The following is a 288,358-nucleotide window of genomic DNA, read 5'->3' as shown; positions in this document are numbered from 1 at the left end:
ACACATAATACTTAGTAGAAGTTTTCTTGGGATAATAAATAATGCGATGGGTGTGGGTTCCCAGATCCTTCCGCTTACAACTCGACTAAGAGAACGAGATTTCGACTCTAATGTTTATAAAGTTATTATACTAGGATGTTAGTGATAGCGGGAAAGTCAAGTTTCTAGACACAGCGTTTTAGTTATAAGTTAGATATATTATGTCAGTCAGTGTCTCCTTCTTATATGTACTATTTGGATTTGCAACAATTCCATCAGAATTTCGCTTTATACATAGTATTCTCAAGCTGTTTTCAGATAGTTTATAAGGTTCGAGATTCCGTAAAACCTCACGCAATTATTTCGTCTTCCAAAGTTTTACAATTTAAACCGTGGGACTTGTTTTTCAGAACCTTTGCCATACAATTGTTCCAGATATATCATCTGCATAGTCGACACAATCTTCGAAGAGTAGAGAAAGATCAATTTTCCCAAGAGCATTAGCTTAAGTAAGCAAAAATAAAAGGGTATCTTGAAAAATAGCGACACAGCGATCTAACGCGAGAAAAATCCTTACATTCAGAATTTGAAATATTTTCTGAGGAAATTCTAATTTGTATACCTAATCGTTTCGGGTGTAATATTATATAGTAAAAAACAATACTAGAACTAGAATAGATAAGTTATCATTGAGATTGAGAATCTTCTTTTTTTAATAAAACACAAAATGTTTCTACAGTTGTTCGTTATAGACTTTGAAACCACCCAAGCGATGTGCCTACCAGTTTAATTAAAAAGGTAATAATGCGAAGATGGTTTTAGATGGTTTTTTTTTGCGTAGTAACACACGCCGGATATCCGTTAGTAAATGATAAATAAATAAATATTGTAATCTACTACACATTCATATTTTGTGTCTAGTATAACCCATGCAAAGTGTCTATAACCCATGCAAAGCTACAGTAAGCTACAAAGTCATAAAACATCATATCTGAACTTAGCAAGTGGAAAAGGCACGAGCGCGGCCGCAGACTTATTACAATCATTTATTTCACCGAAAACGGAGACGCATAAATTTCTCTACTGTCTTCTGTGGCAAAAAGATAATTAATGTTACGTTGTTTGTAATAAGAGCTAAGCGAGAGACAAAACTGCCAGCTGCTCGCTTTCTGTTATAATAGTGTTCTGGTCTGAGTCTGTCAAAGACCTGGATTTCTAGTCGGTGGAGTCTTTCAACCAAAATAAAGGTAATAGGTACCTACTTATTTTCCTAAGCAAGGCTGCAAAGTTGCTATTTGTCTTGAGTACTTGTATTCAATACCGAGAAAATTAAGGATTCTAAGACTGAAAATTCAAAGACGCGAGACGCATATAATTTTGCAGTCATGCGAAATAAACATTTTTCTTAGAATGACTGTACAATAGACGACGCAACAAAAACACCATCAAAATATGTAGCTATGAGTTCAAGAAAAACTGGATAAATTGTGTAGCGCAAAATCTCCAGCGTAAAAGCCTTTAAGAAAAAGGTAGGGCTAAAAGGAGCTAAATTGTAAGGGAAGCAACAAAGGGTTGTAGCGTCAGAGGAAGTAAGTTTTACTGAATTATATGATGTACTATGCAGCCTTAGATGGAAACAAACTGGAAACCGTATGTTGTAGATTCATAACCCAAACCAAACAATGGAAGCTTTTCGTGTAGGTATAGATGGTATTTTTTTAATTTGCTCCCTGGAATAGTTGGCAACTCGCCATCATACTGTCAACGCCATCCTCCATTTGTATGACAGTGTAGTGAAAAATCTAAAAACTATAGCCCGTTCTGCAAAAGATTGAATTTTGAAGAAAAATTAAATTATTTTCGAGAGAGGTAAAAACAGGTGTTTTTTTAAAATATATAATATTATACTACCTAATACCATCTCGACCTTTCGCGGACTGTCGCTACCCATATTATAAATGCAAAAGTGTGTTTGTTTGTTGGTTTGTCCTTTAATCACGTCGCAACGGATCGAGGTGATTTTTTGCATGGTCATAGTTAAAGACCTGGAGAGTGACATAGGCTACTTTTTATCCCGGAAAATCAAAGAATTCTCACGGGAATTTTAAAAACCTAAATTCATGTGAATGAATTCGCGGGCATCAGCTAGTATGTTATAATTACGACTTCTGCGATTTACCTACTCGTAGGTATAACTTGGTACCAACTGCGAAATAACAGCTATTTTCCACGTCACACTAGCAAAAAGTGCGCCCAGGGACCAATAATGTGTAAACATTTATTATACCTCACAGTCACAGTAATTCTCTATATTAACTTGTTCGCACGATCCCGCAATTCCCATAATTGAATGAATTTGTTTACTTTTTCACCCTTGGATAGACTATTAGGTACTTAAATGTAGAGCCAACGAGAGATTGCGTTTTCGTCATTTCGATAGCAGATAGGTATATCAAATGTATATGTGAGAGACGGAACCATTTTGTATGTAACTAATAGACGTCAAAAACGCAATCTCTCGTTGGCTCTATAATAAGGCTCAGGTGACAGGTCTGTTCTATGAGAGAATCTATTTCTATTCGAAACATTATGATATTATTAACACTCCAGTCAACCGAGTTTACTCTAGAATCCAAGCTGGCCTCCGGGTTGACGAGGACTTCAGGGAGTGTTGCTGTGGCGCCAAATATGCTTGTTTCTTATTGGGCAGATATAATGCAGCGAGCATTTAAGCAGTACATGTTCCAGTGTCTCTTCACTCTCCATGCACGCTCTGCATAGAGGGCTGTCGGTGATACCTAGAATGGAGACTACCAACCAACTAATTCTTACAGTACGCGGCCAAAAGTGATGAAAATCGATCTTTAGAAGGAGATAGCAGATTTGTAGAGCACTGTCTCGGTCGTTGTAACCGATAAAACGTCATATGGGTATGAGTGAAAATGAAATGAAATGTCCTTCTAAATACCGATGTTCATCACTTTCGGCTGCGTACTGTACCTACTTACGTAGGAAGTAGTTTTTTATGGCTGGGTATAAATACTGTGTTATAACATGTTTTAGTCAAAATGTGTTAAATTAGTCCACCGCAAGGATATGCCGTACGTGTTGAATACAGATGGGGTCCATTAGCATTGCAGATACGGAACCCCGCTATCTGCGCTTCCACACACGACACAGGATTTAGCTCTAGCAGATTATTGAAGTATATTAGTTTGGAATCCTTAATTTACTTTGCGGAAGATGTGGCTGCGTATAGTTATGAGAAGTATGAGGTCTATTCGAAATCCCATTCACTCATTTACACCGTATCTTAATTTGTACACGCAACATATCAACTTTTGATAATGATTTCAGATACCCCGCTCTGTATTTCGTACCTATTCGTACCAAAACTTCCCTATTCGTACCAATTCGTACATCGAAAGTGACCTATTCGTACAATCACATGAAATACCTACAGATAACTGCATTAACCTATCCATAATAAATTAGGGTAAATATAGTGGCAACTAATAATAATATAGTAGGTAATAGGTATAGTACCTAGAGATAGATCATTGTATTTGATCCCATACATATTATACATATTATAAATAAGAAAATATTTACATAATATTATAAATAAGAAAGTGTGTCTGTCTGTCTTTACCTTTACATCCGACTTTACTTTGACACTAGCTTATTCCCGTGACGTCGTTCGCGTGGACTAAACAAATTTCAAACTCCTATTTTATCCCCTTAGGGTGTTGAATTTTCAAAAATCCTTTCTTAGCGGATGTCTACGTCATAACTCAAACTGCATGCCAAATTTCAGCCCGATCCGTCTAGTTGTTTGAGCTGTGCGTTGATAGATCAGTCAGTCAGTCAGTCAATTACCTTTTCCTTTTATATTTTATAGATATAGATATAGATTACAAAAAATCTCTAAGAAACACTGGACACAAATATAAATCGGGAACCAGTATCTTCATCTATAATTCTTTCAAATTGAACATCTGGTACCTACGTGCGGGGAATGTTACACTCAAGAACCCTGCGTAGCGTGCTCGGAGACAAAGTGGCTGCACTGATACTAATAACAGTAGTTTATAACAAAAAAAACCGCCCAAGTGCGAGACCCTGGGGCCATGGAGTCTAGTGCTAAACATGTTTACGAGACATTTCACCGCGATTAATAGCCTCATCTATAACAGAAGGGCTGACTCATTTTTTGCGCAACGTATCAGCCTGGCTGTCCAGCGTGGCGTATTCTTGGCACCATTCCACGTGGGCTTGATTTATATAGCAATCAGTTAAGTTTAGCTTTTAGTTTTATTGTAATATTTTCAATGAAATAAAACTAACGATCCAATTTTAAAAATTCTTTAACTGAATTAGTGCTCCCCGAGGCTATAAAACATTATAGCATGGATCAAGTCGCGGGGAAAAAGCTAGTTTCTTACTAAAGGATCAAAAATTCTTTACTTTTACGTCCGCTCTAATCAATTTCTTGAAATAATTACCAAAGACTTGTCGACAGTTTTCATACTCAAACTCAAGTGCTTTAGAAAGAGCGGTTTAAAATCTTAAATTCAAATTCGTACTCCGTTCTTCCCGTTTGATTCGTGCGACGGCGGTTTTTAATTAAAACGAAACGTAATAAAAAAAACTCCGGGAGAGTTCTTGCAAAGGCGTCATTAGAACCCCTCGTTCCGATCTGAATCCGATATCAGTTCCAGATACAAGGAACTTTAAACAAGTCCAATTCATTAAGTCGCGACAAAGGTATCGGCAATTCGAGCGTTAAGGAGTGACTTTTGTTAAAACTTTTACGAAACTTGGTCTAAGTATGGGTTGGGGTCACATTTTAAACGGATTTTGTTAACATTGTAATTATGATCCCCGCGACTTTGTCCGTGGTTAATTCGGTTTTTTAAAAATTCCATGGGAACTTTTTGATTTTCCAGGATGCCACTCTATTTTTGTACCTTACATGAAAAACGGTTAAAAGGATAGGTCGTGAAAATGTAATAGACAGACTGTTACATTTTCACGTATAATGTTCGATGGGGTTCATATTCCATACAGCAGCAAAGTAAAAAATCTAGGCATTACTTTTGACCAATCTCTGACTTGGATACCACAAATGAGTGAGCTGAGCAGAAAGATGTTTGGTGCAGTCGGCTCTCTCCGAAGATTGCGTAATGTTCTTCCTATTCCTGCTAAGGTTGCGCTGGCTCAGTCTCTACTTCTACCAATCCTCGATTACGCTGATACTTGCTATCTTAACCTAACTGAGGACCAACTGAACAAACTTGAGCGGCTTCAAAATCTTTGTATAAGGTTCATATTTGGGCTGCGAAAGTATGACCATGTCTCCGAGTACCTCCGTAAGCTCAAGTGGCTCCCGATTTGTCTTCACAGGAATACTCATATTCTTCATCTTCTTTACTGTATACTGTTCAATCCCTCCATTCCTCTTTATCTTAAAGAACGTTTTGAGTACCGATGTGATACACACTCTTTTTCTCTTCGTTCTCAAAATAATCTACGCCTGAAAATTCCTACACACTCCTCTTCTTATTATGCTAAATCATTTACTGTTACCGCTATACTGCTATGGAATTCTCTCCCCTTGGATATCAAACAGTCTCAATCACTATCAATTTTTAAAACAAAATTGAAGCTATTTTATTTATCCTCCATTTGATGTGTTTATTTATTTTTACTTTTTATTCCACTTATCTGTCGTCTATTCCTCTCTTATTTACTGTTGTATTTTCATTTATATATATATATATATATATATATATATATATATATATATATATATATATATATACATATGTATATTATGTGTATTTACTTTATTTAATTAGTACACCCCTTCCGCTTTCTTTAATTTTTATATCCTCTACCCTAAGGTTGCCTGGAAGAGATCGCTATTTTAGCGACAAGGCCGCCTATTGTACATGCTGTATTTGTTATATGTCTATTGTTTTTGTTTTGGTGTAAAGCATATTTTACTTTACTTTACTGTTAGACAAACTTTCTCATTTATTATAATATTAAGTACCTATTAGCCTAGTAGGTATCTATGGGTCGTGTAACTGTACATTATAATACGTTATATTTGCTAAACATTAATATTTGGATTACAGCTTATAGTGTTGTTATTTTTCACCATTATTTTCATCAGCATTTTATTCATTTTGTGAAGGAAAATTATTATTTGAGTCAGTTTATTTTTTTATTTGGCAATTTTTGTTGTCATTTAAATTGCAGCCTATTTATAGTTACATCATTTAACGATTTAATAGGCATTTATACAATATACGACTATTATTGTATTTTATAAATGACGAAAAACGCGCCGTCATCTCAACAACTACGAACGCTCTAAAAAGGTGTCACGACTTTTCGGCCAATTTGAGAAATTTCGTTTTCTTTCACTTAGACCAGAAATAGTATGGAAATCTAAGACAGGTTAAATACGAGTATTTCCGTGACCCGCATAACCTACTTTACTGTGACTACTTCATCAAACGTACTGTTTAACAAGGCTGCGCTTTATACTTAAAATACACTGACCTCTATTAAAACACGCTGGATTTACGATTGCCAACCTGGTTTTGAAGCAACTTGATTTTCGCCGTTTTGGCGCTGATAGCCTGATAGCAGCAGTGATCGTCATGTGAGCATCGAAATTAGTGAGAGACATCTGTCAACACGACGACCATTTAACAAAAAGTGTCAATTTTAATTCCCGGTACGCTCGGTGTGGCGCTTCGAATCGCCACAAAAAATAACTTTCGTTTTGTATGGCACACGTCTTCCAGCGTACTTGTATAATGTTCATTTCAGTGTTAAAATATATTTAAAGTACTGCAATTTGAGTATTTCATTTCTGCTTTTAAATTTTCCATTCAAGCAATAAGCTTTACATTTTTATGAGAATAATCAAGTCGCTTGAACTAGTTTCGAGCATGAGTAGGTATCTACTTAAGCTGATCGCTTTGCTTAATATTTTCACTTATCATTTTTTTAAAGGTTCTGTTAGAAATCACTACCCATATTTTAAAGTGAAAGTGTGTTTAGTTGTTGGTTTGACCTTCAATAACGTCGCAACGAGCAACGACGGATCAACGTGATTTTTTCCATGGCTATAGTTAAAGACCTGGAGAGTTTCATAAGCTATTTTTTATCCCAGAACCGGATGAAGTCGCGGGCATCAATAAAATATATAAAAGGAAAAGGTGACCGACTGACTGACTGATCTATCAATGCACAGTTCAAATTACTGGACGGATCGGGCTGAAATTTAGCGTGCAAATAGCTATTATGACGTAGGCATATGCTAAGAAAGGAGTTTTGAAAATTCAACCCCTAAAGGGGTGAAATAGGGGTTTCAAATTTGTTTCGCCCACGCGGACGAAGTCGCGAGAATAAACTAGTAATTTAAATAAACATGAATTATTACTAGTGAATAGTTGAACATGATATAAAATATCAGATTAAAATAAACTAGAAAAGGATAAGATCAAAACAGATGGTGCCAAAATAGCTTTTGTTTGCTACTTGCTAGTCAAGTCGACTTCATGCGACAAGAAAAGCTCGAGTTTTATTAGACATATCAGATGTTGCCGTGCCTACTTTCAACCATCTTCGAACAAACTTTAGGAAAATTGAAACGTTGTCTGATTTATTTATGTAAGTAAGTACCTACTTGTATTTCTCATGTTTAAAAAGGATTTCTCGGGTTTGGCACGTTTTGTTCTTTGTACTACATCTGATTTCTTTATGCATAATATCTATTTATCTAGCTGATGCCGGGCATGTCTTGCAATGCAACTCGCGCACTACTTGTTTTGCGTTGACGCTACTTTCTCAGAAACCTTCACACTGTAACAATCATGGACTCCCATACTAATGGTCTCCCATACTAATAAAGCAATAGGAAAATTTGTTGAAAAGAGTACAAAAATATCAGGTTAAAGTTTATAAAAATCAGTTTAGTAGATTATAATAATGCTGTACTAACACATAAAAACATAAAATAACTATTTAAGAAGATTAAATTTACAAAACGTTATAAACACTCGTATAACGAGGAAAACTGCAGTTGGGAAGGTAGTACATGGGAACGACCCAGCGGTCGATGCCTAAATGCCAAATGAGTTGTCGCGGGTGTTGACGGACCACCAGCACGGCGGGCGGTGCTTGCATACATTTAGTACTAAGTGCAAGGAAACGTGCACAGAGGGAACACGTTCTTATCTGTAGGGCTACGCATGTGTCTGAAACTAGAATTGAATTGACTAGAGACACAGATAGGTCTGTTGATCTCTATGTAAAACTAATATTGCTTGGAGTTCTGCACTCTTCTGATGGCTTTTATAAATACAAATACATAAACCAACTTTAGCGTTTGAAGACACTCATGCGAGAGAGGGTCGGAGCGCTCTGGTGTTTGTACATCCTGCCTAAAGGAAATCCTAGCGCCTCAGTGCTCTGAGAATCTTTGCTAAAGTGATTTTGAACGTGAAATATTTTATCGCTTACATGTATAATACAAATACATCTACAAACTTAAATTGTGTTGGGATAGTTATATATCCTTCTGAATGGCAATAATATATTAATGCATACACGACAAACTCGAAGGATTGGGGTCTGGCCTGCGAATATAGCTCGTTTCGGCGATACCGTAGTGCTGCCGCTCATCCTTGCGATCTTCTAAAGATCAACTGTGGGAATGCACCACGATAAAAATGCAACTCATGTTCATATTCATGATCATTATCATTATCGTAATCGTCCATTCTCGATCGAACATAAGCGGGACGCACCGCTTTAAATAGTATGCTTGCATACGTTGCGCTATACAAAAAATGATGACGTGTTGTGGGGGGGAACTACTGTTCGTTGGTATTTCATGAGATAAATTGCTCTCTCAATAACTTGAGAAACCAAGAACAAACGATGGGATACTAAGGGAAGGTAGAAGTTCACCGTTGATGGCGTGGCGGAGCGATCAACCATCATTTATCTTTTAATCTTTTCACCCATAAGGTAAATGATGCCAATACACAAAGCTCTTCTCCTGCTTCACCGGAGAACAGCTTGCACACGTCTAATAGATTCGGGTTTTAACTAATGTGTTCATCTCGTTGTTTACGGCATGATTCTATCTTGTTGTCCATACAAACTAAAGGAAGATTTACTTATTTAGATTCATGCTTAATAGGACTTAATACGTGAACCAACGAATTATTGTTTAGACAAATCCAATACACGAACGCACGTTTCAAAATAATGCGCGAACACATACTTTCAAAGCCCGAACGCGGTAGTCAGTTGAATTTCAATACGCGAACAACCGGATGATTGATTAGACAAATCCAATACACGAACGTGTCATATCAGGATAAAAATATATCCAAATTATTATGCTAAAATTGACCCAATCATAAACTTGGAGTCTACAATAAATATTTGTAGTAATAATTTAAACAAAATCGTTATCCCGCGACAGGATATCAACGTCAATGTTACCCAGCCCGAAGGATTATGATTTAATAGTGTTTTATATTCTTTATTGTTGTCAAATTTAATATCTAGGAATGTGACAATACGATAAATAATATTATGTGAATTGTCAATACTGGTAACTAATTATTCATTGTAAATTAAATACTGTCAATGTACTAAGAGTGACATTATACTAAGCTATTGTCAACATACAGTTGGCAATAGCTATTATGTGGAATAATAATGTTGTGTAAACTGACAATTTAAGTCGCTTATTATTATTGTAAATTATTAATACGTAGACCATCAATGTCACTGATTTTATTATTGTAAATTGGGTGTGTCAACATACCTTTTGTCAACAAACCTAAAATAAATAATGATTAATATTAAGATCATTTGATAGTCGATATCCGCCTTGTTTGCGATGGCAGTGTTATAAAAGTACCCTACCTCGACAGAGAGGGGACATTCTTGTATCGACAGTCAATCTGTGAGGTTCCTCAGCCCAGAGCAAACACGGCGGACTTACTAAAGTTAAGTATTCTTATATTTTATTATAATGTACCATCTGGTACACAGTGCCACGTTTATGTACGTTTTAGGTACTGTGTAAGGAATCTGGTAATGGTAATGTTTTTAAAAGATGTGTGTTATGGAGTTTCTTTGCCCTTTCTTCTCCATGACTAAACACCTTAGCGAAATGGGTGGTAGATTCATTTTAATATAAATAGATCAATGCTGAACAATACAATTCAATTATTATTCGACTTGGTTGGTTTTACTTCTGTATTTATCACCTACCCTCTTGTGCTATTTATTTTATACATTGAGATAAAAGTAAACACTAGGTTGTTAGCTTCTAATTATTATAGAAGCCTGTTTAGATGATTAGGATTCTTACTTTGAAATAATACAGCAGATGCTTGGCTTGATTTTTAATTACTTAGTATTTGGCCTTACCTGACAAATAATTGATAAATGATAACTTTCATTAGTAATCATTGGATTTAATTTATCATCACTATTAAAGCCCACTGTCTTAACTTCTCTTCTTTATCTAAATCTCACAAACGCACGTTTCAAAATAATGTGTTAGTTTTCAATATGTGAACACCCACTTCCTTTGCTCAAACCCCGTAAAGTCATTTGTCTGATGAACTCATTACTTCTGATACTCTAAAAGTTCTTGGTTTATTATGGGCACAACACTGCCAAAAGATCCTTCTGCTAGATGATGCACGTGCCACTTTAAAATTAAATTAGGAGTAACATTTATAGGTAGTTCTGTATCTGAGGTAGGGCAGGGCTTTCTTAGGTAGGACCACAGGTTAGTTACAACACTAGTGCCAATAACAATTGTATACACAACGCGGCAGAAAATAATGTACATCGGCCTTTAGAATGACATTGCGCCTTTGTAGAGCGTTGTCTCTGTCACTCATACCTATGTGACGTTTTGTCGGTCTCAACAACAGAGACAATACTCTACAAATCCCCTATCTCCTTCTAGAGCTCGATATACATTATTTTCTGCCGTACATTTTCTACTCAATCGGATGAACGATGCGTATACCTGCGCATAGGTTACGAACGAACAAATATCTATACAAAAAATCTTTGACCTGACTTTCAAAGTTCAGCGCATAAACTGATGCCTGGTATGTACCTAGTCTTATCTTCTGTCTAATTCTTTTATTAGGTACCTACTTTTACTCAGTTGCCAGTTACACCTACTATCCTTTTTTTCTTTAACCTCGACTCGAATCATCGCAGCGATAAATTTATCTCCATAATTTACACTCCTACCCAGTGGCGTGCACAGGGTTTCAAGCCAGGGTAGGCACTAGTTAAGTAGGAACCTGTTCACTGGCAGGTCATAATGAAAAATATGCATTGAGCTATTACAACTGGGGTAAGCAGTGCATTTATGCCTCTATGACTTGCACGCCACTGCTCCTACCTATAGAGTACAGCGGACTTAACAACATAGTAAGCCTGCCAAGAGGTTATGATTTATGAACGCCCATGGGAAAACACCGCGTGATATGCTTGCTATCATAGTGAGGGTTAAATAACTCGTCTAGGGAATTTGTCGGATATTCTTAGCATCTTGTAACTTTTTAAATGAAAAGGTACATTTTGATCGTTTATACAGGGTGTAACCAGAACGCTGGCAAGAACGAAGACAGGTGATAGTAGGTACTATTGATTACTGGTATGATACCACAAAAAATCCCAAATAAAATATAGCCCACGAGAAAGTCACGAGCATAAGCTAGTAGTTAAATATAAGTAATATAAGTTCATATTGTTATTATAAGGAATATTAATATTTTTTTGTAGAAAAATATAAGAAATTCTTTGAAATATTTTCTTTTCACTTTAGTACACAAAGAATACGGTTCTGTGACTTACGGCAGCACTTATCCCTCTAAACTGCTGCAATTTGTAGGACCCAATCTGAGGATTGAATAAGGGATGAGCTTATAAGATAAATGGTTAGAGTTGCTATTTATTTCTTGAAATTGCTACTAAACTCTTTAGATTTTGCTTAAGAATTAATTCTAAACCATTGACATTTTATTTGTAAACAGAGGCACGTCAAAATGATAGACAAAATACTACAGACGTAACAGATAATATATAGCAGCTAATCCAAAGGTCTTACATGGTGAAATTGATTTTATTATATTTTAGAAGTAAAGTAATTGTAGATTTAAATAGAGTATAATGTGGAATTTTGAAGTGTATAAATTTAAAACTAAAGTTTAATCTCTATTGTCGACTCTATTGAATTTGAGTTTTATATGGTATCATTATACTTATGGAAAGGGTAGCCAAAGGGCTATAAATGGCTCTGCTTTGACGGTAGACATCATTAATTTTCCTATTTTTAATAAGAAGCTGTGACATACCTACAGGTACGAATATTGTTGATTTTATATTTCTATTGTTATACTATGTATGTTGTTTAATGTGTAATTTGTTATTCAACTGGTATTCCTTTGTAATAGTTTATGCTTATACCCGATGTGGGTTGGATATGTTATGGTAATACCATAGTTGTATCTATTTTTCAATAATTGTGGATAGACACCGCCGAGTTTTTTCTTGCCAGTTCTTTCTCTCGGTAGATATGCTTTTTCGAACTGGCGGTAGATTTTTCTTAAAGGAAATAATAAATTATTTAATGATAAAGCAATAAGTAATGGTAAAGATAAACTTTGATATGGAGGGATTTTTCCCTGAATAAAACAGTTTATTTCCTTATACAATCTTTTATTTTGTCTCCTACCTACAACCACGCCCTAGCTTATTGATAACGAACTAAGGTTTAGACTCTCAGTAGGTTGATTCCTGACTCTATTGTCTCTATACTTCTGAGGCTAATCTAGCATCAGAAGTGGGATACGATATGGCTGAATTGTGCCTTTTCTAATGCAGTTTGTACAAGTTTCAGAAATACCGGCGAATTCGGATGGCTTTGTGAAAAGCCATCAAAGATGTTCCAACAGGCGTTGTGATGACTGACGTCCACGAGAGGTACCACAATGGACATTGGATACCCTAAATCTGGAAATCTTAATATGAAAATATGGTATGAAAAAAAAAGTGAAAGTGAATTAAAACTTTTTTGCAAGACAATTTTTCAGGCAGGTAGGCCTTAGAAAGTTTTATTGCGTAATCATGGACCTATTAATACTCTGTGTAATGTAGTAACACAGTTTCATAGTACCTGTCGTCATTTTATTTGTTTTAAAACTAATTGTATTATAGAAATAAAGATGTGGGTACTAAATAAATAAAATTTTTGCGGGTAATTTTGTGTTCAGTATAGATGTTCTGTTTCAATGACTCAGATTAATGTTTGAAGGTGTTTAATCGCATGATGTCCCAGCTAGTAACACAAATCGATATTACGTAAATTAATGTTAAAAATTTGCAGGTAGTTAGTTGGTATGAAATTTTTATTAAATGATCATACGATAAAATGTGGTTAAATGTCAGACTGACCGAGCGGTGAAAAACTAAAGCAAGTTTGTCAGTAAATATTTACTGATGATTAATTTGTGTTCTATTTTAATTTACGTCTGACGTCTAGCCGTATATTCGTAATTTATATGATAGTGATGTTGACATTGAATCATTGAATATTGTTTTACGAGTGATGAGTCATCTTACTTTTTTTTTAGTTATGTTCTTGAGGCATTTCCTATGTAAGTACTTCGAGAACGAAGTACTTTTCAGGTTGGCCGAATAGATGTATATAATTTATTTATGTGTTACATAATGACAGAGAGAAAAGAAGGAAAAAAAAGAACCAAAAAAAAAAAAAAGAAAAAAAAAAATTTTTTTTTTGTTGTAATTTTGTTTCAAATTAAGAACAATACAGAAATACATATTGCATCATTCGTTAAATATTGATGATTCATTGATCAGAAACGCGATTAGCGTGGCCATTTTTGTAAATTTGCTATTGACTTTGCATCGGAGTTCTCACTCGCGAAACGTAGAGATGAAAGATTTGTGATACCTACCTACAATAATTAAGAAATTTTGTTGGAGTTTATTTTTGTAGTTTTTATATAAGGATAGGTTAGGCTGCTGATGTCTTATCCTGTTGCTATGCCGCTAAGTCTAGTAGCTACTGATTGTTTGATGTCATTGTTTTTTTTATATATACCCACCGTTATGTAATGTGATGTAATGGAGCTGCCAATCCACACTTGGCCAGCGTGGTGGACTATGGTTAAACCTGAAACTTAAATTTAGAATATTGGAATTTAGAGATTATTGACTACCCACTTGTGTTTAATATTTTTTAATGCCGTATTTTGTTGTTTTGTTTGAATAATACTTTTGATTTTTTTGACGTTTTTGATGTTTGAAGTGTTTAACTATTTTTGATATTGATTACTTCTTTGACGATCTTTTTAATGTAAATTATTTTTGTGGTATTTTTTGACATTTTAGTTTTTGATACCTACCTTTATGTTTTTATTTACGATCTTTTTGGATTTTTATATTTTATTGTGGAAAAATGTTTTGGTATTTATTTAAAAAGGAAGGTTGTTGGCACATCATTGGATGTGGGAAGCAACAAATGTTTTTGTATAGTCCAAGGACTGATTGCAGATAGACAAAAAGAGATTGAATAGAAAATATTTTTAAAAGTAAACGATAATTAGATAAGTTTACTCTTTGATTATTTTTACTTCTTCTAACATAGTAGTTAGTTTTGTTTTGATATATCTTACATATAATTACTTTTTATATACCTACCCTTTGTTTTTGACTTTGGTACTTTAGGAGTAAGAGTCGATGGTATTTTATTATTTTTGCAAAATTATTAACTTGAAATTGAAAAAAAGTTCTTATGATTTAACTTATTTTGAAATATTAATATTTTTGTAACTTTTTCATTTTGATGGTTCTTTTTTATGAAACATATTATTTTAAATTCTGATAATTTACAATTTGTTCAGTTGCAATTTTTCTTTGTTTAATATTCATCTCTATATTTTATTGGAATTTATTTAAAACTTTGATCAAATGTTCGATCAATGGAAAAATTGTATAGTGATATATGGATCAAAACCAATGGTGTTAAGGGACAATTTTATGATGGTTTACGATGTTGCCTTAAAACCAATGGTGTAGAAGGATATTTTGTAGATGATACTTTAAAACGTTGGAACCAACGGTGTTGAAAAGTATTTTTATAATATCGCTTTAATACCAGTGGTGTTAAAAATATTTTTTGATATTGGTTTAAAACCAATGGGGTTAAAGGATATCTTGTTTGGAAACATTTATGTGCTGTGGCGAGAAAAATATTTCTTGTATTTTTGAGAGTAAACTGTGTGGTAATTTTGTATGTCACACACATGTTTAAAATGTTTTTTTAAATTTTGTTGGAAGCCACAGACATGTTGTTTGAAAAAAAAAAAAAAAAAAAAAAATGTTTTGATGTTGTTAAAAATTTACTTTACGAATTGTTTGTTTTTATTTTGTTGCTTCGAGAACGAAGCAATTGTCAGTTTGGCCGTATAAGATAAATGGTTAGAGTTGCTATTTATTTCTTGAAATTGCTACTAAACTCTTTAGATTTTGCTTAAGAATTAATTCTAAACCATTGACATTTTATTTGTAAACAGAGGCACGTCAAAATGATAGACAAAATACTACAGACGTAACAGATAATATATAGCAGCTAATCCAAAGGTCTTACATGGTGAAATTGATTTTATTATATTTTAGAAGTAAAGTAATTGTAGATTTAAATAGAGTATAATGTGGAATTTTGAAGTGTATAAATTTAAAACTAAAGTTTAATCTCTATTGTCGACTCTATTGAATTTGAGTTTTATATGGTATCATTATACTTATGGAAAGGGTAGCCAAAGGGCTATAAATGGCTCTGCTTTGACGGTAGACATCATTAATTTTCCTATTTTTAATAAGAAGCTGTGACATACCTACAGGTACGAATATTGTTGATTTTATATTTCTATTGTTATACTATGTATGTTGTTTAATGTGTAATTTGTTATTCAACTGGTATTCCTTTGTAATAGTTTATGCTTATACCCGATGTGGGTTGGATATGTTATGGTAATACCATAGTTGTATCTATTTTTCAATAATTGTGGATAGACACCGCCGAGTTTTTTCTTGCCAGTTCTTTCTCTCGGTAGATATGCTTTTTCGAACTGGCGGTAGATTTTTCTTAAAGGAAATAATAAATTATTTAATGATAAAGCAATAAGTAATGGTAAAGATAAACTTTGATATGGAGGGATTTTTCCCTGAATAAAACAGTTTATTTCCTTATACAATCTTTTATTTTGTCTCCTACCTACAACCACGCCCTAGCTTATTGATAACGAACTAAGGTTTAGACTCTCAGTAGGTTGATTCCTGACTCTATTGTCTCTATACTTCTGAGGCTAATCTAGCAAGCTCATACCTACTAGTTTGGTCGCCAATTTGAAGTACAGTTCTTTTATTTACTTTCATATAATGGCCATCGTATTTTTCAGTCAAGGAGTCTTTAGGAATGTAATTTATTGAATAGAAAATTGACGTTATGGATGTGGCCTTCTATTAGAAGTTAAAGTACCTGCCTATTTCGTTAGGAGAAGGTCCTATCTAATATATGTCTAATTTTATTGTAATACCCATATTAGGGTTATACTTACCCTAAGGGTGCCAACAGGACAATATTACATCGTAAAACTGTGCTATTACTAGTCCGTCCTTCTGTCTGTCTGTCTATCTGTCAGCGGGCTGTTACTTGTGAACCGCAATAGGTAGAGAGTTGAAATTTTCGGCGATCGGTTGCTCCGTTGCGACGTGATTGAAGGACAGACCAACAAACCAATAAACCATCAAACCAATACACTTAGGTAGGGTAGGCATTAATTAGTAAGGAATAATAAAAAAGTAATAATTATAAAACAGTAATTAGCTCGCACAGAAAATCAAAGTTCATCAAGTTGGACTTATTTACTTTTCGCTCCGCAATATAAATTGCTGAAATCGCAGACTATTTTCTTTCACCATTCCTTTTAATTCTCTCCATTATTTCGTGCAGATAAAAAGCCAGACAGCATTGTGTGGGATAAACGACACGTTCGATCCCGTCCGCAGTTAATTGACGCGACGAGCCGCGATATCTGAAACTTGCGCTAATTGAAATGCCAATCATTGTCTATTTACAAGCCTGGCTTTTATTTAACGAAGGAAATAAAGGTGATCGCATACCACGAGACTCTAGAGTCGTCTCAGATCGATGCAAGAGTCGTCACTCAGAGCCGCAACCGTTGAACGTAATGATAAATTTTAATAGGTAGGCACCTACTAAAAAAATCTGTCAGTGCGTCAGTGGGGACTGCCGACGGTAGTGAAAACTTAATACTATAAAGTAACAGTGGTTTTCTTTGGATTTTTAAATTAATGGTAGTACCTATCAAAAATTAAAATTTTATAATTTGTTAACTAAGTTTTTATGCCTATCGACATTATTATTATTAGCACGTCGGTAACACAATCTTGAATTTTTTACCCATCCTAAAATCACTCAACGTGCCTAAAAAAAATTTCATTTCAAAAATTCGTGTGACATCGACAGAGGTCAACGATGCACGATGACGTGATCTTTGCGCACGTATTTTACGGTACGCCTGATGCTGCTAACGTCACTCATATGCGCAGTCCAAAAATGCTCTTCTCGTGAATAATGCGCCTCTTGTACTTCATTCATCTTGAGCCATTTGCGCCACCTGCTTGTTTAGAAGTCAAACAAATCAGAAATAACCTAGCTAAATAGTAGGAGGTTTAGATTTACTAACAAATAGGTTTAAGTTACATGCACTAACACTAATGTGATCGTTATTTAGTTGATCGGAATAAAAAACATTTATTTATTTATTTAAATTACCCACGCTTCGCATGGATCTAAATTAAATCTGAGTGTATAAAGGTATAATATACTTGTTTACATAGGTAAAACTGAAATCGTAAAATGTTCTAAATGATAATGAAAAAACCGGCCAAGTGTGAGCCTGACTCGCGCAATGAGGGTTCCGTACTACAGTCGTATTTTTTCGACATTTTGCAGGATAATTCAAAAACTATGATACATAAAAATAAATAAAAATCTGTTTTAGAATGCACAAGTGAAGACCTTTCATATGATACCCCACTTGATTAGTTATCTTACTTCGAAAATTGAAAATACTAATTATTAGTTCATGACCACAATTTAATTTTTTTTGTGTGATCTAACCCTAAATTCACGGTTTTCAGATTTTTCCCCAAATTTCAGCTATAAGATCTACCTACCTGCCAAATTTCATGATTCTAGGTTAACGGGAAGTACCCTGTAGGTTTCTTGACAGACAGACAGACAACAAAGTGATCCTATAAGAGTTCTTTTTTTCCCTTTGAGGTACGAAACCCTAAAAATTAACTGATACCCAATTGATTATGGCTTTGTTTTACATCTACTAGTCTCCAGACTCCAGATCTTTAAGGACAATTCAGGACAGCGTATCTAGTCATTTGTGTGTTTGTTAGAAAAGACCGTGAAGTAATTTATGTGGCTCCGGTTTCGCAAAAACAAATGCTTGTAATAACTCCACGGAGGCCTACCTTTTCTGCTTGTTGCGTTCACTTATCTCCAGCTATGATTTATTCCTTGGACGGGAAAAACAAACTTAGTTATGCCATATTTTGCCTTTCCTACACAAAATGAGGTCTAATGGATGATGGCAGATATGTTTTGTCTACTCACAGCATTGAGTAAGAACATGGACTATCTAATAAATGACGGTATCCTAATTATTTTTTTTGAATGAGATTTTGAGTTACTAGAAAAATTGTAGAACATTGAATTATCTACTGGGTACAATTAATCGTTATCGAGATAAAGCACATAGAAACTATAGTAGGAAATAACGTCAGCATTAATAACCCTTCCATTTGGCGTTGCCGTAGTCGTGTAAAAAATCACTAACTGCCAAATTCTTACTCTTGTCTCCTGAAGTTAGGTTATCCACTTTGAAGGATATTGCTGCTCTACTAATATGACAACTCTATGACTCACAGTATAATGTAACTTTGGTAATGAAAATGCAATTTTTCTGCCACTGTTCACTTTTGTATTTCCTACATTTCTATTTTCATTAGCACATTTCAGACGATAAATCTTCATAATGAAATCATTTAGATCCCTCTTAGGTACATACATTAGAAAGAAAATTAACTAAAAATCTAAATCATGAAAACCTGTTTCAGGGAGTCATCCATCTTGATATATCAATTTAATATCTCGATTTATAAATACAGTCATTCTGTTTAAAGAACATCGACGTTTCATCAGGTTTCCATCGCGCATTCTGAGGCTCTAGTGAAACCTTTGTGCTAATCTGTTGTCTGTATGGAGACTAACTTTGACACGGTATTAACCACACGCTTTTTGGAAGATACACCTCCGAATACGTAGTGACGCATACACCGAGTAAACAACCTTTCACACGGTCACAACTGTGTAAGTTTTGTCTAGTACAAATATCGTGTGAATGGTTCTATACCAATGTATGCGCACTATAATACGCAACAGGCCGAAATGGGAATCGGGGAGGGAATGCCCCGCACACCCGCACAGCCCGCGCTAACCCGGTGCGGACGAGCGCGGGTGACGTGAGGGTGTGCGGAGCGTCCCCACCTCATACCACGATTGGCATCTCGACCTGTTGCAGACTATACGTATTCGGTAAGAAATGTGCCTATGCCGTATTACCGAATGCCGTAAGAAACTAGACTTACGGGCAACTTCAAAAAAATTTTGCAAATATACGCAAGGAAAGCATTTGTTTGTTCGTTATGTGTGTTGTACTTTTCAAAGAGTAATAAATTTATTTACAACTTTTATAATCAAACGAATCAAACAGATCATAAAAGTAGCTGAAATTGATTTTTTTTTCATAACTTAAAAATACATTTTTCCTATCTAGTAGTTACATATTTCCGTGTTTTATGCAAATACAATTCGCTGTTCTATTCCATTCAGAACTATCCGTTTATTCTATTTGAATGAAATTCACGAAGCAAATAAATATTTGAAACGGCAGTAATGCGATTAATTTGTGTTTCAATTCAATAGAAGGGAGAGACCCTATTGTTTTTCACCACCGAATTGCATTTACTAATTAGTAAAATTAAACAATGTCTAAAGGATTTGTGCTGGGAGTAGGGACTTTATTTCAATGTTTTAACCATTGATGACGGAGCAATCTACCCTCAAATAGCTTTGTTTTTTACAGTTTTTAAATAAGATGAAAAAAGAAAATGATAAAAGAAAGACTGGCGTGCCTACCACGCCCTGTCTCTCTATTAATGAAATGGGATCGTTCTTTTTTAGATTTCCGTACCTCAAAAGGAAAAACGGAACCCTTATAGGATCACTTTGTTGTCTGTCTGTCTGTCGGTCTGTCAAGAAACCTACAGGGTACTTCCCGTTGAGCTAGAATCATGAAATTTAGCAGGTAGGTAGGTTTTATAGCAGACATTCGGGGGGAAATCTGAAAACCGTGAATTTGTGGTTCCACACAAAAAAATTAAATTGTAGTCATGAGCTAATAATTAGTATTTTCAATTATCAAGGTAAGATAACTATACCAAGTGGGGTATCATATGAAAGGGATTTACTTGTACATTCTAAAACAGATTTTTATTTATTTTTATGCTTAATAGTTTTTGATTTATCGTGCAAAATGTTGAAAAAATACGACTACAGTATGGAACCCTCAGTGCGCGAGTCTGACTCGCACTTGGCCGGTTTTATTTAAGTATCAAACAAAACAAGTAGGTACATGCCTGGCCGGCCTTATCAGTTAAATAATGAACAATGTTATCATTCAAAATGAAACATCCATTTGCACTGAAATCACTAACGGGCATTTAATTGTTTCTCCTAGCATCTGTGTTAAGTCGTAACGGTTCTGCAAACTTTCTTGTTGAGAAACAACGGAGTTTTGAAAGACAGCAGGTATTTCAAACTCGAGAACTTTCTCGAGTAATTTTGTAAATCACTCCAATAATCCCGCACCACTCGAAACTTCGTCCCAGTTAGTACTAATAGCCTCTTAATATCTTGTTGATATTCATACGAAACGTTCAGAAACATAAAGCTATGGTCAGACTTTAGACTTTAGACGACATCTTACCTAAGCAAAGTGGATCTAAACGTCCTTAATTTAAAATCCCGCGATTTTTTATGCATTCGTGATTTTTTTATATTTTGACGTTTCTCAAAAAAAACTATTGAAGAGTAAACAATAAGCCCTCTTCTTACAGCTGTAACTTAAAAATAAAACGGCTCAATGCCTTCTAAGGACTGTCTAAAAGCGTAACAGTGTAGCGAAATCCCGTAAATGTTTATGGACCGAGGCTTCTGATACTGGATAAGTCTCTGAGGATTTTTGCTCAAAGTATCGAATTTGCCTATGCTAATTTAACGTCACCCGAGGGACAGACGGCTTGACTCATCTATTTTGCTAACTAAATTTAACTTTGAAATGGTTAGATTGGTCTACGGTCTAAATACTTTTATATAATTTTATTCTCAATTTTGAAAATATCTTCTGCAAATGTGGTAATAGGTTAAATCATAACTAAGAACAATAAAACCAAGAAAAACAAGCTTATTTTGCCATAATCCGTTCTCTACATTTCTAAATAACAATTCTATAGTTTACATTTCTTGAGAATGCATCATGAAATTACGCAAAATAGCGCCTGCTTCTTTTCAATGAAAACTACCTAAAAGTATCCATAAAATCCCTAAGTAAAAAGAATTTCCAATAACAACAGTTTGTTTTAAAAAGTAAACTATTACTTAACTCATTTTGGTCACAAATAAAAATTGCTTAATTGAAATTCTCGTAACGTACCTACTGTCTTTAATTACCATTTCTTTTATGTAATTCACTATTTTCGATGTTTCATTGATAAATACCCAGAGAGGCGCTGTCTGAAATAAACTTCACGTAAATTCCATCGCACTTAATTGACGCCTCTGCTCGTAGCAACGATACCTACCTGAAATTTATGCAAATTGAAATGCACAAATAACTATTAAAAAATATTTACTGTTATGAGTGCATAATGGAACAATGGATATCTGTTACTTAATAGTAATTTATACTGATTATATTGCAACTAAGTACTTACGTCTAATAATATATCGAACTGCTGAATTCTATCTCAAAGATAGAACTTCTTGACTTCGCCTCTACGAGAACATGTTTTAATAGCTTCGTCGATCCTTGCGATACTCGGGGGTCCAACAGTTCTATCTTCAATTTAGGGGTTAGTAGGTAGGTACTTTTTTAATATTTTTTTAAACAGAATAAAATAAAAGATATTGTACCAAATTAATAAAATGTCATAATCAATGCAACGCTAAAAAGTTGATGTAATATAATATACCTTTTATAATAAAAGCTTGTTAATTTCTGACGCAATTAATTTACCACACCAATTCTCGAAATCGCTGACTAGCGTAACAGTTCTCTTTTTTACGGGCTAGCTCACACTCGTTACAACTCCTTTGAGTATTCCGATAATTGAATAGATGGAAAATTCCGCAAATTCAGAGTTTATATTAAAATAGAAGTGCTATTGTATGGGATGTTTAAATTGAGAACAATGAATTTTAACGCTGTTTGCATTTAAATTTTTTATTAACATACATTATCACGAAATTAAATCATAATTTAATGTTGTCTATTGTTTTTCGACGTACCTATATGCCATTATTAATTTTGTGTAGATTAGGTACACTATGGTTCAATGGGTATTATATTGTTATACTTATCTATAATATGACGATAATACTGAAAATGTTTTATTCCATTGCAACAGGAGCATGCAGGATATATTTGCGTTGCAGATATAGATACGTTCACTGTCGTAAATAATATCTAACTATTTGATTTACTAATCTAACATTGTTATGACATAATATTGAGGTTCATCCATCCATACGTCCACAGCTGGACATGGTTCTTTTGAAGAGCGTATCATCACACACCATCAATTTTTCCTTAGCTAACTTAAAGGTAAGGTAAGGAAAGTCACTTCTTGCAGAAATGCCTAAGGGACGTACTAATTGGTCTAGCTTACCTGGTAATACCGGTCCGTCCCTTCAATGGCTATATCCTATGATAAGATCTTTTATGCAATAGAAGGCGAGGATTTAAATAAGTTTAACTAGAAATCATCTCTGCTATTATCTACCTGCAAAGCAACCTTGAAGCTATAATTACAGTTACCCTAAATCGCTTAATTACTAGGTATATTGCCTGTGTAACGACATACCTAGTATAATATCAATTACAAGAGACTTAGAGAGCTTAGATTCATGAATCTGTAGATAAGACATTAATCCCTAAAACATCTTACGGGAGCTTCACTGGTTATAATTAAAATCTACCCTAACAATAACATTATATGGGTAAGCACCAAGCGAATATACATACATTGGACCGTTTATTAGTGTAATAATATTATCAAGTTAGTTAATATCTATATCAGAACTGTGGTGAAATTAAAATTGCATAAAAGTTCAAAAGGTCTACGAGAATGTAAGTTAAATCGCAGCTGATCGACACGTACTGGGAGTATGTGTCGGTCGATGTAAAATCAAAGAGAAGACTTATAAAATTGAGTTGGCCTTGTAAAAATAAAGAAAATTGGTATATTCAAAAAAACTCTACCAAATATAATGTAACAGAGGTTCATTACCTCTATTACATGAGGAGGAGTTATGGTTCTATAAATAACTTTTTTTTAGTTTCCACTTTCCCACTGGCAAAGATACTTAGTATCTTTCTAGGTATATTAATGTTCTATATAAACACATAGCATTAGCAAAATCATAGAGTAATCGTTTTACCTATTACCCATTGTTAGGATTAGTAAATTACTCAATCTAACAATGGATACAATAATAAAATAGTAGATATTTATATTACCTATTGTTAGGAATGTTCGCAATTTTGCTAATGTTGTTTCGCATCTCGTATTATCGCCCCCGGCTTATTGCTAACGAAGTTGAAGGTATTTAGGATAAATTAAGAAGTATGGCACTGGTGACATTTATTTGCCTACTTATCCTCTTCTGATATTGCAAAAAAGATCAAAGCTTAAAAAATAATATTCTACAAATTTATCAACTATTAACCGACATCCCTCGACGGGTTGCGTAGCTGAAGTGGCAATGGTAGCTGAAGTAGCAGGGCACATAGATAGGAAAACCGATAGACATTGGGGTCCCAGCGGGTCGATTCCGAAAAACTTACATCAATCATTATTACAGTCGCAACTGTTGTGATTGGCTAAAGTTATGCTATTATTGGCACCGATTCTAAGCACAACCTAATTTTAGAGTATTCGCACCCTCTTCTTACTATTGTAATATAAAAAGGACAGAAGCAGTTTGACATTTCTAAATTTAGTTTTTAGATGGTAAAACCCGTGATTTTAGCACGCACTCGCGAACCTACTGTTTAAATTTGTATTGTGCACTAAAATTTAGAGTCTTTAAATGTGAAAGTCATGTTCCGTTCCTTTTTTAGCATTAGTAAAAATTTTTTACAAAAAAAATAAAAACCGACTTCGTTACATAAACACTAAAAATTGAAAAATAATTTAATTTATTACCGAATATATTATGTATACAAGAGTTAATATAGTTCCATAATAATACTTTTTGGTGCCGGTGCCAATTAGCTTTAGCTGCGCGAATCGTCTAGACTTCATATTTTTATGGGACTCCACAATGGCACCTCATTGGCACCGACCCCAAAAAATATTATTATGGAACTATATTAACTCTTGTATACATAATATATTCGGTAATAAATTAAATTATTTTTCAATTTTTAGTGTTTATGTAACGAAGTCGGTTTTTATTTTTTTTGTAAATTTTTTTTATTTCACAATTTTTAGTGGCCCTATGGAATTATGCTATGACTGGTTAAAAATCTACTGTTTACTAAGCTATTACACTGATCGCGAGCAATTTACTCTTATCCGTTGAGGAGTTCCAGTATCTATCTTCGAAGATGTTCATCAGATCTTCACCAAATTGAAATGGGACCAACTTTGAAGTATACCCTTTCAAACAAAAAAAGAATTTTCAAAATCGGTCCAGGCGTTTTTGAGTAATCGGGGAACATACATAAAAAAAAAAAAAAAAAAAAAAAAAAAAAAAAAAAAAAAAAAAAAAAAAAAAAAAAAAAAGATTCCGATGAATTGAGAACCTCCTCCTTTTTTTGAAGTCGGTTAAAAAGAAAAGGATGCAGATAATCTAAATTTAGTTTAGAGAGAGACTAGAGAATCGGGGCCAAGTTTCTGTCAACACGAAGACCTTTTGACACAAAGTGTCAATTTTAATTCTGCAGCTTGATCCAAGTTGACGCTCGCTTACTATTGGCAACAATATACGTATTATTGCAACATGTCTTATCCTTTACATTTAGAACCCTGTACCTCTATACCGCCACTCATTACCCTTGACGCTCATTAGGAAGGTCTTACTGTTATATCAGTAAAATGGCAATAATCAAGTTGCTTCAAAAACACGTCTCAAATCGCATATCAAGCATACTCTGTAAATAGCATTATTATAATATCATATCTATCTATACGCATGACCCTTCCATAGTCGACTAAAAACAGTGCATACAAATGTCGCTCAAACTTTCTTATTGGCAGTGCAGGTCCGTCGCTCTCATTTCTTTTGTTCTGGTGTTGAAACAACTGTGGCTTTTAATTAAACTGGTCGTAATGAAAAACTCTTAGAGACTTCAAAGAAAGGGCATTATTAGAGCCCTTATAATGCCGTAAGCTATACCGTCTACACCACAAAATGTAATAGGATTTCCAGTATTGTGCTTACTAAAATAGCTTTTGACTGCTTTTTCCTCTCCAATGATTTCACTCAAGCAAGCCGTAAAAGAATTTCTCAATTATATTTCGATTAATTTAACCATTTTTTAACTATTTTTTTCATTTCATTTTATTTTGCACAGGGCTAATATTTTGTCTTGTCTTTTCAACTTAACCAGAGAAAGGATTTTTTTTAATTCTTGTCAGAAGCTAAGGCTAACGTGCAATGACTACGATTATAATAATTGAGTTTCAGTTTGTCCTTTCACTTGCGGAATACGTTGCGTTATAAATTGATGTTTAGGAGCTTAGCCCTCACGGTTTATGTGGATAAAGCTAAATAATACAGTTTGAAAATAACAATAACAAACTTAAAATCCTATGAGTTTTTAGTATGTAATTATAATTTAGTTCCAAGTTTCAAATTTTCTTTACGTGCGAACTTAATCGAATCACTCGCTATTTTTCGTGCACTAACGAGGTCAGAAGAGATAATACCTACCGTTCGAAATATCTTACAGCAAATGAAAAATTGCACAATCGGCTCCGATAAAATTCAATTACGAAAAGTTGCGATTTTAGCAATTTTCCGCTATTTATTTGTGTAGTAGGTAGTTGGTTTCTGGTTATTATGTCTGGAACAACTTGCTAAGTCTCATCAATATAGCTTACTCTCATACAACTTTTATATTTTTCATTATTATCGGCTTTTAATCTTGAGCTTGTTACTTCAGTTTGCACTCGTCTTATTGTTCCTTGCACCTATACATTTAAGCCTTAGTATTATTGTTAGTATTCTGTACGTTAAAAGGAAAAAGGAACACTTATAGGATCAATTGTGTCTATCAAGAAACCTATAGGGTATTTCCCGTTGGCCTACAATCACACAACTTTTTTAACCTCACGGAGAATCGCAGTAGGATAAGCTTTGGTTTAATTTACCAACTTGCTAAAATGCTTATAAATAAATAACAATTTGGACATACACTCAGTAGGTACTACCTACTTACCTACTCTTCCCCGACTAGCTCGAATAAATAAAATTTGAGATCAGACATTACATTATTTTTCCTTCTACCTAAATAATTTATGGCACAGCAGATCACTTTACCTTGAAAATGATCCGTCATTTAAAAATTCGGTCAAAAGAGCTTCGCCATAATAAAGATGAAACAACGTTGAAGTGGAAAATCCACTAATTACCAACTCTACGTTTTTGGATGAAAACTGAAAGGCCTCGTAATTGGTTATAATATTTCATAAAATAAACTGAATAGTGACCAAGGAGTGACGCCGCCAATTAATTTGGTTTTATAAAGCTAGAAATCCCTGAAACTGGTACAAGTACCTATTTATAAAAATATTGTTTATAAACGTAGACTTGCATTTTCTTTTATAGGTATGCAAATATAAAAGAAAAAAAACTGATACACTGAGATATCAACCTACAAAACTTACCTAGGACTTAAAACGCGCGAGTCTAGAAACTTGAGATTATTTATTTATTTAATTTTATTAAAACACCAACAGAATCATAAAAAAATACATTATTCAAGTCCTAGATGCCAGGTCATTTTACAATCCAATTGTTGGCGGCTACAGTATGCAAAAGATGTACGAACTATAATATTATAATAATACGAATAATAATAAGTAAATCGTACGAAAGAACCGATGCAAGTAGATTTTCTCTATGACGTAGACTCTCACTAAGAAAGAATTTTAGAATTTTCAACGGGATCTTTAATTAATTTAAAATTACTCGCTGATGCAGTCGTGGTAAAAAATAGATAATATTATATTGTGTACATAAGTCGTAGTAGTAAATTTGGATTTTCGTATTTAGCTTAGAAATTTCAAAGCAAATTTCATTCATATTATTTATAATAATATGTTTGACTAGCTGATGCTCGTGACTTCATTTGGGTGGATTTAGGTTTCCAAAAATGACGCGGGAACTCTTTGATTTATCGGGTTAAGAACTATGTCACTCTCCAAGTCTTTAACTATACCTATGCAAAAAATTAGGTCGATTCATTGCTCCATTACGAAGCAATTGAAGGACAACCTAATAAACCAACAAACAGACAAACTTTTGCATGTTTTATAATATGGGTAGTGATGTACCAGTCCTTGTGTTAATTTACTTGGAATGTTTTAGAAAAACTCAAAGGTTCTAATACAGAAAATATAATTTAATTTTGAGCAAAGAAAATGGGTAGACGAGCAATTCAATAATAAACAGCTGGTGCTCTCTCTAAACCACCCAACATTAATTATCTTTTTGCCGTACAAAATCCTGGAGCAAAAAAAAATCCACCCCTGGTTTCGGAGAAATAAACGCTTATAATAAATGACGATAGGCACTCAAACATTTTTTTTGTTTTAATGACACCTATATTTTTGTTTGAAAATTCTTTTATTTTCTTTTTTCAGTCTATTTAACCGACTGCAAATATATAGTTGCGTATTTATAAAGAAGTAACAAAAATATAAATAAAATTCGCTATATCGTTCATTACTACTGTACCTACTGAGTTGAATCTTTTTACATTAGTTTACTAAAAGTTGAATATAATTGACGCTAAATAGATTTCAATGATGGATGAGGAAGGCGGAGGACCGTGTTTGGTGGCGCGTTCTTGGAAAGGCCTGTGTCCAGCATTGGACGCAAACAGGCTGATGGATTGGATTGGAGATTTCAATTTTGTAATATTACGTGATTAGTAGGTATAGGTAAATAGTAAATACGTTATTTTATACGCTGGTGGATTACTCTAGTAGTAGAGTGATTCCGGATGTCACGTTTCGTAGCCGTGTAGCGGTTTCGTAGCAGCCACTAGAATTTTGTCCACCCTCTTACAAATCAGTTGCTTTCGTAGTACATAAAAGAAAATCAAGATATGAATCAATTAGAAAACCATCTCAACAAACTTAACTATCGAATTGAATAATGTTTAGTCGTGGAAGTATAGTTACCTATACGGAAGGATCTGGGAACCCATCTCGTTATCTTTAAATATGTAAAAGGAAAAAGGAAGGAAGGATTTTTAAAAATTCAACCCCTAAGGTGTGAAATAGGGGTTTGAAATTTGTGTTGTCCACGCGGACGAAGTTTAGAGCTTAAGCTAGTCTATATAATATATAAAAGGAAAAGCTGACTGACTGACTGGTCTATCACAATGTACAACTAAAACTACTGGACGGATTGGGCTGTGGCATGCATACATTATGACGAGACATCCGCAAAGAAAGGATTTTTGAAAATTCAATCCCTAAGGGGGTAAAATTAAAATAGATGTTTGAAATTTATGTAGTCCACGCGGATGAAGTTGCGAGCATAAGCTAGTATTAGTATATACCGAGAAAACGGCCACCACGCTCATGACGCTCAACAATTAATATTACGACACAGATAGAGATATAAGCTTCTTTATACTCGTATTGTAATAACATAAAGAATCTTATGTTGCTCAGCAACGCGTGGCTCTGATAAGTCGATTATTGTGATTGTGTGTGAAAGAAAAATCTGTAAAGAGTTCTGTGGAAATTTGAACAGTACCTAAGTTGTTATCCGGTAAGAGTAGGAGTAATAGTGTTCTGTGGTTGTTATTATGACGTGTTAGAAGGAATTTGTATAGAACAATTACCGACCATCACTGCCATTATTATTTCCTCTAGACAAGAAGAAATATCTACCCAAAATGGTACAATATTGCGCTATTTTATTTATTGAATGCCTCATCTGATACATTTGTCAAGATCTATGATGATTGATGAATTTCGTTACTCAACACAGTGCATTTTTTTTCTGTAGTTGTATTTCCTATCAATTATGAGAAAGGCCTCCGATGATAAGAGTTTAGGATGTTGAAAATTTTATCGCTTAGTAGGTAGGTACGCCGCCACTTGAGTCCTTAATACTATAGAGGAGTTACGAAACTTTACTTACTTATCTACAATGCAATGAAATTCACAAGCTTTGTTTCTAAATCTCTTTGTTGAAGCATTATGCCAGCTATAAAAAGCATTAATATTATTTGAAGCTTTAGCTCGGTCAACAGAGTAACGGTCAGAGAGTGAACTGAAATTTGAAAAGTCGTAGTTTTAAACCTTACCTAGTACCTACTCGTTGCACTGTTATCGTATACCTACTATTATGCCTAGCTGGAGAAACGGGACTATTCATCATATCAGCCAGCGAACGTCCACTGTTTAACATAGACCTTCCCTAGTGATCGCCACCACACTCCGTCCTCAGCCTTCCTCATCCAGCCGCTTCCCGCCACTCTATATCATCAAAGCATGACGCCAGAGAGCGCCCCACGCTACGCTTACTGGTACCTACTGGCTAATTCAGAAAAACGCCACAATGACAAGCATGACCTGCCCAATTTAGCTTGCTGATGGTTCGGGACCTTGGTTCTCCTGCAGATTCTCTCGTTCCAGACCGTATATACTTAATAGTCATGTTTTTTTTCCTGAGAAACCCCTGATTTTGATATTTCGGAGTCCTTATTAGTCGTTTTTAAACAAAAGATAATTTTAAATATTCTTTAAAAAGTTATTTTTTTATATTTAACGTAAATCAATCGTCTCATTGTGATGTGAAACATTTAGAATTTTAGTCGGTTTTTTTGTAATAATTTATCCTACTAAAGGTACTAAAAAGTTCACCGCAAAATAGCGCGACAGATTACCTGTAAGCTAACGTGTTTTCCTTTAGCAGCATAAAGTATTACCCACTTTTATTGTTGTTGTTTTCCTCCATTAAAACTGATTTATACACGTACTTTGCAATTTTTTAGCTTCCGTTGTAATTTCCAAGCGGAAATATTTTATAACTAGCTTATGCTCGCGACTTTATCCGCGTGGAATACACAGATTTCAAACCCCTATTTCACACCCTTAGAGGTTGAATTTTCAAAAATCCTTTCTTAGTGGAGCGGAGGGGTCATAATAGCTATCTGCATTCCAAATTTCAACCCGATCTGTCCATTAGTTTGAGCTGTGCGTTGATAGATCAGTCAGTCAGTCACCTTTTCCTTTTATATATTTAGAAGATGAAATCCATATCCATATTAATATTATAAATGCGAAAGTGTGTCTGTCTGTCTATCTACTAGCTTTTCAACGATTTTGATGAAGTTTGGTTTGATGAGATAGCTTGCATCTTGGGGAAGGATATGGGCTAGTTTTGATCCCGGAAAATCAAAGAGTTCCCAAAGACTGCCGATCAGGTAGTTTCATTAGTTCTAAAAAAATTACTCCATAACACACGATAAATAACGAGAGGACAAAAGGTTGTAATTTACTAATTTAAACTGCAGCTAGCATTAAGTTAAGCAACTGCAAGGCGTTAAAGAAAATGCAGAGTGCACTAAAATTCAAAAGTGCTCCCTTCAAATTAGTCAGCGAAATTTTCCTGTCTGTACTCTGCCGTTTAATTACTTTTACAACATTTACTTTATATTCTCTATATATTTAAATTAAGTTATTTTGCATATTCTTCCCATTTGCGTTCTAATTATTATGAAAATTTATAAGTAACCGTGGGTTTGATTCGATTCTGGATTACGTGTAGATATTTTGTTTAGTCGTTAATATTTAAAATAATACGTCCAATATATTACACCTAATAGTTCCTACCTAAATTTGCTAATATGTTTAAAACACACATCACGTTAAAAAAATATAAGAGATAGGTTTGTGTTATGTATGTTCCCATAGCGTTAATATAGTGTTAGTAGCCTAGCCTAGTGCTAGTAGCCTAGACGTCCGCCTCCTATTCGGAAGATCGGGAGTTCGATCCCGGCCACGCACCTCTAACTTTCGGAGTTATATGCATTTTCAGAAATTAAGATCTCCATAATGTTCTCAAAGGTGTGTAAAGTCTGCCAATCCGAACTTGGACAGCGTGGCGAACTATGACCTAAGCGTGGAGACCCGTGTGGCGATGGGTTGATCCCTTGATTGATATTCCCATAGATAGTGAGAGTTTATGATAATTTATTAAGCTTTTATAAAGTAGGTATACTTTGGGACTTTTAAAGTGAAAACAATAAAGCACATGTCTCTCAACAGTTGACATTATGCAGTTCGAGACAAGAATCCAATTTAACATAGCTCGGGAACTGGGCTGTATTAATTTAACAAGAAAATTTCTCATTACAGTAACTCGCACAGTTGTAGAATAATTATTAAATGTAAGGCATAAGACGTATTTTAAGCTCTCAATGAGGTTTTAAGGTCAAGAATTCGTAATGTGGATAGCGCCTGGGAGATGATATAAGCAATATTCATAAGTAAGTATAAACAACCCTGGTAACGGGTACAGTACGCGGCAGAAAATAATGTATATCGATCTTTAGAAGGAGATAAAGGATTTGTAGAGCATTCTGCCGTTGAAACCAACAAAACGTCATATAGGTATGAGTGACAGAAACAACGCTCTCCAAAGCCGAAATGTCATTCTAAAGGCCAATGTATATTATTTTCTACCGCGTACCTACTGTAGATATTTTTGAAGCATGCTTGAAGATGCCAAAAAGTGCGTAAACTTTGAGCCAATATTTATCTAGTCTGTGTCGCTAAGCGTGTCACACACTACTTAGTCTTGTGAGCTTTGCCGATCTAGAGGTTTTTTTTATATTTTATTTTTTTATTCAGATGCAAGTTAACTCACCTGGTGGTAAGTGATGATGCAGTCTAAGATGATAGCGGGCTAACCTGGAAGGGGTATGGCAGTTTTTATTAAACCCAAACCCCTTTGGTTTCTACACGGCATCATACCGGAACGCTAATACGCTTGGCGGCACGGCTTATAATATTTGTGAGTATAAAATACAAATTGTGAGTAAAATTTATATTGTTTAAGGTGATCTTATACCTGCCGCACCCGACTACGACCAAGACCACAAGGACACCACAATTTTGAGTACGTTAAATCTACCAAAAATGCTTGTTATGTCTGACAAGATTCGGCACTATTCGATATATCAAAGAAGTGTCGATAATATCAGCTGTGCTGCTGATGTAACCTTTGTTGATTGTTCACCCATTTGAGCGGTAGGTACGCCCGATGCTACTGACGTCGCTTGCATTTTCAGGATTGAATACCCCTTGCGAGTTTTACGTCTTCATTGAGTTTCTCGGTTCTTCCGCCCATGCCGTGTGCCATCCAGTAGCGCGCAGTTCATAGAGGCATAAAAGCACTGCTTATTCAGGTTAAAATAACTCAATACTCATTTTTCATGACGATGGTCAGTAAATAGGTAGATATGAACTAACTAATGTCTAGAGCCTACCCTGGTTTCGTACCCTGTGCGCGCTATGCATTATTGCTGTATTCTTCAGTTAGTAATTACCGCACTACTACACGGTAGGTACTATTATACAAATATATTGTGTTAGAAGATAACAATAATTTGTAATCATTTACACAGAGACCTAACTTACAGAGAGATACAAAAAATTTACTGAATAAGTGAATTATTTTCTAGCTCTGTCACTAACCCCATACCATTTCGAAAAACATGCGTATCCATTTTGTTCGTAGCTAATACATAAAAGACCCCTTTTAGCATCCTAATCCTTATCACCATGTGTTGAATTCAGATGAGTCCATTTGCATTGCAGATGTACATACAATACTATCTAGATTCACACCATACGACGTAGACATAGGATTTAGGACCGGCAGATTAACGAAGTAAATTAGCATAGCCGCATAGTTTACTTAGCAAAATAATGATCATTGAAATATCATGCAAATCTAAATACTTATATAACAGGAAAAGTTGACTGACTGGCTGACTGACTGGTCTATCAACGCATAGCTCAAACTACTAGACGGATCTTTTTTAATTATTATTTTTTATTTTATTCAATTAAACTTTTACAAGTACTTTTGAATTGTCAAATGCATCTACTACTAGTCGGGCTGAAATTTGGCATACATTTTGGCAAAATTGGATCCCAACACCTCAATCCTGATGCTGCAGGGGACATGACCATTGACCACCAAAACTTATGGGATTTAGAAACTGTCGGTTATAAATTGATATTTGGAGGTACATACAAAGTAAAGTCGTTGAACTCGAGAACTCAACTTAACCCTGATGCTGTAAGAAATTGCATTTCTAAATCGTAGTAATGCCACGCGACTTTTAATGAATCATCCGTTCAAATGTTTTGACTAAAATTGGTACAAGAGATACTTTACGTCCCGGCCCCCGGAGACGACCTACTACGGATAGGCTAATTTTTGTTCAGAAAAATCAAAGAGTTCCCACGGGATTTTTAAAAACCTAAATCCACGCGGGTGAAGCCGCGGACATCACCTAGTTTATAAATAAATACTTAGCAGATATTTTTACTTATCTACTTACTTGTTATCGTATATTATGATACATAGCTGATACAAGATAATAACAATCTCTATTTATCGATGAAAAGTATTTGTCGGTGAGAATGTTTTTGTGAAATGAATACGAGGACAGAATATTTTTATGAAATGAATATGAGGTCACAGTGAGGACAGTGTTTTATATTATCCATACTAATATTATAAATTCGAAAGAGTGTCTGTCTGTCTATCTGCTAGCTTTTCACAGCCCAACCGTTCTACCGATTTTGACGAAATTTGGTACACAGATAGGACATAGGCTACTTTTTATCCCCGAAAATAAAAGAGTTCCCATGGGATTTTTGAAAACCCAAATCCACGCGGACGATGTCGCGGGCATCATCTAGTTATATCTATAATAATGATTGAAGAAGGTAATTCTACGGCTGGCACGGCTCTGGTGTCGTACAAAATACAAATCCAGCCGTATACGAACGACTTTGTTGGACACAGTGTGATATTGGCCGAAACTCTTAAATCCAACCCTAACAAGTTTAATTGAACATTTTATAGCTGTTTCCTATGGAACGGTTTAGTATACCTTAGTTCGACCAGTTTTACAACCAAGCTGTTAAAAGCACAGCTGTTCCACAAATTGCGGAAAGTCATAAATGGTCAGGAAAAATTATAGCTCTATATAATATATTTCAGTTCCAATTTAAGTAACTACCAATATATAGGTAAATAAGACATTTTTAGTTCCATAATTTTTTTTAAGGTTGCTCAATTCTGAACATGCTACCCTCATAGGAGCGCTAACCCGGTACGGGCGAGCGCGGGTGACGTGTGGGTGTGCGGGGCGTTCAGCCCGATCCGTCCAGTAGTTTGAGCTGTGCGTTGATGGATCAGTCAGTCAGTCAGTCAGCCAGTCAGTCACCTTTTCCTTTTATATATTTAGATTCAGAGACTGAATTGCCGTTACAAAAACACAAACACTTTTGTAAAACTTTGATAACAACCTGCGAAAAGTCATAACGGTATCAAAAACTTTGTTATCCTTCATAACAAGGGGAGCCAGGTCTATCTCTACGAATTCACAACTTCTGTAATTTCGAAAATCGCCTCAACAAATACGCACGACTTGAAACTCTGGTAAAATTTATACTAATGGTCTCTTAACGTTACCTACAAACTTGTGCGGGCCGCAAATCGCCTCCATAATAAATTCTCTATTAATTGTTCTCAATAAATTTTCTATGTACTCGCAGTAATCCTTTTACCCTAGATTTCTCGAAATCATGTTACAATATTTCATAGAATTTAGAAAGAACAATAAAACATAATATCGGAATATGTTGCATAGAGTATCGACATTAGTTTATATTCTAATTATAATCAACCGTTAAATATATGTAGCTATAATTTAGTTAAGGAAGTGTCCTTGTATTATCGACGCGTTTTATGTTTCCTAAAGCTAATGAAAAGCTAAAGCAACAAACTATTTCACAAAACATAGTTTTGGTAAATAAATTACGTACCTACCTACCAATTAATACATTTTATCAATCGTTTTATGCCATGCGTTTTTTTACTAACTAACATAATTAATAAATCAATTGATAGAATCTGAAAGTGTATGTAAGTCTGGTAATTATTTGTCAAATGAATTTTATTTATACCTACCTAGAACCTGTAATTTTTATTACCGTTCATAATTTTGCCAAACGTTGCTTGTAAAATGAGTACTTAGCAAATGACAGAACCTCAGCAATCAGCATCAGCCCGGAATGCATTGCAACGTGACTCACGACTCACACATCACCTCATAAGTCATAAGATTCAACTCAACCAAGATCGCAAAGATAACGAACAGAAAGACATACCAACGATACGTTTTTATTTATAAGACTAAGCAGGTTATTAATTTTTTTTTTAAATGAACTAAATGTAAAACGGTTCATCGTAGTCTGTGTCTACCTTTATAGCTACCTCTCGCACACTTAAAGATATTGATAGGAAACGCTCCTCGCAAAGACGGGGGAATGTAATGGTCGTAATTCGGGATGGTTCCATTTGCAAATTGATCTTCTTAGGTTGTACAAAGTCTTGTTGTGCAAACTTGGGAAGCCGGTACCTACATTATACTCCAAATTAAAAAATAATTAAAAACTACCTACTTATAACTTAAGTGATAAGTGATATAAGTTAAGTAAGACATATATCTACGCCATAAATCATAATATGTCCGATTTGAATCAGAAGGCACATCCGAGATATATCTCACGGATGACGTAGAGATATCGGATTACAGAAGTCGGGTGTAGTGCGTAAGCTACCATAAAAATAGTTCTATGAGTACTTCAGAACGTAATTTCACGGACTCGGATCGGATGCGTGCGTATCCGTCCTTAAAATGCGTTGTGGGAGACTTGCACCCCTTGCTCCATGCGGCCTGTCTCATAATATTATTATGCGATTGATTTTATTGTAATACAATTACCTACCTACAGCCCTAGTACTCATTTTCCTTACCTTCCAAATCGTGAATCTGTTACTAAAATAGACCAAACAAAATATAGTTCAACCGTCCACTGGTGAGGTTCCAACTTTGAACTAACAACCTTTTCAATTTCAATTCCACGTTCATCATTATCATAGTTCAGCAAATTAAATTTTAATTTTTAATTCATTATTGCGATACCTTTGAGATTAATTCTACAATGTTACAACATTGTTCAACTACCTATTTAAATTTTAATACTTTATGATCCGTAAATGAAACTATTAAAATTTTATAGCGAGTGTAATATTAATCCTACCCATATTGTAAATGGGAAAGTGTGTTTGTTTGTTGGTTTGCCCTTCAATCACGTCGCAACGGATCAACGTGATTTTGCATGGATATAGTTAAAAGTAAAAAGCCCGGAGAGTGACATATAGGCTACTTTTATCCCGGAAAATCAAATAGTATATTACAAATTCTCTACTAGTAGATTACGATATGAGCCACAGTAGTTTAGTGGTTAAGACGTCCGCCAAGAGGCGAATAAGATATCGTAAGGTCAGAGGTTCGATCGCGGGCACGAACCGAACTTTTCGGAGTTGTTTGTGCGTTTTAAGCAATTAAATATCACTAGCTTTAACGGTGAAAGAAACCATCTGGATGCCTAAGAATTTTCCATGTTCTCAAAGGTATGAACTGTGGAAGTCCGCCAATTCGCACTTTGCGAGCGTGGCGGACTATGGCCAAAGCCTTCTTATTCTGAGAGGAGACCTGTACTCAGTAGTGAGCTGGAAATATGTTGATCATTATGATGATGATTAGATTACAACAGTTATGACGGAGTAAATAAAACCAAAACAAATTACCTACTTAGGTTAGGTATAAGAAGGGACAAAAAACAGCAGCTTAAAAACCCAAATTCGCACGACTCACTCCAATTACCCTTCGTTAAAATCTAAAGCTTAAAACTAACTAAGATCTAAAGCCTGTTATGAGCTGACGTGTATTTCTTAAAACAATTAACTCCGCCGTAGTAACGTAATAGACGAGCAAGATTTCCCTAGCACTTAGACGCTTCTTAATAGGATTAGTGAACTTCTCATTAGCGTTGCGCTTGTCTTTGCTGTGAACAATTTCCGTTCTTATAGGTAGGTACCTACCTACCCAGTAAAATAGATGAACTCGTACCTTTCAACCTTGGGTGTTATAGAGTTTGTCGCGCCTTTAAGCTGTAGGTACCTGACCATTCCGTTCCATTCCATTAGCCTGTATTCGTCTACTGCTGAACATAGGCCTTTCCAAGAACGCGTTACCAAACATGGTCCTCCGCCTTCCTCATCCACCCGCTCCCCGCCACCTTCTTCTAGTTATCGGTCCAGCCCGCTGGAGGTCGTCCTAGGTACCTAAGGCTATAGGATTTTTACGAATCTAAGAAATAGTATAAATTTTCTGTCACGAACTCAAATTAATATATTGACAAAGGATTTGTAGGCGGGGGGCGCCCACACGTCAGCCGCGCTCGCCCGTATCGGGTTAGCGTGGGTCTGTGCGGGTGTGCGGGGAGTTACCTCCCCGATTTGCCATGATAAACCTGTCGCGTACTATGCCTGCTTCTTAGCAATATCGTATAATCTGCTGAGTTTTTAGCAACGCAATGGACAAAAATTTTGACGATCGTAAAGGGCTTTAAACGGTATATAAGTATAGTGTGTGACAAGTCGAGATGGCAATCGGGGTGGGAACGCCCCGCACACCCGCTCAGTCCCCGCACTAATCCGGTGCGGGCAGCGCGGGTGACATGAGGGTTTGCAGGGCATCCTGCCTCATGCCCCGATTGCCATCTCGATCTGTCGAGTACTATACATTTAATTTTTTTCTTTTAAACGGTACCTATCTATCTGGTACAAGACAAACTTGTACTATATTTCAAACAGAAGTGTATATTGCAGACATTATTAATTGTCGCACAACAGCGAATTTATATTTCTCACGCACAACCCCTCGAGAGAACTTTCAAAACCCTGAGAATGTAAAAAAAAAGGTTTGCGGATTTTGTTCAACGCAAAGTTACTGTAACCTTTTACTGGAAACTGAAAATGAGCAAAATGGTGGTAGTTCCTTAATAAAACAATAAAAAAATCTTAAATAAAATACAGCGTGTATTTAATTTAAGAATTTTATTTAAATAAAATAAACAAGATTTAAAAATAATAATACTTTTTATTTTACAAACTAATAAACGGTAAACCCCTTTTTTACGTGTATGTCACATGATGATGTCAGCTAAAAATCACATAATAGCATATCTTAATGAAATCTTAGAATGACGTGATTTAGTTTACTCTCGACATAACAACTTTGGGTCTAAGAAAAGTCTCAACCTGTTTTCATCATACACTTTTTCGGTATCATCATTATAATTCAAAGCTTCACATATCCTGCACAAGTGATAAGATTTCGAGCCAAAGTACCCATGTTCGTTAGCGATCACAAAATCGTTCCGCCATCGATGAAAGCGAAGAATAAGTTTATCATCTTGACTTATTTTGATCATTTCATCTGCTAACTCTTGAGCGCTATCGAAATTGTCTATGTGTAAAAATGAGTCGGGCGGTAAGAGCTCTTTACAGACCTCTACTGAAGGGCCCATTATCACAGGTATGGCACCTTTTTTATAGGCGTGGAAAAACGACTTCTCAGTCAAATATTCGTCGCATTCCGAGTTCTCGAATACTAAATAGAATAAATATTTCGACATCAACTTGCAATCTGCTCTGAAATGTCCGGGACAGCTGAAACAAATAATGTTACGAGTACAATCCTATATCGAGAATACTGTTTCGGGTTTTACGTGCGAAAGAAAAACCTTTTCTTACTAAGTTTGAGGTAAAGAAGTAATACAATGCGAGACCTTTCTAGGTTACATCTACATTATGCCTAATCTAATCAGGGTTCGCACGATTTGCTTTTCCTCTGATCTTTCCACAAATCACTTTTTCATTTCTCTTCGGGCGAGTTTGTTGAAAATGTGTCTAACTCGTATGAACCTCGTCGAATTGACAGAAAGAAGTGATAATGATAATCGGAAACTTTATTTCAAAGGCTACATAAGTATAGGCTACATATATATCTACTTATAGCCGCTGTGGAGCACTCCTAACAGAATCTTTTCCGGGGGCAACTGGTGTCTAACCTGATATTCGGGGTTCGATCACGTTCATTATGCCTTTAACATTTCGAAGTTATGAGCGTTTTAAGCAACTAAATGTCACTTGTTTTAACTATGAAGAAAAACATCACGAGGAAAACCTGCATTTTTGAAAGTTCTTTTTAATGGTGATTGAAGTCTACCAATCTGCACTTTGTTAGCGTGATGGACTTTGATCTAAACCCTTCTCATTCTGAGAGAGACCCGTGCCGGCGATGGGTCGACATGATTTTAAAGCATATGATAGTACCTCTTTTTGTGATTTGATGAGCATTTTCCATACACATCAACAGCCATATGCTCTTCTAACTGATTCAAGTATTCCATCCTCCTAGATACTCCACAATTCGATATAAGAATTGCAACCAATACATCCCAGTTTTTGATATTCCAGTACGGAACCAGTGTAGACAACGAATCCTTCGTTATTCCACTCAATATCGGTTTTTGTAAGGCGATCGTTCGGCCGTATGGTACAGGCACGTCGGAATCGCTTCTGAAAAATATTTCCTAATAAATCAAAGCAAAAATAAGTAGGGTTTAGTGGTAGAGGAAATTGAGAATTTATTACAATTTGTTTTGTGTCGAAAAATAGGGATTGTATGGTAGTGACGGATTAGGAACAAAAGGTTTGATGTTTCCAAAACTCGATAGGTAGTACCTAGTACGGCGGAAATTAATAATAAATCAATCAATCCTATGTATCTATTTAGGTTTTAACAAATAAAATTAGCAACAGATTACAAGTAGAATTGATTATTAATTTTGGTCGTTAATCCTCACTCTTGAATATGAGGCTGACGTCTTAACCACTAGGCTAGTAGGTATAGTACGCGACAGGTTGAGATATTAATCGGGGTAGGGATGCCCATTGCCCACCCACTCAGTCCCCGCGCTAACCCGGTGCGGGATAGCGTGGGTGATGTGCGGGTGTGCGGGGCGTCTCCCCGCCTCATACCCCGATTGCCATCTCAAGCAGTCGCGTATTACTCCTATGTTTTTCTTATTTCTCCAATTTTCCTTCCTATTTGCTACATAAAGAAAGAACACCTACGTTAAATCACATCACATCACATAAATCTAGGAAAGTTTTGCTTCTGGTTCTTCCTTGTAAATAAACAAGAACAGATATACAGATTTTATCAAAAGCAATCTTAGTAAACAACCCCGTATTGCAAGATGCGACCAACGCGATATGCCACACGGCGCCGAGAGTCTGTGCAAGGTAATTTAAAGACTGTCTTATTTCTTAAGAACTCTTCATGGGAGTTTTAGAGCTCACTGTCGCGCTTATCGTGGTATTAGGAATGGCATGTGTACGGGAGAGTCTAATAATGTAAACGAAGACATGAAAACTTCCATTACGTCTAGGTAGTGAGTATAGAGACCCAAAGAGGCCAAAGCCGACTGATAGGAACTCGTACCTAAGTTCACATACTGAATGAATGAAATGATGGACAAGGCAGATAATTAATACCTGTGTAATTTAGGTATTTACAGTACCTGCTCGGCAAGAAATATTCTACATAGACCTTTAGAAAGAAATTGCGGTTTCGTAGAGCGTTGTCTCTGTCGTTGAAACCGATAAAACGTTAGAGCTAGTGCTCAACACACGAGTAGATATCTCGTGTGGTGCTTACCACAGACCGTAGGTACGTTTTTTCCCCGCAAAATCAGTGCGCGCAATGCGGAATTAATTCCGAACCGGATTTTGATAGGTAGATTAAAATTCGCGGATTTTAAAACGCACCGCAACTCACCACACCGTGGTGCGCGCTAGGGTATATAAGTGACAGAGACAACGCTCTAAAAAGCCAAAATCTCATTCTAAAGGTCGATGTACAATATATCTTGCTGGCTACTGTAAGAACTTAGTCGGCAGTCGTGTAGACACTGTATAGCTATTCACAAAAATTTCCTCTCAACCACACTTTTCAAACATTTTGCGTAGGTCGTCATTGCTTCAACCTATTGAGTACTTATGGACGTTTTCATGATGATCGATGACTACGTGGGACATAGGTCTCTTGTAGGCATTTCAAAACTCTGCATGCCGCATGTGCCTAACAGCTCCGTCCTCTCCTAGCGTAATCTGAACGCTTATTTGGATAAGAGTTACAGTTGAAATACTATTTAAATTAAAAAAAAATGTGTTTCTACCTGTAAGTCATGGACCAATTGAAAGTATGAGCCAGCTCTGACAGTTTGGGTCTAGTTGTTGCCATTGAAAACGCGTTGACCGGGGATTCGTCACTCAAAAATATCCACCGTTGGTTTCGATTCCGTTTCTCAACATTTGGAAACACGCCCTTTTGTATGTGGACGACCACAGCATCGGCTGTTGGAAACTCATCATCGTTCCCTGTGAATTTACAGTTCTTAACACTGCAATCGCCCAAAGGATCACTTTCTCTGAAATAACATAACATAGGTAATTTAACGTATATTATTAAACTAGCTTATGCTCGCGACTTCATCCGCGTGGACTACACAAATTTCAAACCCCTATTTCACCCCCTTAGGGGTTGAATTTTCAAAAATCCTTTCTTAGCGGATGCCTACGTCATAATAGCTATCTGCATGTCAAACAGCCCGATCCGTCCAGTAGTTTGACCTGTGCGTTGATAGATCAGTCAGTCAGTCAGTCAGTCGGTCACCTTTTCCTTTTATATATTTAAATTTTTTTTAATAATTTTTCCATACTAAAATTTTGCGTTTGAGTGACTTCTGATAAAAACCTTGGACTGTCTTAAAGATGCCTGTTTTTTGCTGGTTAAAGTAGAGGTGCATTTTATATTATAAAGATAAAGATATATGCAAATACATAATTTAAATTCATTACAAACTATCTACCGACTGTAATATTTATAAAGAAGAAATATTTGTTAGTTTGTTTGTTTGTAATCCATAAACTCTGAAATTACTGCACCGATTTTAATAATTCTTTCGCCATAAGAAAGCTACTTTATTCTGAAGTAATATAATATGAGTAGAAATTACATAGGTAGGTATGTACCGCAGACGTAGTCGTATGCAAAAGCTAGTAAACTATAACTTAGCGTGAAGTCTAAACGCAATGTATCTACCTACCCTACCTACCTACATTTTTTTAGGTTGGGTGATTTGTCTAGGTATTAAATGACCAGTTACTACACAATAAGTATACCTGTAAGTAGGCTAAGTTTTGTAGGCTCTATACTCATGGACTTATGGACTAAGAGCCAGCGCGTGCCAGACCTTCGTTATTGTATAAAAGCTGAAAGTTTCTCTGCGTATTGTTACCAACACGGAACGTTGGGAGGAACGATCAGCGGCTATGAAGTTTGGATCATGGTGGCTTTGAGATATTACAGGTAATAAAGGTGTAAAAGATCTTACGCTAAAGTATAAAGTCTATTTTTTATATTTTCTTCGGAATAGTACCTATTAGAAATCACGTCATTCATTGCCAGACACTTAGTGTGGTGGCAAGCTCCTACCAGACAATGAGTTTAAATAAACCACGTTTGTATTTTGAAACTAAAAGGCGAGCATTTTGTAAACTGAACTGTATTTACAAAATATCTATAGTAGGTACTTCTGACAATACACCCACATGTTTCACCTGTTTTACAAGGTTCTTTCAAGATAATGAAGAGTTGATATGAAAAGTGCGAGTCGGATTCGCACACGAAGGGTTCTGTACCATCGTATAAGAAACTAGCTTATTCCCGCGACTTCGGCCGCGTGGAGTATACAAATTTCAAACCCCTATGTTTGAAAATTCAACCCCGAATTTTCCCAAAAGATAAAAATTATAAAATATAATAATTTATAATCTATATATATAAAAGGAAAAGGTGACTGACTGACTGACTGACTGATCTATCAACGCACAGCTCAAACTACTGGACGGATCGGGCTGAAATTTGGCATGCAGATAGCTATTATGACGTAGGCATTTGCTAAGAAAGGATTTTTGAAAATTCAACTCCTAAGGGGGTGAAATAGGGTTTTGAAATTTTGTAGTCCACGCGGACGAAGTCGCGAGCATAAGCTAGTTATAAAATATAATTTTTATCATTTTTTGTGATACTCTCTACCTACTACCGTTCACGAGATACAGCCCTCTGACAGACAGGCGGACGAACGGACAGCGGAGATTTAGTAATAGGGTCCCAAATGGCATCCTTCGGGTACGAAACCCTAAAAGTTGTTCTTTTCTTATCTATATGTATGTGCCTACTTGCAAATACAAAACTATTTGTTTTATGTTATCAGCTCAGCCAATGTGTTTTGCCTGATTTTGTGGTTACGACCTCATCATCGATGCAGTAGAATGGGGTAGACGGATAAGTTTATTAAACCTAATACCAACCTACCAGCAAACCACCACCCTACCGGCAAAGCCGTGCCGCCAAGCGATTTAGCGTTCCGGTACGATGCCGTGTAGAAACCAAAGGGGTATGGGTTTAATAAAAACTGCCATGCCATACCCCTTCCAGGTTAGCCCGCTATCATCTTAGACTGCATCATCACTTACCATCAGGTGAGATTGCAGTCAAGGGCTAACTTGTATCTGAATATAAAAAAATAAAAATAAAATACCAACCCCGCGGTTTCAACGCTTCATCGTAGGTACCGGAATTGATGGCTATATTGGGAAAATGTACTAACTAGCCAAAGTCAAAACCTTCCACCGAACGAGACCAAAGAAGTAATAAATTGTTAAATCGACACAACCGGAAGTCAAAACCAGGGCCTCCAAATTAGAAGTCAACAGCGCAATCATCACCATCATCATCAACCGATAGACGTCCACTGTTGGACATAGGTCTCTTGTAGGGGCTTCCACCACCGTCTTGCGCCGCCTGAATCCGTGGCTCCCTGCGACACGTTTGATGTCATCCGTCCACCTAGTGGGGGGGGGGGGGGGGGGCTTCCAAGGCAGTCGCCATTCCAGCACCTTGGGCATTGCCACTTCAGCTTCGCAACCCGTTGAGCTGCGTTAGTTACTCTAGCTCTCACTTCTCCCACGGATCTCCTCAACAGTGCAAACTGGAACGTAAATAACGTAAAACAATACGTAAAAGTAAACCTACCTTTTAATATTATTCACTCATTATTTTAACAGTTTATTATTATCGATTAAGTATGACCTCATACCCTTAAATTTCGTGCAGAAAAACACGGATGAAGAATACATTAGAGATCACGATTTAATGAGTCATTAAAGATAGATAAGTTATAAATCTCTTTTTATACAAAATCACTTTAGTAACTACGTATTATAGTAGTAGGTACTAAAATGTAACACAAAAAAAATTAAAAGGATTACACACACAGGCCCAGTCATAGCAATTTTGGAAGCTTCATCAAACACGATTTTTGTTTGAAATAACCCTAATCTATAATTGTGCATACAGTTCAATTCTTTTTTAGGGTTCCGTACCTCAAAAGGAAAAACGGAACCCTTATAGGATCACTTTGTTGTCTGTCTGTCTGTCAAGAAACCTACAGGGTACATGGTACTTCCCGTTGACTTAGAATCATGAAATTTGGCAAGTAGGTATGTCTTATAGCCGACATAGGGGGAAAATCTGAAAACCGTGAATTTAGGGTTACATCACACAAAAAAATTAAATTATGGTCATGAACTAAAAATTCGTATTTTCAAATTTCGAAGTAAGATAAAGTATATCAACTGGGGTATGGGAAACTACGGAACTACTGGGAACTCTACGTGCGCGAGTCTGACTCGCACTTGGCCGGTTTTTTGCATACTAACCGTGTATTATTGAAACTATACACGTGCCGGCTCTCCAGCCATTTCCAATACTTCCATATCAAAACTACAAATGTTCGTGCCTGTCTTATTTCAATCTGTTTACTTGCTTCGACTGAATTATTTAGGAACATAATTGATCCTAAGTTCGATGTTCTCCATTTCTGAAACAATTTATCTTAATTTTATCTTCCCATATCCTCCTGAAACTGCAGGCAAAATCCTAGTTTTTTTAAATAAAACTAGCAAGCAAACGAGCAGGCGGGTCTGATGTTAAGTGATTACCGCCGCCGCCTATTTTGCAGCACCAGAGGAACCGCCAATGCTGCCCTTTGCTGGCCTATCCGGAATTTGTTGGCCCATGTTGTAATCTAGATTATGGGTCCTTTGTTTTTCGGGTTTCCAAAATAGAAAACACTATTAGCTACGAGCTATCTGTAAACCCACTTAGCTAAGTAGATACGATAAAATAACATTGTAGAGACGTTACCTTACAATATCCATCACAAGCTAAAAAGTATTGATTTGTTACATTGATGTTCACATGTACATGTCATACATGTACATGTACATTGATGTCAACATGTAGCCTTCTAAAACAGTACCTATAAAGTCCACGACAGGTCGAGATGGCAATCGGGATATGAGGCTGGGGGACGCCCCTAAGATCCGCATGTCACCCACGCTCGCCCAAACCGGGTTAGCACGAGGCCTGCGCGGGTATGCGGGGCGTTCCCTCCCCAATTGCCATCTTAACCTGTCGCGTAGTTGAATTCTCTGAGCGCGTATACCTACCTATCTCTAACTGCTTCTTTCATGTCGGCTCTTCTCAGTAGAACAGAATTTTCCTTCCGAATCATTGCGTGGTAGATTCTATATCCTATGCACCCGTAAAGCAGACCTCATCAATCTTTGTAGTTATTTTAAAAATTATTATTATGTATTAAGTATAAAGTTGAGTGAGTTGGTACAAAAACGGAAAAACTAAATTCAGAAATAATACCTATAATTTTACTATAATGATTTATTTCGTAAAAATCATTCTTAGTAAAATACCTAAATCTCAAAGCTTACCTTACGTTTTTCATAATATAAATCGATAATCCTTTTATGATACTCGGAATCACTGAGTCTATAGTTTTCGATTCGCACATAGTCCATATTATCATCACTTTTGTATATGTATTGTAATTTAATATCGGGCTTATAGACCACTAGTAAAATTAAAAATAGTATTAAAAGTATAAACAAGGGATTGAAAAACAAAAATCTCTTTAAAATATTACAAAAATAACGCATTTTAGAAACACTCCAACCCTTCCTTATTAAAAAAGGTGCAATACAGAAAAATAATTAAGTATTAGTAAAACACATTTTACATATCGCTAACTTCTTTGAATCATGTTTTCTTTAGTTATCTTTAACACAAATTAACACAGTTCCGAGTGCCATAATTGAATGCGTAAAATAAGTAGATATGGTTTGGTTTTCCGGCGTGCCCGTAGTCTAGCGAATAGGTATATATATATATACCTATGACTTATGAGGTACTTTATCACTATCGAGTTGATAAGATTTTTACTGAACAACTTTGTTTCAGACTTAACGAACTGATGTATTTAGCCGGCAACGAACTCGCGCATTGGAACGACAATGGCAAATGGAAATCAAATCATACCTACCTAACATTGTTTTCGAAATGTAAACCATGTTAACTTTGTATGTCGTTTTATCTGCGAACAATAGCAGTTTAAATCATAATAATTTTCATTTTAATCCAAGGCCGGTTTACGGCTATCAGTTCTGTAAAATAGGTATTTAATACCTAATGCTTTTATGCTGTGCTTTTATGAAATGAAAACATTTAGTTGTATATTTAGCTACTTATATTTTATTCAAGCTACCTAAATAGATGATACTTTTGATAACCAGATCACTTTTATATTAAACTTACTTGAATTTTAAAAAACTGTTAGGTAAATGCAGTTCTGTACGTTTAGTGTACTTACTCAACTATAAATAACGCTTTAAAATGAGCATAGCGCAGGATAAGGAATTTTCGAAATTTTCATATTCAAATTCTGGCGGCCGGAAATAATTTGTGCAGCACTCAGAATAAATACCTTATAATATATGTATCTGTGGTGTAGCAGGTATTCACAGATTCTGTCTTTTTATTAGTAGTTTTAGAGCTCTGGATTCTAGCTTTTCTATCCGCTTTTCAATCCCGAGTACACATTATTATTCTGTGGTATGCATTATAACCTCACAACATGTCGTTTACTGCTCCGAGATTATAACGTCATGCTTTTAACTTAGTAAATAAAAAGTATTTTTTTACTGATTTACATAATATTATATATGGTAAATTTGTCAGATATTATATCGATTGACGATTTAAAAAGTTTGACACGTTTCTAAAGTTACCCATCGTCGATGTATTCAATTTTATGGTAACTAAACCTTTCCTTCACAGAACTACCTACCTATGTGTAAAGCATTGTTTCTGCTTTTAGGGATTTAGCCCTATTTTGTGACTATACGACTAATAATAAGTATAATTCGATTCAACCGAAAAGAGCAGAAATGAAATGAGGGCGCCACTTTCGATCTTGTGGTAACACTATGTACTGCAACCAATACAATATTGATATTTGATATTTTTTAAATTATTAAAAACACCCCTGGAGAAGGTTATAATGGAACTAGCTTACGCTTGCGACTTCGTCCGCGTGGACTGCACAAACTTCAAACCCCTATTTCACCCCCTTAGGGGTTGAATTTTCAAAAATCCTTTCTTAGCGGATGCCTACATCATAATAGCTATCTGCATGCCGAATTTCAGCGTGATCTGTCCAGTAATTAGAGCTGTGCATTGATAGATCAGTCAGTCACCTTTTCGTTTTATATATTTAGATAATAGTAGAATTGTATTTACAATATACCTTGCGTAAACTATCAATTAATTACTTCAAACTCCATAATATTCTAAAACTTTTACATTGACATGCAGTTGGCGAATTGCATGAATATTGTAACAACTTACAAACTAACATAAAGGACCTAACTACTAACTCCCTAGTAACTAATCATTTCACTTTTAACTTTGGTTTAAAATGCCTTCATTTTGAATAATAAAACTGGGTGATACCCAGGTCCCGGCGTGTGCAGTTATCGACGCGGCACGCGGTATTAACCGCGTTTATCGTATCCAACCGCGAATAATTAAGTACCTATTTAATTTTATTTAAAAATGGCAGAAAACGGTCCAATCTCTTCTTCATCACAAAATTCAAGATTGAGGCCACATTGAGGCTCGTGAAATTATACTAAAGAGTTGAAATGGAAAGTTAATGTTAGGTAATAATCAGGGCAGATAATATTTCGAAAAAAATTAAAGATAATTTAGGGTGAATCCCCACAATCGGGAGCGTAGATCGGGATTCAGGAGTGAAAACACTTCTAAATACAACATATTGCGGAATTCCCCCAATATGTTGCATCCACACTCCACAGACTAATCTAATCCATCCACCGTCCATCTTTGTTTACTTTGTTTGTATTGTGTCATTCTGTCCAATTCTGTCATACAAAAACTGAAAATATTCCACTATGTGAAACACAGGTGTGAAACCACTGTAAAATTTAAAAAGTGCGCATAATTTTAATTTCTTACTTATTGAAAACCTACCTCACCTACATATTTTGTAGCCTAAAATCATAATATTGGTGTTTATCTTTCATACGTTAAGGTTAGGTGTATCTTTGTGCGAGTTAAAAACATGACTGAAAACAATCATTTAGCACTGGAACCAATGCAAGTGGATCTGGAACAGGTCATGCAAGATGGAAACAATGGAGCTGATTCACCAATTTTGTCACCAGTACAAATCCAACAAGAATATTTTGAAAATCTGCCAGACTATGATTGGGTCAAGTAAGTAACCTTTATTATTTCCTACTGCCTATGATACAGGTACCTACTATTTACAGTTTTACTCACGAGTCACGACTTAATGAAATCAGCATAATTTGCGTTTGGAGTCAGAGAGTGTGTGTCTATTATGTTCCTGAAAAACTGTGGGGCAAATCATACAGGGAGGGGCAACCCCTAAGGGAATCACTGCAATACTTATCATTATACCTAAACAATTTTAACTATGGGTGCAACCCTTAAATCGTGAAAAAACATCAGCTTTTCCATACAATATGTACCTAATTGTTGACTACTTATTTGATTTTTGTATGAATACAGCTGATTGATTTCTCTACTGCTTTTCTGTATGACCCTGTATAGCATAGGCCTGTATAGGTATGGCCCCGTATAGGCATAGCATCAGAGCAAGCCCTTATAGACATTATGTTAAGGTTATAGGCCAACGGGTGGACTGCTGCAGTATTTTTTAAATTGTATGTCTTGTTAATTGGCTTCGCCACCAATAAACAAAACCTTACCTACGAAATAAAGTTTTATCTAAGATTTACTTAATGGGATTAGATAATTCATCTGTGATGAAGAGCAGTATTTGCTTAGGTAATATGATACTGCAAGTAGCTTATGCTTAGATTTGATTTAATAATAGCATCTGATAAAAAGTGTTCAAGTGGATTTATGCTTTTGAAATTCCCATGGGAACTCTTTGATTGTCCGGGGTAAAAAGTAGCCTATGTCACTCTCCAGGCCTTTAACTGTACCCATGCAAAAAATAAAGTCGATCTGTTGCTTCGTTGTAACGTGGATTGAAGGACAAACTAACAAATCACTAAACAAACACACTTTCGCATTTATAATAAGTTTACTGATGATTGTATCTTATATTGAGTGATTAATTACACAACTTTTTTATTTTAGATATGAGCTCAGCAATCGAAAATACTTGTTGCAAAATATAGCATTTGCCTTGTTTGGCGGTCCAACCTCGGAAGGCGATATGTTCTATTCATCTTTAGAGAATGCTCATTTAGAAGGCTACACCTCAAGGCAGAAAGAACGGGTTATGAATGTGTATGATAAATTATGTGAACAGAGTAAGGATATTTTCTTAACTTCTCTCGTTTTATTCCTCACTATCGTATGCCCACGACTTAGTCTGTGTGGTCTACATAAATTTAAAACCTATTGGAACCCCTTAGGGTTAAATTTTCCAAAAATCCTTTTTTAAATGGATGTCTGCGTTATAATAGCTATCTGCATGCCTTATTTCACCCCGATCCGTAAAGTAGTTTGGGCTAGGGATTGTGACTCTTTCACATAACAATGGGGATCTCTTAGGATAATAATCCGATAAATCCAAGAACTATCTGCATATGACTTGCCTAAGGCTAAGATCTATTGAGCACACTTGACTTTAGGCAGACTTAAGACACTTACAATAACAGATTTGTCTGTCTGTCGTAACTGTTGTAAATTTGTCTCATTTTAATTCTGAGTCAAATTACACACTATACATCTTAGCCTAAAAGTATGATTGTGGTTCATAGGTTTTAGTGTTTAAAAGTCTAACTGTAACTGTACTAACAGATATAATAAACTTATAGTGATTTTTCCTAGAGACTGTGATCAGTCAGTTATTTTTTAAATAGAACTCCAATTTAATCTCATTTTTTTCCAAAGCTGGGTACAGTAATAATTTTTCTAAACCACTTGAGATTAATAAAGTTAACTTTTGAATGTTTTTGTTTTAGGTAAATATTCACAAAATGATGAAGACATTTACATGTCAGTACTATTAATTGTTTGTGCAAAACCAAAGCCTGTCAAATTTTACAAATTGGAACCGTCCGATCATTGGTTAGACTTGCACCAACGTACTGATACTGATATTTGGTGCACAGCTGTGTTTCGAGTTAGGAAATGTATTCCTACAACTGTTGGAGGTAAGTGTTGTTTTAAAATATTAAGAATACTAGCTGATGCCCGCGACTTGATACGTGTGTATTTATATTTTTAAAAATCCTGTGGGAACTCTTTGATTTTTTGGGATAAAAAGTAGCCTATGTCACTCTCCAGGTCTTTAGATTAGATTAGATAAGATTTATTTATTTGCTTTCATGTACATTAATCAAAGGTTAATAAAATTTGAAATACAATAAGAATAGAAATAAAATTATCACATTATCATTATTATCATTTATCTATACTCATGCAAAAAATCACGTTGATCTGTTGCTCCGTTGCGACGTGATTGAAGGACAAACCAACAAACCCATAAACAAACACTTTCGTGATATTCCTTTGGAAAATGAAGATTCCTTGATAAAAGATATCAAAACAGGCATCAAAACGACTGTTCGGTTTGGCGGCCATTTTCGGCCAAAGCAACGTATTAACTTCCTTACTCATGAATTACTAGCTGATGCCCACAACTTCATTCGCGTGGATTTAGGTTTTAAAAATCCCTTGGGAACTCGTTGATTTTCCGGGATAAAAAGTAACCTATGTCAGTCTCCAGGTTCTTGACTATACCCATGCAAAAAAGCACATCAATCCGTTGCTCCGTTGCGACGTGATTGAAGGACAAACCAACAATCGCTCGCTCTGCTCAATGAGCAGTGCACAGCACGGCATAGCTTTTGATTTTTTTGATTCATTGGTTACCCTTAAGCTTATTATGTTACGTAGGTCAATGTCTGGTGTGAAAGTTTACTTAGATTATAATATTACTAGCGACCCGCCCCGGCTTCGCATGGGTGCAATGTAGCTACTAATGTGGTGTCAGTGAAGAGTGCTTAATAATCCATACCTACCTATCAGTTGAGTAGTTTTTGAGTTTAAACTACTTTTTAGGGTTCCGTACCTCAAAAGGAAAAACGGAACCCTTATAGGATCACTTTGTTGTCTGTCTGTCTGTCAAGAAACCTACAGGGTACTTCCCGTTGACCTAGAATCATGAAATTTGGCAGGTAGGTGGGTATTACAGCTGGCTTTAGGGGAAAAATCTGAAAACCGTGAATTTGTGGTCACATCACACAAAAAAAAATTAAATTGTGATCATGAACTAATATTAGTATTTTCAATTATCAAAGTAAGATAACTATATCAAGTGGGGTATCATATGAAAGGGCTTCACCTGTGGATTCTAAAACAGATTTTTATTTATTTTTATGAAGTTTTTGATTTATCGTGCAAAATGTCGAAAAAATACGACTGTACTACGGAACCCTGCGCGAGCGTGACTCGCACATTTTTGATGGAAGCTCGATTTCTTCCGACATTTTGTTCAAATCATTACCCTTATTATAAATGCGAAAGTATTTGTTTGTTGGTTTATTGGTTTGTTGGTTTGTCCTTCAATCACGTCGCAACGGTGCAACGGATTGACGTGATTTTTTGCATGTGTATAGATATAGACCTGGAGAGTGACATAGGCTACTTTTTATCCCGGAAAATCAAAGAGTTCCCACGGGATTTTTAAAAACCTAATTCCACGCGGACGATGTCGCGGGCATCAGCTAGTATCGTCATATTTCAACAAATTAATACAAACCAATATCAAACTATACCTATAAACCTTCCTCTTGAATCACTCTATCTATTGGTGAAAACCGCATTAAAATCCGTTGCGTAGTTTAAAAGATCTACGCATTCATACGTACAGACAGCGAGAAGCGACTTTATTTTATACTATGTAATATTTTATGTGATGCCTCATTATAATGTCTATGTTTCAGCTAAAACATGTAGAGTTTACGTAGACGAAAACGCAAGGGTTTATCAGGACTGGGATTCGTACTTGACTAACAATACATTGCCCAAGTGTGTTATCATTGCTCCACAAGATGGGGAATATCAAGGTGTAATACAAGAGGTAACTTTTACAACTTAACAATGGTATCTATAACTAGCTGCCCTGGCGAACTTCGTTCCGCCTAACAGTCGATTCAAATTTTTTAATTTTTTCTCTCCATAAGAACCATCCTCGTACTTCAAGGAATATTACAAAAAAAGAATTAGCGAAATCGGTTCAGCGGTTGTCAAAATTTGCGATGAGCAACACATTTGGTGATTCATTTTTATATTATAGATAGGGAGGTTGATTATATGTATATTTTTCATTATTTCTGTCAGAAGATTATGTTACCCAATGTATTAAATGGAAAGGATTTAATAAATATATTAAACTAGATGATGCCCGCGACTTCGTCCGCGTGGAATTAGGTTTTTAAAAATCCTGTGGGAACTCTTTGATTTTCTGGGATAAAAAGTAGCTTATGTCACTTTCCAGGTCTTTATCTATACCCATGCAAAAATTACGTCAATCCGTTGCACCGTTGCGACGATATTGAAGGACAAACCAACAAACCAATAAACCAACAAACCAATAAACCAACAAACCAATAAATCAACAAACCAACAAACAAACACACTTTCGCATTTATAATAAGGGTACTGATTACTAGCTGATGCTTACGATTTCTTTCGCGTGGTTTTAGGTTTTTAAAATCCTGTGGGAACTCTTTGATTTTACGGGTTAAAACGTAGCCTATGTCACATTTCCAAGCCTTGGACTATAACAATGCAAAAAATCGCGTCGATCTGTTGCTCCGTACAAACACACTTTCGCATTTATAATGTGGGTAGCGATTAAGTTGAGTGGTAGAAGTATAGTGTGCGACAGGTCGAGATGGCAATCGGGGAGGGAATGCCCCGCACAGCCCTGCGCTAACCCGCTACGGTCGAGCGCGGGTTACGTGCGGGTGTGTGGGGTTCACCTGCCTCATACCCCGATTACCGTCTCGACCTGTCACGGAGTATACTTGTTAAATGGCTGAAGGAATGCAGGATATTAGACCAATTCTTCATCGATATTGATTACACGAGGGTAGTAGAGAGTAGTAAAATGTTCCCATGAAAACTCAAATCTTCCTCATACCTCTGTTTAAATAATAATTACTCTTTTTCATTGCTCTTTCTTTAACAGGGAGAGGACACTTTTGCAGTCAAGCTAACAGTCGCACCCTCTGCAGCACTCGGCCTGACCGCAAGAGTTTTAAGTTCAGTGGACACGGCGAGTACAGTGGCTTCGATAGGCGCAGTGGGCGTGCTCGGAGTGGCCGCCTTCACGCCTATAGGCCCCGTGGTGCTCATCGGAGCGACTGTAGCCACCGTCGCTACGGGGTTATACGGCCTCGTGCGATCCTCTCTGCATTTACACGACAGACGTGTGCATGAACAGGTATTTATTTACTATTTCCTCTAGCACTAGGTCTCACCCCAAGGGGGTTAAGTTCGGTGGACACGGCGAGCACAGTGGCTTCGATAGGCGCAGTGGGCGTGCTCGGAGTGGCCGCCTTCACGCCTATAGGCCCCGCGGTGCTCATCGGAGCGACTGTAGCGACCGTCGCTACGGGGTTATACGGCCTCGTGCGATCCTATCTGCATTTACACGACAGACGTGTGCATGAACAGGTACTTATATACTATTTCCTCTAGCACTAGGCTTCCCCGCGAGGTTGCTAAGTTCGGTTGACACGGCGAGCACAGTGGCTTCGATAGGGGCAATGGGGTGCTCGAAGTGACGAGCGAGAGATATAGCTGTATAGCCCGATGTACGGTAATTGTTTTTTTTTTTTACTAGCTTATACCCGTGAACTCTGATTTTTAGGGTTCCGTACCTCAAAAGGAAAAACAGAACCCTTATAGGATCACTTTGTTGTCTGTCTGTCGGTCTGTCAAGAAACCTACAGGGTACTTCCCGTTGACATAGAATCATGAAATTTATGATTGATGATGATATAATGTTACATCACACACAAAAAAATTGTGGTCATGAACTAATAATTACTATTTTCAGTTTTCGAAGTAAGATAACTATATCAAGTGAGGTATCATATGAAAGGTCTTCACCTGCGCATTCTAAAACAGATTTTTATTTATTTTATCGTGCAAAATTTCTGAAAAATACGACTGTAATACGGAACGCTCGTTGCGCGAGCCTGACTCGCACTTGGCCGGTTTTTTTGGGATAATAATACTCAATAAGTAATATTTTTTGTTTCAGAGTATAAGTCCAACGGACGCGGAGGCGCGCGGCAGTTGGCTGAACATAGCGGCGTCCAGCGTCGGGCTCGCGGCCGGCGCCGCCAGCGGCTTGCTCTCCAAGTCCGCAGCCGCCGGCACCAATTTGACCAAAGTGAGTATAAACCACATACCCTATACTTTATCATAATGATGTTAAGCTTATTTCGTGGTTTAACGACATATTTTAATGTATATAACGGGTACACACCACGATTAATGTTTGTTTTTATTTGTCGATATTTCAACCCAATTGCACGGGTCGTGATCACGACGGGACTGACTACTTTACCATATTCAACCTACATCAAAATTTCACCTCAAAAAACACTTTTCAGAACCTAAGACCAACTGTATTATTTTTAATAATCCACAGAAGACTCTTATTCGGAATCTATAGAGCGCACTTTGACTTTACCCAGATTTAAAGCAACCAAATATTAAAATTTATAAAATTTTATAAACTGAAATTATCATTTTTCTGTTGCTTACATTTACACATACATTTTTAGTTTTTTTCTTATTTGGTGTAAAATACCGTATTGTTGTTATTTTTAGACGGGGCAAGTGTTGGCGGTATCGGTGGAAGTCCTCCGACACGCGAACTTAGTAACTGGCGGCGCCGGCGTCCTCAACAGTTTGGTGCATATTATACTTAAGGTAAGCTTTGCACTGTGTTTTGCTATTTATGAGCTACGGTTCAGAAAATGTACACAAACAAAACCATAACCACAGTTCGCGACAGTTAGGGAACTTTCTAACATAAGGTCAAAGCTTCGACGTCACTGGCGGGCGTCAAATTTTATTACATTTGATGCAACAAGCCCTAAGGTAGCTCTATTTTTCTTTGGACTTATAACCATTCAAAATATAAAACACTATTGTTAAAATGTTTTATTGCAATTAGCCCTTAGCCGGCTGGTTTGACTTATACAGGGGTTGTCATGCCTATTCGTACGTTCTCACTAACTAAAACTGTATATTGAGGTTTTTTGGAAATCTTTTGAGAACTTTTGGTTGGATGAAATAATTTTTTTTTACAGTATCGCAAGCACGGAGAAGCGCCAACAACGCTAGAACTGTTCCAGTTCTCAGCAGCAACCCTCTTTTTCTGTCACGCCGTGGTGTCCAACCGCACCGCGCAAAACATCATCGAAGACGCGCAAGCGACCACCATCAACGAGTATCGCTCCACTCTCAGGAGTAACAGGCACAGGTTAGTACAGTACGCGGCAGAAAATATTGTAAAACTACCTTTAGTCTTTAGTTTAGTCATTGAGTGCTATACTAACTTCTTCCCGTGGATTGTTCTGTGTCATTGGTTGGTGACTAAAATGATAAGCGCCCACTGAGATTTTTGCCTCTATCATTTGTATGGGATTATGTAACAGAGCAATATAAATACTAAACTTCTTTTTACGGATGTGGTATAAATTTTGGCTGTTATTAATATTAATGGTAGTAATTAAATAATTCCTATTATTTTTTGTTTTTTTTTTCCAGAAAAATATTTGACAAAATCAGCGCTGAATCCCGAAGAGTCCAAGGTGCCGTTCAAGGTAACACCGAAGTCATACGAGGAATCAAGAACATCTTGAACAAAGACCAGTACTTCGCGGACGTGCTCAAAATAAACAAAGATATAAACCAGCACAGGCTTCGTATCTCAATGACGGCTGACGGCCAAGTGAACTTGAACTCCATGCACAAGTTCAATCCTTCAGAATTGTCTAGCTTAGGGAAAGAGGGTAGGACGCAATTATTCTCTTCCCTAGGTCCAGCGTCCGTGAATACGAGTAACGCAGCCACCCGTATAACACCGACCACTACAGCTGTGACAGGTTACATCGACAGAGAAGAAGAACCTAGAGGTATGTTAGTAGGGATTCACCCTGGTGAAATTATTAGAATTGGTACATTACTAGTGAGAGTTAGCGCTTCCGGTGCTGAAAACGTAGCTTTGCTCCTGGAGAATCTAAGCCAAGACGTCTACGCAAATTTAATGACTGTTTCCTTCAATGTCCTATCGACCATGGTGCCTGAGGATATAGCAAGGCTAAGACTCTTGAGCCCAGACGAAGATCTGATCGTTCAAATGGTAAAATTCGTGTTTAATTACCTGAAACACCAGAGACCGTTGGGTGATCCGAGTCGAGAGACAGACAATGGTGTAATGGTTGTCCTCGCGGAATTCTTTCAAAATGGCGTCGTACGCCAAGAAACTATTTTACACTTAAAGGATCAGCTTTTAAGATGGGTCGATAGTGAAATGGATATAAGAAGACAGGAGTTTCCAAACAAAAAAAGCGTTGTGTGCGGTAAATGTAATGGGATCTTATTTGTGTAATTTAAAAGTATATAAATGCTGTCACAAAATACACAAGGTTTTAAGCGCACTTATTTTTGGTAGTTGTTTATTAAAAGTAGAATGAAAGTATTCATTGTTAGCCAAATATATTTATAAGATATGCATAGGACCCTATGAAAATTTCCATTGTATTATCGAAATGGTACAGTTATGTACTATAATTAAAACATAGCACAAATATACTAAAATAAAATAGTCTTCGGATGCCACTATATTTTACTATTAATAAGTTTTAAAATGTAAAGAATGTTTTTGTCTCAAAATTTTCTATTATTCGTGGTGTAAAGGTATTTTCTTTTGGAAGACTGAAACTTATGAAATTTAAATCAAAATAAATCAATAATTGTGTTTTTTGTATTATACTCATGGCTCTTGAGTCTCTATGCGTTCCAGTTTTTAACTTATTTTATTTCAAAAAAAATATATTTTAATGTTAAGAAAAATATCCTATTAGAATAATTTTATTATTACTTAATGTATAGTTCGTACAAAATGGGAACTCACGCGCCATTTTAGCTCTGTGTCAACTGTCATGTCAAAAGTTTGTAGTTTTAACATGACAGTTGACACAAAAAGTTAAAATCGCGCGTGAGAACTTAAAATTTATGCATTATTATACGTATATTTGTCCTTACTTATCACAGGAAACTCGGAGAATAGCGTAAGCGACACGACTTAGATTTATGTTTTTCTCTTCTATCACGTTACGAGATAGAAGTGTATATTATAAATGTCTATCACAGTCATATCATGTTTCATTGTTAGTTCGCGATAACCGTGAGTTTGCACCAAAAAAAACATAATATTAAAACATGTGAATCTTCAGGTCATCATATGTACCGAATGTCATAAGTCATAACTTGTTTTTTGAATTTTCGGTTCCCACTTCGGGTAAATTCTCCGACGATTTCAAGATTTCATTGAAATGTGAAACAAGTTCCTTTTTAAAAAATTATACGACAATGCAAACGCAGATCGATACATTGATAGAAAACAGAGTTTTCAATGTTTTTCTATGTAAATGTTTCGTCAGTGCAAACTCACGGTAAGATTGTCCAATGCGCCGTGCATAGCGCGTCGCTTACGCGTTTCTGCGGGAAGCAACTTATTTGCTTTTTAGATAAGCGAGGAAAAAATAGTTTGTTTGTCTAATGTTTTAAATTTACTCGCGTAATCTAAATCATGAATCTGGCCGATTCTGTGATATGAAAAGTTTACAAATCGATGTATTCAAGTATATTTTATAAGAATATTTATCACCAAAAAAGTGAATGAAAAACAGTGCCTTGCACCTTTAATAAAATATTATGCACATTATTTATACTGATTTTTGTTATGGGCTTTAAAATCTTAATGTGATTGTAGTTTATCAAAGAAATTAAATTTTATGGTAAAAACATGTATTTTTTTTAAATATTCCATAAGCAATAATAATTAAGAGTTAGTTTATTAGGGTTCTGACATAGTATAATAACACGTCTATGGTAAGACTGAATGGAGATTTGTGATAAATGATATAGTCGTCGTCATAGGTCGTCGTCGTCAACTGATAGACTGATGTTGACTGACTGACTGCTGTATGTATAACTGTATATAATTAAGTATCATAATATTAATGCCTGTTTAGTCGTTCGCGTTGAAAAAGAAAACCGACCAAGTGCTTAGTATCAATAAAACCTTAAGAGTGATCTTCTTGGTCAACTTGAGAGCATGCTATTACAATCAACATTTACGAGCGGGACATACTCAAGAGCGAGATGCATATGTGTGAACAACGCGAATCATCGTTCAGTATTATGTTATTTTTTTAAGCTTAGCTTAGAGATGTTTCTTAACTTTCAAAAATCCATACTAATATTATAAATGCCAAAGTGTGTCTGTCTGTCTGTCTTAGAGTTAGCTTATATCCCGGGGAAGGACATAGTCTACTTTTTATTCCGGAAAATTAAAAAGTTCCTACGGGATTTTAAAAAACAAATCCACGCGGACAACGTCATCTAGTTAGTAATATTCTACGTAAGTTGGTAGTAGGTAGGTACAATTAAACTGCAATTATAGTTTAGTTACCAATTTAATATTGTATGGTTATGATAATAATGGGCTCACTACAGAACTGAAAAGAAATGCTAATTACAAAATGGGAAATCATTGAGGGGATGTAAGAATTGGATTTTTAATGAAACTGTCCCTCTTCGAATCAGTAGGTAGCAGCGGTGGATTGTATTCAAAGAATTTTGCTATGAAATACCTGAAACACAACCGTAACTTTTAGTAGGTAGGTATCCGCGACAGGTGGCAATCGGGGTATGAGGCGGGGGGACGCCCCTTTCACGCGCGCTCGCCCGCACCTAGTTAGCGCGGGGTCTGTGCGGCTGTGTAGGGCGTTCGCTTCCCGATTTCCATTTCAACCTGTCGCGTACGTAGGTAATTAAGTAACAATAAATGAATGGGATGTTAGTTTTATCACTTATTACAGGATAATAGATTTGAACTGCATTGTTTGTCAAAAATTACACTTTTTCGAAATAATAGGTACGTAGTCGCAAAGAGGCGTCATGGTCTAAAACCTACTCATTTTGAGAGGAGACTGTACTCAGTAGCCGGTCATGGGTTGTTGATGATAATGCTGGTGATGTGTAGGCACGTACCAGACAAGAATTTCAACGGTGATTAGGACGCACGCTGCAATAGTCTGAGCAGCTACCACGGCCGGTTCCGCCGGGCCGCGCAACACGGCTGCCAGTAACGCGTCACTAGCATCCGAGGCCGTCTCTAGAGCTGCCACAAGTAACGCTGGCGCTGCGAGCCAGCGAGCGCCGCGGTGCCACCAAGATTGCTGTTGGCAAAAATATTAAATTACATATTATTGGCCGTCTATTAGCCTCTTCTTGAGGGACTCCGAACGAGAACCAAGTTGATCGATATAGCTCAGCGGGTGGCAAAGCTGAAGTGGCATTGGGCAGGGCACATAATTAGACGTTGGGGTCCCAAGGTGCTGGAATGGTGACCTTGCACCGGAAAGCGCAGCGCTGGATAAACCCCCGCTAGGTGGACGAACGACATCAGGTGAATCGCAGGGAGCCGCTGCATTCAGGTGGCGCACGACATGGCGTGTCGAAGTCTTTTTTTTAATATTACAGACCAGCACTGTTCGAAGACTTTGGTCTTCAAGCACTGAGGAATTTTTGACAAGAAGATATCTCGAAGCTCGTTGGAAGATCCCCCACTAGGTGCACGGACGACATCAGACGAGTCGAAGGGAGCCGCTGGATTCAGGCAGCGCAAGACCTTGGCGTGTGGAAGTCAATACAAGAGACTTATGTCCAGCAGTGGACGTCTATCGGTCGATGATGATGATTGTCCTCTTCGGCTGTTGGATAACAGTCAGTAGATCCCTGCCTAGCTAAGCGTCGACCTCCCTGGCGCAGTGGTGAATGCTGTGGTAGCTGGTATGTTAACGTGTTTGTTAGACTCACGTAGGTATCTCTACACTTAAAACTAGGGGTTACAGTTACATAATCTTTAATAATAAGTTAATAAATCTGTTCCAAACTTTTTAAATAGTGTACACTCTTCATCGTCTACGTCATGTAGGTACATAGAAATTAGAAACCGACATGTAGACGATGTAGATTATAGATAGGTAGGTAGGTATAGACCTACCTTAGACATGACGGCTATGAGGAGAAGGAGAGAGGTAGCACCCGTCACAAAAGCGCTTAATTTGCTGTACCCCATCAGAAGGCGTATGGTTGGTTTCGTTAACCTGAAAATTATACACATTCCAATCTAATGGCACCTTAACCAAGGTGGTACAAAATATATAAAAGGAAAAGGTGATTGAATGACTGACTAACTTATCTATCAACGCACAGCTCAAACTACTGGACGGATCGTGCTGAAATTTGGCATGCAGAAAGCTATTATGACCTGGACGTCCGCTAAGAAAGGATTTTTGAAAATTCAACCCCTAACAGGGTAAAACAGGGGTTTGAAATTTGCGTAGTCCACGCTGACGAAGTCCACGCGGACGGAGCATAAGCTAATCACCCTTACTATAAATTCGAAAGTGTGTTTGTTTGTTGGTTTGTCCTTCAATCACGTCGTAACAGTGCAACAGATTGACGGGATTTTTTGCATGGATATAGATAAAGACCTGGAGAGTGACGTAGGTTACTTTTTATCCCAGAAAATCAAAAAGTTCCCACGGGATTTTTATAAAACCTAATTCCACGCGGACGAAGTCGGGGGCATCAGCTAGTATAATATAAAAATCTTACCGTCTAGCAAAGCTAACATTATTGAGCCTTTGTGTAACCTCGTCATCGTCAAGCTCTAGCTCTACGGGTTGCGAGGCGAATGCGCAAGCCGACATCGACACTCCCAACAGACCAACCCACAGTGCACGGAGCTTTACGCGAAAACCATCGGCATTCTCGACTTTTACTGAATTTTGCTGAAAAAATTCAGCTTGATTAATCTATTACGAGAAGGTAGGTACTTACTCCTTTTAATCTTTATTTGTCGATATCAAATCCATTGTATCCATATACTTAGCTTCTATAAGTACTACGGACTGACCGAAGCGTGCATTTCACAATAATTATACATAGGTATTTAATTCATATTTTGCGGAGGTCCATCGATATATACAAGCTTGATTTGCTATAATCCGCCAAAACAGACAAATCTCAGGAGTTTCTCCTGAGGATTGTCCGGTCCGGTGTTGGAGTTTGCTTGCTTTTCCTGCTTCTTTAATAGTGGGAGGATGGGTGGCGCATATTACATACTGCATGTTGTACCCAAGGGCGGATCCAGGGGGGGGTCTGGGGGTCATGACCCCCCCCTGGGCTGCGTCCAGGACCTAGGTGGACCACTAATTAAAATTGTTAAACATAATGTTTTTTATATTTTTTATACCTAGATTTTATGTAAGTTCCTTCAATACTTAATCAATTTAATATAATATTTTGTATGATGGCAAAAACATTATGTTCTTGCGAACAAACGCATCCAAAATTTGAATTTTACCGCGCCACCGCTACCTTTCATCGAGATAATAGGTACCTATTAGATTTTAAGGAATGTTTTTTTTGTAAATATTTGTGTTTGTGTTTATCATGTGTCGGATCAACCAATAAATGTACTTCTATTCTATTCTATTCTAGATATGTCACATTTCGTGTGACGTTCTTCAATGATTGAAGAACATCACACGGCACTTGCCCAGGGCCCACGATCGATTGGGGCCCAGTAGTCCCTGCCAGATCACCAAACTATAACAGACCAACCGATATTTTAATACCCAAAAACATATTTATTTCGATAAAATCAACGGTCAAAAAAGCCATCTCAAACAAAGGACCGTAGAGATTGTTAAATAGTCTTATATCCGATCTTTATTGTCTTTACTGATAACGCAAATGATAGAATATTTCATTCTTTTTCACACTTTTAAAAAATTCCCGACAGTAAAAACCTCTAAAAGTAAAAAATAATATGTATTATATACCTATAATGTATTTGGTCGGATTGGTCCCCTACGTTTATTATTTATAGTAAAGTTTTTATTATCCAAGCGCTCGTTGCATCTGGGGACCCCTAAAGATAATAGAACTATTCTTTATGCAACAGATGACTTTATAGTTTTTAGTACAAAATTTCTGGCATTTATCTTTATCGTAATACAAAATTTCTGGCATTTATCTTTATCGTGATACAATATTTCTGACATTTATCTTTTCTTTTTTTTGTAAATAATGTCATAAATTTTGCGCTCGCTTCGCTCGCACGTTCTGTTCACTACGATTAAAAATCTCTTCCGAGATGCAAGCTATCACTGAGTAGTACCTACCTACCTACATTTGGCCGTGAAAAAGTACCTAACAAGATGATAGACGCTTTAGCTCTGTATTAGTTGTTGCCCGTCCGCAACCTTGTCCGCATTGATTTAGGTTTTCAAAAAACCGTAGGAACTCTTTGATTTTCCGCATAAAAACTGTATGCAGGTTTCCGGGATGAAAGCTTTCTCTGTGTAGTACCTGGTCAAAAAGATAGACCGTCAAATGGTAACAGATAAGTAGATAGATACGCTTTCGCATTTATAATATTAGTAGCTACCTTATAATTTTTTCGTAAATATATGAAAAATTTCGCGCTCGCTTCGCTCGCGCTTTTACTTTATATTGGTTGATGTCCGCAACTTCGTCCACATAGATTTAGTTTTTTTTTAATTTCCGTGAGAACCCTTTAATTTTCCGGGATAAAAAGCCGTTTCCGAGTGTAAACTATCTCTGAATAGTACCAAATTTTGATTTAGAATATGGACTTTGAAAAGATAACAGATAGATAGAAACATTCGCATTTATAATACGTCTAGAACGTGACTTATCTGCTTTCTTTGCCTATTCCAAGAAAATAATACCTACTCTGTCAAGATCATAGGGGCCCCGTTATTCTAATGTGCCCAGGGCCTCCAATAGGTTAAAGACGGCCCTGCGTGCGGGTTTGCGGGGCGTCCCCCCCCCCCCAACCCCCGCTCGTCATACCCCGATTACCAACTCGACCTGTCGCAAGAGGTCGAGATGTTGTGACTTGACCACGACTATGTGACCCCCCCTGGCACCAAAGCTGGATCCGCCCTTGGTTGTACCATACAGATTTATTTGTCTGTTTTGGCTTTTGGCGGATTATAGCGAATTAAGTTTGGCGTTCCTTGTAAAATAAATTTATTATTTCGCATGCGCAGCGACGATGAATCATGTTGTGCAATCACAACACAGTATATATACGAGTAGATATCATAATAATATGTTCATGGGCGGCGGTATATTGTATATCATTATGCAGCGCCAGAGGAACCGCCAATGCGCTGGCATTATTGTTGATTTGCCCATTGAATAGGTGGTAGGTTTGCCACAATTTTTAACTGTGTGGCAAAGTGCAAAATGTAAACTATGGAGCTTTCCAAGCTTACCGCATTCTCGTGTTTGAGTCGGATGCTTTCTAATAAACACTTGCTTTCGGTGTCCATCTTGTTTAATTATATTCGGTGCAAAAAATGGTAGGTAGATATGTACCAAAATACAGCTAGAACTTAGAAGGTACCTATAAGAATTAGTGTGCCATGGGTGCCATGCGAATTGTTGTCGGCTTTAACGGTCAATATAATTACGAATTCTCACATGATATTTACCACATTTACCTATAGGTACTGTCATTGTTAATTAGCATGGCGTGATGACATTGTAGTAGACTTAAATTTTTGACATTCAACAAGGAGAATTTAATGGTCAAAATTTAAAAACTAGACTTGGTACTAAGGACTAAGAGACCGTGAGGGCCAGACCTTTTTTATTAAAAAAAACTGAAAGTTTATCTGCGCATTGTTCTCCCCAACACAGGGAGAAACGATCATGAAGTTCGGAACTTGGATCATGGTGGTTTTCGCAGATAACAGGTAACAAAGACGTGTAAAAATCTTTCGTTCTATTTTTTTATATTTTCTTCTTATTAAGTTGTATTAGAAATCACGTCATGCATTGCCAGACAGTATCATAGCAACCCCATGCCAGAGCAGCCAGACACCTTTACGGCGATTATACACTTCCGTCATCCGAGTTCTATCCGTCATCCGTGAGAATACCAGCGATTATCTAGGACATCCGTCATAAGCTCCCATACAAAACAAAAAAGAACGTATTTTCACGGACTCGGATCGGATGCAGGGCGTCACCGCTCTTAAAGTTTAAAAGTTGTTGCGACGACAAGCGCTATTTAGGCGCTATCAAAGAAAATCTCGCTCGGGAGAAAAGCGAGTGTCGCTGAGCGAGTTTTTCTTTGATAGCTCTTGGCCAAAACAATCACGTGCCATTAATTATGTTAAATATACATAGGTGTAATATATTATAGTATAGTTTAAAACAATTAAAGACATTAAATACTAGTCGTGTATAATTTTCTTAGTTGATTTAAAGATCACAAACACATAAGTACTGTCTGAACACACAAAACTCTTGAAGCCAGTTGAAAGTCATCACCACAATAGCAATCAACTTGTGCTGTAGTTGAGCCAAAGTCTTCAGTTTCAAGTTGGATAAGAAGAGAATGGTATTGAGTAGTCTTACACAAATCACAACCATCTGACCGGCCAGGTGTGGCAAGAAAAGTGACGGATTTTCCTGAAAATTTATATAATACTTACTTACCTACCACTTATAATAATAATACTTACTAATCTACCTACCAGATAATACCTAAATAATCTTTACTTACTAATTCTGATGAATTAATAAGAGTTATTGAACACAAAGGAAAAAAACAGGACAAAAATTATATATTCAAACAACTTCAATAGTATATTAATCGAGATACCTACTTAATTTAGAAACTTTAGATTCACCACGCCCGGCACCATAACTGACGAAATATTCTTAGAAGGGTAGGTATAGCTTATTTACGAAGTTTTCCTTTATTTTCATAAGAAACCATTCCAAGATTAATTCACTAATCCAGGACTAGTACCTAACAAATTAATAGAAACATGCTTACTGTAAGGCATCCGACCAAAAGGCAAGTGTACTGAATCAAACCCAAAGAAGTTGCAATGATCTTCAAATCATGCACGAGCATTGCATTTCGGTTCAAGCGATTCACATTTTCGCTATCTCCCACTGCGCTAGTTGGTATTTCACCCAAATGTTTCTTTATATGGTGTATGTTGACGAACTAGAAACAAAAAGCTCTATGACGGATGATCTCAAATAAGATACATCGCCCACAGTGACTTTTTGCGGCGATAAAGTATAGACACAGCCGCAACAAATTTTCGATACAGTATGCGATGCGTTGCTGGCCTATATGTAAGCATATATATAAAAGGAAAAGGTGACTGACTGACTGACAGACTGACTGATCAAACTACTGGACGGATCGGGCTGAAATGCATGCATGCAGATAGCTATTATGATGTAGACGTCCGCTAAGAAAGGATTTTTGAAAATTCAACCCCTAAGGGGATAAAATAGGAGTTTGAAGTTTTTGTAGTCCACGCGGACGAAGTCGCGAGCATAAGCTAGTATAAGTATATAGGTGATGGTAAGGTATGAAAAATGCAAATGCAACTGCTAACGAAATGTAGGTATCAGCTATCGATACTTCTTGTAGCGATTCAGCCGCGCGTCTTAAATGTATCAATACAAAAATCGCCGTGAGCGATGTTCCTTGTTAATAATTAGGTGCTCTTTTGTTCGCCCTAACATGTTTCTGGAGTCAACCAGGGTCTTCTTATTATTCTTGACCGATGAAGTAGTAGTGATTCCCACAAACTAGTCTTGTAGGTATAGCTTGACTCCAGCAGCTTATTACCTACCTCCCTGCGATTACTTAGATATCGTCTGTCCACATAATGTCGCGAGACTATTTTGTAGATATAAGTATTTCAATGTACCTGCTGCTGAATAGAGAAACTATAGCTTCATAAAGCTATCAAAATAGGACTTACCAAACCAAGAGTACTATAGACATAAGTGTATGGAATACTAATAGAAAATGTTGGACTTTTGCAAAACAACTTTGTGCTTGTAAAATGCGGTTTGAGAACCTGACCTAAAATAATACTGAACGGTAATTTCATTTTAAACTGTGTGGAAATTACCAAAATACTTTGTGATCATTCATTCTATGATTCGCAATCATGATGAAAGTTAATTTTGTCCAAGTTATTTTAACCAAATACTTCGATAAATTACGTAATTTTAAATAATTTCTCAAATGTAACCAAGCATACAACAAAGAGTATATAATCACTACATTTTACATACAATCGTATAATTTTATAGAAATAAACGGATAAATCACAGATCTTGATCATTGATGAATAGTTGATTGATCAATGATTGACGCTGACCATAGACCTAGAATACAAACTGACTTTTTATTCCAAGCACAGTTCCACAGCTACCAAAATTGCGGAACCGGCAGGAAACGAACCTACGTCTTCTGGGTTCGCGCCCGAGGAAATTAAATATTAGTAGTATATAAATCCTCGAAAATGGATTCTAAACTGACTATGTAGTGATTATATTATATTATTTGGACTATGGGACTGTGCTACTTATACTTACGCTACTATATAATTAAAGATACTCTGGCCAGAAATTAATAGTAATTAATAGCTACGTCCAGGTTAGCTCCACGCAAGTAACTGTAACACCTATTTTCTCTACGTCTTTCTCTCGAATCAAGCAGTGCCTGTTATTTTAAGGGAACAGGTCCCTTGGTCAGAGGCATAATACGCAAAAACTTTTCGTGCAAGTCCTTTCCAAAACTAGGTACGGAAAGGATTTATAAAAATTCAAACGGGATCCTTAAAAACTTTAATCCACGTAAACTTCCTGAAATCTCGGGAATCAGTAACATGGAACTATGAGTCAGCTTAGCTTGTGCATTAACACACGTAAGTCATAAAATAATAATCATCATCATCATCAACCGATAGACGTCCACTTCTGGACATAGGTCTCTTGTAGGGAGTCCCACACGCCACGGTCTTGCGCCGCCTGAATCCAGCTGCTCCCTGCGACTCGTCTGATGTCGTCCTTTTACCTAGTGGGGGGTCTTCCATCAATGTGTCTTCCGGTGCAAGGTCGCCATTCCAGCACCTTGGGACCCCAACGTCTATCGGTTTTACGAACCATAAAAATAATGTATTAATTCAATTCTTTATTTCTCAAACATCACACAACATCAAACAATTTGAACATTAAAAACTAAGAAAATATAAAAATAAATACGTAATTTAAAAATAAACATTAACTAGGAAAGCGTCTTACACAACATTGTAAAGTACTCGAATATTTTCACAATAAATATCATTTCTTAAAAATCCTGAACACTGGCTTAGAAGAGTGTCTTTAATTGCAAATTGAGGGCTAACTCTCTGACAACCAGAAGATAACAAGTGAGATAAAAACGGATGATGTCGTGAGGAAGATGCCACAAAATGCCCTTCTGGGGTTAAAGATAGATATTTTGATTTGTCTTGCCCTTGTTTTGTTGCGTGTTTTAAAGATGCAAGATTTGGTGGAGCCAGAGTTTTAAGTAAGGAGTAGGAGGGACCAACTTTATCCGGAAATCCAAATACATCGTAAAATAAAACTTGAGGCATATCGACATTAAAATTTGAAATATTCGGTACATTAAAAATATCAAAAATATAAGGCGGTTTTATTTCGTCAAGAGCATACCAGTTATAAGTACTATTGATTTTCTTAGATATATTAATTTTATGGGGGTTTGGTATATTTTCTGATATGGCTTCATTTAAGTTATCATCAATAGTATGATTTTTTACTTCAATGTTAGAAGTATCAGTATCATTAACTGTAATATCACGTTTACTTCTATGAGTTCTTATAACTCGTGTATTGTTTACAACTTTTACATCAGTGCTATCTGCTCCAAAAAATGAACACGTTTCGTTTAAAATTTGATTCATTAGATTGAATAACATTGAAAATAATTCACTTTCCTCTTGATTATCCAAAGAATTAAACGTATCGGCATATTTTTCTGATTTAATACCGTCATTGTGTTGTTGAAGGATAGTATCAATCCCACGATCAAGAGCTCTATTTTGGATAAATTGGTCATTGAAGGTTATAAGATCAAATCCAATTCCACCATTTTGCCAAATTGCATATATCCTAGCATAAAATGATAAGTAGTTTGGAGGAATAATTCTCCATTTGTATCCTAAAGGAGTCATTGCCATATACTTGCTGAGATACATTACAGTTATATTAACGTTTTGATATCTTCTTTGAAATTCTTTTATTTCTCTTTTATAATTTTGGCCAAAAATATTATTGAAAGGACCAGCTATTTGTGGAACTAATCTTTTTAAGAATCTTAAGTGCCTAGAACCTTGAACGGAGTTCTGCCAAGAATCGTCAATTAGAAAGTATACGTTAAAATGTAATAATGGGTATTGTTTTGCCATGTACGAAATGTACTCGGAAAAGAGCGAGAATGGTACGTAAGCATCTCGAGAAACAATATGGTGGTAGAAAACGTCGCTAGCGGGTCTAGAGTCATTACATCTGACGATCACAACTGGTTGTCTTCTAAAAACACTCATGCCTAGAGCAAAAAGTATGAGAAAGGAAATCAACATCACAATGGTGGTCATCCAGCAAGCGGATACAAATTCTGCAACAAAAACAAAAACTTCTTTTTAATATTGATTCACACATATTTTACTAGGTTAGCTTCTCCTGTATAGCTTACCAGGCCAACGGCTACTCCAGGATTGCTTGGGTGTACAAGTGACGTGCCATCCAGATGACGCTATTTTTGAAGGAAGTTGAGTCTTCATTACGTTATCTCCACTGCCGGACTCTACTTTGAGTAGCGGATACTGTTCATCGCGTTGTACTTGCGGAGCATGCTCGATCATTCTTTAAGGCTGTATCAAACGAAAATGAAAAAAAGAGAAGCCTGTTCTTCTATAATACGTATATAATATAGTTCTCTCACACATTCATCGAAATTGTATTTAATTTACCTTTTCGTTGGTTACCTAGTTTCCAAGGAATATATTATTACTGATTGTTTCTACTTTTAAAGCTTTATTTTGTTGAAAAGAATGAGCTTTTTGGCCTTATTTTTTGTTGGATCAGTGTGACATTAAATTTTGAAATTCTTTTTTCAAGTTATGTGACACATTTACTCGGCACGCGAAGTGGCGAGGGCGAAAATAGCGAAAATGTAAATTATAATTTTTTTATAGTACCTACCTACTTAAGTAAATTTTTTTGGTTTTATATTTTGTATTGGACATTAGGTATAGATTAAACTGTATAATCGCCACGAAGTCATTGATCTTAAAATTTAAGCACGAAATTAAGCCCTTATTGTACAATTTACTATTTTATATCTACTGTTACTTTTCAGTACTTACCTATAACCTAGTCTACTATTATCGAGGGATGCCAGGTGTTGCATAAAAAATAAAAATGGTTCAAGATAGCAAGTCATTCCAATTTTCATAGTTGAGTAAGTCAGTTGAATATAGGACGAATAGAGCGACTGTGTCAAATAATAGAACGAGAAAGTATGTGTTTTTTTAAAGAATGTATAATAATGACGTCACATTAAAGTTAGTACGTGAGATCAGCGCATGTTGAATCAACTAAATTAGAGCGGAACCTATAAACGTATAAACGTGCCAGCCGCACAAATTAAAGTTAAACTTGATCTAAGAACATCGATTACAATGTAATGGAAAAGAGTGTTTCCAATAAAATTTACACTGAAACAGCAAAATCTGGGTAAGTATATATATATATATTCTGAATTTACATTCAAGTGTTATAGTAGGTTTCAAAATTACAAGTGAAAAATCGCAAGGGTCAAGTGGAATTAGTACCTGTAATATATGACTAATAGACCGATTTGGATTTTCAGTCATAGAGTTGTATAACCCCGTGGGTACTCTTTAATTTTCCGAGATTAAAAGTAGGCTACGTCCGTCTCCGGGATGCAAGCTTTCAAAATCGGTTTTTATTTAATTTTAGATACCTACAAGCTGATACAAGTTACAATATGTCTATGTTAACTCGTTGCAAGGACTATCTCTCTAAAAATACAAAAATACTTTTTTGTTTCGTTGTTTGTTTGATGTCTCTTGTCTTTAGTGACATAAATTTTTGTGGCAGACTCGCCTGACTTGAATTTTTTAGGTAAGTACGTAATTATATATTTTTTTATTTTAAATTAATTATCTCCTCTCTAGCGTTAAAAATTGACTAAATATTTATAGATCTCTTACTTTTAAAGACATTTCTAGTATTATAAATTTGATTATTCGTAGACAAGAAGAGAACGTGTGCGCGCATCACACAAAACCTGGTGTTTTTTTAACTAATTATAATATAAGTAGGTATATAATCAGTCTATGGTAGGTACCTATTTATTAGAACTATTAGGTAGCTAATGGCCGACATTCATTGTGATGCGACTCTCGCGTCACGTAAATTGATCATACTATTATCAGAAAGTCCTGATCCAAACTTCTCGCAAGAATATTGCCATCTACATTTCTAGTGTTGCGGTCCCGCAACCGTGGTGGGCACGGGCAAGAACCGCTCCGTGAGTTCCTAGCGTTACAGTTTGGTCCCAATTTTAGCGGGCAAAAATAAGGCACAAGCTCGTTTATAAGTTTACATATTTTTTTACCTTCATGAATGACTCCATATTTTTCAGATTGAACTGATGGGCAGTAATGACTGAATCTCATCAAGATCAAGAACAGCACCCGCTGCTATGCGATGAGTGCTCTGACGAAAAGTTACATATCCAAGACACAAGTCCAAAGTTCCACAGGCGGTTTCGCCATTCAGTTTCAACAGGACGAGCCAGGACGCATGCTCTAGGAGCTGCTGCTATTATTACTAAGTGGCCAGGTAACAATAGAAAACGTGATTACTTTTTTCATCTTCAACCGATAGATGTTCCCTGCTAGACATAGGTCTCTTATAGAGACTTCACGTGCCACGGTGTTGCGCCACCTGAATCCAGAAGCTCCCTGCGACTCGATTGAAGTCGTCTGTCCACCCAGTGTTTTCTTCCGCTGCGCTTTCCGGTGCAGTGTCACCATTCCAGCACCTAATGACCCCAACATCTATAGATTTTTGAAACTATATTGTGCTCTGTCCATTGTTACTTCAGCTTCCAAACCTGCTGAGCTATGTCAGTTACTCTGGTCCTCCTACGGATCTCCTAATTTTACGAGATTTTGCGACACTAGATTTGACTTCACCAAAAGTTAGGACTGGTAGCAAAATTTACACTTTTTGATGTTTTCGTGATGCGGTTGTGACTTGTGTTTTTACTTTTAGTAAAATTATTGTCAACGTTTATAATATATCTCTGGATCTAAAAACCTAAGACAGCGTGTAGATTTTTTTATAGAAAATGGACTCCCCCGCAAGCAAGTGATTTAATAGTTGAAATTATTCTCTAAATACTTAATTCGATTTTTTTTCAGATGACATATCATCTCTACTAACATATTGGTGGATTTTTCTCGGAATGCTGGCTTTTATGGTATTTTTAATTTATAATAGCTTCCTAGCTATTGCTGTGCTTCCTAAGCCTTATGGTCCATTAAAAATTAATAGTTCAAACTCCACAACAGAAAATAAATTGAATGAAAATCCCAGTACACTAACTATATACATGCACGTTTTTGTTGCAAGTTATGAAGAATTCAACAGTAATGATTATATTCCATACATTCAGACAATTGCAAAGAAATATACAAATTTCAAATATAAATTATTTGTTGTTGTAAATGATTCAACTGAAGATTCCACTAATGATAATATAAGTGATAAGCAGATAAATGAGTTGGCTTTAAATTCATTGTGGACTGATAATGAAATAATTATTAGTAAAACAAAACTATACGAGAATCTTACTGTACAACATATTTCTCTTACTGAATACATGGATACTTCCCCATTAAAGAAATATTGGCGACTTCTACCTCATCAATTTATTGGATTCTTCGCTCGATGTATAGCTGTTTGGGATAAAGGAGGTGTAGCAATTAACCCCTTAATATTGACTCCAAAATCACCAAATTCAGTTTACATAGAAAAACTATACAGCATCTTAGAAAAATTTCAATCAAAACATAAATTAATGCCTATTCAGAAAAGGAAGATATCAAAAAAATCCAAGAAGAAATTGAATAATATCCGTGACATTATAATAGATTTAGAAAAGGATGACAATGTGAATGAATATATTTTGACAGATAGTCTTGCCGTAGCAGAGAATATTCCAACTATCGCAGCAACTTCTTTCACAACTAAAAGAAATGCAAACTACATTTCATTTGATCAGCGTAATCCCCCACAATCAATAGAAAAACAAAATGATGAAGTTTGGCGGAAAAACTATTCTGACAAAGAGAATATAATAAAATCTGGCAATTCTATCTCGCCAATCAAAGCAATAAATGACACTAATGGCGTAGCAGCGGCACAAAAAATCCTTCCAAAATTTTTGGAACTTCTCTTTCAGTTGAATTCCAAAAACTTAACATCAACTTCACAAAACTTGAAAAATTTTACAAGGGAATTTAAGTTGTCTGACAATCCTCTTTTAAACGATTCTTTGAGTAACGTTATTGCATCAAACATTGACTCAGCAGTTAACAAGTCAATTGTTAAAATAAAAACCAAATCCACCAATAAAACTTTTAGTGGAAATGAAAGTACGAAATTGATTATTATTGATTTAAAAGGTAACTTAATTGCTACAGAAATTGCTTGTCATGCATTTATTGGAACAGTACTCGGTAATATTTTACATTCTACTGATTACGAATCTTTAACAGATTTTATGATGAATGAATTGTCTTTATTTTGTAAAGGAAATTTATCTACGTGTAACAACGTTGAAATTATTTTAGTGTAAGTTTGTTAAATATTTAATAATTTAGTATTATTAACATTAATAATAATGTAGTTTAATAAAATAAAAAAGTTTATAATAAATTATTTATTTTGAATCTTATTCTAATCAGTCGTGATCAAAATAATGTTTGTAATGTAGTACAATATTTTGTTCACAAATTATTAGTATCCTTAGGATTATGGCAGCACTTTTACACTGAGTAAAATCCATCATATTTTTATAATAAACAGCGGACTAGAATAATTACTAAATCAACACTGAGTCTAAAGTTCGTAGGCTACATTGCTACTTAATTTTAAACCAATCTATTATCTACAAGTTATCATAACTTAACACTTTTTATTGCACATAAAACGTACAAACTGTTCCTAAGCAAAAATTTTAAGGTGCTATATTAGAAGTTTCCAATGGTATGTCATATCTTCTTTTCCACGGATAAGATGAACGTTTGCAATCTCTTACTTTTCTTATCGGTTCACATCTTCTGCTAATATTCCAATAGACGTAACCATCTGGACATCTATAAACAAAACCTTGCAATGTTCCAGATTTCGTTAATACACATTTAAGTAAAGACGACGAACACTCCGTACCTTTTTCAAAAGGATAGTGCCCAGAATTTGGACATGCCATACTTTTATTGGTGACTACAAACTGAAACAATGAAGAAAACATAATTAAGTGAAATACTGTAACAAAGTCACAAACTATACCATAGCTATAAACAATGAAAATCATAAAAAATTACCGGGTCATTTTGGGTAGCACCTAGTTGTTTTACAGTGTGTTTTTGTGATATTTGTCCATTACACTTTTTGCTGCTATTGTTTTCTGCCACACATTTAATTTTACTTTCATCATAAATAGTATTGTTTGGACAATTGAATACCGCTATTTTTATCTCATGACTGGTATCATCTTCGGTGCATTGATAGAATAAATTACAATACTTAGGATGTCTTTTGAATGATGTAGGGCACACATATAAAGATTGATCATCAGCGGTGTCGGGACATTCTTTTTTAGTCGAAGTTTCTGTAGTTGACTCTTGGTTATTTTCCGTTGTTGATGTTGTTGACTCTTCTGTTGTGGGCTCTTTAGTAGTTGACGACTGTGTTGTTGACTCGTCAGTTGTTGATGACTGTGTTGTGGAAGTTTGTGTTGTTGATTCATCAGTTGTTGATGACTGCGTTGTGGAAGTTTGTGTTGTTGATTCATCAGTTGTTGATGACTGCGTTGTGGAAGTTTGTGTTGTTGATTCATCAGTTGTTGATGACTGCGTTGTGGAAGTTTGTGTTGTTGATTCATCAGTTGTGGATGACTGTGTTGTGGAAGTCTGTGTTGTGGATTCATCAGTTGTTGATGACTGCGTCGTGGAAGTTTGTGTTGTTGATTCATCAGTTGTTGATGATTGTGTTGTTGATTCATCAGTTGTTGATGACTGCGTTGTGGAAGTTTGTGTTGTTGACTCTTCAGTTGTAGATGACTTTGTTGTTGGCTCTTCTGTTGTTGATGACTGCGTTGTGGAAGTTTGTGTTGTTGATTCATCAGTTGTTGATAACGGCGTTGTGGAAGTCTGTGTTGTTGATTCATTAGTTGTTGATGACTGCGTTGTGGAAGTTTGTGTTGTTGACTCTTCAGTTGTAGATGACTTTGTTGTTGGCTCTTCAGTTGTTGTTGACTGTGTGGTTGATGACTGCGTTAATTGAGTTGTTGGCTTTTCAGTTGGTGATGTCTGTGTAGTTTGAGTTGATGAATATTCACTGGTAGTTGTGGATTGTGTTGTAGTTTTAGTAGGTTTAGATGTAGTAGTTGTTGATTCAGTTTGATTGATAGTAGATATTTGTTCTGTAGTTGTAGATGTTACTGATGTACTTTCGTTTTGCTGTTGTGTACTATTACAATTGCGAGGTGGATATACAGAATCTTCGTGGTTGCAGGTTTCAAGAGCTGGATCCCATATTGTGCCATCAGCACATTCAAAGTGATATACTGAAAACTTTTTGCCATTATTTTCCCAATCAACACATCTATAAAACTTTTTACAGTTACTTTGATCTGCATAAAATCCAGCTTTAGAACAATTGAAGTTTTCACTATTAGGATTTTCAGTTGTACTGTTGCTACAGTTTGAGTTTGTGTCATTTTTATCAGCAGCTACATCACTCGTCGTAGGCTTATCCGTAGTAATAGCCGAAGGACTCTCATTATTATCTGTTGTTGTCTGTTGTGGTCTCTTTGTTGTCGAACTTGTACTTATGGGCGCAGTGCTTTCAGTTCCAGACTTGCATGAGGGTGTTTTAACATCGCGTGGATGATTGCAGGTGGTAATGTCTTGATCCCAAATTGTACCATCTCCACAAGTAAAATCATACTTTGTATACTTTCCGTCATTTTCATAAACACATCTATAAAATTTGTTACAATCGTTGGTATCACCAAAATAACCTTCATCATTGCAAGTGTTTTGTCCTACAGGTTTTGGATTTTTAGTTGTAGATGCTAAGGTTGTAGATGTAGAAGTTGTAGATGACGAAGTTGTAGAATCTAAAGTTGCAGGTGATGTAGTTGTAGATGCTGCCGTTGTTGATGTTGATGTTGTACTTTCTGAAGTATCAGATTCCATTACTTGTTCATCATGTACTGGTTTTGTTTCTGTAGTATTAATTGAATGTTGATTTGAATGACAGGCCTCAACTTCAGACATGTAATTGCACGACTGGATTTTAACATCCCAAGCTGTGCCTTCCGCACAAGAAAACTCATATTTAGTATATTCATCTTTATCTTCGTTAACACAACGATAAAATTTCTTGCAATCATTAGGATTTGCGAAATATCCTTCTGAACTACATACCATATCTTCATAAGGAGGTAAAGGATTTATTGATGTTGTTGTTGACGTAGTTGATGACGAATAAGTAACAGAAATAGAAACCGTCGATGTAGCTACTGATTCTGTTACTGGGCTTGTAGATTGTGATGAATGAGTCGTTGTTTCTACAAATTCGTTGTGAGAATCACCTCCACATTTTTCGACAGCCCATTTATGATTGCATGCTTCAATTTTACTATCCCAAACAGTTCCTTCACCACACATAAACTCATGTTTGACAAAACCTCCATTACCATTGTCCACGCACCTATAGAATTTCTGACAATCACTATTATCACCTATAAATCCACTTGATTTACAGTCGTTTCTAGTTTTCGTAACAGTTATTAACGTGGCTGTAGAACTTGATAATGTTGTTGTTTCCACGAATTTGGAGTTATTATGTCTATCCATATAATTATTCGTTACATATCCATTACTTGATTCTACGACATTTAAATTAGTGCTAGAACTTGTTAAAGGCTTTTTTTTAGAAGTAATACTACCTCCACAACGTTGGACTGCCCAAGCATGGTTGCAAGCTTCTATTTCTGGATCCCAAACAGTACCTTCTCCACATGAAAACTCATGCTGAATGAAACCACCGTTTCCGTTATCTACACATCTGTAGAACTTGTTACAGTTAATAAAATCACCTATAAACCCAGTCATCTGACAGATACTTGTTTGTCTAAGAGTTTGCTTTGATGTCGTTGTTTCCAGATTAACAATAGGTGTCTTTGTTGATTCATTTGGATGTTGAGCGTAACCAGAATCGTAGTCACCAATTTCTTTTTGTGATGTGGCGGTTGGTATAGATGAAATAACTGTAGTAACTCCGAAATCATGAACATTTGTAGACGAAGGTGTATTATATATAGGGCTTGAGGTAACTTCATTTTTTAAGGGAGCACTACTTCCACAGTGCTTCACTGCCCAGGCATGATTGCAAGCTTCAATTTCAGGATCCCAAACAGTGCCTTCACCACAAGAAAATTCATATTTAATAAAACCAGTTTGCCCATTACTGACGCATCTGTAAAACTTCTTACAATCATTAGTATCGCCTCTAAATCCTGTTGACTCACAATCATTTTTTTGATTTATTTTTGGTGCTAATGTCGTTTTAAACAAATTTATTTCAGAGTTCGTTGATGCTGCATCTTGTTGAGGTCCATAAGCATCTTGCAATGTTGCTGCATCTAGTTGAGGTCCATAAACATCTTGTAATTTTTCCGCATCTTGTTGAGGTCCATAAGCATCTTGCAATTTTGCTGCATCTTGTTGAGGTCCATAAGCATCTTGCAATTTTGCTGCATCTAGTTGAAGTCCATAAGCATCTTGTAATTTTTCTGACTGAATCAAAAATGGTGTAGTTTGCGTTTTAGCGGTAGTGTCACTCATATGCATTGTGTTATTTGATGAAAGTGAATTGCAAGAATAAACCGCCCGAGCGTGATTACATGCTTTAATATTTTGATCCCATAGAGTTCCATCGCCACACTCATATTCATATTTAGTAAATGTACCTCTTCCATTATCGACACATCTATAAAATTTCTTACAATCATTTTTATCTCCAACAAAACCTGTTACTGTACATTCTTTCCCTATTTGATTAGAAGCTGCAGTTGTTGATATTAAAGATACAGGTGTACTAACTGTTATAGTGCTTGGAGGTTCATGTTCTTGGTTTGAATGATTAATATAACCACTGTCAATGTTTTCACTAAAAACTGTAGCAGTCGTACTTGTTTTTGATATGAGGCTATCAGTTGTTTTTAAACTATCACCTGCTGATGCACCACCACATTCTTTTACAGCCCAAGCATAATTACACGCTTCCAGTTTCTTGTCCCAAACTGTACCCTGACTACATGAAAACTCGTATTTTGTAAAGCTTCCCTTACCATTTTCGACACATCTATAAAACTTTTTACAATCAATATAATCACCAACAAAACCACTCTGCGTACAAATAAAATTTTGTCTAATTTCAGTAAGTTGTGTGACACTATTTTCGGCTAATTTATTTGTAGAATATGTGGATTGTATAGTAGTCTTTTGACCAAAATTAATGTAATTATTTATATCGTCAATTTGAACATTTGCTTCTGTTCTTCTGTCGTTGCTGTGCGTTGTTGGGTAATTATCCATAGGAGATCCGTAACTTATATGATTTTTGTCTAGATTATATTCATCTTCATTATTTAATCCATTTCCGTAATTGGGTAGAGGTTCTTTTTGTACACTTTCTTGGTTCTGTGCTTCAGGAATTTTATTGCCGTAACTTACACTCGTCTGTTCTGATGCCATGTTATTTGTTAAATGTGATATTTGTGTATAATTGTTGTCGCTTATGCCACCACGACCACAACGTCTGCTTCGAACGGCCCAAGGATGGTTACAACTTTGCATGTGGTCGTCCCAAACTGTGGGATCACTACATAGAAATTCATAACGTATAAATCCCCCTCGTAAATTGCTGACACAGCGATAGAATTTTTTACAGTTCTCACTATCTCCCATAAATCCATCAGAGGTGCAGGGCTGATTTTTTTCTAAAATAGGTAATATAGTCGATGTAGTGATTTTTGGTTTAGTCGAATTTTTAGTCCAAGGATAAATGATTTGGTTATGATTGATATCTTGAACTTTTTGTGGGGTCGATTCTATGTGGTAAGGAGTTGAGGAAGTTATAGCAAATATGTACCCATTTTCCGTTGATGGTATAAATACACCTGAATTATTTAGTGTAGGAGCTTTATAAGTAGTATATCCTGTAATATTATTTGCTGCACTCGTGTATACAGGTACTATTGTACTTATAGGTGATGGCAGTTCATGTTGGTCTATGTCATTCTCATTTTCATTGTCTTGTTCAACCTGCAATCTTATGCCGCCACACTCAGATCGCTTCGTATTGCTAGGGTGGTTGCAAACTTCCGTTTCGGGATCATAAACAGTACCCGGTCCACATTGAAACTGAAATTTTAAATATCAATCGTTGATGTAAATTTTTCAAATTATTCAATTAGAAAAGGAGTAAAAAAACTAACTCACCTTGAAAATTGTAAATTTCCCTCTAGATGATTTCACGCACCGATAGAATGTAGAACATTGTACAGGATCTGCTTTAAACCCTTCTTCAATGCATAAAACTGGGTCGGGTTTATAGCCAGAATATAGTTTTACAATTCGTCCACTGACTCGACCTATTCGACCCTCTGCAGTTGAAGTTTCTGCAAAAAAATCAATAACTAATAATGATAATGAGATCATGTCATAATTCGCACTTTCCAGACCATACTGGACGGGTCAATTTAGTGAACAAGTCACCTAACCTAGAACGTAGATAGAAGAACTCTAACAAAACATCTATGACCGGATTTTGGTTTTAGCCTTCCTGTTCCCGCATAAAAATTTATATAATACGTACCCATACGTACCTACCCGCTTCCGTCTGTGGGACCGACATTAAATTTCTAGTGCCTGTTTTTTATTTATATTTTATAAATGGGAGGTCCCGGGTTCGATTCCTAGCAGGGCCAATTTGGGAATTAATAATCTCTAAATTTACTCTAGTCTGGTCTGCTGGGAGGCTTCGGTTGTGGCTAGGTACCACCCTACCAGTATAGCTGTACCGTCAAGCGATTTAGCGTTCCGGTACGATGCCGTGCAGAAAACGATAAGGGGCATTGGTTTTAAAAAAACTTTCATACCCCTTCCAAGTGGGCCATTTTCCATTTTAGACTGCATCATCACTTCAGACGGTGAGATCGCAGTCAAGGGTTAACTTGTAATGTAATCGATAAAAAAATCATATTAGACAGCCAGAAGTGAGCTATTTTCAAGATGGACAGTGCTAGCTTTGAAAACTAGTAAACTCCTGTAACTTTATTAATTTTTACCGTAAAACAATTTTTATTTAGGTACCTAACGTTTTTAGGATCAAAGAATTAATTTCAACCAATAAATGGACCAGATAATAAAAATATAGGTTACGTACCATTTTCGTTTGCTCTTATTGTTTCAACTAATGCAGACAGGACTATTAGCGATATACAAGATCTTCTTACTGGAATCTTCATTTTCATTGTAGCACTTTCGTCACGTCTACTGCGTCATCATTAGGTAGAGTTTTATCTGAAAACTGAAAGAGCTGTGCTGAATTTTCTGTGTTGTTAAATTAAAACTATGAGCTTTTTATTAACTTGACTTGTTCGTATAATATTATATCCGTCGAAATTCGTAATTTTCTGTGTCTTGTCTGATTTAATTTTAATTTTACAGATATTATAGGTACCTATGCGTGGTTTGGATGACAATAGATTTTTCAATTCATTAATACATTTTTTATTTTCTGTAGATCATAGAAAATAACAATTAATCTATTATTGAATTGGCAAGTAGTCGTGTGTCCGTTGTTACCGATATCGGATCGGATCTTGTAAAAAGCTGTTATTGTATGAAAGTCAAAGGTCAAGATCGTTTATAAGTACAGTCAACAACCTCCATTTACCTTGTACGTATTATCGAATAATTTGCCAAATGCATTCACGATTAACGACATTCACGACTTGATGGGGACAAAGTGGTGTTATGACGACTGCTTTTGATGTATGTTTTATTTTGAAGGTAGGCATAGAAAAGGTAAGTATACCTACTTATTCTTATTTTAGTACTTGACCCTTTCCTTATGTTTTTGCATTTCACGGAGACGAGTGGCCATGGTGTTACCATCTCGACCTGTCACGTATAACTATTGGCATGTAAGTAACGTTTTGAATTTCATATTACGGACTTTATCCGGGCACACAAGTCGCAACGTCCGTAAATTTCACTTTCAAGTTCGGGGATTATTATAATAATAAATCCAAGCAATACTCAGGCAATTATTCACGAGAGCTACAAACGAATAACATACAATTAAATTCAGACAAATCTTTGCTTAGTTATGCATATCGTGTCATAATTTACACACTACTGAGTTATGTTTCATGTAATAATTTAGGTTTATAATGCTTCGAATGAATCATCGGTATGATCGCGAGCGAATGTGTTTTGCTCTTGGTACTTAAATAACTTTGTACAAAATAGGTACCTACCTCCTACCTACCTCCTAAGAGGCCTGCATTGGGATCCGTACCCAAAGGGTGCCAAAGGAACCCTATTACTAAGACTCCCCTTTCCGTCCGTCCGTCTGTCTGTCAGCGGGCGGTAAATATTTTGTAAACCGTAATAGATAGTTGAAATTTTCACAGAATGTATAGGTACCTATTTCTATTGCCGCTATAACAACAAATGTTGAAAAAAAATTCAAAATGGCCGCCATGAAAAATAAAAATAAAATAAAAAGTATTATTTCTCGTACGAACGAAACCCTTCCGTGTGCGAGTCCAACTCACACTTGACCGTCTTTATGATTTACCTCGGTGCACTTTGATTAATCTGTAGACCAGCGGAATTGAAGAGACCAATAAAGTTATTGAATTCTTTTTTGAAATAATTTCTTAATAATGTGAGTGGTGGAGTGGTGGTGGAGTAATACATGTTCTGTTTCACCCGCAATCATATCCAGTTTCAGTCAACACACCTTTAAGGCTTGCGCCTACTGGTGGTACGACACTACTGACTATAGGGGATCCTTCGGTATCACTCCTTGCAAGCGCCATTTCTATTCTATTATAGGTGCATATTAAGTTACAGTAGCCGGCAAGAAATATTGAACATCGACTTTCAGAATAAGATTTCGGGTTTGTAAAGCGTTTTCTCTATCACTCATACCTATGTGTCGTTTTATCAGTCTTTACGAAACCACTATCTTTTTCTAAAGGACGATGTACAATATTATTTTCTGCCGCGTACAGCATTTATTTCAATTCGTGGCATGGCAATTGCCGTGCCGTACAAGGCTTTTGGGTGCGTTTGGTACAAATATATAAATATATAATTTATAATATTTTAAGTATATTATAGGTTATCATTAAAAAAATAGATAAGAGGAAATATTATACCTATCATAAACGGTGAAATAAATATTTCCTTAACCATAATTTAATGAAAGAAAAAGAAAAAGAAAATTTTCTCTATAGGATCAATGAAAGCCTATTTATTTATTCATGGTATGAAAAAATCATCACGAAATTGTCGCGATATGAAAATTAATGGCTCTTTAATGTTTGATAAATTAAAAATTCTAAAAGTAATTGAAAATTGCTGTAGTCAATAATTTTAACGCTTACAAAATGACAGTTTAATTAACCTAAAGGATCTAAAAAGAGCACAACACAGCAGAAAAATGGCTTTAAGAATCGAATAGGCACATTAAGGGCCCATCTGTACCAAATCATCTCGTTCTCGGTAATTCCTCAGGCATTTTTCTAAAGGTCACATGTGAATAACCAGTCAGTCTTCATAAGAACAAATCGACCACGCACCTAGTTCATTGCCACGAATAAATACAAGCTGAAGTTGTGAAAAAAAGAACAAAAGATATACTGGCTACGATAATAATTATAATTTGTCCCAGCGATGATACAATACAATCCTGTTTTAACATTCATAATGTATGGGTACACTTGAACTAGGTACATTATACATTTAATAATTTTTCAGGAATTATGTTATAATATGTAGATGATATCCGCGACTTCGTCCGCGTGGATTTGTTTTTGAAATCCCGTGCGAACTCTTTGATTTTCCACGATAAAAAGTAACCTATGCCCAGGATGCAAGATATCTCTGTGCTAATTAGATGATGCTCACGACTTCGTTCACGTGGATTTAAGTTTTTTAAGAATCCCGTAGAAACTCTTTCATTTTCCGAAACAAAAAGTAACACAATATCCTTTCCTGGGACTCAAGTTATATCTGTAACAAATTTCGTGAAAAATGGTTAAACAGATGGGTCGTGAAAAACTAGCAGATAGACGGACAGACAGACACACTTCCGTAACTATTATTTATAATATTAAAGAAAGTGTACTAAAATAGTAGATAATAGGATACTGGGTATAATATGGCCTTCCAACATCAATGGGGTATCTATAGGTACGAGTATAAGTAAGCAATTTAGTTGTTGTTGGATAGCTTTCATACAAACCCTTTGCAAAATGTTGTCTTTTTGGTTGTTTTATCTTTATTTCATAAAATTATACTGCTATCTTTGAATACTCTCATCGATATATTCTATCACACAGCGGGATGCCATGTACGAGTCTTTAGCGAAACGCGTAAAATATGAGTGTATTTTTTAAACAAAGCAGTGTGCAGTGCTCCATCTTATTGTTAATTTCTAATTATTTGGAACGTAAAAGGGCAACACATAATATCATTTTTTTAGCATCTGCGATCTGGTATTTTAAGACCTCTCTTTTTCTTCTTTATCCTGGGTTTCTTTTCCGCACTTAGATGTACTTAGTTGTCCGTTGTACGTGAGACCGCTTGTGTGGCCTCCCGCCGCGCAACCTATCACTTCAGTCAGCCGAGCGGGCTACCCAGGTCAGCGAGGACTTCAGGAGTGTCGCTGGAGACGCTGTAGGCTTCTCGTTTGGCAGATGCACTATCTGCCAAACACAGATCACTATCTTTTGAACATATTGCTACCTAATCAAACCTATTGGTTGGATCCTCTTGCAGGCATTGCTCCTGTACAACAGTACAGTCACAAAACATGAAACATCATGTTTTGGGACTTGTTACGTTTAGCATGATTTGCCAGCTCCTCACTAAATAGCTTTCAACAGGGTGCAATGTGTAACGTTGGTAAATTCCGATACAAGCGACCAAATGAGGAAACCAAAGCCTTTATCCCAAGTTCTGTAAAGCGATGAGCGATCATATCGCGGCTTACACAAATGCTAAGAGCAGCGTGTGTACCTAGTCCTACCTATGTTTTCTCTAAACTGTGATCGAGTGTAAACAAATTCGATGAAGCTTTATAGATAGCCATCAATGATTTTATATGCAAATGGGAATTGATACCAGGAGCAACACATGTTACAGAGCTGCATGGTACAATAAATTATTTAAAATGGAGCAAGAATCGTCGGCAGACTATCCAATCATAATATTCTAATTCTAAGAGCACTGTTTTATCTCGGCAAAGAAGTTAAAAAGTTGAAAAAAAACAAAAAAACAGTAAATTGCTACTTTAGCGTAAGATAACCTTTAGGAATAACGGTGTAATCAAAATCATATTTTGTTTCCGAAGCAAATAGCACAATTGAAATGAGTAATATGAACAGCGGGGTTTTCATTCATAATTATTATCATCGGACATCGGAGTCGTCTGCTATTGATTTGTCTATAGGTAGGAGACATTATCTCCTGTATCAAACTCATATAATTAATTGTACCTATTTAAAAATTATACTATCGGGTTAGTGAGTAGTAATACGTATACCTACTTAGTCTCCGGATTACTGGTCTTTGATACCTACCTACATCCACGAACTCTACGTCAGCAATTTTTATGAATGTGCTTATGATATTACCTCTGATCTGCCTCTGAGTACGAATAGGTAGACCGTACATTACTTAGGTATTAATTATTTTTACTGGACTTATTAATGTTCTTACAATTAGGTAGGTACTTAGCCGGTTTCCTTCGTTCCTTTGTTTATTTAGTTCATTTTGATTCTAAACTTAGTAGGTAGGTAGGTATAATATTAATAAGTAATAACAATACCTATTATACTCTTAGCGTTTGCTTTAATGACGGTCAACCACGAATCCAATTATTTATAGCTCGTAAAAGTAATTTTAATTATAATCCTTCTCAATAATTTAAAGTATTTTATGGTTCAATAACAAAGTACTTTCAACATACCTACCTAAATCAAAATTGTATGATCCTTTCTTATTTCTAAAGGCAAATATACGCGATTCGATCTCGTATTTCATTTGTCAGCTCTTTAAAATGTAAATAAAGTAAGGCCGAGTCGAGTTCGATCCTTATTTATAGCCTTTATGGACTAAGAGCCCGCCCATGCCAGACCTTCGTTATTTTAAAGCTGAAAGTCTCTCTGCATATTGTCCCCAACACCGGAAGGAACGTTTGTTTGGGTCATGGTGGCTTTGGGAGATTACAGGTAATAAAGGTGTAAAAAACTTACGCCAACGTTTTTTTTTATATTTCGTTCGGAATAGTATTAGAAATCACGTCATGCATTGCCAGACACTTAGTGTCGTAGCAACCGCCTGCCATACACCCTTAAACTAAAGTTTAAGCTTTCAGCTTTTATACAATAATGAAGGTCTGGCACGCGCTGGCTCTCTCTATAAGTGACGTATGGGCTCTTTAATAAGGCCCAAGGGCTAGCGAGAGTAAAATTGCATAAGTCGAGAGGATACTTTATTGCGACTTGTTGAAGGGTGCAGGTGAAACAGGTTCAAGATTCCCTTTCCAGCTGTGGTGAGAACTGCATTCTTGTGCTCGGTGTTTGATTGAAACCAGCTAGACGCAGATGTAAAAATATAAAACGGGATCTTTGTCGGCACACAACTATTCTAGGCCCTTTGCGTAATGTGAAGCAATAATATTTCGTATTTTAATGAGAATAACCTTAAGAACCATACCTTCTGCCGCGCTATTTGTAAAAAACCGGCCAAGTGCGAGTCAGGCTCGCGCAATGAGGGTTCCGTACTACAGTCGTATTTTTTCGACATTTTGCAGGATAATTCAAAAACTATGATGCACAAAAATAAATAAAAATCTGTCTTAGAATGCGCAGGTGAAGCCCTTTCATATGATACCACACTTGATATAGTTATCTTACTTCGAATATTGAAAATTATTAGTTTAGGGTTCCATTTTTCCTTTTGAGGTACGGAACCCTAAAAAGCGGTTAACTGCAAAAAGTTTTCGAGTTATCGCCATAAAACGTGGGAATTTTCAAAAGAAAAATAATTTGTGGCCTAAAATATCTGTAAAATATGTCTATATAATTACCGTAAGGTGATGATACTGTTATGATATAAGGTGATACTTTTATTTACATAGGCTGGCAGGAGCGTCATTTACAGTCAAGTGTACCTATTACTCGTAACTAATGCAAAGTCAAGTTGAGGAAATGGTAACATACACAAACAAACACAAAATACTTTTACCTTAGGTAGAACGTAAAAGTACAGAACTACACGTCCTGTACTTCGCTCTATCATTTAAAAATAATATTATGCCTTTTAGTAATTTCTTTCCAAACAGGCTCAGCAGAAGATAAGTACCTAGATAGGTAGGTTCATCAAAGTAAGTAATTGCACAATATAAATAAGTAGGTAGTAATTGCCTCTGAAAATAAAAGTAGTGCTTACCTAATTTGCAGAGTTGTAGCAGAGAGTATACAGAATAAAACATAATTGGGTTGCAAAATAAGACAAATGCTATCGCATTGTTTAAACTAAACAAACTACAAAGTGCTATGAAGATTACAGACTAGCTACAGAGTGGGCAAGACATGCAATTGATTCACAAGGGAGGTAATGTAATATTCCTGTAGAACCCGTTTATGAGTGGTTAGCCTATTCCCGCCCTAGTTGACTACTGAAGAATGTGAGATGCTCGCTAATTATGGACTTTAAAACTCAATTTGCTGTAATAACTAGTTATAAGACGTAATAGGGTTTTTTTTATCATAATGTTTATTTATCAATGCTCTGTGCATTTTCATTTTTAATTAGTACTTAGGTTTGTAACTTCCTAACAACGCAACGTTGTTTCGAAAACATTATCATTTTTTATTTTCCTAAATATCAGCTGAGTTTAAGATTTTGAGATTTTTATGTAAAACTTCAAACGGCGCCAAACTAAACTTTAAAAAGAAAAATCGTATAAATAAAAAAATAAGTAGGTATCTACATTACAAATCGGATACCGTTTCAAATTATATTCATTACTCAATACTACTGGCACGTTCACGGTCAAGGCTTCTCGTTTATAATCGTATAAAGAATACCTAAAGCATATTGTTTAATTGCTCAGTGATTATCCACTTATATATTAAACAAACCCAGAAGCAAAAAGAAGTATGTCACTGGAAGGATTCTGAGATATTTTAATAACTGAATAATTAATTAATCGATGGAAAAAGACGGACGAAAATCCAATTATAGGTTGGTTGCGATTGATGGTGCTTTTTAATTTTTTTAAACAGATTTTCACAAAACTTTAGTAACTCACTAGATGGTGTCCACGACTTTTTAAAGCTTACAAGCTTTTTAAAAATAGCATGGGAACTCTTTGATTTTCCGGAATAAAAAGTAGCTTATGTCAGTCTGCGGGATGAACCTAGATAAGCTAACTCTGTAGATACAAAACATCAACCAAAACTCTGTACCAGACAGACAGACAGCACAGACAGACAGCTGACAGACAGACAGACTGTCACGTTTGTAATATTAGTATGGATTAGGTACAAATGAAGGAAGATTTTCTTCTGATTTTCCAACAAAAGTTTAGCTTCTCTCCCTACTCAGTCTAGCACCTAGGTTATAATAATATTGTTATTGAACAAACAGTAAAACGGATTATCTACACCTAATATGCTGCTGCTGCTGAGTATGCTAAGCCTAAAAATAAAAAAATAAAAATACAAGAGTTTTTATTCAATATTTCTTACTACGTGATGGCATCAAAGGCTAATAATTTGTTGACGCTTAATTGTAGCAAATTATAATATAAAAGAGGTAGGTATATGATGCATAATAAATTAAATGATGGAATTATTGCTCTACACCGGATGTCAATAATTATATTGCATTTTTATTTAGAAAAAAATTGTAGATTAAGTTATGATTAACCAGATATTATGATAATCGCGACTTCGTCTGCGCGGATTTAAGTCTATAAAGATCCCGTGGGAACTCTTTGATTTTCCTGGATACTCAGGATTTTTTTAAACTGTTTATAGTCATATTAATAACTAGCTTATGCCCGTGACTTTGTCCGCGTGGACAACACAAATTTCAAACCCCTATTTTACCCCCCTTAGAGGTTGAATTTTCAAAAATTCTTTCTTAGCGGATGCCTACGTCATAATAGTTATCTGCACTGAAACTGCCTGAGAGTTTTCCATAATGTTCTCAAAGGTGTGTGAAGTCTGCCAATCCGCACTGGACCAGCGTGGTGGACTATGGCCTAAACCCTTCTCATTCTGAGAGGAGACCCGTGCTCAGTAATGGGCCGGCGATGGGATAGTCATGATGATGATGATTGTGGCGTGAAGGAGTAATAAACATACAAACTTTAATAACAATTACATAAATATTATAAGTAATATTATCAGTAGGTATTAGGATATTATAGGATTTAGTATTTAGTAGTACATACTTACTATTATAAAAAAAAACTACTTGCAAACATTAACATTCATGAATTTTGTAATTATTCTGATTATTCTGTGAAGTACGATTAAATGGTTGAGTGACTGAGGAAGCTGTTTTACGGAATGATATACGTCTACCAACAGCTAACGTACCTAATAGGTATCTTCCTAGTGATTTTTAAGCTTCCGTACCTCAAAAGGAAAAACGGAACCCTTATAGGTTCACTTCGTTGTCTGTTTGTCTGTCTGTCTGTCTGTCTGTCTGTCAAGAAACCTACAGGGTACTTCCCGTTGACCTAGAATCATGAAATTTAGCAGGTAGGTAGGTCTTATAGCAGACATTAGGGGGAAAATCTGAAAATCGTGAATTTGTACTTACATCACAAAAGAAATTAAAATGTGTCATGAAAAAATAATTAGTATTTTCATCTTTCATAGTAAGATTACTATATCAAGTGGGGGCATCATATGAAAGGGCTTTACCTGTACATTCTAAAACAGATTTTTATTTATTTTTATGCCTAAATAGTTTTTGATTTATCGTGCAAAATGTCGAAAAAATACGACTGTAGTACGGAACCCTCGGTGCGCGAGTCTAACTCGCACTTGGCTGGGTTTTTTATTTAGTGTCAAAAATAAAAGAAGACATACTTATATCATACAGCTTATAACATAGTAAATATACATACATATATAGTATGTATAGTCAACCGCTGCTTTTTAAAATTTAAATGGCGAGCAAATGAAGTCAGCTGATGATAAGTAATTATATTGCCACCCATAACTATTTTGCAGTACCAGAGCAATTGCCAATGCGTTGCCAGTTTTTCAGTAATTTGTTAATTCGTGCCTTGAATAACACCATGATGAAATTTTTCTAGTATTAGATGTTATAGCTCATGTTAGGTTGAGATGGTAATCGGGATATGAGGCGAGGGCCGCCTCGCACACCCGCACGTCACCCGAACTCGCCCGCACCGGGTTAGCGCGGGGGCTGAGCGGGTTTGGCGAAGCGTTCCCTTCCCCGCTTGCCATCTCGACCTGTCGCGTACACCTATTCGTAAGTAGGTAAAATACATGCAGGATTACAAAAAATATACAAACATTTTCCTTGCATTTCATACGTCGTACCTTGACACCTCATAGTCATAGGATACCGTAATTTTCACGGCTGATCACGATTTCCATGCAGCCGTGTCAGTTATTACGAACGATGACTTCATGAGGCATGCCTATTGATATTCAAGTATTCCAGGACCAGAAAAGATCGATTTGAAAATAAAAATAGGTACCTACATACCTAAGTAAAAATACAAAAACAGATAGGGACGAGAAAAAAGAAACAAGTCATTTATCACGACTGAAAACAAACCCTTTTGTTTTTATTTCATTTCCAGAATATAGGTACCTAACTTTGGTGTCTCAGGTGAGAGGCACTTCAAGTAAATGAGTTCCCTCCAGATTTTAAAAACCTAAATCCACGCAGATGAAGTCGCCGGCATTATCTAGAGTATTAATAATGATACCTACGATAATATGTAAGTAATGTAATTCAAATATGACGAACAAATCCCGCTGCAAAGCGTAGGTACGCTTTAAGCTTGGTTAAAAATAAGCTCGGTACGAGAACTTAGTTATTTTAACCATTCCATAAATAAAGAAGTTATTGCCACATTTACAAAAAGGTAGAAAAAATGTAGCGATGTTGTTACCCGAAGACTTTTTATTAGGTACATTCCCTTTTACCCTTTTTTTCCTTTCCTTTTTTTCCCTCGCACACTTAAAAACGTCTAACAATTTTTACAATTTATAAATAATGCATTGGCTTTTATATTTAGAGACCACTTATGTATTTAGTTATATTAGGTCTGCAACTGATATTTTTCCACGAATAACTAAACTATATAGGTATCTACTTTGTTCGTAATATAATATCTGAATTACTGTAACAAGTATATAATTTTTCAGTAGCATCTGAAAAGTCAGTTAAAAGAACGAGCTTCACTCTATGCCGTAGTTAATAGTATTGTATGTAGTCAATAATGGCTCTATATTACTAATTTAGTAGGTTCCACGAAGCATTTCAAGACTTTATTTTTTTTGATACGTGTCATAAATCATAATACAATAACTTTCAGTTTGTTTGTTTGATGTTTTGAAGAAACGTGCTAACAAGATAATACCTAATATGTAGTTGCTGCTAATCAAAGTATCACGTTCAACAAAAGGTTCCAAATTACCATCATGAAAGTTGAAACAGTTACTAGAATAACACTATTTCATATACATTTCATTTAGATCTATATACTAATTAATATATCAAATAAATCAATATCCGTTATACATATGCAGTTATTCTATTAAACAAAGATCTATGTTCGATATCTATCTATGCCTACCTACTAAATAAAGGTCTAATGACATTTTGTTTTAATATTTTATTTGAAGGCTTTTTACATTGCTTTAGGTACTAGGTGAACCTGTGTCTTACGGCGGTTACGCACTCGTCCGATCCGAGTCCGAGAAAATACGTTCCTTCCTGTTTTGTATGGTAGAGTATAACATATAATGTCGTAGATATTTTTTGTATCCGTATTTTCACGGATTCGGATCGGATGAGTGCGAGATCGCTGTTAGGGGTAGTGCGGCCAGGTAGGTCCACACATTTAATTATTCCTATTTTCAAAAGAAACAAACTATTAACTTTGTCAAATTAAAGTAAAAAAACCAATTGCACATTTACAACATAAACCTTTCCTGTATTCACCCATAAAATGTTAATGGTAATAATTATAAAGAAGTCTTGTAAAGAGTACCTACCTACCTATTTCATGCCTGATGGCTGATTTAGACATTTATAGGCATCAACATGCTGTCGTATTTACGAGGCCCCTAAAACATTTAAATATCTTCAAATTAGCACTAAATAAATCTGACAATGATCATAATTCAACGTTACGGTTGTTACCTTAGATGTTATCAGTTATCCGGCGATTCTGAACTGGTTGTGTTGCAACCGATACTGTAAAACTTTCTTATTGTTTAGTTTTAATTGTGAAGATGCAATAAATTGTGAATTCAGTTCAATGTCGTTTGAAACTAGGTCACTACTAAATAGAGACAGCGACCCGCGTACATATACCTAGAAGTTTATGAAAATAAAATTAATTTCAAGTAGGTACTTGGCATGAAAACTTTTAAAATGGCCGTAGTACGTTACTTCTATTTTACTAAACTCACTTATTTTACCTAAGTTTTCTGTCTAAACACATTTAAAATGTTTCTAAGACGCCTATCAATCTTATTTTATGTAATAATATTATATTCACTTGTAGTTGGCAAAAATACAATACCTAACTTTGAAAATTATGAACGCAGGTAATTCTCTTCATAAAAACAATATAAAAATTGTAAGTATTTATGATTGGTTATTTAATTTTCTCCGAAATCGTTAAGTTATTCGTACCCACTTATACTTAATATTATAATATCGAAAGTATATTTGTCTGGGACCTTTTCAATGATCAATCCGCTCAACCGATCTTAACGAGTACATAGCTTGCATCCCGGAGACGGATACGGGATAAAGGGTACTTTTTTATCCTGAAATTTATACCTGAAAATCAAAACCAGGTGTTTAGAAAAAAAACCTAAATCCACCATCATCTAGTACCAAATTATTGGAAGAATTTCAATACGTACTGATGAGTGGTGAAGAATTTAAATAACACGAGAATAACCAATTGACTAGTTTTAAAAGGACAGTTCCCGTTTCTACGTCTTGGTAATTTACTTTTCTTACCTTAGTATAATTAATTTAAGCTAATTGGAAATTGGAATTCAAAACCAATCATAAAAATTTCTATCCAAATAGAAACATTAAAACTGAGTTCATAGTATTATAACATGGTTATAACTGTCAGACGTTTTTGTAACGGATCCTAATTCCTAATTGGAGATGATGAATTAATCCTATCAATATAATTATCCTATGATGTCTACAATTAACGGGATCGCGTATAAACCTCAGCATACCGTACAAACACTAGCTTATTCCCGCGACTTCGTCCACGTGGACTACACAAATTTCAAACTCCTATTTTACCTCCTAGAGGTTGAATTTTAAAAAATTCCCTTCTTGACGGATGTCTGACGTCATAATAGCTATCTGTATGCCAAATTTCAGCCCGAATCGTCCAGTAGTTTCAGTTATGTGTTGCTAGATAAGTCAGTTAGTCAGACAGTCAGTCAGTAAGTCAGCTTTTCTTTTTAACCGACTTCAAAAAAAGGAGGAGGTTCTCAATTCGTCGGAATCTTTTTTTTTTATATTATAGAAAGAGAGAAGATTAAAATATACAAGAGTCAAAATCAAAGTCAAAGACTATGCAATAGTGAAACCAGAAAGATTACTATAGGAGGTAATTAAAATAGTGATTAGGAATAATATCAACGTAACATTATCCCACGCCGGACTTTTTAATTTTTTCAGGAGTATCTGCAAAATTTTATCGTTTAAATGAAATCGTGATCCAGGAAATCAGATGTTGCACCACAAAATATATAAAGTCATCGTTACATTCTTTATTATGGCTAACTACACCATTTGCGATCTTTTATAACAATATTTTTACGATTAAATCCCTTGTAATTTCGAGTTTAAGGACCCATTAAATTAAACGGTCGGTTGCCTCACTATAAATAATAATTTTATTATTTACCAAACGCATAATATTGATTTAAAAGGGTGTATAAGTACCTACTTTTGAATTTTGCGTAAGTTTCGGTATGCTTTGAATTCAGAAAGATGCTACAAGGGGTATGTAAGTTAGTATATATAGGCTTCTGCATTATAAATTCCATGCCACCAATACTTATACTATGTAGTAAGGGCCTATTGCTTATAATGAGTCACAGTTCACTCATTATTTATAGCACCATAAAAGTTTAAGAACAATTCTAATCAGGTTTTTTTCTTCTGTGGGTAAAAACACCCTCATTGTTTTAATCAACATTTTATCATCTTGTGTAGCTACTAAAATATTATAAGTAGGTATGTATATAAAAGTCTATTTCTCACGATCTTAGTTATAGGTTTTTGTAATATTATAAGTTAAGTAAGTATATTTTTATTTGACGATTTTAGGTAAGCCAGTAAATTGAATTTTCTAACACGTAAACAAAAAAAACAGTTAATTATCAAATTTCAAACAACTGTACCTGTACGCTAAATAATTAAAGTTAAAACCTATTTTTTGCACCATACGTTAATTACGGGAAGTGTTAACACAGCCATACAGCAAAAAATAAAAAAAATAGAACAATAAAATTCCATTTGAATGTAGAACAAAGCGTCAGCGTTGATTGTTATTTAACTGCCTAATTAGGCAGAGACAAAAAACTTGCCGCACACAAAACATCCTTAGTCAGCCGTAGATACGTGTTCGATGATAACGATCGTAATTATGATTTCTGGATTAAAAATGAGGTCATTGAACATGCAGTGGGCGCGCCAAATGCCTATTAAGGGCGTTTGTGCACTCATTCGTATTCGATTCATATTCGTTTTCGTAAAAATACGATCCATAGTGCCCGTCATGGTGCGTAGTGCGTACGCGGTACGTTTGTGCACTAAGGGCGATTACGCACTGCATCCAATCCGAATCCGTGAAAATACGTTCCGAGTAGTCATAGAACTATTTATATGGTTTAACTCGGGTGACGGAGTCGGAGCTAGTGCTTACTAGCTCCGACTCCGTCACCCGAGTTCTCTCCGTCATCCGTGAGAATATCTCGGATGTGCCTCGGATTCAAATCGGATGTATGAAGTAGTCCAAGAAGTCCACTGAATAGCTCAGATTTAGATTAGAGATCGGATTAGTGCTCAAGCAATATCCGAGTTCGTTCCGAGTTTATTTTAACCGTATTTCACAGACTTGGATTGGATGAGTGCATAACCGCTCTAATTCAGTTCGTATTTATACGGATCCGTCAAACTACGAATCAAATGCATTATGTAAGTTTTGTATGACGGCCAGTTCGAATCGTATTTATATGAAAATGAATACGAATGAGTGCACAGATGCCCTTACGAGGACGCGACGCGGTTCGTGATTTGTAGGACTAGCAAACACCTATGCTCTGCCCCCCAATTGTGTAAGAATAACCATTTCATGGCTATCGCAATCGTCAAGAATTCTGCCCTTTGATTGGCTGTGAAAAAATGTAAACAGCGAATCAACCAATCAAAAGGCAGAATTTCTTGACGATTGCGATAGCCATGAAATGGTTATTCTTACACAATTGGGGGGCTGATTAGATACCTACATATCGATTGCAATGATTCATTGTCTTCACTGTGAAGAGTCATACGTGTAAAACAAACTTTTCTGTGGACATATGACATACAGTGGGGTATCATTAATTAATTAGCTACGTAGTTTTGTTTTAGTTTTGTTCTTTCTCCATGTAAAGTGCCATTCCATTGAAAAATTATGTTTAGTAATGAACTAAACGAAAACAATACCTACTAGAGAGAACATTATCATATTTTTGCATATTTGTAGTAAATATAATTATTATTTTTTTGCCCAGCTCTCTATCCAATTAACAAAATAATGTATTTACTATTTACAAAAATCTGAACAGTTGATAAATTAATTAGTTATTCGAGAAAAACGATTTATTTAGTTTGTAAATTTCCTGACAATAGATAGGATTGCATGGCGCCTCTATCCGAGAGAACTGAAGAGTAACTAGGTACCTGCTACATAAAGGCGAGAATTCACTTTTACGATACATTACTCTACGCTGAAAATACCTTAAACTATACTACGTACCCCAGTTGTAGTTGAAATTCCGAGCAAAACTACCTGTCGACCAAAGCAACTAGATAGTTGCTTTAGAACTTTAGAAGAAGCATCTGCATGGAAGAGAAATCTTCTAAAGTTATTTGTTGAAAGCCAAAATCGTAAAGGAATCCTGAATGCTAATTGGCCGATGGTAATTTTTGAAGTGAAAACTTCTTTAGGCGCGTTAAGCGACTTTAGGGTGGGTAAAAACTTCAAGTTCGCGTCACCGATATGCAAAGTTCCATCGCAACCTATAAAGGTTCAATTTTTAATAATGGATGTGGAAGTGTATGCCATGGGCGTTGATAGTCAGGGTTGTTGATAAAATAAGGTTGATGCGATGAAATACTTATGGTTTGTTATCGACTTTCAAACGCGTTAAACACGTTACACGTGGTGAATAATAACTTTATTGATGTCATTTGGGAAGAAATAGCGGATTCTTGGCATTGAACTTGGTACGGACCTACTTGGCTAAGTTGCCAAATATGCCATGTACTTACCAACCGCTCTATACTATATGTGTGGATATATCTTTAATTTATACGCCGTAAGTAGGTGCTGATCTTATTATAACGGATTGACCTGCCGTTAGAGTCTTGGTACCCACTTTACACTTCGGTAGGTATACATTACATGGGATATCGGTCTTAGATTTGTTCGATATTAGGCTAAACTATGAAAAAATAAAGTCTAGCTGTACCTATAAAGTTTAATTTGTTCTACATTAGCGTTGCCTTGGTCTTACTCGAGATAATTACATAATATTGTGTCCGGTACAAAAAAATCTCTATTCTAAACTAGCGGATTACCGGCGTGTGCTACTATGCTAAAAAATGCCTGATTCATTTATTTATTGGTCTAAGAGAATCTTCGCATTATTGCTTTTCTAATGAAACCAGTTTGGGGCACATCGGTTGGATAGTTTCAAAGTCTATAACGGACACAAGTAGAAACATTTTTTGTGTTTTTTACTTATATAGAGTAGATTAGAAATGGTATTTGAACAATGTCATTGCAACAAATAAGTACCTACTTACTGCAATTTGCGAAGCTGCTAACAAGCAAATATTAAGAAGGCAAGCTAAGCCTACAAAGTCGATGGTAAAAGATGGTATTAAATAACTCAACGAAAGTACCTTACTCGTTTCACAAAAAAAAGACAAGTGAATTAGGATTGCACGCGAACTCCAGCTGGTTACGTTTTGAATTTGTGGGTTCAGATTGTAATGTATTGCTAATACCTTAAGTTATGATGTAATTATATCGTTAGGTATAATGAACCCTGTGTGTAACCCAGCTGTGATAGCCCAGTGGTTAGGACGTCCGCCTTCTAATCGAGGGTCGGGGGTTCGATCCCGGGCACGCACCTCTAACTTTTCGGAGTTATGTGCCTTTTACTAATTAAATATCACTTCCTTTAACGGTGAAGGGAAACATCGTGAGGAAACCTGCATGCCTGAGAGTTCTCCATACCTAATGTTCTCAAAGGTGTGTGAAGTCTACCAATCCGCACATGACCAGCGTGGTAGACTATGGCCAAATCCTTCTCACTTTGAGAGGTGACCCGTGCTCTGTAGTGAGCCGGCGATGGGTTGATCATGATGATGATAATGAACCCAAAACTTCCGAAAAAACAATAAATAATAAGAATTTCAAAATAGCCACTAAATTTAAAAAAAGTACATAATCTTTTACGAGGTACGGAACCTCTGAGCGACTGCGACTAGCACTTGGCTGTTTGAGGGGGTCTGATATTTTTTCTATGTTAGAAATAGAATGCCATCAGCTGATAGGTATTTACCTAAGGTATTTATATCAAATGGTTAGCCCAACGACGAACTTTTCTCACATTGGTCTGTGCTATGCTGTGGTTATAACATTCTTAACAGCTTTAGCCTCTGCTGGACAGAGGACTTCACGACATCACGCAACCACGTAGGTAGGTACCTCCTCCGCCATTCGTTGGCTTAGGTATAAGTACCTATTACCTGCTCGTAACAGACGATCAAACTCTAATAAATAAATATAGAATAGGTCCATAATTTTAAAATTGCAAAAAAGATTGCAAATTCAAACGGCAAATATTTCATTTTTGTTAAATAACCATCACCCGACATAAATCTCAAATTAAGTGAAGAGATAAAATTCCCAATACTTAAATTAAAACAAATGACAAACACGATGTAATCTGACGTGTAGTTCACATTGATGAATGAACTATCACCACTATTTGCCCATTGTTCGATGGTACCGTTTATACTGAGGTTCAAACAGGGTCGCCAAGCAGGAAAATCCTTAGTGTTCTACAAATGATAATTATTTTCAAATAACTTTATTGAAAACTCGCTTTTGTAACGCAAGTTTAGTAACTAAGTTAAGTTTGCATGGATTTCAATTTTTAATTATTTTTCCTCGTGAGGGGAAAAGAATTAAAAATTGTAAATATAAAAAAATATGTAAATTAAAAATATATCAAACTTGATGATGCCCGCCACTTCGTTCGCGTGGATTTAGGTTTTTAAAATCCCGTGAGAAATCTTTAACTTTCCGGGATAAAAAGTCAGACACACTTTCGCATTTATTTGTATGGAATGGATTATCAACATAATATTATATTGATTATTGCCCCAACTTCAGCCACATGGATTTACCTAGGTTTTTAAAAATTCGGAGCAAATCCGTCTTTGATTTTCTGAAATAAAAAACCTATGTGTACCACCCTTCAGTATGGATAAGGATTTCATCTCACTACCTTTCTCATTTAAAAGGTGCTTTAAAACGTAAAATTTTGTTGTGGCTCAGTTTATTTCCCTTTTCAGTACTGAAATAAAAAAAAATGCGCTCGCCTCGCAAGCACTCCTGTTGTCGTTGAATTCTATCTTACGACAAATCGAAAGGCCCTGATAACAAACCCCCCGAAATCTATTCCTGGCTACAGCTATTTTACCTAATTAATAATAATTTGCATGCTACTTAAATCCAAACCATATAAAGAGAGAAAAAACAATGTGAGAATGGATTTGATAACTTATGCTATCATTATAATATACAAAGCTTCTATAATTACATAATATTGAGCATGTTCTCACGAAGAGCTGAAGATATAACAAAAAACATAATGCAGATATAAAAGTAGGTAGGTATATGAAATAACCAGTAACTACTATTCTGATCTTGCTCTGGATACTCATTCCATTAAAATCCCTATAGTTTATTATGGCAACCCTTAAGTTCAACGCATCTTGATAACTGGCAATCCAACTGGTTTGTCGGTATTCAATGTTGACGACGCACTATATTATCTATCTTATATTTTTATACCTTTTATTACGTGTACCGAGCTACAGCCTACAGACACAGTAGGTAAAGTAAAAAAAGGCAGGGAATAAAAAGTTCCTTAGATGGGCTTATGCCTGCAGCGTAAGTTGCTAAAAAGTGGTTTGCATGTGTCCATAATATCTGATATTGATACAAATGTCTTCCAATTCATTATCATAATTTTTGCATTTGCTAAACTCAATCAGTTTACAGTGGGCACTTTAATAGATCTTGGTAGTTACTAGACTGGTACCTGAAGCAATTACATATTCTGTGCCTGAAGGCTACTACAGGCTATATAGGCTGCCTTTCCATCATCATTATAAACCGATAGACATACACTGCTGGACATAGTTCTCTGTAGGAACTTCCACACACCACCATTTTACGCCGCCTGAATGCAGCGACTCCCTGCGACTCGTTGACGTTGTCTGTCCACCCAGTGCGAGGTCTTCCAAGGCTGCGTCTTTCCATGTATTTCATTAGTTTTTGGACTATTATTAAGCGACTGTATTTTCGTGGTTACAGACATTATCACTGATTTGCGCTACACATCGTAGCAGGTCATGGAGGTACCGTGGCATATATTATACAGTATTTTTTTTAATATTTTACCTTTAATTTACGTGCTCGTTCTTTTAAATATGATTTGGATTTTTTCAAAGACGATCGTCTTTATCTTGTCTTAATAGGTACCTAATATGATTCTAATCCTACAGTGTCTTGTCGCGTTTTATCGCTGAGTTTAATACGACCCTTCTCAAAAAATAAGCTTTCACGCTTTTTGCCTTTGATCTTCTCTGTTAAGTTTTAGCTTATGGATTAAGGTATCTACCCATATTATAAATGCGAAAGTGTGTATGTTTGTTGGTTTGTCCCTCATTTACGTCGCAACTCGCAACGGAGCAACAGATCGTCGTGATTTTTTTGCATGGGTATATTGAAAGACATGGAGAGTGACTGTTTTTTATCTCTGAAAATCAAAGAGTTCCCGCGGGATTTTTAAAAATCTAAATACACGCGGACAAACTTGCGACTGAGTACGCCTGAATGTGGGAATAGTCAAAAGTTATTAATGACTTTTTACGACAAAGTTATTTGAGTAGGTAGTTGATTTCTACATTTGTCATGAAGTAACTAAGTAGTAGGGCGACTGGGCGAAACATGAAATGCGTATAGAAGGGCAGCCTGTAGGATATTTGTTAAAAGTTGTAGGTACATTGCTTAAATGGTTATATAATAGATATTGGCATTAATCTTCTCGCGAACCTATAAGGTACACATGTGGCTATAAGGAAACGCAAGGGGAACCAGCTACCTACATAAGGACCTCAATTTGAATTGAACAATGTTATCTTGCTAAAATCGTGAACTTGCAAATTCTATTTGATCTGTCAATCTTCCTCGTAGCTCCTAATATGGAATGGTATGTAGTATGCACCTATGGGACACTTTGTACTTATTCATTTAACTTTGCTGAACTTTACTATAGCTATTTATTCAGTTTTCTAAAAAATTACATCCACATGGTTTCTGTTTGTTATAGGTACCTATATTATTCTCATGTGCTGAAAGACTTTACAAATTGCCAATATAGGTACCTAATGAAATAATTTTATCACAGCATCGATAAATGCGAAAGTGTGTCCGTCTGTCTGCTAGCTTTACACGGTCCATCCTTTTTAACCGATTTTTACGATATTTGGTTAGTACAGATATAGCTTGTATCCCGGTCAAGAACATTGGTTTGTCCTTCAATCACGCCGCGACGGTGCAACAGATCGACGCGATTTTTTTGCATGGATATAGTTAAAGACCTGGAGAGTGATATAGGCTGCTTTTTATCCCTGAAAAATCAAAGAGTTCCTACGGGATTTTTAAAGACCTAAATACACGCGGACGAAGTTGCGGGCATCAGCTAGTCCATACTAATATTATAAATGCCAAAGTGTGTCTGTCTGTCTGCTAGCTTTTCACGGCACAACCGTTCAACCGATTTCGACGAAATTTGGTACAGAGATAGCTTGATCCCGGGGAAGGACATAGGCTACTTTTTATCCCGGAAAATTGAAGAGTTCCCACAGGATTTTATAAAAACCTAAATCCACGCGTACGAAGTCGCGGGCATCAGCTAGTGTGTATACTAAATTGACGTATTACAATGTACCTATCGTGTATCTTATCAATTGCTATATGATATTACGATCGACGATTTTGATTACAACCTAATCTCGCAATCTTAATGTAATTACCTACCAATGAATAGATAATACCTAGTTATTATTTATTACATTATACTTTTGTACAAACATTTATAACTATAACATGGAATTAAACTTCATATTTAAACGGTAAGCAAAAACAAAACCTTCCATTAAAATGGATTATTGAGAGCAAAATCTTTGAAAAATATGAACTGACTTTTTGCACTGTCCAAATAATAGACAACGGAGATGGAATAGTAACCACAAATACAAAATCGTGGCGAGACGTAATGATGGGTAGGCATACCCATTGAGTAAGAACATAGAGTAGCAAGCCTCAGAAATCAGGCTTCAAAAAAGCGCCACCATCTAAAGATTTCAAATCCGTAGGACCGTAGGTACAATAGCCAGCAAGAAATATTGTACATCGACCTTTAGAGATTTCGGTTTTGTAGAGCGCTGTCTCTGTCACTCATACCTATGTGACGTTTTGTCGGTCTCAACCACAGAGACAACGCTCTACAAAACCGCTATCTCTTTCTAAAGGTCGATGTACAATATTTTCTGTTGCGTACTAGAGGTTTCCAAACGATGAACTAATAAACGTTTTTAAGTCATCATATATTTATTATAATTCTGTTCATCTCTATAACTCTATTGTTACATTACCGTAAAAGTTGCTTTTTACTAATATAAAGATATCGATACAATTATTGAGAAACATATTAAAAGAGGTCCAGCGAAAATTTTCTGAATAACAAAAAAAGGAACTTGGAAATCGCCAGGTTGGGACATTTTGTGGAATATTGCTGCTCTAGTAATAGTCAACTCTCTGGGTATCTATATATATTATATTTTATGAAGTGAAGAAAAACTTGGAGATTTTTAATACAATAGGAACAACTTTAGGCGTCCTCAAAACGCAGGTACCATTTAGGTAGGATAGTAGGTACGTATTTTATTTTTCTACTTAATTTGTCGATTAGGTAGTTAAGTTAGGTTATATCAGATCGTTACGCTTAGGGATTTTTACAACAAAGAAAATAATATTCAAATTCAATAAAAATGTCCTATTGTGTTGTATCTATCAAGTCGTCATACCTAATTACCGTTTACCTAACTAGTTTTTCTTAATTCTTTTATTTTAGATGAGTTATCAAGACACATCTCCACATTTACTAACAATGATTAGGAATGAATAGGAATGATTAGGATTATTGAGAGTTTAATTAGTTTGTTGTAGCCCCTCCCAGACCTGGGCACGTTTTGTACCCTCGTAGCTTTAGTTTTAAGTTTATGTAATTAATTATCACTACTACATCATTATATTGCAAATCTGAATAAATGATTTAACTTTGACTTTGAATTTGTGGTCGAACTTTCGGTTATCTGATGTTTATCATCATTCATCTTGGCTTACATTAATTGAAGAGCACTATTTCTTCTACTGTCGTGCGTTTTAAAGCACCTGTCTTACTCATCACCGAGAACGAATTGTATACGCCATGCTTGCCGCCATGTAATATGAACGTAGCATGACAATGGTGTAGTACTCCATCAATATAATTATTACATACATGTCATTGCAGATGGGTTAATTATTGAAAACTTATCCAAATTTTAAAAATCACTTCAGTTCAAATTTTGATAGGCAACCAGACAAAAAGGTGTTCTTTAATGAATCATTTTACCCCCAAGCATTGAATAACAAATGGGTGAAGACCTATGTAGGACATTGACATAGAATATCATATCGTTGATGTAGGAGTGTCATGACAGTGTCATGCAGTAGTATACCGGACTGTTTCACGATTTTCGAATTCGATCTGCGGAATAACAGAACAGTCTGTATATATTGAAAAGAAAGAATTACTTACATGCAAAGAATGCCCCTTTAAAGTTGTCGACAAGCGATTTATCTCGGTAACGAGCTCGGAGCAATGGCAATTGAATTAACATGAGCCGCTTACATCGCTATCCGTGTAACTATCACCATCGGCGGTGCAGTGGGAAAACTCCTTTATTTGCTAACGACAAAGCGAATTTATGTGGAACAAGATAGGAGAGAAGACTTGCAGAAATCAGTAGGTACCTATAGGTACTATACAGTTTTGACGACCTCCCTGGCCCAGTGGTGAGCGCTGTGGTCTTAATAGTGGGAGGTCCCGGGTTCGATTCCTGGCAGGGGTTTGGAATTTTATAATTTCTAAATTTCTGGTCTGGTCTGGTAGGAGGCTTCGGCCGTGGCTAGTTAGCACCCTACCGGCAAAGCCGTGCCGCCAAGCGATTTAGCGTTCCGGTACGATACCGTGGAGAAACCAAAGGGGTATGGGTTTAATAAAAACTGCCATACCCCTTCCAGGTTAGCCCGCTATCATCTCAGACTGCATCATCAATTACCACCAGGTTAGATTGCAGTCAATGGCTAACTTGTATCTGAAAAAAAAAAAAAACCCCGCACACCCGCTCAGCCCCCGCGCTATCTCGGTGCGGGCGAGCGTGGCTGACGTGCGGGTATGCGGGGCATCCTCCCGCCTCATACCCCAATTGCCATCTCAACCTGTCGCGTACCTACCAAGTATACCTATATTCCTATAGTCTTTTGGTCTTAATAGAAAAAGTGCTACATATAACCTGCTAAGTTGCAATATTAATTTATTGACTGAAAATCCATTCAAAATGTAGTAGTTACCTGCTTTTAATACAGATAACAACATAACTGATAGGTACTTTACTTCTTCCAATTTGAAAATTAATTAAAAATATCACTTGCTTTAACGGTGAAGTAAAACATATCGTGAGGAAACCTGCATCCCTGATGGTTCTCCATAATGTTCTCAAAGGTGTGTGAAGTCAGTCAATACGCACTTGGCGAGCGTCCGACCAAAACCCTTCCCACTGTGATAGGACCCGTCCTCTGTATTGAGCCGGCGAGGCGATGGGTTGATCATGATTATGCAGATGATAATGAATTTGAAAATTACAGGGTTTAATGTCCCGTCTTCAAATCTTTGGAAAGCGTCTTCATGTGAATAAAATTGAGTTGACAAGGGCTTATTACATCTTTATACGTTAAGTCCCTACTGTAATTGTTATAATACGTGATGAAGGTGCTATTGATCACTTATTTGCGAAACAGTAGCCTACCCAAACGATAACACGGACTGTCCAGGTGTTATTAAGTTTTTTTTGTCCAGTTGTTTACGATCATAATAACTAGTCTCCAAGTTTAGTTAACTTTTTATAGACAGCTATTTAGTTAAGTTACATGTCAGGTAGGGGTGAGTTTTTTCTGAGATAGCTGCAGATGTTTTTACAATTATGTAATTAAACATTTAGTTCATCAAAATAACTATAAAATAACATAAGTAACTAGAGTTAATTTAAGACTAAGTATTATTTATTAGTAAAGGATGTAGCTATAATTTTACGTTGTTTCAATCAATATGGCTTATGCTTTGATTTAGTTTTCATGATTGTGCGAGTAAAAGACTTCAACGGGATCTCACTTCAATATACTACGTGCTACTACTACTAGGTAGCTACTGAGTAGTATTTTTACGAAATAGCGAATTAAGTAAAAAAAAAAGTAAAACTTACTTAATTTTCCACGACACACTGTTGACCTTCACACTTGCACTAAGAATTTAAAAAAATATTTTCAAAAAATATTTTTAAAAACTGCAATAAATTTTTAAAAGAAGGACCGCTACGAAACTTTCACGCGTGCGCGCTGGATTGAAAATGGCTAGGGGCTGTGTCCTTGCACCAAGAAGGCTTTTAACTATGTATGAACGCGCGACCAAGATCCTACGCCTCTTATACTCATCGTACCTTTAACACATCGTACCTTTATGGCTAATAAGAATAGCACGTTACAGAATGGCCAATTAGGGTGCATTTTTATTCCCGTAGGACAGGATCGTCGGCTATTTAACACTTTTTATTGCACTACAAATAGCAACAAATGTTTTTTGAACTTACAGGCAGGTAGATATTACATAGCGTGTCTATCTTTCATAGAATCAAAACAACTTTGCATATTTAAGGACAAAGGAATTTCCATGGCCCCAAAATATGATTGTTAGTCGATAAATTTAAATAATCATCTAAGTATTAACTTAAATATACTGTAATCAGAATCACTGTCACTATCAGTATAGCGGTGATAGCCCAGTAATTAAGAAATCGGCCTCCTAGTCGGGGGGTCCGGGGTTCTATCCCTGGCACGAACCTCTAACTTTTCGGAGTTAGACATAATATGTGCGTTTTAAACAGTTATCATGTGCTTTAACGGTAAAAGAAAACGTAGTGAGAAAACATGGATACCTCTGGATGGATGGAGTTCTGCATAATGTTTTCGAAAGTGTGGTGAAGTCTGCCGATCCACACTTGGTCAGTGTGGTAGACAAACTCTTCTCATTCTGAGAGGAGATCCATGGTCAGTAGTCATCGACAACCTATCTATTACACTGATTTTAAAATAGGATAGGAGACGGATATTTTTGTGGTGATAGGAATTCATTATTCAGCAACACCTAACCAACAACCTAACTGCCTGCGTAAGTTCTAATAAAGAATATCGTTTTCGGTCGGAAATGTAAAAGACCGTAACTTACTTAATCACGGTTATCTAAATAAATACCTTCGCAATCAATTTTTTCCATGACATGCCGTTATCTCATATATCCTGGTGACGTTTATGTTGGCATCATTAAAATTTTACTCACCCACCAGGGGATTTTGTTTAACACCATTATCAGTAATTTTTCATCAACTTATCGAATACTTACTTACTTTACTAACATATTTTTGTGCGATTTTACGGTACTTAAATCTACTGTTTCACCATTTACCTACATTAGCAGAAGGTAAAGGCCTACGCACACGTCGCACTATTGTTATCCATGGATAGCAAAAAATTATCACTAGTCTTATAAGAAATACCTTACGACCGTTTCCACTATCGTTTGTCGGGACCGGATTTAAATCAGATGTTCCAGTGGCAGAATTTTTTTATATGAAGCTATTCACACTCGTCGGAAACCGATATTGTGTCAAAATGTACTGCCACTGGAACATCAAGCGAAAAACGACAAACGACAAGTGGAACGGTGGGTAGCATAATAATGGCGCGCTCTCTAGCGCTTTCCATACAATCCTTTGAAACAAACTAGTTTAATATTTATTATTTGAATAATATTAGCATCAAACTCAATGAATTTTGTCCTTACATTCTAGAACCTAATAATACTTAGCTGTATCTGTGTGTTACCAGATTTCCGCAAAAATATCTAGTTTCATCCGTATCTATCTACAAAATTTCATTAATGAGTTTGATTGGTTAATATTCAATTATGAGCCAAACTAAGTTTGGTTGGCTATACATTCATAAAGCACACGATTGCACTAGTACTACTGTGAAGAATCAAAAACCGTAATAAAAGATGACGGACTTTTGCGTTCCGCGAACAATTAGTCCCTCGTCTGCGCAGGCCCTAAGAAATATAATTTATAAGCAGCGAAATTCTTATTATACCAAGGTAATTTAAGAACCCATAGCTATTGCGACCAAATCTATCTTGCCAAATCACAGGTTAATAAAATAATGTTGAGACGTGGCTCGGACTTTTTTGTTTCATTTTATGACGTACCTACTTAGTAACCAGCTTTAGATATCCTGTGTAGATCTTTCAAACTTAGACAGGAGACATAATTATGTGCACGTAAGGTATTCACCGGTTCTGTCTACCTAAACCGTCCCTAAGAGCTACGTATATTATGTCCGACTCCCTAACACCTTTTATAGGATAGAAATAATAGAATATTATTGTATTTTTATTCAAGTAAACTTTAAACGTGCTTTTGAATCGCCAAAATAATTTACCTTACGCCTAGCGCTTACGAGTATATCACTCTGAATGATTAATATTATAACTTAATTAATTATTTGCATCAACGGAGCGAACCAAGCCATCCCTCTCTTGTCAGCCGAGGAGGCTTAATGCCCGGCACCGTGTCAGGTTGTAGGAAGTTACAGATGTCGCAAAATAACTTAGAGGATTGTTCAAAGCAATAAAAATTCAAACTATGCATAGGTACTCGGTAATTACCACGTACCTAAGTATGTATAGCTTGAACTTTTTTTGGTAGGTACAATGGTTTCCTCTTATCCATTTCCTAATTAAGTTTTTCATCTCTGTGAATAAAACTCGTCTTGATCTTATTTTTTTAAGCGCTGCGCAATTATATCGTCTGCATATTAATTTACAAAGGTAGGTATAGCTTTAGCTTTGGGTAACCTTTTTACATAAAAGTAAACATAATGGTATAATACTGTGTAATCAATTCAATAAGACAATGACTGGACTGGAGATAAATCATTGTTTTAATCTCTATGAAATTGTTATCATATTTTATTATATTATGACGTAATTTTAGCACAAACCTGGTTGGCACGAACACTAAAAACCACTTTATGTATAACCGTTAAGTACCTACTAAGTTTTTATATTACTACTTAGGTGTCATCCGTTATTTGGTCTGCGTACCTAGATGTAGATTTTTTTTCTTGGGAGACAGATTCTACACGTAGAGATTCGCAAAAACAAATACAAAAGTATGTTGAGCTACTTCGTGACGTAATATACATTGACATAGGATAGTAGGATAATAATATAACACTTACAACAGATTTTTAGGTGGGTTTCAATAACAGCTGATTGCAATTTGCAGGTGTTAACGACAATCAGTATTTAAAATAATAAAAAGGGGTTGTAGATTCAAATACTGCCAAGTTACAAGAACTAATTAGATGACTTAAAAGTATTTATTGCTTGTTTTGATGCAAGTTTTGTATAGGTATAGGTATAATTGAAAAAAAATATTTATTAAATTTTGCAACCAAACTCTTTAACGATCCGACCACGTGAATGAAGTAACAAGTATTCATTTTATTGTTTGCAAAAACTATGTTAGTAAGTAGAATCTTTTAGAGATTTACATTGATTGTTTTTTGTGACGCATATGGGGGACAAATCGTCAAAACATTAGGTTTTCGGGTCACGAATGTGCCTCACATAGTAATCTACGGAATAAGTAACCTTGACTCGGCAATAACCTCATCGACATCGAGGTGACCAATTGCTTTCTGTAACAGGATACGCTATAATAATCTTTATTTTTCACACATTCATTTTACATTAACAACTTATTACAAACTTATTTACTTCATTTGAAGCTTTATAAACATCTACTTACTTACCATTATAATATGCACCTTACGCAAGTCTAGATATAACAATCCATACTTAATATTATAAAATGCGAAAAAACCTTTCCCGGTCCATCCGTTTAACCGATTTCGAAGTTTGGTACAAAGATGGCTTGCATCCCGGTGACGGACATACGCTACTTTTGTCCCGGAAAATCAAAGAATTCCCACGGGATTTTTAAAAACGTAAATCCATGTTGATGAAATCGTGAGCATCATCTAGGTAAAGCTACAAAGATAGCTTGTATCCCGGACACGGATAAAAATCACTTTTTATTCCCGAAATAGAAGAGTTTACGCGGATTTTTAAAATCCTAAATCTACACGGTCGAATTCGTAGGCACACACTGACAGTAGGCAGGACAAAGCAAAATATTTCAACGCGGAAGTTTCTCCTGCGATTTTGTAATAAGTGAAATAAAAAAGGTCGAACGGCACCGGCCGGCATGCAATCGATTCAGAAATGTCGTGTTTTTAACCCAAACTGTACCAATTAACAACAGCTGATTAACACTCCACTCCGTCGATTAAAAATTAAAATACGGTGTCCCATATATGTACAATTTTGCAGTGACATCTTATCTTATGGACTAAGAGCTAGCGCGTGCCAGACCTTCGTTATTTCATACAAGCTGAAAGTTTCTCCGCGTATTGTCCCCAACACTACGAGGAACATTTGTTTGGATCATGGTGGCTTTGGGATAATTTTTATCATAGTAAACAATCTTACGTCAAAATATAAAGTCAATTTTTTAATATTTTCTTCAGAATAGTAAATATTAGAAATCACAGCAGACATTGCCAGACACATCATGACAACCCCCTGTTTAAGGGTGTCTGGCAGGGGATTGCTACGACACTAAATATCTGACAAGTGACAATGCATTCCGTGATTTCTAATACAATTCTAATTTACAACTATTCTGAAGAAAATAAAAAATAAAAATTTATACTTTGACGTAAGATTGTTTACATTTTTATAACCTGTTATCTCCCAAAGCCACCGTGATCCAAACAAACGTTCCTCCCAGTGTTGGGCACAATACGGAGAGAAACTTTCAGTTTTTATAAAATAACGAAGGTCTGGCACGTGCTGGCTCTCGCTCTCTATTATTCAGTGACGTAATCTACCGTACGGTACCTTTGGTCGCAAAAACGGTACTAAAAGGTTTTAAATTTATTGCCCTATTTTTATAAATACAAAGTTTTTGTTACTATTTTTAATACAATATTGGACCAATTTCTTTAAATAATCTGGACCTTTATTGATCGCCCTGCAGCGACCCTGTGATTTTGTATAGTTTGCCCAAAATGCTAACAGGGCCTCACGTCTTTGCATGGCCTTGTATCGATAGAAGTAGGTACCTAGGTAAGTATAGTCCGCGACAGGTGGAGATGGCAATCTGGGTATCATGGGCGCTCGCCCGCACAGGGTCTGTGCGGTTGTGCGGGGCGTTCCTTCCCCGATTGTCATTTCGACCTGTCGCGTACTATATCTGCACAACATGTAGGTATAGTACGCGACAGGTTGAGATGCCAATCGGGGTGCGGACGTCTCGCACACCCGCACAGCCCCCGCGTTAACCCGGCAGGGAATAGCGCGGGTGACCTGCGAGTATGCGGAGCGTCCCCCGCCTCATACTCCGATTGCCATCTCGGCATGTCGCGAACTATAGGTATGTCTGTGTGTAAAGTAATGTATAAATTTTTTTAAGTCTTGAAACAAATAACCTAGGTAGATTAACCTATAGAAAGCTTAAACTGTACTGTTACAAACATACATCAGACTCGATAAGACTTATCGTGAGTCAGTCGTGAGTTCTTAAATGTCATTAACCTCGCACAATATCTAAAGACGACAAATGTTGCGAATTTACGATGTGTATCAATCATTAATGCTTCGTTCACTGGACCCTTAGTACGAGTTTAAGCATCTGGCACATATGGATCGTTTTCGTGAACCTCGTTTTGTATATGAAATGACTTGTCCTGATATCCTGGCTGATCTATTACAGTACAGTACAATGTACCGCTGGGTTAGAAACTTCCTAAAAAAGGATTTTTGGAAAATACACTATATATTAAGAAGATTCATCCCACTTAGGTAGGCCTAAGTGGGATGAATCTTCTTAATATATAAAAGGAAAAGGTGACTGACTGACTGACTGATCTATCAACGCACAGCTCAGACTACTGGACGGATCGGGTTGAAATTTGGCATGCAGATAGCTATTACGACGTATGTATCTGCTAAGAAAGGATATTTGAAAATTCAACTCCTAAGGGGGTGAAATAGGGGTTTGAAATTTATGTAGTCCACGCGGACGAAGTCGCAAGCATTAGCTAGTATTTGATAAAATTCCGTCTTATTTCCAGTTAAGTATACCTATCCAAGAAAATTGGTATGGGCTTTCAGTTAAAAATATAGAATTTTATGATCTTACTAGGTACTCCAAAAGGGTTAAATAAAAAGTTTATATGAAAAACCGTAATTTTTATGGTTCCGTACCCGAAGGCTGCCAACAGGACCCCATTACTGAGACTCCGCAGTACGTCCGTCCGTCTGTCAGCGGGCTGTATCTCGTGAACCGTAATAGGTAGAGAATTGAAGTTTTCACAGAACATATTGCTACTATGACAACAAATAGAATAGAATAGAATATGTTCAAATAATAAAAGTTCAAAGGGCTACCATAAAAATTTAAAAATAAAATAAAAAGTGTGATTTACTGTACCTATACTTACGTTGGTACGGAGCCCTTCGCGTGCACGTCATACTCGCATTTGACCAATTTTCAAGTTTCTTAATAAGTTATAACCATGAAAAAATATCGGTTAAAAATGAAGGAATCCAGGGATTCTGGAAATTGCACACCCAAGGGATTTTCAAATATGTCACCCGAGGCCTGAGAGAAGCAGGGCCATATCAATTAGTTATTACTATAAATTCCTAAGTAAGTTCACCTAAAGTTCATTATTTAGAACTTGTAAGATCATTCTTTTATATTAATAAAGCAGACGTATGTGAGACCACGACAAAGAATTTCGTTCAGGATAAGCTTGTACTAGGCCTACTGCTCAGATCACTCGCATTTTCCTCACGACATCTACTCGTACCTAATCTACCTACGTACCTACGTATTACTTAATAGATGTGCCCGCGACTTCGTCTGCGTGGATTTAGGTTTTTGAAAATCCCATAGGAACTCTTTTCCGGGATAAAAAGTAGCCTTTGTCCTTCCCCGAGATGCAAGCTATCTCTGTACCTTTCATCAAAATCGGTTGAACGGTTGAGCCGTGAAAAGCTAGCAGACATACAGACAGACAGATAGACAGACAGACACACTATCGCATTTATAATATTAGTATGGATGGATTGTGATCATGCTACCGCGGACTGCAGGCTAGGTACCTAAATACAATATTTAAAAAAAACTCGATCGTTGTTTCAAGCCCAAAAGAATCAATACAAGTAAAAATGCGCAAAATGCTTACCTACTGTACAGCGTATGTAAGTAATTACTGTTATTCCAATCGTGATTAATAAATAAACAAGATAAATCAGCCGCAGCATTTTTTATGCGTGCCTTGCTATCCACAAACATTTTTATTTCTGCACGTTTCATGCTATCATTTACTTATTAATAACTACTTCTTTGGAGTAGGTAGGTACATAATTATTGTTAATTATTGTGATAATGTTAAATGGTATGATCGATGTTAAAGTTTTATTTTAATAAGTAATTGAAAATAATGGTCTACATAGGTACCACATATTTTTTAACTAAGTAGGTAAGTAATTAAATTTTAGCTTTGATAATTATTTTCAAAATCAATTACTTAATCTTTAATCCAGTACCTACAACCAATAAGCAAATATTTAAATACTAGCTTATACCCGCGACTTCGTCTGCGTGGACTACACAAATTTCAAACCCCTATTTCACCCTCTTAGGGGCTTTTTAGCGGATGCCTACGTCTTAATAGCTATCTGCATGCCAAATATCAGCCCGATCCGTCCAGTAGTGTGAGCTGTGCCCTGATAGATCAGTCAGTCAGTCACCGTTTTCTTTTATATGTATACTAGCTTTTGCCCCGCGGCTTCGCCCGCGTAGTAAGTGTATTCCCGAACATTCCACAACATTCCAGAATGTTCTAGAACGTTCGAACTCACTGCAGATCTTATTTTATATACCCCTATCAGCAGGTAGCTTTACCCATAGAGAAAATTCTTCGAATGGTCCACAATGTTCCAGATTCCAGAATATTCGACGCACATTCGAGAATGTTCTGGAATGCTCTACAATGATCTGGGATATTCTGTGGAATTCTCTCGAAAACTCTCGAATGTTCTTGACTATTCTAACAATTTCTATAGGGCGAAACTTCCAACCCTTAAATATCTTCAAAAGCACACCTTTCAGGTAAAAACGGGAACCTTCTTCATGGACGGGGGATAGAGAGCTATCACACCATATAACTACCTACCTTGATCGTACTGGGACTTATTTCTGAGTTTTAGCGGCACGCACATTGTACACTTTCTTTTATAATATAGGTATATTGATTACGTCGAAATTATTATTTTCGAACGCGGGAAAATTCATATTTCAAACAGCGTGCTCATAGCTTACACGAACAGGAAACACAGCACAGACAATTTACTAATAGCATACATACATGGACCTAGAATAAACCGTACGTGTTTTGTGTTTATGGTTATTAAGGTGATTCTACACAAATGAATATGAGCAACTCAGAGCAAGAAGCATGCAAGAATCCAATGCCAAGAAGCTCACGAAAAAACTGTCGCGTTGTCTATGATTTTGGTTCTATTCTATAGTCTGTGCCTCTGAAAAAAAAAATGTCGTGTCGGTCGTGTCATTGAGTCGTCAAAGTTAAATTCGTCGATTATTAATTAAGTACTGAACTGAAAAACCACCCAACTTTCCACTTTACAGGGAAATCTATTATTTGTTTAAAACTTAATATCAGTACAAACTACCTCAACCATGCCACGTGGTAAGCAAGCCTTTTGCCTTTTCATACGTCTCAATATCGTATTACAATGTTATTGAGAATGTGCTTGTCTTTAACCTGTTTATTTTGTATTACAGGAAAGTATACCAACCACAAAGGGCGTAACCGTAAGTTTACCAGCCCTGAAGAATTAGAAGAGCAGCGGAAGCAAGAGGAATTGAAAAAAAAGTAAGTGGTGGTTGAAAAAATTATACAAAAGCAACTGTAACCTGCCACAAATTTTATTTGTCATTTATTTTTTATAAGTCTAGGTCAGACTAGTTATTCTTGTTTAAAATTAATTCTCACATAAATCACACACACACACAGTCTCATGTCTGTACTCTGTAATACTTACCAACTTAATTTTCTAATTATTGTGCTTTTGTACAAAAGAAAGTTAAATTCATAAGACATGTTAGGTATTAAAAGCAGTATTTGGTTGTGAGTTCTAAACCTGTTGGTTGAGGTCTGGTTTTTATTCTATAAACTATTCCGAAATCTAGAGCACACTTTGCCTTTGCTTGTCTTATGTCAGAGTTAAAACAAGACAGTATAATGTAAAGTTTATCTGAGCAAAGTCAAAGTGTGCTCCATAGATCTCACGGTATGAGTTTCCTAAAATTATAGTTAAAATATTTGAATGACTGTGATTTTACCATCACTCTCTTTTAGCAATTTTTTCTTGTATTCAAATCCTCGATATTACTTATTACGGCTGTGATTGCCTATTGGATAGAACGTCTAAGGTTGAGGGTTAAATCCTGGGCATGCGCCTCTAACTTTTCGAAGTTACATGCATTTAAGTATCACTTGCTTGGCCAGCATGGTAGCCTATGGTCACCCTTCTCACTCATGAGAGGAGACTCATGCTCTGTAGTAAACTGGTGATGGGTTGATCATGATGATGATGATGGTATTACCAAATTATAAACTTAATTTTTTAACCTTATCTATACTAATATAATATTATAAAGAGGTAAAGTTTGTTTGTAGAGGGTAATCTCTGGAACTACTGAACCAATCATGAAAATTCTTTCACCAGTAGAAAGCTACATTATTCCTGAGTAACATAGGCTATATTATTTCATTTTCAAAAAAATATATAACAACCTACTCGTGCGACAGCCGGGCGGGTCGCTAGTAATTTATAAACTTATTATTAAAGTGTAATTATTTATATTACCTTAGGAATAATATTAAAAATCATGTCATGCATTGCCAGACACTTAGTTTTGTGGCAACCCCCTGCCAGACACTCAAAGTTTAAAAGTTTACCTGTAATTAGTTTAAAAGTAATCCTGTTATCTTCCAAAGCCATCATGATCCAAACTTAATAGTTGCTGATAGTACTTCCCTGTGTTGGGGACAATACGTGGAGAAACTTAAAGCTTTTATAAAATACTGAAGGTCTGGCACATCCTGGTGCTGGCTCTTAGTACATTAATACCAACCTAATAAGAAACTATTAAGTTTTATAATATTTATTTTTTTATTTCAGATGGAGAAAGGAACATGGAGATGAAAGCTCTAGTGAAGAAGAATCTGAAGGAAATAAATCTGGCTCAGATGACAGCGATGACAGTGATTCTGATGAAGATGTAAGATTCATGTTCTTTTGATTTTGATTATACTTCCGTACTAATATTATAAATACGAAAGTGTCTGTCTGTCTGTCTGCTAGCATTTCACGGCTCATCCGTTTAACCAATTTTGATAAAATTTGGTACAGAGATAACTGGCATCTCGGGGAAGGACATTTGATCTTTTGATCCTACTTATCATGGAAAATCAAAGAGTTCCCACCAGATATTTAAAAACCTACATTCACGCGGGTGAAGTCGCAAGCATCATCTAGTAATATTATAGATTTAAGTCCCCTGCAGCACTGAATTTGTGTTTGTTCAAACTACCTCAGATAGAACTGTACAGATTTTCGTACAGTTTTCACCAATAGAAATGAATTATCCAAGAAGATTATCCTATAATTTAAGAATATTTTGTGAAAATAAGCTACTAGTACGATGATAATTGTAAATTAAGTCAGAAGATCAGACAGACAGACAAGAAAAATACTACCACAAAAAATAATACCACAAGAATAATTTATCCCTTTGTACAAAAGATGTCATGTTTAAACTGGTGTTAATTTTATTTCTAAAAAAGGGGTATTTTCTCATTCATGGAAAATCTGGCCATTTATTTTAGAAATGAGTTCTCCCAGTGCAGCGCTTACCGGTGCGAAGTCGCTATTCTAGCTCTTTGGGACCCCAACGTCTATCGATTTTTAGAACTATGTGCCCTGCTCAATGCCACTTCAGCCGATCGCAACCTGTTGAGCTATGCTGGTTTCACTAGGCAGATAGACAACGTCATGAAACCGTTGGATTCAGGCGGCGTAAGACTGTGGTGTGTGGAAGTCCCAACAAGAGACCTATGCCCACGAGTAGACGTCTATTAGTTGAGCATAATGATGATGAAAACATCTGCGCCAAACAATTATTACAAAATTACACATCAAAGATAATTTGTAATTAAAGGTTTGTAATTTTATGACTTTCAGCATCCAACTAAAGCAAAGGGTGTCTCTGGCCTCATTGAAGTAGAAAATCCCAATCGAGTAGTTAAGAAGAATAAAAAGTTATCCAATTTGAATACCATCACAGAAGCAGAGAAACCTCAACTTTCCAGGTAAACCTTAATACTAAACAGAGTTGCTATGCAATTTAGGGATTTGATGTGTTTACTAGCGTTTGTTGCGACTTTATCCGCATGGAATTAGGTATACAGTGTGTTTTTTTAACTGTTCCTATAATCCAATACTATATACTATATTACTATATCTATATATATAAAATTCAAAGTCCTGACTGACTGACTGACTGACTGACATATATATCAACGCACAGCCTAAACCGCTGGTCCTAGAGAGATGAAATTTAAATATGTAAAATAGGGGATGAAAGTTTGTAGGGAAAGTTTTATTATTGTTAATGAACTTGAAATTTGGAAAGTAGGTTCTTTATAAAACTTAGGTGTCTGTATGGGGGTGTAAGGTTATATCAGTCTTATGTTTTTAAAGATAGATACATAAAATTCGGGATTTAGGTTATTAAATAATAAAAACATGTAGAAGTTATTATGGAAAATCTCCCCTTAAGGGTGGTAAAATAGGGGATGAAAGTTTGTATGGGAAAGTTTTATTAATATTAATTAACTTGAAATTTGGAAAGTAGGTTCTTTTTAAGACTTAGGTGTCAGCTAAGAAACGGTTTTCAGAAAATCCTTCCCTAAGCGGGTGGAATGGGGTGGGGGGTTATATGAAAGTTCTATGATTTTAAAGTTACAGACCTGAAATCCACATATTATTTTAGGTCGTCAGCTTTAAATAATAAAAAATCTGTATAAGTTGTTTTGAAAAATCCCCCTTATATGTGGTAAAATAGGGCAAGTTTGGAAGGTAGGTCCTAGAGGTGGGTGAAAGCTAAGATTTTTTACGCAAATCTTACGGGTCTAAAGGGGTAAAATGAGGGTTAAAAGGTTAAAAGAAAGTCCTATGTTTTTGCCAAAAAAAATGCCATTTGTTTCCTGTAAGCCACGCGGGCGAAGCCGCGAGCAGAAGCTAGTTTATATATATTATAAATGCGAAAGTGTATCTGTCTGGCTGTCTGCTAGCTTTTCACGGCCCATTCGTTTAACCGATTTCCATGAAATTTGGTAAAGAAATAGCTTACATCCTGGGGAAGGACATAGGCTACTTTTGATCCCAGAAAATCAAAGAGTTCCTATGGGATTTTAAAAACCTAAATTCTAGCGGATGAAGTCGCGGGCATCATCTAGTAATTATATAAATGCGAAAGTATGTCTGTCAGTCTGTTTGCTAGCTTTTCACAGCCCATCTGTTTGATTTCGATGTTTGGTACAGAGATATCTTAAATCCTGGGGAAGGACATAGGCTACTATTTTGATCCCGGAAAATTAAAGAGACCCCACACGATTTTAAAAAACCTAAATCCACGCGGACAAAGTTGCGGGCATCATGTAGTCAGATATAACGGCAACAGACCACAATATCACAAGCTTTCTTGCTTATATAACATCAAGTATTTATTTTTATTCTAGGCGTGAGCGAGAAGAAATTGAAAGGCAACGGGCAGCAGCGGCTTACCAGAAAGCGCACGCGGAGGGCAAAACTGACCAGGCCCGAGCGGACCTCGCGCGACTCGCCATCATCCGGCAGCAGAGAGAAGAGGCGGCCAAGCGACGCGAGACGGAGAAGACTGCTAAAGAAGCGACGACGAAGAAAAAGTAAGGTTCTCTTCTTTTGGTATTTACTAGTTATTTCATGCGGACAGTAAAACTGATCAGGCCCGAGTGGACCTTGCTCGGCTCGCCATCACCCAGCAGTAGAGAGAAAAGGCGGCAAAGTGACGCAAGGCGGAGAAGATTGCTAAAGAAGCGACGACAAAGAAAAGGAAAGTTTCCGTTTTTGATATTACTTGTAATTTCATGCAGAGGGTAAAACTGATTAGGCCCGAGTGACCTCGCGCACTTTGCCATCAGAGCAGCAGAGATAAGAGACAGCGAAGCGGGCCGCAAGGAGAAGAAGAATGCTAAAAAAGCGACGACGAAGATAAAGTAAGGTTCCCTTTCTTGATATTACTAGTAAGTTCATGCGGAGGGTAAAACTGATCAGGCCCGAGTGGACCTCGCGCGATTTCCCATCATCCAGCAGCAGAAAGAAGAGGTGGCCAAGCGACGCGAGGCGGAGAAGATTGCTAAAGAAGCGACGACAAAGAAAAAGTAAGGTTTTCTTCTTTTGTATTTTCTACTATTACTAGTAAATTCACTTGTAAGGTAAAACTGACCAGGCTCTAATATAGATCGAGGCATATGATCGAAATGTTATACTTAGTACATTGTTTAACAATCTCCTGATAAACTTTATCTAACGAATACATTTGACATTATGACAATTTTTTCAAATTCAAATTTATCCATCAGATACAGTTTATCTGTCGGTTATGAAACACATTATATAGTTTTTAAGTGATGAAATAAAGCCATTTTACGAAGCGCAAATGTATGTATAATTGTAACTTTGTGTCAAATTTCATTTCAAAAGTACGATTTTAGTCCTTATTTTAAAGATGAACCGTACTCTTGACATGACAGTTGACCCATAGAGTTAAAATGGCACGTGAGAAGTAATTTTTTACGGACTACATTGAATTTTGTCTTTTTTTGTTCACAGGTAGAAGTACTCACCATTAGTTAACTGGATTGCCATCATTTTGTTCATTCGGCGGTCGCTTTCGAATTCTTAGATCCTTTATCCAAATTATGAAAAGTACCTATTTGTTTTCTAAAATTAGCATTGTTGACAACCAAAAAATTGCAGTTATACCAATTTTTAACTAATTAGAAAAGTAAACTTAATAACTGTCCACTTAATTGACTGCCATTTTCTACCATTTTGGTAGAAACTGATATTACTTTAAAATCCTACTAATGTTTAGCAGATTATTATAATAAATTGACTACAGCGTCGATTATGTCAATTTGGTAGATTTTCTACTGCACAATAAATTATTGTTGGAATTTATTTTGGAATCTATTTGTGTTTCATAAAAGTAAGCGTCAAGATTGGGATATTGAAACAGTTAAGAAATATTGACAACGTTGTTTCTACTAATATTATAAGTTTGTTGTGTTATTTTGTACAAAGCAACAAACGGGAAGAAAGTGTGCAATTTTTAATACATACATTTCTATTTTTTAAATAATGTCTAGATACAAATAAAAATAATATCAATTTTTTTTTATTCAATAAAGTCGATTTTGAACAACTACTCCATGTATTTGTAATCCATGTAATGTTAATTACGCATACATGTGTATAACGCGTTAAATTTAACTCCTCACACACCATTTTAACTTACTGTGTTAAATTTCATGTCAAAAGTACTATTTTAGTCCTTAATTTAAGTGTGAAACGTACTTTCGAGATGTCAGTTGACCCATAGAGGTAAAGGGCGCGGGAGGAGTCATTGTGTCCCGTCTTTATACTTAATTGGTGTATAAATTTTATCAGTGTAAAATATGAGATTGATTCAAATATTCATTACTTTTGTAAACAAATAATTTACCATTTTTTATTTTATTAAACAAACTATAATTGTGGTTAACTGATTATTTTAAAAATAAAATAAATAGATATTATATTGTGTAACTTAATAAAATAATTTATGTAATATAATATTAATTATTGCATTTTATTTTTCTCCTGAATACTACTTATATGAATTTGCTTAGATCTAATTGTTAGATAGTCTCACTAGACAATTTTTATATGCGAATATGTATATGAATAAAAACGTAAAACAGAATTGTATTTTGTTATTAGAATTTAGAACCCATAAAAGCATAAACCGTGGCAAAAGTCTAGTGAAGTAAAGGTACAAGTCCGTAGCCGACTGCAGTCAGCAGCGGCAGGTAACGTGTCGTCGCGATACTACTGTTTTCTCGTACCGGAACGCTAAATCGCTTGCCGTGCGGCTTTGCCTGTAGGTAGGGTACAGCGGGGCTATTTGAGCATAGGAGTAGGTGGGCAATCGAAATATCTCAGAAACTACACCGCACGCCAACACAATATCAAATTGCGGAAACAAGCGGTCGCGGAGAGGAACTCGTTGCGCGACCGCCAGTAATGACCTGTCGATTGTGTAGTACCTACACATATCATAGTATAAATTATAATATAGGGGTGTTACGGATATTCGCATAAATTCAGACATCCGCATCCGGATGTGAACTTCTGATAATCCGCATTCACATTCACGGATTTCAAAATATATCCGCAACAACCCTAGTATAATAATAGAGTACGCGATAAGTCGAGATGGCAATCGGGGGACGCCCCGCACACCCGCGCTTTCCCACACCCGGCTAGCGCGGAGGCTGTGCGGGGCGTCCCCACCCCGCCGCACAGCCGCTAATCCGGTGCGTGATAGCGCAGGTGACGTGCGGGTGTCGTCCCCGTGCCTTATACTCTAATCGCCATCTCGACCTGTCGCGTAATATACTTAGGAAGGATAAACCACTTACCTCTACCTAAGTTGGTACATAGCAATTTCCTTTAACTAAGAGAGATGGTAAACGTAAAGATTACTCAAGCAGGTAAAAAGCAAAAAAAACTGGCCAAGTGCAAGTTGGGCTTCGCTATTTTAGGGTTCCCTGGAAAATACATACTTATATAGGTAGTAGTATTGGCTGTCAATAAAAAAAAAACTAATTCAATGTTCGTTTTTGGGTCAACGTTCTACACGAATTTTCTATTTAATTAATATATTACTAATTTACTATCTATTTAATCAAAAATATTTAATTTACTTCTATTTAAACTGATTTCGTCTACGAGCTAGAAACCCGCGACACACGGACAGACAGACAGACAGCTGTCATCCTGCTGTATGTTTATTCTTTGCGTACGGAACCCTAAAAACGCATTGCAGTAGCCAGTTGGATACCTACTTCTCGAGGCCGCGTTAACTCATTTTGCATCCATTTTGGGAGATGGCATAGTTCCCAGAGGAAAACTAAGCGGCCACAAATTACGGTCCGGACTGAAATGTTATAAAAATTACTTCTCCGGCCGCCGGGCTTGGTGCGCTATCGCAAGATACCTAATCTAATTGTATTATACCAGCAAGGTGCTACATAAATAAAATGTTTTAAAGAGATTTACAGGTTTAAGTATTTTACTGTAGGGTCAACTATTTTATTGTCGTCGGTTAAATCTAAGTAACTAGGTACCTAACAGGTAGGTACATACCTTGGTGACAAACAACAAGTAGGTACAGTAGCCGGCAGGAAATATTGTACATCGTACTTTAGAAAGAGATTTTGACTTCGTAGTCCTATAGTCATTTTGGTGAATTGCACTTCCACTGTTCTTTCTGTTCCGTGATTGTCTCCGTGTCCGTTTTATCGGTCTCAACGTCAGAGACATAACGCTCTACGAAACTGACATCTCTTTCTAAAGGTCGATGTACAATATTTCCTGCCGGCTAGACGTCCACTGCTGGGCATAGATGCTCAAAAATATAGCTATTCAGCTACGTAAACTGTTAATTAATAGTAGGTACCTACCTTACAGGTCCAGATGGATCTCACCGCAATAAAGTCCAATTCAGCACAGTGCTGCGGATAATGGATATTCTCCTAATAATAAACTCCTCTCCTTCTATCGCATTCTTAACCAGTTCTATAGTTGGACCAATACGAACGTGCGAACTGGGTTATAAATCATTTTTATCAGATCTCTCGCTCGCACTTACAGGCCTTATGGAACTGGAATCTGATGCTCTGGTGTTGTGTGTAACAGTAAAAAAAGGATTAGTCGATAGTCGATAACAGATTATTAACAGCGCCCATACTTTTTACCTGCGTCCTACTACCTTCGTCCGAATGGTATCCCCTTCGGTAAATCAATGCCTTCATCGATAACGACTTCTGCGACATTCTCACAACCGTAATGATTTATGACCCCCTTCGCACGTTCGTAATGGCCTTAGTAGTACGTAATAAGTATCTTAAATAGTGCCGTCGAAGGGACTTGCCGCCGTAGGCATATTCTCGGGTCTCATTACCAAGTGAGCCTGGCATGATTATACCTACTACATGTCCGAAAGCTCCACTTTGCCAGTGCGGCGTTTGTAAGAGGTGTAAATTCTCATTATACTCGAGCACGCTGCCCGTGGCCATCGTCAAACTATGCTAATTTAACATACCGGCTTTTCTTTAGTAGGCTAACTACGCGACAAGTCGAGATGGTAATCGGGGTGACGCCCCGCACACCCACACCTACCTACAGCAGTACTGAGACTGAAGTTATGTAACTACTTACCTATATATATAAGACACATCAAGTTATCAAAAAGACTAGGCTCCACAGTCCACTCCATCTGTATGCGTCGGCCTTTAATTAATCGATCAACACAAAATTAACTTACAAACTCACATTCCATCGATCAGCTCCCCAATTGTGTAAGAATAACCATTTCATGGCTATCGCAATCGTCAAGAAATCTGCCCTTTGATTGGCTGTGAAAAAATGTAAACAGCGAATTAACCAATCAAAGGGCAGAATTTCTTGACGATTGCGATAGCCATGAAATGGTTATTCTTACACAATCGGGGGGCTGCTCTTCAAAATTTCATTCGAGCCTTCGGGATACGTAGTTACAGTCATCATCATCATGATCAACGTATAAGCGGCTCACTACAGAGCACGGGTCTCCTCTCAGAGTGAGAAGGGTTTGGCCATAGTCTACCACGCTGGCCATGTGCGGATTGGGTTTAGCTTATAAGAGGTACATATTACATACTTACATATTGATGCCGGAATGCCAAGATTACGAATGCAGTGCAAAATGGGGTTTGTATTGGATTTGCATAGATTGCGCTTGAATTCTACTCAGGTACGCCCCAGGGATGTAGTGAAGCAGATGGCAAACAACAGGTACCTATATTATATATTATAATTCTCGTAGCGCGTCGAATCTTAACTGGGTAACAGGAACAAAGCATCGTAGCTTCTCGTAGCCTAGTATAGCTGCTACGAAGGCATAATTAATGAGCTGTAGAAACGCATCGAAAGATGTACAAGATAGCAAGTACCTACTACTCATGCAGTGGACCTAGACATTGTTGTGCTAATACCTTATAGACTTTTGATGTGGTGGTGCCCACAAATTTCAATTTTTTCAATAAACCTCTATTCTACCCCCTGGGGTTGAATTTTCAAAAATCCATTGTTAGCGGATGCCTACGTCACAATAGCTATCTGCATGCCAAATTTCAGCCTGATTCGTCCAGTAGTTTGCGCTGTGCGTTGATAGATCAGTCAGTCAGTCAGTTAGTCAGTCACCTTTTCCTTTTATATAAAACTCGTTTGTTTAATTTTCTAAAAAACTTTTGTTTCAAAACGATATTTGCGATACAATTCTTATCTATGTCGGTACTTATTAAATAACAAACGAACCCAACGAACCAAGGTATATTGACTTAAGCTCATGGTATTCTAGCTATATCCGCGACAGGTTGAGATGGCAATCGGGGTATGAAGCGGGGGGACGCCCGCACTTCACCAGCGCTTGCCCGCACCGGGTTAGCGCGGAGGCTGTGCGGGGCGTCCCCCCGCTTCATACCCCGATTGCCATCTCAACCTGTCGCGTGCTATACAAAATATTTTGTTAGAATGTTAAAATTAGTTTCCATTTACGAGGTATTTCGGACTCCACGAAGCTCTTATTAAGTAAAATGAATGCAGCTCCCGGCAGTAACTTTTCATATGCAGAATTGCAACTAAAATATTTAATATCATAATTCTATTACGTACATTTATGCAAAATGCCTTTGCTCTGCTGAATAAAATTTAAACGTTACAATGCTATCTTTAGAAATTATATTTTCAGTGTTCTTCCGTGTGTTTTTCTTATAGGAGGTTTCGGCCGCGCCTATAGTATAATTGAATAGGTGCTATTATTATATTGACAAACACTATCAAGTAATTTAGCATATTCTCATGATAGTTAATAATTTAGAGTAAAAAAATCTATAGATAGGTACGAAATAACTAAGTACCTACTTATAACACGTTTTTTTTACATAACCATAACTTGATTTGCTGAAGCTTCAAAATTCAGGTAGGTAAGAATAGCTCCCGCGATTAAAAATATTTATGTTAGGTTCAATTTAATCATGAATTATTACGGAAGATGAATGATTTAGTATCTTTAATATATTAGTAGATATGATTTAGTATCTTTAATATATTAGTAGATAGATACCTACCTAGGAACTATACATAATATCTAAAACTGTATTTGTACGGGAGGATCCGTACAAACTAAACAAGGAAAGTAATTAAACAAAGAGAGCTCGTACGCTTTTACCACAATTCATATTTTTCCACGTTTTACAGATGCACTGCATAAATTTTCAGTGGTGGCATTTAGATAAAACCTTCATTTGTAAGTTTCGGGTTTCAACCCCAAAGTTAGGTGTATCTACATGTCCACTACATTTGCATATCATCATCATCAGCCATGCTTTCGCTAGATCTTCAAGCATAGCATGCTTCAAGACATGCGGCTCGTTGCCTCTTTACCAGTCTAATACAAAGAGAATACTTCACTTGGTCTAATAGAGGTCCTTGCCTACCAACTTCAACGTTCAGTACCCGGCAGGTAATGTTGCACATCGACCTTTAGATCTTTCTAGAATCTAGATAGAGGCTTCGTAGAACATATTGTCTCTGTCGTTGATACCGACAAAACGTCACACAGGTATGCCTAAGTGAGAGAGACAACGTCCTACAAAGCCGAAATCTCTTTTGTAAATCCAATCCAATCCATCAGCCTGTTTGCGTCCACAGCTGGACATAGGCCTTTCCAAGAGCGCGCCACCTAACACGGAAGATTTTGTAAAGATCGATGTAAGTATAATATTTCCTGCCGGCTACTGAACAAAATAATTATAGATATCAGAGTCAAAAAAGACTGTCGTGGAATGGACGTCCGTGGTCATTGCGTCAGACCTAAGAGCTGGCATGTCAATAAATCATTTCCAGCGTACGAATCTCTTATCGATTTCACTGAATGGCGATTACTTTTGCGAAGCGCTTACTTGCCGTTTTTCGTTTTGGCACCAAATGCCTCTGTAGGAAATAAAATAGTCTAGTAATGGTTAATGTTTATTTATACAACGAACTTTGCGTAAGTAGGCCACTCGGAGGCCACACGAACAAGGAATACTTAGAGTACCTTAGGGCTTAGAGGAATTTTGTCAAGATGATAGCATCTTTCATTCCTTCCTTGTTCGTCGATATTTAAAAACAGCGATTGCTCAATGTTTTGTTACAAGTGAATGCTCGTGTTTATCAGCACCTTTATGTATATATTTTATTTTCATAATCATTTCGATTTTCGATTCAATGAAAGAAGATGCTTGCTAACACAATATCGCAATTCGCATTGCGTATCTAGGTACCTAACTAATTTAAAAGCACATAGGAACTTCAGGGATTCATTCCAATGCATTCCGAGCATTGTAGATGAAATTGTTTCACAATTTAATTACAGGGCGGCTACTGCCATTGCTTTTGACTAAACTAGCGGCACGCTATGATGGCCGGTTTGACGTTTGTCCGCTCATGAAGTTCCGTATTAATTGATAACGACTTTGAAGGAAATAATTGTATTACTTTATTGACGATAGTGATGTGCAGAGATTCATAAATTTTATCGAATGTAGTTTTAGGTTTAGGACTCAAAATTTATTTATTAAATTGATTTCTTAAATGTATACAAGTGTAGAAAAATCAGTTTGCACCATTTAAGGGGTGAATGTACTTGTGAATATGAACAATTTTCACTATGTGGACAAACCTCTGAAATCGCAAAAAAATATCAATAAATTTTTAAAAATGGAATCTAATACGATCGTCACATAGGATCGCTGGCTAGCACAACTACTACCTCCGGCAAACTCGCGTCAATGCTCAATGCAAAACAAAGCAGTTTCGAATTGACGTTGCTTCGAAAAGTATAAACTGTCAGTGCAATGCGATTGTGATATAGTTTTGACCTGGCTTTGGATTTCAAATATTGATACTGCATTACTGTTGACCCTTGCTCGTTAATTTGGACTCTGTTCAAGCCCTTTGTTGTGGATTTCGTCGATATGACCGAACGTACGCAGAGAACTGTTCTAAATAGTCAGACACGTGAGTTCCTAATACGCCTTCGTAACTATTTCGATCGTGAAGCTCAAAATGGAGGGCCAATTTTACCTATAACGTCAGTGGTTGAACGCGTAGCTGATGCGCTTAATATTGGACAACGAACTGTTAGACGGATAACTAAAAAAAAATATGGCGAGACTGGCACAGAAGAAAATAAACTTCACACACCAAAAAAGAGAAAACGAGCAAAACCAGTCGTAGGCATCGATAGCTTTGATGCCGATGCTATCCGAAGACATGTTTACGGCTACTATTTACAGAAGGAGTATCCAACAAGAAAAAAGTTGGTGCATTCACTGAAGGAAGCTGGATTATTCTTCGGTGGGGAAAGTTCTTTAACGAAGATTTTGAAGACCATTGGATTTCGATACAAAAAATGTAACAAACGCAAAATATTGATGGAAAGATTTGATATAGCGATGGCAAGGTATACTTTTTTACGGCAAGTGAAAGAAATCAAAAATTGGCAAAATGTTGTGTTCTTGGATGAAACATGGCTTAATGCTAACCATACTGTAGGCCGTTCTTGGAACGATGACACAGCAGCATCTACTTCCAAAGTTCCTGTAGGAAAAGGATCGCGACTTATAATTTGTCACGCCGGAACCATCAACGGGTTTGTCGAAGGTTCTCTCATGGCTTTTGCGTCAAAAACCACTGGAGACTATCATGAAGACATGAATGGAGAAAAGTTTACTGAATGGTTTACCTCAATGTTGTGTAGCCTCCCTGAACCATCTATTATAATTATGGACAACGCCCCATACCACTCGATGCAAATTGACAAGCCACCTGCCCAATCCCAAAAGAAAGCTGATATCGTCGCATGGCTTCGTAAAAATGGCGTAGATGCAAACATGAATATGTTAAAAGCGGAATTAGTACGTCTTTTAAAAGAAAACAAACCAACCAAGATCCGATACGTCATTGACGAAATAGCATTAGAACATGGGCACAGAGTTATACGGTTACCGCCTTACCATTGTGAGTATAATGCGATTGAGTTGGTGTGGGCTCAAATTAAGGGATATGCTGCAAGACACAATACAGAACCCCCATTTACCACAAAAAAAATGCTAAAATTATTAGAAGAAGCTTGTGAACATGTGACTAAAGGAGACTGGGAAAAGGTTGTGAATAGAACTGTTAAATTAATAAGGGAAGATTATGAAAGAGATGTGAAAATAGATAATATTATAGAAAACGAACATATAATTATTAATGTATGTGATGATAGCAGTGACGACAGTGAAAATAGTAGTATGGACGAATCTGATTAATTATGGCCTTTTGTGGCACCTTTTTCGGTATCTTTTGTATTCATATGTTTCTTGTGTGCATATAAAGTATGTATATTCATTTTCGTTCAAATATTCAGTTCGTTCAAATAAATTAAATAAACATATACATTTTTGTTTTATTAAACCTATTTAATCAGGTACAAAAACAAAACTTAATTGTTTTTTGTTCGAGAATAAATTGACATTCCACATCACTATTGTAATGTGTCAAACCGGCCATCATAGCGTGCCGCTAGTATAGTCCGGCTTTGTAACATTAATTTTATTGTGCAGGCACACTTCATTCGTTTTATATTCATTCTAATTGTTCATTTTTTAAAGTGCAATTCAGTTTCAACTATTTGATCGCCTTCAAACATAGCCTCCAAAATAACTTATTTAGATGGCGGTAAAATTACGAAAAAAAAGCGAAAAGATCTTAGGAAGATTTAAAACTCACTACTTGAGTGACATAAGTGCAAAAAATCTAATAGTTAGGGGCTGCCCGAAGTATATAAACAGTCAGTGGGGCTGCCTGTGAGAAGAATCGCTATAAGTAGTTAAAAACAACTTTTCCAAATCGACTACGTGTATGACTCAAGCCGTGAGCGCAAAAATTGTCATTCTTCTAATCCATCTATCGATCTAAAAATAATAATTTGGGAATTAAATTAAAATGCTCTAAATCGGACATTTTTTATCGGAACGGAAAATTCAAAATTACCTACTGCCGTGGCGTCGCCGTTGCAGTCATGCGTTCTGTGTGACACCCTGTGGCCTAAGCAAAATCATAGCGACAGCATGTTCTTGCGGTTTTCTCATCGTCAAATTGCTGCATAAGCTACGAAAGAAAGTAGATAGAATACCTAGTCCGCGACAGGTTGAGATGGCAATCGGTGTATGAGGCGGGGGGCGCCCCGCACACCCTCGCGTCACCCGCACTGGTATAGCGCGGAGGCTGTGAGGGTGAGCGGGGCGTCGTTCCCTTTCCGATTGCCATTTCAACCTGTCGCGTACTATAGGTACATATCGTACTGATTATACTAGGGTTGTTGCCGTCGCGCGGTGCGTCTGACCAAACCTTTATTAGCTCGCGATTTTTATTCCACAGTATCTGGGTAGCTACCTACTGTTGGTGAAATTGTTTTACAATATAATTACAGAGCTATTGTTCCAGACTCGTCGAGCTTCGATTTTCATTTAGAAATGTGAATCGTCCAATTTGGAGCCCCCGGCTGTCTATAATGGACTATGAGCCAGCGCATGCCAGACATTCGTTATTTTATAAAAGCTGAAAGTTTATCTGCGTATTGCTCCCAACACAGGGAGGAACGATCAGCGACTATGAATTTTGGACCATGGTAGCTTTGAGAGATAACAGGTACCTAATAAAGGTGTAAATAAAAATTTTACGTCAAAGTATTAGTCTATTTTTTTCTGCGGAATAGTATAAGAAATCACGTCATGAATTCCAGTTACCGACTTAAGTCAAAGTTGCTTAATCAGCGAAATCGACTGATAGATACTCGTACTATTGCAACTAGGCCACTCGTCCCTCTAATTATTTTTATCTAGGTCTATTTGAAACAATTATGCCTTGATACAATATTATCAACTAGGGTATCCAATTCTTAGAATTAGATACTTAGCTTGCATAAAAAAGAGGTTTCCGGTACCGACAGGTCGGACGGTGCGGGTCGGTGTCGCTCGGTGCAGGTAAAATAGCCTCATGTTATCTTACCTATTACCTATCTCTTTATGTGAGAGCTCATAAGATAAATACATGGAGCTATTTTACCTGCACCGATCGTTAGCGACTCGCACCGACCGGGACCTTCGGAACCAGGTTCTTTATGCCAGTACCCTTATACATAGTTATCAGATATTCGAAAGAACTATATAATATGTAACGTAACTATAGCTTATGAAACTTCAGTTTATAACAAATCTATCTATAGCCAATTTTTTGATCGAGGCAAATAACATTGAGGTCATTGTGTACTAGACTTAAAGCACAATATACTATAGTATATACTACAGAATATACTATAATAGTACCTACTAACATACTTAGTGACTTAGAAAATGGTAGGTATTTGTAGCATTTCATAAAGCTAAAGCTTGTAGGAGGAAATGTCGTAAACAAACACAGTTTTATTTCACTAAAGATTTATTTATTCTTATATTACAAATAACATTATGTACATCATATAATTACATTACATTATAATTACTATTGTTACATTTTTTAATAGTAACAGCAGGTATGATACATACAACTTAGACTTAGGTATATATAATCCACACTGAAGTTATTATTGTAAAGGTATGAAGGCGGCTTGAGTCACGTATTCATATATATTTATTTAAATGAAGACAAGAAATGTTTTCCTTTAGGAAATTGTGGAACCAACTTCCCAGTACCTTCGGTGGTGTTCCTCGTAGATTTCAACATGGGGTTATTTAAGGCGGATAACAAATTCATTAAAATCGGCAATGCATTGGCGGTTCCTCTGGTGCAGCAAATATTCATGCGCGGTAATCACTCAATATCAGTGACCCGCTTACCTGCTTGTTTGTTCGCTATTTACATAGACATATTATACATAAAAAGTTCCTTTTTATTTTGTTCCTCTGTCTCATTATAAGAATCGCGATGTAAATTTTGGCTTCTAAGGTTAGGTCGAATTCTCATTTCGTCCAAGTCATCTATTACGCAGTAAGTCTGATTCACTGTTGGTCTAATTAGCTCACCGAGAAACACTCCTCAGAAAATTTATTATGTACTAGCGACCCGCCCCGGCTTCGCACGGACAGCTTATTGCAATTTTCGTAGGGAGGATCTCTAGTTTTTTAACCGACTTCTTTGAAATAAAATAGGTATAGACTATGCCACTATGTGTATAGCTTTTACTGGTGAAAAAGTTTACCCAATGGTTTACTAGTTCCAGAGATTACTCGCTACAAAAAATGACCTCTTTATAGTATAGATAGGTAAATATGTGAATTTTATTGTAAGTAGGTCTATATTTGTTAACTCATATAAATATTTTTGGCAGCGTTCTGCGAGCTATAAAAGTTATGTTTCTGCGAAGCGCGAAGCCCAGAAGAGATTGTGACACAAAGCACAATGAAATTATTGAAAGATAATTTTTAATTTCATAGATGATTCCTAAATCTAATAATACTATACGCGACGGCCGTTAGAAACAAAGATAAATTGATTATATCGATACATTATGGTTTTCGTGCCTTCATCCGTAATTCATAAAAGGTATCTATCCGTATTTACAATTATTACATAGAATCCATTGCCTTAAAGCTATATCAATTTGAATACTATTTCATAAAGAACTAGAAATAAATAAACAAAAAGTTAATATTATAGTATTACACGATTTCAATCCAGCAGACAATTTTACAAAGTATCTATGCTTCTGAAAAGGAAATTCATGTGAAAGATTCAGCTACTGCTACGGGGGAATCAACATTATTATTTTTAACACTAACCAAAACAAATGGAGATAATGAAGGAGGATAAATGAATCCTGATAATTTATTTTTAAATAGAATAATTTAATAAATTATAAATAAAATATGGTTAGCTTAAAATATGGTTAGGTTAGCGAAGTGTTAGCAAAATATAAGGATAATAATAGTTACTTGAATCAGAAGCTTAAAAATTATACGTAAATATTAAACAACCATTGGCACTAAATAATTAACATTTTAATACGTTGTACATTACGGTGAAGGTTTTGGTTTAATATAAGGTTCTTTTGTTACCTTTATACACGGCACGTTTTTAACTTATCCAAGCAAATCAATAGGTAGGTACCTATACGTCAGTGCTTTGTATTTACATTTTATAAAACTTATTTATATGATAATAAGGTACTTAAATCCACTTCAATTGTCAAACAAATATAGTATACAAATATATAAAAGCATAAAACCTATCACTGTAACACATTTATATATTTGTATACCTACGTAACCTAATACCATTTTAGCATCTATAATATTGTGTTATGATCACTTATATTCCATAAAACCTAATAATGGGCACCAAACTTCACTTCCCACAAATAGCACTCAAAATATCACTGTACAAACCACTCATAGATACAATCCTCATGTCTTCTACACTTAGAAGTCCACTGGTTTGTTATAAATGTGCCAATATGTCGATTTCGGAAGGCGGTTGTATATGAGAATCGTTAAGCGCCGTTGATCCAGACACCGTAACAATCACAGGTTGCGCCTCTGTGTGAACTATTGTGACGAGATGTTCGTCAGGGTCTTTTTCTTGTTCTGTGGGTTTAGGGAGGTGTTCTATCGTGTCGTCATTGTATTTGAGTTCTAGGGACGTTAGAGTTGGGAGTGTGTCCGTGACTGTTACAGGGGGGTCGACGCGAGGCGCTCGGTAGGATGGCGGGCCGCTGTACTCGGAGCCGCACCACACTGCTCCCGTGGATCCTCTGAAACAAGACAAAGTAATTAAGTTCAAACTTTTTTTTGTTGCTAATTCATTTTATGCCATTAGATCATTTATAACCTCTGCCTTAGATACTAGTTCATCTATAGAGCGGATTGAAATTCACACTACACTATTACTATAGCTGCTATTAGTGCTAAATTTTCTAATAAGGGCGAAAGTGGAACATCTAAATATACATCTAAATATATATATATTAAAAAGAGCAACCGCCGAGTTTCTTGCTGGTTCTTCTCGGTAGGACGGCATTCCGAACCAGTGGTAAATTAAACCTGACTATTCATAAGCACTTTTAAAAAGTTTACATGAATAAAAAAACATTCTATTCTATTCTATTCTATTCTATTCTATTCTACATATAAAAATAAAAACCATCAAAAACTCATCCAGGCCCAGCCCAAACCCTTGGACCTAGAAAGCTGATTTTTTTTACAGAGGTTCACTTTATAATGCAAATGTTGATAAGGATTTAAGGGCGGATTTCCACAGGAGTGAAGCCACGCATCGGCAGGAGTAGGTAATATTACTAGCTATCAGGTATTTTACAGAATTAATCCTCCCCCGATTATCAGATGTCGTACCTTTTTTTTTTTTATTATTATTATAGCCTTTTTGTTCCTTAATAATGTTTCTTACACTTATTAACACACACTTTCATTTATGTCTATAGTTTGTTATTATTTATATGTATTATTTGATTTAATGTTAAGTTACTATAAATATATGTTTTATTTATTATTTATAATATTATGTATTAAGTTTTTTTTTTTTTTTTTTTTTTTTTTATTAAGGACCTCTCTATGAGTGTAGGCCTCCTCCATTTTTTTCCACAATTTTCTGTCTATAGCTTTATTGACCCAATTTTCTCCCGCTATGCTAGCTATTTCATCTGCCCAACGTTCCAGCGGTCTGCCTCTTTTTCTTTTTCCCCGGGGGCCAGACCAGGCAGACAATTTCTTTGTCCATTTTTGCGTATCCATTCTCGCGATATGACCTGCCCATGCCCATTTTAGTCTTTTACTATGTTTTAAAGCATCCACAACATTTGTTTTTCTTCTTATATCCGTACTTCTTTGTTTATCTAAGCGCTTTATGTTTAGTATACTTCGCTCCATAGCTCTTTGGCATGTTAGTATCTTATTTTTAGTGTAGTTGTTAAAGACCCAGGTTTGACACGCATATGTGAGACAAGGCAAGATACACATGTCAAGAATTTTCTTTTTCAGTTTTATGGGAAGGTTTGATTTTAATGTTTCTTTATAGCTCCAGAACTTGTTCCAGGTCATGGTCACACGTCGGTCAATTTCATCGCGATGTCTAGATTTTTTGAATGATATTTGTTTTCCCAGATAAATATATTCGGTTACATATTCTAGAGTTTCATTGTTGATTTGTATCGGTTTATTGGAATTGTTTGTCATGACTTTTGTTTTTAAGGTGTTTAATTCTAAGCCAATCTTTTTACTAGCAGAATACAAATCGTTTATCATTGACTCTAGCTGTGATGCTGTCTCAGCGAATAAAACAATGTCATCAGCAAATCTGAGGTTGCTTAGGAAGCTACCATTTATGTTAATACCTTTCTTGGACCAATTCAAGTCTTTCATGATGTTTTGAAGTACAGTTATAAAGATTCTAGGTGAGAGTGGGTCGCCCTGTCTTACACCTCTACATATATTTATTTTTTTACCTTTTTTGTCCAGTTTCACTTTACTTACACTGTTATTATATATATTTTTTATTACTTCAATAGCATCATTGGGAACATTGCATTCTTGTAGAGCTTTCCACATACTATTATGAGATATAGAGTCAAATGCCTTGGCATAATCAATAAATGCCAAGTAAAGTGGGCGTCTATATTCTTCATACTTCTCTATTACTTGTTCTAGAACATATATATGGTCTATAGATGTCGTACCTACTTCAGATTAATTAGAGAGGAAAATGAAACGTTGTCGTCGTAACCGATAAAGGTACACTGGGCATCTAGATCTCTTACACGGCGCACCTACTAGGGTCTTCCACATGCCGTGGCCATGAGAATCGAAACACAATAACATCAAAGTAAAATGGACCTAAAGAGCCTTGAATTGAAGTCAAAAAATTTACTTTCCACTGACTTTAATTTCGCAAGGTTTCCGCTTGGAGCACTGGCTGTAGATGTGTAGACAAACTTGAGCTTTAAAACAAGGCACTTAAGATCCAGTTTACTATAACGCAGAAGTGTTTCGACTCTCGAATTCTAGCAACGTTTGGTGTAACGTAAAATCTTATACTACGGGTACTGGATCCAGCAGCGTCTCCTTGCGTCTCGTTTAATATCGTCTGTCTATCGCGGAGATCTGTCATGGCTACGTTTTCAGGAATGAGGTCATCATTTATTATACAAAATCTTTTTACCTGACTAGACTTGCTGAATTGGATCTGTAAGTAGGAGGCGGCGACACCGCGGGCGCACTTCTGTCGAGGAGAAGTAACCTGCAAACAAACATTTCCGATAAATACTTTGAAACTTTCTAGTTCTACAGCTTAAGTTCTCAGCGTTCTAAAGTTACAGCCTTGCAAAGGCAACATTGGAACCGATTGTTAGAAATTTGATTTAAGCTTTTCAACTCGTATTCTCGCAGGTTGTATAAAACATTTGTTACAACTTTAAACAATAGAAATAGTTGCTTTTTATACTTTACTTGCACCCCGGCTTCGCATGGGTGCAATGTAGTTTGTTTGTTTGTGGTATCGTTTAATTTTACGATATTTCATATTATTTTAATTTTGTGATATCTCGTAACATATTATTCTAAATTAAATGATGTAAGGGCAATTTCGGTCTAAATTGAATATTTCAGATGATGAACTATTTTATTTTGATACCAGTGGTGATAATTTGGGACCAGTACTGCTGCGACAGGACTGTGGCAGCTGGTGACAGCACTGTTGCGGCAGCGCTGCTGCGTGCAGCGTGGTTCGGAATCACACCTTAAAGGTATTGTAATACAAAGGCATTGTAACGGTAAGGGTCGAGCAACAATATTGGTATTAATAATATTGCCCGCTCTTCACTCGTGCGCGAATTGCGGCCACTGAATTATAATACTAACGATTGCGGCGCGAATGCCCGTGAGCCATCCGTGAACGGCGCGGGAAACTCGCTGTTGTTTGCACCATTCACTACCTTCCGGCTGCAAATTGCGCGTCTGATGAGCTAGAGTTGCTAGAGTCAAGATTTCACACTATGCAACAACGCACATTGGAACTTTGTACAGTTTCTTTTTACTGACGTGAATCCGCGTGCTGCTGTCGCGTCGGTTTTAAGATCGGAATTCGTAATTCGTAATTCGAAAGTATCACATTTTGTTCTTACAAAACAACAACCTAACAAAATGTGATACCTACCTAGTTGAGGAATTAGGTTAGAATTCTAATATATTATAGTATATCCCGGCATGCCTCAGAGTTCTCCATAATGTTCTGGAAGGTGTGTGATGTCTGCCAATCCGCACTTGGCCAGCGTGGTAGACTATGACCAAAACCCTTCTCATTCTGAGAGGAGACCCGTACGTACTGTAGTTAGCCGGTGATGGATCGATGATGATGATCATGAGGAATTAGGTTAGGATAACATGTTGTAAGTAGGTAATCTTTTCTGGTTGGCAAATAAATAAATAAATCTTACCTGAGTCTATACTCTTGCATAGAAGCTTGGTAGGTGGGTGGCGGAGGCCTATAATGGAACTCCGGATACAGCATGGCTGCGTAGGGGTGGTGCGGGCGCGCGTAGCTGGGCGGCAGTCGAGGCACGAGCCGCCGACACGACGCCCGTCGCAGCCCCAGCAAGGCGCAGGGAGCATCGCGAGCGCCTAGTCGCCATGCTAGGCCTGCTGCGGTTACTAGCACCACACCTATGCCTGTAAAAAATATTATGGTATAATCTAAATATATAAAAGAGAAATACCACTCACTCACTGACTGACTGACTAATCACGAAATCTCAGAAACTATAAAGCCTACAAACTTGAAATTTGGAAGGTAGGTTCTTTCTAGGACGTAGGTGTCAGCTAAGGAACGATTTTGAAAAATTCCCCCCCTAAGGGTGTGAAAGGGGGGGGGTCCAAGGTTGTATGAAAGTCCTATATTTTTGGAGTTAGAGACGTGAAAATCGACAATTAGGTTATTAGCTTTAAATAATAAAAATCTGTATAATTCAATTTGGAAAATTCCCCCCTTAAGGGTGGTAAAATAGGGGGCAATGTTTTTATAGAAAAGTTTTAACAATTGTTATTTTTACTTGAAATTTGAAATGTAGGCTATTTTTAGGGGGTAGGTATCAGATAAGAAAGGATCTAACTAAATTCCCCCCCTAAGGGAGTAAAATGGAGGTGGAAGGGTTCTATGAAAATCCTAAGTTTTTGAAGTTAGAGATATGAAAATTGGCATTTAGGTATTCTGGGTTCCGTGTCTTAAGGTGAGACTGAGTGAGTAGGTAAGTTTTTTTTTTTTTTTTGTCGTAAAGTACTGACACCAGTACTTTACTACCATTACAATCTAGCCTATGAGAGAGGCTAATAAGCAAGGTAGGTTTTCTGTAGGTTTTTCCAAATCTGTGCCCCGCTCATTGCCACTTCAGCTTCGTGACCCGTTGGGCTATATATCGGTTAATCTGGTTCTCAATTCAGATTTGAACACGTAGAAAAACTCCGAGCACAGCGCACTCCATTGCCCGCTAAATGACTCTGAGCTTTCTTAAATGAGGCCTTAAAGCTAAATTAACATCAAAAACGTACCTACTAACCTACACCCTACTATTAAATAGATATTTACCTATCTAGTCGACATGAGAAGCTCTACACAAAGGTGCATGGCCCCAGCTCAAAGCTCGCTATAAATAAAAATGAAAAAACTGTACTGTTCATTTAACTACACGCGTATTAGTGTTGACACAACAAAGCCGTTAACAAATTTCACGCACCAAGCTGAGCAAGCGACTAGGTGGTAGGTATTTAGATTATTATTTTTCGAGCTTGTGATCACGTACAATACGTTCCGGCTTTGATCTCCCGCGTTCACAGAATTCTGAATAAGTTAATAGAAATGAGGAGCTAGCTAACAAAACGTTGTATTTGCATGAAATAAAGTTTTACAGTGGACTCGACTTTGGACTTATTTCAGCGCAGTTTTATTTGGGTATTTCAGTGATCGAAATCATGACCTTCGAACTCAATTTCAAATTTGTTTGGAAATGCGTTCAGATTTGTATTTAGTGGACCAAAAACATCCGGATCCCGGTTTATTCCCGACAAAAAAGTATTTTGTTCAGAAGTGTTTTTGTTCGGAAGCTCCTCAAATGGTATCTGCGTTCTTAATAAAGAACGCAGATACCATTTGAGGAGCTTCCGAAAAATCGACGATACGATCTTCTGGTAATAACCAGAAGACCGTATCGTCGATTTTTAGCATATTAGGTATCACACATAGAAATAATTCGAAAACACATAATAAGTATAATATGTAGTGGTACCAATAGACGTAAATTAAAGTATATATAATATACGCTATTCAATTAAGCCTGTTTTTACAATAACGCGCACAGTTGATTTATTATTTTGTGCGGCGACAATTTCACGCTCCTTTGTCATTTCTAAAACTAATCTAAGTTCTTTGATCGCGCTTATACTGTACCTGTGCTATTGAAGTTCATAGTGAAAAGAGGAATTACTTTCTATAAAGGTATACATCGGGTCCACTCTACTGTAGAGCTTTTATCACAGGATACTTAATAGTACCTTTTTTATCACAAGTAGATACCCTTAGGTATAATACCCGACTTCACAAAATATTTTGAAAATCTACTATACTTAGTAGATTTTCATACATACATACTTCATACATACTTAGTAGCGTAGCGAAACCGTGGCTGAGTTGGTCAAGGCAACGGGCGCGAACCCAGAAGATGCAGGTTCGATTCCTGCCGGTTACGCAATTTTTGATATGTATTTAAAATTATTTAGTAATTTCCTTGAAGTGTAGGTAAAAACACTAAACAATTATAAAAAAATATAAAAAATTTACTTAGTAGATTACATATCAAATATGTACTCATATTTGATATGTAGTAGAAAGAACAAAGAACTTGGCTTTTGACACGCTGCTGCGTTTCTTGATAACCCGCAGAGTTAATATTGCAATCTGAAGGCAATTAAAACCAGCTAATTTTGAACAAATAACTTTACGTTAATATACTCCTGAGTCTTAAGACTTGTCTAAAATTGAGAAGGCCAATGAAATTTTTAGTTTCTAAATCCCAGTTCGGTATCGTCCACATAAAGGGCTTTACTAAGCGAACCATCAGAAAAAAACTCAACATTTATCGTTCTTTTTTGAAGGGAGCAAATTGTACTACATAACAGGATGACGAATATTTGGTTAGCTCGTCACTCAATTTTGATGTGTGAAGTTCGCAGCTGAGTGACGCGTACAAATTGCTCCAGCGTCACAACAATAGATCGCTTCTCTGTAACAACATCATTTGTCCCTAACGCTAATGAAAATCCAATTAATTCAGCTCCAAAACTCATTGGAAGTTTAATTGAAAACTTCGCCCGATGAAGGGCGGACGCGACTTTGTGAATGACGTAATGAGATTTCGGGCCTGAGTTGTTATTGTCATATGCAGGACGAATATCCAATGAGGTTCGTCGGATTGTTTCATGCTTAATTACGGACATTTGTTAGCGGCGCCGCTTTTGAGCCAAATATATTAATATTAGAACGTGAGCGCCGTAAACTGTGAACAACTGTCGGGAAAATGGCAGCTGTGGTAATCTCCCACTTTAATTTATACTGTGATAAAATTTAGAAATTGCCAATATGAAAATAAAATTGCGGCGTTTCAAAGCAATTATTTATGCTCGGCATCTACCTAGGTACCATTTAATTTGAATGATAAGGCTTTTTTATTCCAATAAAAGTCAGCCCTTGACTGCGATCTCCTCTGGTGATAAGTAATGATGGAGTCTAAGCTGGAAGCGGGCTAACTTGGAAGGAAGGAACAAGTTTTATAGAGCCATATTATCTACCCTTTGTCGGGTTCTGCACGGCATAGTACCAGTACCTACTCTTAATCACTTGGCAGCACGGTTTTGCCGGTAGGGCTAGTTACTAAACAGCCACTGCCATAGCGTCTCGCCAGACCAGATACAATTTAGAAATTAAAATTTCCCAAAATTGCCCCTGTCGGGAATCGACCCCGGGATCTCCCACTTATAAGACCACAGCGCCGATTTCAGGCCAGCGTCACACAGCGCCAGTTTACTTAAAATAGCCTAGATGGGTACCTATCGAACAGTATAACTTTGATCGATAGAAAAAAAGAAAAAAGCGGTGCTAGCGTGAAACGTGAAGCGAACTGTTAAACGATCAAAGACTTTATCAGTGAAAAAATTCACTCGATTTACAAGTTTCACCTGGCTTCGCCTCGAAGCGGCGAAAGTTTATAGTATGATTAGGTAGGTACTAGATAACGCCTGCGACTACGTCCGTGTCGATTAAGCTTTTTTAAAAATTCCGTGGGAACTCCGATTTCCCGGGATAAAGTATTATGACCGTCTCCGGGACGCAAGCTGTCTCTCATCTCTGTACCTTTCAACAAAATCAGTTAAAAGTTAGATGCGTGAAATGATAATGACAGACGGACAGACTTGTGTCTGTCCGTCTGTCATTATTTACTACACTTTCGCATTTTATATTCGCAATATTAGTACGGATCTATCTTTAACACATTTTTGTTCCTGTTTATCTTTCAAAGGACGCCTATTTATTATTATCATAATAGGTATTTTTCTTTTTATTCTTCATCACATTTTTCCTTCAAAGGATCAGCTTTCCTTCAGATTGGATCTGCGTACAATTGAAAGTTAACGACACCTGAATATAAGAGTATTTGGCATTATCGGCACTCAGCTCTGACACGATTTGGAAACGCTTTCGTTCAATGATATTGACACTTTACTTTCTGAGCATGAAAAATCTAGGATTCTTTTATATGAAAATGAAAATGAAAAATGAAAATGAAAAATGAAAAATGAAAAATGAAAATGAAAATCTTTTTTATTCGTATAAACTTTTACAAGTACTTACGAATAGTCGGATGCATCTACCACATATAAGTAACAGGAATGGTTTTATACAAAGAAGATTAAATTCATTACCAATTTTCACAATCAATTATGATTGAATATCATAATCAGTTCGAATTCACTTAATCTATAGTCAACAAATCTTAACAAAATTAAAATAATAAGTATTGTGAAACTTGTGACAAGATTGCCACTTCGGGAAAGTAGTAGCTTTTATCGTGATCTGCTCTGTAGGTATAGTATTGACGGTAAATATCGTAAGATATTATAATATATATCTACGTATATGTAAGTTGATATAATGTATATATCGTGATATATATCAACGAACCATGGCCATAAATGATACTCCTGATTCACTGATAAAGTCAAGAGAACATCCAAAAATTTCAAGAAAGCGTTGCGTTAGGAAACACTTTCCTTGCACTAACTAAACTATTTTTAAGGTTTAGGAGGCTTTTAATTTGCTTACCTATCATAAGTAGCAGTAATGTGAGGGGTGCTCGAGGATGCGGCCTCAGGGCTCCTAACACGGCCCCTGCAGCCACCAGGCAGGCGCCCACGACGCCCAGGAAGAGAACACATAGCCTTAGCGGAGGCCGGCCACAACATGACTTGGGAGCATTGCCTTCCCCTTCGGAACATGCATACGCTGCACCTCTTCCTGATCTGGAAAAAAGAGTAACATCATTTTATTCAACGGAAACTATTTTTTCCCCGATATCAGCGTAGAAAACCTTTTGGGTACGTCTGCCAATAGTCTGGTAAAATAAGTTTATTTTAATTATAAAAAGGGGCGCACGTACATAGAAAGAGTTTTGGGAAATGAATTTTTATTTCAGACGCTTAAATTTAAAACACCATTCTGTATTTTTTCTTTAAACTCGCAGCTAATTATAGTCCTCGAAGGTACTAGCCTTTCGGACAAGGTTGAGTTTTAATGCTTTTCTTCTGTCGCAGTTTCCGTTTTTCATTCCTTTTTACGTCGTCTAGATCGCTGAACTGCTTTTACAATTAAGTATTAATGTTCGTAATAAAAGGAAAAGGCGCTCCATTCTCGTCTTAGCCCTCAATTTTTTATTCAGGTCTAGTACCGACGCCCGCAACTTCGTCTGTGTGGATTTAGGTCTTTAAAATCCCGTGCGACTCTTTAATTTTCCAGGATGAAATGTTTTTGCCTTTGCCACTCTCCAGGTATTATATACCCATGAAAAAACCACGTCGATCCATGGCTCCGTTGCTAATTGATTGAAGGACAAACAAATAAACCAAGAGACCAACACACTCTCGTATATTTATAATATGGGTATTGATTGTATTTTGATTTTGATTGTACAATCAATACCCATATTATATATTTATATATTTCTAAGTTCTAATCATAATTATTATAATACTAGATGATGCCCGCGACTTCGTCCGCGTGGATTTAGGTTTTAAAAATCCCGTGGGAACTCTTTGATTTTCTGGGATAAAAAGTAGCCTATGTCCTTCCCCGGAATGCAAGCTATCTCTGTACAAAATTTCATCAAAATCGGTTGAACGGATGGGCCGAAGCTAGCAGACAGACAGACAGACAGAGACACACTTTCGCATTTATTATAAGTAATAAGTATAAGTATGGATTATTATTTAAAAAATTAATTAGAAAAATAAACGCTCATTTAGTTACACAAATCTTCAAAATAAATTAAATTGGCAAGTCTAAAATATGGAGTAAGTACCTACTTACTATCGTTTTTACAATGGTTCTTGAGAAAAAGATAGCATTATTTTTAGTAGTTTAGCTTAGTGTTTTGTGTACAACCTAATTTAGCACCAGTGCACGAAGGTACCTAGCAACAATAAAATTCTACTGATTTTGTTTAGAGAGATTAATGTTACAAAGTGATTCACCGGAGTCACGACTGAATGCACCAGAGTTTATTGACCTGTATCATCTGACCCCTTTCGAATGGATACCCTTATAATGTTAATTGGTTAGTAAGATTATTAATACACAAAAAGAACCATCCATTGTTTGGGTCACGTTTGATTTCATTCGTATATTCGGTATGTAACGATATGTTTATCATATTATAAAAATAGAAAAGAACTAAGAAGAATATTAGGTATGATGAATAACTTCGAAAGAATGGATTCTAAAAGTCACTCAAACAAAGCCTTTCATAATAGAATCTGATCTTAAAAAGGATTCAGCCTGTCAAAAACAAATACGTCGTTTTCTCTAGCATCAAATGGATCGAGCGGGTTAAGAATAAATTCGTTGGGCTGGAGTCCAGTTTCTGAACAAATGGTTCAGTACAAGCAGTTTTATAAATATTAAAGTATGTAATTATTTAGGAAGTTGTATCCAGGCGCGGAAATTGTATACCTATTGAAAGATGAAACATTACCTATTTTTAATCCATATTTTTATTACAAATGCGAAAGTGTGTCTGTCTGTCTGTCTGTCTGCTAGCTTTTCACGGCTCAACCGTTCAACCGATTTTGATGAAATTTGGTACAGAGTTAGCTTATATCCCGGGGAAGGACATAGGCTACTTTTCATCCCGGAAAATACTGAGAATCAGAGTTCTCACGGGATTTTTAAAAACCTAAATCCACGCGTACGAAGTCGCGGGCATCAGCTAGTTATGAAATAAAAAGCTTCCAAAGTTAACAAGATTTTGCATAATATGGACCGTTAAAAAGGCCAAACAAAGCGTGGCGTTGGTGGATACTTACGATCCTCGATGTGAAATAAAGATAAGCCTAGTGGAGCCTAAGGCATTTCATCAGATCGAGAAGTGTAGTATCTGCCACCTGTTCCATAGAGGAAACATGGAATTCAATGGAAAGCTAACTCAGAAGGAAATATAGGTACTCATAGAGCGCAGATGCTCAAGCTTGCAACGCGAAGTAACTACCTACTTTATTTTATGGAACCATAGTGAAAAATACGAGTAGATATACATATGTAACTACCTACTTACTACATATGTAAGTAACTACCTACTTTATTTTATGGAACCATAGTGAAAAATACGAGTAGATATACATATGTATCTTCAATGGATAAGTCTGGTATAAAACGTTTCTCGGAGCTATAGTTAGTCTCCGGACGTTTTGATAAATGAGTTCTTACAACAACATTCATTTCGTTGCCGACGTCTTTTTCATGTTTTTTTTTTCATTATTTTTCATGTCATTCCTAAGCCCTAAAACCTGAGGTTTTAACAGCAGTTTTATAACTGCTTCACGAACAAATTTTTTGGGAACATTTTATGATAATATTATTTATAATTTTTCATTAAATAGGTACCTTAAGCCTTGTAAATTGGTAGGATGATATTTTTTTATTTAATCTTAGGAAAAATCCTAGGGTGACCAGCCAACGCGTAAAATACTGCATCATCATGGTAAATAAATGCTTGGCCTTAAACTCCTATCCATATAAATACCTAAATGCCTATCTTACACACACAAAAATATAAAGTAGGTAAGTCTATAAATACGAGTGATTGTTGGCGGAATTTCATAAGGATAATTTCTCCTATAGGAAAGGTTATTTCACATCAATCTTCTATATAGTGTTTCCTGATTTTACGGTGGTAGGTACCACCACTAGTTCTCTATGAATAATGCATCTCTATGAACAGCTTAATGTACAGTACGCGGCCAAAAGTGATGAAATTCAGCCTTTAGAATGACATTTCATCTTTATAGAGCGTTGTCTCTGTCACCCATACCCAGATGACGCTTTGTCGGTTTTAACGAGCGAGACAGTGCTCTACAAATCTGCTGTCTCTTCCTGAAGTTCATCACTTTTGGTCGCGTACTGTAAGTACCTACCTATTAACTATGTGATATTTTAGTGCCACCAACAAAAAAGGCATAAAGAAGTGAATTCAATGACATCTGTTGCGTCGATCGAATGCGATAAGTAAAAATGGGATGACTCACTTTTTATTGTCCTAATGTTTTTGGACACGCGATCCATTAAATATCCCACTAACCCCCGTATGATACCTATAACTCTGCTGATAGAAATGTTTAGCAGAATCAGAGATAAAATAAACATGAATATATTGGGTCATTTTCGGTGATTCGTTACTTTTTAGGGTTCCGTACCTCAAAAGGAAAAACGGAACCCTTATAGGATCACTTTGTTGTCTGTCTGTCTGTCCGTCTGTCTGTCAAGAAACCTACAGGGTACTTCCCGTTGACCTAGAATCATGAAATTTGGCAGGTAGGTAGATATTATAGCTGACATTTGGGGAAAAATCTGAAAACGGTGAATTTAGGGTTAGATCACACAAAAAAATTAAATTGTGGTCATGAACTAATAATTAGTATTTTCAACTTTCGAAGTGAGTGACTATATCAAGTGGGGGTATCATATGAAAGGTCTTCACTTGTACATTCTAAAACAGATTTTTATTTATTTTTATGCATCATAGTTTTTGAATTATCGTGCAAAATGTCGAAAAAATACGACTGTAGTACGGAACCCTCATTGCGTGAGCCTGACTCGCACTTGGCCGGTTTTTTTATGAGTAGGTTAATATTAAAATCCGTATAACAAGTGCGCGCCCAATCACATATATAGTACGCGGCAGGTCAAGTTAGAAATCGGGCTATGAGGCGGGGAGACGCCCTGCACACCCGCACGTCACATGCGCTATCTCGAACTGTTTATATACCTACAAACCCGCTACTATTGCCAAACAAATGAAGGATACTATGGAATAAAATAACAATTGTTTCGAGTTTAGTATAAAATAAAAGGACGAGCTTTTCATTTCATTTCATGTCCTGTGTAAATTCTGGAAATACATATTATACTTACAATTTAATCTACTATAAACATTTGTATAGTAAACCGTTCGTCCGTAGTGTTAATAAATAATTCATTATTTAATATAGCTTTAGTTAGGTTTTAGTTTTTGAACGATTATCTCGTTTTCAATAATTGATTAGTGACATTCTGAAAGGAGACCTGTGAGTGTTCTTAGTAGTGGGCCGTCGAGGGGTTGATCATGGTGATAATGATGATGATGAAATAATGCAATTTTCAAACAATAAATAGTAGGTATTTAAGACTTTTTTGAAACATATTTTCTGGAAAAAACATTATCTGAACGTAATTTAATAGAGCAAGCAGAATTTAATATACCTATCTAACAGTATACCGCGCTAACTTTATCCAATATGATTCAATACAAGAGGCATTATGCAAATCCTGGAACAGTTTAAGGCCTGGATATTGTTCTGAAGTATATAGCTTAATATTAAGGCATACCCAGATTCAGAGGATTCTAGTACTATGCCTAGTAGTGTACCTACTTTGCAACTCCGCGTCCTATTTATTTTGAGCGAATGTACGATAGACCAGTTGACCAGCCTTCTAGTAACTATGCCAAATTATAGGGAAGTAGAGGGTGATATTAGGTAGTAGGTACATGGTTTCGGCTTTGTAGAGCGTTGTCTCTGTCACTTATACCAATATAACGTTTTGTTGGTCTCAACGACAGATGAGACAAAATACAATACAAATCTGCTATCTCCTTCTAAAGGGCGATGAACATTACTTTCGGCCGCATCCTGTAGTTCGTTTTTAACAGCACCCAAGTGTGAGTTGGGCCTTAAGCGCATAAAGTTTTAACATATGCGCCGCAGACCGTATTTATGTAGTTAATAAGGGTTGGGGGTTAATTATAAGATTTATGTGTATATTACCGCACTGCGCACGCGTCGTTATTACCGTCTGGCATTGACAATTTATTAGCCACTTTAATACCGAAGTGTTTTAACGTTATTACTTACGAGGTTTTAATGAAAAAATAATCGGTTTTAATTAAATCCATGTATGGTACGCGACAGGTCGAAATGGCATACGGGGAGGGAACGTCCCGCACACCCGCATAGCTCTCGCGCTAACCCGGTGCGGGCGAGCGCGAGTGACGTACGGGTGTGTGGGGCGCCTCTTGCCCCGATTGCCATTTCAACCTGTCGCAGACTAGGTAGCACATTGAGTATTATTATAATAATTGCACAAGTATGTCTGTCTGTTACCGTTTGTCAGCTCAACCGCTGAATCGATCTTGATGGAGTTTCGCATAGAGATAGCTTGTATCATAGAGATGAACATAGATTCTTTTTATCCTAGAAATCAAAGAGTTCCACGGGATCTTTAAAAACCCGAGGGTATCAACTAGTTTGCTTGTCAAGGCTGAGTTTATACAGATACGCTACTTCTAGAAGTTGTGACTAACTAGGCTTCTAGAATTTGTAATAGATTAGGCGTTCATATTGTGGAGCGCGCGTAGGAGCCGTGTGGGGAGCCATACTTTGACTTTGCTCACTCAAGTTTTAATTAAAACGAGACAGAATTATGTCAGCGATATAACTCCGTCTCCTTTTAACAGTATCTTAAGTCTGAGCAAAGTCAAAGTGCGCTCTATAGATCTCAGCCTTAGATATCCAGGACCTAAAAGATTCTTCGTTTATCATTAAATCAAAAGAAAGATCGCAACCAAAGGGCGATTCCTCATCAAAATCCCTCATGGCCAGTCCAACGTTCTACTGGTGCTACGCTCCATTGGCCGTGGAACCAATAAATAGCCAATAAATAGCCATAATCGCTGATATATCGCCTGACGGCCATCGGAAAGAGTTTATTTACTTCCTTTATTGCCCTTTTGCATCATTTATTTCACTAGCGAGAAATTCTGTCAGACAACAAAAGAATGGTTATAATATAAATGTGACATAAAATGCTTATTAATTTTAACTAAAACTAAAACCTTAAAAAATATAATATTATAACTTAAATATATTATTAAAAGGAGACCCTTTAGGCAAGGTTCCGAAGATACTGGCAGCGTTCCCCTTTTGAATAGCTAGGCTAATTCTTTGTCCGAGGTAGCTGCCAGCTCTTTGGTCTCCTGTGATGTCGACTAACCTTTTTGCTATTTCCTTAAAAAGTCTTATAGCGCTAGGACCCCACGGACCAAGGATCTCGACACCGAAGAGGAGATATAATTAGATAAGAATATAATATATTATATATATTAATATATATATTATTATCTAATAGAAATAGTTTTTTTTTTAAATCAAATATACTTTTACGAGTGCTTTTGAATCGTCAAAAGAATCTACCCTGTCACGGTTTACGCACAGTAGCCGTCGCGCTCCGCGATGTGTAATTAGTGTATTATGTCTTGTCCGTCCTACCCCTAAAGTGTTATTGTAAAGCGCAAAGCCAAAAGCTCGGGAAGGAGGTCCTAATGAGAACGTGTGTTTGTTTGTTGGTTTGTTCTTGAATTACGCCGCAGCGGCTCGATGTGATTTTTGCACGGATATACTTAGTTAAAGATCCCGTAAAATCAACAAGTTTTCACGGGATTTTTAAAAACTAAAGTCCACGCGGACGAAGTCCGATAGTATATACCTCAGATAAGTATACATACATACCTACTATTACCTACCTACCTACCTACTATTATATTATAATGTGATATGAATTTTTAACGCCAAATTCAGCATACCAGTGAAAAGATTTAAATCACATGGTAAGGAAAATGAATTTCTGTGTAACTTCTAAAGTAATAATTGAGCAAAATCACGGAATAATCATGCAAATCACCCCCGTTTCAGTCATAACAAGTCGTATAAAAGAGAAAAGGCGCAGCATCCGAGCTTATTCAAGTGTTATGTTTAACATAAAACAGCAATCGGTATAGCGTTTTAACTCCCAAGAGAACAACATTTTATGCTGTAGGCATAGACCTAGTTTAGTTTTATACCTAGAGTGAGTTTTCATTTTCCACTACTGCTAATTATAACCTGGATGGATGGGTTAGAACTAAGAGTGGAGCGTTAGTGTGGCGATAGTTTACACTTAGCTACCTATGTATTAAATTAGCTTCACTATTTTTCTGGGTTCCGTACCTACTTTGTTCTTTGTCAGTCCATCGACTTCCCGTCGACCTATAATCATGAAATTTGGAAGGTAGGTAGGTCTTACAGCACAATAAAGGAAAAATCCGAAAACAGTGTTTTTGTGGTTACATCACAAAAAATTAAATTAAAATGTGTTCATGAACAAATACTAGTATTTTCAATTTCAAAGTTATAAATAACTATACCAAGTGGGGTATCATATGATATGAGAGGGCTTTACCTGTGCATTCTAAAACCGATACATATTTATTTTTATGCATAATAGTTTTTGATCTCTATTTTTTTTGAAAATAAAATATAGCCTATATCACTCAGGAATACTGTAGCTTTCCATTCTGTGAAAGAATTTTCAAAATCGGTTCGGTAGTTCCAGAGATTACTTCCCACAAACAAATACTTTCAAACTTTACCTCTTTATAATATTAGTATAGATACCTATAACTATAGAGCAAAATCATCTAATCTTTAATCAAGAGCAGCATCGAATAGAATTAAATATAAGCTTTGTTGATCATTAAAAACACTTGACACCCATAATTTAAAAAATAATAATAGGAAAATATATTGGATATATTGGAGGATGGTAATGATGTGTAAATGGATGCAGTATAATTAAGAGAAGCCTTGACTAAATCATCCTAATGCATATCTCATGCCGTCCATCACAGCAAGCGACGAACCTTGAAATCCGTTACATCAATAGTTCGTGCATAAAATATTGTATGTAAATGTTGTCAACAAACATCATACAAAACAATACTTTCAAGCCAACTAAGCGCTGTATTTTTGCAGTAAAGGAGATCGCATACAACCGCAAGAGGCACAAGAGACGCATTTTTCAGTATTGACAATGTTAATAATGTCAGAACCCTCGGGCGCGCCGTAAAAATGTGTGTTTGAAGTCGGTTCACTTTTTTTAGGTGAGTATTCTATCTGAAAAACGCATTGCGTAACTCTTGCGGCTCTGTTTGTTATTACATCTCTTGCAGTTGTATCGTTGTATACGATCACTTTACAGACACTAAGTAATCTAGCGCTGTAGCGCTTTTGTTATTACAGAATTATATATAATATGCTTCAAGTTGTGCGCTCACGCATTGCAAATGTGGACATTGATCTATCTTAATCGTTTCAGCATTTCCTGTTCCTGGGTTTTGTTCAAGATGCCCCTCAGGAGTTTTAAATGCCAGAATGGGTACATTAAGATTGATGAACATATATAATCTAACTAGGTATGTGTGTGTATGAAGAGTATAGACTAAAATAGAATATGATAATCCCTAAAACATATACCTTTGAGGAAAAAACATTTTAGTTTTGAAAGTTATAACTTTTGAATACATAATTAAATTGTATAGTTGTACATAATATAATCAATAAACAATAAATCAATAAATACCAACATCGAAATAAACAGGTTATTAAATTGTTATACCTACTTATTAGAAAAAAATGCAAAAGTATAAAATACCCAAAAAGTTAATTTTGAAGCTTTAATATTTTAATAACATTTGACTTTTTGCCTTTATTTAATACAGATTCAGTTTTTTTTAGATAAAAGATTATTATAATAACTAGCTTATGCTTGCGACTTCGTCCGCGTGGACTACACAAATTTCAAACCCCTATTTCACCCCCTTAGGGGTTGATTTTTCAAAAATCTTTTCTTAGCGGATGGCTACGTCATAATAGCTGCATGCCAAATTTCAGCCCGATCCGACCAGTAGTTTGAGCTGTGCATTGATAGATCAGTCAGTCAGTCAGTCAGTCAGTCAGTCAGTCAGTCAGTCAGTCAGTCACCTTTTCTTTATATTTATTAAGATGAATTAAGTAGTACCTAATAATATTATGATTACACCACCTATACCTACTTAAATGGTAAATGATCATTTCGGATGCTAAGTTGATAAGTTGTACGATACGATCGATACACCTATTTCTTGCTATTGTTGTCTCAGCAATTTGAAGTTTTGAAGCATAACGTAAATGTTTACAGAGGTTTACTTTGGGTTTCAGAGATTTTGCGTCCAACCCAGTCAAACGTTGCCAATATTGCCTCAGGCGACAATGTTAAAGCTCTCAAAATGTTTCCAAAATCTTACATCACAATAAATCCAATATACCTATATACGTTTGTTAGAAACAGCAGGATGACACTTCTATGACAATATCAGTCTCGAAATCCCGAGGAAATAAATTGGGACCCTCGATAAGCGCTCCCTTTGACGAGACCCGTCTTCGGATTAGGGTGTGAAAAATGATAGCTTAGGTACGTAGGAACGGGTGACACGCACGCTTTGTACAGGACATAATTCTAACATATGGGACGTGTTACAGTTTAATCTTGCTCTAGGTTTTTGTAACAATCCATACTATCCATATTACTTAAATAAATACGAAAGTGTGTCTGTATGACCCAACCCTTTAATTAATTTTAATGAAATTTGTCATAACTAGTCATTACTTCAAAACACGCGGTCACTAACTAGAGCCTGTTAAGAAAGTAAGAGACACTGTGTGATGAAGGGAAAGATAAATTAACAAATAAAATAGCGTCAAAGGTTGAAGTGGCAATGCCGTGGTCTACATTGCTTTAAGATCCAATAAACGTTGGGTCTTGTGGTGCTGGAATGGCGACCCAACACCGGAAAATTGTAGCCGGATGTAAAAGAAGCCGGTGGACACGTGACGCTGCACTGCTGCACACTGGTTGGAAAAGCGGCACAATACCATATTCTGTACCTATGCGCAGTAGTAAATGTGTAAACAGTAGTGAACGAGGCAAATGCAAGCTCGACTAGAATTATATTACTTGATCGATATTACATGCTTGTTAAAATCGACAATTTGTTAACCTAATTAAATCAAATCAATTTAATTTAAGACAACTGATGTCAGTTATGCTACGTCCATAGAATTATTAAATACTACAGATACTAAGTACTTCCTAATACCAGGGCTACGTCAGTGACTCTACCACCGGATTGGCTGAGAAGAGCTGGCAAAAACTCAGCAGTTGTTCTTTTCAAATGAAATATGTTACAATATTATCAATGTAACAATTCACTACACCCTCTTTTTGACAACTGAAAGCTTAGCAGGTTGCTTCATGATCATTCAGTTACACCAAAATTATAAACAAAAAGCATAAATTTTGCATTGTTGATCGAAACGTAACAATGAAGTGTGTGTGTATGATTTTATCGACTCTACCCACAGCTACTCCGAAAAAATACAATTGGAAACTAAATTACAGCCCTCTGTGTGCCGTCACAAAGCCGTGACGCGTGTTAGTTGGCATACGTCAAAAAATGCAATTTAGAAACTGTAGTCTGTACGATAATGATACAATAGGAGTCCAGAGCTGATCATCTCTATATTGAAGTCATTACAATATTTCTTATATTACGTTTCCTCTGACAGAGTATAATGCGTATTGCTGGTATTGCGTACAAAATGAGATCTCACTCGCCATTTTACCTCTAAGTACGTGTGTGTGTTGGAATTAAATAAAGCTTTATTATTATTATTTATTATTATTATGTGTCAACGTCATCAAAAGTATTCACCTTTTGAAATAACGACTAAAATCGTACTTTTGACCTTTAATAGTAACTTCAACCTCCTTACTGGAAGTTACTATTAAAGTTACTGTATATTATTTACTTAATGTCAGACCTTAATCAAATAATTAAGTTGAAGATCGCTTTTAATTTTTTCCCGCCTAGAGTTAGGCATGCTTTTATTGCGTTATAATTTCGATAAGCTCTCAAGCTATAGGTAGTGGGTAGTTAGTACAATTTGTGCCGAGTGGATTGGTTAATCAAACTTTATGCTACCCATTCATATCCTCACAAAAGCGCCTCTACGGCTGAAATTTTAGCATAGTTTGACTATTACGAGGTGAATGTGAATTTTTATTTACAGTAATTTTATGACTTTAAAATGGAAATGCAATGAATGGATAAAAAATAAAAATTACGCGTCCGTGCATCTTCTTTCTTTCTTTCTTTCTGGGCTGGTTTCCGCACTTAAACGTTTCCGTCTGTTGTGCGGCGTCCGTGCATATTTACGTAGTATTTTTTCCTGTTATTTTAACGTAATCTACCCATGAGACTTAAAAGTATAGTTTTTTTGTTATTCCGATACAAGTTAGCCCTTGACTGCGATCTCACGTGGTGGTGCGTGATGATGCAGTTTTAGATGGAAGCAGGCTAATATGGAAGGGTTATGGCAGTTTCATTGAACCCACACGGTGGTTTGTTTCTACGCGGCATCCTCCGGAACGCTAAATCGCTTGGCGGCATGGCATGGCTTTGCCGGTAGGGTGGTACCTAACTATGCCACGGCCAAAGCCTCCCACCAGACAAACCCCTTATCTCCAAAACAACTGAGAATAAAATTTTGGGGGAAAAATACAGAAAATAGTTGATTACATAAATAGTAAAGGAAAATAGGAAGACTATAGGAAGTCTATGGCCTTAAAATAACACGGCGAATCTTTCAATATTGTGCTAACTTCATCGTACGGAACCCTCTCCACGCCAGTTCAATGCGCACTTGTCGGGCTTTCCTTTGTTTAACTTTAAAATACTATCTCAGAGCTACTAACTAACAAAGCTAGTTCAACAGTGCCAAATCCAAATAGCCATTGTAACAACAAACTTCAGTATAAGCACGAATATAATAATTTATCAACTCTCCCAGGAATAAAAAGTCAACGGACAATAAATAGCATATTCTGAGCAAATAGGTATCTACGACTACATTCTACACTTTTCTAAAAGCTCCGTTTATCACTTTATGAGATTAGCGCTTTCGAGTAGACAGCTGGTAGATTTATAGTAATTACATAATTCAACGTAATGCAAACTGAAGAAAAAATATCCCCATTCAATCGATGTACAAAAATTTAAAAGTTTAAAACACAAACTCATTGAACGGTGTAAAATATTTTGTTTATCGGGTAAGCACACCTGGTTCATCTCATCTGTCGGAATATGTATGGATTACGTATAATTAGAAACAGGATGTTTGGTTGGATTGCAAACGCTATTTTGCCACATGCGTTTCTGAGCTGCCAACTATCGGGTTTACTTTAGCAAAATGGCCAACTATTTTATTTCATGATTTTAATTAATTTATTCTACGTTTTATCAACGTCCCCGAGTCACTTTTCTTATGAACAGAAATAACCATGAAAAATAATATGGAAGTATAAGTCATAATAGTTTTTGAATTATCGTGCAAATTGTCGATAAAATACGTCTGTAGTACGGAACCCTCAGTGCACGAGTCTGGCTCGCAATTGGCCGGTTTTTAACCGACTTCAAAAAAAGGAGGAGGTTCTCAATTCGTCGGAATCTTTTTTTTTTTTTTTTTTTTTTTTTTTTTATGTTCCCCGATAACTCGAAAACGCCTAGACCGATTTTGAAAATTATTTTTTTGTTTGAAAGGGTATACTTCAAAGTTGGTCCCATTTCAATTTGGTGAAGATCTGATGAACATCTTCGAAGATAGATACTGGAACTCCTCAACGGATAAGAGTAAATTGCTCGCGATCAGTGTAATAGCTTAGTAAACAGTAGACTTTTAACCAGTCATAGCATAATTCCATGGGGCCACTAAAAATTGTGAAATAAAAAATTTTTACAAAAAAAATAAAAACCGACTTCGTTACACAAACACTAAAAATTGAAAAATAATTTAATTTATTACCGAATATATTATGTATACAAGAGTTAATATTGTTCCATAATAATATTTTTTGGGGTCGGTGCCAATGAGGTGCCATTGTGGAGTCCCATAAAAATATGAAGTCTAGACGATTCGCGCAGCTAAAGCTAATTGGCACCGGCACCAAAAAGTATTATTATGGAACAATATTAACTCTTGTATACATAATATATTCGGTAATAAATTAAATTATTTTTCAATTTTTAGTGTTTGTGTAACGAAGTCGGTTTTTATTTTTTTTGTAAAAAATTTTATTTAAAAGGTGGAGCGAAATTCGCGTGATGTAAAGCACATGTGCAAGTGACTAAACACGTGCAAACGACAATGTGAATGTCGAAGACAGTCTCCAGACTGCCTGTTGCGTTTATGTCCTTGAAGATAAACAGCTTTATACCGTGGGAACCTAATAACAACATCTTATTCTTAAGTTCTTTTGAGCATAAACTAGATTATTATAAACTGAGCAATTTAATAGTAGCAACGAGCAACGTTATTTATTGTAAAAAAATATAAGTACATATTAGGATCGCAGTTTTATTAAACGACTAGCAGAAATCTCGAAAAAATCGATGTAGAAAAAAGAACCACCTCCTTTTTGACAGTCGGTTAAAAGCCGATGACCTTGAAATATTTACGGAACAATTTTAAAAATATCCCCTTTCTAACAAAAAAAGAATGAATGAAATCGGACTACGCGTTAATGAATTACAACTCAGTATACATTTTAACTTTCATCCCCTCTCCTACGGGAACCATGCTGAATTTCGGGATAAAAAGTATCCTATAATCTTCCTCATAGTATGACCTCAAATCGTATCAAGTTTCACTGGAATCCATTCAGTAGTTTCAGCGTGATGCGCGGCCGTGATACAGACAGACAGACAGACAGACAAAAATGAAAAAAATTACAGTTTTGGGTTCAGTATCGATTATAGAGTGCCCTCGAAAAATAATTTTCAAAATATCTTCAATGTACAGAATTTGACCTGTTACAGTTTTATTATAAGTATTGATTGATGATTGATGATGATTGATGATGATTGGTAGATAACTGTCAATTTTAGGTTGACCATACATTGGCTGCAACGAGCAAAATTCGCGCGAAGCTGCGATGCTTTGCAACTCAGACCAATTTATTATGATCTTACAATAGAGGTTGCCAGTTGGTATAGAGATCACAGGTGATACATGATAAGGTCATCGTTTCTTAAATACCTATCTACTCAATATGTATGTACCATGTAATTGTCTTTTCATATGTGCAATAAAGTGTTTAAATAAATATAAATAAATAAGGGACCCCGGGTGGGTTCGAAAATAGTCGGGCTAACGTCGACTGGATACGTGAGTATAGCCGTAGAAATATAATATATGTATGTCGGAGAACAGGAGGATGGCCGATAATTATTATTGATCTTTAGCCGACATCAGAAGGTAGTAATTAATAAGTAGGTACTTTAATCCATGTTCTTTACAAATAGTTCTCAGTACTGCAAACAACTTATCGGATAAGTCAGGAATTCAGGGTGTACTTACATGAACCAGGCCGCATATGTGAACTAACGATATTCTTGTGTTATCAAATTACCTTAACTATCCTCAATTACAATCATTGCGACTCACACGTATCGCACACGGAAACCATCGACGTCACACAACCAGATCACCCTAACCTAACCCTACCTATGGTCGCCTCCAACCACCCCTCACAGCGACCCCTCACCTCACTCTAAACTAGCTAGCCTGAGCTAAACACTACATCGTTTGATTAGGGCGCAATTGCCATTGCAATCTCTCAATCAAATCACGACCTATTCCGTTATCTAATCATCTCAAGGTAATCAATCACAACTTCATGAACGCTCTTAAAAGGATCATTGCATTGACTCTCTTACGATCTAAACCCGATCGTATTATTGACTTCTCATTACTAATTCAGAATATCGCAATAGCTCTACCTTCTCCACTCTGTGCACATCTGCATACAGAACACCATAGCATCGTGCGCCACACGCGCCACGACTACTATCAACCCAAATAAGCGATCACAACAGAAACCAGGTAGAATGTAAGCTATTCGATCTCATGGGCAACCCATTGTCTAATCCATTTCAACATTACACGAGAGTCATCAATGATTCTTTACCAATCGGGTTATACGATTCTAAAGCGGGTACTATCAAAGTTAACTTCAAGTTACTATCACACTAAACTATCACTTCAAACTAATCATTATCTCAACTGCCGGTATATCTTCAATAACACTCTAAATTACTAGCGTTTGCAGAAATAACCTTAACGGATGTCCTTAGAATAATCTATCCACTGAGCCAAACGTTAACTCACGAATTACTCTAATATTCACCAATAATTAATCTGTATATATAAAAAGAAAAGGTGACTGACTGACTGACTGACTGATCTATCAACGCACAGCTGAAACTACTGGACGGATTGGGCTGAAATTTGGCATGCAGGTAGCTATTATGACGTAGGCATCCGCTAAGAAAGGATTTTTGGAAATTCAACCCCTAAGGGGGTGAAATAGGGGTTTGAAATTTGTGTAGTCCACGCGGACGAAGTCGCGGGCATAAGCTAGTATTCCATATTCGTCAAACAACTACGCGAACATTATTAATAGTGCTTTGCAGACAAAGTCACCGGATGGCACTAGATGTTACGATTTAACACAATGTACATTAGCATCGAACAATTACTGTTCTAACTATATCACAATCACCGAATTAAATATCACGATTAAGAAACTACCTACCTATCTCAAATAATAAAAATTAGCTAAGTTATAATCTGATACTTAATTAATTTAATGCGAGAGAGATTTTGAACAACAACAAAAATGAGTGCGTGTCAAAATCCAACTCTGACAACTAAAATAAAGATGGCTACCTTCCGTACAGTAAAGCTTCCTTCATACGTTTCTATCTAGTCTAGTCTAGGAGTCTACGACAGTAAGAACTCTTTCAATATCGACCCTCCAATATGTATTATAATAGAAATCACTCACGATAGTTTAAACGCTAAAATGAATAAAGTGTTACGTACGTACTTTCTCGACGCTTTTGTGCTCAGTCAGATGCTCAGCTTCTACAACGAAGCGGAGTCAGGCGCGGGCGCGGGCCGTTCGTTGCCAATGAGTAGTCAACCTTAAAATCAATTTAGGTATCCAATTTTCATATAAAATGAATCGTAAAACTTTAACCTTTTGTAAATTAAAATGTTTTGTGTTCGGAAAATACCTAAGCTCGGCATTGCATAAAACATTTTGTGTATTTTTGTATCTGGGCCTGATACTTTATTCATTCAGACTCTCAGAGCGATTTCCATAGAAAACAGGGTGAGATGCCTTTGAATTTTTATACGACACAATCTGCATCGATACAGGAATTTGTTTATAAATTGATTTGAATTTCTTCTTTTTCGTACGGTCTACTAGCGTGACTTCGCTCAAGCGTTTATGTTTCTGCCCTTACCCAATCCAAACAAGATCCGAACATTTCCCTTAGATCTTTAAAGAACTTTCAAAGTCATAGCTATAATGAAATACATAATTCTATTAATAATATGTAGTAACGAGTAGGTAGAGGTTGCACGTAGGTTAGGTACCCCATCCATACCCCCCAACAATACGGAATCTGCGTTATAGATTGCGGTTTTTAAACCTTGGCTTGAATGTCCTTTCACTTGATTTTTTGCATGTATAGTTATTAGATTAGATAAGTAAAATACAACCAATGACTAGTATACATATAAGTCATTGAATACAACTTATCTTACTTTATTTAAAAAAAACAGGTTCGCTAAAAGATTTTCACGCGAGGTCGCGATCAAAAGCTAGTCCAGTTATAAATCTATCAGAGTTTATTCTATTCTTTCGTCGCCGTCCCTCCACGCGCACCACGGTTTATCTCAGGGCAGGTAAAAATATTTGTCGAGCGTAGAGTTACAAAAAATAAAGACATGAGCCCATGTTTTGTTTGGCCGCATCCCGAGGGTTATAATATGTACCATCCCAAGGGTTACTTACCATAGAGAATTCGGGTTTTCTTTTTTTGTTAGCACGCAGCTGATGAATTGAGACAGCCAGATGTGACACAGGGTAAGTGCTTGTTTGTGTAATTTATTTAGTACTTATTATGTGGCCATTGGACATGGTCGGCGCGGCGGTCTAGTCATAAGAGTAAGGATATGGTATAGTTTTATCTTCTATCTCTTCAATGTTATTAATCCGATAAGTGTCTGTTTTTTCTTTATTTGCTACTTTATTACGTTTCGATCCATGTCAATGAAATATAGCAAAGAGATGCCAATAGAAATAGAATAATTTCTGATGGAAAATATTTTTATGTTTAAAAAAATTAAAAAGATTTGTCGTTTACGGATTGTGACGTCATTATTCGCTTTCCGTTGCAGCGTGACGTTAATAATTAATTATGTCAAAAATATATGAAAATCATAACTTTTTTAAATCATCACACATCATTTTATTACTACAGCTCAAGACCCCATTGAATTAAAAATATTATCCTCACCTACCGTTACCGACAATGCCGCTTACTTAAACATGATTAAAATTATAATTTAATTACAAAACTTTATATTGTATTGTTATAAGCAATGTTAATAAAAGGACCTTAAAGGACATTATGCTGAGTATTTAGCCAAGGTCAATTAAATATTCTAATCAAAATGTTGATGCTCACCCATTGTTCATGGACTGTTCCATAAAATATATTTTCAATACACTATGCTAAATTAGAAACGACGAAAGGATTCCCAATGGATAAAAATAGCTACTAACATATTTATGTTGTATGGGCCTTTGGAACTGTAGATATTCCCAAAAGGTGTACAAAAGATAGTTATTATGTAAAACGAATTACATATCCAATTCAAATACAAGACACACAAAGAAAGTGCCTCAGTGTGATTGAAATATAAGCCAAAAGCTGCCAAATAGCAATGCTCTCAATAAACACATTATTTGTGTGACTATTACCATTTTTTAGGATTCCGTAATCCGTATCTCCAGAGAAAAAGAAACCCTTATACGATCACTTTCTCGTCTGTCTGTCTATCAAGACCCGTCAAGGGAATCAATATCTGTACGGTACTTCTCGTTGACCTAGAATTCTGACATTTGGCAGGTACGTAGCATAATCTTATAGCACAAGTAAAGGGGAAAATCCGAAAACCTTGAATTTGGTCCGACCCGCTCTTGACCGGTTTTTTATCTTGAGATACCTAGGCTTATCTGCGGGCTCACTCAAAACTTATGTATACCTAAACAATCAAGGCTTAGTCCGTACTCCGTATATATTGCATTTTCAGCAGAGCCTTTTTTGCTGAAAGTTGAATCAATTTTGAAACTTTGGCTTCACCTTTTTATGTTTAACACTAATACTTTAACCTTGTTAGGTACATGCTGTAATTTGAAAGATTGCTTGAAGCCATAAAACAGTAGCAAGGCCTTATCAACATTGGAGCAAAAAATATACTCGTAGATGGAAGGGAAGGGACCCATAAACGCCGACAAATTGAGATTCTCGTCCTTTATCTAATACGGTCCGCGCGAAAATGTGTCAGATACCACTCCTGGGTGTTGATTGAGTGCTACATGATGACCCCGTGGATTACTTGCATTTCGGTAACAATCCTTTTATGTAATTATGATGATCTTAAAACCTTTAAATACGAATCTCAATTTGGTATTAAATACGTCTACTCGCGGCCTACGTAGCTAATTAAAATTTCATACTTCCTTAACATTAAGAAAATAGTTTCTGGAGTTTAAACTTTATGGTGTATACGGCATAACACGAGAGGAGATGCAAGGTGCGCAAGAATATTAAGAGGCTACTTAATAGTATTATTTATGTATTAATATGTACAAAAAATTACAGAGTTTGCTTTGCTTATTTGAAAAATTATTATTCTCTCAAAGTAAACGCCCTCGTAAAAATTCAATTGGAATAAATTTCTTAATTCAATTCCAGGTTACAATAATTGAACCAGATAGAATGTCTTACGGAAATGAATTTATTTCTCCAAAATGCTTTCGTGACGTAAGCTGAGAATGCCAGAATACCCGTGGCTCTCAATTCAATTTGGCGTGTCTACCTACCGCTTTGGGGTGATGAAAGAAATTTTTCTTTCGAATTATGACCCTGATACCGTTGTCACGGCCTAAATCAATTAAATTATCGGATGACTTGTTTTTCTTCCGTGAACTTCAAAAATTGTTTCTTCCTTCGACTTGGGTATTTAAGGTCGATCCTTTTAAAAAGTTCTAAAAGAATGACTGTGTTTACACTCGCTTTGCCTTTTTTCACATATATCTCGCGATAGGTCGACGTGCCTGCTTATGCTCGCGACTTTTTCTACTCGCTCGTGTCAAACCACTATTTTACTCCCTTAAGGGTGGAATTTTCAAAAATCCTTTCTTAGCGGGTATCTACGTTATATAAGCTATCTGCGTGCCAAACAGCCCGATCCGTCCAGGATGTAGTTTGAGAAAACAGTCAGTTAGTCAGCTTTTCCTTTTATGTACTAAGTACGTAGGCAATTTTTACGCCTCTTTATTATACCTACATAGGGATAGTCTAAAACTCATTTGATATTGGTTGATCAATATCAATATTGGTTATTTGTTCGTGGATATGTAATATACTCATAATGAAAGTGGGCCCTAAGATCCTAATATAAGTTTTGAGGATATTCATCAGAAGTCCTTCGTAATGAAACTCGTCGACATCGAAATAGAAACAGTTCTTGACACAAATAAAGATGGATCACCGAGCAAATGAAGATTTCGTAAGAAAGGATGGACAGAGCGGGGATGCTGACGAAAGACTAATTGGTACGGGGCAACTTGAGGATTATCTGTGGTCCACGCTCAAGACAATTAGTATAGACAAAGGCTCGGATTAGTGATCCGATTAGCCGGCAAACTTTAATTTATTAATCGCTGTCAAATTGATCTTCACTGATCTAGACATTTTTTTGTTAAATACGAGATCATGTCCGCGATTTCGTCCGCGTGGATTTAGTTGTTTTGAAAATCAACAAATTTAGACAAAAAGTTTGTGTTGTTTCGGATTGACTATGCTGCGTAGGCCCTACTGGCCGCTACAGCGTCACCGTCGTAAAAAAAGTAGCCTATAAACGTTAAAATACACGGGATGCCAGCTATCTCTATACCTACCAAATAGCTGAGGCCCGCAAGTTCGTCCCCGTGGAATTAGGTAGGTATTTTAAAAATCCCGTGGGATTTCTTTGATTTTCCAGAACAAAAAGTAGTCAATGTCCATCCCCAAGATGATCTCTGTCCGAATTTCGTTAAAATCGGTTAAACGGATGGGCCGTGAAATATTAACAGACAGACAGAACGATAGTAATTGTAATGTATGTAAGTCATACCTAAGTAGGTCTGTATGAGGCGAATTCAAAACATACCTACCTACTACGTAATTCTATGGCTGGGATTCAAAATCCTACGCTTTTAACTCATGATTTGGACATTGTTCAAATATTTGAACCGAATATATCCTAAGTTTCAGAAATTGAACTATTACAGCGGGTAAATGAGTATCCTCCCAAAAACCTGTGCTAGCGAATTTAGAGCATTTGCCGGCGATTGTTCTGAAAAACGACGGCTTCGAGCTAAGGGATTATCGGGAGTCTATTAATCATTCGAGGTATTGACGTTCGAGCCTCTCAGCAATCCTGCGGATTATAAACCCGATCGGGTAATTATTTAACCGTTTTGCGATGCTTTTATCCGGATTTTGAGAGCTTGAAATACACCCACTTCTTCTCCGTAAGTGTATAAAATAAATACCTATTTTATTCAAGTTACATATGAACTAGACGAAGCCCACGACTGCATCACATTTATGGATTTAGGTTTTAAAAATTCCGTATGAACCTTTTGATTTTCCGGGATAAAAATAGCCTATGTCCGTCCCCGGAACGCAAGCCTCTCTCTGTATTGATCTCTTTATTAAATTTCGTCAAAATCGGTAAAATAGATGGGCCGGAAATAGCTAGCAGACAGACAAGCACACTTTCACCTTTATAATATTTTCTCAATGAGTAGGTAGTGAGGCCCTTTTTTCAATAAAATCTCACCGCAATTGCAAGTGAAAACTGATTTGATTAAATTAAAGTCGTTCGCAAAGATTTTTTGTTTAACTAGCTATTTGCTTAGGCATAATTTTTGAAAATAAATGATGTTTTTCTGGTTAATCAGGCCACTCTAATGAACCACGAACGAGCTTAAATATTATAAGAGATATTCTAAAAAGAAAACATAATTTAATTTGCTAACGTACATTAAGCTTCGTCACGTAACTTCATACTCTCTATGATATAATTATTGTGTTATTATGAGCGAAAAAGTTTCATGCATTATGTCACTCATACCTATTAATAGAGAGACAGCCAGTGCGTGCTAGAACTTTGTTATTTTATAGAAGCTGAAAAGTTCTCTGCGTATTGTCCCCAATACAGGGAGGAACGATCAGCGACTATGAAGTATGGATCATCACGGTAAATAAAGGTAAAATTAATAACCATAGCTCAGAACAAATTAGTATCTGTGAACTATAGTATAATAATAAAAAATATATAGCGTTTCAATATATCACGTTATTATTAAAAGCACGTTATAAAACAATAGTCATTTAAAACGGTTTATTGCAGCGCTCGGCAGAGAATCTGAATAGCGGTAAACGGAACTGGGATAAATCCAAACAACTTGGTAACGATGCGCGACACTATGGCAGATCATTATGAGATAACATTTTAAATAGGCACACTTTCACAACAATAATATACATACAGGTATGATATAACATGCACATATACATAGGTACATATAGAAAAGATTTGAAAAGAAATGGATTTATTTATTTCAAGTAGGACAACGTGTGCCACGGCTTATGAGTTATTTTTTTATTTGTTAACAAGTAACTGAACGGAAATCTGGCAAGCCACGGACACATTTTATAGATATTTGTTCCTACAAAGCATCTAAAAAAATTCGTTGTGTTTGTTATAGTTGAGCCATTACAAACGTGCGAACTAAGTTATAAATCATTACGATCATAAGGTTGAGACTTGTGAGAATGCAGAAGACTCAGATAGCTGGGGCTTTATAACCTGTTATCGCCTATTGACAAATCCTTTTTTTACCGATACACACAACACCATAGCCTCAGCCCGTGCCTCAGCTTCCAGTTCCATAAGACCTGTAAGTGCGAGCGTGAGGTCCGATAAAAATGATTATGCCCTAGTTCGCACGTTTGTAATGGCTCAACTATAGATTAATATTCAAATGCGAATCAACCTGCGTATGTGTGGACAGCTCGGGGAAAACTTCTAAGTAAAATACTCTCGAACATCAATCTTTCAAGGTTCGAGGGTAACAAAGAGCATGCCGCAAAAGATAAATAGCTGCCTATTCTATAACTGTCAGTCCGCGAATATCGTACATCAATTCCCCATACAACTTTTACGCAATATTGGCCCATCATCTGAAACTAATTTTGCTCAATATCCTCGCAGCTATTTTTGTATTTTATAAAAGATACTTGTATCAAAATATATAAAAGGAAAAGCTGATTGACTGTCTGACTGACTGATCTATCGAACGCACCGCCCAAACTACTGGACGGATCGGGTTAAAATTTGGCATGCAGATAGACTGCATTATAACGTAGACATCCGCTTAGAAAGGATTATTGAAAATTCAACCTCTAAAGGGGTAAAAAGGGGATTTGAAATATTTGTAGACCACGCGGACGAAGTCGCGAGCATAATCTGGTCATATTATAAGTGGTGATAGCCCAGTGGTTATAAAGATCAGCCTCCTATTCGGCTCCAGTGTTCGATCTGGGCATGCACCTCAACTTTTAGAAGTAAGTACTAAGTATGCATTTAAGCACTTAAATATCTACCTTGCTTTAAAGGTGAAGGAAACATCATGAGGAAACTTGCATACCTAAGAGTTCTCCATAATGATCTCAAAGTTGTGTGAAGAAGTCTGCAAATCTGCACTTGAGCAGCGTGATAGCAGGATTATGGCTTAATTAAACCATTCTCATTCTGAGAGAAGGCCCGTGTATCATAAACAAAAAAAATAAAAACCGACTTCGATACACAAACACTAAAAATTGAAAAATAATTTAATTTATTACCGAATATATTATGTATACGAGAGTTAATATAGTTCCATAATAATACTTTTTGGTGCCGGTGCCAATTTTTAGTGTTTGTGTATCGAAGTCGGTTTTTATTTTTTTGTAAAAAAAAATTATTTCACAATTTTTAGTGGCCCCATGGTATTAAAATATGCTATGTCTGGTTAAAAAACTACTGTTTACTAAGCTATTACACTGATCGCGAGCAATTTACTCTTATCCGTTGAGGAGTTCCATTATCTATCTTCGAAGATGTTCATCAGATCTTCACCAAATTTAAATGAGACCGACTTTGAAGTATACCCTTTCAAACAAAAAAAGAATTTTCAAAATCGGTCCAGGCGTCTTCGAGTAATCCGGTAACATACATTAAAAAAAACCGACGAATTGAGAACCTCCTCCTTTTTTTGAAGTCGGTTAAAAACTGGACATTTAGTACGAGAATTACCTCTGTTCACATTTAAGTACTTCATTCAAAACGAGTAGGTACTTTACTTAAAACTAGTGTGACAAATTTTACCTACTAAGAAGATACCTAGTAAACATTCTCTATTGTGTGGTAAGTTAACACAGTGCAGACTGCAGATTCGATACGCCAGATGTTACCATATTTCACTGTAGCCATATAAAAGTGCAAGGTCAAGTACGACACGACGACATTACTATCGTTGCTACGCTTTCAGACAGGGAGGTTTACGCCCACATCTAGTAAGTTTAGTATAGGTGCCCTATAATACAGGGTGTAACCAGAACGCTAGCAAAAACGAAGATAGATAAAAGTACTGATGATTTCCACAAAAAAAACGCAAAAAAATATATAAAAAAATCTCATATTTGGTAAAAGTTCACGATATATTGCACATAAAAATCTGTCTAACGCTAGAGGTCAACGGACTTTCCGTAAGTAGGTCACTCGAAGTCATTGCCACGTCGTAGGTGGGGCATTGACCTGAGTTTTGCACGATATACATGTCGGGTTTGATAAATACTAAATCACTAAATCTACAAAATGAGGCAATGTTATTGGTAGGTATTGGATTGTGTTTAGGTAGAACGCTAAGTTTTAGCTAGCGTTCTGGTTACACGCTGTATAATAATAGATCATTATTTATTTAATAAAAGTAAGTAATTGACTCACTCTGTCTTCACACGCTTGGACTTAACTCATTTATTCTGATTGTGTTATTATATTATAAAGTACTAGATGATGCCCGCGACTTCGTCCGCGTGGATTTTGGTTTTTAAAAATCTTTTCCTATATTCTGCCCCGCGATGTAATCTAACTCTGTACCTCATCAAAATTGGTTAAACTGTTGGGTCGTGAAAAGCTAGCAGACAGACAGACATACTTTCGTATTTATAATATTAGTATCAAGAAGATTATGTTTACTTGCCGATAAACAATAATCCATACTAATATTACAAATCCGAGGTACCTACACAACTTATAGGTATGTACCTATATGAGTATCTATAGTACGCGACAGGTCGAGATGACAATCGGGGTATAAGGCGAGGGGACGCCCCACACACACGCATGTCACCCGCACTATCCCACAACAGCTTAGCGCGGGAACTGTGCGGGTGTGCGGAGCCTCCCCACCCCGATTGCCATCTCGACCTGTCGCGTACTATACTTAAGGTGTTCCACCGTGACTCATTGAAAAACGTGGTCTTCATCCTAGGCCATTGCTTAAAAAAACTATTATTATATTTCCAGTTTTGACCTTTGTTATGGTCAAAGATTAAAATGATCCTAGTACTATTGACAGTGATCTTGATTTTTTGCTCTTTTTTATGCAATTTGTGAGGAAAAACATAAAGGTCGTAGGTATTAATGTAAATACCTACGTTTTTTCTTATTATTGTCATCAGGACCGCCGAAAATCAGAAAGCCGGGACAAGTTTAATAAACAAACCTGTTTGTTTTAAGATACGGGATCTTCTAGTTTATGGGCCAGGGTTCCATGTTAGTCATTTATTATGTAAGCAATTTTTGTGATCAATAAATATTAATTAATAATTATTTTACCCTTGTGGGTATCAAATCAAAATCCGCATGGTTTGTGCAATCATTCCCCTGCCTTGCCCACATTCGGCGAATCTTTTGGTCACGCCAATCTCGCGGTTTAGGCGGACGGTGTACGAAAGAGAAGCTAAATAAAACTGTTCAAAACGTGTACAACTGTACACGCATAAAAATTACCATGGTTGCACGGAGCGGTTCACTTTTCTATGCATATGGCCGAGGACTTGTTTTAAAACTTACAGCGTGAGAACGAAACGACCTTGCAGTTATAATATAAAGTGGGCAGTACCTACACAGTTTTTTGTTGAGTCCATTACAGATAATAGTTGCTTTGCACAATACAGGTGTCATACTCGGACACCGAACACACAAGGAAATAATGATAATATACATTCGCATGATATATTATCGTTCTTTTAAATAAGTACAAAGGCTAAACACAGGTAGAGCTTATGGTGAGACAGAAGCATTTTCAATGTCGAGCCTGGTTGTTTTAGGCAAGGGCCATGGCCGAGATCCTATAATCTGTATGAGTAGCACAAAATGGAAGTGCACTTGCCTAGTAATGCCTTACCTTAGAGGTTAGATATAATAAGGATATATAGTCAAACCAGTCGGCTAAGAGCTAATAGCAAACTTTTTAACAATAGTGTTTTCTATTTTGAACAGTCATAAGTCCTAACATGTGGTAGTAAAATTCAACCTAAAGGATCACTTGTTTAATATATATATTAAATTAATATATTTATACCCATAAATATAAGGATCGTAGCGAAACGCAAGATTGTGTTAGAACTGTGAGGCCCCTTTGACGATTATATGCATTCTTTTTTGATTTCGGATAGGTTTGTAACAAGCTGTTTTGCAGTTTGTAACTGGACTTTTTGCATTTTAGAGTATTTACTTATTATGCTCGAGCCAATCAAGCTTAGTATATTGATTGACTGAATATAAAAAACAGTAAGTATTTAATGTAATATTGGATTTTTTTGCATGAACATAATATTTATGCTCTACAATGCTGCGCCTAGGTATTTATACCTTGATATATATACTTATATTTATTGTTTTCGTCTTGTCTGTAATCAAGACGGCAAACTGCGCCATTTATATCGGTCAACTTATGTTTCTTTGAACAAAAAACATCTAGTAAACACGTAAAAGGAGAGAAAAATAACATGTACCTATTTCAATCTGAATATAAGTTGCTCTACACCGCTCCGGCCTCCGCGTCCGTACTTAAACTTATTGCTTTTGGCATCGTTCCGGCGAAATACATGAACTTTCTAAATTGTTCCGAACAAGATTTCGTGCGGCACAAGCGCTATTTAAGTATCTTGGGTAGGTAGCTGTTTAGTAATACATAGGTAATGTTTTTGAATTGTCTTACACTTTTGTGTAGCTTACAGTTTTGTGAGCTCTTTGGTGTAGCGTGATGCTGTAACCTGCAAGCAAGAGTTGTCCTGATCCTGATTCAACGATTTCAATGATATGAGCAACAATATCTGATTCCATCGGCAATAGAAGTCAATGCTGATTTTACCTTTGCTTTCGCATTTTACAGGGCCCCCAATTCTGCCGAAGACACTTGCATTTTCACTACCGACAGCTTGCAGCTCTATAGTTACGCCTCACGCAGGATGTGAGTCTTGAACATTTTTCAGGTGCAATTATCGTGCATTTTCATAAAAATCTGTTTAGGTGCGTGTCTGAGGTCGGAACATGCATAAGATAGGGAGAGTCGATTATTTCTTAAACGATTTTTTCAAAATTGTTTAACAAACTAAGTACATAATGATTTCAAAATAAGTACTTGTTTAGTAAGTTGTCATTCGATGCGCTGAATCAAATTTGTTTTCGACTCTCCCTTTTTACCTAAGCTACCTGCGTACAGGGAAATATCCTACGTAATAGGCTATTTTACCCTTTTTTGAAAAGTGTATTAATTTGATGCTAAAGTGATAATAAACTAGCAAGAAATGCACAAAAAAATTATTCGATCGATAATTGAAATAAAAATGCATTTAAATTTTGCATTTCAAATTTCGCCGCGAAAACGCTACCCGCCATCTTTTCAGGTTCATGAGCTGTCATGACATCACAGGGATTGGTAAACAACAGTGTTTTCTTAGTGAAATACATTTTTCTCGCTTGGTGTAAATTATCGTAGATATTGTGATGTGATGAGTCCAATTCGGAACTCTAATTTTACCTCGGTTAACAAACTTAACTTTGACCTAGAAAAGATACGTAACAAATTAACGTCTGCTTATAAATCGACCTTGCGGAATGTTTAAGGCTATTTAAGCAATGAGTATGTAAATTACAGAGACAAAAAGAATACAGTAGTTATTAGTACAAAGGTCTTTCCTCATAAAGATGTTTAATTAGCCGTTATACTACAATTTTTTTCTCTTCGAATAAACTACTAACTTCAGTTAATTGAAAAGATAGTGAAAAAATGTATATAAAACTGTATAATAAAATAAAATCACTGCGCAAAAAGTTAACTATATTATTATTTAACAGTTAAATTGTTTTTATCATGGAAATACATTGTTTTTATTGACTTGGCAAAAAGTAGGTAGGAGGTTCTTTTTTCGTCAGCATTTTTAAAAACTACAATGTTGAAAACGGCTCATCGGTGTAGGCCCGACTAGTTTCCAACCCACCTGGGTGAAGACTCCAGACGAGCTCAAAGTCATATGAGCACATTGTTGGCGCGATGCGAGCCGAAATGTGCTGTAAATTAGGCATAAATCAAGGGAAAACCATACATGATTTTATCAGCTGCGTTCTATTCACATGCAAGCATTACTTGTTTATTGGTAAATGGCGAAATCTACTTTCAGATCGTTTCGTGGTTTAAAACGTAATCCTCTCGGTTCGGTTTTATGAAACACTTTTTTCGGCTCCGCTGAATTTACGCAACACACGGACGTAAAGTTTATAGGTTTTCGGACTTTATACGTTTTTATGCCGAGTGTCAACCATTTTATGGGCGGTCGATAAAAAGTTTACCAACATAGTAGGTAGGTGCCTACTCTACTCACTGACTTAATATGTTTTTTCACGTGTTATTTTAGCCTCAAAAGTGCAACAGTTAAGCCACAACAAATTCGTTGCACTAACAATAAATAATTATTTATTTACTAGCTGACCCGCCCCGGCTTCGCTCGGGTGGAGTATTTCGGACTGGGAGTGTCATCGTGAAGCCGTTGCTTGATACCTAAAATATCAATTCACTATCAGAAATTCTAAAATCCCCACGATTTAGGACTTTAGTACTTTGCAGCATCAGGATTGAGGAGTTAGGATCCGAAGTTCAATGATGTAGCCTATGCTTGGTACCTAAATTAATTTTGCATCATCCGCAGTTACTGAAACATTATAGTTTAGGAGTGCTGTACCCTACATCATCAGGGTTGAGGAGTTGGGACTTGAAGTCTGAGAATAGTCGTTGCTTGGTACCTACAATATGAATTCACTATGAACAGTTCCTGAATCTTGATAACTCAGGCGGGCAGTAACCCTGCAGCATCAGGATTAAGGAGTTGAATCCAGAATTTTTTATGTGACCACCACGAAAACTTTTTTTGTTGATTTAAAAAAAAATTTGCAAATCGGTCCAGAAACCTCGAAAAAATCGATGTAGAAAAACGAACCACCTCCTTTTTGACAGTCGGTTAAAAACCGATGACCTTGAAATATTTACGGAACAATCTTTAAAATATCCCCTTTCTAACAAAAAAAGAATGAATGAAATCGGACTACGCGTTAATGAATTACAACTCAGTTTACATTTTAACTTTCATCCCCTCTTCTACGGGAACCATGCTGAATTTCGGGATAAAAAGTATCCTATATTCTTCCTCATAGTATGACCTCAAATCGTACCAAGTTTCATTGGAATCCATTCAGTAGTTTCAGTGTGATGCGCGGCCGTGATACAGACAGACAGACAGACAGACAGACAGACAAAAATGAAAAAAATTACAGTTTTGACAGACATACAGATTGATTGATTGTGTTTTCTACCATAGCTCAAAATGTACGCCTATTAAAACAAAGGGATATCTCACTTTTTATAATTTTTAAAATTATTTTAGATATTTTCTAATATAAGCTTTAAGCTGCTAATCTTTGCTACTTTCGATCAAACAAAAATGATCCAATCAAACCGTTTTATAATGAAAATAAAAAATGTTCTTGTACCTACTTATCCTTGTACGTATCCTAATTACCTACGAATCACTCAAAATGTGCACTTTCAGAATTAATTTCTCATTATTTGTTGAAAAAAATTTAAACGTATGGTCCGCGATAGGTCGAGATGGCAATCGGGGTATGAGGCGGGGGACGCCCCGCACACCCGCGCTCGCACGCACCGGGTTAACGCGGGGGCTGAACAGGTGTGCGCGGCGTTCCCTCCCCGATTGCCATCTGGACCTGTCGGCAAAATGCTAGATGACCGATGGAACCATCAATGTTGCTCAATCATTGTAGTGTTAGAAGTTAGAACAAAAGGGGTCCATTTCCGAATGTGGCTTAACACGCGGCATTGCAGAAACTGAGTGTTGTAACGATCGTGACTGGCTCCGTTGCCACACTATATTTATAGTGTAAGAGCCCATCGGTCATCCTTCACAGAGAATTTCCAAGGAATATCTCTCACCTACTATTAAAGAGAATTAATATGAAAGAGAGCGATAATGTGCAAACCAAGGTTCGAAGTTATACCTAATTATTGCCAAATTGTTTGTTAAAAATATTGAAGATAGGAGAAGTTTCCATGTTTTGTAATGAATTAATTATTATAAAAATTTAAGCAAAATGAACAAAAATGTTATGAAAGAATTATAACACCTATCTCTATGGGGTTTTCCAGTGCAGGCTCTTCTACTATTAATTAGGTTAGAACCTACGTTTTTATTTAGGTTTTGAAAAGCTGTTCTAGCTCATTGTACCTTATAAAAACACCGGCCAAGTGCGAGTCAGGCTCGTGCAATGAGGGTTCCGTACTACAGTCGTATTTTTTCGACATTTTGCAAGATAATTGAAAAACTATGATATTTAAAAAATAAATAAAAATCTGTTTTAGAATGCACAGTTGAAGACCTTTCATATGATACTCCACTTGATATAGTTATTTACTTAGAAAATTGAAAATACTAATTTTTAGTTCATGACCACAATTTAATTTTTTTTTGTGTGATCTAACCCTAAATTCACGGTTTTCAGACTTTTCCCCAAATGTCAGCTATAACATCTACCTACCTGCCAAATTTCATGATTCTAGATCAACGGGAGGTACCCTGTAGGTTTCTTGACAGACAGACAGACAGACAGACAACAAAGTGATCCTATAAAGGTTCCGTTTTTCCTTTTGAGGTACGGAACCCGAAAAATAGTGAAATATGAAATGAAGCATATTTACGATTGACAAAAATAACTACTTACGAGTACATTATAATTGCTTGTGATATTTTGTTTATTAAGTTTGTTCTAGTTGTTGACAACGTTACCTACATAACAATAAAATATTATACATATAATAGAGATCATGATTCATGAATATTTATAATCCGTGAGAATATAAATTGGTATACCTACCTAGTAGCTACACCTTTTTTGTCCTAAAGTTGGCAAAGTAACTTTGTTATGAGTTAGGAACACGTTAAGTATTGATCTTGCTGCTGTAGTCTGTATTGCTTTCGTATCTATTGGATTTGTTGTTTGTTGTTTGTTGATTTTGCTTAACTACACACATTAATAATAAATAACTAGTGAGTACCTACCAACCTAAGTTGTGCGTAGTTTACTGATTACTCTGGCGATCAAAGAATCTACTATGTAAGAGTTAAACTAAGTAGGTAATTTGAATGTAGCCAGGGCTACTTTTTCATAAGCCCTCGGACTTCATTACGAAAGTGACATGGTGGAGCACCTACACTGTAATGAGATGTCCTGTGTCACGCAAATGAACAGATTCGCAATCACGGCTAGCTACAAGCGTAGTTCCGGATAACATTGCGTTGCTTTGACCGGCTATCGTATACCTCTCTTGTACAAACCCACTCAATAAATCATGTTTGCAATTATAATCCTTAGGATCATACAATACGATTGATATTTGCGTGTAGAATTGAACATGGTCCATCCTTTGTATTGACAGCCCAACGTGCAGTCAAGCACGCTCGAGCAGTGTTGTACATTTTATTCAAAACCACGATTTTAAGCCTTACACAATTCAACTTACATATTAAATTCGTGTGCGTTAAATTGGCTTATCAATACTCGGCAGTCGGTTGACAAATCTACTACGTTGAACAACAATACGACATTTACCAAGTGGGTCTAATTAACTCTGAACCTAATAGGACTGAACGGAGTTTTTAAAATGAATTCGGTAGGTATTTGCCAAAATCATGCATATATTTCTGCTTTTATGAATTTGTGGATTTATGTAGCCTCCGAATAGACTCCGAACAAAAGGCTCGCGGTTTAACTGCCTAGTAATAAATTAATTTCGGGTGTACACGCCGCGATTGTTTTGTTTCGTTTGTCGATATTCCGATCTACTGAATATACTCCTACAACTTTTGTTTTATGAATAATAAAACCGAACACTCATTTCACGCATAATGCTATTTTTGTATGGATTAAGGAGTTTTTTTAAGTATTCTGTAATAAGTAACAGTACGTCTTGCGCTACTCAATGTTTTTTTTTGTTTTTCTCTCCAGTGGCACACTATCTAACTTTGTAACCACAAATTCACGGATTTCAGATTTTTCCCCAAATGTCGGCTATAAGACCTACCTACCTAGTACCTGCCAAATTACATGATTCTAGGTCAACGGGAAGTCTACCCTGTAGGTTTCTTGACAGACCAACAGACAGACAGTCAGACAGACAACAAAGTGATCCTATAAGGTTCCGTTTTTCCTTTTGAGGTACGGAACCCTAAAAACACGACCTTGACCTGCAACTGAATGTATTTTGACGATCCATCATCGTCCTTAAGCTCCCATATCAGGATACAATTAATAGAGCTCTGAGCACAGAACGCAATACGTAACTGATATTACAAATGCGGGACAAGGTTCACCCGTGCAAGGCGAGGAAGTCACAATCTACAGCAATAGATGCTTTACATTATAAGCTACTATGCTTATACCACTTATGCTCGCGACTTCGTCCGCGTGGACTACACAAATTTCAAATCTCTATTTCACCCCCTTAGGGGTTGAATTTTCAAAAATCCTTTCTTAGCGGATGCCTACGTCATAATAGCTATCTGCATGCAAAATTTCAGCCCGATCCGTCCAGTAGTTTGAGCTGTGCGTTGATAGATCAGTCAGTCAGTCAGTCACCTTTTCCTTTTATATATTTAGATAACCTACTGTCAGGATCAGGAATGTGCAATACATCAAGTTTATGGACCTTACTAAGATGAGCATAAGTATATCACTAGACGAGCTGCAAATGGTGCAAAAACAGACGTCAACAGCGTGACGCATCGAAAATTGGATGATGTGCATAACATAAGCATAGCTATGTCGGCGCTAACATAGCCTCTACTCACGTATTATTATTTATTACAGCGTGGCCAATGATTCCACTGATATCACTCTTGGTAGATGATACCTAATGGAAAATGCGCCTCTTCCAGCCTCCCATTCAAGGATATAATCATCATCATCGTCGTCAACTGATAGACGTTAGACATCCACACGCCACGGTCTTGCGGTACTTGAATCCAGTGGCTGCCTGCGACTCGTTTGATATCGTCTGTCTACCAATCTAGCACCTTGGGACTCCAACGTCTATCGGTTTTTCGAACAAAATCAAAATATAAATAGTAAATTAATTTCTAATTTGACTGCCGAGAATTGAACCCGAGATATCCAACTTACAAGGCCACAAAGTACGCCACTGCGGCAGGGGGGCGTCCAAGCCGTTTACTAAACTCGAAAAAAATGATTTCTGTTGACACGAACTGGCGTCGAAATTGCTAAACTTGATAAATAGGATAAGCAAACATCGCTTTTTGTGTTTTTATCTATTCGGAACGGAAAACTGATACTGTCAGCTGATATTTCGTTTAAAAAACTTTCTAAATTATGTTATCGAAAAATATTTTATGCCAAAACCGATTTTTAAAATAAACACCGATATGGCGATATGCAAAAAATATTTACTATTGGATTTGGTGTGTCATAATGTTGTGTTTGCATTTCGATAAAAGAAAGATAAAATATGTATTAATGCTATGTACATTTACTATTTACGTATTTACTATTAGGTACCAAATTATTATTGCCAGCAAAAGTTTTGATGAATTGATTAATATTTTGATATTGTATATCAGACGCCAAGACGAGCCAAACTAAAGGACGGGGCACTACGTACCTTTTCTCGAAGCGTTTCGTCGTATTTTCGAGCAGTCATAGCTTCGGTCTGGATGACGCTAGAAAGCTGAAATTTTCAGGGTAAGGTTACATATATTTTTGCACCCTTTTGCAATTTTTTTTTGACAACTTTCTGGCGGCCGACAACCCTAACTTGGTTTCATCTTATCAACTCTTGGACGAGGTTAATTATTCGGCCAAGTATCAACTCAAAATGGCAAGGTTGAAGGCATTGACTATAAGCTAGTTACGAAACCAAAAAAGATTTCTCGCATTTGATTGTGCTTACGGTGCAGGACATTATTGTATAAAATACCTTATTAGAATGAAGACACGTAGCTATATGAATGCCAGTTCATTATCGTTATTGTTACCTGAAACAAACGTAAAAATATCGTTATAGTGTGCAATATTAATAAAATGAAAGGGAAGTAGACAGTCATAAAGTGAACAGTACATAATTTGGCTGGCTTTTTTATATTGCGAATTAAGCTTTAAACCTTCACTGCTGATAAGTCTTTGTTTGCAGTAGGTAAAAGATTATTTGTTCGTGGGCGGCGGTAATCACTTAACATCAGGTGACCCGCCTGCTCGTTTGCTCGCTATCTCTATTTTAAAAAAAAATTATTATACCGCGTCTAAGTAAATATTACCGAGATGATGCCCGCGAAGTCGTCTGTGTAAGTTTAAACTTTCAAAAAATGCGTGGGATTCCTGCACAAAAAGTTGTGGATGTGGTTGTATAAAATGTGTATTTAACACAAGGTGTTTACGATTTATCAATTTCTGGCGTGCAACATACCTATTACCTACATACAAAAATAATAAATATACCCAGCGCGCTCCGAATACACTCCTCTAAAGGAGATGACATAAAGAGGATGAAGATTTGAACGTTACAGAGAACAGTTGTTGTTTTAACTTATAGCAGTCTTGTTATTACCTTTGATGTAGGCTTTGAATTTACAGAGTACATAAGATACATTGAGATTTGATGTGGAAGGAAGACTTTGTTGGCATGATTACTAAGGGCTTAAACAGAAACAAAGCCCACGGCAACTGTACGGTAGGACATGAAGTAGATATACGTCACTGCAACAGTGCGACTGCGGGAGCATGGCTCAGTGTGAACAATTCCTAGTATTATAACTTAGGTACCTATATGAATCGCATATGTTGTGTGACGAATACCGTGTTTCTAGCTAATAAGCGCGCTTTTCCGAAGTCGTTTTAGGATTCCGTACCTCAAAAGGAAAAACGGAATCCTTATAGGATCACTTTGTTGTCTGTCTGTCTGTCTGTCAAGAAACCTACAGGGTACTTCCCGTTGACCTAGAATCATGAAATTTGGCAGGTAGATAGATCTTATAGCTGGCTTTAGGGGAAAAATCTGAAAACTGTGAATTTGTGGTCACATCACACAAAAAAATTGTGGTCATAAACTAATAATTAGAATTTTCAATTTTCGAACTAAGATAACTATATCAAGTGGGGTATCATATGAAAGGGATTCAACTGTGGATTTTAAAACAGATTTTTATTTATTTTTATGAATCATAGTTTTTGATTTATCGTGCAAAATGTCGAAAAAACACGACTGTAATACGGAACCCTCATTGCGCGAGCCTGACTCGCACTTAGCCGGTTTTTTTGCTTTATTTGCTTATTACACGTCCTATCGAGGCTACACAGGCGAATGTCGCGTGTTTAGTTACCTGAACACGATAGATTTGCAAACAGATTGAAACAAAAAAAAACACTGTTATGAAATGCAAATTAAGTAGGTACGTGCATAGAAAAACTTTAGTTCTGGGTCAAGTGTGCACGGAATAAACGGTACGGCAATTACGTAAACTGGTTACTACCAAATCTGCTTCATGGTAACTAAACGCTAACGCGTCGGGTCGTTCGAGATTTTTCATTATAAAGATCATTGGAACATACAGTACGCGGTAGAAAGTAATGTACATCGGCCTTTAGAATGACATTTCGGCTTTGTAGAGCGTTGTCTCTGTCACTCATTCATATATGACGTTTTGTCAGTCTCAACGACAGAGACAACGTTATACAAATCTGCTATCTCCTTCTAAAGGTCGATGGACATTACTTTCTGCCGCGTACTGTACATAGTGTATCAGCTGAAATATCATTGTCATCATCATCAACTTATCGCCGGCCCACTACTAAGCACAGTTGCCTAACTATGCACTAATGCACCCACTACAAAATTTTGTCTACGCACTTACTCCGTTATCTCTATGAATAACACGAAAAAATGCGTAGACAAAATTTTCTCCTGGGGCGCATGTTAGACCCTCTGGTCTCCTCTTAGAATGAGAAGGGTTTAGGCCATAGTCCACCAATCTGGCTAACTGCGGATTGGCAGACTACACACACTTTTCAGAACAATATAGAGAACTCTCAGGCATGCAAGTATCTTGACGATGTTTTCCTTGACCATTAAAACAACTGATGTTTAATTGCTTAAAATACATATATAACTTGAAAAGTTAGAGGCCGGAAATGAACCCCCGATTCCCCGATTCCCCAGCTGGCGTCCGCGTGGACTACACAAATTTCAAACCCTTATTTCACCCCTTTAGGGGTTGAATTTTCAAAAATCCTTTCTTAGCTGATGCCTGCGTCATAATAACTATCTGCATGCCAAATTTCAGTCCGAACCGTCCAGTAGTTTGAGCTGTGCGTCGATAGATCAGTCAGTCAGCACTCAGCACCTTTTCCTTTTACATATTTAGATATTATTGTATCTAGTAGCTAATAAGAGCTTTGTTAAGTAACTAAGACAATGTGTAGGTAAACCGCATTGAAAACTTAACGACATTTTTATCTCAAAGTACCTTAGTAGTATCATAATAATATGGTAGCCATGTCGAAAATACTCCTCAGTGCATACCTTGCCCACATGGAAGTCTCAACATTTTATTTTTATTATACAGGTTGAATTTTTAACTAAGATATTAAAAAACTCCAGATAGGCAAAACTCATATTAATATATTTACTTAAAGTGAAAACAAAAATTGAGTAACTACTCTTTTAACTCTAACTAACTGACTAAAGACTTTAGCGCACGCTACAAACGATAGGCTTGCGACTTTTAAAGTCACGAGGTTTGACAGCTCTAAATTAAATTTAAAACTGGCAAACTGTTACTGTCCTTTTCATTATTATATTAGTAAGAAGATGATGCGAATACTCAAAAATTTAGTTGTGTTTAAGTAAATATTTGGGAAATTATATCAGAGAGAGAAATCATCCAATGTTTTCTTTAGGTGTTAATAATTTGTTACAAATAACATTAAATTACGATTAAAAGAGCTCTTGCCACCATAAATATTCCTGCGCTCATTGAGCCGGCAGGGATTAGTCGGGATGATGGAAAGAGACCTGATGGATTGACGCTGGTTCCCTGGGAATGGGGACGGGCGCTAATGTGGGACGCAACTTGCGTTGACACATTGACCCCGTGTCATATCAGGAAGACAGCGTCAAGACCGGGAGCCGCAGCAGAAACAGCTGAAAACGGCAAGCGGCGCAAGTATGCCTCTCTTATAGAGAGTTACATTTTTGTGCCGTTTGCCGTGAAGACCCTGGGTCCATGGAGTCTTAGTGCTAAAAAAAATTTACGAGACATTTCACCGCGATTAATAGCCTCATCTGGTGACAGAAGGGCTGGCTCATTTTTTGCGCAACGGATCAGCCTGGCTGTCCAGCGCGGAAATGCAGCCAGTATTCTTGGCACCATTCCACGCGGTCATGATTTATATAGTAATTAGATAAGGCTAGCTAAAAAAAAAAAGTGAAATAACATAATTATGTATCATATAGGTAGTATCACTATGCTGAATTTTTTCCACAAATCAGATTGGACGAACGCGCTGATACGTACGCATTTTATATAGAAATTCATCAATACTTTGCTCTGAAACTCATCAATTTTTATTTTGACATTTTATTTTATTTTATCATTGCATTTTATCCTAAAGTAAAAACAATTTTCGCATTTCATTTTCGGTCTAATATCGCAGTGCGATTTTGCATATCACGCTCTGATTATTCTGCCGGTTTTACGAACTAGTTACCCACCTATCATCCACCTATCTAGCTATATTTTGACATGGAGATGCTGATTTATCCTATGTTTTATGTGTTACAATATGACATAGTATTGTGGGTTGTGTACGCTTGATGACATCTTGATGTCCACGAATTCTTCGGCGTGGGACGTTATTACTAAGCCTCCGCTGCCCGTCCATCAAGTCCATCCATCCTCCCGTTCGTCCGTCCGTCAGTCGGTCTGTATCTCGTGAGGCGTCACAGGCAGAGAGTTGAAATTTTCACAGAATTGTATGCCATTGCCATGCTATTGCCGCTATAACTTGGCCGGTTTTCTTAATCCCATGAGAACGTTTGGATTTTCCGGGATAAAAGTAGCCTATACCCATCTCCAGGATGCAAACTATCTCTATACAAAATAAATGATGCCTGGTACTGTTTCCGCGTAATAAAAAATATAGCCAATAACACACGAGGATAAACGAGGATCTATTAGTAAAGGAATTTTCAGAATTTGATAATTAGTTCCGGAGATTACCCCCTGCCCCTACACTTAATCTTACAAAGTTTACCTCTTTGATATTAGTGTAGATATTAATTATCATCATCGCGTGCCTTGTTCGAAACGAGGTTTGGCGATTATCATCCGAAAAGCTTCTCCTTTCAAAACCGCCTCTTTTAGCTTCAAGTAGCTAAGCCCTGTCCACCCCCTTATACTTTACGTCCAACCATTTGCGTCTTTGGCGACCTGGAGCCCTTTTGCCTGCAACACTAATCTTGGAAATAAGAATTGTGCAGTGTGCTGACTCTGTAGATGTCCAAAAGAAATCGAGGTTCCTTCGCATGATGGTGGACATGAGTTATCTTTCTTTGTGAACCAAATCCAGTACCTTAGTGTTCGGTGCAAGGCTGTTCCAGGCTATCTTTAAGTATATACTTACCTAAGAATATTGTTCAACTAGCTGATGCCCGAGACTTCGTCCGCGTGGATGTACATTTTTCTCTTTACATGGAACTCTTTGATTTTCCGGGATAAACTATGTCTTAATCCAGGGTATAATCTATCTCCATTCCAAATTTCATCCAAGTCCGATCAGCCGTTTTTGCGTGATTGAGTAACAAATATCCAAACATCCATACTTTCACATTTATAATATTATTAGGATTAGGATTATAGCATTAGGTAGAGATAGGTACAACTTTTTGTAGCCAGTACACTTAAATATTATCTACTCATGTGCTTATACAGTGCGAAAGGTACACATAAGTTTAACCCAGCTGAAAACCACTCCAATTTTCTTGCCGTCCATAATATGACCTGACCCACATCACGACGCGTAAATATGCATAAGCATAAAAGGGTTTACCGAATCATAGCCACAAATATCATAATTTTACGTAAATGAATTAACAGCCCCGCAAAAACGTAACGCGAAAGTAGGTCGGTAGGTCGTGTGACAAATGAATTTTTCGCGCCACTCAACTCGTGTGCCGTTACTTTTGACACTTCCGCTTATATTAAAATTTCCACCTAAACGAGTGTAATTTATCCGAACTAACTTTAAAGCTGCTTTATTTTTACCTACGACGGAATGGAGGCGGATTATACGTATGGGATTAGTAAGTAGAGGTATACTTCTTTGTAGTCATTTTTAAGATTCCGTACTTCAAGGTTGCCCTCGGGATCCTATTACTAAGCCTCCGCTGTCTGTCCGTCCGTCTGTTCGTCTGTCTGTCAGCGAGCTGTATCTCATGAATCATAATACTTAATAGCCAAGTAGTAGTTTTTTAGGGTTCCGTACCCGAAGGGTGGCAACTTCAAATCGGTTCAGTAGCAGAGCAAATTGGCTGTGACAGATCGATAGACAGGACACACGAATGATCCTATAAGGGTTTCGTTTTTTCATTCGGACGTACGGAACTCTAAAAATACGCGCTGAATTTATAACCTCCTCCTTGTTTTAAGTCGGTTAAAATTAAAATATTTAATAGGAAGCAAAATACAAGACTGAATTGAATGGTCGTTTTAAATATTTAATTACTTAATATTCAATGTATTTCATTTTACAATTCTTACACAATACACATGAAATATTTATATTCATGAAAGCGATGATTCATGAATATGAATAGTATGAATCATTTATTAATTCCTGCGTAGGTATCTTTAGGAAGTTACTTACTTAATAAAGTCTAAGTTCAAGCGTACATCAATACAAATCCATATTCCCGAACGGATGGTACCTACTCGTAGGTAGTGAATATTTATTTATGTTTATTTAGGATCGGAGGTTATTCAATGAATTGGATGTGCTTCAGACATGAGAACGGGGATCAAGTAGAGTCGAGTGACCTGTATTTATTGACCCCTTAAAACTGAGATTTCCATAAGTACAAAACGCTTTACATGACGTTGTTTATGAACTAAGAGCCCGTGAGGGCCAGCCTTCGTTATTTTATTAAAGCTGAAAGTTGTGTGGCAATACATGAAGTAATTTCTAATACTATTCCGAAGAAAATATTAAAAAATTACACTTGTATACTTTCACGAAAGATTTTAAGAATAGTTAGAAGTGCGTGTCTGGGATCGAATCCCCGACCTCCGATTAGAAGGCGGACGTCCTAACCACTAGGCTATCACAGCTTCTCTAAGTTACGTTACGAGTAGATAGATACCTACTCGCAACTTAGCAAAATGGCATCTAACATCCTGTCTGAAAACCCCTATCTAAACTCAGCATTTGTTAGGGAAAGCAAGTAAAGGTATTGCCAAGGGCAGTCAGTCTACCTATAGTCCGCGACAGGTTGAGATGGCAATCAGGCTACGAGGCGAGGGGACGCCTCGCACACACGCACGTCATCCGCGCTCTCCCGTACTAAGCGCGGACGCTGTGCGGGCGTGCGGGTGTGCGGGGCGTTCACTCCCCGATTGCCATCTCAACCTGTCACGTACTATACCTACTGCTTACTGTGTCATACTAATTAAATACAAATTAGACATTAAAAGCTAAATTAATTTTAGAGAACAAGGTTATACAAGAAACTAATACACAAGTAATTTAAAGTAAAGGGGGTCGTTGTGAAACACAAATAGTCACTTACTCGCAGCTTTTACTTTTCCAGTCAACTGATTGTATAGATTTGTTACGGTGTAATTGACTGTGCAGCGGGAGCTGCACTGAGATCGATGAGGTTGACATAAGAACGAGTGATTTCTATACCTACTGCTATAACTTGCGCTACTTCTTGCTTACCGCTAGATGATGTTCGCGACTTCTTCCGAGTGGATTTAGATTTTTTCGGGATAAATAGTAGCCTATGTATGCTTTCTCTGTGCGAAATTTCATCAAAATCGGTTAAACGAATGGGGTGTGAAAGATAACAGACAGTTAGAAAGACACTTTAGCATTTATAACTTTAGTAGGTATTAAGAGTATTGAACTTGGGGGTAGGTAATACTGTCTTAGTCTTGGGCGTCCCTAAACCCCGCGCTTCACTTAGGATTCTAGATGCAACACCCTCGCTACGCTCGAGATTTACTCATGATCCCTCGTTACGCTTGGGATTTATCCCGGCACCCGTGACGTAAGACATTACATTACCCACAAATTGAATAATCTACTATTTAATGTTTATTGCCCGCTCTTCACTCGCGCTGCTACAGCTCGCAAACGGCTCGAAACACAATATTGTAAATTAGTTTTTTACATTTTATATCTGGGATTGTAACAAAAGTGACATTAGATGAGTGACGTCGCGAAGCGCGAACTCAAAGCCGCATCACCATCCATACTATTGTGATGTTATGGAAGAGCGGAGTAGCCTGCCACAAGTACTAGTAGCAATACTAGTCACTTACTGAGATGTTCCGAATTTCTACGCACTATTTTACTGAAATAAATATTATTGATTTTTTGATTTGATTGGTCGTACACTACGCGGGCTATCGCGGCGAGAGTGTTTTTAAGCTTAACATATAATATAGTTAGGTAGGTACATCGCATCTCGCAATTTTATTACAACAATCATGGAACCAGGCATCAGCTTAGCTTATTACTAAACAATGAACAATATAGGTAAGTTTTTTTTTTCATATTTAAGTTTATTAATAGTTTAATTACTTCTTTGATATAAATCATTAAAGGTAAGTGTGTTCTTGTTTATATAAAAAGTCGTGATGGTGAGCGACGGCATGTCAAGATCGTTAGCAAGATTCTATTAGAATTCTTGCACTTGAGGCACTTAAGACGATGCCGACGAGACCGGCACGGCAGTCACAAAGCATTTAGGTTTTCGGACTTGTAGGTCTTTCTTGTTAAAGTGATTAAATTTAATGAGAAACAACTTGTTCGTATCTAGTTTTATAAAGGACTAGAAACCGCTTTTCTCACCTTGTTTTAAAACAAACGTGTTACTTTTCGTAATTGGTAGTTACATGGAATAATTTTTTTTTCTCGTATTTACTATCTAATGAGGTCAGTATATTAATGTAAAATAAGGTGCTATTTCTATTATTCTTAATTTTAATTTTAAGTTTATATTCTTTTCTAAAGTATGTAAAACACTAATAACAATTGTTGAATACCTGTAAAACCATAATGGCCATTGCTAATCTTACAAGATTATTATACATAGAATATGTTCGTATTCGTTCTTTCATCGATGTTTATGTGAGTAATTGATGTTTATCATCTTGAAAAACTTCTTAATTTTATATGTTTACAATTGTATACACGCAATAAAGGTAGATACAACTTTCTCCAAACAGTGATTTATTATTAGTGCAAAAAATCCAGCACAAAAATAAAAGTAGATATGTAAGTATTTTATTTACATCCTACATATTTCATATTTACATTTACAGTTCATTAAGAATATTCTGTGTCAATTTCCGAGTAGAAAAAATTAATGAAATGCGATATTTTTTATTGGAATTCCATTAAGTACCTCTATATTAATTACAAAAATGTAGTGCAGTGATGAAGGCTGTTTTGTACCTATCGTGAACATGATTTTAGATTTTATATTTGAATTTATTTATTACTAGCTGATGCCCGCTACTTCGTACGCGTGGATTTAGGTTTTTTAAATTCCTGTGGGAACTGTTTGGTTTTCCAAAATAAAAAGTAGCCTATGTCCTTCCCCTCTCTGTACCTGTGTATCTGTTAAATTTCGTCAAAATCGGTAGAACGGATGGGTCGTGAAAGGCTAGCAGACAGACAGACACACTTTCTCATTTATAATATTAGTATGGATTTAATATCGACGACGTAAGTACACTTGAACAATTCTGTTGAACGTGACTTCGACCGCGCCGAATCCCGTTGGACTAACATTCTGGGATAAAATTTTGCATTAGGTTGTTAATTGAAAGTCAACAATCCATTTGATTTAAAAATCAGGCCTCAGAAACAAAACGGACAAAAAAATATTATAGTTTGATAATTTTAACTTGGTCAAAAAGCCATTAGCTAAGAAAAGGCAGTTATTATGAGAATACAAACAGACCTTCAATTTTATTTATTTTGATCAATAAATAGAATAGATTTATTTAGTTTGTCGTTGAATAATTCAAATTTAGATGTCGGTAAGAGTATATTTATACAACAATAAAAACAATTAATATGTGACTGTTTAAAAGTTACTATATACCTAGACATTAAATTGTATCGTACAACCAACTAACTTACCAAACAGTTACGTGAAATTTGCAAGTCGGATATACATACACGAATAGGTGCAATGTAAACGAACTCAAGTTGAGTGTAAGTAAGGAAATTGTATGGAACCGGTATAGCTGGTGCTTCTTACGGAAGCTATCCAACCGGTCCTAAGTGCACGTGGCCTGGATCTGCCCGCCTCCGATTACTTTCAGTCGCGCCATTTAGTTTGTACGTACTCGTAATGTACTACTACCAATTAAGTATTTTTTTCCTTCCATATCTAGATTGTGTAACCTAGTAGCCCATGGGCCGATCACCTGAAGTAGATGACAGGAAACTGGTGGAGGAGGAAGGTGGAGGACCGTGTTTGGTGGCGCTCCCTCGAAAAGACATAATGTCCAGCACTGGACGCATGCAGTGCTGGACATAGGTACGTCTGTTCCATCCAATCCATCATCAGGCGGTGATGGATTGGATTGGAATATAGTAGCAACTTTAGTGGTCCGAATTTGGTATTAGCTTTTCCGTTTTTATCTACCTTTTCCATTTACCCTCCGAGTATAGAATATAGAATAGAATATCATTTTATTCAAATAAATTTTACAAATGCTTTTGAATCGTCAAATAATTTAATTTACCACAGTTTTCAGTTCACTTTGCTCATGTGATCGTATTACGAAGAATAAACACAGGGAACAGTTGTTTTATCTGCAAAAATAATTTATGGATAAGATGCCTAGTGTATTTCTCATGTAAGTGAATTCTTAATTCTTAGTGAGAATAAAGTTTCTTTAAAACCGAACAATCATCACTGCACATTACTAGGTGAAAAGTTTTATCCTTTCAGCCTTCTCTAAATTTTCTACTCCACTTACTTTATTGGTGATTAATGTTACTTTGATTTAAATCCCAATTTTTTACGCCGGTCCTCGGACTTTTATAAAGCCCTAATTATAATATCGATTTGTAGCTGTCTAATATATTTAGGGACTGTTACTTAGCCTTACATATAATTTAAACACATAATAGGTATATTTGGCTATGAACCACTGGGTCATGAATCATAACTCATTTTTATAGTGATCGTTTCATGTAAAGTTGCCAACTTGACAAGTTTGCGTGCATAAAATGTTTGCTTTTGTAAGCTTGTCAAACTTGCATCAGTTTCGTATATTTAGTAGTTGCTTTTTTAAGGAACTATGTTTTTTTTCATTCGATAACAACTTAGGCCTGGTAAGTATGTCATGTTGGTGATGCAGTCTCAGATGGAAGCGACCTAACATGGAAGGAGTAGGTATGGCAAACAATACCCCTAATCACTTTGCGGCTCATCGTTATGATAGGGTGATAACTAGCCACGACCGAAGCGTCCTCACTAGAGCAGGGATAATTTAAAATGGCAATTGCCCCTGCAGGGAATTTAACCCACAACACTCAGAGCCAACCCAAGCGCTCAACATTGTGCTAGGGAGGTCGTCAATATGTTATCATATTTTGTGAAGGGTTTACTTAAAAAGTTAAAAATGTGTGACCAGTTAAATCCGGGTAAGTATCACGAACAAGCGTACCCTGTTAGGTTGAGTCGAAAAAGTAGACACTGAACAAAACAATCAAGTAATTTAGCTCAGCACATCAAATGCATGACTATTACACACACATATACACTATGAAAATATAGATGATTGATGAGTGATGATATATGGATAAGTGCGTCATCGACAATGAACATAGTCTGTCACAAACATGAGCGCCAAATACGTTCAATTACGCCAAGGTTCATAGATAAATCATCCAACCACGCCTTCGTCTTGTTTTAATGGATTTCACAGCCAATTTGCTATCATCTATATTACTCTGGTTGGCTAAGCCACTGCGTACATAATATAATATTCATTAGATAGATGATCAAAGTAGCAAAAAGTATATATTATTATAATGTTATACATATCTCACACCCGGCTTTACTCCCGTGTTTAGTCGACGTTAACCCGACTAGTTTAAATTCACGATAGTTTAAACGCTAAAATATTATAATGTTCATTAAATGCATGGTTTAGTAGTATAATAATATACTCTTCGATCGATTTATTGATTTATTAAACAATATCCTCGGTATGCTTACAGCAACGCCAAATCGCATACCGAGTCAGAAGTTATATATATACATAGTTTATTGAATTCACATAATATACTAACATTAAAAACATTAATATTAGTATATCGATGGTCACCTATACATATAAAATAGTACCCGGTAGCGCGACTTCTTAAATGTAGTTTATATTCGATATTATTTTTAGCATTTGATGCTACGCGTCACAATATTTGATGTAACGGTGCCTGCTGCACCATGTTACCACTGACGACTGACTGCCTACTTGGCCTATGGAGAAGACATTGTGTATCCGCACTAGTCTCCTCCTCCACCACTCGCCACTTCTCTACGAACTTCTCACTACGATATCTTTTTTGACAGTTTTCGAGCAGATATAGACTTATCTATAATGTTGCGTACTGCCCAGGAGCATTCGCTTGTAATGCAACAGCTCGGATTCGAGCATGACGTCTTCGGTGAATACGTCAAACCGTGCATTACGTGCGCACCTTTGTAATAAATAAACATTGCTGTATGTGCTGCACCATTGTAATGTAATACCCAAAATCAAATTCAAAATTATTAGGTACCTACATTACATGTAAATGCTCCTGATCAGTAGGTACGACCCTTAACAAATTGAAATACGACATGCTCTGTCATGCTACTAGTTACTATAGTAGCTTTATATATCAGGTCACTTATAAGTAGGTATTTAAAATCCAAATCCTTGTTAAAAGACATATTAAATTGTTTTTCCACAATTAAATTAAAACTTAAAATAGCATTGTCAAACACATCGAATATAATATGATTTGAATACTGTATAAAGTCACCGTACCTTAGATTATGTTTTCTTGGGTTCTTCTATATTTATATTTGTTCTCATGTAAGTGAACGTTTATTTTTTTGAGAAAATAAACTCTATACCTAAATCAGTTACTCAAACAAGAGAAGAAGCCTTTACTCATCACTAGGCCATCAGGCTGTTACCTTTACCCGCCTACATAAGAAGTAGTCTAACAGGTACATAATAATACAGATAATATTCTATTAGTGCTCGATTGCCTCGCCGTATCGCCCTGACACATATACCAACTACGGGTCGATTTATATTGAACGCAACCGCACTATTGCTACATCCATTTATATAATTATTGATAGTACCTACCGCAAATAAGTTTTATTTGACTGGCATATAGATAGACTTTCAGGCTTTTGGGGCCTCGCAACAGAATATATTATTAAGTTACATATGAAACTGTTGCATCGGCACGGATGACCCAAATTACTTACAGCTATAAAATAAAACAAGATAAAATTCAAACACTAAAATCCGACTGAGAAACTATCTAAACTGAGAAGACCGAGAAACGATTCATATTTTCATTCGATACAAAAAAATCTTTACGTATTTTGTATAATGTTAAATAAGTGATAGGCACGTCATATTATTGTCTACTAAAATGTTATGAACTATGATAAGATGATGTACTAGCTAATCCTAACACTAATGCCAAGTAAGTACTCATCAAACACCATAGTTGGGAAAAAAAGAAACAATACACTATACTTTTTATTATACTTACTACTTCCTACTACTTACGTCTTTTTATTCTACTCACTAGCTTATGCCGTCGACTTCGTCCGCGTGGACCAAACAAATTTCAAACCACTATTTCACCCCCTAAGGAGTTGAATTTTCAAAAATCCTTTCTTAGCGGATGCCTACGTCATAATGCTATCTGCATGCCAAATTTCAGCCCGATCCGTCCAATAGTTTGAGCTGTGCGTTGATAGATCAGTCAGTCAGTCAGTCAGTCAGTCGGTCACCTTTTCCTTTTATAGATTTACTTATTATGATAGACTTGTAACTATAAAACCGATCTACCTCTAGGTAGGTAGGCACCGTCCTAGTTTACCGTCCTATAATATCTAATATTTTATATCTAGCATTTTCCCGTCTCCGAGAAATTCTAGCGTGAATGGAGACTGGAGTGCAAATCAATTAAAGATCGCTATTAAGACCTTTAGAATTCAATGGAGATTGCGATTTATTTCCGATAAACTTTTAATTTTTCAGACAAATTTATCTTTCTTCAATGTTTTATTTAAAGTTAGGTACGTTAGTACTTACTAAGTAATTATATGAAAAACTATAACTTACTTAATACACCAAGTACCAACTCCTTATCTATTTCCTCGATTCAGATTGAATCGACCTTCACATTGGCAGCGAATCGAAGTGAAATCCAATTTTTTTTCGATAGTTGCTTTACGTAGTGGAGACATTATACCTTCTTATACTTATAGTCCGCGACAGGTTGAAATGGCAATCGGGGTATGAGGCGGGGGGACGCCCCGTACACCCACACGTCACCCGCGCTCGCCCGCACCGTGTTAGCGCGGGGGCTGTGCGGGTGTGCGGGACATTCCCTCCCCGATTGCTATCTCGACCTGTCGCGTACTATAAATCAAATGTTATGTAAAATTTTTGAATTTCTACACGATTCGCTATCAATGTAAATGGCCTTGAGTCGTATGTAGAAGTATCTGGCAGGCCAATCATCATTCCAAGAAAACTACCACCCTTATGGTATTAGCCGAAAAGATCACGACCCTCATAAATGAGGATTGCAGAGACCTACTTCATCTTATGTGTACTCGTAGATAGCGCTTAATGCGCTCAAAGAGTCAACTTCGTTAGGAGTATTTTTACTCGTATAAAACCGTGGCAGTTATAAATTTCTCCCTTACCCGGAGCAACTTTAACTTGTAAGGAACGACTTCACAGTTAATTACTTTGTATCCAGTTAACGAAGTGCTAACTTATAATGTATGCAGGTCTCTTGTTCTCGATAAATTAAGTTATAATGTCTTTGTTCCTCGTTTCGCACAATAATTCCTATCTACTTAGTTTCAACGAGCTATTTTAATAACATTAAGGTTTCATTAATTTCTAAGGTTTAGGTGTATTAAGTAATTTAAATTAACTTCAACCGAAATTCTTTTGAATCTTTGCTCTTTTACGCTTTCTGTGTAGGCTTTTTTGAAAAGATGTTCAAAATAAACATATTCATCGGCGTTTTTAAAATCGCCCAGTTATTATCTCGCTCCTTATTATATTCTATTGATCAATCAGTACTTATATAATAAATGCAAAAGTGTGATTGTTTGTTGGTTTGTCCTTCAATCACGTCGCAACGGTGCAACGGATTGACGTGATTTTGCATGGGTATAGATAAAGACCTGGAGAGTGACATAGGCTACTTTTTATCCTTGAAAATCAAAGAGTTCCCATGGGATTTTTAAAAAACTTAATTCCACGCGGACGAAGTCGCGGGCATCAGCTAATATACGGACTAAAGAGCGTATAATAATGAAGAAGAGACAAAAATTAAAAATATGTAGCTTAAATAGTAAAAAGCCTATGTGCTGGTATTAATTATGTATCACTTTTCCCACACTACTTTGCAGTACAGTCTATCAAAATGTTAAAACACTGTGTAATCTTACTCAAAAAGATACATAATAATAATATTATAATCAGCACTTGTCTCTTTTGCATTAAATAAGAACGCAAACAAATTAGTGCTCAACTCAACAATGTTTAATGAGCGGAACAGTGCGATTGTAATATGAGAGGCAGTTGAGCATTTTCTCATAATTGTAGGTACATGTGATTGTGTAGCTACCGTTTCGAGAACTATTATTTAAACATTTGGTACAGAAAATCTATGCTGCGTAACTAAGACTTGTTTTGTTTTTATTTTTACTTACATACTGAATAACTTAACCGCTGTCATCGTCACGTCATCTAATACTGCAGATTTTTTAGCCGCATACGTAGGGATAAAAACACAGTTAAAAATACATTCTTTTGTTTAAAACACGTTTCATAATCATCATGATCAACCCACCGCCTGCTCACTACAGAGCACGGATCTCCCCTCAGAGAGAAGGGTTTTGGCCATAGTCTGGCCATGTGCGGATTGCTACTCTGTCAACATACTTCGCCTCCCACATAAGAGTCCATCCCCTTTCTAGCGTGAATAAATAAATTCTGAACTTTTAAATATCGAATGAGGCGGATGTATGGCGGTTGGCACAAGAGCTGTCAATCAACTGTTCAATTAGCTAAGTTCAAGGACAGTTGAACATTATCTGACTGTTTAACTTTTACTGCCCGCGCCATTTGTCCTAATTATAAAATGACAAATGGTTCGACACACAGAAATTCTGTGCTTCGACATCTACCCTTGGGCTGGTGCATTTCAGCAGCTAAGCGGCTGAATTTTAGCAGCTTATGAATTCTAGCATTGAGATCACTGCAGGCGAAAGGAGCACATAATATATTTTGAATAGTAAACATAACTGCCGTAGAAACTTAAACTTGCCAGAGGATTACCAAAAATTTGTGCGAAATTTTTGATAGTATCAAAAACAGGTTTTTAGCTTAGAAGCAGAACATAATATATTAGTTACTTATGACTTATGTTATGTTCAAAATTCAAAGTAGGTACCTATTTTAAACCAATTTGTTCAACTTTGGCCACAGCTTAAAATAAGATTCAAAGCGTTAAGTCTATGACCGATTGATTTCTAGACCACAAAATTCAATTCGAAAATTTCTAGATGGAACCTTTCGAACGTTAAATCCCAACTCATTTGATTTCGGGGAAATCGTTTGATCCGCCACCGAGAATTCAATTACAAAGTAAGTATAAGCAAATACCACTCCTGAGTAGACCGTATTTTATACCTGTTTATACAAACAGCATATTTCATAGGTAAAGTAATGTATCTACTGTAATACTTAGATACTTTGAACAAGCAATTCTTGCATTTAAATGATTGAGGTAATGTTTTAAATCAAATTCAACTAGATAGGTGTCATCGTTGAATTTCCGCGGGAATTCCGGGATAACATGTTTCCACGAAACTGCTCTTACGATTTGGATGAAATTTTGTATTTAAATGTTTTACGTTTCACGTTTATCTAGATAGGTACCTATACTACCTATTATCCCTCAGTTTCCGCTGGAATTTAGGGATAACACCAATCCAACCAAAAGATCCGAAGCGAAGCTCAATCGCACCCACCCCGGTACTAAATTAAGTAGGTACCTACTTATGAAAATCATATTATTAATACTAGATGATGCCCGCGACTTCGTCCGCGTGGATTTAGGTTTTTCAAAATCCCGTGGGAACTCTTTGGTTTTTCCGGAATAAAAAGTAGCCTATGTCCTATGTCCTTCCCCGGGATGCAAACTATCGCTGTACCAAAATTTCGTCAAAATCGGTTGAACGGATGGGCCGTGAAAGGCTAGCAGACAGACAGACAGACAGACAGACGGACAGACAGACAGACAGACAGACAGACAGACAGACAGACACACTTTCGCATATTTATAATATTAGTATGGAAGTATGGATTTTGGTTGTGGGTATAAAAGGTTTTTTCATAAAAGACAAAAATACGTCTATAGCGGGTTGTCGGGTGGTATGCGATCAACTTATGGTTTTAGTTTAAAGTTTAGACTATGTTATAACATAGGATATATACAGTACATTTTACTAGCCAAAAATATGGAGGAAGACACTTATTTTATATTCATACCTTTCATAACTAAAAGAGCAAACAAATTACAGCTTGATAAAATTGGATGAGCAGCGCAGCCTCAGTTGTACTTGTAATACAAGAGCTGTCACTCGCCTGTTCAATTGCCTGAGTTCAAGGAGAGTTGAGCATTTTCTCATTGTTCCGTCTCTGACAATGAGCTTGAGTTTTCACAGAGTAGCAGACTACATCAGTAGGTCGATTTCGGAAAGCCTGCATCAATCATTATTACAATTTCAATTATCTGAATTTGTGCTATTCTTGTTGCAACAATGCATTGTAGCCAATAGTGAGCGAGCGTCAACCAATCAGAGGTGATTGCGATCGTGATATTGTAGCTGTCATTCTACCACATTCTATTCGAGCAGCAGGTATCAGCGCGCTTTGATCATAAGGGAATGATTACCAAACTGAAAGTAGTACGGTCTATAGTCTTTAAGTAAACATTTTTAGGGTTCCGTACCCAAAGGGTGCCAACGGGACACTATTACTAAGACTTCGCTGTCCATCCATCCGTCCGTCCGTCCGTCCTGTCTATCAATGTAATAGGTAGAGTTGAAATTTTCACATAATGTGTATTTATAAATAGATAGATAGATATAGATAGATAGGAACCCAAAAAATAAGTATTATTTCTGGTTCGGAACCCTTCGTGTGCGGGCTCGACTCAGTCTTGACCGATTTTTTACTCTTGTTACATCCTACAAGCTTACGCTATATTGAAAGACAGAGAAAAAGCACGTCCAGCGCCAAATTATTGAGTTACTAAAAAGTAAATTTTTAGGGACTTTGCTACTCTAATATGACGACAACTCTCTGGTCTCTGGTTTAATTTTTGTCATAGCTACATGCGGCATTTTTAATTTATGTAACCTTCGTTGCATACCTAAAATAAAACTTAATTAAAAGGGTATGTTATTATTAGAACACGGCTACTTCGTCTGTTCTGACACTCTTGGATGAAGAGCTGATCTAATTTTAATGAACATTAAAACACATGAGGAATTTTAGTAGTCATAAATTATTATACCTCTGAGTTTCGTATGAATGCGAAAGTGTGTTTGTTCGCTGGTTTATTAGTTTGTCCTTCAATCATGCCACAATGAAGGAACGGATCGGCGTGATTTCTTGTATTGATATCAGCAATCCGCTCTCGACCAGCGTGATAAACTATGGCCAAAACCCTTTTCACTCTGAGAGGAGACCCGTGCTCTGTAGTGAGCCGGTGATGGGTTGATCATGATGATGATGATGATGATGATCATAGAGGTAGAAATTTCTAACTCTAGGATATAGTTAAATACCTGAAGAGACCAAGCACTAGAAATACTTGAGACAAGCACTAAAAAGGTAACAGCCAAATTAAACACACTGTAGTGTAGAAAACTTTACAAATGCTTTACAATAAATAAAAATAACATAAACCACTCAATGCGTAAAATCTAATCGTAGTTCTGTAGATAGGTAGGTATAAAAATATTTTACTTTGTCAATAAAGCCTGGCATCCCATAAATCTCAAGAGCAGCAACGTCCGAATATAATTATCTTTTTAGTGTCGTCGAAATAACTTTACCCAAAAATATCCGGTCGTTAGTCGCTACGTTCCCGGATTAAAATTAGTCAACAGCTTGAACTTAGTTAAAATTCTGCCGTATAAAGTTACTCGAACTATACAGATTATTAAAATAATAGTTTCGAACTGTAGGGTCGCGTCTGTTTATTTGGTTACTTTTACATCTCACATTTTCCTGCAAAATAAACCGGGAACATCATTATTTTGCAGGAATTATTTTTAGAAAAAATTAAAGCCTGGAAAATCATTTTATATTATGTTTGACGGAAAATAATATGAAGACAGTCAAATAATTAGGAATGTACCTTAGATAACTTTATCTAAGGTAGTTACATTCCTAATCTAAGCCACATACCTATAGCTAAAACAGAGCTAAAAATATTACAGAAATGAATGAAATAGGAAGAACAAATAATAGAAAGAAAGGAACATTAAATGAACACCAATAAATAATATACATGTAGAAAACCTACAACCCTATTAATATAGCTTTTCTACTAAATCACTTACCAGTAAAACGTATAATAAAACTCTCTCCGCCATTATAAGTTAAAGAAAGCTCTACACAAAGGGAAATTGTTTTTATTTTATCAATTAAACTAGTATTGTCCAGTTCCACTTGCGTTGACAGGGTAATTTATTTCCCCGGGAAGTATTTTATTTTCCGGAATAAAAGTGGGCTGTTTAAATCCGGGATGCAGACTATCTATCTAGATGGTTACTCTGATTTATTTATTTTATTTAAACGATGAAATCTACGTTTTTTTCTGATGTAGCGATTCGAATGCTCATGTTCTTTAACTAAATGTTTCAAGTTCGATTCTTTTTTAAATATAAAACATATATATATATACTACTAGCTTATGCTCGCGATTTCGTCCGCATGGACTACACTAATAATATCAAACCCCTACTTTACCCCCTTAGGTGATGAATTTTCAAAAATCCTTTCTCAGCAGATGTCTATGTCATAATAGCTATCTGCATGCCAAATTTCAGCCCGATCGGTCCAGTGGTTTGAGCTATGCGTTGATAGATCAGTCATTCAGTCAGTCAGTCAGCATTTCGTTATTTTAATAAATTACAGATAAATTGAAAGTAGGAGCCCAATTTATACGTGTCAGCACCGACAACTAGACTCGTAGAACTTGTAATACAGAGAACTGTATGAAGGCGTTCACAGGAACATCCGTTGTACAAGGACGCTTGCTTACTTAGGTTAGTTCCGAATCATAGGATTAGACCTTCATAATGAATAGATTATTATCAAAATGTAACGTAACCGTGAACAATGGGTCGCGTACAGGCGATTTGGACGATCATTGCCAGATCCAGTTGAGCATAGCAATAAAGGCAATGAAGCGAGTTCGAAGATAAGCCTTTGTACTGCCGAAAGATTATAGAGAAGTTATAAAATATTCCGTAGCGAAGCGTGTCCATGACAAGGTAAACGAAAACGCTACGATATTTTTTTTTTGGTATAATTCCGGTTTCCGCTTGATAAGCAACACCTACTTCTGATACAATTTGCAAATAAATACCTACGTACATTTTTCTAGATTAAATAGAAAATATTAGACTCTTTTATAGACATTTTGGCTTTTTTGAGCATAGGCTAGAATTCATTTCATCTCGTCATCTAACTACTGAACACGGGTCTCTTTTCAGAATGAGGAAGAGAGAATAAGAACTATTCCTATAACCTAAACTAATGACAACCTAATTAGGAGAAGATGGTTTTATTATTTACTCATTCAATCTTAGAGTAAACAAGCATTCAATAGATATAAAATTAAATTATGCTTTATTTTTTTAACATCGCTTACCTGTTACACCCAAACGAATAAAGGACCATAAATTCAAGCGGGAGAAAAAAATTAAGTGGAACCATTCTGCTCGGAGGTGGTATTAAAAAAAGTATTATGGAATGTTTGATTAAAAACGCGCACCATTTCGAAGCTCGTCGTGTGGATAGATTAGTTTCGGGCGAGTTTATTTTTCCACTTTTCTTTGAAGCGGGGTTTTCGGTGCAACCGTGTTAGGTGAAGTAAAGTGTTTCAGTTCAGCACGCGTCGTGCCAACCAGCTCATGACTAAAAACCTCGTAAGGGTTTGAAACTAATCGGGGTTACATAATGGTTTAAGTATTACAGATCAATGGGTTTGTTGCTTTGTCCTTCAATGACGTCGCAACGGAGCAAGGGATCGACGTGATTTTTTGCATGGTTATAGTTAAAGACCTAGGGAGTAACATATGCTACTTTTTATGCCAGAAAATCATAGAGTTCCCACAGGATTTTCAAAAACTTTAATCCTAATAATAATTATACCGAACTAGATGATGCCCGAGTCATCGTCCTCGTGGATTTGAGTTTTTAAAAATCCCGTGGAAATTCTTTGTTTTTTTCGGGATTAAAAGTAGCATATTATGTCCTTCCCCGGGATGTAAGCTAACTCTCTACCAAATTTCATCAAATTGGTCAAACTGTTGGGCCATGAAAAGCTAGCAGACAGACACACTTTCGCATTTATAATATTAGTATGGAAGTATGGATAGAGTAGTTTAGCTGGGTAGTGGGTACTCCATTATTCCATATTATGTGCCGCGTCACCTCACGCTTCCTGCGGTCTGTCGTACCCCAAAATGCTATTATGATCTAAGTACACCCACATAAGTTCCATTATCATGCTGTTAATTATTATGCTTGTCATTATGTTTTGTTAACCTTCGAGAAATTAGCAAAGTAAGCGGGCCACTACACTTAACCACAGAATATTAGAGCCATTACGCACGGTCGTTTGTTGCCGGCAACTCAGTCGACGGGCAACTCAAGAATCTGTAATCGACTCCGTGCGTATGGATAGACTCGGCTTCATAATTCGGCAATATTATACAAGCTATGCTTGATGAATGATTAATATGCAATTTCAGCACAAATAAATCTATTATTATTTATAGCAAATGTTTGAATTTTCACTGTCATTTCAATAATTAATACGCCCATCATAGAGATATTTAATTAACATTTTGACATAATCTATTAGTGCAAACGATGCTATAAATTCGAATATTGGCTATTTATCATATTATCTTTCACCGTTTTAATAATGTTTTTATAATGTACTTTTCTAATTTTATAGTGGTAGGTAATTATAATCTGACTTTATATTTCACTAGCTTATTCCCACGACTTCGTCCGCGTGGACTACACAAATTTCACACCCCTATTTTACCCCCCTTAGGCGTTGAATTTTCGAAGTTTCTTTTTTACCAAATTTCAGCCCGATCCGTTTGAGCTGTGCGTAGATAGACCAGTCAATCAGTCAGTCAGTCAGCTTTCCTTTTATATATACCTATTTAGATTTTAATAAATCAATAAAATGCTTACTACATTTTTCCTATTTAATACGATTCATAGTACCTATACTACCAAGTACCAATACAGCCATGCTGAATAGAAGATTGAATAAGTAAATGATTGTTAGAACCAACTTACAAACAAAATTATACGTCTAATTTATACCTGTCTGTCGTTACAAATTCCAAAAAACCGCCCAAATGCAAGGTGGCTTCGAACCTTGAAAAGATACGTGTAATTAGTTTTTGATTGAGTTAACTTAGATTGGGTTGACTTCAATTTTTTAGTTCCAAAAGTATTTGATAAAATACTTCCACGCGTCCCTGAGAAAAAAAAGTCTTGACAAGTACGTAGACAGACGGACAATGAAATGATCATATTATTACAGGGAAGGTTTTTCCCTTGTTAGGTAGAGACGGTCCCTAAAAACTTTGTATCAAGTAAGTTAGCGCATGCAAACATGCAAACACGTCATAAGTAATACACATTACAGAGAGACGACGACTAATCTAAATAATTTGAAAACAAACGTTGTATAGAGCAAATAAATGACAAGATTTGAGATAATATTATGTCGACTATGAACGTTGGTGATAATTTGTTTGCGCGCGGTGGCACGCGACGTTCCATGTTTGCGCCATACCATAATATTTATACTACTGGATCAACTGCACTGGACTAAGAACCCGGGAAGGCCAGACCTTCGTCATTTTATAAAAGCTGAAAATTAGGAATCACGCCATTATTGCCATACACGTAGCATCGTGAAAACCCTCTGTTATACTTTGACGTAAGTATTTTATATTTTTGTTACCTGTTATTTGCCAAAGCCACCATTTTTCATAGTCGCAGATCGTTCTTCCGTGTTGGGGACAATACGCAGAGAAACTTTCAGCTTTTATAAACTAACGAAGCTCTTGCCCTCGCGAGCTCTTTGACCATAATATTTATACTACTGGATCAACTCGACGATTTACTGTAACTCTCCAGTTCGGAGATGTCATTAGGATAAATCACCGTCAGTTTAATACACCTATTTCATATGTTATGTGTAATATGAGGAGGAAAATGTGCTTCTATTTGGCGTTATTATATCATAAAGTATGCAACGAGCCCGGTTCTAGTATATTTTTCTAACAGATAAAAAAATAAATCTCGGGTCAAATTAGTACACTTTATTTATGAAACTATGTTTCCATAATACATTAAAATATTTAGTCTCAACTCGTCAGTGGACATTATTATTATTTCGTTCACATGATAAAATTACTAAAATGTTAGCTTTCCAGCTTTAGATCCAAGTCTACCTATCTAATCACGGAAGTTTCTAATAAATAATAATAATTAGCAAAACTTTATTTAACTTTATTAAACGGAATTAATTAACATCATTTCAATTACCTAGTTAATTTAAGTACTTACTTACTAAAATAACCTTTCTTGCCTACTATAAAACAATAGATAAAACAACGAGGCAAACCGAGTTTCTAAGAGTAAAAATATAAAAATTCTATAACTAAAATAATGATATTCCAATAATAATTTCTAAGCTTCTTGGTAGATTTTGTTGCGGTTTACGTCAACATTTATAAATTTTCACGAACACTAATAATAAAACTATATACATAACGTACTATACTTAATAGCTACTTAAGTATAATTTGACAATACTTAACTTTAACAACGAACTTTATACTAGGTACTTGCACGTAGTCGAGACAAAAATAAATACGAATAATATAAATAGCAATAATTGTCATATTAAAATTGCATTAAGTTAAGACGTGCAAACAGTGAGTAAATAGCTGCTTCAGCTCCTGTAGACTTCAAAGGATGGAAATAAAATTCAGAGCGAACGTTAACTTTGTTGAGACACATCTGCTTCTAATAAATTAGATACGAGTAAATAAAGTGTGTCGCTGTTATCTATCATAAGCTTCGAAGAGTTATTTTTTTCTTGACGTTATTATTTATTACTTACTCACAGATATAAAAATATAGTTTTATAATTAGGGTGCATCAATGAGTTTTGGGTAGGTATAAATCAAAGTCTTATCTGAATGGTGAGAATCTAATCCATTTGATTACCACTACTCTTAAATGAAAGAGAAGGAATTATAAATTAATTTTTCATTTATGACAAAAAGGTCGTAGTCATGTTATAATATGCAAAAAGTTAAAAGTACGTTTACGGTTGGCTCCCCTTGTCATTGGAATTTGGGGACATAAACTGCAAAAAGATAAGATAAAATATATTAAACTATAGCACAATGATAAGCGCTGGGGCTTTTGGTTTGATCCGAGTCTCAGATCAAAGTTTATTGAAATTAAATTCTATCATGAGTTTCATGAGTATACGCTTTAATCTTAATATAATTGTAGTAAAGGATGTTGGACTAAGACCATGTTATTGTAGGAATTGTAGATTTTCAATATTCCATATAAGTACTTATACCCAGTTTTATTAATTAGGCGATGCGTGCACCTATTATCTACTTGAATGAACATTCAGAATACACTCTACACAGAAGGTGTAATGTCACATTCTATAACCACTAAAACTGTAACAGACAATTCTCATTCAAACCTGTTGTCACTTAACAGACACTCGTTACAAATGATTCTGGAATCCTTCAACAAGTAGGTGTATTTTGTGTCACCAGGATACTTTATAGTTTAAGAGCCAATGATGCTTTAGGCGGTATATAATTATTTCACAATCAAAAATGTATGTAAACAATAGTATAGTTTTATGGAGAGCAAAACTACGTATCTAATACTACCTAACTATTTAGGTATAGTATGCGACAGGTCGAGGTGGCAATCGGAGACGGAAGGCGTGGGACGCCCCGCACATCCGCGAGTCACCCGCACTCGCTCGCAGCCCGCAGGTCACTCGCGCTCGCCCACGCCGGGTTAGCGCGGGGGCTGTGCGGGCGAGCGCGGGTGACGTGCGGGTGTGCGGGGCGTCCCCCCGCCTCATACACCGATTGCCATCTCTACCTGTCGCGAACTATAACTAATGCCCGCGATTTCATCCTCGTAGATTAAGGTTTTTTTAAAATCCCATTGATATTTCTAAAAAGATGAGTAAACTTAGAAGACGATGTTTAGAGAGAGCCTACATGCAAACTTTGGTTTCTAGACTCAGCGGCTCGTTGGGAAGTGGATAATTATGTCAGTCAGTCAGTTAGTTCCTTAGATGTTTTTAGCTCTTAGAACACGAGCTGCACGAGCAAATATATTCGACTGGTTCATAAGATTTCGCACATATTATACTTGCAATACAATTAAGAATTACCGTGTAATCGCATTTAATTACGACGGTTGATAGGTACCTATATAAATGATGAAAGTAAGTATTTTAATTTGCATGTTTTATTTCCTTTCTTAACTTTTATAAAATACTAGCTGATACCCGCGACTTCTTCCGCGTGGATTTAGTTTTTTAAAATCTCGTGGGAACTCTTTGATTTTCCGGGATAAAAAGTAAAAGCCACGTGTGTCACTCACTCTCCAGGTCTTTAACTATATCCATGCAAAAAATCACGTCGATCGGTTTCTCCGTTGCGACGTGATTGAAGGACAAACCAACAAGCCAATAAACCAACAAACAAACACACTTTCGCATTTATAATAAGGGTACTGATAGTCTGTCTGACGATAAAATGAAATAAAAATCACTGCCATCAGCTCCCTATCATCGTGTCATACATTATTTCAGTTTCTAAGAACCTTCCCCAAGACTGTTTATTTTCTCTCTAACGTCTCTGCACTCAGGCGGAAAGCGTTACTTAAATAAATCTGTAGAGGGATGTTTAAAACGAAAAGAGAGAGACGTGATTTAAACGTACCTACTCAGTAAAAGGAGGAATTTTCCGTGTGATAGTACCTATACGTGTAATTTAATTTTCACTAATTTGCATCTTGATTTTTACTTCTTATTGACGATATTCTAAGCTGTATTTTATTATAAAGATACGAGTATAGAGAACTTTGGATACGAGTATTTACTGCTACCAATTTTATATCGGTATCACACCTGCTCGTTGCCCTACATATTATATTTTGCAGGTGGTCCGAATGTGACTTAAACATAGTAAGTATCTACGCTCCAAAGCGGTCTACCTTTGTTACTCCAAAAGTTATTTTGGTCTCGACATATTTTAACGTGATTTTAACCTCTACAGTTTTGCTCTCGCTACCAAAATTTTAATGTAGATAAAAGCTCTCATGGAGAAAATTTATAATGTAAGTGCAAACGTTCAACTAGGTTAGATGAAATATAAACGAGGCTCTTTTGCCTGCCGAGCATAACTGCCGATAAAAGATTTAATGGGTTCACGACCAAAGACATCAAAAACGACGCCAAACCGCTATGAGTGCCCTAAATTTAGGTTAAGATAAGTGCTATCGTAGGAATAAAATGGTTTTAATTAAATACAAGCTCCAACAGTAATGTCCCCTTTAGGGTAATTACACTGTTCTAGGATAATTTTGTAACGTTTAATTTTTGTGTGGAAAGATAATTTAAAGTAAATAGAAGTAACGAAAGCTTTTCTGTGCTTTTTGAAAATTAATTAAGTTCTGTTTGATAATATTAAAGTACTAGCTGATGGACGCGACTTCGTCCGCGTGGATTTAGATTTTTAAAAATCCATTGGGAACTCTTTGATTTTCCGGGATAAAAAGTAGCCTTTGTCACTTTACAGATCTTTAATTATACCCATGCAAAAATCACGTTAATTCGTTGCGACGAGATTGAAGGACAAACCAATAAACCAACAAACAAACAAACTTTCGCATTTATAATATGGGTAGTGATTTTTGTGACATTGTTAGTTTGGCCTGCGATTCAATAAAAACCAAAAGAAATTCCAAAAAAGCACTACCTTTTTTGATATCGAGATACATTGTAGTTGCCAAAAATTTTATGAAATTGTGAACTACGAAATGTCTGTAAGGGCTTGTTTAAAAATGTCAACGCAAAACGAACACTACGAAGGAAAACACAAAGAGCACTCAGCGAAAAAAAAAAGTTCGAATAGCTCCCTTTCTTCTATTGCATAAATCTGAAAGGAGCTTCTAATTGAATATTCTCTTTACGTAATGCAGTCTTATTTCACCCTTTTAAAATAAAAATATAGGCGGTAAGCTGAGCATGTTATCGTGTCTGTGAAGCCGATCGACGGGACTGTGATATTTTTCTAAAGGTAGACTCGTGAGTCGTGGCTGAAGCGAATGACACGCGCTACGGACGCGCCGCGGCTGACGCCACCATCTAAGTTGCAAATGTGAGGCGCCGCGCCGTTACCGAGCCACAAGCGTAAGATGCGTGCGGCCGACGCGCGACGTAATTGATTTTCAGTACTCAGTACTCAGCACTTATTGCAGCATCAGCCTCGGCGTATCAGTCGAGCGGAGCGGAGCGGATGTTTTCAATCAACCGATCAGATTTTTAAAAGATAACGTGATAATTTTGTCATTGTAAGAATGCCTATGTAAAGAAGCCCGCTGTATTGCAAAATAACTTCTAGGAAACGCATTGAGCAAGTTTCAATCGAGCGCCGCGTCGTGGCCGCTGCCATGACACATTGTGTCTACCCAAGCCCTTAGCAAGGTAAAACGGGAAACTTGGCTCGTATTTTCCGCTAAAAGTTCCTACTTCCCTCTATTGCTATGTTCGTTGAAATACTTTTTGAGTTACGGAGCAAGTTATAAAAGAACGACGTATTGTATGGAGGCGGTCAAAACTAACAAATCATTCCAAACTATCCAAGCATTATTTTGTTCTTTGCCCTGGTAACTAAGCCTCAAGAAACACCCGAAATAACGGAACTACCTACTTTTACAAGCTTTTAACAACTTAGTTTTCTAAACTCAAGCGGTAAAAGTTCCGTAGGTAAAAAGCATCGTAGCAGCACTTGAGTTTAGTACCTACTTATAAACAAATCGATTTGGCTATTCCAATGTACCTCTGCCTATCTATCCGATTCATTCAATCTCTAAAAATATTCGATTTCATGCTTTTTGCTTACGTTTTGCATGATTGCTCCTTGATTATAAACAAGTTGCTATACAATAGCATTTCTAGATTAAAGTTAGAGTTAAGAGGAAGTTAAAACATCTAATCTGTTTAAATAAAAAGATCGTACTCTATTCCATCCATCTATGAACTGTCGAAAAGTTTTTGTGTCTGCATAAACATTTTCATAAGTTAAGTAGGGTATTGCAAGGCCTTCGAGCCCAAAACTTTTATTCTGAACTAATCATTTTTTTATAAATAATCATTATTATTATTATTTATTTATTATTTAATTAGAACGGCCATAAAGCCAATTACACTAATTAAACTACGAGTACAAACTAACATAAACATACTTACAAAAATTGTTTAAAAGATAAATTTTAAAAAGCAAAATTATAAATTTTCACAAAAGTGCAAGATCTGACCCATGAGGTCAGCCCATTTGTCAGCAAATATGTCACAGCGAGGGGATTCCTTCAGCAGCGCATTGAGCGCAGCCAAAGTGCGCGGTATGGGTGACCTGGAGCGCGCTACCGTGCGACTAAACGGACTTACGAAAAATTTGGAGCGGTGGCGGAGATAGCTGTAATTAGAGGGTGCATAAACGCAGCAGAGCTTGTAGTGTAGTTCAGAGCAGTCGATCACACCCCTAAGAATCTTGCAAATTGTACCAATTTGGTCACAGTCTCTTCGGGTTTTGAGCGAGTGGAAACCATCATCATGTTTAGGTATATGTACAAGAGGTACCTGCTAGCTCTTGCCAGCGGTTGCGTGGGTTTAGTATGTTTATATCTTGCAGACTCCTTTATTTTCCCGGAAAAAAGTATGCAAAGGAGGTACTTCTCAAGTTGTCAAGGTAGTATCTAAGCTTGGTTCCATTCAATTCCAAGTAGTTGAAGTAACAAGTAAATTGACATTCTCAAATTAGTAATAGCAGAGGTAGTAGGTAGGCAGTAGTAGGTATATGAACAGTAGATATATATTGATGAGAAAAACTTTTTGTGCGCGTAAAAAGCCACACAATTATTCAACAAGCTCTTTAATGATAAACATTAACCAAAATCCCTTGAACGTATTTGCTAATTCCCGTAAAAAAAATATTTAGAACTCCGTAATGAAATCCGTAAGGCATTAATATAGATGATGCTAGAAGAACCGCAAAGCTAGGTCGCCACTGCGCGGGTGCCTTTCACTGCGATAATATTACTAAACCGCTTTATAACCGCTGCTGTAAGCGAATTTGAATTATGTTTGATGCACTGAAGTAATCATAATTTTTTTTTCAATTAGCATTATTTCTAAATTTCTTTTCTTTCACTCACTTTTTCATTATGAAAATTGCTACATAAATTCGCGGGCAATATTGAGTATAGGTACTACATAAATTTGCAGGCCATACATATATGAAGTATACGGTATACCATGTATTTATTTCATATTTATACCGAAATAATAAAAAACAACTATGCCCAACAAATAATAGCTTCAGGCAGTTATTTTATTTTGTGAAATAAATTTTGTAAATCTCGTATTAAGTTGACCAACTTAACACGAGCAGTACAATTATTTATGTGGAAATCATTTATGTACATTTTTGTTATTTTATTAAATTAAGTAGGTATTATTTTGATACCAGCAAAAATGAAAATTTAAATAAATGAATAATTTATTCGTTAAAATATTAAAATACGCAGTTAGTTCCAACTTCCAACCTACTCATAACATAGGTACCCACATATTACGGAACAAAGATGAAGTGGTTTTCTTCGAATTGTATTAAAATATAATGAATGTTTCGTTAATGTTTCTTTTACATTATATTATAATGCCTAGAAATAATGGTCGTTTTTGGTCAAATTTCGATATTCGCCGATCCAAAAAGTGTCAAAAAGAAATGCACAGATCGATTGAAGCTATTTGGTTGGCTCTAAGGTAAAAGATGTTGAAAACTTGGTAACTAATAAATACTGCTAGTATTAAGGGTTGCTGGGTTTATGTGTTTGATGAACCATCGGAAAGTTATTTGATAATTTAAAAAATACACATTTCCCTCGATAATATTGAACTCTGGAGTATAGGATATTACTTATAGGACTGAAGGATTTACACCCGACCAAAGTGGAAGCGAATGGGTCGTTAGTAATAAATAAAACCTTACTCGTCTAAAGTGCAAACACCGCATAAAACAAACAAAAACATATTATGCAGATGCGTGTTTTCATTGCAGCCACCATATCTCCATCCCATATTAAAATCAACACAGCACAATCAACGAATGTAATCCGATCCGAGTATTTACACAATCAGAGGGATTAAAGTAAAAGCTAACCAATAAATGTAAGCTCATAACGTGTTATTCAATATGGGGCAGTGTGTGCCAACAATGAATGCCGGCGAAACAGCTGCTCTCAGTCAGTACGCGCGTACATATTTTAGCGTACTTAATTAAAAATATCATATATTTCGATAGATAATTAATTTACATGGATATTAAATTATTTAATAGTAGGTATCAATTTAGTATATACTATCGCCGAATCCAGATGTCAGAACAATCAAGTATTATCCTGGATGAAAAGTAGCCTATGTCTATTACGTCTCCGGCTTATGCAAGCTATCTCTGTAGCAAATTTCGTTAAAATCGGTGAAGCGGATGGGCCGTGAAAAGTTAACACAACTACATATTTTATTATTATGGATAGTATGAAAACACACATACGACATCTTTTGACTTTACTGCTCAAGTATTAGAGGCGCCGGGATAACCTAAACCCTAACTAAGGTTAAACTGGTAATGTGTGGCACAGCTTTAAAAAATAAACGTTTTTTCTTTTCTGTCTTTTTCTTCTTATATTATAAATTTGTGAATCTAGGTAATAAATAAATAAATAATAAATTAATTTGGATCCAGACGGCGCAAGATTGTTACGTGTGGAAGTCTCTACAACAGACCTATGGACATATATATCGGTTGATACCTAATGATGTAATTGGTGAAATTAATAAAGGCAAACGCAAATCATCCTAACATTAGAGAAACCTTGCTATATCAAAATAGGTACTATAGCAGAAATTAACTAAGCGGTGGTATAATATTATTTTGAGAAAATATTAGCATATAAATAGAGCTTTAAATAGTAAAACAAGTGATAAAAAATAATATAAGTAGGTACCTATAAAAAAATGTTCTCGTTAGAATAATAGCTGCGGTCCGTAATCACGGTAATGTTTGCCTTCATAATGGATTCACACCGCACACCGGAAACTGTATGCAGCTGATCCACACGATATGAAGCTGTTTGTTTTTAACAGTCACTGTTGTATAACTTTTAACATTATATATGACTAGCTGATGCCCGCGACTTCTTCCCCATACCCAACCTTCTTTAAATCAACAGTTCAATGAGCTGTGGGGGGGGAGGGGGGCTCCTTACTCCGTTCCGTTTACTAGTTCCACTCCAGAACTTTCCAGTTCCAACGATCATCTCTCCTACGACAAGCATGGCCTGCGACTGGTTGCCTTAGGTTAATCCAACAGAATAAATCGCCACTAAACGAAGTTATCTCAGCAAAACCAAGCACAGACGTATTAAAGAATCCCAAGCGCCAAATTCTACCGTAATCAAGTGGTAAATAAAACCGCTACGACCTGCCAAAATAGTGCTACAGTGTATAAAGCCAAAATCTCAGTTCTTTTATTGCGGCCAAAGTGAATCAAAATGCGAGGCATAAAACGTGTATCTGCAAGCTTAGGTAGGCACGAAGGAGCCGGCTGCGAAAATTGGATCCCACGGGATTTACCGAGACGCCTTACGCAAACGCTCGGATTTGGTGCCTCAGCCGTTTACGTTGACGTGTAAAATATTCACTGGCCTTGTCGAATATGTATATTGTATAGGTAGTGTCTGGGATCGTCACGTCGAGTGAATATTTGCCATTTCAGCTGTAAACAAGCGTGTTAAATGAGTAACGGTGAGTGACACCACCTTTTATGATATAAGGAACTGATATATGCCTGTTTATGAACGCTGTATATTGTGAAACTAATTTCAATTTTTTTAATAAAAATTTTGGCAAAACGCAAAAATTAATTGATGCGCATGCTGCATATTAAAACAGTAAAAGACAAAGACATATTTTGTAAAAAAAAAGAAGCGCAGAAAAGTTGCAGTTTAAAAGTCGTACGTGCATAATATAGTACTGTAACTATACCATTAGCCATTGTGGAATGCAATCGGTGGGATTCTAACACCCCGTTGCTACAGAAGTTGGAATTAAACAACGCTCGCACGTGTTTATCGTTTCCTATGAGTATATATAATATACAGTGTCTAGGGAAAACTTCGAGGAGGATAGCGGCAACTGCAGCGTAATGAACACGAGGGGCCCAGGAGATGCTGTTTTACAAAATGAATAAGTACCTAAACCTACTCCCATGTGATTTTTTTGGCTTATGTAACTATTTCAACTCATCCATACCTTAGGTATGTTTGAATTAGCCAGCCGTGGGTTTGGTAAAAAAAACTCTATCAATAGCTAATCATTTTTATATTTTTTCCGTCATGTCTCGCAAGGTACAATTATGTTTTTGAAAATTTCCTTCAAGTTATCTACACTTGAAGGAAATTAGACGTTTTAAAAAAATATGCAAATTTACCAGTAACGTCTGAATCACAGCAGCACAGCGTGTTAACAGTGCCTCAGTTTCAGTTAACAATTATTCAAAACTCAAACAATGAATAACCGAAAAGTTCAACAAGAACTCGGATGATATAAACGTGTCTTATTCCCAAGTTACAGTTGTCTTTATATTATTATGCTGGCGAAATGGAAAACTTTTGTATTCACCCGGCTCTCGTATTTCATAACATACATAGTTTTCTCATGGAAGGGCTTTCTTTGCATATTACACCGTGAGTCAAGATCGATATCAACCACTTTACGGAGGATATCTAATATGTTTGCGTCGCAAGCGGTCTCCACTCTCGCCTCAGGTACATGGGAACGTAATTTGGTCCGAACCCCGCGGGGCACGCGTTACGAATCCCTACGTAGGCCTGATTTGCTTTAATGACATGGTTGCCGGATTTTCGTGCTATTAGTTACTTACTATAAATTGATTAGGTGCCGTAGGCTAAAATACACACTACCGACATAGCGATTTTAGAATTCTAACTACATTATTGCGTGATTATTTTGATTATGAAATAAGTACAAATATTACGGTCTAGATATTTTGTTTAGTAAAATAGAAATTTTAACTAACTATGAATAATTAACAAATGAGTTTACCGACACAATAAATGTAGGTATACTATTAAAAGCAGTTATTACCTACTGCAGCAAACAATGTGAAGCAAATATTTTCGAAATAACTTTGTTTCCGTTGTGAGTGTAATACAAAAAATGTATGCGAGATAAATACACAATGGGGTTTCCGTTTATGTCAGTTTGTAACTCCATGTAAAAGAGTTATCTTTGCAGTCTAAATTAAGAGAGAATGGCAAAGTTGAATTGAGTTGAACTCAAATGTATTTTATTATTTATTATTCACGCGATGAAAACTGGAAAGTGGGATAAAACCGTCACCTCGTACGTGACTGCGCTTCCCTGCCGCATCTCATTGTAGAGGCAGCTTTGTGCTTTCTTATTAGAGCTATCGTACACGACCGCTTTTTGTTTGATACCGGTTTTTATTCGCCAACAGCTTACTTTAGATGGTAAATAATGGTGTCTAATTTACGCCAACAGAGCCTACACTTTCGTCTGTTAAAGCGCGTATGTTTTTTCCGTAAATAATCAGATGAAGTCAGTGAAATTTTGACCATACTGGATTTTTTAGGACTGTTAATTGAGGAACATCTATGTTTTATCAGTAAAAAACATGTGTCCTACTTTTAGGGTTCGGTACCTCAAAAGTAAGTTTGTCTGTCTGCCTGTCTCTCAAGAAACCTACAGGGTACTTCCGATTGACCTAGAATCATGAAATTTGGCAGGTAGTTAGGTCTTATAGCAGACATAAGTGGAAAAACCGTGAATTCGTTTTTTTCGAAATTCGAAAAAAAATTGTGGTCATTAACTCATAATAGTGTTTTCAATTTTCAAAGATTTTTATTTATTTTTAAGCATCATAGTTTTTGATTTATCGTGCAAAATGTCGAAAAAATACGACTGTAGTTAGAGCACCCTTGGTGGGCGAGCCTGACTCGCACTTGGCCTGTTTTTGATGACTTAAATCGGATTGACTTTTATCGGTTGTCTGCGAGCCCTCCCATCGCGACGGCGAGTGTTACGTTTCAAGTTGCGTAAGACACCTTTTCTCTCGTTTGCTTTGGATTGTGTTTCAGGCTGGATCGTGTGTTATGAATAACATAATAGTTACTTTAAGAGGCCATATCGAAACAAAAATGTGAGAAGTAGGTATACGTACATTTATTACTAAGTACAGATACCTAAGTGTTCACCGATAGACTTTGGTGTCCCAAGGTGCTGAAATGGCGACCTCGCACCGGAAGACGCAGCGTTGGAAGATCCTTCACTAGGTGGACGAACGACATCAGACGAGTCGCAAGAAGCCGCTGGATTCAGGGCGCAAGACTATGGCGTGTAGACTGTGGAAGTCCCTACAAAAGGCCAATGTCCAGCAGTGGACGTCTATCGGTTGATGATCATGACAATGATGCATATACATAGTTAATTGTTAGGAAATGTTTAAATTATACGTACAAACTAGAATATTTATATACAGTTTAATTTATTGTATATCAGATTATTGATTACATCAAATTGTCTACGTCCTTTATCTGGTGCAAATGTGGTAATTTATCGAAATATCTAAATCGAATACCATTTCATATGTAGTTGCGTCATTCTTTCGTCCTTTTTCCAAAGAAATAACTTATGGTCCAGGCTGACATAATTGTCGTACAAAAATGTTTCCACCACCATGCCTTACAACACTTCCCTTCTGTACATAAAAGTTCTTCGTAGAAATTCATCCCATATATGTCTAGCAAGTAGCGCACATTTGCATTTTTATCAGAGCATTCCAGACGTAATAGGCAAGTAATCAAGTGATTTGTTAGTTTGCATTAGGCAAATTACATAATTATTAGCGGATGTGGACCGGTTATCTTACTAAATTGCAATTGATTTGATGTCCGATACGAAGATAAGCAGTCGTAATTATGTGTAAGAGCTAGTGATAAAAGCTTAGTGAAAATAAATATGAACATTTGGAAAAAGAAAAACAGAAAACGAAACACGAAAAACAAGCTGGATCCATAACTAAGTAAATTATAAATGCGAAAGTGTGTCTGCCTGTTATATTTTTGCAGTCCATTCGCTTAACCGATTTTGACGAACTTTGGTACAGAGCTTATATCCTGGAGATGGGTATAGGCTACCTACTTTTTATTCCAAAAATCAAGGAATTCCTTCCGGTTTTTCAAAAAAACCTAAAGCTCTCTAATAAACTCCTAAGGGGGTGACCCTTAGGAGTTGAATTTTCAAAAATCCTTTCTTAGTCGGATGTCTACGTCATAATAGCTATCCGCATGCCCAGCCCGATCCGTCCAGTAGTTTGAGCTGTGCGTTGATAGATCACTCAGTCAGTCAGTCAGCTTTTCCTTTGATATAATATAGGAATAACTTATAACATTATTAGATCACTCTTTGTCTACAGGTTCACTTATATTACTTCCTCTTATAAACAATGTTCGATTACTTCGGTAGTCTAACAGCTGTTAACGTTAATTAACAATAATTATTACTCACGTGCGTGGATACTAATTACAATATGCTAATGCTACAACAATCTTTGCAAACGAATAATTATTCTGTACCTTATAAGTTATCTCGGCTAATTATGAAATAATTAATTAATATTTTTACAGTATTACACTCTATACATATAAATATAACATAATATTAAGTACCTAATTAGTTCTAACTATGAATAATGTAGCCAAAACGTAATGTTGTTTACCTACTATCCACGTTAAGTGAATGTCTAGCTGCTACTTAGTCATTTTGATTAATTAATGAGACTATATAAAAAAATATATATATGCAAATAACAAAACGCACCATTAATAGGACTACCTATAGTTCGCGACAAGTTGAGATGGCGATCTTCCTCTAATTTTTCGAAATTATGTCCGTTTTAAGCAAATAAATATCACTTTAACGGAGAAGAAAAACATCATGAAGAATCCATTTAAGTTCTCAAAGGTGTGTGAGGTCTGCTAATCCGTGGCCAGCGTGGTGGACTATGGCCAAACCCTTCTCATTTTGAGTGGAGACCCGTGCTCAGTAGTGAGCCAGTTGATGATGATGGTGATCCCAACTTCTGGGAGCCACTTGAGTCATGGATATTGTCGCGAGTTGTCTAACCAAGCCTTTAAACCTCTATCAGTAAGTAGAGAGAGTTATTTCGAATCGAGTCATGGTATTTATGGGCAGTAAACCACTATAGGCTTTGACGTTCGGTACTTTTACTTTGATCATCTCATGCCTTCGTGACAAAATGCACTGTAATCTGACTAAACGAACCTCTTAATAATCAAGAAGGTATCTAGTGAATTTATGTAGGCAGATAACATTATAAAAGTGTTGTGAATTATAAAGTAGTCATTAATAAAAATTACTTTTTATTTTTATAACATTGTCAACAAAGACCTCTACTCTAAACATACGATCTAAAAGTGTACGCTTATTCAATAGATTTCCCTATTTTTGATAAAAGATGTATCTTTTGTTCATTTACATTTGAAATTGAATACGGTAAATATTTATATTCCAAATAATAATAGGTGTTACGCGACAGGTTGAAATGCCAATCGGGAAGGGAACGCCCCGCACACCCGCACAGCCCCCGCGCTAACCCGGGGCGAACGCGGGTGATGTGCAGGCGTGCAGGACGTCCCCCCGCCTCATACCTCGATTGCCTTCTCAACCTGTCGCGTACTACATCACAACATTTCAAGTTGCATGGCGCATGATATTGCACTTGCTATAAAATTACGCTACGTATATTTAGAACTATAATAATAATTAACACAATCCCGAGTAGATTTTGTATATGTACACTACGTATTTATAAACAATCACACCGTGCAAATACTAGCTATAAAATAATGCAGAACTTATAATAATTATAATTGCAAATATTTGTATTCTTCCTATTTGAAAATTCAGTTCTTATAAAAGCTTCAGTCTAACAAAGGCACGGAGGAAACTAAGTCAGACCGCTACAGCTACGACCTTTTAACGGCCTTCGAGGTCTGAGAAAATCTATGCTAACAACAACACTATTGTGTTAAATGAAAACAGCACTCTTCATTATGTCGAAGCAGTATTTTACCTTTTCTCTTACCGCTTTATTATGAAACTTGATGCTGTACCTGCAACAAAGAATAAGAAATTAAAATTATATTATGATTCCGATTTTCCACTACGCGGATTATGATAATACCCAAACTAATGACCTGATTTGACCTAATTAGCTTTCCTCCTTAGTCAAAGATGGGTAGGTACGTTAAGTCGTTGGAATCCATACTAATATTATAAATGAGGTGTCTGTCTGTTTGTCTGCTAACTTTTCACAATCCATCCGTTTAACCGATTTGGACGAAATTTGGTACAGAGATTGAGTTTTACAAATTTAAATGCACGCGTACGAAGTCGCGGGGATCTACCAACATAATATGATACATATATAGCTATAATTATCATACTACATATATGAATAATTTCAGGGGCATGGAACTGAGTGTGGTATATTATGAATTATTTATTACTACTATAGATGAATAACGCGCCCCGGCAACGCTAGAATTTCTGAAAATTCTTCCTGTGCGAGTGTGGAGGTCACAGATGAGTGAATAATAGTGGAGGTGGAGTCTATCGTATATAATATATAAGGAGGACGTACCTATAGTACGCGACAGGTCGAGATGGGGTCCCCCCGCATACCCGCACAACCCCCGCGCTAACCTGGTTCGGGCGAGCGCATGTGTCGTGCAGGTAGGCGGGGCAAACCCCCGCCTCATACCCCGATTGCCATCTCGACCTGTCGCGAACTGTACATACAAAATTACAAGTTTCTATAAACATAGTGGTTTGGGCTATAAATTATTGTCAGAGATTGAATCACTTTGAATTTATTACTCCGATGACGTTATCAGTTTATCACTATGGAACATGTTCACTATTTTATAAAGTATCACGTTATTGGAGTCAATTGGCAGATGACCTCCAAGATACCTAGTAACAGAGGTGCAGAATACTACGGCGACTTTATGTAGGTTTTGATTGAACTGCTTAGTATAGTCCGCGACAGGTTGAGATGGCAATCGGGGTATGGGGCGGGGGACGCCCCGCACACACGCACGTCATCCGCGCATGTGTGCGGGTGACGTTTATGAGAGTTCTCCATAATTTTCTCAAAGGTGTGCAAAGTGTGCCAATCCGCACTTGGCCAGCGGGATGACCAACCTTTCTTATTCTATAAGGAGACGAATGCTTAGTAGTGTTAGATGATATTAGTTAAGTTAAAAATGTTGTTTGTTTTAATTCATACCCAATTGCAATGATAAGTCAAAACCACCACAGTTGATCTAACAACAACCGAATTACAAAGGCAATTATGAAGAACAGATATTTCGCGTAATAGATGGAAAATCACAAAATTAGCGCCGGTGAAATTACCTAACCGCAGACATAACGAGGCTCGAAACACAAGTTTCCAATTTGAGTCTGTATTTATTACTGCAAATACTGGGAGCATTCTGAATAATTGCTGTATCTACAATGTGATCCATTCCATATTAAACTAATATTATAAAATAATGGGAAAGTATGTATGTCTGTCTATTACCTTTTAACAGCCCATCCGTTAAACCGATTTAGACGAAATTAGCCATAGAGATGCTTGCATCCCGTAGACGCAATTTATTAAGTACGTTAAGACGTTACATATTATTAAGTACTTTTATCCCGGAAAATAAAAAAACTCAAAACTTTTCAAAACCTTTATCTATACGGGCATCATCTTGTTTTTTAATAAACAGCTAAAGTATAATTTTTCATTACTTACGGTACGTGGAAGAAAGTAATGTACATCGACCTTTAGAAAGAGATAGGGATTTGTAGAGCATTGTCTGTTTGGTTGAGACCGACTGCCATTAGAAGTCATTGGTTGATGTACATTATTTTCTGCCGCATACGGCATACTGTAAATAATGTGAATGTGACAAGTAGATATGTTTCATCATTTGTGTTTGTACTACAGACTGTACGAAAATCTACTGGTAGGTTCTGAAATTAGCGCATACAGACAAACTCGGTGGAAGAGCTTAGTGTTAAATAATACATATGTATAAGTAACGATAGTAATTCATAACGTACGATAATATTTACTCTTACATATTTTCTTTTTTGAAATGACGGATTTAGATACCAAAATTTTGAATAAATAGAGAGTAACTTTTTCATTAATATTTTCAAGAAATTACAGTAATTCTCCCCAAACTGCAATCTTCAAATGTGCTTGGATGAAAACTGAAGACCTTTAAATTGATGCATGGTTTCACTTTAGGGCATAACGTTCAGACCTTGAATAATATACCCATTTAGATTTGCGTAAAAGAAATACATTATTTCAAAAACTTCCAGACTTTTTCTGTGAAAATGCTAATGCTAAATGTTTCAAGATCTAGATAGCTACATAGTAACTGCTTTTCAAATCTAATTTTCTTCCCTTCGCGATATTCAGAGTTTGCTACATCAATTTATCTGTCCTGATATAATCCAAGATTCACTAGACTGATTTTATTGCGGTGTGTATCCTTATGTAGAGCATTTTGTCCGTTAAGGTGACGCAGGACGCTCGACCGAAATTGCCAGCGCACGTGGGTAACATGTTTGCGTTTCACTTGACATTGTATGAAAAAGTTGAGAGGCACGATGATTTTAGGGTTTAGGAAAAGTATTTTTGAGAAAAAACTGCTGAATGTATGTTGGCAAAGTAAAGTTATTTCAACTAATGAATAAATAAACTACGTCTAATGATAAATTGTTTTAAAATTTTCATATCCCTAATCTTATTTATTTACGCCCAAAGTTGTCATTAATTTAGTGTTAAAATAGGAATCTTTTGAGCCTCGTAACTTTTAAATCAATATTTTTTTCAATGTTTTATATATCAATAAACCTAGATAATGACGAGATAAATCGATATAATTCTTAGTTTTGTGCGTACAATATCGAATATTGTTGTAATTTCCCTCCTACGTTTGTATGGAGAAAGCACTGAACTGAGTCCCCTTATGTAATCGCATTTAAATAGATCCTATTAATATCATAAACGCGAAAATGTGTCTGTCTGTCTGCTAGATTTTGACGTTTGGCAAAGCTTGCATCTCGGGGATGTTCTCAAAATGTTCTCAATAAAGATTATTTGATTTTGACACTGGCGTAAGGCTGCCATCTGTATGTACTATTTATAAACTAGGACAAGAGCTCAATAATCCCAAATTTTAGAGCGCAAAACCCCAGTCATATCTGTCTACACTTTTTTACATCATAAATTAAATAAAGCAAAATACCTAACAATTTCTTTTAAAAATTAAAAGCCTTCAAAAGCTACGCCCGCGCCGCCGAATGAATATAAGCATGTGATAATTAGAAACCCGGACAGTATGCTTCACTCGCCCAGTCGCTCTTAAAGTCAAAACTAAGACAAATCCTGGGAAATCCAAACGGATGGCAGCCCTACACTGGTAAGAAGTTCACAGAGAGCTATTTATATTCGATCGGAACGATTCTCAAGAAAATGGCAGTTTTGGTAAATTGTGGGAAAACGACCGTTTTGAGGGTACAAACTTAATTTGATTGAATGCTCTCACTTTTAAGTAATGGTTCTGTATTCTTGAGTCGGCATTCTTCGGCGCTTTCTCACGGTGTACGTCTCACGCCACGAAATGCTTCTGACTTCTGCTATTTGCGATACCGTAACGGACGAGATATTGAATGGAACGATTTTGAAATCGAGATACCACCTACCATTTACCTACTGGTATTCAAGGAATTACAACTAGAGTAGACTGTATAATTAACTTGGTTTTTTTTTAAATTAAAAGCATTTGGTTATGTTCCTCACTATCCTTCAATGTATTTTATACATTTATTATAGCAAGTGATATTTAATAGCTTAAAAACGCACATAACAACGCAAAGTTAGAGGTGCGTGCTCGGGACCGAACTCCCGACCTCCCAAATAGAAACCGACGTCTTAACCACTAGGCTACCACCGCTTCCTAACATAATTAATTTAAGTTAGTCGTAGGTACCTACATAATGTAGGTTTGCAACGTAAAAAGAAACAATGATAAAACCGTCTTTCTTGTTAATCACAAACAGTTGATTAAATTGGTTGTAAAAGTTCAACAGTAAACAGCACGCGTTTAAATGTTAATTTGGTGTAGGTAGTTTACTGCGCGCGTAATTACAAATGTAAGTAAAACAAATTAAGCGCGTAATGATCGCGCCGGCATAAATACAGAGTGAAGAGTTCGTTGACTGTACAACATCGGATGCGGGCATCAGGCGGACAGTTTGCTAGCTTTTACGCCTATCGCACACGACCCATAAAATACCGATCCGATAAAGTTCAACCGAAATAGAACACAGGAATGTCCACATAAAAAACGGCCCTATACTTCACTTCTTTCTTCTTCGACATCACTTTTGTCTGTCTGTCTGTCTGTCAAGAAACCTACAGGGTACTTCCCGTTGACCTAGAATCATGAAATTTGGCAGGTAGATAGATCTTATAGTTGACATTTGGGGAAAAATCTGAAAACCGTGAATTTAGGGTTAGATCGCACAAAAAAAAATTAAATTGTGGTCATGAACTAATAATTAATCAACTTTCGAAGTGAGTGACTATATCAAGTGGGATATCATAATAAATGAAAGGTCTTCACCTGTACATTCTAAAACAGATTTTTATTTATTTTTATGCGTCATAGTTTTTGAATTATCGTGCAAAATGTCGAAAAAATACGACTATAGTACGGAACCCTCATTGCGTGAGCCTGACTCGCACTTGGCCGGTTTTTATACCTAGTTAATGGTACGGAACCCTTCGTGCGCGAGTCCGACTCGCACTTGGCTGGTTTTTGTACAATGCACTATGTATTATGTATTCTGAGACAATGTCATACACCGCGTGTTCAGATTGGACTCCTAGTTTTGCGTGCACTGTTCGATAGTTTGCGTTGAGTCGGCATCAGATTAGAAAATGTTTCTCAACGTCTAAAGTCAACCACTGCGGGATAGAAATCGATTACAGGCAAAAAGCGAGCGTCGGCGTTAACTCTTAGTCCACGGACGGTTGCACAACAACGTCTATAACGAGCTTTTACATAGATACTCTCTACTCTCTAGGCGCTATTTTATTGTAATGTAGCTTTTGACTAACTTTCGTTCATAAAGGAATTCGCGGGCATCAGCTAGTTATCATACAAAGGCGTTGTAAAGGTAGACTCACTACGATCGTGTAGAACAGAAACTGACTTGAGACAAAGAGAAAATAGTTCACATGATTTTCAGTATTGAAATTATAACTAAGCGCAAAATAAGTGCAAGGTTGCATCGCGAAAAATTGCCTGTATATCCCTATTCTACAGGATATCATAATTGAGAGAGTATGCCCAAGAACTTTTTGACTTCCCTCTTCACCGTTTTACTATCGTACATCGTCTGGGTCTGCCGGGTGCAGACCTTGACGATGTCGAAACGTACGTAGTCGAAATTCCACGGTCACGTACGAAACCATTTGCTTCCTCTTTCTAATTATTCGAACTGCTAGGATATGAAACGCCCGCATAATTTACCCATCCACTTTTAATATAGGTATCTTCAAATTTAAAGTGAATAGGCATGTTCTAAGCAAGCGCTCTTCATCTTAGCCTGCATCGTCACTTACCAGAAGATTGAATATTGCAGCCAAGCGCTAGTCTATAAAAAAAAGCTTTTATTGAGAAAATATTTCACGAGTAGCACCAGATATGAAACTACTTTTATTGACGTTTTGTCTAGGCTACCAGATAACCGTATGGTTCAAGTTGCACCATACGGTTATCTCGTATCTGAACTCTACGTTGAACCGTTCAACGTCGGGACGTTTCAGTCGCATCTGTATCTGATCCTGAGACGCCTCATACTTGACGCGGACGGTACCGCTGGGTGTTAGTAGGTATGCTGTAATGTGCGTAGACTCTAGAGAGTCCCACAGTTCCAGTGAGTCCCCCCATACCCGCTCTTGTGCGAGATGCGTGATTGCATTTTTAGCAGCGGAAAAAAGGGGTCCACATTATCCTACATAACATCGAGCAGTGTGAACATTATGGCTAGCAACACGAAGTCGTTACGCACAGTAGACTCGAGCTATTCAACACTTTTGTTACGAAATACTCTAAAAACCATTTACATAACGGAACAGATGCATTTTTCTTGTTATATCATATTTAATTACTTAAGAGAGAAATTGTTTGCGCATCTAACAACATACGTACATAATAATAATTGTACGTATAAATATATATAAGATTGGAGTAGATAATGTTAATTATACATAATTTACAGTTTAAATAAATAAATCGTCAAAATAATTGCCTAATTCGGTTGAAAGAAGGACGATTACAATTAAATTGCATCTATTTATAGTCAACACTTAGGTAGACAATTAAATCTCTATCAAATTCATAATACCTTACAATATACCTATCGTCACATCCATATATCGATATAGAAATCGCAATGACATTCGCCGTACAGTTCGTTGATGTGATGAAATGGTTAGTTTATATTCGTAGAGTAATTTTATTTTTGTTCTGAATCGTAGTGTATAAAAAAGAAAATTATTTTTGCCGTTTATCACAATGCAATCAACAGAACAGGTGACAGCTAAAATTAGTGGTTTTAAGTTGATTTTAATTACGTGCAAGAAATACGGTGGTAAACGGGGTAAACGATTTAGAACTATTGTCAGTACTTAGCATCCTAAAAGAATTATGAATTTCTGTAATTCCCGTTAAGAATCGAAACCACACGATTTTTGCTTACAAAGTTAGATTAAAAATTTCTGAGTACAGTAGGTAAGGTAGGCCTTTATTGGATCTTTTATTTTACAAACATAAATCGCTCGCATACAGAGAACAAAGGCTAATGAAAGGCTATAGAGAGGAAGGACAGAAACCTTGTTACCATCGTTTCCCACGAGTCATGTTGTACCCCGTCCTCTTTGTGCCTTAATTTTTCCAGTTGGTATGAGCAGGACAAAAACTTGACGTCGAAACATGCTTTATTACTTTTCCAACATGTCTTGGAAGATCGAGTTTTGTAAATATTGCGCTACAAAATATGTATTGGCATACTTCGGAATATTGAATTTTTGTATGAAGACCATGTGGAGTAAATAGTGGGTACAGTACGCGGCAGAAAATAATGTACATCGATCTTTGGAATGAGACTAGCTTATGCTCGCGACTTTGTCCACGTGGCAAACTTTCAAACCAAAAAAAATGTCGTTTACGGATTGTGACGTCATTATTCACTTTCCGTATAGCGTGACGTTCATTTAAAAAAAAATAAACGTCATGATTTTTTAAATTATTCTCTTTAGTAATGAATTCTAGCCCCATAAACTACCGCTATACAAAAAAGCACGTCATTTTATTACTACAGTCCGAGACCCTATCAGTTATTCAATGGTTGACAGATGTCTCATCACTAACATGTAGTTCCGAGTAGGTACGCTCACTTTGTCATCATGACGCTTGCTACTGGTATCAGCGCAAAAAAGGCGAAATTCAAGTTGCTTCAAAAACAGGTCAGCAACCGCAAATCCAGCGTACTTATACTAGTAGAGGTCAGTGCTTGTTAGTAACAAATAGGTTCAGCTTTTTTCCCAGATAGTGTCCTCTAGATTCAATGGAGGCAATCATCATTTCAATACCACGAAAAAAACGTCCAGAAAAAATCTTTTACATTTTGATATTGTACGCAATTCAATGGTTCATGAATAGCAGGTAGACCGGTGAGATTTCACAATAAATATCAGAGATTCGGGGGTGAATAGTGATACAATGAAAGGGACAAAGATGATTCTTTTTTGTCTGTCTGTTAACTGATACTTTGTTAACCTAGCCTTTGGTTTAAAAATTCTGCTTTGCGTTATTTCTCTAACTATACTCAATAGCTGAACGGTCAGGGAACAGACTGAAATCTGAACAGTACGACGCGAACAGTTCAAACCCCACCCGTTATATTTACTGTGCAGAATGACAACCTCACGTTGGAAAATGCGGAGATGACAGACCTTCCGTCAGGTGAACAGAAGACATCGAACCGTGCCGTGGATTCAGGCGGTGCAAGACCGTGGCGTGTGAAAGTCCCTACAAGAGAACTAAGCCCAGCCGTGGACGTTGATCAGTTGGCGACGATGATGATGATGTAGGTACTGTATTGTCGTATATCATGAGATTTAGGGCGTTTGTGCACTCATCCGTGAAATCACGGATTCTGTAAAAATACGAATCGAATGAGTACGTATTTGTATGACGGCCACTTCGGAAAATCACGAATATGAACCGAATACGGATGACTGCACAAACGCCCTTGCGCGAAAAGGAGAACATTAATAATAGGTATACCTACCTATCACTATTTACATGGCTAGTAATATTCTTTAAAAAATTATTTATTATTATTTATTTTATTTTACACTTTATTGCACACAACACAAAGTAAACATTGAAAAAACACAATACAGGATCTTAATCTAATAGCTGTAGCATGCAAAGGCGGCCTTATCGCTAAAGCGATCTCTTCCAGGCAACCTTTGACGAAAGGAATCACGAAAGCACGGGTTGGTGCGGCAGCCGAAAATGGCCCTAGGTATATTATATTATTATAAATTAGACTACATACACAGTACATTCTAATAATACACAAATATATATAAATATATATACCTATATACATATCTCTATAATATACTACATAATTCTAATTAATTTAAGAAGTAAACTTTTTGTTTGATGCTTCATAATTTATACTTTATATATCTACTTTTAAACTATGTAGCATCAAACATTATTTTACACAAAAGCTACATAGTTAGCAAGTTAGTAAAATTTCCAATAAACGCAATCTCAAAGTCACGAACGCCATAAACTGTCCCGTATGAAATCACATTAGCCTGCCTCATGAAATAAAAATACCTCATATAGCGAAGCCATTAAACATGCATCGTAAAACCGAGCGGATGCAATAGTTCTCAAAGTGTAATTAACAGAGTTATATAGGTCATACCACGAACAAGAACTAATCAAGCTAGCGTTCCCAACTTCAATGCGAAATTTCCTTTTGAATACTATTTTTATTATTGTTATATTTGCCTCTTTGCGTTATTGTTGCCTCTCCAGTTCTAGTTTCGACTTTGCTGTATTAGTCAAACGACAAAGGCGACATTTTGACGCGAGAAACACGAAGTCTACGATTACCTAATCCAAGACAGTGAGGGAATGAGGGAGTGAGAGAACTCTCGGTTTGATCTTAAATCGACGAAATGTCAAATATTATGCTATGGGCGACATGAAATGAAAGAAAAGAAAAATAGACGATTCATAGGCTACCTAGCGTTAAATGTAGGAACATTTGACGCCTGCCAGTGATGTCTAAGCCTCGAAGTTTTGTCACAAGTTCGCCTGGAACTGTGTCCAAGACTAATTCTACTACTAGCTTACATCGCCACTGCTATAAGTCCATAGCCCATATTGACTTTGAGCCTTGACTTAGGTATTATTATTGACAAACTAGCTGATGTCCGGGACCTCTACTTGTGCTATTGCTACCTGCCAAATTTCATAATTCTAGGTCAACGGGAAGTACCATATAGGTTTTGATTCCCCCAAATTGGCAGACACGACAGTCAGACAAACAACGCAGTAATCTTATAAAGGTTCCTTTTTTCCTTTGCGGTACGAAACCCTAAAAAAGATCTTAACTTTTTTTAATTAAATGAGATAAGTTACTTGTATTACTTTGGTGTGGTGTGGAGATATAGGTATATATATATATATAAGATAAGTAGGTACATTAAAAAATCCTCATCAAGGAGATAAACGGGGTGCAAAAAAGAATTTCAATACAGCGCTTCAAACATGAATGCCTTTTTAGATACACTTGTCGTTATAAGTAGAGTAGAGATATAGGTATATATATATACCTATATCTCTACTCTACTTATCTTATATATATATATATATATATATATATATATATATATATATATATATATATATATATATATATATATATAAGATAAGTAGGTACATTAAAAAATCCTCATCAAGGAGATAAACGGGGTGCAAAAAAGAATTTCAATACAGCGCTTCAAACATGAATGCCTTTTTAGATACACTTGTCGCCTTTTTACCTTGAGTTTGCTCACTGTCCTCTTGCCAGACAAGCACGACTACTCAACTTATTAAAGCGGCAAAAATAACTTTTGCGCAAATTATGTATTTACTAGACTTACAAAGTCAGTCTGAAATATGTACAAAATAGTACTGGAGTATACACAGTTTGTTTTAAATTCCATTGCTAAATAAGAATTAGGCAGGTACAATTCCTATTAAGGGAAACCAATTTATTTATTTATTTCCAAAGAGACGAAATTATTTTTTTAAAATCTTAAGTAACAATAAATCACTAAGCTTAATTATTACATCGAGGCGATTTTTCAATTTGATACATGTAGATACATGTTCGCCTACTTAGCTGATTAATAAATTTAACTTTTTGACAAACCAATACAAAAACTGTCAAAACTTCAAAATTGTTGAGATAAAAGTTAAATGATAATAATTTAAAAGTCAGCCCTTAATTTAATAAATAATGAAGTTCTCGGCCTAATAGAGTTTTTGATTTGTAATTCCTGATATTGCTTTTACAAGCTGATAAGCAGTCTAAGAACATAACTACGAGTATCAATGAGTTGAATACGAGCACCTAGTTAGGGATCTGGTTATCTAGTAAAGTATCGAACTGTTTTCTCTCTTTCGATCACCTTTCGATACACAGGAGTGAGTCAATTTAAAAGCAGGTAGAGCACCCCATGTCATACCAACACCAAACAACGAACACGTGTTTTCAATACAATAAATCACAATGTATAGTTACGGCAAGGTACACAGTGGGGCCGATTCTTTTGTACACAATCTCTAAACTAAACTAAATTAACAGGTCTAAATCAAGTGCTATCCTTTTCCGCAAGCAACATTATGAGAGGGATAACAATAGATTTAGACGTGTCATTTTAGTTTAGTTTAGAGATTGTGTACAAGAGAATCGGCCCCATTGCCCGGTTATTGAATTCATAAATCTAAGCGGTGCAAGAGGTTTACCCAATAGTACCTCGTACGAGTGTTTGCCGTAAAGGAAGATTTAAGTAAATAATAGAGCCTGTATAACGAAACTTGAAGTAAGAAATGGCGGCAAATTTAAAAAAAATAGGTCTTATATATCCCTGTGTTGAGTGTGTATTACCTAACTAGAAATAAACGTAATACTTATTACGTATATATAATATTCCGAAAATTGCTAGCGTCCACTTGTGACTTGACAGATCGAAGTGATCGACTTCGAGCGAGCGAGCGAATGATTAAACTCTCATTATAATTTATTCTATAATTTTTTTTCATTAATAAGTAAAATGAGTAGGTACAGTGCGACAAGGCTACCTTGGCGCGTCGCGAAAATCGGAACTAACGTTGCAGTCAAGTGTTACCTTTTGTGCCGTGGTTGAATGAATAACTTTATATTTTTAAGTGACAACTTCTTTAGGCGTATTGGGCTATTTTGGGCTCAGAATCCAGACTGTATTTTGAGATCTTCAAGGTCGCGTAACCGACATACTAATGTTAACAGTGTTAACAGATGTAAGAACTAAACTTAGTGCATACATTTTGAGAACACACTTGCCATATTTGCCAACTGTCATGTCAAAAGTACGGTTTACCAAGAATTATTATTTATTACATCTATGGATTTATCCTTAGATTAAGGACTAAAATCGTAACCTACTTTTGGTTTCTTTTTACTTTTGAGGTACGGAACCCCAAAAAGGTGTTAAATAACATGAGTAGGTACCTACCTACATCAACAGAGACAATAGAGAATATTGAACAGTAAAAGGCTCACTGGTAGAACAAGAAGGAATTCAATTTAGGAACTCTTAACAAAGCCTGGATTTCTTACGTGCCATGAGATTGTCTCTGAGATAGCAAATTGAATTGAGAAACTAGAAAGATAGGTAGGTACCTACTAAATTAGACCTTTAAAGATAGCGCATAACTACGAATAAATAAAAAAATATGAAAATGGGAGATCACAAGAAATCAAAAACTACGGAGATACCTACATTGAAAACCTGCAAACATTTCGTTCTGCAAATAATGCCCTTGGAATAATAAAGTAAAGTATTCTAAATAACAGTTGCGGCTACGACGCTACATTGTTAAAGATCAATTCAACGACCCAGTGAGTTACATCCAAATGGAGCAAAAAGCAGGTCTGTAATTCTTACAAAACACACCTCTGACTCACTCTTTGTTATACCGAAAACCAGTTTCCAAAAAAAAAGCGATGCGCTGAGCTGACCTGCGTATAAGTAATGCCCGTAAGGTCGTATCGCACAGAATGATTGCCTGTGTGGGTGCAAGCTTTGATAGAACGTATCTATCTGATGATCTGTGTGTGTGTGCTGAGCAGGTCGTAACTCATAACCAGTTCGGCGTTGTTGAATGAAGAGTGGCAAAGGCGAGCTACTTTCTATCTGTATAAGACGCATGACTTAAGCCGTATTTGATACATCGTGTTTTGCACCAACATTAACCTTTTATTACATGCTTTAAAAATAGTTTTATAATTAACAGGATAACTGTTTATAAGTAAAGGAATAAATATACAAAGGTTATGCTGCTATAAAAATAAAATAACAAATTAATTCAAATATTTATCGCAATTTGGTTGGTTTTGCGATCAGCGCGTCTTCTGAGTTTCGACGCATAGGCCTTCTCCAGGTGGTTCCAAAGGAGTCTTTTTTGAGCTCTTCGCTTGTTCAGTGTCCCAGCCGTCTGCTTTATGTCGCCAATCCAGCGCTTCCTTTGTCTACCCCTACCGCTTTGAGCTATCTCTAACTCTTTGGTCCACTTCTTTGGCTTCTCTCGAAGTATCTCTCCATTTTAGTAATTTATTTGGATGACTATAAGTACATATTCAAGTTTGGTGACATTAAGTACCAAATCACTCCATAAACAATCTATCCAATCTTGCACTTTACTTATTTTCGGAACGAAATCCCGGTGATAGAGATTTACTTATCTTAAAATTAAAATAAAACAACTTGAAAACAAGAAGTCCTTTTTTAACCGACTTCCAAAAAGGAGGTGGTTCTCAATTCATCCCGTTTTTTTTCGACTTTTTTTTATGTATGTACGGTACCTCGATTTTTTCCAGGTTTCAGATGCTGCAGGATTACTTCCCGCCTGTTATCAAGATTCAGGAAGTGTTCACAGTGAATTAATGTTGTAGGTACCAAGCAACGACTTTATGCTTGAAACTCCTCAACCCTGATGATTTAGGGTTCAGCACTCCTAAACTATAGTGATTCAGGAACTGTGGATGATGCAAAATTATTTTTGGTGCCAAGCATAGACCATTGAACTTCGGATCCCAACTCCTCAATGCTGATACTGCAAGGTACTGAACTCCTAAGCCGTGGGGATTCGGGAATTTCTGATAGTGAATTGATATTTTAGGTATCAAGCAGTGACTACTTACACTAAAAGCTTAAAAATATATATATTAAGAAGGTTTTTTTTAATATTTTTTTTGTTTGAAAGTGTCTCTGCCTGTTTTCATTTTTTGTAGATTTTCAGTAGAGTTTCCTAGTCAAAGTAGATATTTTAGGACCCGATGATGGAATTTACTTATGTATTTTCGATCCCGGGAATTTGTACCCTTCATGCCGTGACAATGTTTGATCACACTAAATCCTGAAAAATAGCAAGAGGGTGAACCGCAGTTCAGGAAATAGGGGTAGTGGTAGTGCAATAGAATAAATCACAAATAAGCAGAGACGGGAGACACTGTCAAGATGAAAAGTGTTAGTAATTACAAACTTACTTAATATTATATAGTAGGTAGGGTCGAAATCTTTTTTTTCTTTTCTTCTCTTTTCGGTGACACTATAAACCATTTAAGTTAATAAATTGGATATCCAAGTGGTGTTATCATTATATTTTTTCTACTACCTACAGGTTTATAATCATCGATGACTATGAAAGTAATACAGGCTATGTTGTATGTGGTTGTATGTCAAGTTGCTTCAAAAACAGGTCAGCAATAGCAACTTCAGCGAACTTCTATTAGTAAAGTAAAGGTCAGTGGTGTTTAAGTATATTTCCAGTTCATCAATAAATCAAGCTCATAGACTTTCAGCTGTTTGCCTGAACAAAAGCAATAATAACAAATTGCCCCTAATAGCTGAAAGCTCGAGGCACTCCCGACATAACAAAGGAAACAATACCGAGGTCCGCAAAACTTTACTTAACTATCGATTACCTTCGAGCTCAATTTGAATAGAATCTGATGATTCTCTAATAAATGTTGCCTGTGGTTTCGTTCTTCATTCAATATTATTTGAGTATATTACTTCGTCAGGAACATTTTCTAATTTTCACATACCTACTCAAATTCAAATTACTTTCCAGAAACATTTTACGTCAGGTGTTACATAGTTTATAGTACATAATATAGCAGAGGTAGCAAACAATATTTCGCCATATTCAAGAGGCATGCTAAAACTCATGATAACAAAATATTATTCCTCCTGCCAGAGTTATAAAATATATAAAATTACAAATTAAATGATAGACCGTAGGGCGTACACAGATTATGCAAACTATATTACAGTCTGCCAATCCGCACTTGGCCAGCGTCGTAGACTATGACCAAACCCTTCTCCTTTACGATACAACCACTGATGGTACAAATAAGAATAGAATCATCATCATCATCATCATCATCATCAGCCTGTGGACGTCCACTGCTGGACATAGGCCTTCCCTAAAGAGCGCCACCACATCCGATCCTCAGCCTTCCTCATCCAGCCACTTCCCGCCAGCCTAGATATATCTAGAGAATTGATTCAATTTCCCATATCCGGAGATTAATCAATAATATTTTACTCGATCGTTAGTAAGAAGATAGGTAGTCTATAAAAGTACCACAGCACAGTTATTAATAAATTTAAATTGACATGACTAATTTATGTGACTGAGTATGCCTAACTCAATACAACTTTGATTTTAAAAAAAAATGTAGGGCTAGATGAAAGCTTAGAGCTGTCCACCCCATTATAGCTCCCATTGATAGGATCGTAAGATGAAATATAGGAGGGAGTTTTATGTAGTGCAAACACGTACACCATATTATATGATCCCCTCACATGAAATGCCTCTTGAAATTAAGTGCAATACTTGATAGGAATTCAAAATAGTAGATACATACATATTTTAAAGCCCACTTAAGCTTTGCGAGTTGGTCCATTCAACGGCGGCTCCACTCCAAACTCATTTCAAACTATTTCTACTTTACTTTTTTAGTGCTAGAAAGTAAAACCTTTTAACTTAGCTTTATTTTAGAGTTGTCTAAATTAAACATTAAAATACAAGGGACTAGATGATGCCCGCGATTTCGTCCGCACGAGTTTAGGTTTTTCAAAAATCGCATGGGAACCCGTGACTTCGTTGACCTGGAATGAGGTCTTTAAAATCCCATTGGGAACTCTTTGATTTTCCGGAACAAAAAGTAGCCTATGTCCATTCCTGCGATACAAGCTATGTCTGTAGCAAATTTCGTCAAAATCGGTTAAACTGATGGGCCGCCAAAAGCTGGAGGACAAACCACAGAAATCTTAGTAACAGTAAGATTTCTGTGGGACCGACATACAGACACATTTTCGCATTTATAATACTAGTAGGTATGGATTTAGAAAGGCAGCCGAATTGTTATTGTACTGAAGTTTCTCCTTTAAAATTGAATATTGTAGATTCGCATCACGACCGAACCACCGTAATTTTTCATTGAAACCGACTCGTTAATTGAATTCTTAACTTGAATACACTTGAACATTTTAAATCCACGAAAGTTAATTAATTTCAAGCTCCTGCGGTTTGAATAGCAATCCATGCAGGAATTTATGAACTATTCATCCATAAATGAACCGATAATAAATACTCGCCTTATTTTCACGAGTCCTTTTAAAATTTAAATAATTTCTAAAGCTTTGCTATCTTTTTGACTTCTAGTCATTTTAGAGCTGTAAAAAGCTAGCACACAGGCAGACAGACACTTTCGCATTTATAATAGGTAAACAAGATGATGCCCGCTACTTCATCCGCGCTAGTAAATAAAATGGAAATAAAAACTTCATTTAAGTAAATGTTTGATGAGAATAAATGATGGCCTGGGAAAATGTGTAATCAAATAAATTAGTTTATTGTTAATGTTAGTAAGAAAACAATAGTAGTAATTTGTGTTCCCCATCATTACTATTAGATAATTCGGCTCCCGCAGATAATATGGTGATAAATCAAGCGCAACGTCACAATGGCCCATAGAGGGTTGTTGTGTGAACTGTGAACGCATATCATTTATACTGTAGGCTGTACAACACAATTATTATTACATTCATTATGCATATTAGCTAAAATTATAAATGCGAAAGTGTGTCTGTCTATCTGCCAGATAGATTTTCACAGCCCATCTGCTTAATTGTTTTTAACGAGAGATCATCCCAGCATCCCAGGGAAGGACATAGGCTACTTTTTGTCTCGAAAAATCAAAAAGTCCTAAGGGATTTTAAAAAAATTTAAATCCAGGACGAAGTGACTAGTATCATGTAGTTTTTACTGCATAATAGTAGGTCAGTGCTATAATTTTAGTTATGATCTCTCCATATAATCGACTGATGTAAGATTTTTAATTTTCTCTAGCAATCCCATACGTTACAATAGCAACAAGTTATATTTGAGGCTATTTGTCTAAACTGTTTGTTTCTGACTCAGCTTACGTCAGCACAGCAGTGTAATGCCGAAAGGCAAATCACATTATCATCTAATTCATCCGTGCAGCCGTACCATGCAGTCTCGTCTATTGTACTTTGCTATAACCAACGGCCGTACATTCCAAACCAAATCATCAACAATAGCATTGACTGTACTGTCTAGATCAGTGGTTCCCAAAGTTGACTGGGCTACGACTCATCTGATTTAAGTTTACAAACTCGGGACCCACCTCTAGGAAATTTAAGCGTTAGCAATATTAATAAAGGACTTTTAAAATAACAAACTGTTTTAATACAATCTTTTATTACTTAATTATATAAATTTAATGGGAAGGATGAAATTGTTTCCTATGTTTCGCCATTACAGTTTTGACATCAACTTCAACTTTATATTCTATAATCTAGACTCTAGATTATTCTATACACCGAACATCAGAATTTGTAGATTCATCCGAAAAGCAAACATGTAGAGAGATTGATAGATAAACTCTACATTCCCATGTGACAAAGCATTAAATTATAAAAAACTGTTGAATAAAGTTTGTTATAACAATAAAAGTATGTAATAACAGTTTTAAAATATTGAGGAACAACAAAATATAAGATGTTATGTTCTTTATATAACTAGATTGCACTAATTAAGCAACGTCGTCCTAAGTCTGTAACAGGACAGTAGGTGACCGAAAATTGTGGCTTGAATTTAGATATTCGTACCTCGGAGAGCACTTAATCCCAGTTATATTATTAGCTACTCGCGGCTGCAAAGTGAGACAAAAGTCACCCTGCGTTCAGTGGCGTGCAAAGTATATAAGCTTAAAAGCTCAGCATACCCTGGCTTACTCTGGTAAAGCTCTGGCATTTTGAATCTACAAATGATTGGAATCTTTTTTTTAAATAATTGAAAATTCGTCAAATAGCTCGCCGCGCCTTGCATTAAAATCATAGCACTATCACAGTCACGAACCACGGTTGCGGTCGGTGTAAGCTTAGCCGATGAACCTTGAGTGAACGCCATCTATCGGTATTCGGTACTACTATCAGTCCTCTCCCATGACGCGGACGACGAGACGCGTCATCAGAGGCAAAATCCAGTTGTGCTTTTACTCACACATCCACGCTTACACGTATAGTAATATTACGCAACTCTAAGGTCTAGATGTGTGAGACATTTCTCCTAGAACTTGTTAATGTATGCGTCAAATGACCCTAAATGACCCCTTTTTGACGGGCGAAATAAGCACGACTTCTGTCCAATCACAAGAGAGTTCAATACCGCGCGGAGTTTAAATTCGTAAGTACATGTAAGCATTTGAGTTTTTAATCTATTACAATCAAAATAAGTAGCTATATTTATTATAATTCTATACTTTTTCAATTTAATTAATTTATTGATATTGTTTTCCATAAATTTGAGTACGGTTTAGATTTTAAGATAAAGCTTGCCAGTTTATGTTTCGAACGTAAATTCAAATAAATAAACCAAAACTCGTCCTATTTAAAAGAATAAAAGATTTAAAAGCATTATGCCCTTTTATTGATAATTGCAATAGTTCTTTAATAATTAAATACTATTTCTTGCAAAATAAATAATAGCTTTTATGAATAATTCAATTTTTAAGGAGATTTTTGGTTTATTTTGGCATAAAAATCTCAAACTTTAATTACCTACTCCATCTTGTTTTGTTTCCAATCGTTCAATGTGCAGTGTTTTGTTTTATTTTGGTGAAAAATAGAGTTTTTGTGGATATAACTACGTGAAGTAATTGAAATCCAGTTCGTTTTGTGATTTTAAAAGTTTGTACAAAGGTTTATTTATAGAATACTTATTACTTATTTGGAAAATGGAAGTTTATTCATGACTGTGAAGTTTGTGATGGCGCTGTGTGTTTACAAAAGGTACTTAGACAAAACTTTGTTTCTTTTCCCTTTAACGTAAAATTAGATATTATTCGCAAAGGTCCACCACTGTTACAATTATCACAAAAAAAGTGATAAAGTATCAGTCACTTATTTGGATGTTTGAGGTGGTTCTTTAGGCATGCGGCGCGGCGAGCGCTTCCTTGTAAATTGTATTGTACCTAACATCAGCTGATTTTGGCGAGTAGCAAGTAGGTATGTGCTTTTATGTTATTTTTTTTTATAGTAGTCATCATCATGATCATGATCAACCCATCGCAGGCTCACTACAGAGCACGGGTCTCCTCTCAGAGTGAGAAGGGTTTGGCCATAGTCTACCACGCTGGCCAAGTGCAGATTGGTAGACTTCACACACCTTTGGTGCATGCAGGTTTCCTCACGATGTTTTCCTTCACCGTTAAAGCGAGTGATATTTAATTACCTACTTAAAACGCACATAACTCCGAAAAGTAAGAGGTGCGTGCCCGGGATCGAACCCCCGACCTCCGATTAGAAGGCGGACGTCCTAACAACTAGGCTATCACAGCTTATAGTAGTATGTATCATCAATCATTTTTTTTTTTTTTTTTTTTAATTTTTTTTTTTTTTTTCGATGTATTCCCCATGCATACCCGGAGCTCCGGGCCTGTGCACGCCACTGCCTGCGTTTAAACTTGTTGTCAGACAGACAAAATACATAGACCCCGATTATGATGAAATGTGATATGATGATGAAAAAGAAGATGTAGATAGTTTAACTAACAGTTCTATATCACCTTATATATTATATATCATGCGCTGTTCAATACTGAGTTATCTTCATGACTGAACTGGTCCAATGTGGTACTGAATATACCCTTACATTTGTAAACAATGGCCACTAAAGCACAATTGGTATGAAGACATAAATTATATTGTCTGAGCTGCTCCTTCACTTCCTCGTTCACTTTGATTTAAACCGCTGTAGGCTACACCCAGTGCCATGGCGTACACCGTCCATATGCTCGGGTGCTTCAGGATTAAAATTTATTTAAATGCGTGGAAAATAAATCGATATACAATTTCTACATGGAATGATATTTATTACTGTGTATTTCTTTAAAAATTCTAAATATGCCGAAGAAAGAAAAGTCCTGACTCACGGACTGACTCATCAAAGTCCAGGTCAGACCCTAGGCCCTAAAAAGCTGAAATGATGCACAGAGGTTTTCTTTATAATGTAGACAAGAAATAAGACCGGGCTTTTTGAGATTCCTACGAGAGCGATACCGTGGGCTGTCGCTAGAACTAAATAATGGCATTTAGGACTATCCTAAGAATTTGTAAAAAAAGCATAGTTAATGCTTACATTCTTGCTTTAGTTTAGTTTATTAAGTTTATTTCGGTTGTGCGTACTATTCATACTGCTTTACTGAAAGCGTTGTCAGCTTCGCCCTGTGTCGTGCGACCGACATCAGTCTAGCATTCAACAACCCAAGCAACATTTGTTATGTTGTTTTTTTGTATATGTGTTTACATTGCAAGAATGATTTCTTGTGGCTTTTTTATCGAAAAAGCATTGCAAAAACCGCGTGAGAGATGAATCGTATTAATTGCGCTCGTGCTTGTCTTGAACAACCGCGTTGTTAGAACGAAAGGGTGCGTTTTTTCGATGAACTCCCTCGTCTTTGTGAGGTCGGTTAGAGAAATGGTTTATTTACGCTGTGTTCTATAGTATTTAAAGCCGTGCTCGGTCGATCCGATACTGAATAATGTCTTTTGAACTCGTCTCGCTTTATGAAGCTGTGTACCGTTTACGATTTATTTGCGACGACTCAATAGCGGGGCGAGAGCGGGGTTTATACAAATAGACGTGCAGCTTACTTTTCAATGCTCCGTTATGTGTTAAATTCTCTTTGACTTTATTTGCAATTTCAAAATAAATAGCTCTACAACTCGGTTGGTTTAAATATTAAAATATTACTTACAAAGCAATATTTTTTCTTCTATTTCTGTAAATCATGGTCGGTAAATATAAACCTCTTAACAACATATTGTATTAACAATGCTCAAAGTTACTCAGCTCAGATGGAGAGAGCCAAGCTTGAAGTTTCTCTACCTAATCAAACCAGCAATGAGGAGGTCCTTAGGAGAACCAGAGTAATCGACGTATTTCAGCGAATTGCAAAGCTGAAGTGGCAATGGCCGGCAGGGCATATAGGCTCTTTGAGTTATATGCTCTAAATAATAAAAACTAAAATCATCATTTAATTTGAAAAAATATATCAATAAACAATTTTTTTCAATTAAGTATTTACATTTTGTTTCACTAAGCAGCAGACAGCTGTTTATGTTAGTAAAACTATTAAGAGCCAGTGTAATATGTGTCCAAACAATCGCCGATTAGAATAGTTGCAAGCGCAAAAACGAATTCATGCATTTCGCAATGGGTACAAATTGCACACGTCAAATTGTAATCGGTGCACGGTGCAGTGGTACCTATTACTATTGGGCGCATTTGACTCCGACGTTACATAGAATTTTAGCATTTACGGCGTTATGGATAAGAAATATAGTCAAATAGATGCGAAGTTCAATACAAAGTGCGCTCGGTCGAGTAGTCGCAACGAGGTCAGAAATCTAAATATCAAGCAGCCGGATTCTTTCCAGTATCGTATATTGAACATTGTCAACTTTTTACAAGGATGCATTTCATCACACACTAGGATCTTAAATATTCATGAATATTTTAAAGTAAGGTCGAAAACGGTGACGATGTTATTTTTAATTTTTAATATCACATAGCTACTCAATATTTTTCAGAATTAAATAAGTTGTTTTATTGGATTTTTTAATGTTAGCGTTTTTTGCTCTCAAGCAGTAGAAAAAAAGACTGCAAGCAGGAAGCAGTATATAAGTGCAAACTGAATTTTGAATTTCACTATTTACTGTACTTAAACACAATCATTTTGAAATATGATTTTAGTTTTCAGTTTTCACTACCTTTCTATTGTACGCCGTGTTTATTATATTATCAGAGTTTTTGCGATGCACGAGCTTACATTATTCACTCGCCAACAACTTGTATGGCTTGGATGAATTACAAAATGACCCTCGTGATGAGCAGGTACGTACAGAAAATCGGATTGTCTCTTGCAATACTTTTAATCATGTAAATTTTAAAACAAACTTATCTTGTTTCGGCCTCACATACGAGGTTAACATTAGTAATCCAGTCGGAATTCATGTCAACCTCATAAGGTTTTAGAAGAACCTTACTTAGATAACAAAGGAAAGTGTAAAGTGTTGTGTAACACCTATTTTGTAGGCCGAATAATACCAAAAGTAATGTACCTACTAGTGTGTTACGTGGAAACGCATCATATCTATTCACTCGGCAAAATTGCACAATCTTTGTATTGCATAGTTCGGTATATGATTAGAGTACCTAATACCTATTTCTAAATGTAGACCGAGAAATCGGTTGAATTGAAAAATATATATCGTGCTTATTAGAAAGGCCGAGTTTGACCATGTATTCTCATAGAAACAGTTACATGCAATTACCAACTAAGTAAGTAGGTACATTAATATTATATCACAACGACGTAATTTCACAAGGTACCTAATTCATTGATGTCGGAACTACCATACAGCACTATTGGTAATAGGCTAGTTGACACTTTTTTTAAGTAGGTCTTAAAAGGTTAATATTTGTCCTATTAGATCAAAAAAAATAACACTATATTTTTTTGCGCCCTAAAAACCGTAAATCTTTAATTTAAAAATATATTTTTCTTAGACAGGTGAAAACACTGTCGGCCATGTTTGGCCGATAGATTATCTGTGCTCTGACGTCATGCATTTGTAAACAACAGCATAACCTCCCAAAGTTTAATAAACATGACTTGTATACTAGTTTACATGAAAAATATAGTAATTATCGTTACTGTAAAATCCGAGAATGTAAAAACGCATCGATAAAGACCACAGGAAAGTTGTGGATTAGAGTGCCCAGTGAAATAAATATACGTAACACGCGAAGACTTGCTTAAAGGGATCCTATATGACTAACAACTGCAACCCAAATTTATTTTTGCAAAGATCACTTTGTTGTAAGTCTTACTTAATAACTTATTCAATTTATAAAGAGAAAACGATAATTTTTTACGTTTACTATGAGTTTTTAGAAATATATAAAAACTAGCTTATGCTCGTGACTTCGCCCGCGTGGACTTCATAAATTTCAAACCCCCATTTAACCCACTCAGGGGTGGAATTTCAAAAAATCCTTTCCTAGTGGATACCTTCTCTTTACCTACAAAGAACACACCCACCAAATTTCATGTATCTAGGACCAGCTGTTTAGATGTTTAGGCTGTGCGTTGATATATAAGTTAGTCGGGACTTTAAATTTTATATATATGGATACTACGTTAGTCCACGCGTGTCATAGGGATGACATTTCTTTGTTTACATATTTAATGACGTCACATCATGGCTGACAGCGTTTTCTGCGTTTCAAATAAAAATAAAAACTGTATTTTTTAAAATTGGATTTATATATCCATCCTGCGTTTTAAATAATTGTTATTGATATATTTCGTTGTCTTAAGCAAAATACTAAAATAAATAATCATTTATTGGACGAAATTAGATATGAGTCAAGTAGCCTATTGGTAGGTACTAGGTACCTACCTACTGTTCCTGTTTTATAATTGGCATGTAGTTTATATAAATGCAAACTTTTTTTTTAAATAAAAATGGCGGGCGAACGAGCTGGCGGGTCACCTGATGTTAAGTGATTACCGCCGCCCATGAACATTTGCAGTACCAGAGGAACCACCAATGCGTTGCCGGCCTTTCAGGAACTTGTTGGTCCGTCCCTTGAATAACCCCATGTTGTAATCTAATAGGAACACCGCCAAAGGGAAATGATTCCACAGTTTGTATGTGCGTGGAAAAACTAGATGCAATCACAGCAAATAAAATGTAGGTACCTAATCAAGTAATTTTCATTTTTTATTAATTTAATTTCTGTAGCAAGCAAATACGAGTTCCTATGTAAGTAAAATGTTATAAAATTAACGCTGTTGCTTTACGTAAACCCATAATCATGTTATTTTTTGACTGTATATTTTCCTTAATTAGTGGGTAATGCCAACCAATTACCAAATGAAAATTATTTTTGATAAAACTACGTAATCCCTTCAATTTCCACATAATGTCCATATTGCATGCCAATGACATCGACACAAAGATGTTTACAAGCTGCTATGAAACAAACATTTACTCGTGCGTGTCTCACATTATTACCACTCATTACAACAGGGAATACCTATTTTATAAACAACACTTACCTACTTTAATAAAATGTTGCGGACATAATGTTCAAAGACATAATGATCTATGGATAATGAGTAATGACGTAGATACCAGTAAGTAGGAGTGAAAGGACTCAAAACAGAATTATTGCCGAGCTAATAGGTAAAACTGCAGAATCAAGGAAATGCTTCTTATACATTAAGTAATCTTAAGTACCTATGCTCATTTATTTATTAAACAGTAACAAAAATAGAAATAGTTTTTAGCATTATACTTTATAATAACGTAGAATTATGTAAATTCGCCTTCTTCACATAAACTTTAATAGTTTTTAGAGGATGGCTATTAGTTTAATATTTTTTGTCAATGTCAATGTATGTTTGTGAACAATAAAATAATAAATAGTTACTACGCCATACGCCATCGTACCTATAAACTCGTGTTATCGTTATTCGACTAACGTTTTCATGAGCTACGCATTTACGAAGTCAGAACATTTATTACTCATTCCCATTCCCCAAAATTAACGTGTACGTGTGAGCAAAGCATAATAAATTTGATCTACGTTTTGGGATATATAATGTTCCTTGTCCAATGAATTTCATACTATGCTTGAATAATTTACAAAATGGTGTCTTTATGCATATTAAACGACTCAAATGCATCTCAGGAATTTCAATAATTCAAAATTACTCTAAGTCATGGTTGACAGCATTGCAATTGGTGGGAAATCGGAAAAACATTTAAAGGAAGACGAAGTTCCAAAATCGGTACCACCTTTGAAATTTTGGCATTGATGGTAAATCAAAACTAATTTTGGAATAAGTCAATCTTAGATGAATAATAATTAAAAGATGAGGTTGATGTCTAAAAAATGTTACAATAAAACTTAGAGCTAGCCTTATATGATTCCTGTACAAATCATGCCCGCTTGGAATGATGCTAAGGAATACTGGCTGTATTTTCGTGCTGGGCACCCAGGCAGATCCTTTGCGAAAAAATAAGCCAGCCCTTCTGTTACCAGATGAGGCTATTAGCAGCATTGAAATAAAAAACTTTTGCACTAAGACTCCATGGCACCAGAATCTCCACGGCAAACGGAACAAAAATGTAACTCTTCGTCTCGATAAAAGAGGCATACTTGCGCCGCTTACCAGTTTTAGCCATTTAATTTAATCTCTATCAACCAATGCAATATTACAGCATTTACGTAGACCTACTCAATTTTTTGCTTATGTTGTCAAGTTGTCAACAAAACAAAGTCGAGCGACACTTTTTCTATCAGCTTCTAGCTGTATGTGCCTACCTTGTGACTACACTAGCGGCACGCTATGATGGCCGGTTTGACACATTACAATAGTGATGTGGAATGTCAATTTATTCTCGAACAAAAAACAATTAAGTTTTGTTTTTGTACCTGATTAAATAGGTTTAATAAAACAAAAATGTATATGTTTATTTAATTTATTTGAACGAACTGAATATTTGAACGAAAATGAATATACATACTTTATATGCACACAAGAAACATATGAATACAAAAGATACCGAAAAAGGTGCCACAAAAGGCCATAATTAATCAGATTCGTCCATACTACTATTTTCACTGTCGTCACTGCTATCATCACATACATTAATAATTATATGTTCGTTTTCTATAATATTATCTATTTTCACATCTCTTTCATAATCTTCCCTTATTAATTTAACAGTTCTATTCACAACCTTTTCCCAGTCTCCTTTAGTCACATGTTCACAAGCTTCTTCTAATAATTTTAGCATTTTTTTTGTGGTAAATGGGGGTTCTGTATTGTGTCTTGCAGCATATCCCTTAATTTGAGCCCACACCAACTCAATCGCATTATACTCACAATGGTAAGGCGGTAACCGTATAACTCTGTGCCCATGTTCTAATGCTATTTCGTCAATGACGTATCGGATCTTGGTTGGTTTGTTTTCTTTTAAAAGACGTACTAATTCCGCTTTTAACATATTCATGTTTGCATCTACGCCATTTTTACGAAGCCATGCGACGATATCAGCTTTCTTTTGGGATTGGGCAGGTGGCTTGTCAATTTGCATCGAGTGGTATGGGGCGTTGTCCATAATTATAATAGATGGTTCAGGGAGGCTACACAACATTGAGGTAAACCATTCAGTAAACTTTTCTCCATTCATGTCTTCATGATAGTCTCCAGTGGTTTTTGACGCAAAAGCCATGAGAGAACCTTCGACAAACCCGTTGATGGTTCCGGCGTGACAAATTATAAGTCGCGATCCTTTTCCTACAGGAACTTTGGAAGTAGATGCTGCTGTGTCATCGTTCCAAGAACGGCCTACAGTATGGTTAGCATTAAGCCATGTTTCATCCAAGAACACAACATTTTGCCAATTTTTGATTTCTTTCACTTGCCGTAAAAAAGTATACCTTGCCATCGCTATATCAAATCTTTCCATCAATATTTTGCGTTTGTTACATTTTTTGTATCGAAATCCAATGGTCTTCAAAATCTTCGTTAAAGAACTTTCCCCACCGAAGAATAATCCAGCTTCCTTCAGTGAATGCACCAACTTTTTTCTTGTTGGATACTCCTTCTGTAAATAGTAGCCGTAAACATGTCTTCGGATAGCATCGGCATCAAAGCTATCGATGCCTACGACTGGTTTTGCTCGTTTTCTCTTTTTTGGTGTGTGAAGTTTATTTTCTTCTGTGCCAGTCTCGCCATATTTTTTTTTAGTTATCCGTCTAACAGTTCGTTGTCCAATATTAAGCGCATCAGCTACGCGTTCAACCACTGACGTTATAGGTAAAATTGGCCCTCCATTTTGAGCTTCACGATCGAAATAGTTACGAAGGCGTATTAGGAACTCACGTGTCTGACTATTTAGAACAGTTCTCTGCGTACGTTCGGTCATATCGACGAAATCCACAACAAAGGGCTTGAACAGAGTCCAAATTAACGAGCAAGGGTCAACAGTAATGCAGTATCAATATTTGAAATCCAAAGCCAGGTCAAAACTATATCACAATCGCATTGCACTGACAGTTTATACTTTTCGAAGCAACGTCAATTCGAAACTGCTTTGTTTTGCATTGAGCATTGACGCGAGTTTGCCGGAGGTAGTAGTTGTGCTAGCCAGCGATCCTATGTGACGATCGTATTAGATTCCATTTTTAAAAATTTATTGATATTTTTTTGCGATTTCAGAGGTTTGTCCACATAGTGAAAATTGTTCATATTCACAAGTACATTCACCCCTTAAATGGTGCAAACTGATTTTTCTACACTTGTATACATTTAAGAAATCAATTTAATAAATAAATTTTGAGTCCTAAACCTAAAACTACATTCGATAAAATTTATGAATCTCTGCACATCACTATCGTCAATAAAGTAATACAATTATTTCCTTCAAAGTCGTTATCAATTAATACGGAACTTCATGAGCGGACAAACGTCAAACCGGCCATCATAGCGTGCCGCTAGTTTACCTACGTGTCTTGTCACAACCATTGCATACTTTATCTAAGAAATAAATTGAACTCGTAGCGTAAACGCACTTTACCTTGGCCATTGATATTTCATCATTATTCGTCATTGAAGACTTTCGCCGCCCAGGGCTTTACAATTTTATGCCTTTAAAGATATTTAATGCAATTCATTGGAACTGTGTATGAACACAATAATATAGAACTAAGTAGGTACTTGCTCCTTTTATTAAGATTTGTTTAAGTAATATAAACAAATTCTTAGTCTAACAATAACAAATTGACTCAATGAAGTAATATATTTTGTCGAGAGACGTTTGCACTTTAAAAATACCATAGAATTGTATTTCCAATCTCGAAGAGAATAAAGGACATACAGAACAATCAGTAACGAAATATTTCTAAAAAATCTGTCAATAATGGTTGAGAAGAATGTGCAAAACCTGAAACGTATAGACGAGGAAGAACTAATAAGTCCAATTTTATTAGTAAAATATGAAATTCGGACAGAAAATATCTCACTCTGCTCTTGCATCTATTAACGAATAACAAAAAAGCTGTGTTCAAAATTCACCACAAAAAAACGGTCTCAAATTGTTACGCAGGACGTGTTCGTGTGGCAAACATTCAGACAACATTCGCAAATTGGATTGCCAATGCCTCGAGGATCGACGAGTCATAATTGGCTTGGAATTACGAGCATTCTTGCGCTCCAGTTTAAATAACACCATGGGAAACAAACTTAATTATGACATTAATACATTTGAATTATTCAAACAAATGATGTTACTATGTTATCAAATGAAAACAGTAACATAATATACCCGCATTCATTACCATTATTGCATCATCATCATCATCATTTTGCCCCTTCAAAATTAGTTTTCATATTATGACTGCATCAACACTTACCACCAGTTAAGACCGCAGTCAAGGGCTAACTTTTAACTCTATACAATTATATATAAAAAATCCTGTTGCAGAGCACTGAGTTTCTAAAATATTTTAAACATTATAATAATTTATTTCTTCAGATGGCAACCGATTAACAGCATTTTATCTCGGCGAAAAATTATTATTTATTACCCTAGATATAGCTTCTATTATGAGCATTATCTATGGCTATCGATTAAGGCTATTTTAGAATATAGGCGAAAACTTTGTCAAATGAAATAATATAAGTCGGTGCGGTGGTCTATCCTATTTTAAAGCGCCACGTATGTTGATTTATAGCATCCGTTCATCTCATAATATTAGTAGAGACGTTAATAACGAAAGACTTCAAAACCAAGTTTATTTTGATATCAATTAATCAAATTTTACACAAAAAAATTATTATTAAAATTAATGGCATTCACATCAATCCACTTCGGATACTCATTCAAGTTTAGTTTCCGATATAGAAGATTTTCTGGTGGCTTTGGCGCTACTCCCGGCCATTAGGACGTTGGCAAGCAGCCAGGCGGCCGAGGTGCGAGTATATTTGTAGGTTTAACATTCAAGGAAGTGTGGAGTCTTGGAATAGAAGCACATGGAATGACGAACAGGTTCAAATAAATAAACTGGAGATTTTTGCACCAAAAAGACTGAATCGAATTTAATGGGCTATTCGGATGGTAACAAATTTAAGTAACAAGAACGTTACAGAGTAATGAGATGACTTTGCAATGATAATGTACATAACATCCGGTTTGCATAATCATGTAGGTAACTACATTGAAAACTTTCTTGTCAAAGATATTTTCGAACAGCTTCACAGAAGTTAAATAAAGTACTCTATAATTATTAGTATTGTACTTAGATATAAAACACCATATCCAAATTCCTGGAATTTGGCTCTCTATGACATTCTCCACACCGTTGGAGATGTTACTAGAGTTTTCAAACTTAAAAATGATAAGAATAAAATGAACTTTTAAAATGGTTTAAAGTCTAATGTTTACCAAAAAGTTTACCGGTTAGAAAACATTCGCCTAAACTCCTTTTTGAAATATGTTGAGGTGTGAAGCATCCAATAAGTTGTACAGATGTAACATCAACCTTAAAATTGCTTTAGGTTGAACGTCGTTTGCACATCATAAAACTACGGGTCTACTTTCGCTTACAAGACCTACGACTACATACATTTAATATGAAAGTCTTATACTTTAGACTTTCTCAGTCTAGTACAATTTTGGTTTACTGGAAGTTTTTGTCAATAATCGGTCGCTCGCGCTCGGTCGGGCAAGTCGGACTCGCATATTATGAAGCGTTCCGTAGATAGGTACAATCGTACAAAAAATTACACTATTTTTTTTTTCAATTTTCATGGCGGACAGATTTAATTATTGTATTTTTTATTATAGCGGCTATAGAAATACACATTCTGAGAAAATTTCAACTCTCTACCTAAGTATTACGTTTCACGAAATACCTACAGCCCGCTGATAGACCGAAGCCGGATCACAGACGGTCGGATGTATAGACAGCACCGCTGGAGACGGGTACGGAACCCTAAAAATGGTAAAGCAATTTTATGGTCGACTATACAGTTTCTTCACACTAGACGGGGAGATGTACCCACACGTAAAGTTTCGCAAAACAGTGATATTGACCGACAAAGCGGTTCGAGGGCACTGTTCACTCGTCTTGCGCCACGTACGAGTTCGCTTTGTTGCAATGTTCGTTTATTTTATTATGTTCTAGTAGACTATTGAGATTGTATCAATCGCTTCAAGTAGGAACCTATGTACACTTGAAGATTTCCGTCGACGAAATCGAATCTAATGCTTCAGATACTTTTGCGTAGCTTCATATGTGATGTGAACACTGAACATTGATCATTTTGATTGTTTCATGATAATTGTTACAACAGGTACCTAAGTAATGCTAAAAAAATAAACAATTCCAATATGTAAACTCCTATTAGTTAGGTATACTGTATGAACAATATTTTCACATTTAAATTATAATTTTTAATTGGGAATTCTACATCAGAAGTTATCAGTCACAAATAGTTATATATTCAGAATAATAGTTTATTAATATTTTGTCTATGTTTTTTCTACCTATCTACTCATACTGTGTAGAATAAACTGTCAATGGGGCCGATTCTCTTATACACAATCTCTAAACTAAACTAAACTAACAGGTCTAAATCTAGTGCTATCCTTTTCCACATGTAACATTATGAAAGGGATAGCAATAGATTTGACGTGTCATTTTAGTTTAGTTAAGATATTGTGTACAACGGAATTAGCCACAATGTTGGTTTAAACTTTAAATTATACATTATTTTATTAGTAACAGAATCATCGATAGATATGTGCCTAGTCACTAGTGCCTTAAGTTAACCCCAAATTGAGAGAAAGATGATTTTAATTTTGCAGATCTTTAATTTTATTGTGAGTACAATATTAATCTAACCTATGCGTGATGGGTGCGTGTATAGTAAAAGTTGACATACAACGTATTACGTGCGGCGTATGGCACACATGCGAGTATTCCGTGTCACAAGAGCAACCCACACGGACGTCATTAGTGGGACACGAAACAAGCACAGTGCGTACTTGTTTAACAATCGAATCCTATAATATTAGAGAATAAGGCTGCCCTTCCACCAGGGATGCATAGCGAGAGATGTTTTTTAATGTATTAGACTAGCGCTAGGCTGCAATCAGACCTGCTGGCATGCGATGATGCAGCCTAAGATGAAGCGCGCTTGCCTAGAAGATACCTATTCACTCTTGACTTGAAGGTAACCATATTCAAATTGGAGGGGAAAACTGATGCTAGAAGGGCGTTCCATATCCTGGCGTACAAGCCTATCATTTTAACTTTAATCCTATACTCTGGCGGAAAAGGTTATTTGTGGTAGGTAATAGTAACAGTAGATAGTAATAGCTATGTCAGGAACTAATTCAGAAAAACTCGTAAAAGCCAGTGGTGGTCTTTGAAAAACCTGTCTTGATAAATACATAATGCATCCCAATGCTTGTCAGCATTTTCTTCTAAATCCTTCAAGCACCGCTTGCGAAAAAGCTTCTCTCCTAAAAAGAGCTTGGTATCCTAAGAAGCTTCTGAGAAATTACCTATTATATGAGGGAGCAATCCTATTGGGTTTAATACAAATGGAACCTATTCTCTTAGATATATTATATAGCTAGTGGAATCGTAGATTTCCTTAACCCTACAATCTACATGATTCATCTATAAATACACGCTTTCAGCATAACTTAAAATGACTAAACGAAATTGCCAGACACATACTTATTTTAATTATTTGGTTATTTATTAGATATACTACTTAATAAAGAAAATTTCACAATGTAGTTCAAAATATTTTATAATATATCCGTCAGAAGACTTATCTTGGAAGGTGTTTTATCATAAACGTGATGAAAAATTTAATAAGAATTCGCAAAAAAAAACATTCATCGCCTAGGCCTAGTAGGAAGGCCTTTGCATAATAATTATTGACATCTGTGGCCCGGTATAAAGGTCACGCCGCTTTCACCGGCTACAACAACCACAAGAAAATTAATAAAGAGAAATTCAGACTTAGCATTTTTGTTGAAAATTATAATTTTTTTAACAACGAAAAGGATCGCTGCACTAAAAATTTTTAGTTTTAAATCCATGGGTAAAGCAGCAGAAGTAAGCAGGTTAACAACTGGAATATAGTGTCGAAAATTAACTGGCTTAAAATCCGATGTGTGTTGGAGTTTCTATAGTAAAAAGGTCGTGCTACTTTCCACATCTGTCGCAGGCCGCGGCTCGCGATACTCAGTACAGTCGAGAGTAAAAACTTGTACAGGCGTTCGGTGTCGCACTGTTCTCACGCACCGATTGAGATCACGTTTTGAGATGTCAATTCAATATTGCTTGTAGCCGAGCCAAAATATAAATTGAAAAATTTTCTTTAATAAATTTTAATTTCGACTAATTTCTCTACTAGGTAGGTATATAAATGTCATCATTATCACGTCATCATCAACTAATAGACGTCCACTGCTGGACATAGGTCTCTTGTAGGGACTTCCACACGCCGCGCCGCGGTCTTGCCCCGCCTGCATCCAGCGGCTCCCTGCGACTCGTCCGATGTCGTCCGTCCACCTAGTGGGGGATTTTCCAACGCTGCGTCTTCCGGTGCGAGGTCGCCATTCCAGCACCTTGGGACCCCAACGTCTATCGGTTGTACGAACTATGTGCCCTGCCCATTGCCACTTCAGCTTCGCAACCCGTTGAGCTATGTCGGTTACTCTAGTTCTCCTACGGATCTCCTCATTTCTGATGGGTATATATATGTCGCTGCGACTATATAGAGAAATACTGTTTTACAGCAGTCTTGCTCCATACGATAAACATAATATAACAGACACTTAACCGTTAAACACGGCGTTACAGAGCAAAATGACAAAGAAAACCATTTTAACGAATGTACGTAACGATACCTAACAAACGGGCCACGGGATAACAAAATTTGAAACAACCGAGCCTGAGATACGCAGTCCCATCTGTACAAATATTTTGTAGCATTTTTACGGCCTTTCTAATGCTACGACAGCTCGCCTCGAAAACAAGATGTTCCGAGTTTAGTTTCGCTTGGAATTTTACTAAAAGGCACGTTAATTTCTAATCCCTGCCATAATCTCGGTAATTGTCTGCTACGGTACCTGCTCGTAATATTCGCAATTTATACTTAACCTACTAAGTAAGTATATTCAGATATTTTTAAAATCAGGATTAATGTAACTTTGTGCAGTCTCTTAAACTGTGAATTAAATACAACATAGTTATTGACGACTTGAAAAACTGGTTTTAGTGCAATGCAATAATCGGATTCGGAAGTTAGCTTTTATGCTCAGATAGATACTTGCAATTTAAAAACGAGATCAAAATGTATTTATTAAATGTTAAAAGTGCCGCTTTCCACCATGTGGTCTAAAACCAGTCCCGACCACAATCGCTTGCTGCATTACCACTACAAAACCGGTTTAATCATAAACACTATTAAAGTATAGGCACATTCTCTTTTTATTTGTCGATCTAACTATCAACACTGTTCGTAGTGAGGCTCGTCACTTGAACTGTATAGATCTAACTCATAATCCCATAACTTGTCAAATATGTACATATTTTTATACGAGAAATTTGAATTTCTGCACTTGATATCGGAGGAATTTACCTAGCTACGCTTTTCAAATGGTTTCAATGGTTTTCAACATAAGCAATTAGAAATTCAAGTCTATACTTTAGTGAAAGACATAAAATCACATAAAAATTGTAAAAGTTTCTCAATCTACGAACTACTTTATTATTTCACACTGCAGAATCTGCTAGTTAATATATTGTTTTAATTAAGAAATATGGCTGCTATATTATTTTATGTCTTACAATTTTTACGACACTATTACTTGAGATGTCTCGACATAAGACAATTAGAGCAAATCCGAATTTGGAAGCCACTTTATATGTGTAATAAGTAGGTACCTACCTACTCGTATTCGTTACACAATAGATAAATCTTGCGTTACTATAAAATGTTAATGTTTATACGTTTTATATGGATGTGGAGAATGACCTTGTTTCTTAAATTATATTATTATTTATTACAATAGTAAAGCGAGGTCGACTTACAACTATTACGACTGGTAATAGCGTATAACTGGCTTAGTACAAAATTCATCTAAGAACAAAAACTAGTCCGTGGTTGAGGAAAAAAATTGTGTCGAGTTATATTTTATGAAATGAAATTGCACAGAATGGGTACTGTTTTGAAGTGAATTGCTTAACCGTTGCAAACTATTAGGTAAACTTGTGAACGTTAACCTACAACTTAAGTTTTATGGTTTATCCTTTGAGACAATTATTTTGGAATACAAGAGAGTCCATATTAATTACATACATAGTCTAACTATATATTTTATTAAAATCCGTTCAATAAATGCAGACGAAGAATGATTTATTTAGGAAGGTAGTCTTGAGGCGAAAACTGATAGCTTTTATGGCATCATCCATAAAAAGATTGCCTCACTCTACAGCGCCTTCACATTCACAGCAGCAACAACAGCATTCTGCGTGCACTTAGAGATATAAAAGTAAACTGTCCGATATGTAGTGAAACGGGTGGCTGGCTATCGGGTCTTTAGAGTTGCCATCGTTCCTAACTACCTCGGCTGTTTTATTTACTAAAGTAGATATATTTTATTATTAATAATACGAACATAATTTTATAAGGAAAACTTGTTACTAATACTCCAACTTTGGTGATAATTTTCGATTGTAACTTAATAAGAACGTTATTGAAAAAATAATTTATTTATTATTATTTTTACTCCAAAACAACCGACATAGTTACCTAATTGCGTCACAGTATTTTAAATCGTAATAGGTACGTATACGTTTTAAAGGGATTACAGCGTATCATCATTTGCATTTGCAATTTCACAAATTACGTTGGACCAACATTGGACACATTTTGCATGGAAAATTATTTGGCAGCTTTCATAGCCAAGGTCGACGTGGATTTTGCTCCCGTTTTCACTGTGACTTTCTGTTTGCAAGTGGAATTCATAAGTGAACAGGTTCGTCGGTAAAACATTTTGTCCACGAATAATATGACGCTGTACTGTAACGGTTTATACATAATTTATGTGGCGTTATGAAATTACAAGTTGTAAATTAGATATTGTCATCGTGCGTATATTGTAACAAGTCGTAATGAATGTAACCCGAACAAGATAAAGTTGAAAACTAAAACCCGACTACGATCGTCTTAATAAACACTTGATACATTTTTTTCATTTATAAACTCAAAATTTTCTCTTTCATTTCACACCCCACTCGTTAGGTAGGTACCTAGGTATGATAGCATAAAATTTTTTTAGACCCCCACTTTTTTGGATGCAACATGCTATTTTATTCATTTAAAATGTAGCCTATGTCACCCGGACTATAATAAGTTAACAAATCGTTTAACACCTCATTCATCAAAATCAGCTCAGTAGTTTAGCAGCTACAGTGGAACACAACTAAATACAAACCTATATAGGTAGATAGGTATATACTAGGGTTCATGATTTCTCGAGCTTATCAATTTCTCGGGTCTCGAGAATTCTCGAGGCTAATTTCTCGGGTCTTCTCGGGTTGTCGAGAAATTTACATTTACGTACGGATTTGCATATTCTTCGGTTCCAATAATGCAATTAATCAACAAATTCAGTGGTTTCCTCTCAAATAAAAGTACCAAAATAATTATAAGACTTTTATTGACAGTCTTCAACATAATTAGCTTCTTTTTCTTAAAGAAAACTAAAAAAATAAGCTATTCTGACATTTGTGACTTATACATATATACAATTACAGCACAAGCACAGCATTAAAAAGAAAAAAAATCAACTTAAAACTTCTAGCTTCTTTCTTTTAAACAAAACAAACAATAAACAAAAATTTCAACATGAAAACGTTAACCTTATCCTAACTTATAATTAAATTACAATCACAGCACCATTTTTGGCATGTTAATTAGAAAAAAAAATCAAATGAAATTTTTGCATTTAAAACAAACGGCAAACGCAAATCGTTTTATTTTATAATTTCATAGACTCAAATATGATTTCTCGAGTTCTCGAGTTTTCTCGAGCTTGATTTCCCGGGAACAAAGCCCAACGATTTCCCGGGAATTCTCGGCTCGAGAATTCCCGGGAATGAACCCTAGTATATACATACATAGACTGCTAAAATCATAACCCTTCCTTTTGGCTTTGCCGTATAGTAGGGTAAAAAGAAAACATGTGATAAGTTAAACGTTAAAAACAAAAGACATCAACGAGGCACGCTACGGAATGGTGTGCAAGTTTGCCCCTTGTACCGAAAAAATACTGTCCTAATGTGGGTTACAGTAAGCGGCAAAAAATATCCTACATCGACCTTTAAAAAGAGATAGCGGTTTCGTAGAGCGTTGTCTCTGTCGTTGAGACTGACAAAACGTCACATAGATGAGTGGCAGAGACAACGGTCTACGAAGCCAAAACCTTTTTCTGAAAGTCGATGTACCTACAATATTTCTTGCCGGCTAGTGTAGCTGGTTTTTTTTTGGCTGGCTGATGCTCGCGACTTTGTCCGTGTGGATTAATATTATTAAAAATCCCGCGGGAACTCTTTGATTTTGTGGTATAAAAAGTAGCTTGTGTCACTCTCCAGGTCTTTAACTATACCCATGCCAAAAATCACGTCAATCCGTTGCTCTGTTGCGGCATGATAGAAAGACAAACCAATTGATAAACCAACACACTAAGGGCGATTGTGGACTCAACCGTGAAATCACGGGTTTCGTAAAAATACGAATCGAATGAGTAGGAGGTACGTACCTATTTGTATGACGGCTACTTCGAAGAATCACGGATACGAACCAAATACGGATGAGGTACAAACGCCCTAAAAAACTAACGCACTTTCGTATTTATGATAATGGACAGTGATTTTAGATTTCAAAGATAATAGAATTACGGAAAGTTTTAAGTTTTTAACTCGTTCGTATTTAATTTAATTGTTATTTAGTAATTGCATGAATTTTCAACACTTCTTATCTTTGCGATAAGTACATAAGTAGGTACCTACTACCTGTTGAGTACAGTAAGAGTTTTTGTAGTAATTATCATCAAAATCTTGGTCCTTCGAGTCGGATCTTATAAGTAGCGTTATTATTAGGGAGTAGAGTGTAGACCGCTGTGCATTACCTACTATCGTATTCATATTGGTAAGTCGCTCCGGCACTTTTGATGCACTACCTTTTTATGTAAAGACCGTACCAGTACCAACACATGCATCGTTTGCCTTTCTCCGAATCCACATGTGTTAACATGACCGACAAAACAAACCAAACAAGCGTTTCTATTTAATGCCAATCGCTCCATAAATGGCGAAACGTTTATGTCCTATTGTTATTCTCTATCTTAAAACGCTTTTGTTTTTGTGTAGGCGCTCAAGTGAAACAAAAGTGAACGATATTTTAGTATTGAGTGAGACGGATTTTTATCGACCGACTTTATTATCGAACGATTTTTGTCTGTTCAATACAAATCTTAAAGATACGGACAGACGTGCTCATTACTAGCACGAAAGCATGCTTTTATTGAGCAAGTGCTCATTAGTAGCACGTGTGTCATGTAATGAGCATGCTTATTTCGAGCATGCTCAAAAATCAACCGACGTTTGATTTTCGAGCATGCTACCTAAGGCGCGGGTAGAAGGGGGCGTGCTCCGAGCGCGTCTGAACAGGGTTTGCTTATTAGCATGTACTCAGTACAACATACAACATATAACTCTACAGTTTATTTAAGCATGCTTATTGCTGGCAAATGTGAACAGTTGCATGAGCATGCTAACATTAAGCTAGCATAAAAGCACGCTTTTTTTTAGCACGTCTGTCCGTACCTTTACTCTATTGTTCAAAATTCAAATACGCACCTACTGTACACACACAAGACAGTAAACTAAATAATACAATGATAAGATACCTAAACATATTTAATGTAGAATGTAGATTTTTTAAATTTATTTATAGACTAGCGCTTGGCTGCAATCAGCTGGTGGCTAGTGATGATGAATCAAAAACAGGAATTTTGGTCTCACCTGAGAGGAATAGGTTGGAAAGGGAATCGATGCGCTGGTGGATGCGGCGAGACGATAGGCGCCGGCGGCGGCACGGCCACGGGCATTGGCACGGGCACGGGCACAGGCACGGGCGGCGGCAGCGTGCTGTAGGGCGGCGGCGGCGGCACGCTCTCCAGCAGGCCGGGCGGCCGCGGCGCTCGCACCCGCCGCGCTCGCCGCCGCCGCGCCGGTTCCTCCGTCTGGCACTCCGCACTCGCTACACTCCTCTCTCTCTCCGTCTGCACCACACTGTTCACGATGGGACCGGGCGCATCTTGCACCTGCACTATGTTCACATTGCACACGTTCGAGCGACTCGGCTCACCCGGGACTCGCACCGAGACCGAGTCCGACTTGCGCAGCGGAGCGGGCGCCGGCACGGGCAACCGCATCTCGTGGCGGGGAGTGATCGCGCGGTATGACGCGCACGCATGACGACCGCCGCTCGGCGACTGGAGCGCGCGCGCCTCGTCCCCCGCGGACACGAGGTACACGGCGAGGGCTCCATCGGTGCACGAGCGCGCGAGGGGCGGCGAGCGGCAGTCGTAGGGCTGCCACAGCAGGCAGGAAAGCGCCTCGGCCGCGGAGCGTGGCGCGCTCATCTCGCCACCGCGCTCCGCTGCCGCGCTGCCGCTGCCACCCGCCACCCGCCACCGCTTCTACCTGCACGACAAATGCTTCTCTTCAAATACTTGCAAACAACAAATGGATTAGAGGATCTGAACTATGAAGAAACTTCTCGAGTAAACTGAAAAAAATAATTTTGTTTAAAGCTGAGCACACAATGTAAATATTATGTTAATGAAAACCTAGCAACACTTAGCAAGTAGAGATGATGATAAAAAATCACGACAGTTAATAGAGGGAACTTCTAATAAAACGTCGAGGCTTTGACGTCACTGGCAGGAGGCAGGTGTCACACTATGTTAGTAGTACTTTTGACGCAGGTAGGTAGGTATGTGTCACATCGTCGATTCAGGATCAAACCGAGAGTTCCCTCACTCTAGTTCACTCTGGTAAAGACGAGAGTCGTGACTCGTGACACTGGTCGTGACGTGACACACAAAATGACGATGTAATTTGGCAAAATGAAAATTAAAGCAATTTTGTTACCAACGCCGTTGTTGAAACAATATCAATATCCGCGCTATACAGCACCGGGCTAGGCCCCTGCGCTAGCCCGGTGCGGGATAGCGCGGTTGACGTGCCGCCGTGCGGGGCGTACCCCCGCCTCATACCCCGATTGCCATCTCAACCTGTCGCGCACTATACATCTTCACTGAGATCTTCACCTAATTACAGTAAAACACTTTTCTAAGTACTTTTTCGGTGGAAAATAATGATTTATATCATCCAAACAGACACAAAACTCGCATTTATTGAATTCTAAAGTAATTAGGGATGTTCTGAACACTAAAGTGCGGAAGTAAGTATATTATTTGTATGCAGGTACTTTGAAGACCAGATTACTTCCGTAACATAATCACCAGTACACTACAACAACTTTGAATACATCAACGTCCGGTGTTTTACAAAGTTTCTCTGCAAGTGCCGACTGCTATATTATGACAATAATCAGTATTGTAAATATCGTTTTTACAACAGTGCTCGTGTGCCTTTTATAACGGTTCTAATTTCTATAAACCTTCCCTCCGCAATTTCCACTACTACATAATAGGTGTAGATGTAACTTACAAGTCAATTGTGTCGATTACATAGAATTACTTAATAATTAAATACCTGCGTAGAAAGATTTTTTATTAAATTTTTACAAGTGCTTTCGAATCGTCAAGAGAATCTATATTCTACCACTGCACCGCACTAGTTGAGAATGTTCTTCCTACCAAGATATGAATTTTTTTGAAATTCAATTTTATTTATTAGTATAAGTAGATAGATGCCAATTTTACTTTTTCTTCATATCTTTCAGATTCCCCACGCAGATATTAAAGCTTTGAACTTGTGTAATCCGGACAAAGAAAGACACCCACCAACATAATAACAGCTCGTTAAACAAATCGTTCCTTCTTAAATCTTACGTGTTACTTTGTGGTTTGATTCGGTCGAGTACTTTCTTTCATTACACAACTCGTGATATCCGCTCGACTTAATTCTCATACTGTTCCGGACTACGACTAATCTTTTGTTCATCACTTGTTTTGAAGATTACTTTCTTGCTTGCCGTTTTATTTGCATTTCGAAGAAGACATTTATGACCCCTCTTACTTTTGTATAGTGGCTGAGTTATGTAATTAATTACCTACGTAATATTATATCTATCGTAATTTAGGTATCTAATGATTTCTATTTTTTTATAACCCTTTTTAAAACTCTTTTAGAAACTTATGGTTGGATGAAGTCGCGATCTAATAAGGAAGTTTCAGGGCGAACGTTCCATAAAATTTTCATAGATGGCGCTGTTTACTGCACCCACTGAAAATGAAAAATAATTTCCGAGCGAAGGTATACGCTATAATAATTTGTACGTAAAACCTCCTGCACAACAACAACGTCAATAAAACATACGGACAGCCAGGCAGCTCTTTCAGCTCTGTCTACTGAGGTTGTTAACTCAAGACTGGTTGAAAACTGCAGAGACACCCTGGCCCAATACCGGCAGGTTCTACGCTAGGTACCAGAGCATGCTGGAATAGTTGGCAACGAAAATGCTGACATTCTGGCTAAATCATATAGATATAAGTATTATTTTTCGTTTTTAGTGGGTGCAGTACACAGCGACATCTATGAAAATTTTATGGAACGTTCGCTCTGAAATTTCCTCATTGTGTAAATATCAATGAAAATTTCACTCACTGACTAATTCATTACCTACAGGAATCCATTACAAAAATCTGTCCTTTGGCGGTAAAACAGGTGTTGGGAGACTACTACTGAAAACCGGTCAAGCGCGAGTCGGACTTGCATACGAAGGGTTCCGTACAAGATATGCCTACCTAACTCTTTTATGTAGAACACTGAAAGTTGATGACGGACTGCCCCATCTATGTGTGATTTACAATTTTTTTTAGTGAAACACATTTTAATGAACGAATTTTTCTATTTTCAAAATAATAATCCTATTTTATAGATTAAGTCAATTTTTTTTTTCAAGAAAAACATTTTATTATTTTTTGTGATGTAACCACAAGTGTGGGTGTGCTATAGACCTACCTATCTGTCAAATTTCAGGAATCTAGGTCAACGGGAAGTACGCTATACTTAGGTTTTCTTGATAGACTTGACAGACTCGACAGACAGACGGATAGACGGACACACAAATATACAGACAGACAGACAACGAAGTGTATAAGGGTTCCTTTATTCCTTTTGAGGTACGGAACCCTAAAAACAGTAATATATGGGTAAAACAGGAGTTGGGAGGATGCTACTGAAAAAACGCAATAATAATAATAGTGAATGTAGGTAAGTATAAGTAGATATAGAAGTTATTATGCAAACGTTATAAAGAACAGAGATTTATCCTACGGAACTTAATATAAAGCGGGAAGGCGCTTATATTATAAGATTGTGCTTGAGCTTTAGTTGGCGCAAAAACTTTTTGAAATTTTAATATTGGCCTCACTTTACTAAACATTTTTAAAATTGTTGTAGGTATTCTCGTTAAATAACGTAATGATTTAAAAAATCTTTTGTAAATTGATATAAGTACTTATAACTCTAAGCGTGTTCTATCGCCTGTATAATGGGGAGTGCTCTGAAGAGCTTTTTGACCTCATTCCACCCTCTTTTTTCTACAACCGTACCGCGCGCCACCGTAAGGAATTTCACCCTCACCACCTGGGTGTCTGGTGCACTTCGACAGTCCGCTGCGCCAGATCCTTCTTTTCACGCACGTGCAAACTGTGGAACCAACTCCCATCGGCGGTGTTACCACTAGATTATAACATGGGGTTATTCAAGGGGCGGACCAACAAATTCCTAAAAGGCCGGCAACGCATCGGCGGTTCCTCTGGTGCTGCAAATGTTCATGGGCGGCGGTAATCACTTAACATCAGGTGACCCGCCTGCTCGTTTGCTCGCTATATCTATTAAAAAACTCGTAACATCGTCTTTCATAACTTGTTGTTTACCTGGCCTTTTATAAGCAAGAGTACTTTAAGTTGTCTAAGCAAGAGTGATTATAATTTACTAGATGATGTCCGTGACTTCGTTCGCGAGAATTTAGGTTTTTAAAAATCCCGTGGGGACGCTTTGATTTTCCGGGATAATAAATAGCCTATGTCCTTCCCCGGGATGCAAGCTATCTCTGTATCTCTGTGCCATGCAATTTACATCAAAATCGGTTGAACGGATGGGCCGTGAAAAGCTAGCAGACAGACACATACACACTTTCGCATTTATAATATTATTATGGGATGGATATGAAATTTTATCAGTTGCAATAGGAATGTGTTGACACAGGTTATCTGCCAATAGAATCGCGGTCTTATGGATATAGGCAGTTAGACACGCCTAATGTAAAGAATTTCATGAGAAAAAATCGATGAATAAACCCATGTAAATTAGAGTAATAATTTCCGCATGTCACCCGCGCTCGCCCGCTCCGGGTTAGCGCGGGGGCTGTGCGGGTGTGCGGGGCGGTCCCTCCCCGATTGCTGTCTCGACCTGCCGCCTACTATTTTGTTGTAATGGTAGTATGCGATCAGCTTAATTATAACTTTTGAGATCTACTTATCTAAATATATAAAAGGAAAAGGTGACTGACTGACTGACTGACTGACTGATCTATCAACGCACAGTTCAAACTACTGGAGATGAAATAGGGGTTTGAAATTTGTTTAGAACGCGGACGAAGTCGCGAGCATAAGCTAGTTACTTATTTCTGATATAGAACTTTTGCATTTTAATAAGAGTACAAAATTAATAAAAGTCACCTACTTTGCATAAGAATTGAAAAATGTCTTCTATCACTGTCAGTTTTACTAAGCGATGAGCCAAGCCTGTACTCTGTAGAGATGATTTTCGCAATATATTTGAAGATGATTAGTAGCGCGTAGGACATACCTACCTAAAGCTGTTGGTGAAACGCGAGACACAAAATACACTTTCTCCAAGGCCGCGGCGCCGGCGTCGCCCACTAGTGAAGATATACCATAATTTTTCATAGGCATGGACAATGGGCATGTCTTATTATAGAATTGAGTGAAGGTTCTCCGTTAATTTTATAAAAATGTTATTTTTAGAATTATTAAATAGAAAAAAAAAATATTAAAAAAACCGACTTCATTAAGTAAGTTAACAAACACTAGCAAATCACCCCGCAGGGCAGATTTTTCGAATACCTACCTACTCTATGAATGTGTCCATTGACTCATTTGAGAACAATGGTTCCTTAAATTGAATAAGTTTCTCATATTTTTTACTGCCAGTTTCTTTTTGTCTAAACATTTAAGGACTATGAATTGTCAAACAGAACATTATGGTCACCCCACACTAGTGGTCGTGTTACAAACAACACGGATACTGTTATATCACGCATATTGCGGTAGGCTCCGCGGATATGTATAACTTTCATTCAAATCGATTTGTTTATCTGAATCGATGTCGTCTTGCTACTTTCACGTAAACAAAGGTCGCGACCTGTCTCCTAAATAATTTTTATGTAAATTTTTTAATTGCATTAAAATAAAGATTTTAATCTGCATATTTGTTGACTTTTATGTCGTGATGGCATTGGAAGAAACTGTTTTCTTATAGTTGTAAACAGGTTTCAGGTTCAGCACGTTCTCACTTGTTCTCTGATGATGTAATCTCTATAATGGAATCGGCCACCTGAAAGTGGTAGATGGGGTAACATCTGAGTATACTTATGTCATAAATGCGAAAGTGTGTTTGTTTGTTTGTTTGTCCTTCCTTCACGCCCTAATAAAGCAACCAACCGAATTGATTTTTGACATAGAGATAGTTGGAAGGATGGAGAGTAACATAGGCTACTTTTTATTACGGAAAATCAAAGAGTTCCTATGGGATTTTTAAAAACCTAAATCCACGCGGACGATGTCGTGGGTACCAGCTAGTACATAATATGTAGGTACAGTCAATAGGTACCTACGTACCTACCAACCTACTACCTACGTTGATAAGTTTTCTATCTCTTATTACAAAATATAGTACGTACTATAACTAAAATTGGCTGACCCATTGTTTAATCGTTGAAATACCACCAATCGAAGCGAAGCCACACGACTACTCGTGTGGCGAAGCTCTAGGCACGAACGCATGTATGCAAATAACGTAGTCATCCGAAGTTGTGATAATGAATGAAGTAGAGATTATTATTCAAGTAGCTAAGAGTACTTGCCAAAGTGACATTTTGTTCCTCGAGGGCGTTATTTTGAATTCCGAGCGCAGCGAAATCCGTGTGAAAATCCGTACAGTAGTTTCTGAGATTAGCCCGATCAAACACGAACTCATCGGGGTGGTCGACTTTAGTTCATGTTGTGAAGAAAAAGGATATATGTACCTACTTAATTAGTCAAATTGTTTGGCTAGAGGCTATAGTATTGCATTTGAAAAAAAACTTCAATAAGGAAATCAGCATACTAAATTGTTTACTCCATAGTTCATAACAGAGGCAATCGAACGTCACGCTTTCACCGAAGGTCGTCCGCTGTGACCGAGAGTTGAATATCCACAGCTGCCTTTAAAATTTCTCTTCAGATATATTTAACCTATAGGCAGGTGTAAATAAAATACGTTTATTTAAATTTAATTGAAAACCCATACTATCTATTATAAATGCCAAAGTGTGTCTGTCTGTCTGTCTGCTAGCTTTTCACGACCCAACAGTTTAACCGATTTTGATGAAATTTGGCATAGAGTTAGCTTACATCCTGGGGAAGGACATAGGCCATTTTATCCTGGAAAATTGAACAGTTCCCACGGGATTTAAAAAACCTAAATCTACACGTACGAAGTCGCGGGCATCATCTAGTATTGCAATAAAACTTAAAGCTATTCTAACTAATTACTATAATACAAATCATGACCGCGTGGAATGGTGCCAAGAATACTGACTGTATTTCCGCGCTGGACAGCCAGGCTGATCCTTTGCGCTGAAAATGAGCCAGCCCTTCTGTAAGTTCTGCCACCAGATGAGGCTATTAAACGCGGTGAAATGTCTCGTAATTTTTTTAGCACTAAGACTCCATGGCTACCTACGTTTAATTCGCGTACAATACAACTCCGTAAATAATATACAAAACGTGATTATTCATATTGCGTGCAGTACTAACTTCCAGTTTCTAATATTTTCATGCGACTAATTTTTACTAGGCATTATTATAAGTACAATTGTTTGTTAGCGCTCGCACTTGTGTTTTGTTAAATATTATAGTCAGACTACTTCATTTTATTTAGCTTCTCAATTATTTCACACGGATCACAAGAATCGTCATCGTCAAGCGTCATCAGATTTCACAGATCTGACCAAACCATATAAGTAGGCACTACTAGAAAATCTAGAAATACGTCAGAGACCGCCAGCCCGTTCGCAGACCACCAACAACTCCGTCTAACAGTTTAATAATTGCATACTGAATAACTGGGATGATAATAAACGAATATACCAAAATCATTAAGCAAACCGAGTTTCAGTACATTATCCGTAACATAATGAGTAATTAATCTTAATTTTTAAACGCGTAGTCATTAACAATTTTGCCTACAGAAAATTACACCGTATTCGGAAATATTAAAATTTGTAGCACATTTCAGCTTTAAATATGAGATTGATTATATAGTAAAAGCTACCCATTATTATTTTAAAAACAAGACAAGTGCAAGTCGTTTTATACGCTTGCGCTTGACTGCAATCACATCAAATACTTAGTAGTGGATGACTGATGATGCAGCCTAAGGTGCAGGGCGCCTGTCTAGAAGGTGTACCCTACCTATTATTTTTCATTTGGACGTACCAATATGAAGTAGGTGTAACTAGCGGAAAACTCGGAAACTGGAAGGGTATCCCATATTTTAGCAATGCGTACTTACCTATTAGAAACGATGAACTATAATGAAATTCTTGTGTAATTAATATGGATATACAAGTATGGACCTAACATAGTGATTATGTACAATGCCGCTCCCATAGAATGCCAAAATTTAATCCGTCTTAAAATTACGCGTGAAGATGGAATTTGTAGCTTAGATAGTTGGTAATCAATTCCGCAAATTGAGCTTGGTCAGGCGGATGCGACAACATGAACCTCGTTTAGACGGCAAGGATATTAATACATGCATTGTATACTTTGATACGTATTAATTTAGCCGAAATGGAAATATCCGATAATCGATTCTGTAATTAAACCTGGTCAGGTGGACGCCTCGACGCTACGTTGTTATCAAAATAAGTAGGTAGGTACCTAACACACATTGTGAGTTAACGTTACCTAATTCATAGATCGTTTTATCTAAATCTGACTGATCTATCAACAGTCAGCTCATACCACTGGACAGTTCAGACTGAAAGGCATACTTACATTACCTAACAAAGAGTTTTTGAAAATTCAACCCCTATATTTCACGTATTATGGAATTCCCAAGGGAGTTAAATAGGGAATGAAAGTTTGTTTGAAAGTCCGTAATTTTTCAAGCTAAAATATGTATGAAAAATGGAATTTGCATGCTTGGCTTTCGAATAAAAAAATAAACAAATCAAAAGTTATTTTTGGAAATTGCAAGAGGAACAGAAGGAAAAATGTAAAAGAACTTTCACAAGCAGGTAGAATTTTATGCAAAGCTACACGCTATTTTTAAGAACCTAATTCCACGCCGACAAAGTCGCGGACAAAAGCTATTTAATAGATAGACCAATAATAATTGCTAGTCAAAGACTTTCCCTCAATGATTTGAGAGATAAGAAAATTGGAGAGGAAAAGTAAAATAAACTCAACTGTATACCTATTAGGTAAGTCTATTGGCACTATTTTCATTCCATCCTATTGTTTGTGTACCTACTTTTTGATCCTTTCTATAAAGCGCAAACGATCATGACTTGGGTGATACACGTACGTACGTGTTATCCTTGAAATTAATCCATACGTGCGAAGATATAAACCACGGCTTATACAGATTATAATCGATTCCAATTTAGTCACAATGAGTGATGAATTATTCCAGAACCTGCTGACGAGTGACGATAGGAACGTGTCTTATTGATAACAGGAATTTGATTACACGTTGATTGGTTAGATATACCTATGATTATCAATGCGCATATAAATGATTACCCGATAGACCATCGATTGACATTGACGCAACGCACACCCGCACGTCAGCCGCGCTCGCCCGCCCAAGATTAGCGCGGGAATTGTGCGGGCGTGCGGGGTGCAGTTCCCTCCCCGATTGCCGTCTCGACCTGTCGCGGACTACAGTAGCCGGCAGGAAATATTGTACATCGACCTTTAGAAAGAGATTTCGCCTTCGTAGAGCGTTGTCTCTATCACATTATCTTATCATGATGATATTATTATTACTCAATAATAAATAGGCTTCAAATATTCTTGTATCGATTTTCATTCTAAAGGCCTAATTATCCATAGTAAGCTATAGTTATAGCCCAGTGTGTAAGATATCGGACTTCGATCCCGGGCGCGGCGGGCACGCACCTCTAACTTTTCGGAGAGCAATTAAGTACCTATCACTTGTCTAAATATAAACCACGGCTTAAATGGTAAAGAAAAATATCGTGAGGAAACTTGCATGGCTGAGAGGTAGGTATATGAAGGTATATGAAGTCTGCACTTGGACAGCGTGGTAGACTGATGGTGCGGCTAAACCCTTCTCATTCTAAAGGAGACTCGTGCTTTGTAGTGAGCCGGGCGAATTGATGATGCAGGTGATGATGAATGATCATAGAGGTTTAGGTGTTATAGTATATCTCGTTTGTATTATCCTTAACACTAATTCGTATTCCAAGTAAGGTACCTACATGCGAAGATGGAAACCACGGCTTATACGGATGGTAATCAATTCCAGAGTAATTGAATCTGGTCAGGCGGATGCATCATCCCGCAGCCGTTTAGACGGTAGGGACGTCTTAATGAAATAATGTTCGTCGTAATTTGATTGTAAGTCTGCTGGACTGCCGTTGGCTTGACAATGGATATTGATCGATATTTATTGTTCTTTATGAGGCAGTGATTGTCGACGGGAATGAAGTATAAACTGATTTTAAAAATGAAAAGGTTCTCCATTCGGTTCTTATAGCAAGTCTCTTTCAACCAACTTATTTTTATGGTCGGATCTATTCACGTACCTTACCGTGTATTTTACCGCACAGTGGTTCGAGCTGTGCGTTGATAGATCAGTCAGTCAGTCAGACAGTTTTTCCTCTTATACATATAGATATGCTTATTGAATTTTTGCACACCTGTAGATATGACTGTGGTGACACTCGTCCAAACCGCAAACCGAAGTTTTAGGTACGAATAGCAATATATTATTTCAACGCATTACCGTAAACATATAACGCAGATCTCTGAAATCAAATCTTCTTAGAACGTTTGCCGTGCCGAATGCCTGAGTGTGAAAATTTACTTCATTAAAAGTAATAAGTAATCCTACAATATATTCTCGCATCACGCGCGCAGCCACGTGCACTCTTTGAAACATTAATATTGATGTTCAGTGAGCGAAGTAGGTCGCAGTTCAGGTAATTTACATGTAGAATTAAATAATATTCTTGTACCTAGGTACTACTACCTCCTATCGTGGATTCGTATCTTCCGAAATTCACTTTCCTACTTGAAAGCTTACTTTCTTTGTCTATGTTTCAGGTGGCCCACGTGATTTTAATTGCAAGCAATTCCTAACCAAACAAAAGTTTATAAAAAATCTGTATTTTTCGTATGTGCCGTATAATTTACCTACCTACCTATAAATAAGACTGTTCGTTTGCTCGCTATAAACGTATTAAAAAAATATGACCAATTTTTTACATCACTAGATTATTATGGACCCTACGTGCTCAATAATATGCGAGTATGGTAATGAGGAGGTAACAATAATGTCGAATTTATAAAAATAACCGGCGAATCCGCTTTCACTTTTCAACTTTTGCTGATACCTAGTCATTTTAATTCTATTGTGTTATGATCTCTCAGAGATATTTCGTAACATTCTTCTAGCAGTCTTCTTAACTAATAATTATTACTCACCTACTTATGATCACTAAATTCTTAGTCTGTTTCAAAAACGAGTCGAAATAAATAAATCTATGCACATACAATTTTTAGTGGAAGCGAACCTTGATTAATTCAATTAAACATACAAAACATTAGGTATTTATGCAGCATAATATTTTGGACCCACATTTGCCTTGCTTAAAGCCGGGCACCGAAATAATAAATGTGAAATTGAGCCTTGGATGTGGGGGTCACTTGTTCGGTTACATATGCAGGCTTGGGAAAACGTTGTACATGATTTATTCCAGGTTTATTCGTGAAAGTTCGGATTTACCCGGTGAAGCCAGGTGTCCCGAATTAAGGCGAAAACCCACAGAAAGAGAGACGATTAATGCGCGACAATTAGACGTACAAAAAACGCACAGCTATGCATCTAACTTGACGTTTCTCATGAAGGCCTGAAATTGTATTATATTATGGTCCACGGCACTTAAAGCGCCATAGTAATTTATCAATGTAATGCATCTTAGCTGATTGAGGCGTTAGTAATTATTTGTATTATTAAAGCAAGCATTCAAGCAACATCTTGTCTTATATTACACTAGCTTATCCCCACGACTTCGTCCGTGTGGACTACACAAATTTCAAACCCCTATTTGATCCCCTTAGGGGCTGAAATTCCAAAAAATCCTATTCTTAGCGGATGTCTACACCATAATAACTATCTGCATGCCAAATTTCAGCCGATCCGTCTAGTAGTTTGAGTTGTGCGTTGACAGATCAGTCAGTCAGTCGGCTTTTGCTTTTATATATTTAAATTCCAGTGTATTGTGTACACCACGCCAGCGACATACGACAACGCAGCTCTAGGAGTTGTGGTACAAGGACCTGTATGAAGCACGAAACTGCATGCGCAATGGCGAGTTTGTATGGCTCCTAGTGCGCGACAGGTTGAGATGGCAATCGTGGTATGAGGGGAGAGGACGCCCCGCATACCCGCACATCACCTGCGCTCGTCCGCACCGGGCTAGCATCGAGATGGCTATCCCTCCCCGATAGCCATCTCGACCTGCCGCGTACTATATACGCTCTTTAAATGTCCTTGTATTAAAAGTTCTAGGAGCCACGTGGACACATTGCAGTCCGGCGTCGCGTCGAATGCGTTGCAAAGCGTGATTTCAAGCCTTTATTAGAAATGCCCTGTGAGTGTACAGTTGTAGGTTGTAGCTGTAGGGTGGCGATGGAGGCGGTCCACCTCACTTTTGTCATTTTACGAACAAAAGCCCAATAAGAGCACTTTACTGAAAAGTGTTTAATATTGTCCAACTACCTACATAGTACAAGCTGTACAGAAAATCCTGTAAGTAGGTATAACATAAATAGGTATTCATAGTAGTCTTTATAAATAATACTCGACATTAATGGATAAAGCCATCTTAAAAGTTGCTGCTCTTTTCGGACGTATGACCAAATTAAGCATCCTCTTAACTTTAAAGTTAATTTTACGTTGTAGAGTAGTTGTACGAAGTCAGTGTTTAATTAATAATTATAATAATTTTATTATCAGCCAAACATGATAAATTTATGATTTACTGTAGAAAAATACTGTGATACTAAGAATCTAATTGGTAAGTAATTAAATACTGTAATTGTATTATAAGTAATGCTTGCTTTAGCGTTGAAAGAAAACATCGTGAGGAAACCTGCATGCCTGAAAGTTCTCCATAATGTTTATAAAGGTATGTGAAGTCTGGCCAAAACCATACTCATTCTGAAAGGAGACCCGTGCTCTGCAGTGAGCCGGCGATGGGTATTGCTCATGATGATGATGATGATGAAGAATCTAATATAGTTGACAAAGCAAGTAAGTAGTTACTCAAAGGTACTCAGGTAGGTAGGTTGGTAGTTTCAAAATTTACTCTAGTCCTACAGCCCTCATATGTAATTTATAGAATTTGCAGCTCACCTGTCCATCCAAAACTCTAGGGTTCGATAAAAGTCAAGCCTCTGAAGTGGAGCCATCAACCGCAGGGAGGGCTGCATAAATAATTTAGTCGGGCAATCCGCCGCTTGTTTGCATGCGGATTATCATATTAAACGGATATCAGGGCCGACGACCGTCTGTCCGATACGAATGCAAACAATATCATGCAACATTTATAAGGGCAAACGTTGGTCACAATCGCTGAAAGGTAGCCGCTGAGGTAGTCGATATTTTAATGGGCTTTTGTCTCCCGCCGACGCCCTTTGCACTGAAACATTTTTTTAACAGCGATTTTTCCGGAAGCTTTTTAGGGTTGATGATTTTGTGTTGAATCAAATTAGTGGATCTGGCTTATGCCCAATTTACTGTATGGCTTGAAAAAACTAAAACGTACTGTACAGATGTATTAAATATTTTCTCCAATACCCGTGAGACTTCGACAATCGTTATGAGAAGAGTAAAAAAAACTAGATGTGGGATATTCTGGAATGTTTACAAAACTAAAAAACAGAAGATTATAGGTATCAGATTCACGAAAAACATATTTAGATAGAGTCAACGATCTGTACGTGACATAGGTCAGCTTCAAAGGCTTTCTGGGTCTTTTATTGAAGCCATAGTAGAAATGCCTACATTTCTAGGTAGGTAGTTCAGATAGATATGTAGGTAATGGAAAAGTTCATTATGGAACCACGAGAAATCGCTTTTTTATGGAAATATTCCCAATCCCATATGTCGTGTTTTCCATTCAGCATTTTCAAAACACAATCGCAGTTGAACACTGTTCTTTGTTAATTGTATTCCGGTTTCATTTCCATTCCCAAAGCAGACAGCAATGCGCAAAGGTCATTATGGATTTCCACAAGTAATTTTGGGTTTTGCAACTGCGCTAAGTGCCGCTGACAAGAATAATGAAATTGTTTTGCATTTAAAATTTATTATCTTGTAGAATATTGTTCAGCTTGAAAAGTTTGGTTTATTAAAATGTAGAGACATGCCAGATTGAAAAAAAGAAACCGGCCGAATTGAGAACCACCTCCTTTTTGGAAGTCGGTTAAAAATAGTCTCTATCCTCTGTCTTAGATGGAGGCAGGCAAAACATTGACGCATCTACCTGAAGGAAGCTAAAGCATTCTACCTGAAATCTCTCAGCCTCACTTAAACACGTCTTCGGCAACTTTTTTTTTTTGGAGTGAACTTGGATTTACGACTCCGATGGGGATTGGTATTTCTCACACAATAAAAGCATCCGTTTTGATCGACTACTTTCTGGTGTAATTGCAGAAACTTAGAAAGTAATAGAATAAATAGAAGACTAAGAGCGTACGATGGTAAATCATTTAGTCAAGTAGTTTAACATTTACATAGATATTATGGGTGAGGCACCTGCTAGCTATAGGTACTCGTACTAACTCAGTTAAATTATTAAAAAAACTGCAATTAAAAAAAAAAGTAAAAATTCGTTGAACCATACAAAACAACTAGGTTAAAATAAATCACAGTTTTAGGTACATCTGTTTCTAACCGACTTCAAAAAAGGAAGTGGTTCTCTATTCGTCGGAATCTTTTTTTATTAATTCGTTAAATTAACAAGGTTGATATAAAATATTCAAGTCACGTGCGGGTCGAACTTGGGGTTGTGTTTTGTATAAATCTCGAGCGTCTACATCATTGCGATAGAAGCAATATACGTACTTAGTCTCTATTGCCAGGACAATAAAGAACTCTATTTACCTTAAGTATTAGTTAAAAGTAAAACTTTAAAGGTTTCTTTGAATAATCTTGAAAATCTTGTAAATTAAGTGCCTCGTCGAGCACGGCTAAGTGCTACGAAAACAAATTTGCCGTAATAAATCTAACAGGCGCGTTTCATCAATCGTATACCTACTAGTACAGTTCTTGCAATTCCACGAAGGCTAGTGTACTTTACTTGTGGTACCTAACGTCGTTTACATGATCATTGCGTAAGTGTGCGTGCATGTCGGACCAATCAGTCGCGAGCAAGCGCTATCAAACGCACACATTTAGTGTACCTTACGTATAACTTAAATATGACTTAAAGTTAAACACAAGCTTGAGTCAGTGGCCTTCGTTAAATGCCATAACTATGCTAAGTGAGTTTCCACTGAAAATAAAATCAACTTACTTAACGATATTACTACTGTCTGGTGGGAGGCTTCGGCCGTGGCTAGTTACCACCCTACCGGCAAAGCCGTGCCGCCTTTGTCTACTAGTCTAGTACTGTCCATGGTTAAGTATGTAACAAACTAAAATCAAGTCCATGTCGTTAGAGGAAATTATGACAGCATCAATTCTTTTGCTCAAAGTTAATGAGTTTTTGCGGTGACAGCCTACTTCTATTCGGGAGGTCGGGGGTTCGCTCCCGAGCACGCACTTGTAACTTTTCGAAGCTATGTGCGTTTTAAGCAATTAAATATCACTTGCTTTGACCATGACAGAAAACAGCATGAGGAAACCTGCATGCCCCATAGTCTGCCAACCTGCGCTGATCCAGTGCACCGTGGCAGACTAAGGCCTAAACCCTTCCTTATTCTTAGAGGAGACCCGTGCTCAGTCGTCGGCCGACGATTGTTTGATCATGATGATAATGAATGAGTTCTTAAAAATATTTAACAATATTTGTTAAAAGACTTTTTTTATAAAAAAATAATGCTAATATTTATCTTACTTAAATAACAAGCCCCTTCAACGTTGTAATTACGAAGTAGATCTTACTTCTTAATACTAAAGAGAGAGCGAGAGCCAACGTTTGCCAGACTTTCGTTATTTTATTAAAGCTGAAAGTTTCTCTGCGTATTGTCCCCAACACAGGGTCAGCGACTATGAAGTTTGGATCATGGTGGCTTTGGGAGATAACAAGTAATAAATGTGTAAATAATCTTACGTATAAGTATACTTAGTCTATTTTTTAATATTTTCAGGGGGTTGCCACGATAGTGCCTGGCAAGTTATGACGTGATTTCTAATACTATTCCGAAGAAAAAAAAAAAAAGACTTTATATTTTGACATAAGATTTTTTACACCTTTATTATCTACCTGTTATCTCCCAAAGCCACCATGATCCAAACTTCATAGGCGCCGATAGTTCCTGATTCCTCCCTGTGTTCGGGACAATACGCAGCGAAACTTTCAGCTTTAATAGAATAACGAAGGTCTGGCACGTGCTGGCTCTTAGTCCATAAGAAAGTAGTTCAGATTGAATTCAACCGAATCACTGTCCAGTTCACTTCGCTTCAAAAGAATTTTTGTACCTGACAAGACTTACAATTTGTATTGGCGTATACGGAGCAAACTTTTATAGACTTTCTTTGAATAAAATATAATCGAACAAAAATTATTTACTATTCTTACCGCATTCGATTTTCAGTTATATAACCAGAAGTTTTGAAATCCTACTATTTTTACACGACTGCCCAAAAAAGAAATAGGTAATTGAAAATACCTAGGTACCTACTACCTACCTATCTGAATGTTTTCAAAGTTCATATTGTCAGCACCTATGTACCCTACCTATGTATTTATGTGAGTTTCTTTATGCTACCATAACTTATAATTGACAGGTTTGGATGTATGGGATATCTTTCCCGAGTGACACGGACTATTTATAAATTTAAAAAAAAATTAAGCCAGTTTTAATTATACATTATCGTTAATATCGTTTAATTTTATGATAAACACATTTAGGCTATATTGTTTCAGTTCCTTAGTTTGCTTTATATGTAGGTATGGTAATTTAATCTTAAGCTACAGTCAAAAACAAAGAAAACATACATAAGTATAAGTATACATATTATGTATAAAATGAAGAATAGACAGGTAGGTACCTACAAGATGAAACACACTTTATCAACTTTAGTTGGCAAGATATATATTTGAGACCATTAGTGAACGGTATAAATTCACTTAATTTATTTTAGTGTACCCGGAGACAAAAAGTTTCCCTCGTTAAGTCAACGACAAGTGTTGTAAATCACGAACTCGCATCTACTGAGATAACTATCCGGGTTACAGAAGGGTGCACCAAATTACTGGGAAACGTAATGTAGGTATAGTACGCGACAGGTTGACATGGCAATCGGGGTATGACAAACACCCACACGTCACCCGCGCTATCCCGCACCCGTGGCCCTACCGCGGTTGTTTGACAGCTACAATGTCACGATCGCAATCATCTCTGATTGGTTAATGCTCGCTCACTATTGGCCACAATGCATTGTTGCAACAAGAATCGCACAAATTCAGCCATTCAGAACAATTGAGATTGTAATAATGATTGATGCAGGTTTTAGACAATCGCCCTACGGATTAGCGCGAGGGCTGTACGAGGCGTCCCTACTCCGATTGCTATTTTTTTCAATTTTGCTAGTTTTGTTGTCAATTTGATAAAAAATATCTAAGTAACTGTTAATGGGAAAGTAATTTCATACGGTCCGTTTACACGGCTGTGTTTTGGTGTAGGCTACTTCTGATATCAGGGCCACAAAATAATTATATCATTATAGTGCCAACTCAGGACGTACATGGAATCCTCGTAGCTTCTTCGGTGACTATAGTTATAAATTACACAAAAACAGAATAATATTTCATGAACAATTCTAAAGAACTTGAATGACAAGTTTTTAAGTTTGATGTTTGTTGTACACAAAAGTAGAGATGTATAATACCAAACCCATCTTATTCTGAGAAAAGACCCGTGCCTAGATGCGGGTCTTTATTTTAAGATTTCGTCTATTTTCTGACAGAGCAAGAAAAGAGCTCCAAGGAAAGTTTAACAATTCGAAATTAATTGTATTGTTTAACGTAACTCGATTCTTTGTCCTAATAACAGTGGAACGTAGAAAAATAAAACATTTGTCCCAGTTAGTTCTTACCCACTGGCAAGATAAATAGTGATTCCACGAGAACCGCACAGACTGGAACTTGGAAGGACAAAAGATAGCGTCGGTCATTGATTAATTCCACTACACGAACTGACACTGAGCTTCTGCTCGCTCGTAATGTGATGCTACGAACTGATGAAATTGGAAAAGAAATGTTGACTGGAACTACCGTAAAAAGCGATACTTTTTGGAATCATTCCTGCTCAAAATTCAGCCTTAAGTACTCCTTGTTCAAATTATAAAAGAACCTAATGTAAAAAATTTAGCTTTCAGGTCCGAGGGTGACTCAGGACTTCTCTTTTTATATACATACTAGCTAATGCCTGCGACTTCGTTCGCGTGGATTTAGGTTTTTAAAAATCACATGGGAACTGATTTAGATAAAATCTAGATAAAAGTAGCCTATGTCACTCTCCAGGTATTTAACTATACCCATGCAAAAAATTACGTCGATCCGTTGTTCCGTTGCGACGTGATTGAAGGACAAACCAACAAGCAAACACACTTCACATATACAATGTGAGTATGGATGTATTTAGATAATTTTGTATACTGAGATATTATAAACTCCCAACACTCACGTTTAAAACAATATGGGTGTAACTGAATATTGTTTCATAATCGAATGCGAAAAATTACTTCATGATGTTTTTAATTCTCCTTTCGTAAATGTAAAAGCTTTTATTTCACCAAAGTGATATTCGTAGCGTTGATACTGGGTTAATTGTAGGATTCTTTTATTTCGCTCTGATTTGCCCGATGGGAGTAAATATTTGTAGTCAAATTACTGTTGGAAGTGCATAAGTAATTTTTATTAATATCATAATGTCTTTCACGGTAACGCCAGCTACTAAGTACATTTAGTTTCATTCATTTTACTAAATAATTGTATTGAACAGGTAGGTTCTATTCCATTCTTATTATATTCTTTGAACTAAGGCCTAAAGTAATAAAAAGCTGAAATGTAGAAATCCCAAATCAAGTCATAACTCTAAATTAACTTCATAGTTAGAATTCTTCAGTCCCTACCAACCATTACGAAAGTAAAACAAAAAAGTTGCCGCGTTCAAACTGCCTGCATTTATAAAGAGGGTATTCGAGAATCTTCTTTTTCATGATAATTTCTGTTGAAGTTTTTTATTTTGCCCGTTTAATAACATGCAAAATGAAGGTCGGGCATGAATCTCGTCAAACAGCTTCAACACAGGGCATGCAACATCATGGGCTGATACCCCGATTGCTATCTGGCGCGTACTATATATTATGTATACATTTCATATTTTTGTCTTAATATAATCAAAAAAATAAAGTTTTCCCCAGAATAAAAATAAAGACTATTAATTCCTCCAGTAATGACGTCTGAAAATCTTTTTATCTATGAAAGATATTCGCGGAACAATAATTAAAACTTCAGAGAAATTTTAATTATTTTTCAGCATAATGTTAAAAGAAACTAGCTGACTATTTCCTAGGGAGAAAATAGGTCACTTCTTTTTTTAGTTTAGAACACAATCGTGCAAGAATGGCGATGGCAAAAAAAAATTGCTGTGAAAGACCCTTTTCTTTCGTTGTGCTATTGTAAATTAACGGATCAACGATGTCCAAAACGATTTTTGTCGACTATTTAAATGATGGATTCTTATGGATGGGTGGTCGAACTTGAATAGTACCTATGCTTTAACCGTGTTAGTATACGTAGATATACCTCCAGCTAGGTACCTACTCGTACCACATGAGTAGATATCCCTCTTACTCCTGTGGCGGTTGTCACAGATTTAACTAGATGGCGCTGTTCAATCGATAACATTTCATGACGTAGTCCCGAACAATAATTGTACCGCCGACAGTCCTCGCACTAACGGAGTTTTCTGCAATCTGGACTATATATAGAAGTTTCAAGATACAACCGTCGGCCCAGCTGGCGCAACCGAGCACGAGCAACCGCTCGGTGGGAGATCTCCCTTTGATACGGTCGAGCCTGCACTCCGCTCCCGTACACTCCTATGAGCCTATAACGGATCATCATCATCATCCCATCGCCAGCTGCTCAGTACTGAGCACGGGTCTCCTCTCAGAAAGAGAAGGGTTTGGTGAACTCTGAACTCTCAGGCATGCAGGTTTTCTCACGATGTTTTCCTTCACCATTAGAACTAGTAGTGATATTAAATTTCTTTCAATGCACATAATAAACTCCGAAAAGTACCGACGTGCCCGAGATTAAACCTTGAACACATTTATTTTGCTGCAATTGTACCTACCTCGATCATAATTTAAAAAAATGATCCATAAACTAGATAGTTTCTTTCCAAATAGGTAAATGTTGATTTAAAAATACTATTACTTACAGGTTGAAAGCTTTACCCATTCAAATTATACTTATTGCCATTACTTAAAGCATTTCAAATTGCAGCCTCTTGCAAGTTTCAATGGAATTTATTAAAAGTAAAAGCATAGCGCATCAAATTGCATTTTAAACAGAAAAAAACGCCCGCTGTAGAATATGTAAATCGATAGCGCAGTAGCTTTTAAAAATGACCTTAAAGTTCGTTTAATTGTATCTGCTTATACCTACGTAATTTGTAGTTATTTAGTTTGACGCCTAAGTTAAGTCCTCTCTACGTCTAATTGCAGGTTAATTTGCTTGGGTACTTGTTCAAAAGGTTGTAAGTAAAGTAGGTACATCACACCTACGCTAAATAATTTATAAGTATGCAGTTTAGAAAACTGCAAAACTAGGTTGTTAATAGAATTTCTTCCTAACTAAAGTACTGCGACTTTAGTAAAGTCTCCGTGTAAAATTCGTGCTATCGGGCCGTGAAGCCAACAAAGAGCAAAGCAAAGTTTTCGAATAAAACTTGTTGTACAATTTTGGACGTAGTAGGTAGGTCTTTACTGCAGTGCCGCAGCTCGCAGCGTTGCATGATAAAACTCGTCAACGGTGACCAAAATCTATGCAAGTTTAATGACCATCAGGTACATAGCGGCCCAATGAAATTGTACCTACTTCCAAAAAGTACCTAACCCTTGCAAAACAAAGCACGTTATAAATTTTTTTGCAACCGCATACCTACGTAGTCTATACTACGCGACAGGTCGAGATGGCAATCGGGATATGAGGCGGGGGACGCCCCGCACACCCGCACGTCACGCGCGCTCGCCCGCATCGGGTTAGCGCGGGTGCTGTGCAGGTGTTCGGGGCGATTGCCATCTCGCCTGTCGCGTACTATATAATATGTATAGGCTACAATCTATAAATTGATTTATATGCATACAAAATGCTTCGTAATCATGAAGAGAAGCGCCGAATGTTCGGCCGAATATTCGTAATCGGTGCATTCGGCATATTTTTTCATGTTTATATTTTTGGCCTATTCGTTTGATTTGCCGAATAATTACCGAATATATAAATTATTGTTAATATTTAAAAAAGAACATGTTATTAAACAGTAAGGTTAACTAATTACTAAAGAAGTGTGGTTTATTCCGAAAGTTGTATATAGTTTTTTGTAAATGAATGAAACACTACTTCTCACTACTTTTTGTACCAATTATTTATTAACAAAATAAAAAAAATAACTTTAACAATCAATTTAAATAAAATTACCCATTACCGGTTCACTACTGAGCATAGGTCTCTCGTCAAAATGAGAAGGGGTTCGGCCACAGTCTATCACGCTGGCCAAGTGCGGATTGGCGACTAACCTAAGAAGTCGTGAATCCTACTTTCAATTTAGATTGTAGACCAAACTTCAAAATACTTATCTGACTATTTTTAACTTCAAGTAGCTATTTTGCACCAGTTATCAGAGTTAAGATCTGAGGTAGATCGTAAAATCCGTCACCGTTGACCACAATCTATCCCAGTTTAATGACAACCCCCCATTACTTACAGGGTTAATGTACCTACTAGTAGTTTCGTAAAAGTTTTAGCGTAAAATTCGTGTCATTATGCCACCAGACCAGCCAGCGAAATTAACTTTTCAAATAAAACTTGCCACCGCTAGTACCAAGTAATAAAAAGTGATTTATAAAATAGCATGTAAAGTAGAGATTTTTCTTTTTAAAGTTTAGAAGAAATTTTTAGTAAACGTGCCACCGGAGTGCCTCCATTCTATTCTCCTAAAAATTCTTTATAAAAATCATGTTATCGAGCTGTAAAACGAGAACTCAAGTGGAAAGCGTAATTTTCAAGTAAAACTTGTCGTTCTAAGCTGCTTAAGGTACCTAGTTTGCAGTATTGTATGCTAAGCTCCATCAACTATACAAGTTTAAAGTAACAAGTAAAAATGTAGAATTTTCCACTTATATCGTTCGTTTTATAGAAACGGGGAGCGATTTGAGGTTTTTAATAGAATAACAGCTAAGTACTTATGTTATGATTTTGATGCTTAGATTTTGAATTACGTTTACTGTGTAGATTGTGTTTACCAACTCTTTCAGAAAGACTCCATAATCATATTTTATAGAAACGGAGAGCGATTTGAGGTGTTTTGTTTTTAATAGAATAACTAACTATATTATGATTATGATGCTTCGATTTTGAATAACATTCTCTGTGTAGATTGTGTTTACCATAATCTCTCTAAAAAATAGTAGACTCCATAACCACATTTTCTTTTAATTTATCTTTCCGGTATTTTATATATATACGTTTAATTTCTCCTTATGTTTTAACGTAGGTAGAAACTTCCCTTTTTTCATAATTAAGTTAGAGATGACGTGATAATTTTACTATGTTATAATCTTATGTCATCTCTGAATAATCTTCTTGATCGAAAACACAGGTCTCCGCACCGCTTGTTTCAGTGGAAACATACCCTTTAGTGTCTCATAAAAATTACGGAGAAAAAGACTCAATAAAGGTAAAGAAAGTGTAGAGGAAAAATTTACATACGATCCAAGAAAATATAGGTAGGTACCTAATCAATGTAAAAGCATTTTTTCAGAGAATATAATATTTTATATTCCCACGATGAGTACCACTAGGTACATCTTATAGCGTAAGTATACCGATACTTAGTAGCGTATAGGTATAACCGGTATGGTTTATTTTTATACAATCTTTTTAGAAATTTACTTTAAAAATCATAATTTAAAAATTTAAAATATAATATAGAAATAATAATAATATAGAAATTTACTTTAAAAATCATGATAAAACAACTTTTAACAAATAAAAGTTTTCGAAATCGATTTGAAAAACTTCATAACCTATTTCCATTTGAAGAGACGTGGACGAGACGAATTTAATTAAATGGACAAAAAGCCAGCGCGTGCCAGACCTTCGTTATTTTATATACTTCTCTGCGTTTTGTCCCCAGTACTGGGAGGAATGTTTGTTCGGATTTTTGTCTGGATCATGGTGGCTTTGGGAGATAACAGGTAATAAAGGTGAAAAAATCTTCCGTCAAAGTATAAAGACTATTTTTTTAAATATTTTCTTCGGAATAGTATTTGTAATCACGTCATGCATTGCCAGACACTTACTGTCGTGGCAACCCTCTGCCAGACACCCTTGAACTTTTAAATTGTAAGGGTGTCTGGCAGGGACACATTCAGCTTTAATAAAATAAGTAACGAAGGTCTGGCACGCGCTGGCTCTGTCTACAAGAAGTAGGTACTTTATAGCAGATTTAAAAAAAAATATTGTTTTAAATCTATACTTAGGTATAATATTAGTGTAACTGAACGAACTCGAAAAATATTAATCAGTTACATTCTATTCAATTGAAACTTTGTACAGTTAGCGTTGGTACTTGCGGGAAGATTTCTAACATAGAACATCAATGTAGATATAGGTGGCGCGCGATTCGCATTACAACGAATGCTGAATATTAGTTAAGTAGTCATACCTACATAAAATTAAATTAACAAAAAAAGAAAAGTAATTATACTTTTAGTAAAAGTAAGATAGCACTGACAGCGGACGAATGCAATGCGCAATTAAAAAGGGTACGCAAGTTATCTACGTTTACATTTAAATTTTGCTGAAGCTGATGAAGATAAGTATTCACCCCTGTATCATCCAGATACCTATAGTACGCGACAGGTCGAGATCGCAATCGAGGTATGAGGCGGGGGAACGCCCCGCACACCCACGTTATCCCGCACCGGATTAGCGCGGGGCTGTGCGGATGTACGGGGCGTTTCCACCCCGATTGTCATCTCGACCTGTCGCGGACTATATTTAGCAAATAATTTGCAAACTTTACTTTGTAAACTAGAAATAAAACAGTAGGAATCAGACTCGCGCACTGACGGTTCCGTAGTACAATCGTATTTTATCGACATTTTGCACGATAAATCAAAAACTACTTACTAGATCTCGTTCAAACCAATTTTCGGTGGAAGTTTGCATGGTAATGTACATCAATGTAAAAAGCTGTGACATACATACAGACAGACATGACGAATCTATAAGGGTTCCGTTTTTTGCCATTCGGCTACGGAACCCTAAAAACTTGTTACTTACTTGTTACCAAATCCTAGATAAGTAAATCAATGTTTTTCTAATTTACAATCATTTGCCGTGGAAACAAAAACAAGACAATGAAAAAATAGTCTAAAAAAGTTATTGCTTTCGAACGGACCAAATTATGGACATGCGAGACTTTACCACTCTATTCCCTTATATCGAAAGTCGAAACATGAGTGCAAAAGCCTGATTCGTTAGCCGATGACAAAAAAATAATGTGAAATGCGGATTGGAAGAGAATGGATCTCATAGCGGAATAAAAAAAGGAACGAGATCAGAGATGGGATATCGTTTGACGGCCGTGGACCCTCGTAGCTTCTACGTAGCGATCATCTGGATCACTGTAGCTTTGGTTTGATTGGTAGAGCTTTTATTAATGTTTGTTGGTTTGGTTCTTGCATTTTAGAATGTTACAGACTGCAGTTTTTTTTTGCGAAATAGGCTTACGATGGACGATGCTCATGCTTTTCATAAAACCGGCCAAATGCATAAATGAACAACATATTTTGAGTGTATGAAATATTTCATTTCCGAGCTAGAAGCTACAAAACGTGAAAGAAAAACCAAAAAAATGTTCGTTTGTCTTGGTCTTACAAACTACTTCATGAATCGTTGTTTTCAGCAATTTGTTGTTTAAATATACTAGGTGTATACTATATACCAAAATTTTATATTTCTAACTATGTACTTGGTTAGTTTTTGAGATAGACCCCGTTACTTTTAGTTAGTTTAATAAAATTTTCAAGTATTTCTGCGAATTTATAAAATAAAATTAGTGAGAGTAGACAATAACCGTCCCAACAGTTTTCAAATACATTTTAATCGAAATTCCAGCACTGAAAAATCCACTTACGTCCATTATGGGGATTTCACGGGAGGACGGTCTTTGATATATTTAACTTTAATGAAAAATCGTGTACTAGAACGTTGTCTATACATCCTATTTTTGCCTAACTTTCAAAAAACGAGTTTCTCAATTCTTTGTCTATTTTGCATTTGACTATTTGAAAGCTTTAAAAGTTTTACGTTGACTACAAACTTTTTTTAATTATTTAAGGCCCTTATTGTATTTTCATCATAATTCTTACGGCTTAGGTATATACCTACCTACGTTAATGTAAAAATGGTAGATAGGTAGGTACTATATCTGAACGTAGATAAACCTACTATACATTTTTAAATACACCTTTAGAAAACTAGAGAATTTTCCATCACATCTAAAAATAAAAGCAAATAAAAGTTTATTACAATGAATGAAATATCTTAATTTAGCGAAGATTAATTCTGAATTCTCAGAAACGCTTGCTCTACGTAGACCGCGCGTAGATTAATAAACGCTACGCCACCGCACCTCTTTCTAAAATTAATCGCACCTCTCAAACAGGAAAACAAATTAAACCAAGGGCGCTCATTTTCACAAAGTTCCTTTATTAATTATCGTCTCTGTCTGTGTGAACACAGCGACTAATATGAAGCTATACAATTTACATGGTAAAAGCTGAAAAAACAGCATTGCAAACTCAAAATTTAAAAACATAGAAGGTATTTTTACTTAAAGACAAAAAAATACTTTATGTGAGTTCTTTAAGACAACAGCAGCGACCATGTCTCGGATCCATATGTCATCACTGGCAACACGCACGCACACGAAGACTTTTTCTTCAAGCACTGAGGAATTTCGGCACGATTCAATAGTGTGTTCTAAGTATATCAAGATTCTAGATACTCTACAGTCTACATATGTAACTACTTGATCTAATATACTTACACGCATCACCTCACATTGTGTGATGTAGGGTGTTGCCAATATGTTTCGGTCATTAATCAACGTACCTACTTAAGTAATTTACTCATTCAGCTGTAAAAATAGTTAAAGATACCCATCGACGCAGAATTGTCCCAAATGAAATTTCATGACCCATTTAACAGTGCCGTGTTTTGGACAGAGATTAACGCATTTCCGATTTCCATTAATAAATTCAGCTTGATACAGAATTACAGTAACTCCGTGCCGTGTACGCGATATTCGCTAACTACCGTATCGAAGTATATTTATGAATGCGTATACCTACATTTAATTTAACAAAGACGTACCTACATAACACATCTCTTAAACAGGTGCATGCTATAGCATGTTCTCTACTAGAATGTTACTTTATAGTGATTTAGACCAACAAACACTATAGTTTATAGATGATGCCTGCAACTTCGACTGCGTGGATTTCGGTTTCAATAATCTTATGGAAACTCTTCGATTTTCCAATTAGTAGAATACAATTTACTTACCAAAGAAGCCGGTTAAAAAGAAAATTATATGATGGATTTGCAGTCAAAATAAAAATCAATAAAAGCGGCGAAAAGTGTAAAATAAGAAAAAAACAATATTCTTTCTTTATCTTCGGCATATAATCGTATTTGTTGCAGTTAGTACTGCAGATTACAGCACAATTTCCGCCTGACTGCAGCCGCGATCAGGAAAAAATAAGAAAACCTTTCCAGGCACTGGATGTATTGCTTGGCTATCGATTAGTACTTTTTAACTTCAACTGGTTTTACCCTTCGATTGACTTTATAAATAGGTATTAGAAGATGGTTTTTATTTTTTAATACTGTATTAAATCTATATAATATGAGTAAACATAATTTTAGATACCACCTTTAGCTACTAACTGAAACCACACTCAATTTATGTATTGCGTCATGCGTGTTATGTACTGCATAAGTCATGAATATACTTGAATATACTTAGTACTGTAGTATTTTATTTTCCCCGCTGTAGTGTTTGTTCCGTTTTTAATGAATACTTATAAGTTTGTCCATGATTCAGTAATATTGAGTTAGGGCTTTCTATATATTATAGTATTCATAAGAAATAATTGAAATACTTTTGATATTACCATATACCATACCATATACCATAAAACCATGAAGTGCATACTGAAGTTGGCATCAACCTAGAACTTATTAGTTTTTAATGTCCAAAAAAGGAGTGTAAAGTTTCAGGGTTCATATTATGTATGTACATAAGTATGTATGTATGTATGTAAGTTTCATTTATTCCACCATAACTTCTAAATGCTTGAACAGATTTGGATATAGGTATGGGGTATCGTTCCCGTATGACACGGGCTATACATTTTTTGAAAAAAAAAAAGTTAATATGGCGGCGCCACTTTTAAATATGATTTTTTAAGGTCTGTCGTGTCTTTTAGGTATTACGTACGACTTGTTTAGTTTGTAATATTCAGGCTCTTCTACTCTCTTATGCTTGCATTTCAAGAATAGGACATAGCAACCATGACTCACAATTAACTTTCTCTGCTCATAATTGAAAAGAAATTAAAACTTCAGGGGCTTCTTTCAATTGTTGTCTCAAGTATAAAAGCCTCGTCTCCAAAGGGAAAGACCAGAATCAGTTTTGCGCTCATCGCTTCCATTAGCATCTAAAGTGAAATTTTAAAAAAAATGTTGAAGGTTCTATTTTTCGTGGCCCTGATAGCTTGCTTTGCTTTAGTAACGCAAGCTCAACTGACTTTCACTTCAAGCTGGGGCGGCAAGAGGTCCTCGGGGCCAATGATGTGTCGAAGTGACGAAGCTGTTGCAGAGATTTACAGAATAATCCAGGTAAGATTTTAATAGCCAGGCTTCTCAACTGATAGGGATCTAAATCGCAAAAAGTGAAACGAACGAACGCGGCGATGAAACGCATCTCATTCGCTGGGCAGTGCTTATTGCAAATAACAATACCTACACCTTGAACTTTACCCAGGAGTGAAACTTCAATAATTATAATAATTTGTGTTTGAAGGGGTCTTACTTCTTTACTTTGGACTATATTTTCGAAAATATCATGCCCGCGACTTCGTTCCCGTGGATTAAGGTTTTTAAAAATTTATTTACTTTGATTTATTTTGATTTTCCAGGATAAAAAATAGCCTGTACCAAATTTCGTAGAAATCGATTGAATGGATGGCCCGTGAAAAACTAGCAGACATACAGACAGACCGATAGACACACTTTTTAAAGATTTTACACTTTTAGATTTTACGAAGGAGTGTTCTTTCTACTACATATTTTACTTTTTTATTATTTTAATTAAATTGTTCACCTAAATATATTGGTTTTGTTCGGATTTTCACCTATTCTACTAGCATAATAGTACTTGTTATATTCCCACCAGACAAACTAAGATCTTGTTTGATAAATAAAATTATTTTTCTTTATCTTTCAGAACGAAGCCAAGAGACTGTTGATGTGTCAAAAGCCCTAAAAGTTTCCAAGCGGTCCAAACACTTCCACAATGAGGCAACCACTACCATTCCGAATAACAAATATTTTTTGTATCGACGTTTTCAATTCAATATAGCAAAATATATCAAAATGTAAAATTAGAGTTGTTGATTAAATTGTTTTGATTATTGTATCTTCCTCTTCTTGGTTACCCGATATACGTCCACAGCTGGATAAAAATCTTTTTCTAAATCTAGGGACATCCACGCGCCACTAGTGGATCTCGGCTTTTTACCCCACTGCTCCAGAAGGAGCAGGTTTTTATATATGTATCAAAATTGTTTGGGATCCCCTGCAGCCTAAACGGGTTTACAGATTTTAATAAATGAGGAATCATTGGACTTGTAATAAGTCAACGTTTGAAAAAAAAACTTCCCCAGCACGAAAAAAATTTTTTCATATCCTCTTAAGTGGTACCTTGGTGAATTGACCTTTTGAAAACATTTTGAAGTTTCTTTTACAGTTTACCAAAAATATTTACGGTTATATAAACTTCAGTCACATGGCAGGCACAAGTTTAACAATCAAAAGACGTTTGTTCTTTTGTATGACTGAGATATATTTTAGCACTGAAGTTTAATTAACTTTTGTAGGCTTCTGCGCAGGCGGGTTTATTTTTTATTTAATAATTCGTATTTATTCATTATTTCGTATATACTGGTGTTGTGTACATATTTATCTCAAGCTTTCAAATGTAGTTATTCCTCAATATGAAGACGAACATTTTGGAGACATAAGGAAAATGAATGAAAAAGTTTCTTTGTTCTCATTCGTTTACCTTTTGAGCTTTGGCCCTTGATCATTAAGTTCGCTTGTTAGCCGCTGTTTTCGATACGATCGACCTTTTTATCGACTCCGTGTCCTTTTTGCGAAATTCCTTTTGGAGAAAAGAAATAGCTGGATGAAAATAGTAAAAACAATCTTTTTGTTTATTCTTTTTGTATTGTTGCTAAGATCAACCCATCGCCGGCTCACTGCAGAGCACGGGTTTCTTCTCCGAGTGAGAAGGGCTTTGGCCATAGTCTACCACGCTGGACATGTCCACACGCTGGACTTCGCACACCTTTGAGAACATTATGGAGATCTCTCAGGCATGCCGGTTTCCTCACGATGTTTTCCTTCACCTTTAAAGCAAGTGATATATTTTAATTACTTAAAACGCACATAACTCCGAAAAGTATTAGAGGTACGTGCCCGGGGTCGAACTCCTAACCTCCGATCAGAAGGCGGACGTCCTTACCACTAGGCTTTCACAGCACATTCATTGTATTTAAACCATAACACATAAAATAAAAATTAATAATTGTGTTCGTTTCTTGAAATTGGATCTACCTAGCTGGATTGTGTGTCCCAGGTAACGAACTCGTCTACAATTTCGAGGCAATGGGCAGGGTACATAGTTCGAAAAACTGATAGACTTTGGGGTTCCAAACTGCTAGAATGGCGACTTCGCACCGGAAAGCACAGCGATGGAAGACGCCCCCACTAGGTGAACACACAACATCAATCGAGTCACAGGGAGGCGCTTGATTCAATGGACGTCTATCGGTTGATGTTAATGATAATAGTGTGTTCATTACATAATATGCTTTCGAACATCGTTCCTCCTATTGAGACAAAACTTTGTACAATTGCAATTTAACGTTTTGTGGATTTTCTTGTGTTGTTGCTATCAAATAAAATCGTTTAGAACACAATTTCTTATTTGAACTAACTCTGCATTGGTTTCTCTACGCCCAAGTAATGTATTCGAAGCGGCGACCACTCTAAACGCTTTCAAATTACCGAGTGCCCTAATGGGCAAACTTAATATTCTGAAAGGGATACTGAATCGCCCTCGATGACTGTGCCCTTACGCGCATTTTATCTTTTACCACAAATTGTTTATACGAGCTAGGGCTTTTACATAACGGAATTAAGACTGCCCTAATACAAAATTTACCTGAAAGGCTACCCTTACCCTTCATCTCGTGAATAAATGAGGAAGGTAGGTTTTATAATTACCTTTATCACTGACAGCACGATTTAATTTAATGATTACGAAGGGGCTCTGAATCTTTATCAAATTTTTGTAATTTTATCTATACAATAAGATTTTAGACATATTCTTAAATACGTTTTAGATATCCGTATTCGTCCATTAGTATCAGTCCTGTTTTAGACAATAGTTAATACACACTGGACCTGCGATTGACGACCTGTATTGAATCAACTCGATTTTCGCCATTTTCACGCTGCTGATAGCAGTAGTGAGCGTCATATGAGTGTACTATGATAAATTATTGTAATAGTTTTCATCCCGGGGCAGGACATAGGCTACTTTTTGTCCTGAAAGTCAAAGAGTTCCCACGTGATTTTTAATAACCTAAATCCATAGCGAGGATGTCACGGGTATTATCTACTTATTTTGTACATAATATGTATAAACATTGCTTGCATCCCGGACACGGATATAGGCTAATTTTTATCCCGGAAAATCAAAGAGTTCCTACCTAGGCATGAAACTATCGGCTCCATATGAATTGCGCCCTCATTTGCAGGCATGAAGGTTTTCAAATTATCCAGCTAAATATGCGGACAAATTTATCTTAAATTTCATCAGGTTGAGCGAAATTTAAATTAAAATGTAAATGTTGATGGGTAGCGCGCCCTCTCTAATTGCGTACGCGACCGGCGACCGTTCGTTGTCAAAGTTGTCCCATTCGAGGCCTTTCTCAACCCCGCACATGACAGATATTATCATGGGCTAAGAGCCAGCGTGTGCCAGACCGTCATTATTTTATAAAAGCTGAAAGTTTCCCTGCGTATTGTCCCCAACACAGGGAGGAACGATGTCCGGCAGTGGCAGGGGGTTACAACAATACTTAGTGTCTGGCAGTGGCCGGGGGTTGCAACAATACTTAGTGTCTGGCAATGGCCGGGGGTTGCAACAATACGTAGTGTCTGGCAATGGCCGGGGGTTGCAACAATACTTAGTGTCTGGCAATGGCCGGGGGTTGCAACAATACTTAGTGTCTGGCAATGCATGATTTCTAATATATTCCGAAGAAAATATAAGAAAATTAGACTTTATACTTTGACGTAATAATTTTTACACCTTTATCTGTTATCTCCGAAAGCCACCATGATCCAAACTTCATAGTCGCTCATTCCTCCCTGTGTTGGGAACAATACGCAGAGAAACTTTAAGCTTTTATAAAATAACGAAGGTCTGGCACGCGGGGGCTCTTTCTATCATCTTAAATTAGCGCAATTTCTTTATTTCGACATAATTTATACATTTCCCATAAAAAAATCGAAACACCTCGCAAAAGTTTTTAGTAAGTATGGAAGTGTTTTTTTAATGATAAGTAGATGAAAAATACCTACTTATGAAAGAAATACAAGTGCTTAGAATAACATACAAGTGGTCGGTTGATTATTTATTATTATACATTTCCAAAATTTCCAGTTTAGGTAATTATTGAATAGATATTTACCTATTGCATGAAAATTGTTACACGATTATAGTCAGATTCGCACACGACGGGTTCCGTACCATCGCATAGGATTGTGCTTTTTAATTTTTTTTAATTTACACGGTGGTCATTTTTTATTATTCGCTAATAGACAGACAGACGGACGAATAGCAGAGGCCTAGTAATAGCTTGGCAACCTTTGGGTACAGAACCTTAAAAATACCCAATTTGGAGCCCCCCCTCTTTATGTGAACTCATATCTGCAATGCAATCTTCCCTATTCAACTTTTATTTGCGAAGCCAGTAGGTACAATTTAGCATCAAGATTTGCTTTTGGCGTTCGATCATCCGCAGAAAAAAGTTGAACAATATTGTTATAGGAATATAACGTCTATTCTCAAGTGATAAAGGCCAAGTTAGAACAATGCCTGAATGTTTTAATGCTGCAGTCTATCAAGTCTCTAGAGATCTGTATGGACCCTTGGCTGATGTCATCAGAACATTAGGGAAGAGCTTTCGCGTATCGAAATGACTTGCTTACGGAGCGGCCCTTGATAAGGGACTTATAAATGTTTTCAAATAGGTAGGTAAATAGGATGACTAAGTAAGTAGATTAAAAATACTTTGGTACCTAAAGCGATCTAGATCTGTTTATGTATTTTGCAATAATTTTTTTATATCAATGAAACCGAGCACTCGCAGAAGGCAAAATCCGACGTTTCTGTCAGACGACAGAAACTTTCACGCAATGGTCAACAACATTCAAACAATCAGTCAATAACTGCACAAAGTTTCAACGGATGAACGATTTATTTATTTATTTATTTTTATTATTCATGTACCAAAAATTGTAGTTACAAAGTAATAATAAATTAAGTGCGATGTGCAAACACAGAGGTAAAAATAAACGGACAAATACACAAACATACAAACAAACAATTTATATAATATGAATGGATTTATAATTTATATCAATCGATGCCTAAATTAAAAATGTTCATTAAACTTAAAAACCGGCCAAGTGCGAGTCCGTCCGGACGAAGGTTACGTACTACAGTCGTATTTTTTCGACATTTTGCACGATAACTCAAAAACTATTATGCATAAAAACAAATAAAAATCTGTGTTAGAATGTACAGGTATGTATGACACCCCCTTTCGTATGATACCCCACTTGGTATTATCTTACTTTGAAAGTTGAAAATACTAACTACTTATTTGTTTATGAACACATTTTTTTTGTGATGTAACCACAAATTCACGTTTTCGTATTTGTCCCCTTAAGTGTGCTACAAGACCTACCTACCTGGCAAATTTCATGATTCTAGGTCAACGAGAAGTACCCTATAGTTTTCTTGACAGACACGACAGACAGACAGACAACGAAGTGATCTTATAAGGGTTCCTTTTTTCTTTTGAGGTACGGAACCCTAAAAATGATGTTTTCCTTCACCCTTAAAGCAAGTGATATTAAATTGCAATGCTGACTTAATTTAACTTAATCCATTCAGAAAGGTCCAGTGGAACTGCTTAATTACTTATTTCAAGAACTTTGCCGCTCTAATTACGAAAGGATTTTTCAACATCGATCGAGCAAATGGGATTAAGACGCGCGACACGTCACAACATGGCGGAAATGATTTCCCTTTCTTAGTTTGGAGTTTTAGGTAGGTAATTAAAATCAACCAAAAATTTAGTTTTTTAAGAACAATCAAGTACTTATTAATAATTTGATTGAATAGGTACAAAAACAGCTCTTGGATAGACCTGTAATAGAGAGAGCCAGCGCGTGGAGACCTTCGTTATTTTGTAAAAGCTGAAAGTTTCTCTGCGTATTGTCTTCCAAAGCCACCATGATAAAAACTTCATAGTCGCTGATCGTTCCTCCCTGTATTGGGGACAATAACGAAGGTCTGGCACTGCCGCGCTGGCTCTTAGTCCATAAGCTATAACAGAAATCTGCAAACTCTACGTGGACGAAGTCGCAAGTGTAAACTAACTAGTTAGCACTTAGCAATAGGCAAATGGAGGTTCGCAGTTGACTAGATATTACAGGGGACTAACGCAAACCAAATGGAATTCAGGTTGAAGCGACGTCTTGGAGTTGACTTAGTTTAGCTCAGGCGATTCGGAACGAGTCCAGTGACACTGCTTAATTGCTTCAACTACTGCGAGCAATGTTCAAACTACGGGTAAAATGTTGATTAAATCCTACTGATCCTACTAAAGTACGAAAGGTAATCTTTACCTTGTTTGTAGGTAATTTTCTTTTATTTGGATTTTCGTTTTACTTTAATTCTTTATTCATACTAAGTAATATTAAGTAAGTATAAACTAAGTAGATGACGACGTGCGCGTGGATTTAGGTTTTTAAAAATCCTGTGGAAACTCTTTGATAATTAGGGATCCGTACCTCAAAAGGAAAAAAGGAACCCTTATAGGATCACTTTGTTTGTTGTCTGTCTGTCTGTCCGTCGTGTCTGTCCAGAAAACCTACAGGGTACTTCCCGTTGACCTAGAATAATGAAATTTTGTAGGTAGTCTTATAGCACAAGTAAAGGAATAAATCCTAAAACCGTGAATTTGTGGTTACATCACAAAAAAAATTAAAACGTGTTCACAAAATTTTCGTTCGTGAACACCTTTTAATTACAGCGCCATCTATATGTGATTTGATATATAGATTAATTAATTTTAATTTATTAAATTACATATACGCTGTTGTCATTATCTTGCATTGTTGCACATAAATATTGTTAAAATATCTTGTACGGCAGTACGGAACCCTTCGTGTGCAAGTCCGACTCGCATTTGGCCGGTTTTCGGGATAAAAGTAACCTATGTCACTCTCCAGCTAGGTGATTCGCTAACTCAGTGTCTAACACAGAATGATAGCCACCGAGGTTGGTTGGTTCTACATTGCTGCTTCACTGGGCGGTAGTAAAATATGTTTTCGTAGAAAACCTTCAACGGATTAAAAAATGAGCTCTGTGGCTATCGTTCAGTGTTAGACACTGAGTTAGAGAATCACCCCACAGGTCCTTAACTATAGCCATGCAAATTATCACCCGTTCCGTAACTCAGTTAGGGGCAGACCAGTATTAAGTCTTACTAAAGTTTTTTTCGTTTTTTAATACTAGAACTTGAAATATTATCTAACTCAACCATGAACTTTGAAGGAAAAGCTGATGCGGATATCTAGTGGTAATAAATTTCCGTGAAACAAAGTTTTGATAAATAATTGAACGAAGGGTTAGACAGTAAACTGGAGGACAAAACTAATTATTGTTACTTAATTTTAATTGAATTTAAAATATTTTTATTGCTTAATAAGTACCTACTACGACAAAGAATAAAAAATACGGGATATGCTTAAAAACAAAGAGCGACCTTATTAATCACTACCAGTGATCTCTTCCAGGTAACCCATACTTAGGAACTGATGTAAGACAGGCAATTTATTTACTTACCTTGCCTTTTGGATATCATTATCATCACATTTTACAAAACCATCTACCTAATAAATGAAATTGCAAAACTCAATTTAAATTCTTTGCTTAAAAATTAGTCGATGTTACTGATTAACATGAAAGCTCTATTTTACTAGCCACTCAAAGTGCTATTTTTAAAATTAAAATAAAATCTTGTTGGTTGACAAAAAGATACTTAAGTATGGTAAGTTATTATGGTAAAAGTCAACAAGTTTTTCTAAATTTCTTCCAATACTTACTTATTTTAATCATTCCAAATATCAGAAAAACATAATCCATTAACGCAGTGTTTTATAAACTTCACTATTCCGACTGTTTATCGGCTTATGACGTGTCACGTTTGATAGAGATCAAATATCTCGCACCCTGTTATTGTTCATCGAAGTATAAAAAGCTCTGCCTGAAAAGCGTGGAAACTCACGGCGCGTGTTACCGCGACTCCGAGCGCGCCCTTACTGAATACCGACAGCTCTGAGCTTTTCCGGCGAGCACATGATTTTCTAAAACAACCGCCAACCCTTTCATAACTCGGTCGAGAGTGCGAAACCTTCACATAGTGACACGGGGGAGCAACATAATAGCAGTTCGTTAGCATAACTTCGCCCGGGGATACTCGACCTTGCTTTAATTAAATATTTGTTTATTATTTCTAACCAGCGGATTTTTAAAGAATTTTTTTGTTGAAAATTAGAATTCTTGCCAGAGGGAAAGAATAAAGCTAGATACTTAGGTATTCATTTTCAAGCGCTCTACCTAAGTAGGTACCTACTTGAAAGATTACAAGGGGTGGAACAAATTGACTGATAGTGGTTTTCCGGTGAACGTATGAGTTCCCAGTTCCCGGTGCTATGCTAATTCAACTTAGCTAAACAACCCTGTGAATACTATGAATTCTAAGCAGCAGCTTTATTTAATCCGTCTGTCTGCTAGCTTTTCACGGCTGAACCGTTTAACCAAATTGATAAAATTTAGTAAGTACCTACATAGTTAGCTTACATCCCGGGGAAGGACATAGGCTACTTTTATCCCGGAAAATCAAAGAGTTCCCACGGGATTCTTAAAGGCCCATCCGTATAACCAA

The 288,358-nt window shown here is 36.4% G+C and overlaps 9 protein-coding genes across 14 annotated transcripts; 3 read left to right on the top strand and 6 right to left on the bottom strand.

The window, feature by feature from the left end:
- Nucleotides 1-39,006: 39,006 nt before the first annotated feature.
- On the bottom strand, nucleotides 39,007-47,427 carry LOC117987476 (4-galactosyl-N-acetylglucosaminide 3-alpha-L-fucosyltransferase FUT6-like). Of its 3 annotated transcripts, none has more exons than XM_034974492.2 (5): nucleotides 46,853-47,427; nucleotides 45,782-45,942; nucleotides 42,175-42,426; nucleotides 40,265-40,510; nucleotides 39,007-39,598 (listed from the first exon to the last, which is right to left on the bottom strand). In XM_034974492.2, the coding sequence occupies exons 1-5, from the start codon at nucleotides 47,075-47,077 to the stop codon at nucleotides 39,145-39,147; spliced, it is 1,338 nt and encodes a 445-aa protein (XP_034830383.2). In that variant the 5' UTR covers nucleotides 47,078-47,427; the 3' UTR covers nucleotides 39,007-39,144. The 3 variants fall into 3 exon arrangements, with proteins under 3 accessions (XP_034830383.2, XP_034830384.2, XP_069358581.1); XM_034974493.2 differs by having other exon boundaries at nucleotides 40,265-40,507; XM_069502480.1 differs by lacking the exon at nucleotides 46,853-47,427 and adding an exon at nucleotides 46,574-46,683.
- A 1,904-nt stretch (nucleotides 47,428-49,331) lies between these two features.
- Nucleotides 49,332-59,563, top strand: LOC117987474 (uncharacterized). Of its 2 annotated transcripts, XM_034974490.2 has the most exons (10): nucleotides 49,345-49,430; nucleotides 49,531-49,715; nucleotides 50,631-50,806; nucleotides 51,464-51,655; nucleotides 53,450-53,586; nucleotides 54,700-54,954; nucleotides 55,780-55,911; nucleotides 56,355-56,456; nucleotides 56,840-57,012; nucleotides 57,300-59,563. In XM_034974490.2, exons 2-10 carry the CDS (start codon nucleotides 49,561-49,563, stop codon nucleotides 58,141-58,143), a joined length of 2,166 nt encoding a protein of 721 aa, XP_034830381.1. In that variant the 5' UTR covers nucleotides 49,345-49,430; nucleotides 49,531-49,560; the 3' UTR covers nucleotides 58,144-59,563. The 2 variants fall into 2 exon arrangements, with proteins under 2 accessions (XP_069358864.1, XP_034830381.1); XM_069502763.1 differs by having other exon boundaries at nucleotides 49,332-49,715.
- A 727-nt stretch (nucleotides 59,564-60,290) lies between these two features.
- On the bottom strand, nucleotides 60,291-65,215 carry LOC117987469 (uncharacterized). Its single transcript, XM_034974485.2, has 5 exons — nucleotides 65,141-65,215; nucleotides 62,445-62,620; nucleotides 61,828-61,930; nucleotides 60,813-61,000; nucleotides 60,291-60,412 (listed from the first exon to the last, which is right to left on the bottom strand). Exons 1-5 carry the CDS (start codon nucleotides 65,195-65,197, stop codon nucleotides 60,310-60,312), a joined length of 627 nt encoding a protein of 208 aa, XP_034830376.1. The 5' UTR covers nucleotides 65,198-65,215; the 3' UTR covers nucleotides 60,291-60,309.
- Nucleotides 65,216-66,134: 919 nt separating this feature from the next.
- Nucleotides 66,135-67,873, bottom strand: LOC117987497 (uncharacterized). The gene is made up of 3 exons (XM_034974523.2): nucleotides 67,667-67,873; nucleotides 66,715-66,891; nucleotides 66,135-66,344 (listed from the first exon to the last, which is right to left on the bottom strand). Exons 1-3 carry the CDS (start codon nucleotides 67,796-67,798, stop codon nucleotides 66,135-66,137), a joined length of 519 nt encoding a protein of 172 aa, XP_034830414.1. The 5' UTR covers nucleotides 67,799-67,873.
- Nucleotides 67,874-68,053: 180 nt separating this feature from the next.
- Nucleotides 68,054-70,752, bottom strand: LOC117987623 (uncharacterized). The gene is made up of 4 exons (XM_034974653.2): nucleotides 70,730-70,752; nucleotides 70,453-70,630; nucleotides 69,411-70,374; nucleotides 68,054-68,078 (listed from the first exon to the last, which is right to left on the bottom strand). Exons 2-4 carry the CDS (start codon nucleotides 70,619-70,621, stop codon nucleotides 68,054-68,056), a joined length of 1,158 nt encoding a protein of 385 aa, XP_034830544.2. The 5' UTR covers nucleotides 70,622-70,630; nucleotides 70,730-70,752.
- Nucleotides 70,753-71,357: 605 nt separating this feature from the next.
- Nucleotides 71,358-74,723, top strand: LOC117987389 (uncharacterized). Its single transcript, XM_069502462.1, has 3 exons — nucleotides 71,358-71,495; nucleotides 72,430-72,629; nucleotides 73,214-74,723. The coding sequence occupies exons 2-3, from the start codon at nucleotides 72,449-72,451 to the stop codon at nucleotides 74,650-74,652; spliced, it is 1,620 nt and encodes a 539-aa protein (XP_069358563.1). The 5' UTR covers nucleotides 71,358-71,495; nucleotides 72,430-72,448; the 3' UTR covers nucleotides 74,653-74,723.
- Mur89F (Mucin related 89F) lies at nucleotides 74,722-105,998 on the bottom strand. 2 transcript variants are annotated; one of them, XM_034974935.1, is made up of 5 exons: nucleotides 105,827-105,998; nucleotides 81,537-81,680; nucleotides 80,591-80,769; nucleotides 75,401-80,512; nucleotides 74,722-75,306 (listed from the first exon to the last, which is right to left on the bottom strand). In XM_034974935.1, the coding sequence occupies exons 2-5, from the start codon at nucleotides 81,622-81,624 to the stop codon at nucleotides 75,034-75,036; spliced, it is 5,652 nt and encodes a 1,883-aa protein (XP_034830826.1). In that variant the 5' UTR covers nucleotides 81,625-81,680; nucleotides 105,827-105,998; the 3' UTR covers nucleotides 74,722-75,033. The 2 variants fall into 2 exon arrangements, with proteins under 2 accessions (XP_034830826.1, XP_069358559.1); XM_069502458.1 differs by lacking the exon at nucleotides 105,827-105,998 and adding an exon at nucleotides 87,845-87,959.
- Nucleotides 105,999-114,361: 8,363 nt separating this feature from the next.
- On the top strand, nucleotides 114,362-120,783 carry LOC117987391 (28 kDa heat- and acid-stable phosphoprotein-like). Of its 2 annotated transcripts, none has more exons than XM_034974396.2 (6): nucleotides 114,362-114,521; nucleotides 114,617-114,707; nucleotides 116,020-116,119; nucleotides 117,082-117,209; nucleotides 118,641-118,826; nucleotides 119,773-120,783. In XM_034974396.2, the coding sequence occupies exons 1-6, from the start codon at nucleotides 114,512-114,514 to the stop codon at nucleotides 119,774-119,776; spliced, it is 519 nt and encodes a 172-aa protein (XP_034830287.1). In that variant the 5' UTR covers nucleotides 114,362-114,511; the 3' UTR covers nucleotides 119,777-120,783. The 2 variants fall into 2 exon arrangements, with proteins under 2 accessions (XP_034830287.1, XP_069358565.1); XM_069502464.1 differs by having other exon boundaries at nucleotides 118,641-118,831.
- A 10,458-nt stretch (nucleotides 120,784-131,241) lies between these two features.
- LOC117987390 (uncharacterized) lies at nucleotides 131,242-287,765 on the bottom strand. The gene is made up of 6 exons (XM_034974393.2): nucleotides 287,517-287,765; nucleotides 251,510-252,193; nucleotides 141,712-141,908; nucleotides 136,781-137,012; nucleotides 135,508-135,585; nucleotides 131,242-133,087 (listed from the first exon to the last, which is right to left on the bottom strand). Exons 2-6 carry the CDS (start codon nucleotides 252,130-252,132, stop codon nucleotides 132,775-132,777), a joined length of 1,443 nt encoding a protein of 480 aa, XP_034830284.2. The 5' UTR covers nucleotides 252,133-252,193; nucleotides 287,517-287,765; the 3' UTR covers nucleotides 131,242-132,774.
- Between the last annotated feature and the right edge of the window lie 593 nt (nucleotides 287,766-288,358).

Source organism: Maniola hyperantus, chromosome 13 (genome assembly GCF_902806685.2).
Source record: "Maniola hyperantus chromosome 13, iAphHyp1.2, whole genome shotgun sequence".
In the NCBI taxonomy this organism is placed as follows: domain Eukaryota; kingdom Metazoa; phylum Arthropoda; class Insecta; order Lepidoptera; family Nymphalidae; genus Maniola; species Maniola hyperantus.
This window is presented reverse-complemented; position numbering and strand designations above follow the sequence as displayed.

Bases quoted from the DNA above. Each gene is read 5' to 3' on its own strand.
- LOC117987476 (XM_034974492.2), bottom strand. From the start codon at position 47,077: ATGCGTTATTTTTGTAATATTTTAAAGAGATTTTTGTTTTTCAATCCC. The intron at 42,427-45,781 runs GTTAGTATGCAA...ATGTTATTTCAG, and splicing joins TATAGTTTCAATAATACACG to AGAAAGTGATCCTTTGGGCG. The intron at 39,599-40,264 runs GTACTATCATAT...TATTTGTTTCAG, and splicing joins TCATCAAATCACAAAAAGAG to CTGTCCCGGACATTTCAGAG.
- LOC117987474 (XM_069502763.1), top strand. From the start codon at position 49,561: ATGACTGAAAACAATCATTTAGCACTGGAACCAATGCAAGTGGATCTG. The intron at 54,955-55,779 runs GTATTTATTTAC...TTTTTGTTTCAG, and splicing joins ACAGACGTGTGCATGAACAG to AGTATAAGTCCAACGGACGC. The intron at 56,457-56,839 runs GTAAGCTTTGCA...TTTTTTTTACAG, and splicing joins TGGTGCATATTATACTTAAG to TATCGCAAGCACGGAGAAGC.
- LOC117987469 (XM_034974485.2), bottom strand. From the start codon at position 65,197: ATGGACACCGAAAGCAAGTGTTTATTAGAAAGCATCCGACTCAAACAC. The intron at 61,001-61,827 runs GTAGGTCTATAC...TTTTGCCAACAG, and splicing joins TCATAGCCGTCATGTCTAAG to CAATCTTGGTGGCACCGCGG. The intron at 60,413-60,812 runs GTACGTGCCTAC...GTTGTGTTTCAG, and splicing joins ACCGTTGAAATTCTTGTCTG to GTATTTCATAGCAAAATTCT.
- LOC117987497 (XM_034974523.2), bottom strand. From the start codon at position 67,798: ATGAAATTACCGTTCAGTATTATTTTAGGTCAGGTTCTCAAACCGCAT. The intron at 66,892-67,666 runs GTAAGTCCTATT...TTTTGTTTCTAG, and splicing joins TCTATAGTACTCTTGGTTTG to TTCGTCAACATACACCATAT. The intron at 66,345-66,714 runs GTAAGCATGTTT...ATAAATTTTCAG, and splicing joins TTTTGGTCGGATGCCTTACA to GAAAATCCGTCACTTTTCTT.
- LOC117987623 (XM_034974653.2), bottom strand. From the start codon at position 70,621: ATGATCGAGCATGCTCCGCAAGTACAACGCGATGAACAGTATCCGCTA. The intron at 70,375-70,452 runs GTAAGCTATACA...TTTTTGTTGCAG, and splicing joins CTGGAGTAGCCGTTGGCCTG to AATTTGTATCCGCTTGCTGG. The intron at 68,079-69,410 runs GTATGCTCTTGA...TTTGTATTCTAG, and splicing joins ATCAATAGTACTTATAACTG to GTCTATGGTCAGCGTCAATC.
- LOC117987389 (XM_069502462.1), top strand. From the start codon at position 72,449: ATGACTGAATCTCATCAAGATCAAGAACAGCACCCGCTGCTATGCGAT. The intron at 72,630-73,213 runs GTAACAATAGAA...ATTTTTTTTCAG, and splicing joins TATTATTACTAAGTGGCCAG to ATGACATATCATCTCTACTA.
- Mur89F (XM_034974935.1), bottom strand. From the start codon at position 81,624: ATGAAAATGAAGATTCCAGTAAGAAGATCTTGTATATCGCTAATAGTC. The intron at 80,513-80,590 runs GTGAGTTAGTTT...TTAAAATTTCAG, and splicing joins GGAAATTTACAATTTTCAAG to TTTCAATGTGGACCGGGTAC. The intron at 75,307-75,400 runs GTAATTTTTTAT...TCATTGTTTCAG, and splicing joins GTGCTACCCAAAATGACCCG to TTTGTAGTCACCAATAAAAG.
- LOC117987391 (XM_034974396.2), top strand. The intron at 114,708-116,019 runs GTAAGTGGTGGT...TTTTTATTTCAG, and splicing joins CAAGAGGAATTGAAAAAAAA to ATGGAGAAAGGAACATGGAG. The intron at 117,210-118,640 runs GTAAACCTTAAT...TTTTTATTCTAG, and splicing joins GAGAAACCTCAACTTTCCAG to GCGTGAGCGAGAAGAAATTG.
- LOC117987390 (XM_034974393.2), bottom strand. From the start codon at position 252,132: ATGAGCGCGCCACGCTCCGCGGCCGAGGCGCTTTCCTGCCTGCTGTGG. The intron at 141,909-251,509 runs GTGAGACCAAAA...TCTTTTTTCCAG, and splicing joins TTCCAACCTATTCCTCTCAG to ATCAGGAAGAGGTGCAGCGT. The intron at 133,088-135,507 runs GTAAAAAGATTT...GTCTTGTTTCAG, and splicing joins AATTCAGCAAGTCTAGTCAG to AGGATCCACGGGAGCAGTGT.